Source organism: Netta rufina (genome assembly GCF_964035555.1).
Source record: "Netta rufina genome assembly, chromosome: 6".
NCBI classification, from domain to species: Eukaryota; Metazoa; Chordata; class Aves; order Anseriformes; family Anatidae; genus Netta; species Netta rufina.
In genome coordinates, this window is record NC_140129.1 from 5479815 (window position 1) to 5768172 (window position 288358).

Sequence of the window (288358 nt, forward strand, 5' to 3'; positions counted from 1 at the left end):
ATGCCTGTGAGGTTTGAGAGACTGTAGGAAAACCCTGGCTAATGTATATCCTTTCCTTCGAAGTTGTACTGAAATAGCATTTGGAGTCTGTATCAGTGATCAAGCTTTTAGACGCTATACAAAGAACAGAAAAAGAAAAAAAAAATGCAATTTTTGATCTATTACTCTGAATACCTCACTGAACTGTGAGGGTTTGTTTACAAAGTTGCTCAGCAGCTTCCCTTTCCATTGACTTCAGCTGCTGGCCCTTCAGGTCCTTGGTTTACAAAAGGAGGGGCTATTGAAAAGAGAATACATACACTATTTCAAGAGCTACACTGCGGTATTTTTGCATTATTTAGATCCATTCAGAATATGTGTTTCAGTTCATTTCTAAACATTTTGCTTAGACAAATAAATTTATGTAGTAGATACAAAGAAAATCATTAGCCTTTCAGGATTTTCAAAGCAGCTGAGCCATCACAGTGTCCAACATCTACTGAAATTTATTGGGATTTGACTAATTCCCTTAAATTTTACAGAAAATGCCAGCTTTGTAAGTAGCTATGGGAAAAACTGAAGCCATTACTATTAGCCATGCCATCATCTTAACACATAATAAAAAAAAAAAAAAAAAAAAAAAAACGAGAAAAAAAAACATACCAAATGCTCTGCATGCAGGGAGCTTCCTTGTCTGGGAGTAAGTAAGGCAAGGAAAAAGAAGTCACACCTTAAGGAAGATGAAGGTATTTCAGCATCATCTGAAATAGGCTTTACATCCAAATGAAATATAGAAAATTCTAAACAGTTTGATTTGAGGGAATGAGCCTGTCATAGGACCTATTTTGTAATGGTCATATACATAAATTTTTGAAACATTGCACTTAATTATCAATCACACTGATAGTTAATGGCTGAAATATTATGTAGGTAAATACTTCCACTGGTGTCAATATGAACATTATTCATGCATGTGTCTAAATATTTTGTCATTTATTTCTGCATTTCGCTCTTACAACTTTCATTTTTGATATAACATAATCAAAAGAACAAAATATTTAATTCCAGATGAAACAGAATAGAACTATATTAAATACATTGAAATATTTTTTCTCCCATTCTTCAAGTTTTTCTAAACTCTGAGGCTATCAGATACTTAGGACTCTCCTGGACACCCTTAGAGTTGGAAACCTCATATTAGAAGTGAACCTTAGGGAGTGATTATTTTTTCTGAAACAAAAAGCCAGAATTAGTCAATGTTCCAGGAACATTTTGAGGACATACAAAGGTGATCACAATCAGAAATACCACCTTGAAAATAGTAAGGAAACATGAAATATGTAAGCATTTATAGGAGCTGAAGGTTTTTGTTTGTTTGTTTTCTGGCAGACAGAACTTATTCAAAAACTTGAGGCAAACTGGTTTGGATTCCCTACTCTGTTTCATGAATTATCACTGCATAATGAATATAAGCTTTGGCCTTCTTGGATAAACATGATAGTTTACCCAGCCCCAGTGCTGGAAATACCTGGAAGATGTTTTGAACAAGTGAGAAAGAGGCCCCAAATTATGCTACTACTTACTCAAAGACATTCATGAATTCTTTTAAACTGAGTGTTTTAGTAGGTAATCTTTTGCTGCTATAGAAATTAAGAGTGCAGGAAGTCATATTTTACTGTCAGATATGTCGATTAAATAAATATCTACAGCAAGGGAACGGTGAGATGCTAGGCAATACTTATGAACCACAACCTATACAGCCCTGATCCCTCAGACCTCATTCAACAGATGCTGAACTTAAGACATCATGTGCTTCAATATAAATTGTAGGCTTTGTACATGAAATCATTTCAGATATTTAAATTTCATACCTACAAGAAAGCCTCCTTCTTCCCAGACCTACTTGGTATCAGCTAGAATCTTCTCTAGAGGAGTTTTTATTGACAAATATAGTTCATGTGGTGGTTACTAAATCATGAATTCACAGCAAGCGTAAGCTGGGTTTTCTATCAACTGGAAAAACAGATTTTAGGGGGCTAGCCTCATCCTACCCATTTCAGAAAAGACAGACAAAAAATATTCAAATACTAAGGCAGATTTTTGTGCCAGATAGCAAACTGCATCTATTTTCAGTAGTGGGTTTGAAAGACTTGATCCGTACCTCGTTTCAGTGCAGCCTACCGTCAATACTTCAAGAAAGAGCTGGCATTGAAGATATCATCTTCATGACTACTGTCTCCTGAGAGCTCCTGTACTGAAGAATGCACAGTATCTGGCTTCCTCTACTCCTGGATGCCTCAGAATCTGTTTTGATAAAGACAATTTGGGCAAAACATTTTTATTTATTTATTTATTTTATTTATTTATTTCCCAAAAGGAATTCTAGACTGCAGGACAAGTGCAGAGAGTGCAGCGATCACTGCTGCAGGTCTGTTGTTTGTGATAATGGGGCATTTTTCAGATCACTCTTAGGATAATTTTTAGACCGTGGAAGACTGCCCTGGGCATGTTCCTGTGGGAACAAATGATCTGTTTATTGGTGCAAATTTATCTCATTAAACAAGATATGTCTGTTTATTGTGAGAAGGCTTATGGTGAGAACTCTTCTGCTGCAGCTTTTTATTATGCTTTCCTCTCTATTCCAGTAATAGGAAGAGGTTATATATTCAAGCTTCTTTCTTAAAGTTGCTTCCTGAGCAAGCAATTCCTCTCATGTGGAAGCAAGACATTACTCCACTACCCATCCAGCCCAGTAACTTTAATACATCCACACAGAAATGCAGTGCCAACACTGAGGATCTAGCTTTTGTCCCAGGTTAACACTACATAGTATGAATCTGCTGCTAATGCATTATTTTAATAGATAGTGTCTACTCTTAATAACACAATTTAACTCTGAAAACTATAATACTAAAAATCAGAAGTAATTATTTTATTCTGCAGATTTTTTTTCCACAGAATTCTGAAACCAATCAGAGAAGACTGCTTATATTTAGATTAAAGACTAAAATTGTTGCTTTGTAAGGGAAAGAATCACATACCCAAACCCATCAATATTTCCAGGCAAAAAGCTAAGTGCTTTCTTCATAGAGTCACAGTTGTCTATATGCATAAAATGGTGAATTTTGCTAGCCCAGACTGACACAAATATCCTTGGCTCCCTTAGTACCAGTCCTAAATCTCCATCTTCAGTAGGAATTCTACCAGCATTGGCCCATTGGCTAATGCTAGCCTCTATCATCCCTTTTGCTGTGGCTGAACCCCTGTTACGGAGCCCCTAGATATCCAAGACCAGTGTGAATCACAGAAACTTCCTTCTGCATGAAGTCCCTGTGCATAACAGTGATTCATAAGCCCTTCCAGGCTACATGCCAGCATGAACTCTAGTCTTCATTTGAGCTTAAGATCTCTGGACAGCCAGAGGTGACCAAAGAGAAAATCCAAGGATCTATGACTAAGCCTCCAGTAGGAACATGTTTTCACTCAATGCCTAACCCCGCATCATTAGCCCTTACTGTGTGTCAATGCACATCCATTACTGCTTTAAAACTCGTTAGGTACAACACACTGCTGATAATTTGAAACTTAATTCCTGGTTCCCTCATCAAGCAAAATCCTGAACCCTGGTTGTTATCCTGTATTTATCCATAAATCAGCTACCATGTCTCTGAGACCCAGCTCCAGCACTGGCTCATACTCAGCTGCAGTGGCTCTCCAAGTCTTTTTTAATGCTAGTCAGGTCCTTGCTGTCTTGAGTTTTTAACTGCCACATTAAACATGAGCTGGAGAGACTGGACCTAGTCAAGAGGTCTTTGCCTGATTTATCCATGTGGAAAGCTTTTCTCCCCTGTGGAGTTACAGTTCTACAGCCCTCAACAAACCTGAACCCTAATTTCAACCCAGCAATAAACTGATTTTCCTCCAATCCAAAATTCTTGGCAACTAAAATAATGTAATTAGGGTGTTTCTGTTGGCAGTAGAACTTTTTCTGCGAGGGTGAAGCATATTAGAGTCGTATGTAGTTCAAGCTCCTTAAGCACCGCCAGCTAAAACACAAATTTGAACCTATCTGAGCATCCTCTCAGGCAATGGATCGAGTTTTACGTCCAACACTGTCAAAACCAGGCAAGTAGTTTTGTATGGAGCTGCTTATTGGCTCTTGTCTGCATTAAACTTAACCCTAACGCTAATATTAGCCTTAACTTTAATCACAGGCCAGCAAATGCTGCCTCTGCAGACAGAATAAATTTATTTTATAAAGCCTCGTCAGTTGAAGCACTTGCCGTGATACAATCACTAGTCTAAAATGGAGCTTTCTTCTCCTAGTTTTACTCAGAACCTGAGCTAGAACCAGATCTGTAATTGTCTACTTCTGAATTATTTTGACAATAACCTTGGTTTATCATCTCCTATCATCTGAATCCAAAACCTTGGAAAAATCTCACCTGCACTCATTGAATGAATGTTCATCATGCGTGTTCTTGCATTCATTCTTGGTATTCATTAATGCAGCTGAATATATTGACTCAAACCAAGAGACTTATTTGTTTTGAAGAATCTGCCTTTTAGACTCAAAATCATAAAAGAACTAAGCAGAAGGTCTGCATTTATCTTACCAGTTTCCCTTATCCCAGCAAGGTGCCACCTCTGACTGAATGACAGGGGTTGTCCACTTGTAGTAACGTTCTGTCTGTGCATCTCAGCTTGCTGAAGTTTCAGCATCAGTCAGCTGACAGTAGCCTCATTACTTCTGCTGGTTAAGCCAGCACTAGGAAATGTAAAGGGTTTGCCTTTGAGCCTTTGGCACTGCAGGCTTACAGAGAATGAAAAATACCAGCTGGTCAGAGTCGGACAGGTAACTACTTGGCAATTCCCCTTGCTTGGTAATTTGGTGGAAGCTTTCTGACTTCACATGATTTCTCAGTGGGATTTTTGGCTAGTGTCAGACATACCAGCTGAGAGACATATGGCAGTATTTTTATTTTTTTAATAAAAATATAGCTTACTCATTCTCTATAGAAAGTAAAAATCAAAGATGAAAATGGGTGAATCATTAAACAGAAGAACTGCAATATAATTATTACTGCTAAAAGTAAATATCCTACTGGCTACTGCCCACACAAAAAGACAGTGCTCATCCAAATTAATGATAAGTGTCACAACTGTTTGAACTCTCTCATGACTGTCCTGAATATTGCCAAGATCAGTACCCAAAGCCAAACCTTTAGATAAATATCAGATGCCAGGTGCTTGGTGTCTCTGGACTAATACATTCCAACAATATTCACTCAGACAGGGCTGCTTTCCTGTTTGTGGTTTCCACTCAAGAAGGTCACATTTTAACTTGCATTAGGCAATATACGTGTGAGCTGCTCTTAATAAACACATATCATCTGGAATACTGCCACCATAAAGCTCAGTTACCTCAGTTTATCCTTTCTACTGAAACCAAAACTTAATGGGATAGGACAATACCTACAGGTTTCCTATTAAGCCAAACTCCAAACAATGGCTTCTTTTATACAACAGTCTGTTCACAATAACTGTTGTGACATTTTCCTTAGAAAAAGGGAAGATCATTTCTCTATTGCATTGGAATCAGATATGTACCGTGAAATGGTACCAGGCAGAAATCAGTGATCCTGCTGTATTCTGAAAACAGGACATGGCAAGTTAGAAGGAAGATGGATGTCCAAAGTCAAAAAGCAAGGTTTGAACACAACTCTGCCAAGACAACCCAAAGAGACTTTTATGCTGTTAATTACTGCTCTTGTTCCCAGAGTTTCTGCCTCCTGCCAGCTACAAGTGAAGGAGAGGGAGGGAAAGGCATGGGGCTGCCCATTGGTCTCAAAGGCCCATCAGCAGCACTGGGGAACTTCCACTCTTTATTTAATGCTGGGAAAGAGCATGATGTCTGAGCTCACTAGAAGCACTATCTGAGCTTCCACTCTTCATAGTGGTGTGCACACTGGAGATTTGTTTTATTTCATTTTAATTTTACTTTATTACTACTGATTAAAAACATTTTTCTGTCTTTCCTAGAAGAAAGCCTGGCATGAGTAACCTACTCAAAAAAGTAATGTTTTGGCTTTGCACTATATCAAGAAAGCCTCTGCTAACTGCATCAAACTCTGATGTCTGAGGCACAAATCATTCCATGTTACTACTTCGGCTTTTAGTTAGGAGTGTTGTATGTGACAAACATTTCAAGTGATTAATATATAGCCCAATTCATCATCTTCTATCTCAATTTTTCCTTGTTATGTGAAATGATAGAATTATTGTAATTGCTATTTTTCATGAGAATAATTTATCCTAATTCAACATGTACTAAATTATCAGTCAACATTTTCCTTCTTCCTAACGCTTTCTAACATCATCTTCAACCTGCCAAATCCTGCTACAAACCTTAGCAGAACACAATTTTCGTTCTTTGCAGCACTCTGTAAACCACTCCTTTGAGATCCACTATGTAGAGCCAGAGGTATGAGTTTCTTTATCAAAACATATCTTGCCTTGAAACTTCAGGATAATCGTAGTTTTCCCCATTACTCATCTGCAACAACAACACTGAGCTCAGCAGGTCTGTGGGAAACTGAAATAAACTGGGAGGAAGGCTGAGATGGGAATATTTCAGTTGAAATTTTTCTCTCAAAAATGAAGAGTCAGTTATCACAAACTTAGAGATATGTCAGTTTGTTAGTTCAGTATGATACCTCATGCCTTTAAAATCACAAAGGAACAGATGTTCTTTATCTGTGAATTTTTTGTTGATTTGTGTTTTTTTCTTTCCTTCCTTCCTTCCTTCCTTCCTTCCTTCCTTCCTTCCTTCCTTCCTTCCTTCCTTCCTTCCTTCCTTCCTTCCTTCCTTCCTTCCTTCCTTCCTTCCTTCCTTCCTTCCTTCCTTCCTTCCTTCCTTCCTTCCTTCCTTCCTTCTTTCCTTCTTTTCTTCAAAATATCCTTCCATGACAGCACAGGCTCCCAGGATGTATCAGTTTCCATTAGTTCTTTTAGAAGTCCTCTGTCTATATTTGCTCTAGTCAAGTAATGAGGCATGAGAATGAGTTTAGGCCCTGAGGCCAAGTGGTCTGGCATGGCCTACTTCTACAGTAGGCTGTTGGCCTCCAAAACAAGAGTTTCTAGGGGTCTGCCAACAGGGAATGGTCACTACAACAATTTAGCAGCCAAAGCACCAAAACATGCCCAGCAATTGCTTGGGTACAGTATTATTTAGAGATGGTTGAATTTGTGCCAGGTAAACTTCTGTTTACTAGCACAGACACTCACACTCCACACAGAAATGTTCCCAGGAACACATGGATTTACTAATATAGACAACAGTATTTCAAGGTTTCAAGGGGCCAACGGATTACAGATTTACTGGGTGTGATTTATGATCCATATTTGATGTCTTTCTTCCCTTAATGGTGTCCTGGAATCTCTGTGGGAGTAATAAAACATCTAATAAAGCTGTTCTGTCTTTGTGTGATATGGAAAGGAGGGAATAACTATGGGTGCTTGGGTTGTTTAATAACTTGCTAATTTGCAAGAAGCATGTTGTAGGTAAAACACACAATGGGAGCACTAGAAAATTGCAAAATAAAAGCCAATCCATGATTGATAGTGGATTCTAGACAGAACAAAATCTAAATAAAGTATTTCAGAAGGTTCCCTTATACCACTAAATTCCAGTAAATTACGCATGCTTTCCTGTGTGTTTTGGCAGTGGCAAAAATATACAAAAGTGTCTCTTAATTCTGGAAACACAAGGAGTACATATGTCCTTACATGTTATTTCAGGTCTGGTATTCGACTCTTCAAGCAATTTATGTCATTATGACATCCTGCCACTTCGTGACAAGACTGTAACTTACCACAGGAAAACTGTTTTGTTGAATTGGACTTTGCAAAGTATAACACTAGCAAAGTGCTGCACAACATCTTTCAGGGCTTGCCTTGTTTTCTGTTCAAATGTAGAAAACCTTCAGAAGAATGCTTTGCCAAATATCTCCTTTGTGCAATCCTCAGTATCTTCTAAAAGTCAAGAAAATCTGCTAGTATGAATAAAGACATATCCTTATATAGGGTTTGTGCCCAAGTACAGGATGTTTGGGAAGCATCTTGAGGAAGAAAGAAGATTTGCATAGTGGGCTGTCATACTCTCTAACAACAACAACAAAATATTTTCTACCTGAAGCCTGGTCTGTTTGAATGCTCTGGTAAATGTAATCATCTGAACGACTGACTAATTTTTTGAAAAACACAGGCTGTAAACGATCTGGCTGCTGTTCAAATGTATATAATTTTTTCAGAATGAGCAAAAAGCACGATCAGGCCATGTGAGGCCAGCAAGAGGAGAGGAGGGAAAGTCTGGATTAGAGACTTCCTGTATGAAAAACATCTGCACTGGAGCAGGAGATGCTGCACTTTCACTGTAGTTTGGCTTAAATATTTACTGATATGACATGGCCTATCTAGCATGCATCGCTCACCAAGCCTGCCCAGGTATGCTGCTTTGGTGATTTAGGAATGTGAGAGCACGCTCAGAAACACATTTCCTTTCACAAGCCTATATTATTCACTTTATATTTCATTCAGAATGGCTGGATGCATGAAGCATGAACACCTGTGTTTTCAGAAAACTGTAAAAAACTGAAAAGGAATTATTTTGGCTACTTACTGCATCCTATCAGTTCTACTGATGTGCTGGGGAGAACTTTTAAGAAAATCTTGCATAAAAGTCTCACAACCAAAGTGAGTTAGCTCATCTAATTTAAAAGAAAGAACAACAAAGGCACAAGAACGGAAAAAAAAAGTGACATACAAACCCAACATTTTTTTCAAATTTCTCTTAAGAAACTTTTATAAATGATGAAGGCACTTATGTTTTTCACTTCATAGACAACAGGCTTCTTTAGTGGTATAAATGCTATTTACTGAGTTTGCTTGGGAGGATCATTTTGAAAACCCAAGTGATTATACATTATACCTCATCCTCCTGACATCCTCCAGGGACCTCTCCTCCTAAAGACGCCTTTAGAATTTAACTCCATCAAAATAATTCTCACAAACACACTCTCCCTCTTTCACACCAGCACCTCCTCCCCCTCCATTCCATACACAGGCTACCAGAGTAACAGAAACAGAAGGTAGCTTGTTCAAAGCTTTGCAGCACATAATTTCCAAAAGGCTATTCTCCACTTACATAATTAAGTATCAACACGACAGGCAAGACACTCCTAATGTTTAGGAATTACGTTAGGAAAAACATGACTCAGAAGGCCTATGGTAATAAAGTTAACAGGAACAGAGTCATGGTAGGAAATACAGAATATCAAGAGAAGCTCGTTTTCTCTGTTTTAACACAGTGAAATTACAAATCTGTATAGTTTTGGTGTTTATTGTCCCAAAAAGATTCATAAAAGAATCACAACAATCTTGCAATATGCAGAAAACCTACCTTACAAGATGCTAATGGAGATCAAGTGGGTTGGCTTGTCAAAAATATTCTGATCATGATCTGTAAGAAAGAAAGTAGAAAAGCATTCTTAATTTATCAGTTAAATGCAAAATGAGATGCACTAAGTTCCTGTTCAAGTATAAAAAAAAAAATAAAAAAAAATCAAAATGTAATAAGAATTAGCTAGGGCTATTTTTTTCAGGTTTGTTTTTGTTTTTCATGTAATGAGAGATGTTCAGGTCCTTGGAGACTTTCCAACAAGACTTGATATCTCTGAGATCTGCTGAAGCTTTAGCACAAAACATGGACCTGATACAAAGCTCACTCAGAACAAATTGCAAGCCAGAATTATCCCATTATTCACTTGTGATCTGACTCTGCATAGACAGTGAATCTCATGTCAACAGTGGGAGGCAATCTGTCCAACAGATGGACCAGCTGAGCCTGAAGTAACACAGTACGGGTATGAAAGGATAAGATCACACCATAAAGAAGTGGACAGGTATTGGTCATTTCTGCTCTGCTAACTTTCTGAGATAGTAAGAGATGTGGTAAAGAGCAGATGCTTATTGCCAGGAGTGATGATCCAGTGGCAAGAGGACGCTAAAGAAAGGATGTAAACAAGACACAATCCCAAAGCCACAAGGTAACAAAGGAAGGACAGCTGGTTTGTCATATGCATGCAAGGCATCGGAGAGTCTCTCCACTCAATTTCCCATTGCACTCAAGTGAGGCAGAAGCCTGTTCTCAGCCAGCTTCTTCTGGCCTCGCTTGACCCTACAGGAGAAGACAATGAGAAGGAGCCTAGCAAGACATAGCTTGCCAGTGGGTGCAGTCGCTGAGAAATTCTGTGTCAGACTCAATGCCTTGACTGTCTGCCAGAGATCCGGCGTGCCTGAACGTTCAGACACATATTGCTGAGTGACTTCAGTGTGTTAGGAAATAAGATTGATGCAGTGAGCAGTGCTATAGCTCTCTATATCCAATATAACTTGTATAGAAAAAATACGCATCTACAAACACTGCTGGATTCCTTCTAGCTGAGATAAACTATTTATGCAAGGTTTATTGTTCTGGGATAATGTAGGTACTAAAAGCTATATTATTCTCTTTGATTTTATTATATCTGATATTTAGATATTATGAAAATTAATTAGTAACATGAAAATTAAATATAAAATTAATTTCTACTGTAGATCTTTATTTCCATTTGCCATTTTGGGATCATCATTCCACAAAACTGATACGTATCCTCTCAAGCTGGAAGCAATTTTGTTTATATGGCGTGAATTGTTCTGAATCATAAAATCCTATGAGAAAACCTCAATTTCTGCTATAATTGTTTCCACTTTAAAAAACAGGTCATTTCCAACATATAAACATCCATGCTGACATTGGTATTGCCTTGTAGGATGAAATAATACCTTCTGTGTTTGGTAAGAAAAAACAGTTCAATTTAAAATAAAGGACAGATCATCATGTTCCCCAAACACCGGATTACTGGAGACCAAACTGAAATCCCCAGAAGAATTTTCTTTGCATTTGAATTCAAATTTATCTCCTTAGGAAGACACAGTAACAAAGAATGGAAACACAACATCACGTGCAATTTTACATTAGTAAGAATCAATGCATATTAGTTTTTATCAGGGATCTTAAAAGCTTTCCTTATCTGCTTTAGTATATTCCTTTTACAAATGTAGGAACTTTTGATTGCTCTCCCTGGGCAGAAATTATGAATCTTGTCCTGAAAAAAAGAACAGGAGCAGACATAACAGCACCAGAGAACTGCTTGCCAGCTCAGAGAATTTTCTTTGCTCTGCAGCTCTTCCACAGGCAGGGAGTGTAACTGTACGATTAGATTTCTCCTCCTGGCACAAGTTGCAACCAAAAAGGAGCAGAAAATTCTTTGCTACCTGTGCACTGTGACATGCGACATGCACCACACAGATGTTACTGATTTCTCTTGATCACCTCTTCCCCTGGGGTGAAAAGCACGATCCTGGAGAAACTCTGTAATTATTTAAACAAGCTGATAAAATTAGAATAGGCTATCACATAGGATGTATAGTTGTTTCTTACAGTGACTGAGTTTAATCATGGTGGGATGAGAGTTGAACCTTCTGGAGACTAAGAAATGACATTACTTCCTTATTTGGGAAGAGGAAAGCTAAAGAAATAAGGCTGGATACATTTTTATAAAAGCTTTTAATTTACCTTAACTAACTTGTAAAGAGATGCAAACATCCTTGGTTTATTTGATAAAAGAGGATAGACAGCTTCTTTTTTGAAGCTTCTTTATTTACTGGCATCTCTTTATTTCAACTACAGATGTTTTCCTGACTATTTTTCAAAGAAACTCTTCTTTCTGCAGCCCCTCTGTTTTGAATGGTAGGCTGAAGTGGAATTGTCAGTGGTCAGCAGACAGCAGCAGGAGGAAAACCTCTGCTTTCTCATAATCCATCTGTAAATCAGTCCTATTCATTACAGTTGCGGCTTGGGAGTGTGGAGAATGGGACTGAAAACCATACAGATGCAGAGTTAAAACACAACATTGTGCAATCTGGTTTCAGTTCTTAAAGAAGCAAAGTCCCAAAAACCTGAGATGATAAGATCATTATGATGATAAGATTCCTGAAGAGATTTTTATTTTTTTTTTTAGGATTTATCCTACTTAATCAGTCATTATAATGCACTGTTATCTTGGCCAGCCTTGCTACCTGAAAAAAAAAAATAAAAAAATGCAGGTCTTTAAAATGGGGCATAGAAAGCAATGAATGGCTGCATACCCAAAAAAATGTTCTGTAGCAGAAGTGTTCTGACCATGCTGGTAGAGTGCATAAATCATTAGCAAGAGGCTGTTGGGCTATCGATCAGTCTATATATGACTGGATCACTTGAAGTTGTCCTTAGAAAAAGGCAGAGAATGAATATTGAGAGATGAAGGATACAGCCAGTGCTTTCCATCTAATGGAACTTGGGAAAGTGATCTCAGACTTACAGTAAATATTTTAATGAAGCAAAGCAATGGGCTCTCCCTGTGCTAAGAAGAGCAGACATGATGAGTAAGAGAAAGCAAATGCAACAAATCAGCAAGATGTCGAAATAACCTTTGGGATGGAGAAAGAATGTGACAGAGAACAAGTTAATTTGATTGAAGATATCTGGTGCATTTTCATTCTTGGCAGTGGGCAGCTCAAGCTAAAAGCATCCTTGACTCAACAGTAACTGATCAGCAACAAGCCTCTGTCTGGGGCATACCAGTAGCACAGCCTGACCGAAGCACGTGTCCCACCTGAGGCAGAGCACGATGCTCACAGCTTCTGGGGATTTGAGCTAGCAAATCCAACACCACTGCATGGTGAGCGTCCCAGCTCAGCTCAGAAACTGCACAGCTGAATTCACACAGTGCTGTGCCCAAGCTCTGCTGTTTGGCTGCCTGAGGACTAAGCTGTACTTTGTCTTCCTGCACTTCATCTGCTGCATTCTCACTGAAGCTGTATTCTAAGCCTATAAGACCTCTGAAAACCCTCATGGCAAACACGCAAGGCTTTTAGGGACCTGGACAGGTCTCTATTGTTTTTGCTACAGAAGTGACAGATGTGAGCGTATCTGTTACAGTGAGCATCTCCACTACACAGTAGCCTGGCAGTGCCTGGGTAGCACTGCCCAGACTGAAAGCCCTCATAGTTGTGTAGCAGTTTCAGTAGTTCTGAAAGCAGAACTTGTACATTAATTGTGTTCTCTTTTTTATTTTTTTTTTCCTTCAGAAAACATTTCTTACCTATTTTCAAATATTCTCTAGAATTGCTAACACACCTGTGCAACTGGGGATGTCAGTGTCCACATCCCCTGTAGACCATTAAAAGAAAGATACCGTTAAGTTCAAAGCAAGGCCCTACTTGCAGCACAAGGAGTTACTCTGCGTGTACCGAGGGCTTCTCATGCTGGTATGGATGGTTGGATCGTCTTAGTTATTTAATGAGATAAAGATGAGTTGGAACTGAAAGTATCTGGAGGGATTTCTGGTTTCCAGGAAGTGTCAGCTCTATTCACTCTTTAAAATTAAAAAAAGAAAAATTGTACTCGTGATCCCTGTTAGGATCTGCCTTACTCAAGATGTGCCAGTATTTTTTTTTAATAGCACTCCACCTCTTTAGCTTGAATTAATTGAGTCTCCACAGTGGTGCTTCACACTCACTTTTCACTTTAGCTAGTCTACGCACTGTTTGAATGTTGGAAAGAAGACAGGTGTAGTGCCTGGGTCTGGGAGATATTCCAAAATGTAGGAGCTACGAGTGCATGCAGCTAGTGCAGCTGCTAAGCATCATCAGGAGACCTCTCTTCACTGGAAACGCAGAGGCACATGATGGCTGCCCATGCACCTGGGTGTAATCCATCCAGATCATAATCCATCCACACCTTATGGGTGTGGTGGGCACAAGTCACCTTCCCTGGGACTCGGGCATCTTATAGCTGCCACCTCTGTGGCAACACTGTGGAGAAGATGCTGCCTACACTCTGTGACCATCCCCAACTAGTTTGTTGTTGTTAACAAAGGATGCACTGCACATTCCTCTTAATAAATGAACAGCATATTACAGCCAAAAAGTACAGGTCCTAGTGTCTCTGTTTCACGTTAATTAAATACGATTAATTGTTAAATGCAAGTCCTCCATACAGTAAAGACTGAGCAATATGAAGGCATGCCTGTCATTTGTCTCTAACACTAGAACTGACTATATTTCTTGTTTGAGTTAAAGCAGTGATTCTTGAGAACCAGACTCCCACTTTAGTAGAGTAGAAATAGCATATTCTTAATTCTTTTCTTGGTACTGAGCTATACATAAAATGTTCCTTAAGGTAAATGGTGGTTGAACTAGCAAGGATGGACTAATCACATTTCTGTTTTTTACAGCTCTGTTGGTCTGCTAGCTATCTAGAAGTTACGTTGATCGGATTGTATGAGATGTGCAACAAGTGCTTGAAGAATTTATTTCTGTGATCAAATTTGTTGTTACTGGCTTGGGATAAAGTTGAAAACAATTATAGGAAACATTCACTAGTCTACCACTCAAACAATACCAGAAAGTTCTTCAGAATAAGATTTCTTTCTTAATTTATACATATCATACCTTCTTTTCTCATATGCTTCTTTCAATGAAGAAAGTGTCTATGAATTAATAATGCATTAATAACTTGTTTTTAAATACACAAAATAGATTTTTAGTTATACTTCACTGATTTATGTCAAGACATTTACAGTTTAATAAACAAATGCAAAACAAACAAACCACTGCCTTCACAAAGTTAAAAGTACACATAATCAGAACTCCATGTAATCAAAGATAATGCTGCAGTGTTTTAAATATGCTTGTGCAGACCTGACATAGCTGAATGATGTTGTCACCAGTTGCATGTTCACCACATTTCTTTTTGTATTTTTATTTTGTTAGCCTGATAGTTTTTCCCTTGGGAAACTTTGTTTTATTATACTAATCAGTGGCTAGTTGCCTTAGTCAAATAGAGATATGTGGAGCGAAGTTCTCGTGTTCCTCTTTTTGCAGGGAGGGAAACAACCAAGCAGACAAAAGTATGAAGTATGTTTTCATTTTTTTCTGCTCCACTTTCTGCTAGTTTAATTTTGTTTATATGTATGCATAAGGCAAGAGACAAGAGAATTACAGGCCCAGACCTTGCAGCTCTTGACTACAGCAGTTGTTGGAAAATACATTTCAAAAAAGAGCAAAGAGTTGCAAGATAACTTGATCCTTCAAAAGAAATTTTAGAATGAGGAAATAAATGAAGGACTGACTAGGGGAAAAAAGTTATAGTTTATTTCTATGATAATAGAAATGATTGTTATTAATATTATGTTAATTATGACATTTATTAATATTATGATCTTTCCGTGCATCATTCCAAAAGCTCTATACCAGGGATGACAAAAAAATATGTGCGACATCATTTGAGGTGTGTTCAGAGCTAGTAATCAATTCAACTAAAAAAGAAGTGCTCCTTGACTTTACTTTTAAAGAGTGCTGGGAAATGCACCATTCAGTCATGGACCACTTTCCTGAATTAAATTACTTTAAAATGTGTATCTTCAGATTATTTTTTTTTTCTAAATTCAAAAGGGGAAGTGATTTATGTAATATCCAGATGTTTTCATGTAATTAACCAAGGCAGTACTCACTAAAAGGTTCTTGCAAGGATTTCTTGTGGGTGTGAAAACCTATCTGATTGTCCTTTGATGGAGGCAGCCTGGTTAATATGCAGAAAGAGATATTTTCAGTGAAGCTCAGAAACAAGGAAGGCAGCAGATGTCCATACCTGAAATTTATTTTACAATTTTTATTACATTTAAAATTGTAACTGATTAATTTGGTAATTAATATTCTGTTTTTATTTTTAAGCATGTACTACTCTTAAAATAAGGTGCTGGCAGAACATAGGAAAAGCCTGCTTTACTCTTATTGCTTGCTTTTTACTCATTAATATTTTAATTATTTTTAAACAGTTTATTATCTCTTAAAAAGCTGGACTAAGGACCCCCTCTCAAACTTCTCTTTTATCACTCATTTACTTATATTAGATCTCACACTGCTCAAGATTGTACATACTCTGCAATCTCAATTACCAGCACCTCAGCATATATCTCCAATGGCCCTACAGCAACACCTTCACAAAACCTCCTGTAGGTTGTGTTGGATCTATTTCTGTCTAGTCTATAGGTCCATGAAACAGCCATCTTGCTTTTAATTGTAGGTTCACTTTTCTACCGGTCAAAGCAAACAACTCCCGGGCTGCTGAGGCTTAAGTAGTTGGGTCTCTCATGAGTAATCCACTCACTTGCTAAAAGGAATTCAGACTGAAAAGTACTTTTTTTCCTTGTTTGCTTAAGTGTCTTCGTTAATTGGAAGCTCCTGTGCTAATATACAGCCTGTGAAGGTACTAAACTACATGCATGGTCTTGTATAAAAAACAAAATTAGGAAAATAAAAAATCTCTTTCTTGTCTATTTATAGCCTCTTGAATGGTTTTGATTGATTATGCCTTGGCTGCATGACTACATTCATTCTCTTTTTACCAAGAACTGCATGATAACTGGGGAATTTATTCCCTGTGTACCTATATGACTTACCATGTAATCATATAGGTACACAGGGAAAGGATTCATGTATTGTAGTATTTATATTCAAATTATTTTTTTCTTATTCAAAATATAGATGCATCTCAACATATTAGGCAGAGCTAAGCATTTTTTTTCCAGCTCTCTGTTTTCTATTAAGCTTGCCAGAATGAAGACAATTAAATAAATGAAAACAGTCAAACCAAAACACAATAAATGTTTCTTTTCCTGTGTGGAGGACGATCACGCTGTCAGAAGCTCTGATCAGCACAAAGCAAGAGGTGCTTGTCGTAGCCAGAAAGGTCCTCGGGGCTTGGACACGCATGCAGGGATGTGAAGGCCAAAGGGGAGCTTATCTGATGAACTGTTCTTATTGTCCAAGAACTATTATTTATCTCGCAAAATGGTGAGATAAATAAAATTGTCCATAAAAGGTAAAACTGAAGACTATCATTAACAGATAACAGAACAGAAGGAGAAGAAATTAAGTAGGCCATGTGCCATGAGCTCTCTTTTGGTACCAGAAGTGTTCCAAACTGTTGAACAAAGTGGCTAAGAAAAATTCATAGGATACCTTTATTTTTTTCTGTAGATATAACTGATCTCTGAGATTAATCTCTGGTCTCTGAGATCTCTGCTCATTTGAGGAGGAAACTATAGATGGAGAGCCCAAAAGTCTACTGCTAGGGAGCTCAGTGAAATATTTTTTTTACTGTGTTAGCAGAATAAATGATGGAACAACTATTCCCTTATCTGTCAAAAGTTCACAGGGGAAAAATAGATCTCATAAGCCAGAGCAAACAGACTGAAATTGTTAATTCTTTAATGCGTACATAGTTCACAAAATTAACACCAGTGTAGAGCTGTAAACAAACAGTAGATCTGGCACTGTTAGCTATTGCATCTTATTGTCTCACTCATTAGCAAAGAATTATATTTTAATTAAATTCATATTCGTTAGCAACTGGATGATGTCTGCAGGTCCTAAAATTGCAATGAAAGTTTATTTAGAGAGGAAGCTGTGTGAATGATCTAACCAACTGCACAGAAAAATAACCTTTTAGCCCCTCAACTGCTCTGGAAACATGCAGTTATGTTCCACGCTGATTGCAGCATTACAGATTACAGTGTGATACAGATAACACCATCACAGACTTACAGCAGGGAGCAGAATGAAGCAATCCACTCTTTCTAGGCAAGCAAACAGCAAAAAATGCTCGGTGAAATGGCCAGCAGTGGCTGCGATGGGTGCTCCCACAGCGTGTGGCCGTATCCCTTGGAACCAGCCCCTGGAACTCACTGGCAGGAGCTGCCACGTGTTTCATCTCTAGCACTGCCGAGAGCATGCTGTGCGGGGCAGTAGGCAGCGCATTACATGACAAAAAATCCTAAACAGATCAGCAACTAGCACAACCCACAGTATCCATCATGTCTAATTAGCGCAGACTAACAGAAAAGACTCCCACCCCAAGCACCTGTCTGCCATCTGCCCATAGCTCCTGTCCTTGTGTCCAGTGAACCATTTAGGCATTGCTCCCAGCACAGAACTGTTTGCTAGGAGCTTTTACACCCACCTGCATGAGGCTTTGTTGACTGATTTAAACCAAGAAGCTCAGGATGATGAAACTGGCCTTCCAGGAGAATATCTCACCTTGGGTACACAGCAAGAGGCTCCCAGCTTCAGGACCAATTCAGTCGTACAACGAAGCAACAGATTACTGGTCTGCTGTCATCTTCTTGGCCACTGGATCCCTGGTATAAAACACAGCTGTTATGAAAGAATCAAGCATCATGCAGAATTTTGCTGTCCTATACGAGTTCCTGAGCAAAACATTGCCCACATGAATATTGGATTACCTTTCCAGTGAGCAGCCTTCTCTTGCAAGATGTAGAAGAGCTCAGATTAACCACCACTTTACTAAAGAGGCTCCGAAATGGGATTCACAACAGTTTAATGCTGTTAAATGTTGCTGGCAGCAAATCAGTACCCAATGGCCATAACTGAAAAGTAGCATACAGAACAAACTCGGGGTCAGTGCTAGGATCAGCCCACCCCATGGGACCTCAGAGACAGGAGAGATGACACAAAGCTAAATTTGCCTTTTAAAGAATTGATTCAAGCAGAAAAACATGCATGTTTCATAGATGAAATTGTGCTATCTAACCACTAAACAGGGGATTTCCAAACACAGAGAACTTAAATGTGCCATCAGACTGGAGGGCACTGCTGCAATCCTGAAAATTCAGGTGCCCAATTAAGTGACAAGGTGAATAAACCCAAGTCATCTCCATGGGGGCCAGGAGCAGACATCTACCATTAGCTGGTCCATGCTCCATTTCTTATGCTGGTCAAAGCCAACATCTTCTTGGAGCTTCCAATGTGCACCTTGACAGAAATGAGGTTTTATATATATTTTTTATTTATTTTTTTAATCCACAAAGCGGTATCTCTCTGTCACATGCAACAGAGTTAGAAGTAGCATAAACGAAATTTCCTATAAATATGCCAGCTATTGTTCTTTTCCTGTATTATTATTCATTTGGGTTGGTACAAATTATCAAGGGAAGTAGATGACTTTATTACACATTATTTATTACATATTCAGCATTCAGCACTATGCTTACTGATGCAGTTAGCTAAGCCCATGTTCACCAATTCCAGGAAAGAAAACTCCCTCGGGTCAGCTTGTAATTCTGGCTATAAAAACATTGCCTTTCCAGATTCCCTTCTTTCCTAAAAGCTTTGGACTAGAGATAAGCCATGGAAGATTTCCTGAAAGCTGGGTCATTGCAGGCCACAGATGGGTCCACACAGAGGTCCATCTTTCATGGCAAGTAGATATCTCTTTCTCTTTTAAAGTTGTTTAAATTTTGCTGCTCATCTATGACCAGTCAGTCACAGATTGGAACCCTCCCATTCAGAATGGTAGGAAAAGGTGACCTGTGCTCTCACTGTGGTGCTTGAGCAGGTCCCACAAGTGCCCTTGGCAAACCCATTAGCATTTGCTGTGTCTCATTCTCCTTAATCTCTTCTCTGAGTGGAAAAGCATGTGTGGGGTGGCCCGTAAATGCATTTGTATGCATCACTGTTTTGCGATGTGATTTAATCACAAGTAATGCACAGGATTAATGAAACATTAATTTTCATGACCAAAAGCAAACAAATCCTGATATCCTACTCTACCACATGACAGGAGCAATGACTGGGTTATCCATTTTATATCTTTACAGTTTGTCGTTCACATTTCTTTGTCTGCCCTTTTAACAAAACAACAAGCATGTCATGAACATGTGGATTTTTTCACCACCAGAAGATGCAGATTTTTTCATCACTGGTGAAATCCCAAATACATAAGTGAAGTTGGCTAAAGAAGATCCTGATTTAGAGGCTATAGCAAGGAGCCAAAACTCCTCTCAGCTCTAGGGCAGGATTTAAACAAAAGAAGGATCTAATTAGCTCATACTGCACCAAACAACTTAGAGTCTGTAAACAACAATAATTATGTCCCAGGTGGCAGGGTAAGTAAAAGAATAAAGCTGAATTATTCAGCTGAATTGTTGTAAAATACAGTTAAAATAGCACACTTTATATATATCAAATTTCATGCATTTCCTTAAAATATCAATTAAGTAAAGGATAAAAATGAGCACAGATGGAAAGGAAAAAAAAAGAAAAGATGTGATTCTCTGTGCTTCAGGATTTTCTCTTAAAAGGGACCTGTACATAACCTCAGCTTCCAACAGAATTGTTTTCTACAAGGCTGTCTGCAGCAAGTTGTGGCCCTTAACATCATGTTAGTGGTAGCTGCAATGTATGCAGGACTCTGGCAATGAAGAACAGTTTCTGCCTATCAGGAGATGTTACCTTTGGTGCCAGCAACCTCAGTTAGCATAAACTTGTCTTTCCCATCGCCAGGTCTGGCCTCCCACGCACAGAGGAGAAATAGGGGGTTTATTGCTTGAAATGCTTGCCCATTTTCCATAGGAGCTGACCCTCTTCCACAAGGCTGGAATGTTGAGGGAGGAACTCCATCAAGAGAAACTTCTTGGATGTTTATGCATATCTACTCATAACAATGCTCAGTTGCCAGAAAAGTGTTTTATATTTACTTCATTTGCCAGTTTTCTATAAAACCCCAAAAGAGCTGGAATTAAATGATCTGCACTCGGTACAAGCTGTTAATTTATTCAAGCACTGTTGGATATTGAAGCAGAAAATCATATCTTCGTTTGATAATGAAATCTTTCACAAAATAGACACCATATTTTTACTGAGCTGTGGTTGATAGAAATAATTACTATTTTCAATGTATTCAACCTCATTAAAATACTGCTTCCTTTTATCAACCTTTTTGCTTTTATCAGTCCTAGAGGTAGCCAGGAAAATCTTTTCCTCAAAGACCTCACGTAGTTTAATAAAGTTAATTGAAATGTAATTACAGCTACAGGCTGAGGGTGGTGAAACTGCTGTATTTGGCACAAGGATCTAATTTGCAGTTCCTTCTTGGTCACGTATTTCTGGCTTAGAAAAGAGAAATGGACATTTTAAAATCCTTTACTCACATGAGCAGCATGCATGCAAATGAATAGTCCTTTTGCTTATGCTGGTCTTCAATGGAAAATCCTCAGAACTCAGAGGATGTGTTTCCAAACTAACCCCTCAGCCAAAAATATTTGCCTCGATTCTCCAAAAGATGTTGACGTGATTTGTGCCAGTAATACAGATTTAGACTAAGCGGGAGACAAAACTATAAGTGGCAACAGTTCCCAACATGGAATACTATAAATGAAGGCAATAAATGCTAACATATTTTACAAATAGGAACATATATGTTTAAAAACATTTCTCTTCCATTAACAGAGAAAGGAAATAAACTAAGCTGAAGAAGTAGTTTGGCTTATAAAATGAGAAAAACAAAACATAGGAAAGGAAATCAGCTTTCAAACAAAACATAATTAAAGAATAAGACACCAAGCCAGGCTGTCAGCAAAGCCCTGAAGAGCTGAAAAAGCTTTCTGAATTACAGACTGCTAGTGATAGACGTGTCTTTCAAAACACGTACACCAGGTCTATAAACTTGCAAATCTGTGTATGCTCTAGAGATGACCACATCAGCTAAGGTTAAATAAAAGCATTCAAAACATATGTCCCATGAGTACTTTCCAGAAAGAAGTGTAGTTGAGGAGAAAATAGAAAAAATATATAACACAAACAGACTGACTGAGAAACAAAATGAAAGGTGCTTATCACAAATTCTTGATTTATTTTTTTTCCCTGAAAAATCTATAGAACTATAAATTATAAACACACAATTTCTAATACTCTTATCTGGCTATTTTTGGTAAACAATAGACTAAACATCTACTGAAATAATTGAATATATTTGTGGTTAGCTTTCTTTGTGCACATTAGAAATTGTCTGTGCACATTAGAAATTGTCTAGAGAATTTCTGGATCTGCAACTGTGTCCAGAAGAGTGCCAATATGCTGTTTAAACTTTCCACCAGCAAACAGCAGCATACAAGCAACCTGCAGTACAAATAATCACGTTACTCGAATAGTGTGAATTTGAAAATATTTTCTTTCCTTTGTTTTTGCCAAATGAGAGCTTCAAAGCTGCCTGATCCTCATTTGAACATAACTAATTAACAATTTAAAAAGACAGAACCAGGTAGCATTTAGCTTTGTGAGTTGAAAATGCATGCTTTGTTTATTGAACTGAAAAAAAACGAGATAGGTACTGACTTACCAACAACTATGGCACATTACTATTGCTTTACTCCTCAAGTCTCTTCTCTGAACCCAGGACAAAGGCAAACCACTGCCCACCTGCTGGGACCCACAGACCACAGCAACAAGGCTCACTGCCCACTCACATCAGGATCAGAATCGAGTAGGTTGGGAAGTCCCCCGGAGGCTGTACAGTCCCGTCAGGTGCTCAAGTCATGGCTGACTTCAGGGCTAGGTCAGATTCCTCAGGACCTTGTCTAACGCAGCACCAAACACCTTGAAGGGTGGACGGAGCAGGCTCCCTGGGCTACCTGGTACAGTACTGAACCACTTCATCTCTGACATTCTATCCAGCAACATTTCTCTAGCTGCTGTCACTAGAAGCGTGTCTCACCCTTTGGCTTTGCATGTCTGGGAAGAGTCTGGCTCTGCCCTCCCTGCAATGTGCGCCCCCCAGGGAGCCGAAAGCAGCAATTAGCTGCCCTCTGCTTTCTACTGTCCATGCTGAACGTGCCCAATGCCCCAAGCCGCTCCATACATGACTGGGTCCAATCCAAACCATCTTGGTGGACCTCTGCTGAACTCCCCAGTGACTGTCAGGAAACCTCTTGGCCTGGGATATCTGAAACAGGACACACTGCTCCAGATGTGGCTCCACAAGTGCCACACAGACAGGAATAATCACTTCCATCAACCTGCTGGCTATCCCTGTACTCCAAATTTTGCATGCTTATTTTAGGGTCTCTTGACTGTCTGGGAGTCCAGCTTCTTCTCTTTCAGGCTTTCTTTCAGAAAGACACTTCCAGTGCTTTGAAAAAGAAGATGCTCTCTCTCTGCATCCTGCCTTTGGACTTCTGTGGATTTTCTTCTTCCTCCAGCCTCACCTTTAGCCTGTCCTTTCTGGAGCCACTCCTCAGCTACACTGGTTTTTAGGTTTCATCTATCTGACAGGGTCCCAGTTCCATCACATACTGAGTATTGGTGCTGTGTCACCCAGAAAAGATAACTTGTGCTTATTTTATGGCCACAAGACACATCTTTGTGCTAAAGAATGGAAGATCTTAGTTCAAAATCCAGACATATTTTAGGGGTTTCCTGTATAAAAACAGAGTTTGTCAAAGTTACTGCACAAAATGTTGTGACATCACTAATATTGCCATGGAAAAGACTTCTCCAAGTTCTGTTTAATACTTTCAGACAGTCACTGAGTCATACTTATCCAGTCACTGAGTCATACTTATCCTGGTGGCAAACCAGAGAAGTCTCTTAGTGTGATACATCTGCTTTCCTGTCAGTAAGGAGGACCTCAGGAAAGATTAACATAAAATACATACTATACTTACAGATGGTGACGTTGCTTCAGAAAAGTCTTGCAACAGAAACAAATTAAATGTATTCGTATACTTCAGCCTTCAACAGGCTTATTGTACACAAAGTTTATCTCAGCTGTGCAGTAGCTGCTGAGAAATGCAAACTTTTCATTACGCATCCTTAGCATTGATACTGAGACCCCCACAAAGTTCTTCCCTTCTCCACCAGAAAAGCAGATTTTATTAGTTAACACATGCTGCTTCTAAATGTATAAGCAGAGCTACACAAGTTAATTATGGCTTTCTTGATACCATTAATGTAGCAGAAGCACTACCTATATATTTACCTCTGAGCTACAGACAGAAAGCCTAGCCCTGGTGAACCTTCATGTTGTCGTGCATGCAGAAGAAATGTTAATCAAGGCTTTGTACATCTTTCCTTCACCAGCTTTCATGGTTATTCTGACATAAAGCTGGCATGGTAATGTGCTGCTGATGGTATCTTGAGCCACTGGTGTTCTGGGTTACTTACAAACCAGGCATGCTTATTTATAACTGTGCTGTCGGGACAAACTTGTGCAGACAATTCAGCTGCCCTTCTCCATAAACTTTGATATATTAAAGCTATTTTTGGCTGTCAGCTATACCTGAAAGCCATGATCTAACTTGTAAACTGTGAATAATCTCTTCCATTCTACCTGCTTTGATACTGTGCCAAAACATAGATTACTCCCTCCCACTCCCCCTTCTATTTTACTAGTCTTCATTCACAGACATAAATGTGTTATCATGTGGGTCCATGCAAATTGCACACTTGAAGTAGAAGCTGCATTTCATACTGAGGTATTTCAGTACTGCTGCCTTTGTTTAGCTTTTTTTTTTTTTTTTTTAATTATTATTTTATTTTTCTAAAAGCAGCCCTCAAGCAAGAGGGACCCAGGCAATTTTCTTTTTTGGTATTTAAGCCCCAAGAGGTGACATGACTCACGCCCACTGCTCTCCAGCAGATGATTTCCATCAGAGGTCGGCAGGAACCGTGTTTAGGAAGGGTCCCAAACAGATGCTCTGCACAGACTGTTTCTGCTGGCCTGTCACGTCTTTGCCTGGAAGGGTGCTTGGGGCTACGCTAGTCTGAAATGAAAAAAGGGGCAGAGAGAAGCGAGTTGGGAGGATATATCAAAGCCCAAGAAAACTACTTCTTAAATTAAACAGTGTCAGATCTTGCACGTATCGTAGGTTGGCTTGGAAGAATCATCTGGCTGCTTGTTAGAATCAAAACTCCAGAGATATGAAGCCTGTCATGAAAAAAATGGAGAATAACGAAACATTTCTTCATTGCATTAGTCAGACTAAGAGTGCCTGTACTGCAAATTTTACTGTCTTTAATGCCAGGTTTGGTTTTGGCTCAGTTCGAAACAATCTCCACTGATTACATATTTGTGGGGTGGTTATATACATATCAAAATGTTTTTTAAATGTTTTTTTATTTGACCTTTGCTATAAAATGAAAATAAAAAAGTCAGAACTGTACCTCAAGCTGCACGTTTTGGAACAAGAACAGCAGTAAGGCAGAAGTCACTGCAAGCTGAGGTTGCTCCTAGAAAAGCGCCATTTCTATTATTATTAAAAAAAAAATATTATACTTTTGGCATTGTTTGAACTTGCAACATCAACAAAAGAAGCATTTTGTAACAGTTTTAAGATGAGAGTAGGATGCTTCAGTAATAGAATAAAGAAATGTAATAATGAAAATACATATAATGTGAATTTGCATTTCTCCAATGTACTTAACGTTACACTATAGTCTGAGCTCGCTAATTAAGTTTCAATAGCAATAACTCACTAAAAATGTGCTACAGAATATAAACTCCTATTGAAAATAATAGTCAATAAGAAATTAGCTTTTATACTTGCATCTGCTAATCTTCAATTTTTCCCCTACTTTAAATAGTTTGCAACTTGAAATGTGAATACTTCTTTCTACTTTTTTCTTGATTTCCTTTACTAGATTATGTTTTTATGTAATAATTGATTGTTTCTACTTTAACTATCAGAAAGCAAAAAAAATAATATATAATTGTGATATTTAAATACAAGGCCATGAAGTCAAAAGAAAAAAATGTAATTAGTGTTGAATGATAAGCTCCATTCTTGCAGACATTTGACAGCCTTATATTTCATTGATCGTGAGCAAGATGACCTATAAAATTTGTTATATGTAAGTTTGTTTGTTTGTTTCAGAAAGTCGAGAACTAATTTAAGCCTGACTGATTTTAAGGCAGTTACGTGCTGCATTTGATTTTGACTGCACTTCTCCCATCTGCCTCAAACAAATGAGAAACTTTCTCATGTCTAATGACCTTACATAAGGCCAGTCTGCAGTTAGTGGCTCTCTGCATGACACCACCATCATAATTCAGTTTATTTGACAAATCTGGTTTGGACAAGCCCTGCTGACCTCGCCCTTTTTATGTAAAGCAACCACTTTCTTCTCAGAGCTAAAGTGGGGAAGATAGGCCAGGACAGTCCAGACAACCTCTGTGCTATCGGGCATGCAATTAATTATGCTTCATCCTTTATCTCCTATGTGATACATTCATTAGGATGAAACACACATTGCTTAATGAGACGTTTGACTTTATTATGGTTTCCTAACTGTTCAGAGAAATTTATATTTGTAAGTTTAAAGCACAGCCAAACTGACAGTGATAGACAGCTTGGCTTTAGCCACTTTTTTCCAAGATTTAGTCCAACAGCATCTTATTGAATCCAGCTGCAAATTTCAGATCTTACAGATGGTCACCACAATTCTCCGAGACTAGAAAGCCAAGATGTTGGTGCCAGCTTATGTAATGACCCTTAAGCAAAGTACTGACAACAAAATCCATGTGTCTTCTCTGCATTTTTTTTTTTTTTTTAAAATTAAGCATGGTTGCAAAGGGGACCTTGACTGTGTGATGTTCACCAAGGGGTCAGCACTACCAGAGATGAACGTGAGGATATATGCTTTGGTCCTCTGAGTGGAAAGCAAAAAAAACCAGACTGTTAATGATGGCTTTCTCATGATAAGTGGGAAAGAAGGCAGGCTGACAATTTTTGCTGGCTTTGTTTCTCTCCAGGGCATATTGACTTTCTCATGGCAAATAATGATATTTTTTTGAATGTGAAAAGATAAACACTGTTTTTACTTTGTGTGGGCTGTTCTGCAGTGAAAGAAAAAAATCAAGCTGCAGTCAGTAAAACGGGATTTTATTTATTTATTTATTCTTATTTTTTAATCCTTGTGCCTGTCCAGCTCCCGTGTCTGTGAAACACACTCACATTTCAAGGAAGACATAAGCTAGCCTATAATCATTCGTAACAACAAGCACAACAGGATGTTGTTCCAAGGCTTCTAGTTTTCACACACTACATTTTAGAACCCATCTTCTTGGCTTTAAAGAATCGCATGCAGCTAATAACAAGCTCTAAAAATTACATAAAGATAGCTTTGTCCCTGTCACTTGAATGCTTGCCTAAGCCTAGTAGCCCCCTTCTTAGTCAGCAACTGACATCTTACCATGCAGTCGACTGCTTGTTTTGAAGTCATTAAGGGACAGCTATGGACTGAAATAGAACAGTGGGAAATGCATAAACCTCTGTTACAAGAAGCAGATCCTCTTCTTATAGAACGGTAAGCATTGCTGTGCATTTAAAAGGGATGAAAGGTAACACGCCTAAATTAAAGGGACAGAACTGCCTCCTGACAAAATACAACAACATAATTTTGTCAGATACTTCTCTGAGGCACCAGCACCTCCCTGAGAAGGAGGAGGAAACTGCATGACATTTTGAAGTTTGGATGACCCAGTAGACAGTTATATTAATGGCACAACCCTCTCCTTCAGCCCTGTGTAACATTTTATCTAGATTTTGGCTAAGCAAATTGCAAGAGTGTAGAGTTTATTTCAACATGAAAAATTATATTCCCCTTTTTTCTCTCAGTTGCAGAGACTGCTTGTTACAAAGTTCTGAGAACTAAATCTCTAAAATGCTTTGTATTCGTTAGGTATATGAGCTTGAATTATAATTACTAAATAAATTTTGAATTATTTTTAAAAGTTATATTCTATTTAAATAAGTAGCTATCAAAATGAAAATAATAAAAATGACACTGTCTCGCTTTCTTTTTAATACTACTGTGTCTGATAATTAGAAAATACATAATTAAATATTCATCTTTATACAAATTCATGTGTTGATAACAGGAAACAGCATGTAGCGGTGCTAAGTTCTAGATACATAGCTAGACCCTGTTCAAAATTCAGTTGAATAAAACTGCACTAAGGCAATTTAAATCACCTTCAAATCTGGCCAGTGACTGTGTTGTTCTCCATTTGGACAGAGGGATTTGCAATGCATCAAGTGGCCATATCCTAAATAAATAAATAAATAAAATGAGAAAAAAAAAATCTAGTCAGAGTTATTTAGGCAGAGAAATCACCAAGCTGTTTGATTTTGCACTCTGTCCATGAACTTTACACACCATTAGGGATGAACGCACAATTTTTCTTCCCAGAAAGAAAAGAAGAAAATTGGCCTAACCAGTATATCCCCTTCCTCCTTTGTCCTATTTTAAAGGGTTTGTAGAATTACAAAGTCACCATTGGAAAGACAAAGAATTCTGTGCCACTGCCATGGTTTAAAGTGAAAGCACTGGGGAAATAACCAGCCCCTGAAGCAGAGAGATTTTGGAAGAGGAGAGGGACGGGAGGTAGGAACAAGACCATGTGGGAAAAGGGTAACCCAGGGAAGGGGAAAAGGAACTGAGAGCACTAAAGTACATGAAGCAAGAGGAGGAGGTTGGGAGAAGAAGCAACACACTTTGTGGATAACAAAAATTAGATCTCAGAAGAAAAATATACAGTTTGAGATACAGCACAGTTACTCTTCACCACTGTTTCCCCTTGGACGGAAACTTTGATAAAGCAGAATAAACTTCTGGACCTCAGTTTCTTGTGTTTTATTCTGCCTGATCTGTTTCTCTCACTGCAATCCCTGGGAATCCTACAGAATTTTTTAATAGTGCTAGCACAGTGACTCAATGCTAAGCAAAATGTCCATGTTATTCTGACTCCGCATTTTTGGTAGGCATTTCATTATTTCAACACCCTTTCCTTACCAGCCTGCCACACTGAAGATTAAGAAAAAAATTAGAGGTTACTCAATAGAGCCCCAAATTCTTCAGGTATTCACTAAACTATTGCCAGCTGCCAGACACTCATTTAAAATATATCATACCTAGCAATAGTGGACTTGATTAAGTGATATCTCACAAATTTATTCTTACAGAGAGCAATTAAGACAAATTGCTCTCACTTTTTTTTTTTTTTTTTTTTTTTTTTTTTTTTTTCCCCCACTAGCCTAAATTTATCTGTACTTATTCCAGGGAGCTGATTTTTCTGTTACTCACATGGTCTCCTTTGAGATTTTTTTATTTTTATTTTATATAATCTTTGGCATGAGCAAAAGCCTTAATAATTTCCTTGATGTTTTCTGTTTATTTGAAGCCATTGTCAGCCATCGTCAGCCATCTATTATTTATCCAAATCCTTAAATGACCTTTAGATGTCAATTAAAACATTTTTCTTAGAATTATTATTATTAATAGCAAAAATTTCACCAAGGATTGCTGCAGACTAATATGGTCTTCTAATGACCATATTATGCTAGCAAAGTCAATCCGCTTCACTGGGTCTTATCCTTATCCAGTAATTGCTGCTCATTGTCTGTTGGAGCCTAGGCAGGTTTCTATTATTTGTGTACAGTTCCTCACCCTTTGCACGAGTGCCTTTTTTCCATACAACTTGATGAAACAAGTGTTTCATCAGGCATCAGAGATCCTATGTGTTCATATTCATCTTGAAATTTTCACAATTGTTGCTAAGGTTATTTTCAGGTACTTCTATTTTCAACTGCTTTATTTTGAGTTTGGTCTGTCTCATAAGTTACCTTGTTCTAGATATTATGTTAATAAAGCTGTGTTTCTCTCTCTCTTTTTTTTTTTTTTTTTCCCCATGTTTTCTTTAAACATGAGTGAGGAAAAATCTTGCCTGACTTGGGATTTTGTCATCCTTCCTACCCTAATTGTGCTCTTGTGACCCTATCTGCCAATCCATTGAATGTTGTTCTGGCACTTACAAAGCAGTGTGTGCTTTCTTACAGAGGCTGACCACTGTTCTAGTTTGCATGTGCTGTGACAAATGTGACAGCACAATATACTTTTTGTTATGCACTTGAATTTCATACACTGAAATGGTTTTGATTCTCTGTCATCTCATGGATGTGAGAAGATAATCTGCTTTCTACACCTTCCATCTGAACATGACCAACCAGCCAACCTCTAATTATTTTATCTGGGAGTTGTTCTAGTCCTGCAGTAGTCTCTGACAAAATTTTGTCCTGGATCCCAATCTCTGCCTTCTATTACATTTTCAGCACCTTCTTTCCATGTGGTGTTCAGAATTCCCTGACTGTATTTCATAATTTTCCTCTTCTTCCTGGAAACAGTTGAGCTGAGAATTACTTCAGGGGTCTTTGAATCAGAAATCAAAAATAAAGCCAATTTCTGATAGCATCCTTTCTCATTGGCCCACACAGCACTTGAAAGGGTGTCTCAAAAGTGTTCAGTCAGTCTGCCACATTTCCAGAAATTTCAGTCATCAGTGCAATTTTTCTCTATTTTCCTGCAGGATATTTTGTTTTATTCTTTGTGTCAACACTCATGTTGAGCCAAGTAGTCTGACCAAGTTCACATTTTAGAATCTGTTGATGTTCCAGTTGTAACTGATCATCATCACTTAATTCTTGCACAACACACAAAACCCTGATATCAACATACTCAGGACACAATCTCTGAAAGTACAGTTAATCAAAAAGAACAATGGCCTCTATTCATTCACTGAGTAAGGAAGTCCCACTTCTGGAAGCAGATCATTGGATTTCATAAGGCATTATCTTGATGATTTTCATGAACAAAATTGAAGAGGTAAGAGAACTCTGAAGAAAAAAATATATTTAAATGGAACCACAAGAACCTGCCACAAAGTCTAACAGGCTGGGAAGAAAAAGGATACTCATAATAGATTTAGAGGAGGCTCAAGGGAAAATTAGGATGAACATGCTTTGGGATGGACCCTTTGGGCAGTACATGCTGATTCAATCTATATGACAAACAAGACATCTAGGAAAGAAGAGAATATTTGCATCTTAGCACTTGAGCAAAATTATTATGTAATGGCTACATGAGCTACTGGTAGAAATATTTGTATGACTGATATATTGATATAAAATGGTATAACAAGTTCATTAAGGCTGTGAGATTTACAATACAGAGGGAATATAGATTTACTTGATGTTTTTGAATAAAGAGCAACTGAGAAAAGAAATTGGGAATTGTCATGTTGGCTTTTTCTTCTACAGACTTCCACAACAGGAAATCCCTGGTTAAATCTCCTCACAAAGAAATTAGAGGGTATATATCCCTGAGGGTTGGAATGACAGTCCAAGCAGAATGGTGTTGCTAGCTAAGAAGTGAATCAAATGGCAGTTGCAGTGATATAAGGGGAAAAGGACTCTACTGAACTTAGCTGTTTTTCAAACCTGAACACTGTTAAGTGGGACACCTCAGTAATTTGATTTGTGGCATAAATTTACATCTTTGCCTTGTGATGGAAGAAAAATCATTATTTTCCACAATAGATAAGGAGAAAACTCAGCACTTACTACCATGGTCCCCACTAAGACGGGCCTACAATGTCTCAGAAGACTCCTTATTGCAGGTACCTATAGTTTTCGGAGTTTTCATTTAAGTTCAAAATCAATCCAAGTCTCCAGCATTATCTAATCTCATCTGTATTCTTGACATAGAAACTAATACTTTTTTTTTTTTTCCTCCAATGAGGAAGCATGTGCTTTATATAGGAGAGCTTGCATCATCTCCAGCAGTTTTATTGGAGGCTACAGATCCCAAATGCTAAAAAGTGACCCTCAAAAGCTTTTGTACAAGTCCAAGGACAATTCCTTTTGTTCAGGTGCAGTGAAATAGCCAAGAAGCTTAATTGCAAGGATTTCATCAGAAGGCTTGGCAACGGATGTGCACTTGTAGCCAGTGTGGAGGATAAGGGTTTGGGGTTAAATGTGCTGCAAAGAGTGCTGGAAGAAAAGACTGAGCACAATGGAGTCTTTGAGTTAGCAAAGTTAAGTCCAGGGATAAGCTCAGGACTGACAGAGTTCAAATGGCTCAAAGTACCCAGAAGTTCTGTTCCTTCTCGGCAGACTTGTGAATTGCCCTTCTGTCTCCCCACTGCCACTATCTAAATTTAGAGCAAGCTGCCTCAGCTGGTATTTTCCTCTGAACTTCTGTGGAATTTGGGTTCTGAATTCCCCATAGGTCCTGAGGAGAAAAAAAAAAAAAAAAAGCCTTAACAATGTTCAGAAATCAGTTTGCATGTAAGCGGGAATATCTAAGAGAGGTTACAGCTACACTCAGCATCTTTCAATGCAGTTTTTGATTTTCAGACATCCCAGGACTAACATAAGGACTCTTGCAAATAGAAAATTTTCAAAATAAACCACATAATGTCAATCATCAAGAAGAAAAGCATGTGGTTGAACTTTCTATTAACAGATTGAAACATTAGATGAGCCCAAATAATTTAATAATCTCTAGCAATATTAATTTTAGATCTGAAACACCTTGAGGAAAGAAAAGTTGAATTTTACTGAGGGACATATATAAAATGAAAACCAACAAACATCCCAAATAAAACAGTCTAATAAACACATCAGTAAGGTTTTTGTTTGTTTGTTTGTTTCTAATTCATGCTGTAATTTGGTTCAGTGTCACCTTGACATAGATTGCTGTTACATCTAAGAAAGCCATACAAAGAGAGCCATCTGCATGCGATAGGAAGTACATCTACTGTGCTGTGGTCAGCATTTCACCAGGCAATCATTTTGAAAGGCTGTTACGAAACATTGCAGGCTCCTGCCATGTTATGTTCCTATAAATATGTGGCCCATGTAATTGTTTAAAATTATAGCTGTGTGATATGCTTTATTAAAGAGAAGGACAGCAATGGGATTAGATGAGTGATACAGCCAAAGTAATAAACAGAAACAGCTGAGATGAAGATCCTTGTGCTGTTTAGGGTTTAGATAACATTACTCCTGCCATTTCTTTCTGTGCTATCATTCATAACTGGACAGTTTGCTACTGAGCCTGACATGGGATTTTAGTGTGAGAATTTAGGGTGATTCATTTGCCCATATTCATATTAAACAGATGTTATACCTGCACTTTAAAGTGGTAAAAGAATGTGGCCTATAGCTTTAGTGTCTTGGCAGCTGAAAGAACCACAGAAATATACTGGGCTCTTACAAGAGATATTTCTTTTCAGTCTATGCTAAGATAATGCCAGAAAAATTCATTTTTAATGAACAATAATAATAAAAAACACCCACATTATAATATAATAAAATATTTTATAATTACATTTTTTTTCTCTAAAACTCCATGAGCTGGTGACTTTAAAAAGCTTAACATTTCTTGCTTTATAACAAGGTGGTTTATATTAACTTGTTTACAGCTCTAGCAAGAGGTATAGATGCGTGCCAACGCTGCTTTTTCCTAAGCTCTGTCCTAGCTGTTGTCTTTGACTCTCATCTTTAATCTCAATACTCCTGTCTTCCCTCTGTATAAAGCAATGAAGCTAGACCAGTGACAAAAGTTACTCTAAAATTTTGGTAACTAAAATGATGCAGATGGTTGTCAAGGTTTTCCTAGCAGAGCAGTCTAAGATTTGCAAGCTGCATATTTAGACTTGAATCAAAACCGCAGAGCATGTTGGAGCTTTGCTTGGATTTGAGATTTCCCAGAAACAACGGAAACGTGATATCACTTCAGATCAGGGACAAAACAAAAGTCAATTTTCATTGCACAGTTCAGCTTGTGGTTGCATCATATGAAAAAAGGTCAGGTTACTAGTGGCAGCAGTAAAAGCTCTGTTCACAGATAAGTTGAGATATAATGAGATGCAAAAAACGCTCACTGATATCTGACCTACAAACCTCACAGCATTAATTAAATTAACTTTAACTAAATTTTTCTAGGGCATGTGCTACCAGTGACAGCTAAAACATCAACTTGGAGAACAAAACAATTCAGCCCAACAGAGAAAGCACCAAGAACGCTTCCATTGCTTTAATAGTTTGGGCTCTTCCCTCACCCGAAAGTGCTGGTTGTATATTCATCTACATAAATTCATTATTTTCTTCTAAATTCAATATTTATGAAGAGTAATATAATTTATTAATCAATATTTTTGAATTATTTTTGCTTATGAACTAAACAGAACTTTGTATTTCCACTTTAATATGTTACCACAAAATTATTAAACACATAAGTACTTTATAATCTCTTCATTTTGATAACAAATTAAAGGCAGGAAAATAGGCTTAAGGCTGCATCAAAGATTATGGAATATCCCTCCTCAGAGGCATTGGACATTTCTTCAAAGGCCAGCAGCCAGCCCTGCGTCCCTGCTGCGTCATTGCAGCTTAACCTATGAACTAGCAAAAGTTTTATCAAGGACAGGGTGGACAACCATACAACAACTCAAAACTTTGTACACTAGAGATGCAGTAATAACAGAATATCTCTTACTATACCCTGCTTTATTTTCTCACTAGGAACAAAATGCTGAACTTTGCAATTTATTTATTTTATAAATATATTTATATTTTTTAATCTAAGGATATTAATGTATTTTACCCTTTTTACACTTAGCTGTACTTTTGATCTATCTGCACAGGGAAATGTGAAGGCTAAGAAGACTTCCGCAGCCGTCAGTTGTTTTAAGTGCTTAGTATAAACAAACCAACCAACCAACCAACCAGCTAATGAACACAGCTAAACTTTGACTCACAGTCCTGTGTTTTCTAAAAAAAAATGGTATAGGTCTCTACTCTACAAATGCAGAGGGAAAGGTTTCTCTGTTCATTCAACATTTCATTAAATATGCATTGATACTTGAACATACTTTAAAATGTTTGCACGATCTACCACAACTGGTGCAGCATCCCTGATTTTTTCTCCTTCCCTATTTCCTCCAGGTCTTTTAGAAAATGAGGAAGTTTTCTGTGTGACTGAGAGAAATCATATTTCTTTAAAAAATTAACCCCTTGTATGGTGGCTTTGAATGATGATGTTCTGTTTGTGTTTGAAGAATGAATAATGCATTAATCATATTATTCAAATTTTCATCCCACTTTTCCGAACCTTTTTGCACCGTAAGGCTTGCTGTATAGTCTTGTCCTTTGAGTGGTATCTCTGTGTGAATGAGAAAGAAGGACCTTGACTAAGGAGGTCTGTGAGGAGAAAATGCTCACAAAATGAGCTTCTTCAGAAGATGGTTCTGGCAAATTTCAAAGTCAGTCATTGAAAGCTAAGCTGGGTGAAAGTCTTCAACAAAGAAAATGATGTTGAATTAGGGAGAATCAACAGACAGTGGGAAGAATGGACACCTGAGGAATGCAGCCACTTGTCTACTGCATCCTATTGCATTATCACAACATAGGTAGCTATGCTAACAATTTGTTTAATAAAAAAACTAGTATTAGGATGTATACATCTGAAATAAAGGCATAAAGAGAGAACACATCCTGCATATCAGTAGAGCTGTCTTTGCTTAAATTGTGAAATGTATTGATTTCACTTTTAAGAAAATACTTCAAAATACGGTGCTTGTTTTGACAAAACCACCCTTAGCTTTCTAGCATGTTGCAATTTGTTTTGCTTTCCACCCAAGAGTGCCTTAGCCATTTTAGACTAACAGCATATGTCACATGTACCCAGCATCATAAAACATCAAACTGTGGCAAAACACCATTTCGATTTAGCAAGAACTTTACATTCTTTATCAATTACTTGCAAATTCACATTTATTATTCACAGGAAAAGCTGGAGAAAATAAAAAAAAAATACTCCTATTTTCTCCTACTTGTTTTAGATCCCCAAAGCAAAGCTAATATAAATTATATATCATAAAAATTGAGATCCATTAGGGTATGTAGGCTTGTAGATTCCAGTAAAAAAATGGGTGGACTATATTATTTCACAAGATTCTTAGCAGCATTAATCTGGAAGTGATGAAGACCACAGCTCTTAGTCTTAATTCATCTGCTTACTTGCAGTGCTATTCTGGGACCTTCCAGGAGTATTTTTTTGTTTGTTTCATTTCTTTGAAATTACAGGCATAAACATAAGTATTCGCACAATTAAAGACATGAAGAATTTAATGTGTTTGTTGATAACCTAAATCCTGTCATAATCTTAAAATGTAAAAGGTTTGTATTGGATTTTTCAAGTGAGTGTTGCCTTCATATCAAGATAGAAAATTGTATTACTCTTTATGAACTTGGGCATTTTTCCTCATTTCAAAGGGGGATAAACAAAAATAACCTAGATTCCCTACAGACAAAATTTAAAATATGTTATGCTAATTATTATAGGGAGGGGATAACGTCTGCCTATGCTAGGGGAGATAAATGCCTATGTTACCTAGCAAGTAATTAAGGATATCTATTGGACAACTATAGCGAGAATCACTGTCAGTTTGCGATATTCATTACACTTTGTCAAGAAAGGCTACAATAAAACAATATAATTTCACTTGAATAGTCTTTCAATAGGTCACAAAAATGTATTCCCGTGCACAGACATAAATATATCCCTCTGACCAAGGAACTCCTTGCTGTTAGCAAGTAGCAAGTTCCACGATTGTGAGATGTATAGACTGGAGAAGGATGGCTTTCTCCATATGTTATCACGAGCACATGCATCATTAGATATGAAGTCAGGCAGTGAATACTTGGGAAGCCAAAAGGGCATGCCCTGTGTCACAGAAGGTGTGCACATGCATGCAGACAAGAAATGCGGTTCATTTATTCTCTGTCAGTTGCTAAAAATACTGACACAAAGTAGTCAACACATTAGTTCAGTCAAATAATGTTTAGAATATTGTGTGGATTTTTTTTTCCCCTTTGTCATTCAACCTCTTAACCAGGAAGGTCTGTGACAGACTAAATCTGTGGTCCTGAGAAAATAATCCCTGTTTCCTAAATTTCAAGTAAATTAATTTTGGCTATACAAATCATGTGGCTTTAGTGGCCTTACTGGTTTATTTATTATAGTGCCGACAGGCAATTTATCTTGCTTACTTAGGTCTCTAGTCACACATTTCTGACTTTTTAATAACATTTAGTTCTTATAAAATACCTGTGTTTTCAAAAGCCTTTTAAATAATCAAACCTTCCACAACATTATATTATTTCAGTTTTATACCTCAGTCTATTTTATACCTCAGCCTATTGTGATGTTATGACAGCATTCAGTTTTGATGACATGAGATCACAGGCTTGTCTAATTTTTTACAGTGTGCATTAAATATTATGGCAATCCACAGGTAGTTAATAAGACACAGTGAATGCTAATAATCCTTAAACACCTTGAAGGACAGATTTAATGTCTTTAACGATGAGAAAACAGACATACAACTTGGAAAGGCAGAATAAAACTTTTGATCATTAGACACTGCTATTGATAATCTGAAAACAGCATGAGGCACTAATTATTTAGGCTTTTGCTTTTCAGAAGGAGTATGTCTAATCAGCATTTAAAACTACAAAATATTGCTTTACTTGGAAAGAGAGCATGGATAAACCCAAAGAGACAAAATCCCAAACACAATTTTCATTCTCATGTGAAATTTCTCTTTAACTCTCACCTCATGAAAACCCTCTTACCTTATTTTTTCTTTCCACAATGTGATTGCTAGTTTTGCATCCCAAGTTAATCTGCCACAAATTACAACGGTGATCATGCCTTATTATTATTATTAATAATAATAATTTTTCCAGGCTTGCAGTGTCTCAGAAATTCAGATCTATTCTGGCTACTTCATAGTATCCTAATTCATTATGGTTATACCAGGGAACTTGTCCACTGGTACATAATCCTGCATTATTAATGTTGAAGAAGATTTTATTTTGCCATAATGATAGCTCTATTCCAATACGGAAAACAAAACAAAAAAAAAAAGTACTATTTGAAAACAACGAAATAAAGATCCTTTATATATATATAAACTACATAATAAAATTTTCAAAAGCAAACCAGCAGAGATTCCTAAAGAACTCATTATTTTCAATGCAACAAGCTCAAAATATTCCAATTCTAACAGGCCACCTTTGTGCTTTCTTGTACCAAATTAATATTGTCACAGGACCTTTTTGTCTTCAGGCTCAAGGTTAGTCTACAGCCACATAACACAAACAACTTCCCCAACTGTAATTATAGGAAGCTTAGGAAGCTTTTTTTTTTTTTTTTCCCCATTCAGATCTAAAAGAAAAATATATTACAGGAGACACTTTAGGTTTTGTGTTCCTAATTCAGATCTAACAAAGTATCACAGGAGACATTTTAGGTTTTGTATAGAAGCTTCAAAAAGCATCTCTCTCTCTTTTTTTTTTTTTTTTTTAACTGAAAAAAATGCTCACAGAATACGTTTAAAAATAGAAGAAATAAAACTTGCAACTATTTAAATGCTATATGCGGTAGATCCCCAAGAAGACTCAGTTGAATGGATTTTCCAGATATCTTTTTTAATGCAAAAAGCTTTGCATTAGGATGAAACTGCAAAGGTAACTGCAGTCATGAAAAACCTGAAGGGTCTATTCCAAGACTCCTGTTTTGGGAAAGCTCTTTTATCATAAGGAGATTAATAAAGAGGTTAGCTCAGATAGCTCTACCTGTTCTCATTGATAGCAAATATGTCAAATCTGCTTCTTGGTGGCCCTTGTGCAATCCTGAGATAGCCATAAAAGCTAATAATGCAGAGAGAGATGTTATTAACTAAGTTAAGTTTCATAAACAAAATGATAAAGTTAGTAAAAATGCACAGTATGATATTTTTTTCTACCTCATCTTTCTGCTATACTTCCTTCCTATTCTGCTCCTTATTTTTCCTATTCTTTATTACAAAGGCATAAATCTTTACTGAACTAAATAGTGGACAATGTGGAAAAAAAAAAAAAAAAAGCAAAAACTCAGTCACTGATTCTGCCATTCATATGAGCCTTAAAATTTAATCCATTCCAGAATTCACTGTAGGAGAATAAACTTGCACTTTTGTAGCCCAAACTACATATAAATTAGACTCTCAAGATATTTCTTGAGCACAAAAGGGTTAAATGGCATATTGCCATGTTCAAAAACCTTTACCCCACCCCACACAAAAATTATGTGGTCTATGAAACCCACTGAAAGAATATTGTAAATTCCAGGCAGTGTTTTAATACATAAATGGGGAGTTTCTTTAATCTCTGCACTGACAATGAATATTGAAGTGTCTCAAGAATGCCACATATATTACAAATGTCAGGCTTTACTATGAAGAAAATGTTCCCTTCCAATCTGAAATAATTGGTCAAAAGGAGATCCTTTCCTCTGTCCTACTGAAGAGAAGTACTATGTATTTTCACTAGCTGACAATGCAACTTATGTCCCAGTCTCTCATAAGAACATTTGTCTTAAAATGGGGAAAAAAATGCAGGTTAATTATCACAGAATCACAGAATCGCAGAATTTTCTAGGTTGGAAGAGACCTCAAGATCATCGAGTCCAACCTCTGACCTAACGCTAACAGTCCCCACTAAACCATTTCCCTAAGCTCTACATCTAAACGTCTTTTGAAGACTTCCAGGGATGTTGACTCCACCACTTCCCTGGGCAGCCTGTTCCAATGCCTCGCAACCCTTTCAGTGAAGAAGTTCTTCCTAACATCTAACCTAAAACTCCCCTGGCTCAACTTAAGCCCATTCCCCCTCGTCCTGTCACCAGGCACGTGGGAGAACAGGCCAACCCCCACCTCGCTACAGCCTCCCTTGAGGTACCCATAGAGAGCGATAAGGTCGCCCCTGAGCCTCCTCTTCTCCAGGCTGAACAAGCCCAGCTCCCTCAGCCGCTCGTCGTAGGCCTTGTTCTCCAGGCCCCTCACCAGCTTCGTCGCCCTTCTCTGGACCCGCTCAAGCACCTCCATGTCCTTCTTGTAGCGAGGGGCCCAAAACTGAACACAGTACTCGAGGTGCGGCCTCACCAGAGCTGAGTACAGGGGGACGATCACCACCCTAGCCCTGCTGGTCACACTCTTCCTGATACAAGCCAGGATGCCGTTGGCCTTCTTGGCCACCTGAGCACACTGCTGGCTCATATTCAGCCGACTATCCACCATCACTCCCAGGTCCTTTTCTGTCTGGCAGCTCTCCAACCATTCCTCTCCCAGTCTGTAGCTCTGCTTGGGGTTATTGCGCCCCAGGTGCAGGACCCGGCACTTGGCCTTGTTGAACTTCATGCAGTTGACCTCAGCCCATCAGTGCAGCCTATCCAGATCCTCCTGCAGAGCTTTCCTACCCTCAAGCAGATCGACACATGCACCTAACTTGGTGTCATCTGCGTATTAAAGCTTACTTGCTTTGTTGTCTTTTAGCTGAAGCTTACAGAACACCAGCTTGCAGGCATTTTTGATTGCATTTTGGACTGTATGGCTAGTTAGTTTTTTTAACCTGTATTTTTTTAAGAGTGACTTTTGCATCCTCTGTTTTTAAAAGCAGCAGCAAAAGCCCAAAATGTCATCTTAAGAAAGCTGATTGCTCAGCTGCATTCACTAACATATTTCTTAAGAGTGTCCAAAGGCTGACAATCTGCAGCAACCAACAGGATATAAGGAAAATTGGGGCTCTCAATGTTTCACTGAAGACTTCTCAGGCAGTGACACACTGCCATTGCAGAAGGGACTCTTTATGTGAAGCAGAATTGCTCTGAGAGACTGAGACCCTGCTTAGTTCAACAAATTGAAAAATAATCTTCATAATGAAGTCTCCGAGCCAGCTCCATTTCTTGGCAAGTTCAATCACCTTTGGGATTACACAGTTACGCTTACCTCTAGAAGTGTGAAAAGACTCAGGGAACTTTCTTTTTCCTCTCCTCCTTTCCATAAGGAAAGCCAAAATAAAATGTAACGCCTTTTGCCACATGAAGGATATATCTTTGCCAATTTGAATGACCTGATCAATTATAAATCTAGCAGAAATCTGTCACACAGAGAGACAAAAGACAGCCACTTACAAGCCAATCTGCATAAAGAGGAATGGGTTAAGCTAAGAACATCCTGTGATGATGCTCAGTAAATTAAAGTCATTAAAGAAAACATATAAATTAACCTTGTATAAACTTAAGAAATATTCTAACCTAAGCACCTTATTTACTTATGTGGAAGTGTACTAAATAGGTGGGAAGGAAAAAAGAAAACAGCCCACATCATAAAAAATAAATAATCAAAAATAGAAAGGGAGGAATTTTTCTTCTAGCTGTTAATACAGCTTGGTGTGATATGGCAGTGCAGTAGCTGGGCAGCTGACAAGTGGAACTAAAATCCAATATGACACATCAGGAAGTAATGCACTCAGAGCATGGTCAGCAGTGTGAGAAGAGCTCAAAGAAATTTAAAAAAGAAAACAAAAGAGAAAAAAAAAGATATCCAAACAAATTAAGAAAGTGCAGTGGCACAAACCTGATATCTTAGGACAAATTCACAAATCCAAAAATTTCTCCTTCACAATTAATTTAGCACCATACGTCTAATCCTGTAGATGATGTTGTTCTTTTTCAGGCTCAAAGACAGGAGACTTTTGTTAAGTGTAATGCCCAAGGTCACACAATTAGCAGAAGCACTTGACATTCTCACGAACAAGCTCTCAAGCTTTATTTTATTTTATTTTATTTTTATTTTTATTTTATTATTTTATTTTATTTAAAGAGATTGTTTTTAAAATATAATTGAAGGACTGGGAATTAGCAACAAGAGAGCTTCCAAAGACAAAGTTATTTTCAGAGCAATGGGAGAACTCCCATCTACTCTAAGGAGAGCAAGAGCAATCACCTAGACCCTGGTCTCAAATACATAAAGTAACAGCCCGAAAATGTAGCTTGCAACACTACTGCATTACCTGTAGAATAACACCAATACTACTGGGAACACTGATACATGAGTTCAAGGAAAGAATAGCTTGTGTTTAACTCACAGGAGATTACACATACCCCTTTCTTGCTAGCCTGACAGCGTGCATTCCTATAAACTGTCCAAGCCCCAGCTCTGCAAATAGAAGAGGTTAGATAGGTTTTGAGTTATAGTGTGACAAGAATTTTTTTTCTCCTTCACTAACCAATAGGTTCATTTAGAATCTTATTATATATATTAGCTAATTATAAGGGAAAAAAAAAAAAAAAAGGCAATAAAAAGAGTCCATTAAATACATGAAGCACTGCAGAAAGACAGGAAAGGAATGAGGAATAAAAAAATTCTAATTACTAGCATTAGATAATTGCATATAAAACAGACTTTCTCTCCTGTTTACAGATCAGGCCAAACCCAAAATCAAAGGCCAGAAAACGTGTCTGTAATTTTACATAATCTGACATCAGATTCTTATCAGTAGATTTAACTCTTATGAGATCTTACCATTTCTTCATCAGTTCTTACCAAGGTGACCGAACTGTTTTTCATGGCAAGTCTTACCCAACATTTACACACCTCCCCTCTCTCCCTCCCTCCGTTAAGCATTTAACTGAATGAATATTGTGTTCTAGGATGCAATTTATTTAAAAACATTTATTTTAGGCAAAATTAAACAGACATTTGAGATTACATAGAAATACAGTTTCCAATTGGATCACGGAGCCTTTTCATTAAAAATGCACTGTTGTGTTGATTTAAGTGTTTTCATATGGATTGACCAGTTATGCAATATTTAACCATGCCATTTGCAGTCAACTATCATAAAAATTGGTAAAGAAAACATTTCTTAAAATGTGCAAATATTATCTTAATGTTACCATTGATAATAAATGACCACTAAATATATGCTTATTATGTAAAGCTTTTTAAAGTACAATAAAAATACAAATTCTATTTGTTAAAAAAAGGCCATTACTATGGCTACTAAACATCCTCATTATACAAATTCCAAAATACTATATGACAAACAAAATTATAAAGACTTTTCTTTATGAAACATATACTATTCTATTTGTTAGTGATTTTATATATATTTATATATTTATATATAATATTCTATATGAATGTTCAAAAGACACTAACAGAAAGGAAGACTATTGTAATGTAGAACATTAAGGCCCCTGTTCAGCAAGGTACCTGAGCACACATCAAACTCAGAAGAGGAATAATGCATTCAGGAATAATTCATTTCAGCAGACTTTCAAAGGCTATTGCAGAAGTACTTCATTGAACAGGGCATGAAGATATATATGTGATAGTGAATTTGCAAAATACATTTTTTGTGTAAACTGTAACTCTTAAGGACAAAACCATAACACTATCACAAAAAACTTCTCATGAAAAAAAGGAAAAAAATACACAGAAAACTATTTTTTTTCCACATCTTTATGTTTTATAAGGGGAAAATAAGAGAAGTTTTAGAAGGATTAAATTGAACTAAGGTGGTGTTCGGGCATCAAAACACTGATAATAATACTTTTCTGACATAAGTTTAGCATATTATTTTATTGCTTATGTTAAAGATTAGTGAAGAGTATGCATAGACAGGTCAGTGTTGAACTCACTAGCAGCTGAAAATTTTGGTTTGCAGTTGTTTGTGTAACATGAACAAGTAATGAGTATGAAGGACTCAATTCTTGCAACAAGCTTCAAAATTATATTAAGACATACAATATTGATGCAGTCCATGAAAATAATATCCAACAGACCTGACTGAATGCTCAGGTGTTGAAAACAACTTACAGAATTGATCCCAATAAACACAGTGCCCGCTTGTGCACAAAATTACAGAAATTTCTAAGTAAATGCAAGATCATAATCTTATTTTCAAATTATTGTTAGCATGTAATGAATTCCAAATTATACACTTTATGATTTAGCTATAAAATATCAAACAAAGGGTAGTGACTTTGTAATTTCTGTGATTTAGGAGCTTTTCTATGCTCATTAAACACTAATTAGCAGACTAACAATTTGTTAGCTTCTAAAACATGATATAAGGACTTAAAAATATTATGGATTTTACAAACTAGTAACAACAGATATACAGTGTAATAACTGTACAAGGTAATAGAAATTAATTACATAGCATTCAGATTTCTTTTAAGCATATATTAACGGTAGGTATTTTCTGCTTTTCTTAACTGCAATTGCAATTAATCATTTGACTGATTGAACTTTAAATAATGGCTTAAAAATTTCATTTCAAAATACTGCCAAGTAAAGCATTATGTAAAAATCATGCTTGCATGTTTACAGAGAGGTATGTATGAGCTTTCTGAAGAACTTCTCCAGGCTAATAGTCATAAAGCATAGTAAACTTGGGCAAAAGTTTGAGAGAAAGAAACACAACAGTGTAATTTAATTCATATTTCATAAACAAATACAACTTTTTACATTTGTACAGGGAAAGACTGGAACTAAGTTGGATTTTTACAGAAGCAAACCTCATAAGAGTTTACATGTTGAAAAAAGCAATTTTTGGCACATGGATAATACTTGTGAATGTGTGTTCAAAATAAACACTGCGTAGGAATTTCACATTTATTTTCTTGGCATCAGCATCTGCTGTCTAGTGGGTCAAGACAAAATACTGTGCCTTCAAGAGTTAATCCCATTTTGAACCCCTCCTGCAATGAAACAAGACATCGTTAATAAAAAGGAAAGCAATTTCTGGAGGAATATCACCTTTTCCTACAAACATGTAAATTCAAGCTTATTTTTAGGTCAAATTCTGAGCATTAGCACTTCAATGACTGTTTGAAAGGATGCTTCACAGGATAACTCACATTTACATTATTTGGTCAGACAGTTTTTCTAAGTTTCTCTTAGTCATTAATGTACAGAAGGATTTATCTGTGTTATAACAAAAGAAATAATGTTTGTATATTAAATGAAGAAAGTATTATTAAAATAAAAACATTGAATATTAGTTTACATAAATTGAACCATGTTGTTCTTGTGTAAAATTCAACATAGTTTATAAACAGGAAATATTAGATTGTTATATAAACAAAAGTTTATTATATTTATACTTGAAGGAGATCTAAGTCATGAACATTGTTATTAATTCCACATGTCTCTTACAATCAGTAATCCCTTATCTTAGAAGTACTCCAACGAAAAGCATAGTGGTACTCAACAAAATCTCAGAGGCTTGTTCTGAATCATTCACTGTGTGGTTACATTGACAGGTGTGTGCTTTACAGCCTACGGTCATCTGAGCCTTGCTAAAAGGCAAATAAAATCATACCTGCTTTATTGCAGAGAACAAAAGGTGAATTTCTAAGGCATGTAACACTCAATGAAATAAAATATGATGTTCTTTAGAAAGAGCAAAGGAATTCTTAAAAAGTTCAGATAAAAATGTCTCTTCTATTTTATTAGCAGAAGCACTAAGATAAAGTAGACATTCCCACCCACTCTACTGAAAATAACTTACTTCTCAAGTACCTGTATTAGGTTTACAAAATGTACCAATTCTAAAACAACATTGTTTTTAACGTGGGGAAAATACTCTTGTTTTCATTTCGCTTTTTTCTTTGAAATAAGCTGATTATTTATGTCTTGACCTCCAAAAGAAAAGTCATCTTTAAAACCAGAAAATTTTGGTATTTTAGGTGAAAATATTGTAAAGGTGCAAGCACCTGGAAACAAGGGCTCTGAATAGAAATGCCATGAGAACATCAACTCCAGTGGCACCTGTTCCAGTGTTCAATTCAGCCTACAGTTCACTTGGAGAACATTTATCATGTGCTATGAAATCAATACTATGTACTTTTATGAAGCAAGCATGTTGTAAACAAAATAAATTTTCTGGTAAGCCAGCCTGTACTGGGACTGGGCATAAACTCAAGTCTTTTCTCATAATGCATAGGAGTACCTCAAGAGGATACCTTTTGGCTTTAAAAGATAAATCACAAATCACATCAGCTTCATTTCAAACAAATGTAAACCACATGCTAGATTTTTTAAAGTGCATGAATATTTAATAACCCCATCAGCTACTACCATCAGAAGAGCAATGCTGAGAAACAGAATCGAATTCCTGGAGATGGTTACTAAATGATCTCAGATCTTCCAAACAAAATCCACATTTTCCTAATATTCATATTATAAGATGGTGAGACAAAGCACTACTGGATTGTAAACCTTTTCCAACTGTGCTTACTTGCCTTACCTGAGTGACATAGTGCTGCCAAAACTCACTGCTATATTTGACTTTTTTCCCCCCTGTGCTTTTTAACAAGCTATCAGGAAAAGTGTTCAATGCAGAAGATATTTCGAAAAAACTGTGTGAAGTTCCAAGTCAAACACAACCTGTTATAAATGGGCATTGCTCATTTGCCAAAAGGATGCAGTTTTGTTGATGTAACAGAGGAGGACTGCTTACACAAGGGCACAAGTCCTAGGATTAGCCCTACATTTTAGCCTGCTGAATCATAAAACCCTCAGTTTCTGTGCATCTTAAACTCTGTCTAAATATTATTTTAAACTGTCTAAAATTTAAAAATTATAAAATTATAAAAATATATAATTATCTTAATCTGTCTAAATATTATATTAATCTGTCTAAATATTTAAAGGATGCTTCCAGTTTTGAGATTGTAAAAGGGATAGTCAGTACTTCAACCTGGAGATACACTGGTTTAACAAGGACATGCAAGTTCTTACATAGCCCCCCAGAAAGCACTTTCAAAGCTGTGCCAGCCCTATGACTGAACACGCATACTTTCCAGGTCCTTCTGCATGCTCTTATCTTTCCTCTCTATATTTGAGTACTTTTTGTTGGTGTCTCATGCAGCTGCATGTCCAATGCTGTTTTTCTGGCCACCTAAAAGCAAATCAGATCTGTGCTTTGTAAGTGTGCTTATCTTAGTGCTGCTATGTTGATCATGGAAGATTTTTTCTGATGTTCACCTATTATATTACGCAAAATTCACTGTCATCACAGGGTCAGATCCTACAGTTACTTGTAGGATCTAAATTTCAGGGCAACCACAAGGACAAAAAAAAGACAAAAAACAGACAGGACATCAGGATAGCCACCAGGGCATTTTTCAGACCACAAAAGAATGTCAAATACAGATTTATTTTTAAGAGTATTTAAGGTAGAGGAAAAGAAGTGTGTAGGATTATAAACCAGGATGCTCAAAGGAAGCTAGACTGCCTCAACCAAAATTCCCATTAAATTAAACGTGGCCCTCAAAAAGGGAAAAAATCATAGTGTACTATCCCAACAGACTCTTTAACAAAGTGATTGTAATCAAATTCCTGAAGATCAGGAAAGCACAGACTTGATACCTCCCACATCCATCTCCATTCCCAGCCCCACAAGTTTTGTAAGCTAATTCCAAATTCTTCAATAATTCTGTATTTTTGCAGATTCCACTTTGGCAAATATATGATAATTTAAAAATTGTACCCCATCAGCTGTCATCAACCAAGCTGTAGAAAGACAAGGTTTTAAGAACAGATTCTCCTTTATATCAAGACACAGCTGAACTGTGATTTATGCAGGCAAGAATATCAGTATCCTATGCTGTAGTTTTCATGGTGATGCAGAACACTTACAGCTTTACATCCGCTTTCAGGAATGCGGTTCATATACACACACTTTTCTCAATTCTTACGGTTCCTACTTGTTGTTACCGTATGATTATTATAATACCCATCGTGCAGTATGTGCCTACCTTCTACTCTCCACTCCAAAACCCAGCATTCACAGCTGTAATAATAATGATGTCAGTTGGAATCACTGAGTAGTCATAAATTGAGTTATAAATTGTTTCATTTTTATCCTTTTATAATAAACTGGATTAATGTATTAGGCAGAATACTTTTTCTTTAAAATGACATATAGTCAGCACTTGGTACACATTACGTACTGTATATATAAAATAGATATAATTAATTTTAATACTCAGAATTTAAAAATATTCAATATAAACATTTCAGCTTCTACAAATATATGTTCTTAGCATAACACACTGCCTGCTCATTAAGAAACATGTGCACCATGCCTTCCTGTACTTTAAGGCCTCAGGAAACAGCAACTTCTCATTTAGTCAGAAAATGGTTCAAATCAGTTGACCATTCCCAGATACTGGAGAGGAATGGGAAGAAGAAGGACTATAAAGTGTACTGGGCCTTGTTTCTGTGCTCATATCTCCATAATAACAGTGTCAAGTAACTTTTTAACTTCCAAGATGACTTAACATAAGTACTGAATATCGTAGTTACCCAGAAAAATGACAATATTTTGCTAACAGATGTGATGGGTCTCAGAGAAGCAAAGCTTGTTTTCAGTGGAAAATATAACCTGAAAACAACCCCTCTTCCAGAACTCCCACCTATTTTTTGATTCTTCATGATATAAAGATGTCAACTATTCTGGCTAAAAACAACAAACAGTAAAAAAGGGCAAGTACATCCATTTTATCACAAGGTAAATATGCCGAAGTCAACCCTTATGGCTCTGCCTGAGGTTAGCTTGTTTATCCCTTCACCACCTGCCTTTACTCAATGAGTTTAATTCAGCCCAAACCCAATGAACCACTGATAAATCTACGTGTCTCTGAGATGATAATTTAGAGGGCTGAGCATAACTTACTTCAGATGGAAATAAGACAAGCCTCCTGACTGCTTTGGGCCATGCAGGGAGAATGGCCTGCAGCTCCTGGAAGCTTTAGGATATTAACTACCTTGAGATTTTAATAAATCATAGCAGCTGTTGTTGGTATGATTCAAGATCCAGGGAAACTTCCCTTCACTGCAAGATTTCTGGGAAAATAGATTTATTAATGCCTGGATGCAGTCAAAATAGGATGAAAATATGTTTCAGCACAAGGGTGGGGAAACAGGAGGTTGGAGAGTCATCAGAGAGAGGTCTGAGCTGTAAAACTCAGATCTCAGCACATGTTGGAGTTTAGAGCTCTCCAAGAAGATCAGCAGAAATTGGACTGAGAAATGGAATAGAAAGAGCTTAACTATGAAATTTGGATCCTCCCTAAAGCTTAAATGTAAGCTGTTCCCCCAGAAATCGAGAAATTTGATCTGATCTCATTAAATTCAGAATAATGAATACAAAGCAAAAGCACCCACTAGTGAGGAGTTTGTTCCCCAATGCCTCTTCCGCTTTGCTGTGCTTTCTTCTCCCATTTTTCTTACATGGCATCTTCCAGCACACATGTACTCTGAAACAGCTTTTCTGCAGACTGGGGCATGACGCCTGACATAGCTCAATATGAGGAATGGGACAACAGACTGGACTGAGCTGCTCCGGCCGCTGGCTGGCTTGCCACTATGACTTCAGGTTAAGCTATACTTAACAACACCGTCTCTGAATAAGCTTATATTTAGAACTATTTAGAATTATATTTAGATGTTTTATTATATAAATGGCATTTGCACGTTTATTGAAATATACATAATTACTGAAGCTGAGGCTGTACTTCAAAAATGTGAAGACATCTCCCTTAACTTGGCACTTCAGAGAAGGAAAGCAGCTTATATTTTTCCTTTATGTTCCCTAATTTTAGACTTCTCAGAGCACATTACATGTGTTGTGATTTTGCCTTTTGTAGCAGCCATTTTTCTCTTCTTCCTTATAGGCTGTGTCTAACAACCACTGACCTTTAGCACAGCTATCTTCTGCTCATTGCAAGTTTTAAAGTAAGTATTTCCAATTATAGGGACTTTTACATTAGTGACTGTACTAGGACAAAAAAAAAAAAAAAATAAATCTATATATCACAGGTTTGGGTAGACCATTTCATCAATGACAATCCAAAGAAAAGAACTGGACATTTCTCTAGAACACATGGAAAACAAACAGCAAAGAAAATGAAGGCTTAGTATTGTCAACTCAAGAAAACTAAAATCAGCTGTCTCTACCTTAAAAATTGTAGGCTCCTAAAATTGAAAATGTCCCTGACTTACAGGATTGGATACATAACAAACAAATCTAAAAAGTTTATATATATATATATATACACACACACATACACACAGTCATAAAAATGAAAACCCTATATATGAATGAGTGCACATTTCATTTGTAAATGATTTAAATACCATTATTAAAATATGATATACCAACCATCGCTGACGCTAGGCACCCAAGGAAAGCATAAGAAGATAAAAGAGATATTAGGGAAAAAAAAACAAAACAAATATTTCCATCAGTATTTTTCACCACTGATTCATATTAATATAATCTATAGAAAGAACTTCTGCATGGCAACTAAATTTAACAGTGACTTACAAAGTGATCGAAGGATGTCATAGGAAAGTAGCTGGACATAGCTTTTGATTTGACCAATCTCAGAATTGACTTCTACCCACAACCCCCCCCATCCTGTCAGCTTTGCCCTTGATCTCAACTGGATACACGTGAACAAGTTTTATGCCAACACAAAGACTTACTAATTCATTTTTAGTAAAGGTTTCAGGGTATGGTAGACTCTCTGTGAGACTAGTTTACAAATCACACAGAAAAGTGAGAAAAACGTTTATGTACAGGGCAAACCAACGCAATATTCTTTGCAATAGGACATAGCAATGCATTAAGATATCTTTTATTTTATTTCTTATTTTTCTTAGGTCAGAGTAAAAGCTGAAAGAAGTTTTCCATTTTATGGCTTCAAAAATCTTTGATAAAGATTTCTGCTGACCCATTTACTGATATTTTATAAAGTGATGACACTTACATGGCCTAACAGTTTGCAATTTTGTCAGAACATCACCTGTAATAAGAACTTCTAGCATGTGAACTTACCTATAACCACAGGATTTTTCCCAGTATCCACAGATACTGTAGTACATTTTTTCCTAAAACAGGCTATATTCAATGGAAGGTGATATATATCAATGTGAGGTGTGAAAAGATTTGGGCTTTTATCTCACAGTGAATGGATTTTGCCAGTGGTGCCACCCTAAAACTGACATGAACAATTAAATTTGCCTGTGAATAGGAATTCCGAAATTTTACTTCGGAAAATTAAACTGTACTTAAATTGTAGTAAAGACATTTAAAAATGAGGAACTACAAGAGCCTGAGAGCTAGCTCTTATACTTTGCAGGCTGTCAAGATACAAGAGGTCTGGGAACGCTTCCTGCTGAGGAGCCAGGAACCTAGAAATTCAAGTTCCCTGTATTTTCAGCCTTCTGTTTTGCTGGCAGGCTGCTGAAAAAACAGATAAGCAAGGTTGGCAAGGAACTAGCAGTTTAGAAAGCCTGACTGAGAAGAGCAACTTAGTCCACAACTTGAAAGTTTTCTCCTATCACTGCTTCAAAATTGGGTCAATATCTGAACAGATACCATAGAGTATTTCAGATCCAACAAACATTTTCTGATGAAAAAACACATCAGTTCAGAATTCTTGAATCAATTTTTAATAGTTAAGCCCCAGAATGCCTTAGCAAATATGGATACGTTTAAAAGCAGCAGAAAACTGCTGAAGAATAACATGGTCAGTGCATCTCTTGCCTCAGCTCTTTCTTAAACTTCACTCAGTCCCTTCCCAGGCAGGAATAGCAGTATCCATTTTGCTTACGCTGCTGAGAAGCCTTAAATATGTGCAGGTGTCTGTTTGAATACCACCGGCTAACATTTGAGAGGAATTTCAGGCAGACAAATTCAAATTCCAACTCAAAGCCCATAGTACAAAAAGAAACCATCAGTTTTTTTTCCCCAGGTACTTGTGTGTGTGCAGCTTAGAAAACATTTTTAAAATACTCTAAAGACGTATTTCAATAATATTCATATTGCCATAGAAAAATACATAATTAACAACTCAATAATTACCTGCATCTCATCTAGTTTGGACTGAATGTCTGGAGGGAAATCTCCTGCTCCGCAGCTAAAAGGGTCAAAAGGTTCTGCTCCAAAAAGGTCTCTCTCTGGAACAACAGAAAAACGAGTCACTGAGAGAAAAGGTGTGATCTATGACAATAGCTCCTTGAAAAAGTCAGCTTACATCTCCTTAAAAGGTGAATAATAACACGTCCAGATACGCAATTGATTAACTGCAATTTTTAACATTCATATTTGAAAGTCCTGTCTTGATTGGTTTTCCAAACCTTTATACTCAAATATTTTTCCAAGAACACCATCAACTTCTGTTTGAGCCTCTATGTAGTTTTCATTAAAGGCTTCTGCCTTCTATAAGAATTTCAGGGACCTGATGAGAAGAAATTCCAATTTGAATAAGGGAGCTCCTATTGAAGTGCCTTCTGTAATCAGGCTGTATAGGGGTTTCATAAATGAAGAAGGAACAACTGCATGTCAATTGCCAAATTTCATCTTAACATTATGTCAGAAGCACATTTTCCCAAATAAATTAGCCTTCCTATCTCCTGTCTGCCACTCCTCACCATCAGGTTAAGGCCTTTTGTAAAGACAGATGACTACCCTAACTTAAGGAAGGTCACTTGATAGAGGTCCTCAGTGCACAACCGGTAGCAACAACTAATTACCAGGGCCATAAAACCCAAGCAAGGAATAACAGGTTTAAAAAAAAAAAAAAAAAAAGAGAGAGAGAGAGAGAGAGAGAGAGAGAAAGTAGAAGACCATGAAAGCTCACTTACCCTAAAATTCCACTAAATCTGTATCCATAAATACAATGATTACAAATGTCTCTCTGTCACAACATACAGTTTCAAACTTTTTAGAAGCAGGATACTGTCTAGTGCCTTTTTTTTTTTTTTTTTTTTAAATCTGAATAAGAAACACTTCTAATATTTTTTTTTCCCTTACTCAAACACTGTAATGCTACTACTTCTTCGCATGCAACAGTCTATATAGATATATTTTTTCTTATCAATATTAAGATTTTTTTCTCTCCAGGTAACAGTGCCATCTATATACACTTGTTCTATCTCACATTGCCTTGACCAAAACTTGTATGAAGCTTATTTTTCTAACACAATTCAACCACGTTGGGGGCAACACTCAAAGTTAACGCAGTTTTATTACTGCTGGAGAAAATATTAAAACCATTATCCTGTATTCTGACTTTCATTTTTGACCAGCAAGAAACCTGGTAATCATACTACCTAACTTCAAACAGTGTTACCTTAAAAGCCTGAAAAGGGCTATTAGTACCTTGGAAATTAATAGCTGATTTTCTGGTTTAGCCTAAAATTTTACCCTTAACATAACTGTGGAAGCTACAATTGAGAACATGACACAAAATCCACGTCACAGTGTTACCAGTCATGTTGTCACAATGCTGAAAAGGCTGCATATATGCTCGTATAGGCTAAATGTAAGTAATTATTTTGGCATCCATGGAGTCCAAATTTTAGACCTCTACATGGCTAGGCTCTTCAACATTTTATTGTACACACAAGTGTCCATGGGCTTTGACCTAAATCATTTGGTGTTACCATGCTGCATATTTAAATATATGCATATATTTTAAATAATTAGCAGCTACCATTATTCCCATAATAAAGTTCAGAAGCAAGCAGGATCTTGATTAATAACATGCTTAAAAATCACCTCTAGCAGCTACACATTGTCACATGGCAACAGAAGACGGCCCAGATCTGAGAACCTTATTCCAAAAGCCCACTTGAGCCCCCTCCAAATCTAGACTTTCCGTCTTTCCTGGCAAAGGCAGACCACCTTTATGAAAAAGAGACTTCAACTGGGATAATATAATGTAAAAAATAGGATCTACCTCACCCTTGTCTCTCTCACATCCAAAATGGGTCTGCTCCAGTGTAACCAGTGTCCTTATATGTTTTTATGCTCCTACTTGGTGACCTTCAGATGTGGAGCAGCTTTAACTTTCAAAATAACCTCTACTGAGGAGAAAGCGATTATGCTCTATGTGTCTCATAAATCTATTTGTTCAGTATCTAAGTCCATTTTTTTCCCCTCCTCTCTTTTTTATAGGTTATTTTTTACCCTAAAAAGGAACTGTCAGTTCTGTGTGTGTTCAGACAGCTAAAAGCAGCCAGTTTCAACACTGAGCCTTCACAAATATTCGAAGAATGTATTTATGAAAGACCCAACTTTTATTTCTTAGGACTGAAAGGCCTTATCACTATTTTTGAAAGCACATATTTTGTACATTATTCTGCACATTTTCTCATTCATGCCTAATTATTGTGCTTTTATTAATGACAGTACTGAGCTAATTAGCAGGAGAATGGCAGAAGCTTTAGCTCCTTAAGTGGAACGTGCCTTCACGTGAAGGATTATTTTATTCATATTGTTATTCAAGGCCAACTTTAAAGTTATCCAGGAAGTAATTTATTAAAACAGATTTTTAAAAACAGATTAAAAAAAAAGATGAAAACAGTTTCTTAAAACATATTAAAACTGTACGTAATCAAATTAAAAATAGGTAAGTATTTCCTGGCTGAGTTTCTGTGAAATAGTTCAGGAACTCTCTCAATTTGACAACCATTTCAGTGAAATGGCTGTAAAAGTGCATAGTACAACTGCTTTTCTGCCTTTAAAGATTATGTGTTATATGAGAGAGCGCATTGCTAAGAGTCAGGGAGAAATAATGCACCATGAAATACTTTCAATATCATCATCAGGATTTCTCTTTTGAACAGAACCTGAAGAACAAGTAGAAACTGGATGAATACTAGAATTTAGTCACTACAGAGGCTCCGATGTTGTATGGGATCTCCATAAGCTTCTCTGCCAGTATTCACCCTGCTTTTCACTTTTGTGCTCCTTTTTAGTAGAGACTAGAGAAACCAGCAGTATTTTATTTCATGCTACAGTATTTGCATGAAAATATATTAAATATAACAAGAATATCTTGCCCGACACACTCTTCGAAATAATTGTAGTGTAGATAGGCATTTCTTTCTCCAATACAAAGCAACCAGTAAGCATTTGAAAACAATCTCCTCAAACAGCACACAATTTCCTTTCCCTCATTCTGTCCAATCCCATTCCTTCTTGGGAAGAAATAAATTCACTGCTTGGGAATCAACAAAAAAAAAATCAAAACCATGAAATGCTAACATTTTACATGCGTAATTCAAACCACAGAAAGACATGAACAGGTAATAAATTCTTGTTTCTGTAAGTAAGTAAGATCTGATATTCAGGACAAGAAACAAGTAATACTGGAGAGTAGCAGCCTGCAGTCCATGGTAAACACCAATCTAGCAATAACCAAGCAAACAAAACTCTACAAATATTTGGCTTTTCTGCTGCATTTTGAATCCCAATCTTCTTTACATTAGCTATCATCCAGATACAGAGTTATGCTGATACGTGGTTTCCCCAGATGTCCTGGAGCAGCTGTGATGACAAAAATTAATCACACTGAAGATAAGGACCCAAGAAAGTATTTGGAATAAGCTGAGGTAGTGAGGTCCAGGAAACCTTTCCCTTAGCTGTAGGCTACTTTTTTTTGTTTGTTTGTTTTCCTTTTTCTTTTTCTTTGTGTGTGTGTGTGAGAGAGAGAGAGAGAGAGATTGAAAGAGAGAGGGAGTTATTACACCATAAAAGAAAAGGCTCCACCATGACAGACTCTGGAAAGATAGCGTCTTGGAACAGATTTCTACATCTGCCAGTTATGACCTTGGATTACTGCAGATGCCTTTGAGTGAAATAAATGTTGGACAATTCAACAGAATGTTCCTCTTCACTCTTCTCTGAGATAAGACAATAATGCTGTGCCAACAAGAAATACACAAATTTATTATTTTTTCACAATAACTTACAAGAACACTTGCAGTCCCTTACCCCATGCTCTGAGGAAGCAGCAGTATGGTGTTTAACACTGTATTTTTGGTTGCACTAAGTATGTGTCAATCTTCAATTAAGTAATTATTGTATTGGGCTGCAATATTTCTGTTTAGCCTGCAAGCCAGTCACTGTAAAATCAGCATTAAAGGAAGTAATTCTCAGAAACATTTTGAGTAGAAACACAATTCTGGAAAGGTCTTTTGTTTTTCAAAGAGTCACTCTTTTGTAATTATTATCTAAAGAGATATCATATATATGACCAATCTGCAAATTCCTTCCCAAAGAGCATGAACTTTTCTCCTCTAAAATAGTCGAAAAACAAAACACAACAAAACCCATTTGCTATTACTTAGATATCCACTACTGTGTAGACATTTACTGAGAAGCCATGTTGCTCTACTGCTGAACAAGAATTAAAAACTGCAAGAATCTTTTCCCTTTTAAAAAAGCCAAAATGATTTGGAGATAACCTTTCCAAGAAAAGGTCAGTGCTGTACTCTTCTTCCAGTATTTGCAATCTGAGGCTTCATGAACTACTTGCTGAGCACTAATCAAAGCAAAAGACGTCATTTATAAAAATGATAAAAAACAATAAAACCATCCTATAATTTCATCAAAAATGATGGGAAAAAAATGCTCCAGTGCTGTGACAAAGAAAAAAGAGATAAGAACACAAAAAGACCACCTCAGAAAATTAGACTCAAAACTTTGGTTCATCTTGGTTGTCACCTATCTGTCTTGTACTGGAGAAAGAAACGCCAGCCTGCCTCTACTGGCAGCAATAACATATAAAACAATGCATTATTGTACACATTATTAATACTGCAACATAACACAGTTTGAATGAAGTTCTTAAGGGATCTGAACTTTCTCATCTAAGACACTAAGCCCTTGTTTGAATATAAAATCTCCTTCTGTTTCAAAGTGCATTTTTGACATATGCCAAAGGACGTTAAGTTGATGAACGCAACAGTTTGCAACATATAATATACCAGGACACAGACTGAAAGAGCAGGGATCAACAGTATACACAGAACAGTATATCATTCTGTAATCTCCCTCTGAAGCACGGCACACAGAGGAGCACGCAGTATTAACAGAGAGCTGACATGACGTGGCACTGCCTGCCACATCTCTGAACTCTGTAAGCTTAATTTAAATGCAAATGAATCAAGTGTAAAATAAACACAGCACTTTTAAACAGTGCACATTGTTATTTATCATATTTTCTCTATTAGAAAGTCCAGTGAATCAAGAAATACAAAATCACACAGGTGGAATACTCAGGAACACTCAGTTTTGGGTGCTGACTTCCATGTAAACCCACAATTTCTTGAAGTGGAACCAGGGCAGGATAACTGCTAAAATAATCTTGTCTTATAATTCAATTCAAGCTACTACTTTTGATTTTGGATATGCATATTGAGATAAATTTTATGACAATATCTGAAGTTTGCATTTTTGTGGAAAAAAAACAACAAAACACAAAAACAGTTAATGTTGGGGGGAGGGCGTCTTTTTTTCTGTTCTTTACAAAGACAAAAAAAACTTACTATAGCAGTTTTGTTTCTAGTAAACTTTGGTTTAGTATTCTACTAAACTATGAAAGAACTATTTTAACACTTTTTAATTCTGTTAATAGGCCTTTTAAAAAACCTCAAATTTGTTTCAAATAATAAAATATGATTAAATAGAAGAGATTTGTTTATTTATTATTAAATTCACACCCTCAAGATCTCTTCAGAGGGTGACATCTCTGTAAGAAAGGTGTGTACATAAGTTTTTGGGGAATATTCTCGCTGACTGAAGTTTCACACTGCATCTTTATAATTGTGCAGTTTGCACTCATACCTGAAAATTCTATGTACTAGCAACATCCCCCAAGATGGATAGAAACTCTTCAAATATGGTGTATGGTGGCAGACAGTAACATTAATGTTCCTTAGCCATACTAAAATAGGCATGAGAGGAAGTACCTCCTTCAGACTGATATTCCTACAAACTCCAACACTGTTTGTATGTTTGCTTCCCTCTCCCTCACCTCCCCCAAGTCCCCAAAGCTTTCAGAAACAATCTGTGGACTCCTAAATGACTTCCAGTGAAGCTGAGAATCTTAATCTAACGGCCTTCAAACATTTGGAAAATACATTTGCTATTATTAATCATCTTTTAGAGATTTTCAGGAATTTCCCACTCATGTTGGTTCATCAACTATAACTGAAAAACAAAGTTGTAGACGATATATGAAATGCAGTATTAAAAATATTATTCCAAGACTCTACAACTTGAGGGATTTCTTAAACTCTCTTCTGCATCATCATTCACCATACTTATTCCACTTGCTATCTTCCCAAGAAACATAGATTTTAGGTGCTACAAATGTGGCTTGACAAGGAAAGAACTAAAGGGAAGTCAAAATATTTTCTGAATTAACTATGAGAAACATACTTTGAAAGAAAAGGCAAATTACAGTCCCCATACAGTTTCAGCATGTAAATACATTTGTTTATAAGGTAACTTGGCAGCAACATCAATGACTGGGAAGATGGTATAAAAATTAAATGTCATTATCAAACGTGATTTACAAAAAAACATACCTGGCTTTTCAAGCAAAATGTATGCAAACCTCTTCAGAAGCTTTATTAAAAAAATAAATAATATGTAAGAAAAAATTAGGTCAGTTGTCATAAAACTTACTGATCTCTGCAGATCTACTGGGTACTGGAGGAGGCTGTGTACCATTGCGAGTAGGTGTTGATGATTGAGGGGATATGGGAGAAAAGGGAACCATATCAAAGATGTCAGTGGAGGGTGATTTAGGTGTCACACTGCCTGCCTACAATAAGGACAATAAATATTAGGGCAATATTTCACACGAAAAAAAATCACAACACTAAATTTTTCAGCATGCAGATAAGAGCTAGTTTCAAAAAAGTTGAAAGTAAACAACAGCATGCACAAAACAGCTCCTGACACCAAGCGAATGGCATTTGCAGTTCAGAGTCTCAGACATGCTAAAACTCCCCAATACATAAGCAGAATTGTAATTTTTCCATTTTCAGTAAATCCTGTACAACCAGGAATATATCATGGTCAAACCTGAAAAAGCTGGTGATAAGCAGTTCTATATTCCAGAAGTATGAATACAGTTATTTTCACAAGACCCACTTTAGGAAACATGGCAACAGCAATACGCTACATTTCTGAATGCACAGAACAAGTAGCTAAAATTAGAAGACAAAATCCCAGTGTTACTTCTTTACTATTTCTTCCTTTTGAGATAAAAAAAAAAACAACACTGTGATCAAAGCTTCACATGTATTTTTTGATAAGTAGCAACCTGGACACGAATTACAGTGAATATTGATTTCCAAAATAAAATTCTCATCCTTCATGTAGAATAGAAGGAATTAAATTCATAACGCACAGAAGGTTGGCAGGCTTCTAAAAAGTACTGGATAAGCAAAGAAACCCCAAACATGACAATTAACTACCACTCTACAGTCATATTTATTTTTTAATGACTCATTCCTCCTGCCATCTGTCCATTAATTCAGGACACAAATAAGGCACAGTCAAATCAAAGCATACTGAATGCTAAAACAGGTGACAAAATAGTTTAAAACTCACGTTGACAGGCTGAAGGCAAAATGCATATGGAAAACTAATGTCAATGTTATTAATTAGACATCTCAAAAACCTACATTCTGCAGATGAGAATGACACACTGCTGTGCACCAGGAAAATCTGCTACTTTTAAATAAGACTCAATTTGACTAAAATATTCACATGAAAATTTTTAAGTGCAGATTAAATTAAGTCAGATGGATTCTTCTTCTCAGAACACATGAATACCACAACCTGCCAAACGGGTTGTCTTTTGCAATGCTGGTCCATGAGAATTTTATGGCCTTAAGTCTTATTTTGCAATGTTTCTTTCTTTAGTGTCTCTGCTGCAGCAACTGCAGCTGCCCACTCATGACACATTACACGTATTTCTAAGCCAAGCCCATAGGTTGCCTTGAACTACATCTGGAAGCTGCAGTGGCTGCTGAGAAGGAAAGAATATTGATGCATGGTCTTCCTCAGTACAGTGCTAAAAGAAAACTAGACTCTGGGGTCCTACGTTACATATTTCCTAGGAGTTTTGAATCCATACTTTTAATTTGGACAATGAGAGATCTAAAACAGTTCAATATTTCCAAAAAACAGGAATATTTCTAACTGGGTATACTGAAATGCCAAGCATAAAAGCAAGCCACATTGTCATACGTTGCTTTATTTGTATTTCCTCCCTGTTTAAACAAAAACAAACAAAAGAACTCCCTCTGTTATTGTATACCCTGTTAGACCTGAGTTGAGCTTCTTAAAACAACTAGTTTTAAAGATTTTTACATACACAGATCCCTTACTGACCTCAATATGAGAAATAGCATAGCAATTTCAAATACTTATTATGACAAGATTTCAGTGAATATTCCTTAGACACAATCGTCCCTTATTACTGCATTCGTGGACCTTACATTAGCCTCCTAGTGCTTTCATGCATGGTAAGAGATTCAGTATAATTTGTGTTGAAGGAGATCATCGGAAGACATCTGATCTGACTCAAAGCAGGGCAATGTATATGCCTGACCCAAAGTAAATATACAGAGTCTCATATCTCATTCATCATACAAACAAAACCATATCCGATTGTAGGTAGGTTTTGTCTGCATTTGGAAGGTGGGATCGGTTTAATACATAAGTACATGCCATATATTAATCTACAATTAACACTGATAATCCTGGAAAGGCTCTGAAACAGTAAATACTAACGTAGATTCTTCTTATTTGCTAAGTGTTTATTTCTGCATAGAAGGTGGATAAATAAGCAGTATTTATGTTTAGTCATAAATGAGCCTCTTTGACACAACAGCAAAACTCAAACTTTATATCGACATTTCTGTCTATATGCCATTTTGTTAAAGTTGACGGACATTTTGATACTACTTGTTTAAGTAAAACTGTCAGCTATTTTAAGAAATGTGTGTTTTAAATACCTATAAGCACAAGAAGCATTTTTATTTCGTGAACACATGCAAAAAGCCATGGATTGCCAAATACAGCCAAATGTTACTTGCAAATGGAAGAGAAGTTGAGATTATTAGCATATTGCTATGAAAAAGCATTGCTTATAATTAAAAATAATTTTACCCTTCATTTTGCACAGAGTTTTTATAAAGTATACTAAAAGGCAGATAACTGCTAACTACTTTTCTATTAATTCACGAAGGAAAAAAGCCCTTCAGACTGGACCTTCAGAATTGCTCGATTTGAATAGCTATTCTTAGTATAATAATTTCAACAGAAGATTGATAGATAGCAGATTCATTAATGGACTAATTTAAAATGTTGGAAAAATAATAATTTTGTTTTGGGTGTGGGAGAGAAAAAGCTACATAGAAACAAGAGCAAGCCTTTGCAAATTCCATATTTTAAGAGTATTGCTAGAGAATCCAAGATACATCTGCTCTGTCCTTTAACCACTGTACAAAATGTGAAATTTTTAACACAAGTTAATACACAACAGAACACAGAAAAGCCAAAAAAAAAAAAAAAAAGAAAAAGCTTTTGCACAGCAGGATTACACGAGGTCTCGGGCAGCTGTATTCACTGGTTGGCTTTGGAAGACCACTTTTTGAAGGTGGTGGAATTAACAATCCAGCTGGTAGTCTAGAGTCAGGAGAACTCCTAGGAGTAAGCGTAATGGAAGAGATATCTAAACAAGGAGGTGAATCCTCATTGTTACACCAGAAAAAAGTAGAGGGTCTTTGAAACATATGTTCATCATTATCACACTTTATGTGCAGCAGCTGAAAAGAAATCACAGAAAGAGAAAACATTCTGAGGAACTGAACATGGTAATGTCAGGGAAAGATGAAAAAGACATTTCATACTTCAAACGAGTTTGTCTGCAACTTGCTGGTCAGTGCTATAGTGATGTTACAAAACTCAATAATACTTTAAAACAAAATCTAAAAATGTACCATAACAACAGGTAGCCCAGTGTTAACTGGAACAAAGACAACCTGTGCCTTGATAATCACATCAAAACAAAATGAAGACAGGGATATTTTCAAAAGTAGGCATGTCAGCTTTACTGACAAATGTCAAAATCCACCAACATAATAGCAACATCTCACACATGCATGTGTAAATTAGCAGTTAAGCACATCTCTGGTGTAGAGTAATAGAGTTACTCTGGTGGTTAACACAGGCCAGACTTTTCGTTCTACATACAAGGAAACACCTACCACTTAAATCCCACAAATATTAATAGAAAAAATAATAAATATTCAACTAAAATGTTCTTTCAATAGAAGTTAATGGCACACAAATTTTAAGGCTTATATCAATACTAGACTTTGTTTCATTTCCTTATCTGTAGAATTTATGTATGTAAACATTTATGGACAATAACAACTGCCATCTTTTCTGTGCATATGAATAACTCATTGAACCTGGAGAACAAGATTTTCAGTAGGTAAATCAAAACCTGAGATCCTTTGTTGCAAAACAAAGGGATCCTCATTCCCCTACAACAGCAGCAGAGGATCCAGGACTAAATAACACTTTGCTGCTGCAGAAATCAAAATGTTGACAGTTTCAAGATTCTCTGGATCTCTGAAGTCCCACAGAACAACTTCTAACAGAGGCAAATGAGTAACTGTCACACCACAATATCAGATGGCAAAAGAGCATCCACCTAAGACGAAAGTGATAATTTCAAGGTTCTGGTCAGAACAAGGTCCTGAAGCTGGCTGTCTCACATGAACATGGAGTATTTAAGTGCACATTCCAGCAATATTCATTGTGAATATAAGCCAACCTGAAGGTGTTGCCCATTTTGACTAAAAAAGAAGTCCCTTAAATTTTGCCTGACTTAGAAATATCTGCTATGCATAACAGATTTCAAATGAAATGGATCTTTTCTAGATGAAATTAGAAACACAGAGCCTTTATGATTGATCCTAGAAAGAAAAGCAGAAGGAAAATGTCTTCAAATATTTGATTTAAGAACCATATCCAACCAACTCTTCTGTTGGGGCCAAGTTCTAATTCATACCTCAAAAACAGGTTTGCATCATTAAAGCAAGGTTTTAGAGAAGGACAGATTCATCTTTGAAACCTAACAGAAGGAACTGAGCATATGAGCTTCTTCTTGGCTAGAGTAGGAGTTTACACACGTGGAAGGCAGGAACTGGGCCTGTGCTACAGGTACCTTGCATAAAACCACTCTGACTTGCCCTTGCCCAGAATGAAGCAGTGGTAGATACGTGCAGCAAAAATGTCTAAGTCTACTTTCACTCTCTTTATACAGTGTTAGATATCTGATACGATGTGTTTATTTCATTAGAAGTTTGCATAACTCCAGAAGATCAGGAATTAATCAATGATTTTAAGCTTTTTTTTTTTTTTTCTTTCTTCCCATTATTATGTATAAAATGGAACATTTAAAATCCTTTTGAACTGAAACTTAGTTGCTTGCTTCATTTTCCATATACAAAAGTCAGGTTTAGGGCCTGGATATCCAAATTTAATAACAATGCCATACTTAGGAAAACATTAACAAACACCACAAAATTCTCTATTTCAAAATCTGCAGTTTATAAGAAAAAAATATTTTTATTGCAATTATAAAGAATAATAATGTATTGGAAATTATAGAACTGAGGATTTGGAATGGTAATGAGTAAAAGAAAAAATATCCATATTATTATTATTATTATTATTTTTTCAAGAGTGTTACCAGGCTACAAGCAGATGACTTGGAAAGCATTTTTCTTCCACTGCCATGTAATACTTGCTGCTATACATATACACGGAAAAAATAGAACTCTTAAAAATAAATACTGGAAGATACTAAATATAAACAGTCAAATTAAAGAAGTAAAATATTTCCCTAGAATGCAAAACAGAGAATGAATAGTTTCCATTACAAAAGTAAGTATATCACATGAAAAATAACCAAAAAAAAAAAAAAAAAAAAACCACAACACAAAAACATATAGAAAGCAGTAAAATGCATATAGGATGGAAATCAGCAAAACAATATGAATGAACTGGATACACAATATTATAAAATTGAAGGAGTAGAAAATAGGGAAAGAAAAAACATGAGCATATTCCCATTTGATACTCTCAGCAGAAATATAAATCAAGTGATGTGCCTAGACACATTCCAAAAGTGTTTTCTGAAATAACTGAAATAAGCATACAGGGTTTTTTTTTCCTCTCTCTCTCTTTTTTTTTTTTTTTTTAAACAATTCACACACACATTAAATGAGGGCAACAAGTGCAGATGGCCCATGCTCCTCTAATTCACTACTAAACATTAAAAAAAGGTCTGATAAATCAACATCTTTAATGCTCTGGACTTGCAAAAAATAAATAAATGAGGTTTTGGCAACACTACCACAGTAAGAAGTATTCACCAGGCACCTACATATTACATAGTCTGTAGTCTTTTCATAGTTGCAGTCTATTAGTCCTTTTCAGAAGACTCAGAAGACTTTGATTTTTCTCTCTTTAAATTTCTTATCCTGGATAATCTTTTTTTTTTTTTTTTTTTTTTTTTCTCTCTCTCTCTCCTGCCTAAAGTTGGTGTTAGGACATTATCCCAACTTAACTTTCTTTTCTTAACCATATTGGTCAAGGAGAAAGCCTTCAAGGTACATTTGAGAAGTGTCAGACATGCCCAAAATAGATTAACAATTTCTTATCTTATTAGAGGTTCCTTAGTGGCCTACAGTGTTTTACTGTTCAGTCTACTAAATAAAACCTGCTGGTGCTGTATGTACGTAACCACAACCCACATCAAGGCCTTGTGTACAGCTATCCCAGGCTGTTCACTAAATAACACCAACAGTATAAATAGCACAAATAGAACAAACAAAACCAACAACATGTCACATCAATTAGTGCTCCCAGAGATGCACTGATCTTTGAAAGTTGGATTTATACATAGTAGCAGCATCCAAAGACTTATTTTGATATAAACTCAAGCAACCTCATCATAAGTAAATAACAAAATGAAAATCAGATTGTTCCCACATAATCAAGACCAAACGCTAGAAAGACCAGTGATTAATGTATTTCCAAACCACTAAAACAGATGAAAAGTAAACAGCACAGATACAAAAGTAATGGAAATTTTAGCTTTACATGCAAGGGAGTGAGAAAAAAGAGAAACATTTCCAACGTTTCCCATGGCGCATGTAAGTGCAGCTAACCATACTAAGGCAACTGAACAGTATGCCCTTCACTGATTCATTCAGGATACGACAAAAAGTGACAGTTTCTGTTGCATAATACAAATATGTTGATATTTTAGTGTCTGGCTTGTAAAAGTTTCAGCAAGACCAGCATACTTAAAAACATCAACCCCAAAGGAGGAGAAAAACTAAGCAGTTTATTATTTACTGAACTTGCTAAACAACCTTAGATCTAAGTAGCTACAATACCCAGGGAGAAAAAGTATGCAGAAGATTGATAGTTTGATGTTTGACTTTCACAATCAATTTTATTTTTAAGTTTTGGTTATATGATATAGGTTTTTTTGTTTGTTTGGTTGTATTTTTTAGTTTCTCACTGCTTTTAATGGCTTCTTTTATGGGTTCAGAAAGAAGTTTGATTTTCTCATACAGTTTATGAACTGTATGAAAAGGCAGCTAACTCAGGTTGAGGTTACTTTGGCCATTTGTCTAGATTTAGAACAGCCAAACATTTTGTTAGTGATGCTAACAATCAAGAAACTTGAGAATTTTGACAGCAGATATATCCCTCAAAAGCAGAAGCCTACTTGCTGTCAGCACTTCACACCTGCTTAGGTGTTCCAGAAATGTGAAGGGCACATGACTGCGTTTTTTATGCATGTAATTTGCACCCATTTCAGTCTGCCAGAATTATTTTAAAATAAGTCCTCTAATAAATCCTTACATGGCCTGCAAAGCAGGAAGCAAGAAGAATCAGGAAAGCAGTTTTAGATTAGGTTTCCTTTTGTATTTCACAAAAGAGCCTATAGTTTGACTACATATGAACTCTAGAAAGAAAAGTCACTTTTTTCTCTAAAACCTTGTCATCATAATTTACAATTTTCATTAGTGGATTTTTTTTTTAATGGAACAACTGAGAACTAACAACAAACACCAATTTCTTTTCATTATCATTGCCTAAAAAAGAATACAATTAAAACAATCAAACATGGATGCTTCAGCTGGTAAAACACTCTCATATGTAAGTTATCAATCTTCAAAAATATTTTTATTTCTGTGTTCACAGTGAATCTTTAGCTTATAATTCACTATTTGCATTTTCCTCTATTCTTTAGACCACTGACAATTTTTGGAAGAGTGACTATGCATAGCATTATTTAGACATGTTTTGTTATTAGAGAACTGCAAATTAAAAAGTTTTAGCATTATGTTTTGCAGATGAAGTGTTCTACATTATTACTCAAGAATTCAACACATGATCACATGACCAACTCCTTTTGGAGAGGTAAATCTGTCAGTAAAATCACATATTGCACTCTAGAATGGTACTACTAATTTGGTCTGAAGCATCACAGATATAAAAAAAACCATAAAGTACCATCTTTGATACTATAGAAAAATATCTAAGAAAATCTTTAAAATACTTTGGAAGTAAAAGACTATCTGAATTTTTAGTCTTCATAGTAATATATTTGATCTTGAATACAATTCCAGCAAACAGCTTTTATGTACATCTTCATACGTAGTTACCAAGCCTATTTTAAATTATGAGTTAGCAAAGTTTATTTCAAATGACGATCTAGAGTCATCTGCTCAGAACCAAAGCATACTGAGACCATTTTTTAATTTTTTTTTCTCAACTGTGCAGTCATTTATTTAATCCTATACACACATTAATTTATACATCCACAGTTTGAATAAACTCAGTTTCTGTCTTTTGGATACCAAAGTCCCATCAGAAGACAAAATCTGATCTTTTTTTATTGGAAAATGATCTAGGAATCAGAAGACCTGAGCTTTAGCCTCCCTGGCAGAAAAAGCAGAAAATGGCTTTTTGCTTGCTTGTTTGTTTTTTTTCTAGCAACAGTGTCCAGGGTCAGTAAAATAATACAAAGAGAGTAGGACTTCAAGTTTCTAAAGGTATTTTTCACCTACTTCATTTCATTAAAAATTAACAGGAAAACTAATGTGTCTGGAGTAATTAAAGAAACCAAAATGAATAAATTTCAAGAGGAACCAACAGGAGTAAAGAATGCTACACTGGTGCTGCAGGTAGACACAATGGAAAGAAACGGTTTTCAAGTGACAAGTGGGAAAGATATTCTATTCTAGATAGTTTAACAAAGAAAGCATGATAGTGGCATCGCTTGGTGTCTGTAACTGCGTTATTCCATGCTACAGGTGCAATAAGTACTTAGAAGTCCAAGCCTTCCCTCAAGTGGAAGAAGAAAACCACACACATTGTCAGCCTAAAATGAATCTGCTTAGATTGCATAGCTTACAGCTCCCTTCCATAGGGATGGGGATTGATGGAGAGGATGTAGCACACACATTTCGAATGTTTATATTTGTCATGTTCTGGGAACTGTCATCACAGCCCCTTGCAACATCGTGGGCTTCTGCAAGAATATGCTTGTTTAATCAAGTTGCTGATGTTGACTGCTAAAGAGCTAAAGCACTTTCTGATTGCCAAGTGCTTCCAAGACCATACATTAATCACTAAAAGAAGAGCACAGTCAACAACATATAAGATAGGAAATCTTTTTCAGCACATCTGGTAAACGTTAAGAAACAGTTCAAGCAGTGTGCAAACAACCAAAAACAACCTATAAAGCATAAGGTCAGAAAATCCAAGGTATTATTTAAGCATAAACAGAACCAGCTTTACAACAATCTGTAGCTGGCTAGGGAAACTAAACATTTTGTTAGAAATTACTGTGATGCCAGTTAATGGCACAAGTAATATTATCGGAGTAGGTATCAAGTATGAGAGCTTAAACTTGCCATCCCTCATTAAATGATCCGTAGAGCACAGCAGATCTAGACCACAGCACACAAAGTAACAGTAAACTGCACTGATACAGTCCATAGGGGGGAAAAAAAATCCTTAAGCTACTTCTGCTCTCTTCTAATAGGAGCTGGGGCTTTACAAAGTCATGTATGAAATGATAGTTGATGTGAATTAAGTGTGTAAGATTTATTGCAAAATATAACAGACAATGAAATGTGCTATGAAATGTTCATAACTTCCTTCTTTCATACATGCTTGTTGCTCACATAGTAAAAGACAAAATATTTATCACCAAATCATATCTCCTGCCCTTCCAAGCATCCCGACTTATGGTTCCTTCATCAAACTCAGTCTTGGTAATATTTATGCTGCTTCTTCCTTACAATGAAGATTTTCAACCTACATGTTGTATCTCTATGTACTTATATGCTAGCACAATTGATGGCTTTAATTTAATTGATACAATCTAGTTTAAAGCAGACCTATTTGAATGATGTCTCTTGGTAAAGAACAAAAGTTGATAGTGTTTGGTGGATAAGACTAGGTTTCTATATACGATCTGAGAAAGACATTTTCCTAAAGATGTTTACTTTTTATTGTTGGGTGCACATCTCATCAAAAAATCACATAGGTTGGAAAGTGATCTAATCCAAACTCCTGATCCAGCAGGATGCATTTCACCGGAGCTGCTGAGGAACATGCCCAGCAAGGTTTTGAATATCTCCAAGGGTATAGATACCTCAGCACGTCTGGGCAAATTATTCCAATATTTATCCAGACAATTTATCTAAGACTATTTAATTGTGGAAGAAAAGTAGATATTAAGTAGGCTGTTAGTTGGCTCTTACTGCAATTCTAGTAATGAGAAAATTCAAAAAATTTAAATTAATGGTTAATATTTCAATATTAGTAATCATCAATAATTAATATATAATTTTGTTGTAGCGTGATATTTAAGCAATATACATATTCATTGTGCCAACAGAAATCAATAAAACACTACCTAGAGTTTACAAATAGCTGTTCCATCTTAACTCCATCTTTAATAACAGATAAGATACTACAGAATTAAAAGAGAAAAGAAACATGAGTGCATGCTACACACACTACAGGATATTTTTCTTGGTCATTATTAATACGTTTCTTTAATTTTTTGCTACATGCATTTACCTAGTTTATTAATTTAAATGAAAGAGAACCATGCCCATCATAAAAGACTTCAGAGTCTGTTTAATTTAATTAAAAATTCATTTATATTCATAAATAAAACAAATTAGCTTTAATTATAATTAAGGAAAATAGAATATTTTACCAAATTGATTTTAAATGTAGAATATGGGAAAAAAGTTTATCTCCTTTTATTGAGTAATTCATAAGTGATAAGACATCCATAATTAACAGTTTTAACTGTGGGAGTTACACAAAATATTTATAATTTGTGCTCTCTCTACTAAATAGACTTTAGGAAAATGAAGTGACCTTGACTTTTCATCATGTAAACAAACATCTAATCAATATCAAGGAAGCCTATAGACACTACTGAAAAATTGTCATCACTATCAACATACTTTTACATTGCCCACATTTTTGAACATCCATTTAAAGATAAATGGTGCAAATTCAGGATGGGAAAAGGTTGGCCCAAGGTATACAACTTAAAAGCAGTATGTCTTTTTCTAAGATTTTAGTATAAGTACATAAAGAAGCTCAATTTATTTCTACAGTTACCTAACAGTGTGTAGGGAGAATAGGCTTTTAAGAATGGGAGAGTCATTAGGCTCAATCTGTAATGCAACTTGCATTTTTAGGGGTCCTGCCTAGACACAAGACACCGTCAATCAGTCATTTAAAAATAGTTCTGTCATCTATAGGAACTAGAACAAGCATTAGAAATTTTGACTGTTGAGGAACCCTTAGGTGATCCTTTTTACCTGGCATGGTAATTCCTGAGGCCCTAATGACTCCTTGAAAGACAGACAAAAGTTTTTAGAAGTCATTCAGAAAGTGAGAGGTGTAAGTAACGATATGCTTGTGACAGAAAGTTTGTAGAAAAAAAAAAAAACAAACACAAAGCAGTGTTCTCAAACCAGATGCTTTCCGTTCAAAACAGAGTTCTTCATCCTTAGCTAGCGTGCTTAGATATCTGCAAAGGAGTATTTACAGTCTTTATGCAGCAACAAATAGGTGTGACAAGACGCTTGAAGAACTGCAAAGTATTGAGACCGCCATTTGCGCTTTTGTTGTGTCACAATCTTACTGTTACTTCAGTACTACGTTTCTACAGATTTGTGACATGATCACTTGTGTTAATCATAATCACTGGAAACAGCATGGATACTAATAATTATCTAAACACAGATGATTATAAATTTAGAATAGCGTTACATATAGGAGTTATGTTCTTGTACTTACTGGAGATGCATGTACTTGTGTTATTCTCAACTGATTTTCCAAATCCTGAACTTTATTCTTCAGTTCTGTGTTTTCAGTTTCTAATTCTTGAATCTACAAAGCAAGTGGTTATTGCAACAGCTATTGGGATATTCATTCATTTCAACAATATCTATAAACTTGTCCATTTACAATAAGCTTTATCTGAGTTTTGGTAATTTAGAAGTAATGCTTAGCCACTTATCTGATTACAAAAAATAATTAACTCTGAACATGTGATTGTTATATATTTCAACATTTCATTTCTGTTAGTCACTTCAAAAAGATGGAAGAACAAAATATTGTTTCATGCTTATCAGGTCTTTATTTAGTTTTAAAGTATCTGTTGAAATTCTGAGAATGAAATGAAATTCTGAGAATGAAAATAATGCTGTCACAGAAAACATTACATAATTACAGCAGAATGTTCCTTTTATCTCTTTAGAAATTATAGTTCAAAACTTACTCTTTTCTGTAAACCTGCTATTTGTTTTCTTGTCTCAACATCTTTTCCTCCGGATTCCAGAAATTTTCTGTAAGCCAAGTCAAACGCTTGACCTATTGTTAAAGTTATCTCTTCTGCCTTCACATAAAACAAATTGAAAGTAGTGCATTAAAAATATTTTTATAATTACTTTCATTTCAGATGATCACAAAATACTTTACACAATGTATCTCATTCAAAGGTTTTGCTTCATCTATCATGAAATCCACACTGAAAGGAGCATGGCAAAAACCCCTTGGCAAAGTACAGAAAGCATGATGAAAGCAACATAAAAATATCCCAGCCTCTTCTCCATCTGCATGACATTCAGTAGAGGTGTGTGAAGATCTCAGGTCTAGAGGAAGGGGAAATTAATGCCTCTCTCTTAACTGGGAAACAAAAATAAAACCACCTTTACAGAGAAAATACAAGAAACTATTTTAAGCAAATTAGACTGAGGAAACAAAAAAAAACTTAAACAGGACTGCTTTAGAGAATACCTGTTTAAGTTAGTAAAAGAACAGTGTAATGGATACGGAGAGTATGCAGTCCTAGTTATCTTCTTGGAAAGGGGGCTGAGGTGGGATCCTTTGAAATCTGAGGGTGCTAGTGAACAAAGAGTGAAAGAGAAGAAGTACAGTGAGTGGAATATCAGGGCAGAAGGAGGAAAAGGAAGGTTAGCTTGGAAGACAAACATCATCAGTGTGCAGAAACTGTAAGGCCAATTTAAAATCACAGGAATGTGTGTAAAAGAGACAAGATAGAAATGGGAGGAGGAATGAACAGATGTGTACTGCAATTCTGAACAATGTCTACATAATAGAATGATATATAATTACATGTCAATTCTATGTAAGTGAATATGCAACTCTTTTCTAAAAAATAAAAATAAAAAATTATTTCCCTAGTGTTTTCTTTGTATATCTTAGCTACTGCAGAACAAATCAGAAAGAGAGGCTCTAGATAACAAAAAAAAAAAAAAAAAAAAAAAAAAAACAAACAAAAAAACCCACCCTACAACTAAGCATCTGTTTTTGGTGTTGATTCCAGTATTTTTTGTTAATTACTTTCTGCCAAGGAAAACACATGACACGTTTCAAATAGACATCATTTTGCTCATTTCCTATCCTGAAGTTTATATACATATATTTTCTGCTATTACACATTACTGAGCAGTTGCCCTGCTTTATCTCAGACATGAGAGAATGTCAGTGGTTGGTGAAACTAATTCTCTGGTAGCGGATCAAGGCCCTAAAAACTTGACAGATGTGGCAAGGGGAGGGAGGAAGGACAGAGAGGGGAGACTGCTGTAATAAAAAAATTACAAAAAACTGAGAAAGAGAGGCTGAGGCAGACACATCAGCAGAAGAACCTGTGACAATATCTCAACCACAGGGTTGCAGTAATCTCTGCAAAACAGCTGTGCAAACAGTTCAAGCTTGGTGGGATGCACTCTGTTCTCTGAGAGTTTTTCACATCATTGGCATAGGATATTGAGCTGGGGAGTAGGGATTGTCCCAGAAAACCATCTTAGACCAAAAAAGAAAAAGACTCTCCTTTAAATTAATGCATCTAATTTACAAGGCACTATATAAGAAAGGTTATATCAAAGAGAACCCAGTGAGCAAGCAGGCAATTTGCCTTTGTTAACCATTCTTGCTTTATCTTAAAAGCAAATGCCATAACTGGCACCCACATTCTTCCAAACAAGAATCTTGCATACTTACACACTTTTCACTGTCAAATACATAGCACAGATGCTTATTTGATTCTGAGTCTTTGCATATAAATGTAAATATCCTCTTGTCAGTTTTATCATCAGCACAAAATGATATCCTATGGAGTTGGCAATTGTGCTGAACCTCCTGCAAGTAAAAATAAAGATTATTTTCAAGGAAGTGCTTGCATACTTGCTTGGGATACAGAAAATCTCTGTATATGAGAGAGCCTAAGAAATAGACGTAAGAGTATAACAGAAGTTAAACTCATCTTGTCTAACCATTTTTATTGAATGTAAGCAGGAACTTTTTCTAGAAAACTTCTTTTTTATTTTATGTTGCTTTGTGTCCTTGTGCAACATGATCAGGGACTGATTACGTAAAACACTTTGTTCTTTACCCAGATGCAAACCATCTTCAGATTTCATCATCTCCCAGGTTTTGCTAAAATAGTTGTACTAAAATGAGTCATTACCTTTTTACCGTAAGTGCAGAAAACAAAAATAAAATGAATTATCTAGATACAGGACATTGAGAAATAAAGTAGAAATCTAAGTAATGTCTTATTTAAGGTGTAATATAAATAGCTTTTAACATTACTATTTGCATATTGTAGACTCTGTGTCTCATTTTCCACTAGAAAGCACGTACAAGCTACTTAAAAAGTTGCAGTTGCAATGTTCTTCAGCTAAGAGAGCTTGATGAGACTGAAATAAAAATCAAAAAAAAAATTGTTGTTTTTCTTCAAGTCTCTTCTTGGTATTTTATTTTATTTGGCTTATTACATGGGAAAGCAGTATTTACTTTAAAGGAAAATATGCAGTTTAGATGTGAACTATTATCTACGGAAAAAAAAGTTTCTGTGCAGCACTGGGTTCCCAGATTGCAATTAACTCATAAACAAAGACATGCCCTCTCTGCACTCAGCATTTTATCCAAAAATGTACCATATGGCCAATCTTTTCCCCTTCTCTTCCCCTTGCCCTAACTGGGTTCTCCTTTCTCAATCTTTACAGTTATTCTTCTGTGCATCCTATTTCTCTAGTGTCCCAAAATCTGTCACACAAATTCTTCCCATTATAGTTCTTTAACGGAGTTAATTATAATACCAAATGCTTGTTTTGGCTCTTTTAGGTTCATAGATCAGTGTAACTATTTCAAATCATTTAAGGACAGAACTATTAATTTTTTTTTAGTTCCCCTTTTTTGAATATTAAATATGGAATGATACATGAGCAGGCCTCCTGTTCCTACCACAATTAATAGTCATCACATGAGCAACAACCAATATTCCTCTGTAATGATACTGATGTTTCAAAAACACACTAAAAAAATATTGTAGTCAGTGATGATAATATAGAATTCAAGTCATTTCCTAAAGCATCATTAAAACTTGCAAAAAGAAAGAAACCTTGATTCACATTTGCTATTACACATAGCTTTAAGAAAAGAAAGAGGAGAGGTAAAAAGACTGCTCAGAGCTGATAACCACTGGAGTTTGTACTTACGAAGTTGTAATGAGATTAAAATGCTCCTATTCCCCTTTCTGTCTTTTTTATTTATTTATTTATTTATTTTCCTCATTTAAAACTGTTATTTTGAAATGGCTTTTGGCAGAACATGGGTTTTGGTACTCCCTTCTACCATACGACATAAGGAAGATGCAAAAACTGCAATGAAGTTGACATGGATATTTTTATCCTTTGTGCTTATGAATTACTGAATTGTGGTTGTATCACAAGTTTGAAGAGAAAATAGGTTGCAAGTAGATACAGTCCTGAACCAAAACCACTTTTTCTCCAAAGGCAGTACCACTCTCTGAATGGCCATAACTATTCCATGAGTAAAAAGTAGCAACAAACAGTTCATTGTATTCCAAAATTCAACATATGCACAAAAGACTTAAGAACACCCATATGTTACAAATTGCCGACTACGGAATAATTGCTCATTTAGCTAGATCGTATTTATGTCATTCTTCTTTGAAGTCTGTGAGAAGGATGTTTTGCTTAGTATGTAACCCTTTCCAAAATACCAGAGCAAACAAACAAACCAAAAGCCCATCAGTGGGATGACACAATGGACCACAACTGCTGAAAAGGCAGGAATTGTTAGATGAAAAGCATACAGTAGTCCTTATGGCCCAAAGCTTACAGACAAATGGGTAACACCTGAAAAACATATGCATTCTAGGGAAGGGGGGGCACAATAATAAAACCCAAAAATACCAGAAGGGAAGAAAAAAATGAACTAGTTAAAGAAAGTGAGGTGCAATTCCAAAGCAACATCATGAGGAATGAGTCACTGCAAACAAACCATCTCCTCAAATTCACGAAAAACACCTACGTGGAGGCACCTACACCATGGCAACCACTTGGAATGGAATTCACCACATGCATATTAACATACAATTAACACTGCATTTTCATCTTCCTCAGGGTTTAAAAGTCCTGGTGTGGAAGCATTATAAAAAATTAAATCCCACATTAGATCAAGTCTGTATTTCTGAGTATCATGTACCTTCTTGGGAAGATGTTACCTACATGTTGTAAGAGGAAATAGCATTTTAAGACAATGTTTTCAAAAACGGAACAGCTTTCATTGTAATTGTTTTTAATATATAACAATATAAACATTAAAAGCAGCAAAAGCCATATATAGTTACTGCTTTAGCATCACAGGTAAGTATGTCTCTTACCTTTGTTTTTGGATCTAAAATTTTCACTCCATAGATGGAAATTTGTAATTCAACTTTGGGAGTCTTCTGGCCTTCAGATTTCTTGATATGTCTTGCAAACTACAAAAGGAAAGCATTAAAGCAATCACATCACTAATAAATTTATTTATTTATTTATAATTACTTCTCATTTCCTCTTAACTCCTGCAAACTGGGGCTTTCCTCTCAAAAGAGGAAACAAGCTCTTACAAACACCACCAACCATTCCCAAAGTCATATTTGGTCACACTATAGCATTTCTGATTGCATGCTATAGAATATTCCTATGCTTAGGAAACTATAATTTTAAATTATTTAGCTGATTCTCTTGAAAATATTACCTTTAATTTATGCACTTTATTTACAGCGTTACATCGGATTACTAGAACAGTAGAAATATGAAAACCTTCAGACAGACAGTTTGTTAACTGCTTGGTTGTTAGTGAGCATTATTATTTTTTCACTAATTACATTACACTAATCCTATATGCATTTCCGTACAAAATCATGAAAGGTAAGTATCATTTATTTTAAGAAAATTAATTCTTTTAAACAGGTTCAGTGTGAAACCATTACAGCTGTCAACACAAATATTTGATTTATCATATTCTCAGGATCTATTTGCTAACAGTTCACTAGATGATAGCTAGACATTTCCTACAACTGGGTCATAAATCCTATTTAATATATTTTCCATCCTTTTATAAATCCTTTTTTAACAGCTGGATCTGACTTGCCTTTCCTTCATGAACACTGTGTACAAAATAAACAAAGAGCCTAAAATTTGCTACTCTTGTCAAAGGAAGTGTCATGAACTTAGGTAACTTTCTCAGCAAAGATATGGCACTGCTTTGCACTTTGCTCTGTTACCAGCCTTTTTCCTCTCCAGTCTTTGACAGTTGGGAATGTTCCTTTTGAATGCATAAATAAGGACAATAACTCACTGAGAGCCAGAGGAGCTGGAGTCTCTGCTTGGCACCTATTTGAACACACTCGAAGTTGTATCATGCTTACAAGTTAGTTGAAAACAAACCAAAAGAACTACAAAAAAAAAAAAAAAAAAAAAAAAAAAAAAAAAAAAAAGCCCACCACAGTGAAAACCCCACACCACTCCCAGAAGTGACCCTTAAATCTTACTAGCCATTTTGTATTTCAACAGCTGGAATTGCTACAGTCACTGACCAAATATTTCATGAAGGTTTGTACATGATGACTTCCTAGAGAAAACCAGCTGTTCAAAAGTTCAGCAAAGCTGAGCTAATTTTTTGTTCTGCCTGTCTTCAGTGTCATGCATACAGCTCTTGCAATTTATACGTCCTTTTACTCCTACTTGTCTTCAAGCACATTTCTCACATATTTAAAGTACACTTCTAATACAGTCTAATAACAATCCCATAATCTTTATTTTACTTAAGGTGGGTCATCAAATATGAAGTTTTTATTTTAAAAATATAGGTTTAATTGAAGAAATGAAACACAAGTTTAAAGGCATTTTGGCTATCAGTATTTTTTGACTTTTTAGGAAACTTCAAAGTTGCTGTAAGCAAAATATTTTTCTTTAATAAAAATTAATCCAACCCCTCCTTCCCCAGAGACTTAAACGTTATACTACCAGCTAAACCTGTTTGATTTTTATGCCTCTACTTTAAAAATATGTGATAGGCCAACAAAAGTTTTATTAGCATAGACTTTTTTTTTAAAGATGAACATAAAATTAAATCATCTTTCAGATCATTTTCAAACCATTGTATTTTATTTTATTTTAGCTTTCCTTTCTGATTCGTGGTTTGATTATAAACTTTTAGGGGGTAAAACTTCAAGGACACACATGCTACCTTTTAACAGTACAACTGGGCTCTGTGCTTGGCTCACTCTGATACACGTAAAACTGAATGACCACAAAACATATGCATCACCTGGAAAGCCTGGGCATTTCAATTCCCAATGCACATCATATTGCACAAAACCATACCCACCCCATAAATAATAATCCTGGAGCATGCAATGACTTGGAACAGCCTTGAACCTGAATGAACGCTAGCTTCCTGGTCCCGTTCATTTTAAGGTATGCATGCACAAGTATTTCTGTGCAGTAGTTAACAAGAAGGATAAATAATATTTAATTTTACTGAGTTAAAGCAATAGTGCATGTTAAGAATGTTGATGAAAGGCTTGGGTTTCCAACTTTAATAATCTCATCAAGGACCTGAACAGCTACAACATGAAAACATTTTTAAATAAGTGAATCTGCGTAACTTACACAAGTTTTAGAGCAGCTGGCCAAAGCTTGCTCCAAGTAGTCAAGAAGTCTTATAACACTGAGGAAGTTCCAGAAGATGATTCCTGCCAATACTAAATAAGGGTCAACAAACTGACCCTACCACGTCTCTGCTCCCAAAAGGTATACGTAAGGTTCAAGAACTGAAGAACTTAAGCAAAATGAAATTAATGATGACCAAAAAGCTTTTTTAAATTAAAAAAAAAAAAAAAAATGCATCTTGTCAAAATAGACAAGGTATTTTACTAAGCTTTGCATGCCATTATATTTAGGAAATGAAGCAATACAAAGAAAGTATTAGTGAAGTTAGTCTCCAGATGCAGTTATAAACAGGAAATTGTCATTGGGCAGATATGTTTCTAATGTATTCCAGCAGGGTTTATTTCTTAAGCATGTCAGTATTGAAAAATGACCAGGAAGAAAATTATTACTAATAAAATCTGCTGGCTGAAAAATTAAAAAAAAAAAAAGATGAAAAAAGATGAAAAAATGAGACAAAAAGATACTAATGATCTCTAGTGAAATCTCAAATCATTACAGAGCAAGTTTGCAGAATAGCAATACAGATCTAGTGGCAAATAATGTAAAGAATACATTGCCAGTATGCAAACAAGCCACCTCTGGTGCAATAACAACTTTGCAATCATACATGTGGGAACAAAATTTCTTTCTTTATAGATTAACCTACAAAGAAAGAGTTGAGTAAGTCTTGGTGTCACAGTGGGCTTTCAATAAGCTGTAGACTCTTTTCATGATGCAATGATCAGGAAGAATAATGCAATCCTTGGATATTTTGAATCAATCTTTAAGAAGGCCACAGAGGATGCAATGTATCAGCTGCTTGTGAAACCACAACTCAAATTCTACATTCTGAAGTTTTCAAATTCAGAGGAATGTTGACCAAATGGAGAAAACTTACTAAATATTTGCACAAGTTAGCAGAGGGCTGGAAAGGCACTTTATAAGCAGCTCTATCAACTACAGAAATGGTGCAAATCAAAAACAAGTTAATCATGGAAGACGTAAGGAAAAGAATCTCTTCACCATGGATATCCAAGAGAGATGAACAAGCTTTTAAATCAAAGGTTTACTGAGATCAAGTGACTGAAAAGTACATGTCAATCTGTACAATTGATAGTTACAATCTGTAGCTATTGTAGCTATTTTCTTAATGCTTTTCCTGCCCACTCCCTGATCTATGATAATAACAGATACCATACAGATACAGACAAGTAATTTTATTTGTATCTGACCTCTTCAGAATGTCTGGTTCAGCCACCTCCCAAACTTGCATAGGTTTTGACCAGCAGACCTGAACCCATACACAGGTAATTGCCACTTGACTATTTTCTCCTCTCCCTATTACTTCTACGTGTTCGTTCTTGCTAACATGGACTCTCAGGGGCCTCTGGACACAAGAGTTTTACACTCCTAATTTTGTCCTTTCAGCACACGTTGCAAACGAAGTAATATTTGTAGCTTACGCAGTAACAACATTATTTAAGAGTGTAAAAATCTGTAGCCTCCCATTGGCATAAAAGTGGACAATGATACAAAATTATAATGAATCATAGCATGGCTTGGGACGAGATACAACGGTCCAAATTCTTAAGCAGTTAGCTTATACATATACTGTTCTCAGGCAAGACACCCAAATTTGGCCCAATCATAGTATGAGCAGCTCAGTAGAATGGGATAGTTTTTATTTAACTGCTTTAGAATTAACATTGTATTTTAATGAAGTTTAAAATAATTTAATTCCCTTTAAAGGGAAGCAAGACATACAAATCAATCCATTTTCTATGGCATCATTTTGCTTTTAAATGAAAGAAAAAACTTCCATATGTCTTATCTTTTATTAAAATAGCAGGGAAAATAACATTTTCATATTATTATTAAAATATATTTGAAATGCTTATGGCATTAAGCTTTAGTAAACTGCAATCAGAAGGCCAATTAGAAACAACATGAGGAAAATAAACATTTCAAAATCAGAGACAGCAGCTTCAGTTAAAAAAAATAGCGGTTAAAAACTTTTCTTCCAAAATCAATTTTAACTTATGCATATCAAATCTATGTGCTTTTATTTAATATATACACCTCTTTTGGTGATTAAGAAGAACCATGAAACATCAAAGGTGGAAGTTTCTGTGATTTGGGTGCTAATCTTCAGCCGAGGCTACAAAGGTTCGATTCCTTCATTTTACACAGACTTCCAGTGTGTCAGACACCACACGTGCCACTTCATGTGAACATCTTTAAAGGTGTCTGTTGGGCGGTAACATAGTTATCTAAGCTGAAAGACAGCTTTCTACCACGCTTTGAGAAGATGATTTTCCTCTACTTTTTCATCACAACATTCACTATATAAAGAGATGTCTGATGAGAACAGTCACCATTTCTTCTAGGTCATATTATGGTCCAAGCTCTCATGCACATCTTTTGTGGATCTAATGAAATTATGAATTTTCAGGTGGCTTCAAAGTGATTAGTGCCACTTACATAATCTCTGTTCATTCATAATCACTGAGCAGGAAGGTGGGTAAAAGAGAATAGCCATAACTCAAACAAGAACAGCCCAAAACACAAGTGTTTACTTCCAGCTTTTCCCTAACCCTGCTCCATAGTACTTTCTTACTAGGGGTCTGGTTATGCTGCCCTTTCCATCTGTTGTGCTGATATTGCAATCTCTTCTCACCTCTGGCAACCCTTCAACTTTTTGACAAGGTCCAAATTCATTTCTGCAGACTAATTGAAACATTATGTCCCTCCTTAATTGAAATAACGTATCATTTTACTTTATTTTATCAAGTGTGATTTGATTTTTACACATTTGACTAACAGACTTATTCTGATCCAACATCTTGGTACCACTTTGCTGAGTATTTATTTCATTTTATAGATTTAAATAGAAAACTGAAAGGAAAAAATTGTTTGTAATAAATTATGAGAACAGTCCCCCTTATCTTAGAAATTAAAAAGCACACTTGAAAGTTATTAGTGTACAAATTTCTTCTTTGTCCTGCAGTACTGCCCCAAGTTTGAGAATACAAGTGAAAATCCTGACTAAATGAAAAATTTGGACAACCTTCCAGAAAAATTAAATAGAGATACTTGAAGCAACTGTAGATTCAAAATTGCAACTGAACCAGAAAAATTAGCAAGTATTTATATAGTAGTAGTTGCATTTGCGATTAAAAAAGTAGAAAGAAGCATCAAGAAAATGTAATTTTTTCCAAGTGGTTTTATTTTACTGCAGAACATGAGCTCCACCTGCTGGTGAAAGCAAGTTCAAGGAGTTGCACGCTAGTTTTGTGCAAAACTTTATTTTGGCAAGTGAAAAATTCTTTGTGTTGTATGAGTGGAAAGCTTTTGATTTAAAGTAGTAAAGAGTTTCATTACAAATGTATTTGCTCATATAGTTTGATGACATGATGAAAAAACAGCTTACAGTGACAGCATTCAAAAGGTTGTTAATGCAATGTGCTCCAGTTGTAAAAATAGCTCCATGTGTTGTCATTTTTTTTTTTTTACTGCTAGCTATTAATTTTCATTAAAAAAACTGTGATTAACAAAACTGTGATTAAAAACAATCTGTATGTAATCAAAAATACAACACCAGAAGCTACATACGTTAAAATATATATATAGCAACTCTCTCACTCCAAAAAACACTAAGAACTTTTCCTTTCAATATAAGGCATTAGCTTTCAAGCTGTTTTGCTTTTTAAAAAACAAAACAAACAAACAATAACATAAAAAAGCTAACATTCTCAAAAATAAGTAAAAAGATTTGTGTTAATAAAAAAAACTTAGTATCTCTACGCTTCTCTTCAAAGAATTCAACACAGAACATAAATCAACATTTTATGTTGTAAGTATTCAATAGCTTGAGGATTGCTTCAAACATGATCTGTTTTTATTTGCTCTCTGAAATTCTGTTCCAATATTTTTCATTTGTTTCCAGAAATTGTCTTTAATTACTTCGAGATTTCTAATCAGCTTGAAATTATATGAGATTCCATGTAATATTTGTCAATTAAGCTCCGAAATTCCAAGTCTGAAGAAAACATTGCCACTCTGTCAGCAGTGATGCTGACACACATCTCCGAGGTGGTTTATTTAGGTAACACACATAAAAAGTTAAGACAGCTATTTATATACTCCACCAGCAGAAGAAGAATATACTAAAAATTCTTCCTTGAAAATTTTCATGCTAGGCTGCCAAATGTTTTTGCCCAAGAAAGGAACAATAGTTCAGGACCTTCATGCATGTCAGAGAACAGGTGGTTGAAATCCTGGTTTCAGAGCAAAGTATTTTAAGGGACCAGATCTTATAATCCAACATACCAAAAACCTGTAGTGTTCAGTAAATGCCCAGGGTATTGTGGATCCACCAGTGAACTGTCTTGATAGACAGGGACACTCAGCAGATGCTTTACTTTACGAGGAGTCTAAGATAACATCTTAAAAATGAAATTGAAGCTTCCCCATGCCAGGCTATTATACTAACATTATTTTTGCACTGAATTATCTTTATTCTGCATAGTGTTATTGAATAAATGGAAAGCATCCAACACAACAGCTTTCACTTCACTATTACCTGTAAACTGTGTAAGGTACGTACAAAACCATACACTGTTTCTGCTTGCAGTATGCTGCTTCTGTTAAAAAAAAGGATACCTACATACACTTACACTTGAAAACATCTAGGCGTTAATGTCTGACAACTTGCAATACAGTACATCTTTTTGGCATAAAAGACTAAGAATTGACTAAGCTAGTCCTTAAAGGCAGCTGTACTCTTTTTAGAAGAGCAAAATGAGAGTGATGAACTGTTTCAATACAACTGAACATAATTACTATGCAGTTGTGTAAAGAAAGCTTATTCAAGGGAACCCTCAATCTTACAAGTTGAAATACACGAAGTGTGGTTCATGCCCTTACTCCCCTGCCTCCCCCTCTCCTTTCCCCCTCCCCCCCTTTTTTTTTTTGTAATTATGGTAATAACACAGAATCAAGATTTTCCATACAGACTCCCTAATTTTCCATACATTTCAGAAGGGCTCTTGTTTAAGTGAACACTGAAAATCCTAGAAGTAGTCATGGAAAGTACAACAACAGGCAGAACAGTTTTTACAGCTAAATAATAAACCAATGCTCCAGTAGCATATTTAGCAGCTCAGCACAAACCAGCACAATTCAACTGTGAGGTGACTTAACAAACAAATCAAATCAGCATTTCCCACCACAATTCATAGCATTTGGAGAGCTTTAAAGATATTGTCTGTCACTAACAGTAAAGTCAAAGTTGTATCTAATAATATGGATACAACAGGGAAATGTCTACATGGCAGTGAAAAGACAAGTAAAAGTAACTGCTTCCAGAACTCATTAATTTAGCTGGAAACACCTGCAAAGTGTCTTATCTGTGTGAATAGCTTAAGAATACATTCTATTTGTCTTTCATCACAAAGGTTCCTTACCTTTAACTTTCTAACTGCATCTCTGACAACTTCTGTGCCTTTGGGCTGCTCTACCTCCGTGCTGCCAAGAAACTGAAAACAGTGTAATTGTGAGAAATAAGATAGGCCCGACTCAAGTAAATATACTTCTCAACTATTCCCAAATAATATTTTGGAAAGACAATCATTTCAATAGTTATTAACATATCTGTACATAGCTATTCATAATCAAGAGAGCAACAAGAATGAAATTATAGTCAGACAAACAAGAGTTATTAAAAGCAACTTTTAAAACCATTTTATATATCTTGATCCTACAATAAGTCTTGAATTACAGGTTAAGTACCTTCTTCCATTGGGTAACTATCATTCTGGTAATCTCTCTTTTACAAAATAATGAAAACATACAAAAACAGGGATATAGGATAATTCCCATTGATCAAAATGGGACAATGATTTGGATTAGGTAACTAAAAATTACATACCATGGTACAAGACAAACTAAAAAGGACTGATTCTAGTCTTACAGCTGCTTGGTATGGTAATTTCACAGATTTAAAGGAAACAGGTCCTAACATATATTAAGGCTCGTAATCAAAGAATTTTTAATACAGGTTACATTTTTGTTTTTTAGGGGAAACCAAACATACACCTGTCAATACACAAATCATGATATTGCTACAGGATCTTACCATTCCTTATTTGTACTGAAATTCCTTTACGTCCTTCTGTGCAGTTTTGCTTGTTTCTACTAAACTTTATGGACACCGAGATAATCCAGCTCAAACTGCATTTGTTTGTGTAATAATTATGGATTGCCTACTTGATTTCAACACTGAGGTACACTTGATTTAGTCACACCAGGTACCTGTAATATGCCAACATAATGCTAGCAAGAAAAGATGAATACCCTCTTTTCCCTGAAGTATACAAGTTTCTGCGTGACATGATACAGAAAGGTTTTATAACTTTTAATTCTTAGCAGTTTCAAAAGCAACTTGAGTTTGTCAAGCTACAGATGCTTTCAACACTAACTCAGAAGTTGTTGGTTTTTTTTTGTTGTTGTTGTTTTTTTTTAAACTTTACTGACAGCCTATATGCTCAAGCTGTATAGTGGCAAAGAAACTTTGCAGCTCTACCAATAATTAAGTCTTATTATAAATTTGTTACTGACAGAAATGTGTTGTGTCACCTTGAATACAACAGGATGTAGATCAAAACACAGTGATCTAGGCTCATCTGCTGTCAATGCTCCCTGATATTGTAACTTTCTAGTTAGGAGACCAAAGTTTTCCAATAACAAAGCAGAAATCTCTATTATTTTGTCATCTTTCACGTAACAACTCCAAGCACTTTAGTTAAGGGATGTGTTCTTCCCTAGAAGAGTGAAAGCTTCAGAAGATGTATATAGAATAAAAAATGATACCTGAATTATGGATACTACACGTGACATACAGACATGCATATTTATACACCACACACTTGGCACAACATGAGGCAAAAGTGTAATTGCTGTAGGTTTTGTGACAAGGCAGGGCTGAGGCATTCCTGTGCTATATATGCAGTGCAGGAGTCCTGCATAAACAGAGGAAATAACAGCTGCAGATATGGACAATGCTCAGATGAACAGCAAGCAGAGGTCCCTGCTATGTGCAGTGAGGTGGAAGAGTGTTCTTCAGCTTCCTCCTCTTTGGACAGTTTTGAAACTGGCAGCTCCAGGGGCTCCATCAGTGTGAGCAGACTGATACTCCTCAATACGCACTGAGATCATGTCGAGTGCCCTTCTAGATGTCCTGGGGTAGCTGCCTTGCCTGCAGCCCCTTCCCTCATTTCTGATCATGAAGGGGAGGGGGCACTCGATGTCTAAGTACAGAGAGAAACTGCTGAAAGCACAGGTTGAAATGACTGATAAACCCCCCAAATGTACATACGAATTGCATTTGCTAAATATGTTATGAAAGAAATCACCAAGACTTGAAGTATATGGAAACATCATGAGCATTATATCAATATTTATGGAGCATAATGTCACTAGCCCAGATTCTCCCAATCATTCGCAATGCCCTACCTTCCAGATGAACATTCGTTTTGACATTAAACATTGCTACTGACATTTTTAATACACTCAGCAATTTGAATTTAGAATTACAGCTTGCATTTTACGAACTGTTCAGCATAGGGAAATACAGCAAGATGCATTTAATCTATAAATAGAAAGATTTGTAGCATTACTGTCAATATCACTCAGAGGTGATGAAACCATACATTCTATGGGTTATATGGTTTGCAAGTGATACATATTTGTATGTCTGTTAAATGCAGTTCTACTTTTTATTCTGAATTTTAGTCAAAACTGCTTACATTTCAATGTCTGACCTCCATAAGCTTTTTTTTTTTTTTTTTTTTTTTTTTTAAAGATATGGTAATCAAGAGAAAAACAAGAGCAAATATTCTGAACATCTGTATTAATTGGACTGATTTATTTTGGGGCAAAATATTAGCAGAATTTCAAATCAAAGCTACTTATTTTCTAATTACAATAAAGTATGACTATACAATATAAGCTTAACATATAGCTAACATTAACTAGAGGCTCTTTACTGTATGCTGTTTCATCTGCTTTGCACATTTTCTGTCATCTGCCACACCACTGCACTTTTTTCATATTCCTATTCCATTTTTCAATTCCTACAGCATTACTCACAGTACTTAAGCAAATGCACAAACTGAGACTTTAGATGACAAGCTCAACAGCATGAAGGCCACTGTGTTTGCATAATCCCAAACATAACTGATGCTCTGTCACCTCTGGGACTTCAAAAATAATAAATAACTAATTCATCATCCTCATAAATCTGGGAGATGGCTATTTCCTTACTGTCTTTTCAGCAGATTTTTATCACTGAATCTCACATGAACACACAGAGAGAACAAAAATATGTTATATCTGGAATCCAGTACAGTTGTGGCATTGCAAGTATAAATATTCATAGTGGAAGAGGTTCTAGAAGAGAAACTTTGAATCAAAGATGATTAATATTAGACTCTTGTTTTCGAGATGAGGGTCCTTTCACAAGCAGGTCTGTAGAAAGATGGGTACTTGTTAAGTCAGTGATTGCTTTGGTCCCTTCAGGTTCTGTCCCACAGCTGGCTCTGCAGAGCCATCTGACGAGGAACACCACCACCATGAAACATAACTATTCCTGAAAGTCAAGCTATTACTACTCCTACACTTAATATAATTGCTGAGTAGAGAAAATAAGGTAGCACTTCTCCTTCAAATCATTCAGTATTAACCCTAAATGCAATTTAATAAGTGCATTAATTTCTTAATCATTCGTTAACATTAAATACCTAATACAGGTTAAAATATTTACTTGTGATTGTGTTAGAAATGTTTACTCTTTGCAAGTAGCAAAAGACTTCTTCTTCAAGTTGGTGCACTCTGTGCGTAATAAGCCAATTCAAACAAAAAGGCTCAGTAAGTTAGTCAGATGTGCCACCAGACCCATCTCTGTAAATATTTATGTATTATTAAGTTTAACGTTAATGAGGTGTTTTACCAGAATCAAACCAAGTTCCATTTGAATTATTTAAGAAGTTTAAAGCTCATGACATCTAATGCTCTTCATAAACATATAGCAGACTGGGGCATATTAATTTCCAAATTACTCTTCATTTTTCATTGCAGTCTGCCATTCTTCCAAACACATTCCCTACAAAACTGAAAAAAGTCTAAGTTTGCAATACTTATTCTGCTCTCACTTGCAGCTGGTTATAGTCAGAAGTAACTTCTATGACATCAACAGATCTTATCAGTCAAACAGTTTAACAGATTTTTTTTTTAATTTAAAGTATATTAAGGCTTGTTTTTCCCTTATTGATGCTTGCTATTAAGAAAGTGAGCTTCTGAGCAGCCACACACAAGACAAACACCTCAGATCAAATTCATTATAATCCAATATTAGCAGAGGACCAGATGTGCTTGCTCCACATACAAAGATTTGCAAGATAGTGCAGCTGTGGAGAATTACTGGGATCTCTTTCATCTTATTAGAATCAACAGAAGTTTTATCATTGGCAGCAACTGGAAGAATAATTCTGCCCTGCAACGGCCAGGAGGGTTGTCTTATACAGCAAACTAGTAAACAGACCCCTTGTGGGTAATCAACTCCATGCAGAAGGAAGAGTTGAATGAAAATTTTACTCTGTACTTAACTTAAGAAAGACACATTTTGGTTCAATTCCACAGTGAAATTATTAAAAATGCTTTTTAAGTTGTACTTTGGTTGGAGAAATTATTAAAATAATAGCCATTAATAAGGTCAGATGAGTTAACACTTTTTTTTTTCCTTGCCATTCACAAGACACTCTCCAGTAATTCTTTCCCATCAGCTTAGATTTTGTCTCTCAAAATTACACTCATTTCAACATTTTCACACACAAAGTCTATCCAGGTGCTTTTCTTCAAAAATTACAGGGAATTAAAACAAAACAAAACCACATCCACCCTTAGGAAAAACAAGTTTTACTGGAGTCAAAAGCATCATTAAAGAAAATACTGATTAAGAAATAGTTTTAGGTACATTTTTGAATATGTATATAGACTTCCACTTTTCCAGTAGAGAGCAGTGTAGGATATATTAGTAATAAAACATTTGTTTTCTTTTGCCATCCCGTTTCACTTAAAAACGAACAAAGAAACCCTACAGTTTTTCATAGTGACACATTTCTTTATGACCATGAAAACCTTGAATGTGAAGAAATTTTCTCTTACACAAATTTATATGCCACTAAACAAAAAAAAAGTACTTACTGAATTAATACCGTAAAGAAAGGGAAAATAAGTAATGCAAACTACTGGATACCTGCTGCCAACATTTGACAAATTAACTTCACTGCAGAATTTGATGGAATGCTTATTTACTGATTAAAGGAAAGCAAATATATCCACATTCTAATAGCAGCGGAATGACAGTACACAATAAAGAACTAGGATGAAAGAGCTGGGAGACTAGTTCTTAATCTATACAGAAAATGTACAAACAATGTCTAAGCTGTTAATCATACCCTAAGATACAAACAATTTTTGTTCAGACTTGCATACATGTGTCTTCTCTATCAACCAGAAGTACATGGACTACAAAAATGCCCATCTCTTCCAATTTTGGGTTCCTTCTCTTCCCACTCCCTGCATTCAAGTTGTCCCCCTGTAACAGTTTCCTTAGTTCTCTGCTGGTTAGAGTCTTTGCCAGGGTACAGAAATGTTTGCATTTTCCCCTTTGGGGATCTGCACGTCTCTAGCACACCTTAAAAACAACTATCTGTCCCAGACGTGACTGCTGCTCAGATGAGATCAGAAATCAAATTGACCACATGAGAAGTATGGAGAGAAATGTGCCACAGACATGAGCACATTTATCGAATAACCCCTGCTCGCCTGACATGTAACATTAGGCATAAATAGTGACTCTGATAGAGGAAAAACATTTTAGGCATTTTTCTGAAAGAGTATTCAGGTACTATTTGCAAAAAAAAGACATGACTGCATGACTAGAAATATATAGAAAAAATAAGTGTCTTTTAATGAAAATTAAATATTACCAGGTATTTCATCTGTCAGTAGGATTAAACCAAAAGAGTGATACAAAATATAGGTGAAAATGTTTAACGCAAACAATTATAGCAAATAAATATAAATAAATAAAAACATTGATAAAATACTAAAATGTTGACAAAAAATACATCATCAGAGAAACAAGACTAAAATGATTAGATAACCTTTAACTACAGAATCTTTGGAACATAGTGATGTAAAACATGCCATGCTTCATTTTAAGCAACCAACAAGCCCTGATGGTTAATTTTCTCCTATTTTCTAGTAGTGTAATAACTAAAAACTCTTTACTGACTAATGTGTAAGTAATCATCTCAGTCTTTAAATTTGACACAATGTACAAATAATAAAGAATTTTATAACTACAGCTTAACATGCCGTTGAACAGCTGATGGACATATATAATACAGACATTTATTGGAGCTGTTCTTGCCAGGAACCAGAATGTTGGAAGCAGATCTAGAGATATTCTGTTAAGGATGTGTGAGGAACTGAGGATATTAGGCAGTCCTAATCTTGCCTACACCTGTCTTCTGACCCATGGATAGTTCTAATGAGAAATTACATCTCTTCTCACTGAGAAGAGACTTAAAGCCTGGTCCAAGTAAGCTAAATCCAAGTAAGCTTGGTGTAAATTTAAAGGCAAAAACTAACTGCACCAGGTTAGATTCCTCAAGTGTCACTGCATTTTAATCCACAGCCAGAAGAAGAGGCAAACGCAACAGGAGTGGAAATTCTATGTTAATATAACCAGTGTTTTTGCAAGCAGAACTTCAGAACAATGGAAACACTTTGTAAAAGATGAAAGCTTCTCCAAGGAGTCAGCGTGGTAATCTGCTAGGAAAGCTATCAACAGGGATATATTTGAAACCAAGTCAGATTGCAACACCGTACCAGAGATGTTCTCTGCATAAAAACATCTCATCCTAAAGGTAAAGGAATGTTAAGATACAGCTGGTACCTCCACACGGAAGATAAAAGCAGGCTGGAATACAGAAAGAAAGCAAAAAAAGGTAAAAAGCTTATCTTGTCAGGACTGTCACCGTAGAAAATAACAGCCATACAAGAAAAAACATTCCCTATTTTTTCAGTCCATCAATCTCCACAGAGTGCTTCAAAAGCGTGTATCAAACTGTATCATGCCTGAAGAGCTGTCAGACTGAATCTGAAGCTTATAACGGAGCCGAGGGGCTGGGGAGGGCTGCACACTGCACTCCCCTGGCACACCCCATTATCAGCTCCCCAGATTTTCGCCAGAGGCAAAGCGAGAATAAATACAGCTTCAGGCAGATTTACTTCCTCCTCAAACTGGAAGAGGAAAAAGCAGTTCTTTACCTCTGCTCTGCAGACCTGTTTGGTGCAGTGAAGGATTCACTGCTGGTCCAAGTGAGCTCTACATTAGTACCCAGCAGGAGCACACGGGCAGCAGCAGGGTCATATGAGTAGCCCTGATGGATACTCCAGGTTTGAGCAAAGAAGTGCAAGCTCAAGTAATTTTTAGAAAATGTATAAAAAGCTGTTGCTATGTGGGAAAAGAGCTTAAAAGGGAAGATTTTAAACATGCACAAATGATTGTATTGAAGGTCTGCTTTTCTTTTAAGCACATGGCCCATAGCTGGTATATTAACAAAACAATATAAAAATCAAAGAGAATATTTGCCATGAAAGGAAAAAGGGAAGGGACAAAATGGAAGGGGAAGATGGTAGAGAGAACAAATTTATCTCTGGAAGAAAATCATTTCTTATCATATATTTCCTGGTTGTGATTGGGACATGCCTTCTTCACGTGTGCCGCACTGTCATTACATTTCACATGTAAAAATCCTTTGCACAGAGACTGGATAAAATGAAAAAGGTAAAAACAAACAAACAAAAAACAGAACACTCCCAAACTTAGTTTGGGAATAGTTGGGATATACTCTGTGTCTCCAGTTTTGGTCTTTACACATCAGAACAAATCTGATTTGATTTTTATTTTTTTTTCCTAAAAGGATCCGTTCACTCATTTTATTGCAACAGGGGATGTCTGTGGATAATCCAAAGACTTCAAGCCATAATAGCTCCTGTGCTTCAGTACAGAAACTATGAGCACTTTACACAGAGATTCATCTAATATCCTTGAAAACAATGACATCACATTTGTATCTTCATATTCTCCATTATTATTCATCAGCTCTGCAGAGCCTCCTGTGGAGTGCCATTGTTACCTCCTGGATGTTTTTAGGATAACTAATAAGAAAAAAACCACCAGCTGAGCATATCATTGACTAGTAAGATCTGGCTTAACCCCTTTGTGGTCTTTGTGAGTCGCTCCTGACTTGCCTAGAAAATAACTGAGCCATCCCTGACTAGAGACAATAACTCCAGCTCCTGCAATCCTCCATTGTTACTGTCATATATGTATAAGTTCACATTTCATTTAATCTCTGACCTTCAAGAACTAAAAGAACTAGCAACTCTGAATTCACTGTCAAAAAATACAGCATCTTTTTCTTCATGTAAGAGTTATCATTACTGAACAAACATTCAGTGATGGTGATTATTCAAGCAGACTTTAATTCTGTTCATATGGTTGCACAGGAAAGGGTACTTGAACACTCACAGGAATTTTTCTTTGAAGGTACCACATATCCAGACAGGGAAAAAGAGAACTGACGAACTTGGCATGTCCTTCAGAAAGGTATATTCTGAACACGAAGCCTCTGATACTTGGTCACCAAAGACATAAAATACTGCTGAAATATCTCAATTCTGAAGTATTCTTGACTGGATTATTGCCAGTGCAAAAATATTTACATAAACCTTTTTATCATTACTAGAAAACTACCTTGACTGAAGAGTCTACCTAAAAATAATTCATATTCAGTATTTCCAACTTCAAACATTCAGCCTAATAAGAGAATAGGCAGATTTTCAGCTTTACAAGCCCGTGATTTACAAGCCCATGATTCAGCTTTTTCAGTATTTTAAACTTTCAAATATTCAGCCTAATGAGAGAAAAGGCAGATTTTCAGCTTTACAAGCCCCTGACTGGACAGTAGACTTAGTTCTGCACCACAGGAATTGGATTTGACTGAAGTGTCATTTCTTTATGGAAGTTGGACTAAGCCATCAAAATTTAATGAAAGGCTCTTTTTTTTTTTTTTCTTTTTTTCCCCCCCCCAACACAACAGAGATTTTCAAATATCTTAATATAAGGAAGTTGACGTCTTGTTTGCATTTTTTTCATACAGGAGACTCCAACATAGTGATTTAACTGAATTAACAATAAGACACAACTTCAGCAACTCTTATATTCCACTCATATGTACTGGCGTAGTACAAATATTTCTGTTTACAGAGCCCTTTGCAAAGATATCCAACATACCGCTAGAAAGCTAAGAATGCAGAAACCACCTTCCTCTAATCCCCACTTAATCACTGCAGATGCTAACCAGCAACACTGGAAAGCCTAATGGGAACTACACTGCACCACAGGGTGAAAAAATATTTTCATTGCTACTACTTGCAAAAAAAGACTAGTCTACCCACACTGAAGTTACAGTTCATTTTCTTTAGTATTCCCATAAAGCTAATAGAGGACCGCCCAAAACAAAGAAGAAGAAAAAAAAATACAACAAAACAGTGAAGAACAAACTAACAAAAAGAAAACCACAATCTAGTACAACACTATCATTAAAAGAACAGTAAGATGAAGACAGCAAGTGGTGGTGTTCTCACAATTTCTTGGCAGTTATCAGTATAACACCCTGTATACAACACGCAAAACTGCTGTCCTAGTTTTGATTCTGCTTTGCCCAAAGTATCAACCCCCTGGTTTTCAGAACACCACTGTTCCTGCAAATGTAGCACACACTGGTCTGCTCTGTGTTAGCATTCTGCAAGTAATTTAGGATTTATTTTTTTTCCCCCCACAAAATATAGCAAGTTACAGCTTGAAGCTGATTTATTTGAGCTCCATCTGTCTTGCTGACTTTGCTGTTGCTGCAAAATATTCAGGCTAATAAAGCCTCCCTAAAAATAACGAAAATTGAGCTGAGCTGACAAAACACCATTATGAAAAAACAAAACATGTTTTCAATATCTGATAACAAAACCTATCTTAGTTTGTAAAACTGGCAAAACCAATCTCCTTTACCAACAAGATGAAGCTCAGTAAAATTTGGAGTATTTTCATTAATTCAGAACATCATTAACAGAGCCAGTTGAACCAGGGGTGCATCTCCAAGCCACATGAGTAAACAGGCCATGACATCACTCAGAAAGCAGTTGTTCCTTCAAAGAGATATTTCCCAGATGATTTCATTGTTAGGCACGCATTTACAGGAACACAGGCTTCACATTCTTTCTTTCAAAACAAGATGTACGAGAACAAGCAGGAGTTTTCACGTGCCATTTCAAGGTGGGATTGTGCAATTCTAAGTGCTCAGCTGGCAATAACTGCTTCAGATTGAAGCTGGGACACAAAATCATCACAGCTGTTGTTCAATGTAAATCAGCTCTACAAGATGTGGAAGAAATTGTAATGGATTTTTTATAAATATATTAATAAAGACAAACAGAAAAATATTGAAGCTACTCTTTTGTAGTGAAAAATATTAACAACATCTTACAAAAGCAGACATAATGCCACACAATTTTTCAACTTTTGTGAATGAAGTTTATTTTTGTCTAAACCCATTTCTACCTCACTTGTCCATCACTAACATGATACAGTTGAACTTGCAGTATCACACACTTGCCATGGCAACATGCGATGATACCATAGACACAGAAACAGGAATTCCCTGTGGGATAAAACAAAAGTCACAGTTAGGAACAAAACTCTCATTCAAACACAAACGGCCTTAGTAATAGGAACAAGTAACTACTGACCATTACTCTTGCTTTATTAAAGTCCTTTTCCATTTTATTCATACGGAATATGAAGTTGCCTATTTTAAGGATGTTGTATCTCTTCTAAATTAGGACCTCTAACACTGTGAGCCTTACTGTTCCACAGATGAAAAGAAATAACTCTTACTTTAATTCTTGATTCATAGAAACACTTGGCTGTCAAACAGAGGACAAGCAGGACACCAGAAAACTGATATTTTGGGGAAAGAATCACGAATGCATCGAGCTAGTCATTTAACACTGGAAACTTAACAGTACTTTCAAGGATTATTTCATACTACAAAAATTTTAAACATAATCTGAACATTTATGAATCTGAACTCTCATTACCACAGATCATCTGCTCTTTAAAATCTAGTGTTATAGCTATAATTTCTCTAACAAATAGTTTTTTATACATACATTCCAAGCAGAAACATGACTCCAAGGAGAAAATGGACACCACAGGACAGATATTTGTAGATAAGTATATTAACAGAAATGTGAACCAAGAATTAGCTTTGGGTAGGTTTCATGTTGTTTATGTCACTGTTTTGTTTTTGTTTTCTATACGGTAGTTCCTATACTGAGAATCACCATTTGAAAAAAAATAAACAGCCAACTTATTCTTAATAAAGCAATTTCAGTGCTGAAAAACTGAGTTAGTAAAATGTAATTCCTAATCACATTAATAATCCACACAGATGTGATTAAATAAATGCACATAAATTAATAGCAGTATTTTGACATAAGTGGCCAAGAAAATGTGTTTTCTGACAGAAAAAATATTTTTTTTTCCTTTGCTCCTAAAAAACACTTCATAAGCCACATCTACTACCCTAAGACTATTGTTAATTTTATGCAAATGACATCTGTAGTGTCTTTGTGAGTCACCAGATTCACAGAACACCCTCAGAAGTTTGAGAGAATTGACTAGGGTAGCCAAGTAAAAATCAGGTGAGCTGAGTATCTGTGGGAGTTGAAGAGGGAGAAGCTCCATGAGCAGAGGAAAAAAAAAAAGGTAACAAAGCAGAGCAACAATTGTGACACCCCCCAACCCCCAAACTGCATTACACTTGAAACTCTGAGAAAATATCTTAAAATTAAGTGGGTATCTTGTGGGAAAAGGGACAGGGAAGCCAGCACAGATTTTCTTGTATTGGTTTAGTTACATTGTTATATTGGATTTTTAATTTTTTTTTCTTCCTTCATGTAACCAGAACAGTCTTCTCACAGCTGATTATTGCTTTATACACTTGTTTCATGTAAAGGATGGTCTTTGTTTTATTCACATGATCTCACATTAAAGCCAGCTATAAAATCTACATACAGGGATCACTATTATTGGACACATGGCCTTCAGTATATTCAAGAATATCAGTAACCAGCAGTTTTTCCAAACCTAGCTATGAAGTGAGCTGTTTAATCCAAGATGCGGGTAAGAGACTTCACTCCCTTTTTACTCTACCATTCCAGAGATGATTGAAACAAATTTGCAGAGCACTACCTAAATATAGAAAATATTTTCCTCTAAATAATATAATTTATAGGGAATGAGATTTTTAATTAGAAAGATTATTTTTACAACTGCAAAAGTGTTTAATAGTGACATATTCAACCTGTCAGCATGAAGTATGAAGCATGAAGTGAAACCACCGTCATCTGGACCTTAACATCTACTAACTTGAAGATTGATAAGTAGATGAGATGGACATCTCAAATGAACTATTCAAAAGAGCTGGAAATTACTTTGTATGTTATTTTACAACAGCAATTAATCCGACTCTGTAATGTTATCTGACACTTATTTCATATAAAATATTATGCTTGTCAATAAAAAAGAGCTATCTTCTGGTGCTAAAATAGTAAAATTAATCTTGTCTGGATCATTATAGCGATTCTCCCATTCTCAGCTGAATGAAAAATAAGATAACAGTGTATTTTAAAAACAATCATATAAGGATTTAGTTTTTAAAGTAGCCACATACTCCTTTTTACTAAGAGACAATATACTGAGAATACATTTAGTCTTGAGCTCAAGGCACTGAAGTAGAATTTAGAATTTGAGATCTGATTAAAGAACAGTCATTTGGGACAAATTTGCAGAAAACGTCCGGTATTATCTCAGTTCCATATCTTTAGGGTAATAATTCATCCATTTCTTGTCTCCATTATAGTTTAATTACTCTTTCTGAAGAGTAAGCTCATTAGAGGTAATTCCAAAGTGTTCTGTCACTTACTTCTGAACTTTGATCTATGATTATTTGCATCACGGTAGCACCTAGAGGCTCCATCTCATTATTCTAGAGGCTGCACAAACAACAAAAAGATAGCCCTTAGCTTCAAGGAACTGATGATCTAAGTGAACTGTGATAAATGACAATAAACTCTTGAAAATGCACAGCATAATTTCAGTTAGTACCTCTGAGTGCTACTAGTAAAAATCAATGTAAGACATTGAGCCACATTCTTCCTTGTACACAACATTCTAATAGCTAATAAAAATACAAGTAAAAAGCTAAAACTAGTATAAAATGAACAGAGCGCTCTCAAATTTTAAGGACAAAAAGGATGCAATTGAGACTTGATTTTCCCATCTTCCTCAACTCCAGGGGAAGATTGTAAGCCCCTGAAATATGGTACAAAAGAAGGAAGGAGAATTCACCTGACCACATATGAAATCAAGACAGCTTATACCATGTCATTTAGATGTCCATTAAGTTAAAAATAATATTAAATAAATATTTTAAAAAATCCCCAGAGCTGTATCTACATTTAAACCTCTTAAAACTGGTTGGAACATTAAGTATGCACACGCAATTTAGGTGAATACTTTTCCATTTTGAGAATGGTTTGCCTCTAACAGTTGCAGTTCCTCAAAGCCTCATGTAGTGCAAGTTGAATATGGCCTCTGAATGTTGACTTATGATGACACAAACATTCCTGATTTTAATGAATTTCCAGCAACAAGCCTATATTCTAGAGTAGACAACTTTCCTTCCACCTTATCTTATTAACTGAATACTCTAATTCACGCAATTTGCTGAGTAACTTCTCTCTCTGACTCTCTCTCTAGAATTTCCTATTTCAAAAGCACAGAAGTCTACAGCAATAATAAGAGAAATGCCGTAGGGACATTTTCAGTCAGTGCTTCAAGTGATCTGCTCATTCCAATGCACCTTTTGGCTCCACAATTATCATCAAGATTTGATGCATATCCTTGTTTCCCCATTTTTCCTCTTTTTAGAGGAACTACAGCAACAAATTGAAAGATTATTTACTTGAAAAACCTCCAGAAACTTTCTAGATTTGGTTTCCCTTAAGGATTCAGAAAGAAGAAAATGATACCCATGAAAAACCCAACACTCCCTCCCTCTAAGCGGGCAATAATTTCTAGTAAAAATACAAAATATTTGAACAAAGCTTTACAAATTAGTTCATGCAAATATGATTCTTGGCCATGTCCCAAACCAGTAATGAAAAGTTCTCTGGCATGCCACAGCTTAGGTTCTTAGGTTCAATGTGCTTTCTAAGACAGGTCAAGGCAGACCTTACAATTCCTAAATCCAAGTGATCTGAAGGAGGCATTTCTGAGAGAGATACTCATTACAGTCCAGGATTCACAACTGGCTACATACATAACTATTCTAATAGAGTTTAAAAAGTCACAAGCTGCAGCTAGTAACTTGTCCAATGGCTTCTTGATGATGAATCCTCATAAAGAAGATGAGCATGTATGAAGTCCTTTTGTTTTTAGAATGATGAATTTATTTTACTTGCTGTTCTGCCTGGCTGTTGGACAGATTCCTGTAGTCTTGTTTTAATTGGTAAAGCTATGCCCTTACAGATGTTCCTGTTCAAAAAGTTGAACATATTTTCTCTGATTCAGTTCTATTTTTATATTTTCCAGTTCGTTTTGGGAGAGTTGCCTAATTATTTTTAGTGCACACTAGATGTGAGAAGAAGGGAGTGTCTTCATAAATACAGCAAAGGCTGAACAGAAATATCCAGCTTTGTCAAAAATGGGAGATGAGAAGAGGAGGAGTTAATTCATCTGCAGGCCTGATTCTAATTTAAAGCAAGAACAATCCAGCTGGGGGCCACCTAACCCACACGTACAATAATCCGGATGTTTGAACTCTGTAGCCTATTAGTTCAAGCGTCAGACATGCAACTCACTTGACAGTCCAGAGGCTAAAAAGTCTGCTTAAGGAAACCTCACATTCTCACAGCCGACAGCTCACATGGAAATACAACTGTGCAGAAAGAATCCCTGGAGGGCATGCTAATGAGGCTAATTGGTAGTTTCCAGCAGCCTTAAGAAGAGGCAAGGGAATAAATATCAGCAATAGAGAAGGAACAGAAAGGGATGTTGTGCATATCTTTGCTGACCCTAAGGTTTTTGGAAATTCTGTCCTTTTTTCCTAGCATACTGATATTTACTTCATTTTCTCTGGACAAACCTCTGAGTTTTGTTTAGTTGTCTTGAACAGATATTTGTACCACTCTCTGCCTGTTATTCTTGTGGTGCCTGCTCTTTTCTGTGCTGCCAAGCTCAGGGAACTGAGGTTTCTGAGCATCTTTCCCAGCCATTAAAGATCTATAATCAAATATTTATTCTTTTTCTAAAGAATGACAAAATGACACTTAGAAGAGTTGTTACAAAGCTTCTAATGATTTCATGTCTTTGTCTCAACAGTCTCATTGCTCAGCACGTTTGAGGGAACTACTAGGTATGGGCAGTGATGCATTTATGTTCAAAGCTTATTTTTACACTTTTGTTTAATACACTGTCTTTAGAAATATACTTTAGAGGTTGTATTCAATACTAAATCCCATATTACAAAGAACTGCAATTGAAAGAGGATTGCTATTACTGCTACAAACCTTCTGCTTCCTTCTCGGTATGTCATACATACTAATATTTTCTCCTACTATCAGTGCTAGTTGGATTAACACCTTAATTTATGTCTGTTCTACGTTCCAGAAACCAACTCTTCCACAGCAAGAATAGAATTGCAATTATTATTTCTGCAACAAAAATAATCCAAAGAACGTACCTGGCACAGATAGGTCTCAGTGTACTATTTTAATCATGCCATCAACAAGTCTTTCTAACTGCAGACCATGCCAGATAAATCAATCCTATGTAGTCTCCTGCTGCAGATTTTCAGACAGCCAAGACAGTGAAGACTCAGGAGACCAAGCCCTTACACTGAAAGGCTAAGAAAAGCCTCGAGCAAAAAAACAAACAAACAAACAAAAAACAAACAAACAAACAAAATGTTTCCCACATATAAACTATGTCCCTTGTAACCTAGAAGTTGTATGAATTCACTCCAGAAGCTCTTCATCTCAACATGAAATAGAGCAACAATAACCCATTCTTAAAGAAAAATAAACTACAAACTGCATTCAGGCCTAACAAGGTGGTTAGGAAAATGGATAACAGTTCATTGTGAGAAGCAAAGGGGGCAGCACTTGTTCAAGCTGAAGATTACAAGGCTGGTGTGTGTGCGGATGTGTGTAAGACTAAGAATCGCAAGTTGCAGCAAAAGAAACTACAACTGGAAATGAGGGGAAAAAAAGTTTCACAGTGACAGTGATTAAGTACTGGAACAGGCTGCCCAGAGTCTGCACGTCTCTGTCCTTGCAGGAATTTAAAGCTTGATTGTATAAGGCTCTGCTGTGTCTTACCCGATTTTTAAGTTAGCTTTGCTTCAGGTAGGAATCAGCTGGATGATCTCCAGAGACCCCTTCCAACCTAATTTATTGCAGATTCTTACATGCCAAAGCAAATCTTAATGCAAATATAACTGTAGCCAAAGGACAACTCCATAACATTCAAGGAATAAGGCATTCGATCTTTCTAAAATCATGCATCAACATCCAAAAATGAGCTAAGTCTTCAGCAGCTTTACATTTTCAATCCAGATTATAGTTGTTAGATATATCTTCAGTGCCAAATAAGTGATCCTAGGACCTCTTACAAAAATTTGTCTAAAGCTGTTGGTTGCTACAAAAATATTTTTCCCTTAAGAAAGAATTAAACTTAGACTGCTCACGAAGTCAGAGAAAGAGGAAAAGACTGTAATTAAGCAGCTAGGGTTCTAAGCAGAATGGATGTAAGGCAATTTATGGCAGAGAAACAAACAGCTTGCATACCAAAGAAAGAAAACTGCTCCTAACTGTTCCGAATACAACTCCAAAGCTGTTGCAGGTAACTGGCTAGCTTCAATTCAGATTGCTTTATTATAGAGAAGTTTCAATATACTATTTAATACATTAATGAAAAAGGTACTTAAAATACCTTCCAGATCCTATGTGCATATGCAACCATTAATTGGTGTCATCTATTTTTAATTCTCCCCGTGAAATTATAGCTTCTGTTTCTTATTTGCATTGCAAATATGCTTCATAATTGTAATTGAAGCACGTCATATAGTACTTAGACATTTCAAGTGAAATGGAGCTTCAAGTGAAAAGGAAGAGACCAAGGAATCATAAGCAGAACCTGAGAGAGGATGGGAGCTCTGGAGAATAGATCAAAAGCTACTCTTTTGTCTTTTTTAGTTGTAGTTTATAATGTATTCAAAACCACAACCAATATTTTATCTCATAACTAAAACCACTGAGATTTTTTTTTTCCACTATCAAAAATATCAGACTACAACATCTGCTTTATTAATTGTTATACCTGAGACAGGAAAAGAAATTACACTTCATGTTAAACAGCTTTGTCTAATATCTCAACTGCTTTCTAGTTTTTCTTAGCCTTGAGCAATCAGATGGGGATGCCCTGCCAGGTATGGATGTCGGGCAAGTGAAGCAGATTTGTAGTCTTTCCATTTACCCTACAGAGCTCAAGGGACAAAGCTGAAAAAGTTATTAGCCCAACTTACATGGACTTCAGCTCATGTGTGCTTAAAATTAGCTGTAGTATTTGCAAATGAAAAGATAGGCATTAGGCAAACTATGTTGATCAGTCATGTCCCTGCTTTCAGTACAAATATGTATTCATCTTTATACTCCACTGTTACACTGCAGAATTAGCGGTATGTGTACTCAGAGCATCCAAAACACTTCACATACCCTCACTTCCACTCTTTAAGTGTTTACTACCTTGTCAAATTTTAATTACTTGGATCTAAGCATTTATTTGCTCTCATCTATACACCTCAAAACGATACACAGTTTGCATTTATGTGTGACACTGGGAGCTTCAGTCAAACCTAAAGCTCTCTGTTAAAGCTACACACAGAAACTGACCTTAAGAAAGAAAAAATGAAATTGTTCAAACTTCATTCCTTCCTTGAAGCAAGATTCATTCTGAGGAATAAGGATGACCTGTAAACCGTGAAGTTGTGTAGCTGCATATTTTACTTGTAACTAAGAGGGATTTTGACACCAGGGAAGAGGTCATACCCATGGCAAAACTACACAGCTGCCTTTCTGCTATTTTTCTAAACACCTCAGCCAGTGTTCAGTTATAAAAGGTATTGGCACTTCAATTATAAGCAAGTCACTTTTCCAAAGCTTTCAGACAAGCAGCAGTAAATGGATGTGAAAGACAAAACTCTAGGGGCAGATGCACACAGACACCATAACGTATATACCTTCCACCTCTTGCAAAAGGTCTTGACATGCATACATCTGGGGGGCATTGGGGACTACTCAAGTATATACAAGATGCATTCATACAGTCTTTGAACCTCTGTGCATTCATATGCAGGTAGAGATCTACAATGATCTGCAAATCCTACTCATCTTCCTACTGTACAGTGATACATTAGTGACTGAAGTAAGGGTTGGCTTTGTGCTCAGAAGGCTAGACAAGGCTCAGGAGATGCAGACTTAGTTCTTGTCCCTTTGGAAACTGCATGTGTAAGCTCAGACAAAGCATACTTAAAGAATTTCAAAAGCCTTCTACCCCACAGAGCCTTCTGGGGCACTTAACTGTGCAAGTTTCAAGAAAACCAAATATTCACCATTTTTCACATAGAAAAATGACAACAACTGGAACTGCTCGATACTGAACAATTATAATACAGCTCCCCTCATTCAGCTACTGATAGGAGACGTTTGTTGTTGTTGGAGGTTTACATATGATCCTCTTGCATCACAGTTGTCTATTTCATAGCATATTTTTGTGTATACCAGTCTCCTACCCTTTTCCTCTATGTTAACTTGTAAGCAAAATGGAAGAGGTAGATCCCTTTCTCTAAAGCACGGAAGTCTTCTAGTAGTACCCCTTGTAATCTCTAACTATGTTTTGTTTACATGTTTATGTGATCCCTGGCACAATGAACCCCAAGTTTAATAACTGCAATGTATCAGAAATAACTAAGAGGTTCAGATTTGCATTTACTCCTTTCATATTTCATTTGGATATTTTCCTGATACTCATTTTTCTTGTAGTTAAACACTTACATTCGTTATGTTTACATCCAAGGCATTTTGAGACTAATGAAAATTAATTGAAATGCAGTTATTAATTCTAATTATAATAAATGTAATGTAGGAAAATGAGTTATTTCCACTAATGTCCTCTTCTATTTCATTAGTTTCTTATTTGCAACATTTTCCAGCTCTGCTTGGAGTATCTTGCAGTATCTAACTTCACCATATAAATTTAAGTATACTTTTAATAATGTGTCTTGTACTTTTGTTTACCTAGAAAATCTATATACAATTTTCTCTTTCATATTCTTTCATTAGTTTCATTTACTGTTTTTACTGACACACTATTATTCTGTAATATGTTTACTTGGGAAAAAGGAAAATCTGCAAGAATAGCCATATTGCCTTGTAGTAGGAACACAGTTTACACCATGAAAATAGCTTTTGATAATACATCATGCTAATGATACAGATAGTCAAATGATACAATTGCACCAAAAGGCTTGCTACTGTAGTTACATCACTTAAGTAGCACACTTGTCACCTAAAATGCTTCATCCAGAAAAGCATTATCTGCTAGTCCCGAATGATAAGAAAGCTGAAGAAATAGGAAATTACATACTAAGTTTTGTTTATTGTACCACAGTAAGGAATAATACTATTAGGTACTGCAAAGCAGGCTATTTACTATTAATGCACTTTCTCATTTCTACAGTTGCAATGTAAGTCCAAGGCACATATTTAATAATTGAAAGATCATTCACGAAACTGCACAACAATTCACGATTAACTGTCATAAAAAAGCCACAATAATACAAAACGAGGTTAGCATTTGATTTTTTTTTTTGGAAAAATTTTGGTCTTTTATCTTCAAAATCTCAATTCTCAACTTCATCAAGAATCGTAAGTATATCAATAACAATGTATGAAGCTTTAAAACAATACAAACATGAAGCAAGAAGTAAGAAAACAGCTGTTTAGGAATTAGGAAGCCATCATATCTCTTGGTAAAATAAACTCTATAGGGTTTAATGTGCCATGTATTATGCAAAATGGCAGCTCTTCAGACCTCATGCAAGGTTGACACTACTGGCTTCATAGGATGCTGGTAGCCAACATAAACACCAGACTTGCAAAACCGAATCTCTAATGTGCAAAACGGAAAGACGTGCATGTAGAAATCTGATATAAACCAAAAAACATAAGGGGAATATTGGAAGAATATAAATATAATTTAATACAGAGAGACATAGTAAACTTATTGTTGTTTTGGGCAGCAACTTAGCAGAAACTCATCCCTCAGGGCAGTATAAATTACATGATGACAACAGTCAGTCCATTTTTAAGGTTGCAGTCAGATTCCATAAAGTCACACTTTGATCACACTTTTGTTGCGGAGAAAACACTGGCCTAAAATCAAGAAAATTAACTTGAGGGCAAAAGAGAGCCTTTTTTCCCTACAGTATGGAAAATAATACAAACATCTGTTCTTAGTTATGGAACATTACAGGGGAAGATGAATTAAATGAGAAATTTTAGTTTGCCTTCACATTTTATATCCTGGTAATATAAATAGCTTTTGTTAGGTGAAAATTTCCATGCTGTTACATCTAAATGAGTCTTGTATCCCCTGTATATCACGTTATAATGCGACTACCACTACCCAGATTATGATTTTTTTTTTTTTTTCTGGGGGGGGGGGGATGTTATGTGATTAATATGCTTTCAGCTGGAGTGACATATTCCAGAAAAACAGGAGTTCACAAAGGAACTGATTGCAAAATTCTCACCTCAGTAGGCCTAGATTTTACCTCCAGACCATACCGAAACAAACCACCTTTACCCTCCGCAAAGTAAACTCCACCTCCCTCCCCCAACTTATGCCATACACAAACCATGCTGAAAAACAGAACATTCACTTTTTTTTATTTAAGGATACTTCTTGTGGACTCCTAGACTGTACTTGCAGAAGAAACAGCCTTGCCTGTGTTTTGTTGCAAAGAGGATTATTGCCATAAATCATCCAGAGGATGCATGTCCTAACTGATACCAGACATTACTGATTTTTTATTAGAGTTCTCCCCAGTTTGTGCAAAAGAGGGCAATTCTGTATATCGCAGGTGGCTTTTAACATCCTATTACCTCCTAGAGTAGGAATGTTCTTTATAAGACAACAGTTGACTCGTGAGCTGCATTTTTTCAACATGCTTTTGCAAATTCCTAATAGATGTCTACGCAAAAAGAGTAAAGAAACAAAAACCCATCTTTTCCTTTTTTTCTTTTTTCTTAAATTCTTCTTTTTCTGATCATCTCAGAAGATCAGTGTCATAGAAATGCATAGAAATGCTTTTCTTTTTTTCCTTTTAATCTAAGACAGCAAAAAACACGATTTTTCATCCAGAGCAATTTACGTTCAAGAAACTATGTAGCAGAACAAAGCTCACTTGCCTTGGAAAAAAGAACACCTGTGAAAAGAACACTTTCCATCAACTAGATTTAATTTTCTGAACATGTCATCTTTTTTATTCTCTATTATTCTTCACTCACATAATTACCTTCTGAAAGAAATCAAATGGAAAAGTGTTGTCATTTCCTCCCAACAAATACAAAAGCTTCATGGATATAATGATATAGAATGAGAAGTGGAATGATGGCTATGAAGATTTGAAAAAAAAAAAAAAAAAAAAGTAATCCATGAGTCTTCTTCAATACTTGCTTCACAGATGCTTCCTGAGATTTTAGTCATTAGTTCACGACCCAGTTATAAGATTTGAAATCAGCTGGGTATATTAGTTAAAAGCCAAGATGTCACAAAACTCAAATGATGTGCTAATATATACAAGGTCTCCTTTTAAACAGAAAAAGGCTGAAGAACTGGACAAAAACGATACCTGAGAATTGAAGTGAAAACTTTATTTAAAGCTAACAGAAAAAAATGGGACCTTTTTTTTTTTTTTTTTTTTTTTTAAATATAAAAACAACATACATACACTATGAGGCCTGAATTCACAATGAACAGAAGCAGAACAACTTGAGCATATATTAACCTAAATAAAGCAGACTTCTTTTGGACAGGAATTTCCCACCTCTTCTCTTCTGTCCCAGCAGTTATTGATAGTGTTGTTTCTGCAGGTAGCATCACCCCATCACTGTCATCTTTATTTTAAAAAATGTTTCTGCATACCTGTAGTGACACCTATTTATGAGATATGCTTTTAAGAAAGACAATGAGACGGGAAAGATGAAGGAGGTTTCTTTTTTCTCTTTAAATAAAGATCACAAACGAACAGGTCTTGTTCAATACTTTAATAGAATTCATAGCTTCAACTTGCTCTTACAACAGATGGTACAGTAACCCCAGCAAGTATTCCTCCCTCTCAAAAATTGTAATATAAAAGCCAAGGTGTCTGGTAAGGCTATCCAGTTAAATGGTAATACATCCTTTGGTCGAAAATTCAGTTTGAGAGCAAACAGAATAAAAACATGTTCACCTGGCAACTAGCAGAAGGTGACTCAAATTTCCACTACAAACACTTGCTCACTGTATGGTAGCATTAAGCAAAAAAAAAATTGCAAATCCACCTGCATGAAGTACCAGCAGAGGAAACTGAGTCGGTCTGTGAAATAATTTTCAACTTTATGTTTAAAAAGCAAAACAAAACAGAACAATTATGAGGTAAAACACAGGGAACATTATCCAGAACATACCATGGTGGAATCTCATTGAAATATCCTCCCACTATAATGGCAAGCAATAAGTTGCCATTTTCTAAGTTGTTATTTGGAAAGATTCTCTTCCTGTGAACAGATGTCATTAGGCTAATTAAAACACTTCATCCTAACTGAGAGAAGATTACACCGGAGTAAGACTTCTGATTTTATTATTCAAAAATCCAGTTATTATTCTACCATATTTCTCAGTATTTGACATATCAATGTATCCAGCAGATAGGATCATTATTCTTTGTCTTTACTACTGTTCAAAAGGAGTGTTATTCATTTTAATTTTTATAGCACTGTACACATGCAACCTGATGTTAAATTCCTTTGCAGTCCAAATTTCCATCCATTTAGCAACTATTAAAGAAAAATAGAAAATCAAGCAGAAGAGAAACACCTGTTTGCTTTCTACAGAATCAAGTAATTCAGACAGAAGGAGAATCATCTGGCCCTTATTTAAGAAATAGAACATTTTCATCTGCAAAACAGACATTTACGTACTAAGTTTTTCCTCGCTGTTTCATTTGGCTACTTCATGTCCCTGCAGTTTTCAAACGAAAAGCAAGATAGAATGCACCGCGTTCTAAAGGTAAGAGGAGAAAATAACTTTGTATTTTCTTACCTTTGCATTATAGGGAATATAATGCTTTGATAAGGCTTCAGGAGTGTGCATCCATGTTTTGTCTACAGAAAAGCAAAATAAAAGAAGCACTGAATAGATTATTCACTTGTTAGTTGAACTATTATAACATCTTTGTGGAAAGCATCAACAATCCTAATTTTCCTCAGATAATTATCTGTCTGAAGTAGTTACTGGGGCTAGATGGAAACACATTATATTTCAGAACTACCCAAACATTTACAGGAAAGAACGTTGTTACTTCCATTTGCTGAATTTCTTGTTTCATGTGACCTGATTTACCATAACTACTCCAATTCATCCCCCTCCACTACATTTATTGTTCTAAGGATGCTTGCTGCTTCTGTCTCTCAACATCAATATTTTCTGCATCCTATTGCTGTTTAAAGCACTGACAATACGCTGCACTTGTAATGATGTTTGTGTGGGGCTTTTTTGATAGATTATCAAGGTATGATATGAAAAAAAAGAAGCCCTAATCTCTCTGTAGGAAAACAGAAACAGATCAGCTCGTGGTAGCTAATTCAGAAGTTTAGATGTTATTCAATTTTTATGACTTATTCTAAACAACTTTGCCTATTTTCTTTTACTGATTTTTGCAGCAGAAGACTGTACTTTTGCCTTAATTCTCCCACAGCATGCTTCATATGGTTACATCACAAGTTTATTACTTGTGCAATATATTTTTCTTCCTTCTCTTTTATAGCCATTTAGTATGTTCTACACAATTTAGATTGGAATTATAAACATTTGAAAAAATACTCTTATTAGAAGTTTAGATTTTTTTAAAAAAGTTTTATTATTGTATTTGAAATCATTTAAGAAAAAAAAAAAAGTGAGAATTTCCAATCTACTAAACTGTATTACCAACTGCAGGAGTCTATGCCATTGAGTAATTCATATTCCCCACATTCAATATTTAGTAGTGTTTTCTAACTTGATACCACTTCTCTTTTAATTACCATGAATTAAAGTCACAAATCTGGAACTTTATTCAATTAAGTAACAGAATAATAGCGTAAAGCAAAGCTCTCCCCTTGCATATTCACAGACAATTCCCCTTGCCTTTAATGGGACTTGCAGTTACAGCAATTACTTTTTTTATTAGCTATGCATAAGAACAATAAAATCCAGCCCACTTCAAACTGCTCAAGAGCAAAAGCTGTGACATTTATTGACATTAAACAAACTAAATATTTGTGAACATAGAGAAGCAAAAAGCCTGTTAAACAAGATATTCACCATAATCACCACAGGAACAGGATCAAAAATGCAAAGCCGGAGGAAATTTTTTCTTTAAAGCAATTTCCTTCTAGCTGAGAATGGGTTCAGCTGCATTACTGAAGAATGACATTAGCACTTCTTAATTAAGAAAGCAGGATTTGTCCACTTGGAGGCAGGCATGAGTACGGTTATGCACTGCAGTGGCTGCAATTCCAATTCCCCCCATTTCACGTGTGCCTTTTGATTGAAATTCAGCAACCTGAACCTGACTGACTTCCCAGAATATTTTAAGATTTGAAGCCCAATCTTCATTTTGAGTACAACGTCAACGGCTAATGTTATCCACAAGTAGAAAAGGAACAAAATTGGTGTAAATTAGGAACACTAGAATAAATCCTGACAGCCCAAAAGTTAACTGTGAGCAGTACATTTCAAGTCAGGGCACTGCTGAGGGGCTGGCGAGCAGGCTAGGGCCCGACCTTGACTGTAAGTCCCAGGTCAAAGAGAATCTGTCATGTAAGATGGGACCACACCATACACTATAACACTCACCACAGCAGAGTGATGACCTGCACAGTGCAAATCTAAGCTCTGAAATATGTTCACACTGCTAATGTCAATGTTTTATTTACCCATTCCTTACACATCAGCTCTTTACTCGCTTCAGCAAGATACTAGCATATTTATAAATTTGTAAAGGAAAACCCTGTAAAAAATGCTCCAAAATAAAACATTGAATCTCTTAAAAATAACAGCAACAAAACCAATCCCCCACTCATTTCAGTGCCTAGCACTAGCACAAGCAGGCAATAGGGCTGAAGTTTCTGAAGCCTACATTGACTACCTGGGTACCAGAAAAACTAAGTACTCTTTGAAAAATGTCACATACTTTCTTCCCATCCCATGAAGGACAAGTTCAAAGCTAAAAAATAACATTATTTAGTCCAGGAACCAAGCCAGAAATGCTGGTAATGTTTCCAGTATTATCGTTGGGCAAAAAGCTTTACCTGAAATATTTCTGTGAAGTCAGCCACATGTGTATTGACACATGATAACTAATGATACAACAGCTCTAGGAACTGGAACAAGGAATAACACTGCTAGGAAAGTGTTTCCATTGCTGCTGGCATCCTTAATTGGGGGAAGACAAGGAAAAATGACTGGGTTTTCTCAGGTCAAAAGGAAGAGGAAACCAGTAACTTTGCCATGTACCAAAAAAGATGCCTGGATTTTATGAATCTCATGCCACTGATTGAAACAGCGAGCTGGCAAGCAGCATTTCCAACACCCACACGCAGATCCGCACAGTGTGACACAGGCAGTAAGTTTTCCACAGATGTTGGAAGCCCATTTCCTAGAAGCATGCAATAGTTATGGGCTACTTGCATATTTGAAAGAACTCTTCACACTAAATGGAGTCAATGTGAGACAAAATTCACATTGATAGCAAAGATATAGAAAACGTCATGCAGATGTTACAGAAATGTTTGTTACCAGCATTTCCCTCTGAATTGTAAGCTTTGATTTCTATGGACTCATAGAATCATTAAGGTTGGAAAAGACCTCCAGGATCATCTAGTTCAACTGGCCCCTATTTTGGTCTTATGCCTATCTTTCATCAGCTGTTTGAAATACTGCTTATCCTTAATTTGATTTCATAGCAGATGAGAAATATCAAATTTCGAAACTGGGTATCCAATCAATCGGAATATTGGGAAAAAAAATAAAACCTGTAAAAAAGGTATTCCTTTAAACATTTGATGTAAGTGGAGCTTGCTATTAGCATGAACCCTCACTTCTACAATTATTATAAAATAGGTTATCATGATTTAGTAGCTATTCATTGTGAAGCAACAAACAAAATATGAAACCCTACAATGAAATGCAATGAAAAACATAGCTCATATTATTATTTTATTATTTATATAGAAGCAATAGTTCTAGACATTTAATAGATAAAAAAACAAAGTCCTAAAGAAAGGGCCTAGATAAAACAAAAACTGACATCTAACATAACACAGTAGTAGAAAGTGAAAACTACTATTATTTCACCTGGTGAAAACTACAACTACTCCAGACTATGTCTGAAGCTATTAACCTAGGCTGCCTTAACATTTACATTGAAGTTGACATAAGTGCCCAGTTTTGTTTTGTGTTTTCTTTTAAGAGTTATGACTTTCAGACACCTCAGCCCATGAAAGCATAAACAGAATTTAACAGGAATGAAGCATGAGAGATGCTAGGAGGCAAAACCCTGAGTTTGTGGTGGTTTTGACAAACACAGTACCACTACGTTGGCATAAAGAAGGGAAGGAGGTTGACTGTTCACAATTCAACTGCACAGAGTAAGCCGTAGTCTTGCTTAAAGAAAGCCAGTGATCCTGTAACCTATATGGAAGCCCTCCTCACACTCTGCATGCTTGCTGTGCAGCGCAGACGTTTAGAGATGCCCTGTAACAGTAGGACAGCATCCAATCATGTTTTGAAGAGGACTTGAATAGGGTGAGAGCCTCTCAGGTTTTCCTCTCTACCAGCACATGCCGGCCAGCTAAGACCACGGGGAAAAACACATAAAACTGGTATTTGCAAGTGGTTTGACAGACAGAACTGCAATAACAATTCACTCTTTTCTAGTCTTCCCTAACTCATACCAGCCTCTTTCTATAAAGGACAGATTCCTCCACAATCTGCATTTTATGTTGAGTACTTGCTCATCACACCATCTGGAACAAGGATGCACCAGTGTGAGTCGCTTAAGAGGCCTCCGTGGCATTAGAGAACAGAAGAGAAACGTGCAGACAAATCACCCACTGAAGTCAATAGAATCAGGGACTTCATAAAGTACCAAGATCAACTGTGCTGCACATAGTGGAGGATGACATTAGGTTAGATAACAGCACAGCTGACCATTTATCTAACAAAAAGGAAAGCAGTAACCGTGCCAAGAAATTGTTCTCCCTTTGAGATAAATTCCTTCTTGTGCTACTTAGTGCCCAGATAGTATAGAATCGATTTTGTAGAGGCATAGTTGAACTTTGAACTAGCTTTTCTAAATGGCAAAACAATGCTTAGTAGTGCAAGTTCAGTTAAGCCTCCCAAAAGCCCCCACTTTTCTTTTTTTTTTTTGATCCTACATGTGGCTCTGTCTAACTTTGCTTCCAAAGCATTTATCAAAGCACGAGCGCAAGTGGCCATTCCATTTAATACAATGAACAGAGAAAGAATCTGAACTTTTTTTTTAATGCTTTAGTGACAATACAGCCATACATAGAAGGTAAAAATTAAAGCTTATCTTCTTTACTGACTCCTTGACATCAGTGGATGCTTTCCTAACCAACAGAAGAGAAGAAATCTTGGAACTGCCTTCCTGCTTTATACATTTTGCTATGAAAGAAAGACCTCACAGGAGAATCAGTCTACCAGCAATCTGCTGAAGAAGAGACAATCCTACAAGATTAGTGTTGCATCTATGCATTACTAATTCAAGGAAGAAGCAGCTTACTTGTGTGTTTGTATGTATCTTTCATTTTTTCCTAGGTTATCTATGTTTATATCAATAAAGAAAACCTTCACAATGGGATATACAAGAACTGTCAGCCTGATGAGTCATTTCCTTTATCCTGCAGTGCAACAGACAGCCAAGTTTTCCCAAGTTGCCCTTTTGCTAGTCCATCAACATGTAAGGTAAAATCACTCTTCTTGACTGCTACAGACAACCGATACACTGAGCCATGAGACTTGATGGTTGTTACCAGAGTTTTGACCTCAACACAGTATTTAAACATTATTAACAGAAACCTACCCCTAACCTGTAATTCAGCTAGAGTATTCACCTCAGCCACCTTGGAGAGAAATGACTGGGTACCATCTATATATTCAATTACAGTAATTTATTGAAGCTATTTCAATTGCTTAATCATCGCCAAATTCTCCCTGAAATATGTATAAGCAAATGCCAGTCAACATACATAATGCTAAAATAATTACTTTTGTTGTATCTTTTTCTTTATGGCAAACAAAGCTTTCTTTGGAGACATTTATTCTTTGCCAAGACACCGAAGCCTATCTTCTTAGAACAGAATGAGTTTTGCAGAACGTTTAGCCTTTCTATGTCCTTCTACTGCAATATTCAGGACCTTTTGAATGGTTTTAAATAGCTGATTACTAAGATAGCAAAATGATACCATAGCTAAGCTGGGTTGGCACAGTTACAGAATACCCCTCCAAAAAAAATCTAGGATTTGCATTTCCTCAAATAGTAACACTCACTACACAACCTACACACTGTATACTATATATTTTAAAGACATGGATACTAGTAGCTAGGACACTTTTGACGTGAGAGAAAAGACAGGTCAATATATCAGTGAAACTAGTCAGTGATTAGCAAATCCTGAACTTTTAGCAAGTTCAGTTTCCTAAATTACTAGGAAAAAAAAATAAAGGAAAAAAACAGTTCTTTAGCCTGTACCTCTTCTGTCTTGCCACCAAATGAGCTACACTAAAATACTTTAGTCTTTGCTATGAGATTTGAATTGGAGTTCAAAGTGAGATTACTGGAATAGTATAATTATTTCAAGTGACAACAGTTTTCATAAGTTTTCACTAAGAAGTACACACAAATCAATACGAGAACTCCAACTTTTGCTTTTGGAGTCAGAGTTGAGTTAAACCTTTCATTTTAACACTACACAAATGTGGAAAAATATCAATTAAGTTTGATAAAAAATAAAAGGCAATTTTATAAACCATTTTTAACTTCAATAACTTTACTTGTGTCAGTTTGGAAGGGAAAGGAACACAACTGGGAAATTTTAGAATTACTATATTTTTTTATTCATAAAGATTAAAATACTGTAATAATGTGTTTTCATTTGAAATTATATTTATTTAAATGTCAGTAAACTGGAAAGAGCAGAAAGGAAAGTGACAATAAACATTCAAAACAACTACAACATGTAAATGTGTAGCTTCCTCTCATTTATCTATAAAAGCACTGTTGTTTTATGCATCTAAAGGACATTATTTCACAAAATAAAATCATCCTAAATGGCATATCTTGGATATTGCTTGTAATTTTTCAACAGTTTTATAAGATGAAGTCCTACAAATAGTAGTAGTCATCACGATTCCAAATTTATTTCACTGGAAGAATGACATTCCATTTTAATGAAACAAAAAAAAAATGCAGAAGATTAAATGCACTAAGCTGAGGAGTTTGAGTTATAAACTGGTTGGTCTCTGAGAAAAGCATTGGCTGATCTTTCACTGACAGATTTTCAAAGCTGTCACACTGGAGCTGTAAAACTTAAGTCTTGAACTTTATACACTCACACAGAATAATACATCTTGTCTTTAATTAGACATTCATCCAGTTAAATAGCAGGGTACCTGTGCAACTCATGAAGCATATTTAGAGTAACTTCCCTAAGGTAACAACCTAAATAGTACCTTGAGCGACAACTCTACATGATACACTAATAACTACACCAAGAATTTATTAGCTTGTAGACCTTGAAAGGTACTCTTCTCTTCTCTAACTGCTGTACAAAACAAATAACATTCTGTAAATGAGGCTGCAAACATTTTAATAGGATGGAAACCAAAAAGCTTAATACTCCTCCAGTGCTGTTCCTGTTTTAGAGTCAGTAGTTAGTGATTTATAGTTAAGGAGCGTGTATGTCTGAAAGGAGCCCCCTCGGTTTTGCAAGAGGAAAAAGAAAATACTTATAATGGTAAATATAATTGTAAACATTCACAGACCTATCCTGTGAACTGCCTAGATATTCTTTAAGCAGGTACAATGCTTATTATTTCTGCAATATTCTTCAGAAGATAGTGCAGGCAGAACAGGCACCAGGAAATTACAATCCTGTCCCCCTGTTCTCATGTTAACAGCTGGGGAAAAGAAATTCACTCATACCTAAGAATATCTTACGATTTAGGCCTTATGGAGGTGCTGCCAAACTCTTATCACCAAAAGGAACAAGACATTATACAGGGCCAAAGAGGGACAGAATAACTCCATGAAGTTTCAGGAGAAAAATTAGGTTTATCTGTGCAGACATAAAATGAATCCTACAGAGAGTTCCTAGCGAGTATTCCTCATTTGCAGCCGTGCATTCTCTAAAAACATACTATAACCATTTCTTTCCTAAATAATTCATGCCAGCTAGACCTGTTCCCTTTGCTTTCACAACCCAGAGATGCTATTATTTGCTTTAGTTTCATGGTGAGGAACATTTTTTTTAGATCCCTGGGGAAAGTGCATAAATAAATAAATAAATGCTTGCATACAAGCACATGCACACAGGCTGCAGGAAAAAAACACTTCCTTCTCCCACCAGTGGATGAGGATTTGGTCCTTTCCAAACTGAGGCAGTAAACCTGCAACTCTCCTTTTTTGACATACTTCAAAGGAAACCTTAGTAGCCTAATGAGAAGAGTATCATAACACAAAAATACTTAAAACACAAACAAATCCACGGGCAGTTAATGAGCTAAAAAGGAACTGTTGTCTGTATATTCAGAAAACAAAGATAAAGATAAACCAAAGCATCTGTCATCTCTGGAATGTAGCACAAGTCTACAATAGAAATAAAGATCACATTGTAGCCAGTCCTCTCCTGGAAGAGAGCATCCTTTAACCTTAGATCACATTTTTTTCATATATCGAACCCTGATGATTAAATGCATCTGTCTACATTTTCATAGATGAGGCTCATAAAAAGCCATTGCACTGAAACGCTATCACTGGAACTTATGATTTATGATAGGCTATTAACTCAATATATTCAATTTTATATTATGAATGCCATCTACATCTCACGAGCTGATAATCCAGCAGCAATTACCAACCTTATGAACTGCTATCATATGGAAGAAAAAAAAAAAAAAAAGGAAAAAAAACCCACACACATCAGAAATTTCAGATTCCCAGCAGTTTTAACAGCAGCTTTGGCATTGAACTTTGTGCCATATGTAAACTAAGGCTGACATTTACTCTAGGATGAAGCAGGACCATTGGGGTAAAATGAAGAATGAACTAAATTCAGCTGTAATTTACGCCCTCCACAACCTCAGTAAAGTTCGCTGCATTTCACACATTGTAATTCAGGGCTAAATTTAGCCCAAAGTGGATATAGCTAGCAACTTTTTAGGACTATTTTGAGACATTCAAAGTTTCACTCTCTTACTCCCAGAAGGTTTGGATTACAGCTATTTCATACTTAGAAACGTCTCTATCTAGAAGAAACAGTAGTTTCCTTTCTCATTTCTGATGGGACAAAAGCCAACAAAGACTAGCTCATTCTCGTTTCTTATAAGCATCAGGTCTTACACTAATGGCTTTGAATGGAAGACCACGAAACAAGAACAGAACAAGCAAACAAAAGAAAGACAACAAAGAACCAAAATCAAGCACGCACAACCCTCTACAGCAACAAAACAGTACAGCTAATACTTTCTCTTTGCATATACACATTATGCTCACACACTACCACATAATTTAAGAACAAACGGATAATCCAGTTTAGATAACAACACACTAATGAAAAAAAAGCATGACAACACTGCATTTACAAAGGCCTTTTACAAAAGAATTACATTCAAATCCCTAAACTACTTAAAAGAGAGACTGAAATCATCAAGATACAAAAGTATTTAAAGATTTAACAGACTCTGTTCTAACACTTCCCATGCTACAACATTTCAAAGCAATCATGCTACCACACCTGATTTTAAAGGAAAAATTAGTAGATCATCAGAAACAATGAATGAAAACTGGATCACATCCAAAAGCAAGCTCCTGACACTGTGGATAGATTCAAAAATATTTTCACAAGCTTGGTCATATTAACAAAGCCACATGAACATATTGAACATTGCTCTTGAACAGTTTGTTGTTGTTTGATTATTTGTTTTTAATATAAAAAAGAAAGATCCTTAAAAAAGATAATCCATAAACACTTCTTAGAGTATACTGCACTCATTGGATCAAGGAATGGAAAATAGAATATATATTTTTGTACAGTTCTTAAGTCAGATAACATTTCTAAAACAGAGAATTTTCTCCTTAATATATGTAGTCAGTAGTCCAACTAACTTAAACTAAGGTCAACAGAAAAGCTGTTTTACTTTAAACAGGTACCAAGGTGTTTTTTGTTGTTTTATTTATAACAGAAATTAACTTTTTTCAGTCAATGTTATTTCACAGTTTGTTACCCTTCTATCTGAGCTTAAGGTTAACTAATTAGAATAGATAATATAACGTGGACTGCAAAAATAAAATTCAATTTATTTTTGATTGCTTGTGTAAGTACTCCCTGAAAAAAGCTTATTTTTTTTGAACTTCCTATTTTCTTATATTTTTCATTATCGTTATTAGAGTGAAGGATGAAAAGCTTGATTTTATTCATATTCAAGACTTTGTCACATCAATTAAGTCTTCAACTAAAATGACCATCAGCCAATAAGAGATAACTACAACTAAAATATGAACAAAATACGCAGGTTAAAATTTCCTTTCTGTGCTAAGTCTCAGGGATTCAGATGGTCAGTGGCTGTAACGGCCATTTTTAAGGACACAGCCTTCAGCACACCTGTAGTCATTGGAAGTTGACGTTTCATTCCCTCATCATGGCATTCAAAAATAAATTTACACTGAGTACTTGCCCTAGACTTCAAATACATAGTATAAAATTCTGCTAGGAATTTTGCTCAGTTGCAACATGAAGTAGTGGGAATAATGAAAATGGGGGTCTGGGCTCTAAAAAGGACTGCTGTGGACAGGATACGCCTGTTGTTCAGTAAGATGGCCATGTAATGCACTGTTTCTGATCTTGAATGCAGATATTGGAACAGTCTCTCAAATTATTTGGAACAGGCCAGGCAGTGCTATTAGGCAGCTGGTAGACACAGATTCTTGATTGTGATGTTACAAATATCTACACAAGAAAATAAGTAAGTACTTAAGAGCATGGTTTATGGATTTTAATTTATTTCCTGTGCATCTGTCTTTCTTCTGGGGTATCAGATTATCCTTAATTGTTTTTTGCAGCCTTTGTGAATATGTTTATCTTCTCTGTGATCTAGCTACATTTTCTGGTATTCTGAACTACTTATCTCAGTTCATCACAATGTAGCAAATAAACGTACTAGACATGGAAGGATGCAGTGATACTATCATTTCATGCTGGTATAATGCGTGACAGACTCCTTTTCTTTCAAGCTTTGATACTGATACCAAAGCAGGAATTCTTACATAAACATAACGTTTACACTCGCTCCAGTGGAGTTTACTTTATTATTGAAGCAGAGGCTCTGGCTTAGTGTGTCAAACTTAAGGATCTTTAGAAGAAAACATGAAAAGCAAAAGGAAATTAGCCCTAATAAATGATATTTCCTACCTTATAAACAAATGGGAAAATAGCAACAAACCTGTCATTAAAACAAAGAAAGAAAACCAAAACAGCTGCACCTCCTATGCTTCATCTAAAAATTATGCTTAATTATAAGCAGGCAGAAATAAGCAAACCAGAAGAGCAACTTGGAATATTTAGTGGTTTGATACACTTTTGGACAGGGTACATTTCAGAAAGCTACAAATTCAGAATAGCTGCTTAAAGCTAAGCAACATCCTGCAGCATGAGATATTTCAAGCATATTAAAATATTTTTTTTTCTAAAATAGCTTCTCCGACAACATAAGGAACGTGTAAAATAAATGCAGAAGTTACTAACTCTTTAGAAGTTCTATAACCCTCTAGCACATCCCTTGCTGCATGCAGGTTAAAAAACCTATGAACATACACATGAACATATGTGCATACATCTCAGTGAAGAATATAGTCTGCAATTGAATATAAGCCTTACAATCTAAAAAGTGCTTTATCCATCAAGAACAATTTACTCTGTACATCATAGAAGGTTGCTTCTTTCTACTTAACTTACTAGATGTAATGATTCTTAAGTACGTCCTTGTATAATTCTTATTCTAAAGATTTTATACGGGATATTTATGCTTCCCATGGAACATTAACAAAATTACTTACCTTTCTTCCTGCTAAAAGCACGATTCATGTTGAAAATATGTCCAGTCAACTATGTTTTTGGGTTTGGTGGTGTTTTCCCCCCAACTTTAACCTGCAGAACGATACACACAAGAAAACAGAAATTACCACTATTATATTTGAAGTTAGCAAGTTATCTTTATATTAAAGACAATACAAATGATTTTAAAGATTCTGAAATAATGCAGAGAAATAAAATAAAAAACAAAACAAAACAAAAAAAAACATGCTTCGCTGAGGAATAAACTACAGAATGGGGAAGATTTATGTTTGAATGCTGTGTGGTACTTAATACAAGAAGACATTTCAAAGCTTTTTGTGTAGTTCTCACTGACATTCCAGAGATGGAGCAGGTGGTCTTATATGTGTACCCAAAGACAAATACTACACACAAATAGGTTGGAAAGAAAGCATTAAAATGGCTGTTGAGTCCAGAACTCCCTAAATTATTTGGTCCACATTTGCACTGCCCCATTGTGTGTCATTTCCGCTGTCAGATTATTTCAAGCTATGCTTTCATCTTCATGTGAGTTTGACGTTCAAAAAGATCACAACATAAAGTCTCCTCTTCACCTAGGGATTCAATGCTAAAAAGCTGCCTTCTATCAGTGTAACTACTTCCTTGCTCTGATTGCCTCAGGCTGTGTCCTTACAGGTATGTTGATCAGATCAAATTTGGAAAAGTCAAGTGTAAATATCAGCTACACGTGTTTGGGGCATAACAGAATTTGCAGTAAATTACATATTTCCTTCACATAAAAAGCACTGATAAACCCTTAGATTAGTCATAACACATTAGTAGAATTTTATTCTTGACCAATATTTTCCAGTCAAAAAAGAATAAATCAATATTCCAAACCATCCCATTTTGTAATATTGATTTTTCTTTTTCAACTACAAAGATATTCTCTCCACTTCTTTCCATTCTGCTCAGATCATCTAGTCAAAAGCTGCACCTCTGCCCTTACTCTGTCCTGCTATAAAGGAATCGGTCAAAGAAAGAGAAAAAAATAAATCAAAGCACTTGGTATCAGATTCTCTCTGAAGTAAGCTAGAACATTAGTACTGCTTTGAATGAAGACAAAGTTACACCGGCATTTCAAAGACTAGCAACAAGACAATGATGACAGATTTTTTTATTATTATTTATTTAAGATACCTGATGCAACTCAAACACTTTTTACGGTGTTTGCCTTATCTTTCAAATCATCACATCCAATACTAATTAAAGCAATTCTATCCTGATTTCCCAATATGTAGGTAGCTCATATTTTTCAGATTAGGACATGTGGGCAATTACTGCTACAAAAACTCTGCATTTTATTTTCTAATATCTGTGGTTTTGGTAGGACTTCTTTTCCATGCAGTACTGTAGGAATGAAGGAATGAACAAAGCAACATTTGCTTTTGGGAGAACATTTAGCAGTTAGTTTTTGTTTTACAAATTTTACTCAGCACTTAAGAAGGGAGAATAGGGTTAAATAAGAAAGTGTAGTTCCCATCTAGTTATTTGGAAGTAATGCCAAGAAGCTATCTGGATGTCAATCGACATTGTTGTTCTTGGGGAACAAAACTGGCAGCTCCAGTAACCCGTGAGAGTTTCACCCAAAGCTTCCCAGGCATGATGAGTTCTCCTTGCAGGGAAGGCCACCAAGTAGGAACTCAAGGGCTGCCATCAACATCATCCAACACGATCGAGTGAAAATGACAACAGATTTGGTTTTAAATGAATCAACAAGTGATGAAGTTAAGACCATACAAATTTCTGGTTTTCAAGCTGTAACTGTACACATCTGAATAGGCACGTATGTATGCACACAGCCAGGCTGTTGGCTGGCCCATGGTTCTAGAGAACACCTTTAAAGTACTTTGTTTAATACAAATTGGAACTATGAACACTATTAAGGGGCAAGAGGGTGACATCCGACTGTTGTAAACAGCATTGGCAAGTTTTTGATCAGAAGAGAACAGTTATGGTTAGGTGTATCTGTGACACCTTTACTCACAATATTCCAACAGACAAATGAAACTAGTAAGACCAAGCAAGCTGCTCTCTGATTAGACAGTTTTTCTGGTACAGCATCATTTTGCTTCTCACAATGTGCAATGCACAAAGCTGCTGGAAGAAACTGAGTTGCAAAGCACTCTGCTAAGAGCTTACAAGGAAGCCAAAAGGAACACAGGTCAGAAAATCCCATGATGGTGGGACCCTCTGCAGATGGGGGAGTCCTTCCTGTGAGACCTTTTGTTTAAGAAAGGGTAAAACAGCTGTAGCAATCAGAGGCACCAGGGAATGGGCACGTGGACCAAAATACTTCATTACTCATCACATAGGAAGACACACCTATGTAAAGAATGTTTCTCCACCTTACTACAAGGAGTTTTCTTCAGCTTTGTCCAGAAACCAAACCCTTCTTGGAAAAACAAACTTGCACGTGATTGCACAAAATGATTAATTAGCAAAATATGAAGAGCTACAAATTAGGGAAATTTCAGGTTACTTCAGGTTATCTATATGGGGGCAGAAAGAAATGAGAGAGAGACAGAAAGGAGAGAGAAAAGGCTGAGAAAATATTTTCATTAAGCTAACACTAATAAAAATATAAATAACAGCCAAACATTCTGGGCATCACGGACGTGTTGTCAGTCTGAACAGCAATCATGTGGCATGGCAAGTTGAGTATTGAAGCTGCCACAGCAAACCAAAACAGTGACAGAGGAAAATGAATGCCTTCATCTCCTTTTCCCTTTGTCTTCGCTGGCATTAAACCCTTACTTTTCATAGTGAGGAGCTTTTCACAGCGAGGAAGAAACTGCAAAATGGCAAGGGTTGCAAGGAAGTGGATTTGGTGACTGAGGTGTTTGCAGGTATGCAGTCTGGTGGGTGCAAAGGTGGTGAGGTTTGAAGCTGAAATCATCACCTCCGTAATTAGTTTTTATCACTAATGATAATGGCGGTTGCTGTCCTCTAAGCTTTGTGCAGCAAAGGAAGCAGAACAAAGGGAGGCAGTGGCAGACTTCCAGCACCGAACAGAAAACTGATCCGCCCTGGCTGCTGCAACCGCACCGAGGCTTCCACACAGACATCAGCGCATGCCTGTGGGCTCCTTCTGAAATGCTGTGTGCTTTGCTGTGTTTTCTAAACTTAGACCTGTCTCAGACAAGCCAAGAGAGAGGCTACTTAGGAAAGGGCTGAAAAAACTACCCATGTAACTTGTGTCATTCCCACACAATAACTGGGCTTTATTTGGGATTTATTTGGGTTCCCCCCACCTCTCAGCCTTCAAATGATACACATTATAACGACTATCTGGGCTGAACCAGTTTATTGTATAGTTATTTTTCATTACATTTTTTTTTCTTTATTTTTTTTTAGTAAGACCTTGCTGAATACCCCCAACTTGTACCCACCTGCCTCCTTTAAAAATAAAAATAAGTCAAACCTGCCCCTTCCCTCTCAAACACACACAGATTGCAAATTTAGCCAAATTTAGCTTAGGAAAAACTGAGGATTTGGATTCTTTTCTCAGACCCCAGCCCTTTCAAACATATTGGATAATATTTCTTAAAGAATGAAGCACAAAATGCTTTAAATCCTTTTTTTTTGAAAGGGCTGCAGCGCACAGGAATGTCTGATTCATTGACTCCCAATGAACCATAGGCTTATGAAGTTATTTCTGAAGGTAAGATGAGAAAGCTTGGAACGTAACAGCCAGAAAATTCTTGTGCTCAGTTAGACCACAACACTGTTCAAATATCCCAGTATGACATGTGGCATAATGATGGAAAATAGGCAGACATGGTGTGGCAAGTAGCAAAACAGCAGGGAACGAGAACATTCTTTTAGGGTCTCACCCTCCTTGTGTGACAGGCAAGAATAGTAACGCCTGAATCTGAAGGCTAAAAATGCTCCTCAAGCTTCCTGTTCACTCTGAGCTCCTGAAACCAGCAGGGCAGCGCAAGAACCACGCATGCACCATTTTTAAATCTCTCAGCCAATATAGGCCTGGTACCATTGTGACGATCCTTTTTTTCCTGCACAGCAAGAAATCTTTCAGAGCACAGGTAAAGCATTGCACATACAGCACTTCTGCTGGGGCTAGAGGAGTGTTCACAGAAAGTCCGAGGACAGTGTTTTGCTATGAATATCGACACCAAGAGGCTAGGAACCAGAAAACATATGTGAAACCCATGCATTTCACACCAATTTCTGAGAAGTTCAGGCTTTTTACCACCCTGACCCTTCCACCCCCATTTCCTAAAAATAACCTCCTCTTTTCAATAGGAAAGGCTTTTCAAAAAGAAAATACAGATGACTAACAGGTGACAGGTGGATACCACCAAGACAGCTGGTAGCAAAAACTACTCAGGCAAGATCAGCACTAAGTGTTGTTTCACAGCAACAAGAAATAAATCCTACTATTAAAGTACTTAGTGTAGCACTCTGAAGGAAACTTGTTCAAGTTTCAGTGCAAACACCAATAAATCCTCAGACCAGCTGCAAATTGCACAATATTATTAAGAAAAAACCACAGAAATACAAAATCTGTTTTTCCACAAAGTAGATCTAGATTTTAAAGCATTAAACAAGATAATTAATTTACAAAATATTGCATTTTTAGCAAATGCATTTGTAATCAAGTAATTTTTATCATTAGGCTGAAGTTTTACTAGTGGATTACATTACTCATGGAACAAACTGAAGTTGACACGCTACAAATGAAAGATGTAATTTTAAAACCAGGAATATTCCCTCCTTCCCAAACTTCCTACATTCTGCAAGAAAAATCAATACTCTTGTTTTGTTCCTTACGAGAGTACAATCCTAACGGGCTGCTAGGGAGCTTCCTTTTCCCTCAAATCCACCAGCTCCAGTGTCTAGAGAAACATGGTGAAATATTTCAGTCGTGTCAGCATATTTTTTTCTGCTGTATGAGAACTTACAGATGTCGGATGCTTAGAGCCAGCGAAGCAGCTTCCTCCATGTTCCCTCACAAAGAACACAGTCACTTCCTTCTACATCCGAAAGAAACAGATGGCAAACATCTTGCTCACTTGAATACAAAGGGGTCAGTGTTTGATATCCCACCAGGCAACTGATCATCTATAGAGGATCTGAACAAGATTTTGGTCTTTTCCACCACCTTCAGACACAAAATGGATGGAGAGCTTGCAGAGCTTTGCCAGTGTTTTGTTTTTAGAAGCCGTGGAGTGCATTCAGTGCTGCTGTCCACCATGCATGGAAGAACATACAACAGCTCTTCAAACAGTTCTGGTGGAAGGGATATGAGACCGTCAAGGTTTTTGACTTGAAGCATGAGTAAGCCTCCAAAACTTTAGACTCAGTCCTGGCGTGGATGGATATGTACAGTTTAGAGAAATTATAGTGTCCTGATACTGAACATGGTCACTCCTATGTAGGCATCATCCCTGAAAGAGCTGATTGCTGCACACGCAGTCTAGAGAAGCTGTTTGTTTCATTACTAGCAGATTTTTATATATATATTTTTTTTTTCAAACAACATCAAATTCACGTTAACCATCTACAATTTTTAAGGCTATATTTATTGCATTGATCACATGTTCACAATTATATTGTAATAAATGCCACTGAAAGGAAAGGCAGACACAGAAAGACTCATTAGGTATCTTAAGGTAATCTCCAAATGGATAAAACAGCTTTTTTTTTTTTTTTTTTTTTGCTGTTGCACAGACCTCACAGTGCATACTAGATGTTTTCTCTGCTACAGTCCTTTCACTAGAAGCTCACGAGGCTTGCCACAATTTATTATTTCTATCCTACCACGTTGCTAATCACCCTTTCCCCAATAGCTCTGAACTATTACGTGACAGATGGGTTTGTAAGTCTTTAAATTCACTTTTTTTTTTTTTTTTTAATTATATTTTGTTTGTTTTAAGCATGCAAGATCAATATGATCAATAACAGAAATTATTCACTTAGGGAAATGAGAAGTACATCCTAAAAACTGTTATAACCATGTCATAAAAAGGCAAAGACAACAACATTATTTAAACCTATTTACCCGTGGGATTTCAAATCCGTATTTTTACAAATTCTCTCATCTGCAGACCTTTGTTTAACCTCCCCTGCAAGGAGAGGAAGAAACGTGTGGAAATTTTAGGCCTACAGACCACTGTGTAATATACAGCATGTACATTTGCTTTCTTATCTTTTACAGTCTAGTTCCCATGATCACCTCCTCCTAGTGCTAAAAGTCACATTGAAAAAAGTCACTGCCTCGCAAGCTTCTAATAATTCATTTTCTCATACACAATTTATTAATAAATTATATACTTCTGAAATTACGACTTGCAAAAGCGTGTTTAAAAAGAAATCTGTCACTCACTTCACAAAGACTTTAAAAATTTGCAATACTGAACATGGATCCTTAATACGGAAGTCACTAGATTTCTCATTAATGGTAATGCACTCAGAATCATTAATTGCTTAGCCTCAAGGACAGCATTAAGTTGTGTTTATACAGATGGGTAAAGCTTTATTAAATGATTGTGACAGTTTTCAAAATTGAGAAGCAGTTGGCAATATCTATTTTGTCACTCTTACTAAATCAGTCTCAGAGCGAGTACCTCGAGAAGTAGATTATATTGTTTTTTAAGCAAAATAAATGTAACATGATAAAGCTTATCTATTTTACACCTTCCAATCACATTCTGCGGAGTCTCAGCATTCTGACAAGAACGTGATACAAAGTTAAACAGCACAGATATGAAACTGACAGAAAAGCACAGAAACCCAAATCATATTTATGACAAATTAATCTCCTTATCCCCGCCTCATACAGCAGGTATGTTTAGGTAGTTCATTACAATGTGCGTTAAGGAGAAACATCCAGATTTTGCACACTGTTATGGTTACTATGGATCTTATTTCAGGATTTTGGATAAGTGATCCATCCTAGAGCAATTTAGCAGAAGTGATGAGAATTACCAAGATATATATTCTTCCATAATGGAATTTCCAAGCTAGCAAGGCTTAAATTTCTTCCATTCTCCTTACTAAGAGTGTTCTGTATCTTTTAACGCAGTTGGGACTTCGAAATGTGTAATTTTTTAAAATCTTGACAGGTCAGCAAGTTTAGACTCAAACTCGCATTGCAACTAAAACACAGAATTGCGCTGGCTGCTTGGGACCCTGAAGACACAGCTCCACCCCTGCTCCAGTTAGCTTCCACGTAGCTAAGACATACTGCAAATGTAATTCACAGTTCCAATAATCACAGTTTGGTCAGCTCTGCACAGAAAAGCCCAGTGAGGAATATTTAATATGTGGGGAAGAAAAAATGCCTTCTCTTGTCCTTCATGAAGCATATGAGAGTTGGACCATGATCCAAAGACCACTTCATAACGCAGCTCCCTCTATAGGTAGGGCACCATTCTGTGCTGAGTCCTCAGAAACAGAGGAGAGAAACAAATACGGATCATTCTGTGATATACCCGGTGAAAATTTGGACAATTACTAAGAGCAGATTCAGTGACCGACCCCATAACTCAACTACTGGATACAAAGGGCAGAAAGGTGTGGGGGGGAAGTAGGTACCCATGCATGCCATATTTTCAAAGATAAAGTTTTATGTTTTTCTCTCGGTCTATGTCTTTGGGCCCAGTGACTAGAGTGCTAAACGCTGAAGCAGCAGAACCATGAGAGTTGCAGAGCACCTCAGCCCTTTCAGAAATTTAAGCTTTGATGCCAATGTTTCTAGAATTCAGCAATAGGGATTCACAGTGTACCAAACATGACTTTGAGTCCAATTTTTCAAGTATATTTGTGCAGGTGAAGAGGGAAAATGAATTGCACTTTAAATATATTAACAAATCTTTAAGGTCTTTAGGTAAGACATTACCACACATTTTTCCATCAAAACAAGAAACCACAGCAAAACCCCAGAAGATAACATGAACCTCTACGGCATCTAAGCACTTCACAAAGTGCTGCCACAGCAAACTAAATCTAGGATTCAGCTGTGGAAATAATAAAAACAGAACCCACAACATAAGACTGCACCCTGTGTCCAGCTGTTGCACCAAACTTCATGCTACTCTCACCTCCCCCCAACAGCAAATGTATTCACTGCACATTTCATGGAGCTTGCATAGCTGTTCAGATTACTTAAATCACTCACAGGACAAGTCCGTACAAATAATACTAGTATTTGCCAATGACAGTTAAACTATTTGATGTTTTGGATGCTTACGTAAACAACTTCATGAACATTTCTTGCATACCGCTTTTCCAAAACACTTGAATTTCACTATATTGTCAAAGAATCAGCTATACAAGAGAGCAAACTGAGCATCCCTGTTTGTATTTATTTATTTCACAGAACTTTGTTTCAAAAGAAATAGCTAGGAGTACTGAAAAAGAACAAGCCGTGAAATCACAAAAGATAATGACTGAGAACTGGAGCAAGGCATGAGAACTTCTATATTCTGGAATAGCCATTACAGCACAGTGCTAAAAAATCCTGCTCAGAAACACATTTTCAGCTACAGTTTTCTGTGCTTTTCCAAAATCTGGTATGTTTTAATGGAAAAGTTATGTAAGAAGACTCAAGCAAAGCTGATCCCTTGGAAAGTGCATGAATATAAATGCATTTGCATATATGTGCACTTTAAACTGGATCACTGATGGCATGCGGACAAAAAGGACTTACTGAATTCTTATAAGCATGTTTAAAGATGAACAGCTTTTAAAACTAAAAACCTCTAAAAAGCTGTTGCAAAACAGCATTTAGGTCACTCCTGAGAAAAACTCTACTTTTCGAAGAAGGAGTAAACACCATTCAACAATATTGATGTAAAACATGGAAACACAAATTTCATTATCTGAACTGAAAAATAGTCCTGTTATGGTTGGGGGGACAGAGATGAAAAATCAAATGACTAATTAGCAATTACCTTGAAAACTGAAAGCCTAAAGCATTATTTTAACTAGGAGAGAAAATTGCATGTGGAATTACTTACATGCCTTGATAAACTGGAAAGGAACTGAAGAGGAAATATCTTTGTCAGCTGGGAGTAATGGGAGACTAAGCACTGCAGCTCATTTACGGACAGAAGTCCCAGTTCGGTCTTCCAAACCTCTGTCCTCGTTCCTCACTTCAATTATGGCACTGAGAGTGCAGCTAGTAATTTGGTTCTTGAGCTGCTTATATATATTTTCATAATTCCACTGAACAAATTGCTGTGCAAACTTAATCTCCCTTTTCTATTTCATCCAGAAATCTACCTCTCTGCTAGCTGCATTTCCAAATGTTTACCTTGCGGGCCACAATTCAATGCTTTTTTTTTCCCCCAGATTTTTTTTTTTTTTTTTTTTTTTTTTAATCTTTAACCACATATGCTTAGCCTTCCAGAAATTATTCCTAGTTTATCACTGGACTGTCTTAACTGAAGAAAGCACGAGAACTACCAATACCAGCAATACCTCAAAAACTCTGTTATAAACAGAAACAGCAAGATTGTGCCTATTCAGAAAAGCACAATTACCTTAGAAGCCAAATGAAAGTATTTCTCTTACTTTATTGTTCTTCTGAAGGAAAATATCACTGAAGCTACCAGTATAAGATTTCTTTTTTTTTTTTCAAGCAGCAAAACCTCGCCATGCTGCCACTGAAACCTGAATGATTTCAGCATCCTACTAACGCTGTTTAGTAGGTATTAACCTTTCAAATATTACTGGCATCAAACCAGTGGGAAACAACGTATTTTGTAGTCTTTTCATTTGTAATACATATACACAACCAAACAATTGTACATAGTAAGTAGCCAGAAGGAAAAATAAGATTACAAAGCAACTTTAAAGTAAAACACATTATTCAACCTCTGGATTTCCTTCTGTAGAATTTCACAAGGTACCCCAATGCCCTCTGCACTGGGGAAAAAAAATAAGAAAGGAGTGCAAAGTAATAAGCTGAATGCTTTATTATTATTATTTTTTTTTTTAAGCCAAAGCAATGCTGGAGTTAAAATTGGTGTAACAAAAGAAGGTAGTTGCTGGCAAACAATGGTGAAGCTGATTCTTCTCCTATAACGTTACTTAGCATTTATTATATCTTTTAACAAATAACGCAGAAGTATCCACTGGCATTAAGTAAAGTCTGTAAGTACCCCTATGGGATTATCATCATTTCATCTTGCAGATGGATAAAGACAGAGATAATACATGGCCTCCCAATGTCACTGAAAGAACTGGCAGCTGTAGTAAAAATGAGGAGGTTTTGAATTCCACCTTCACATTTAATGATTTCTCTAAATTGAAAATACTCTCTAGCGCTCAGTCAGCCCTTTAAAATGAAGATATTTTCTCAACATAGTTTTATGGCAAGCTTAGGTGGTTCCTCTTAAAAGTACATTACTACAGAACCAGAACACTTCTCAAAGAGATCTCACGATTATTTTGTTAGCCAATAGCTAAGCAGAAGTTTCAAAGCAGTTACAAGAGAAGAAAGATGGAATTACAGACAGAACAGAATGCCGGCCTCCACTAATTCTATATCCCTGTTCCTCATGTTGTGACCGAGAGCATAGCTAGCATCAACAAAGGAGGATGGATGGCACCCCTACCCTCACAGAACTGCTTTACCTATAGTAAAGCTGTGAATCACTGAATTGTGCATATTCGTGAAGTCACCATGGATTCCAGTGAACCTTTACTCTCCCCACTATTGGTTTCTTTTTCTGCTCACTGGTACTTTGTCTTTCAAATGGTCCTAGCTGGCCATCTGAGCTTTATGAAATCTTTTGACATTGAGGGCACATCATACTATTTCTTGCTGTTGCTCTGATGAACTGGAGCAAGTTCTTTGCCAAATGGTACTCTTACTTTTCATTTAAGAAATTTATACCCAAGGAGCTTCTCCTTCAACTGCCTGGAATAAAAGGAGAAGTGATTCACTGCCACACCTCGAACTCTGCTCAGCTATCTCATTACAGCTCTCTCACTGGGAAGCAGTCCTACATTTACCATACAATCTTCATGAGCTGTTTGTTACTGTCTGCATTCAATACAGTGAAACTTTGGGTTAGTTGTCATTTGATTGCTGTTGCATGACACTAAGGTGAGATCTTGTCTTCAAATAATTTGCCACTGTCTTATTTAAAATGTCCACAGCCTTAAAACCTTTCAAGACTGGTCTAACTGCCTAGTACAAACTCAGGTCTGCAGTGTTACATAGCTTCCTCTCAAAAGGACGGTATTTGCTTTTCACGGATTTCTTTTTTTTTTTTTTTTCCTCTCCTGATAAAGAAAATAAAATTTGAACAAATTTACAAACAACAAAATACACAAAGCTTTCCTATGCTTCTTCCCTAGTTTCCTTTGCATCAGATAAGCATTTTTACCCTGAACTTTAATACAAATATCACCCTAAACTATACCCCCAAACTCTCATTTACTAGTTGTTTTGTCTGTCTGGTTTTGCGTTTTGGCACTGTGTTCCTGTCTCTAGCACACAATAGATTCATTCACATGAAACCAAATCTTTCCTTTGCTTAGGGTGATGAACAACCTTGTTTATGACATTTACATCTATTGATTTGCCTGCTTTGTGACTATTCCACTACAATATGTTGATCAAATTTATTTAAACTGACAGTTAACTGCATTAGAAAAATCTGCACTTTACACCCAAAGTCAAAATGGTATTTTGTTTTCATTTATTTATTTTACCCACAGAGAGGACCATTCTTTAATATCTCTTTTTGCCTTCAAATCACAGAATGGTTTGGGTTGGAAGGGATCTTAAAGCCCACCCCGTTCCAACCCCCTGCCATGGGCAGGGACATCTCCCACCAGCTGCTCAAAGCCCCATCCAGCCTGGCCTCGGGCACTGCCAGGGATGGGGCAGCCACAGCTGCTCTGGGCACCCTGGGCCAGTGCTTCACCACCCCCTGAGTAAAGAATTTCTTCCTTATATCTGATCTAAAGCTAGCCTCTTTTAGTTTGAAACTACTGCCACTTGTCCTGTCAACTACACTCCCTGACAGAGTCCCTCCCCAGCTTTCCTGTAGGCTGCATTTAGGCCACTGTAAGGTGTGCTTGGAGCCTTCTCTTCTCCAGGCTGAACAACCCCAACTCCCTCAGCCTATCTTCACAGGAGAGGTGCTCCAGTCCCCTGATCATCCTCGTGGCCCTCCTCTGGACCTTCTCTAACAGGGCCATGCCCTTGTTTTGTTCAGTGCCCCAGGCCCCCAGTACTCCAGGTGGGCTCTAACAAGACCAAAGAGCCTTGCCTTTACAGTACCAGTTGCACATCAGTACTCCCAGACTCAAAAATTCAGTAACCAGATGGTATAGAAATTCATCACTGATAAATGGAAAGCTGCTATCAGACACTGGTAATTATGAGGAGGGGAAATCGCAAGTTAATTTTGAGAACTTTTGTTAATCGGTAGACTTGTAGCTATCACACATCTGTGCATCTTCCTCTTCAGGATGAGTTAACAGGCTGCACTCCTGCTGTTGAAAAGATACCTATAAGTAGCATCAAAATTTGAGCACAAATTATCACCGCAAAGGCCAAGAACATGCTTCAAATGCTGTGATATCCACCACTAAACTCTATGCTGGATTTTAGTGCAGTCCAAGCAGTATAACAACTCAGTTTTGTGATATTTTCAAGTGCAAAGTCAGTTTCATCAGTTTAAAATCTAGGGTGTAATTCCTCAAATCAAAGAAATAATATATATATTTTTTTATAGATAAACTTCATATATGGATATACATACATGTATATTAACTTGCTGTTAAATTTGTCTTTTAAGTTATGTGACCGAGTTGAAACATTAACAAATTACTACTTTCTCTCAAGGGTAAAATGCAGTGTTTTATCTTGTTTTTGTCATGAAAACAAATATATGCACAATTAACACTGCTTATCTCATGAACAGAGATTCACTAAACTGCAATAACACCTCAATCATTTGTCTAAGCTCAATGACTTCTACAAGCACAATGGATATGCCTTGGCTACCAGCTTATCTTAAATATCCATACAGCCGCCATTGTCATAGTATTTGACACCTCTTTTAATCACGTATTAACAATCCACTAAATTTATACTTCAAAGCTACATTTTTAAATGCACAAGTAAAGACTGATGCTCTGGAGAACTCATTTCTCCTGCCATTTAGCTGTAAAAGTTAAAACACAGTGGGGAGAAGGCATTTAAACAGATATGTAAAAAATATACAGAATTAAGTGGTAGGAACAATATTCCTGGAAATATGCTCTGTGTTTCAAGAGGGCACCTTGATAACAGCGACATGAAACATGCCCATGTGCAGAGCACCCACATCAAACCATCACAGAGGTTTAGAAGCATATGCAAGCAAACACTAGTTTTAATTTTCAAAAACATGGTGAGGGAGAGGAATAAAACAAAGTCATAAAACTGGCAGTTTTAGATTAACACCATTTATCAGGAGTCTGTTGAAATACAGCGTGAATGACAAGTCACAAAATATACAGCATCTTCCTAATAAAATATTGCAAAGCACTGAGCCGTGTCATTTATTCACAGGTAGAAGAGGACTCTTCCTAGATGTTCATAATACAGCACCCAGTGCCCCAGCGCTGCCCACTAAAGGCAGAGGGGCAGTCAACCAGATACACTTTCTATAACTCTTACATATTAATAGCCCTCTATGGCAAAGTAAACACATTATAACAAAACACCGAGAGTCAAGTTTACAGCAATAAGTCTGCAAGAAGGATTCAATTCACCCAGGAAAATGAAACTTTCTTGAAAAGGAAGGAGATGAAAGCAGCATGTAGAAGAGGGACTGAGAAAAGCCCTGCTTGCTGCTACTGGAGATGAAAGTTAATAATGAATTATAAAATAGGTATGTTAATCTCCATTTTCTGATTGTAAATATTTCTTTAAGAATAATTATATTTGAATTGCTAAAAACTTTGTAAAGCGACCTTAACCATTTCTCAAAAAAAAAAAAAAAAGTTAAAACCAGTAATATTTCATAACTGAGCTTTGATTTTATCTTATTTTACATCACCGAAACATCACCTATACGGTTATCAAGGACTGATTTTATTTAATTTCTTTTTTCTTCTTTTAAATAGACCAAAATGTAAGTGTTCCTGTCAAAGTGGATTATGCTTAAAATCTAGAAAGACTCAATTACATTCATTCAGATTTTTCCTCTCCATCTGGAATTCCAGTCACTTAAAAATCCAAAACAGAGCGGTTAAGTACTATACATGTCTAGCAAGCTAATTAAGTTTTTAATTTATAATGGCTAATCATGTACCAAGTTTTTGAGCTGTACAGATTTACATAAACCCCCTCAAATATGATGACCTAGGCTATCATTTACAGCCTAGATGATATCTAGGTGAAGCAAGACCCTAATCTTGCTTCATATTATTTTTCAGATATTCATAAATCTAGGTGGTGTTTGTACTTCCAATCCAGGAGCAAGTGAAAATATGCCATTTACAAAAAAAAAAAAAAAAAAAAAAAAAAAAAAAAAAAAGTTAATAAAATGAGGAAAGTAGGATACAGAACCACAGAAAGGCCACTTATAATGCACAAAAGACCTTGATTACACTTCGGGCAGCTCCAGCCTTTCTACTTCTGTGGTACAGCACACTTAAAGGTGAGGATGAAAAGGAAGCCACTTATTACAAATAATCCAAATGGGAAGAATAAAAGAGCATTTCTATAGTTCAAGTGACTGTAAAAGTCCTGCATCAAGCAGCCTGCTAACTTCTATTACATGATAAGCAAGTCTGCAAATCTTCCAACTCTGAAACTGAATTCCAGGCAGTGATTTATAAACATAAAACCTTATATAAACAAAGAACAAATAATGGAAAATGAATTACAATAAAGTACCTTGATTCTTAACAGGAATACTGCGTGTTTGTATGCTATATACATATGCACAGAGATATGGAATTTAATTCCTCCCCTATCTGAAGAGTGGACCAAATACAAACACAATTGCTCTTTTCGCTCTGGGAGGATATAAGCAATACAAAAGCTTTCATATTTGTTAAGAATTATATATTTAGGGAGAGAGATCTTAAAGTGATTTATAGAAGAAAATAGGAAGCAGCAACAGATGGCATATGGAAGCTTAGAGGAAAGTCTTTTTCAATTTCACGTATCATGTAACAGGTTTCAGATAAAAAATGAAATTACCTAACAAGTAAATGCAAAGCCACTGAACTGTTTACCACAGATGGACTGACTGGTTTGTAATTTAAGACTTTACCATGATTCAAAAGTACTGAAATTCGGTGATCAGGATTGTTTTGTTTTTCAAAAAATGACTGGGGGGGTGTATGGAGGAGGGCTGGACAACTTCTCTGTCTGCATCTCTGCTACAGAGAATAAAATATGTTATTGAGTTGTCTCAGAAAACCATCCAAGCTGACCTCTGATACTTCGATTCATCTGTTTACTCCCAAAGAAAAGTCAACCTCCGTAATTTATTTAGTTATTTACTTTTGGTATATACAAAGGGGAACAAACAACTCTGATGAGGACTTTCAATGGCAGAATATGGTTAGCCCAAGTCAGCACTTAGACATCTAATGGGCAAGCTACAGACATGGTCATTTCTTACAAACACACTTCAAGCAACAGTTGTTGCTTGCTTGCTGAAAGGGCGAGAATCACAAATGCAGTAACAAAACCCATTAATTTTGTTTCTTTGTTTGCTTTGTGGGGTCTTGTTTGTTTTTTGCTTGTTTGTTTTCAACACAGATTACATGTATTCAGGTTGCTGACAGCATTTTTGGAAACCACTTCAAAAGACCTTCTATTATCTAACCTATTCATTTTCTTTACACAGGAATCATACAGAGGACTTTGTACAGATCATATTTTTCATCTAATGAAAACCCTTGCCATTGCAATCAACATTTATAACATTAATGGAATACATAGTTATATATATGCTAGTTTCATTTTCTTTTTTTTTTTTTAATTTTTAATTAAGTATTTTTTGCAGATTACAAAGGAAGACAAAATAACTGTGTGTATAGCCATGACTATTAATCATTTTCTTTTTTTTTTTTTTTCTTCTCTCAAGTATGGCCTTCATGAGCACAGTCAACTAAACATAGATTAAGCAACTTGGAAACAGAGCATGCAGAAACAGCTAGATTTTCCTGACGAGAGGCCAAGCAAAGCAATTTAGACGCAGGCTGTGTACCATCACTACATATAGCTACAGACTGACAAAACCAATTATTATTTCTAAATTCATGCTATGGAAGTCCTATTAACACTCCACATTCCCAGGACTGCCACACGCAAACATGGCAAAAATTACCCGGCACTAAAGTATAGCTTTGGTGGCCTTCTGGTTATGGTTATCAGTATTATAGCAAGTTAAGAAACCTAACTGTATTGCAGTATATTATCTAAAACTGATGATGGAAGTTGGTTTGAGCTACTGCATCAAACAAAGCTAGTGCAGCTGAACCCCAGGTACATCCTGCTCTGCAGTCTGGGCCATACAGCACAAGGAGGGCAGCTAGGGATGTTCTCTGAAGTCATGCTTCTGAATCCATCAGACCTTACCTCTAAGCACTTTAAGATCTCCTGCATTTATACAGTGACTTACTCAACAAAATCCTAAAATGGTTTCTCAACACCATGATCAGGTTAGTTGGCTCTGTACTGTCAAAACTATAAGGTTGAATGTTCAAATGCAGGAATGTTGCTCAATTGCTTCAAATACAAACTACAAGATTAAATAACAGGTATGAATCAAAGTCCAAGTTGCTCCTAACAGTATTATTGCAGCTTCTCATTCTTCTACGGCTCAGGTAGTATTTAGGGAGAAAAAAATCACATACAGGCAAGAGACTTCTACAATTTTCAATCTCTATCTCAGACTTACTTCAAAGTGCAGAAATAGGCAGTTACAACACCAGTGCAGTACTACAGACAGCATGACTAACCAGCTCCGATCTCATAAGCTCATGCTTTTGAACACAACAGTAGCAGAACTAGATTTGAACAAGAGGCAAGCAGTGCAAACACACAATCTTCCTGGATTCATGTGACAAATTTATGTGCAAGTATATGCTGACTTGGAAAAAAAGGGATTATTTGTGATTACATCCCCTCTCCAATACTGGCTGAAATTTTCATACACCTAACACCTGTGTATTTACACTTCTAAGCGCTGAATGGTTATCTGGCACCTTGCACTCACCCTAAAAAGAGCAGGCAGTAAAACAGCCATTAATTCTTTGCAATGACCTAACAGATATAAAGTTTTTGGCTATAGCAGTTATATCCCTGGCACCAGAAATGAAAGCTAGCTCTCTAACTTAAACTAGCCTCATGATCCTCTTTCTGGTAATATGAAATACCTCAGTTCATTTTTAATGTCTGGCACTTTGATCAGACTGCTAATTAAAGACACATTTCACTTCGGGTCATTTGCTTTCCCAACCAACCAACCTTTGATTGGGATGGACACACACTCCTCATTGTAAGGATTCATCAGCTAAAGATCAGAGGAACTATAGTTGTGCTCCCCCAACTTATTATTGCTCCTCAAAGGAAGACATAATAGAATAAATTACACCCAGGGCACCCCGGTGAGGAGAAAAGTTATGATTTGCCAGTAAATAGAAGGTTTCCCAAACGCAAAGTTTTCTTATATAGAGTTCCCTGTCAAGTAGGCAGAGATTTCTCTAGTTCAGCTTTCTCTCTCTCTCTCCTTCCCATGTGTGCAAAGCTCTTAAGTGCTGAGAATACTCAGAAATCTAAAACCACAAAGCAGACTAATGAGATAATAAAGCCAGGACTGATAAAAGCTATAGGTACTTCTGTAATTATGAATGGCATTGTTGTGAAACCTATACAGTGGCTGTTGTTAACTACAGAAAATTTACAGTGGAATGGGTCATCTTGCTATACTTTTAGGAACTATCCAGATGTAAACATTGCAGGAGTTCAACCCAGCTAAAACGTAGAAGCCCGGCTGCTGACATTGCTGCATATCGGACAGGTTGTAAGGACCTATCACACCCTTTTTCATTTCTGACTGTTTTATTTTATTTTATTTCAAATAGAAAGTGTGTTTCTTTGCACTGATGCATGTTTTAAGTAACAACTAACTTTATCAACTGCCCTCAGGAAAAGTCTGCACTAAGGCATAAAGCATCCCTAGCATTTCCTTAGTACTTGATATGAGATCGTAAAATAATTATAGATAAGATTTTTGCTGAATTTAGTTATCAGGCAAAGATAAAACACAAACTAGAGCAAGAGATCTCATGGAGTTCTGAGCTGTTGGTTTCAATTTTTAAATTTTTTTTTTTTTTAATTTTAAATTTTATATCTTTTTAAAGCAGTTGAAAGAAACATAAAGGAAAGATGGAAGGCAGATAACATAACCTTCCTTTTCCAAAATTATCTGGAGTTCAGGATGCAGAGGAGATTTTTCTCTTTTCCTCCTGCCCCTACCATCTCAGAATATCCCATCTTTGATGATTTCCAAGCATTTTGATGCTACAGACCTCTTCTACCACCTCCATTTCTGTCTTGCTTCTTTATCTGACAGCAGAGCAAGATGAGCATGAAGAACAAAAAAAACATTCAAAGTACAACTTAATACACATAGCAGAATATTACGCCACTCATTATAATACTACTTTAATCGTTACTAACACAACATTTCCAAAGGCCACCAGAAAGGTTTTCTATTGCACTAGTCCATACATAAGCAAAAAGTAGCAAGCAGGGAGTATATTCTTGAACCACAGGAAACCAAAACCACTGAACAAGGTGTATTAATTACAAGCAATGCCAAATTTCAGCAATAGCATAAATCATTTCATAGAGCATGAAGACACAGGTTTAATTAGAAGGATGTAAGTTAATAGTGTAAGTTAATAACAGTGACAAGGAAGAAAACAGAGAGAGGTGAAAGGGACACATGGAAAGTTAAATTGACCTGACAAATATGTATCATGTCACTGTAAGGAAGTTCAAAATGAAGCTCAGGAAATGGCCGAAGATTCTAGCCCTGAATATCACATCTGAACTTGCAGTTTAAGGCATTTCATGAATGAGAAAGGATTAGACACTGAGCCGTCATGCTGGAAAGAACGTGTGAGTGATCAGGTGGGACACCACTTCATTCCTTGTATCATGCACAAAGTCAACCAGATTATTCTGTTAGTTAAGTAAATTGCAGAGAATGGAGTAACCAATGCAGTAGGGCACCCAAAATCTTGATCAACTACATCAACTAGCTTCTGCAGTGTTAACACTTCTTAAACACAGGGCAGATCTTGGTATCGATGGAAACTTTCCTTTTATATGCAAGTCCTCAGCTACTATGGATTATTTAAATTAACAGGGATAAAGCAGTTACAATTATATCTCAACTGTACCTTAAACTAAAGGGCAATTGCAGTCTGGCTTTACATATTATGTCAACAGGCACCGAAATGCACCCATTTCTTTTAAAAATTGCAAAAAGTTTGAGATAAAAAAGCTTTAAAATGATGTAACCGCTATGCTTTCAGAGATGCTAAAGCCTAATGCTGAACTAAAAATAAAAATCATATAACCTAGAAGCAAGATTAAAAAAGTATAATGGTCTATAAAGAAAAAAATAATTAGAAATATGGCAGAATATTCACCACCTGTACAATTTCAGAAAAGTTTAATGATCCTCTAAAAAGGAGTCACTCTCTCCCAAACGGCAGGAGGACGCCTGTAATATAGGTGCTAAGAAGTAGCTCAAGGGAATAGGAATACCATGAAGCACACCTGGAAGCAATTTTGCAACTTGAACCATACCACAAGGGTACCACAGGCAATAGAGCCAACCAAGAACAAGCAGTGATGATACCAGCCCAGCTGTTTGGAAGAGACCCAGTGGGTGGTACGGTGACAGCCTGGCAGAAATAGCGGAGAGAAAACAGAGCTTTAAATAAACAGATCACAGCCAACACCGTGAAGCAGTCAGATTTTTACCGGTACACAGGAACTTGCTGTGTTCCCTAAACACTCCCCAGAAAACTCCCAGCGAGGCAAACACCTTGCAATTCACACTAGATTTCCCTGCTTTTCCTGTAGGCTTAAAGATCTACAGGGAAAATTTTCAAAATCCAGATTGTATAGATAACAACCCCACCCAACTATTTGAAAGCCAGCTTAATGTATTTTGCTCATTCTGTAACCACTATAGAAATGCAAAAATGGTTTTAATTGTTTTAAGGAAAAAAGCTTTTTAATGCATTTTAGCCATTCAAACACGTTTAGATCTGACATTACTATCAGCAATCGTGTAAATAGTTCCACATTTGATGTAATGCACTCTTGGAGCAGTTGTGCTCCTTGCTGTCTTTTGTCCTGAAACACATATTCCCAGTTGTGCTGCCTTTCTCTTGCACTGGCACAAGCTCTTCTGCAAAGCAAACTGTCAGGGCAAAATCTGCATTGAAGTTTTATCCTGCCACATGTCAACAAGAAGCAAGGGCTCACAATAAGTGCTATAAATTGGAAGAAGAGCAGGACTGTCTCAGCCAGCTTCTACACTGGCTTGCTACTGCAAGAACTGGAAACCACAGCACAAATGTACATAGAACTGTTTCAGTGCATAACCACCTTTCCTCAGGAGAAGTGGCAGTCACACTGCAGGGGTTGGGCCAAACCCACCAGGAAAGACATGAATCCACTTCATTTACCGCAGTCTACTTCCCCTGTGCAGCACTCTGAGATATCAGCTCAGCTTGGCAAAACCATTTTGATGCCAATATGAAAACAAATTCTCAGTATCTTATAGAAATTGTTTTAAGTAGCTAAAAGTCTCAGCACTAAGCTTACACAAAAAAATGCAAAACATCAGGAAATGGAAAAGTCAGAGTTCATTAGTTTGCTCTAAACACAAGATGACATTTCTACTATGCTAATTTATCTGAATGGGCCATTAAAGTATATGGGCGAATACAAGGTCTGGAAAAACAAATATTATGGCAACTTGGACGAAACAAAGCCTTTCCAATGAAAAACAAAATGGCAATTCTGTATTAAATTCAACTGTCATCTTAATCCTTCTTGAGATTTGAACTCCACCTGACTATTGAAAAAAGAACACGAGAGGCATTATTTGTCCCACTGGCTCCTCATGCAGGTCTCTAAAGAGCACTTAACCTAAACACTAATTATGGTATTACGCTCTTGGACTTCAAGCATCTCAAATTCCACTTCAGGGTATTAGGCCAACTGCTGTTTAAATTATGTGTAAATTAGCTAAATCATGACCCTCCACTGGAAAGATCTGCCTTATAGATCATATCCTTAGGGAGTCGAATGCTGTAATGACAACTTACCACTGAGCTAATCAAGAATCAGAAAATGGAGTTACAATTAACTAAACCAGAGGCACTGGAAAAAAAATAAAAATCAATGGTGTTATCCAGCTGAACCAGGTCGTGCATACTAGAATCTCCCACCATTTGCTACTGTGGTACATTAGAGCTGTAACAAAAAGAAAAGTTAAACTCATGCTAAATAGCATAGGAATGTTGAAACATTTCTTTCAACTTCACTACAGTGAAGTTACAACTCCTTCACAATTTTGGAGTTTTTAAATCCTGTTATCAGTCAACATCAGATTTTGGTAATGTCAATGATTAAGGCTGGTAGTAAAGATTTCTCTGTACAAGTGTATGGATATTCTGTGTAATATCTGCTGTAACTGCAGTGCTACATTCTTCCTTTACTTACAATAAACGATGGATACTAAGTCTACACATACCTTTAGCAGTTCAAGGAGTCAATGTTCCTAAATTAAAGGACTTTTCACATAAAAAGTGTCTTTTGTCTTTAAAATCCAAAAGTCCACATACTGTATAAGCCTGCTGCAAATCAGCAAAAGCTACACAAGAATTTGTATCTAAGCATCGTCAATAAATCAGTTTGAAGTAAATCTACATCTACAACGTGACTCTGTTTTGGACAGGAAATCAGTCCTATGAAGGACATTTGTCTGCAATGGGTCTGGCTTTGCCCCGTTTTGGAAGGGGAGAGCCAGTAGTCTTTCTCAAGGGCAGAGATAAAAGTAGAATCCAGCGCATGCATGGGGTAGATTTTGAGGTGCTGTTGTCAGAAAAAATAATATAAAGTAAAGTAAAAATATCTGATCTCCTTCCATTTGTTCCCAGACTACAAGATTTTTGCAACTGACAAGCTTAGATTTTTTATTATGATTATTATATTTTATTTTATTTTTTTGTCTCAGCTCCCATGTGCCCTGGGAGAAAGATATTTCAACAACAAATTCTTGCCAAGTAGTGAAACAGTCTAAGGAAGAAAACTAAGGATTTATATCTCTTCTGTTTTATTTTGGAAAAAAAGACAGAACAAGAGCCTTTCAGCCTTTCATCCCAACCAACCAGGAAATCAGAATCAGATGACCTGTCTGAGGCTCGGTGGGGAAATACCAAAATGAAGTCATAAACACACACACATTGACTTCTGGAAAAACAGTAATAACTGAAGTCATCCTTCATCATCCCACAACATAATGCTGTGGCAGTAATTCCAAATCCATGGAGCTTTTCACTGAAACATAGTTAATATTTGCATATGCCTAATATTGAGGACATCAAGATCCACAAAGGAGGTCAGATAGAAAATGTAAATTAGCAATTTCTTTTTGAGAAGTAATGAAATGAAGGGAGCATTTTTAGGAGGCTGCAGTATTATAGCAATAGCCATCTTTGTGCTTAAAGGTGGCCTCTGGGAAAGCCAGCAGCAGCAGACTGACTCAGCCTAATCTGACTTGAGCTCTCCACTTTCTCAGAGGAACTTCAGTGGATTTTTGGATTTATAATCGAATGAAGCAACACACACTTGTTCTATAGCACATTGCTGCAACCAAAATAAGCAAGCCAAAAGAAATTTTTTGTCAATGTTTAGATTGCTAAACAAGTGTTTGTTTACCAACAAATATCTGAAAATCTAAAATTGGGTACAAACTTGATAAATAAAACATTCAGTTCTCCAAAGGCTCCTAGTTCCTAACCCACACTTACGAAACATTCAGCTTTATTTAACATTTTAGACAAGTATAAAACAACCACCTCCCTCATCCATAACGCTAAGTTATAGAGTTTTGCCTTTTTTTCCCCCAATAAATCAATGGAAATCTCACATCTGCTGCCCTTCCTTTATCCAAGCAAGCCTCTCCCTCTACAGTAAAGGGAAGAGAAGCAGGGATACTGAAGCAGTGCTTCCAATGTAAGTGCTGAGTTATCAGGCATGGAGAAGTGAGGGACATTTAAAAAAAAAAGGAAAAGACAGTTTGCTTGTTGGCATGACTATTAAAAATTCTCTCTTAGCAGCATGATTACTGAAATGCAGTAGCTTAGTCTGCCAGATCTTTAAATCAACATCTTGCACCTGCTATACACTCAGTGGCTGACCATAATAAGGGTACTGTCTGATAATAAAAGTGGACTTGAGCACCTCCATAACTTGCAAAGCCTATAAACTTAGCCATCTGGCTTTGTTAACAGTTCTTTAAAAGGAAAAAGGAAAAAAAAAAAATCTGACCTAAATTCCACAGTCATATAAAAAACTCCAACCACTTAACCAAAAGAGTTCAAATATTAGCATATTACTTTACATAAAGTAGTTAACAGCAACCATTAAAACAGCTTACCCTTCCACATTCAAATTTCTTGCCAAAGAATAGAGCACATGAGAGCAGTTACTCTCATGTGGAAGAAATCACTTATTTGTCAACATTTTTGAACCTTTGTCACTGGTGCTTTATAGTTTCTCATGTACTAGAATTAAAAAAAAAAAAATAAATATGTATACATATATATTAGTAGTGAACTGGTGTTTTATAAAAGCATATAAATTATTTTCTTGAAATATAGTGCTATCAGATTAATGGAAATTATTTCACATTATCTTTTTAGTGGAATTTTGCTGGAAAGATCTAAATCAGCAATAGAAGCATCTCTTCAGATAGGAATTCTGATTCCAATTATGTTCCCATAATTTCTTTATCCACAACCATCCTGTACTAACAAAAGCACCGTTTAACACATAGAATAATAGCATGACCATTTATTAACTGAATTCCACCAAACGTAAGACATGCAAGGCATGCAGCGGTAGACCAAAGTCCTTTCCCTTTAAGGAAAAGTTGATGGGTAATCTTATAAGAAAGAGAGAGGGAGAACACTGCACTCCTACAGAAGCTAGGAAGATCATCTTTAGTACCGTATCTTGTTTCCACACATGGAAATTCAATCTACTCTCCTACAAAAACGGGGGCCAAGGATGTCTGCTCTTGCTCCCTATCTCTGGCATTACTAGAGAAGCACATAGCACATGGCCCTCCTAAGTACCCTGCCTGGCCTTCACTCCATGCTGTTCTCCATTTTAAGATACTTACAGAGGCTTTTAAAATACTCTCACCATCTTTACTAAACGTTTGAATCTGCCATACAAATTTTAATCTTGATATTTTTGATGATTCACTCTGAGCTGTTTAGTTACACTATTCCCTTCAACCCTCTTGGATCTGTTAACAACTTTCAGGTATTGAGATATCAATACCAAGAATTGTTACCCAACCAGCTAAGGATGCATGAAATGCACTCCTCTGAAGCATGAAATGATCATGATCATCTATGCAGGCATGACTTTCATTAGTCTCTCTTATGCTGCCTTAATTTAAAAACTCGTCTTCTTTAGAAATGCAAACTCATGTCATTTCTTACTTCTCTGCTTCATTCCTTTTTCCCTGATATGGTTGCTTTCTTACCCAAGAAGAAAATACTCCTCATCATATGGTGCTGTCCTTCCCCACCCTGTACCTTGTCTTCTGCTAATTGTCACTGTTTTCTCATTAGTTCTCAACTTATTTGCACCTAAATCAGTCAAATTAATTGCTTTCCTTTTTTCTTGTCATTAGTGAAGGCAGCAAACCAGAGCAGACGCCAGTGCCTCCAGCACCTTATTTGACAACACCCTCTGATTTATCAGTACATTTTATTTATTTATTTGCTGTTCAGTCACTTTTCAAGAACATCAAAGCTCTTGCATTCAAAGCTTTGAGGATCACTTTTCAATTGCAAATTCAAGAAACACAAATGTCAAAGGCCTTTCAACTATGGCACAGAGCCCAACAAAAATAATCACAGCCTAATACTCACTCCACTGCAACGAATAAATAGGTGATACAATATACAAATAAATAAAAATAATGATAAAAAAACACCTTTTGTAATATAACTCAACAGGATAGCAGAAGCCATTTCCACCAGTGACCAGTTCTCAGCTCAGCCTTTCTTGAAGGCCCATGTTGCCAGTTGCTATGGCAGAAAACGCCTTGCCATGTTCTGCCACTTGATACCACCAGGCCCAGCCCCAGCCTATTTTGGCTCAGAGTAAGAACTAGAAATCTACTTGGAGGTAGTCAAGAACAGGTTTACATTGGTTACTACCCTGCTTCTGGCTCTTTGCAGCCTGCTGGAGATAACAAGCCTTGAGGACACCTACATGTAGCGTGAGGCCAACTAATTGCGCCTCCAGTAAAGCACCACGCCTCGTGCTTGGTGACATACCAGAGCTATCTTTGGATAGAAACAATATACAGCAAATAAGATTCACATGCTTCAAAGTGAAATTGTCAACTGAGGTATAAAAGAGAAAATAAGCCAAAGAACACTTTTGGAGATCCCGAACTCCTATATTTTTTTAGTCCTTTCAGTGATTCTGCTATTTTATGTGGATGACAGCCTTCACCCAAGGCTCTTTAAGAAGCTTTCTCTGGGTTCACTTACTTTCAACCATTTCTCAAGGATGAAGCAGCTTTCTTCCTAGTCCTCCCTCTCATACTCTTATTCAAAATAAATTATTTGGGTTTTGGTTTGGTTTATCTTTTCTATCAAACTATTTGTTTTCATATATTCTCTTTTCCCTTGTCTGTCTCTCCTCATTTCATTCAAGTAGAAATTTAGACTGCATTGCAATGGAAGTAGATTTGACAGGGTTTACTCAGCAGATTGCTTGTTATATTCAAGACTACTGCAATATTCTGTTATGATAACAATAATGATTTATAATTCCCTTTCTTATCTAACACAATTCTTACCAATTCTTATAGTTCTTACCACTAGCTCATCCTTACATACTTACAGAAACACAAAATTGAAACTTCAATGAAACACAGTTGATACTGAATGACTGTCTGAAATTTATACATGTGTGTATATATATATAGTGTCATCACAAAGATTTTCTACCATCACACAAACTTCATATTTATCAAAGTAAAGTTTTGAAAATTTTCACTGTGTTCTCAATTTATTAAGAAGGTTAAACTCCTAGTAAACCTATTAAACTTCAACTTCTGAGGGTCTCTACTGAAAGCTAGTCACATCGTTGCTCATATCCAGATCTAGATTCTTACCTAATTTTTATTTTAAGTAAAGACTGTTTTTGTTGTTTTTCTTTTCCTAGTCAAGAAGGGGAACAGCAACAGAAGCAAAAAAGGCTTCAAGACTTTGTATCATGCGTTTACTTATTCTATTTGTGCTGCTGGGTACTAAAGCCAGATCTACCGAAGAAAGCTTTGAATACTAATATTCCAATTCATTTAATCTAGCAGGTTACTGTAGCCTCACTTACCTATCTACTTCAAAATCATTACCAATGGTTCAGTAAGTTCATTAACTATATCCTCTAATAATAACTGGTTATGTCCTTCAGACCTGCTGATTTATACTTTGAATATACCACATTCATTGTTTTATTTTTTGTTGTTTGTTTGTTTTTAAGTCAACAAGTTGGCAGAATAATTTCACAATTGCCTCCCTCGTTTTTCCTATAAATCCCTAGGTAAGGAACAATCAAAAAGTCTTTTAAAAAGCAATACATGACAAAAAAAAAAAAAAAAAAAAAAAAAAAAAAAAAAAACCCAACAATCTGAAAATGCTTCTCACTTGCTCCAGGTTGCTTCTTTGTATAATTAACAAGAATCCCTTCTATCATCTTGCTTTTCATGTAACTTAGTATGCTAAATTCAACAAAAGACCCCATTAGTGCCAGACTAACAATGGAGTATGCCAGTAGAATAGAAGTTGAGTGCTAACGTATCAGAAATATTTTCTAACAGACTGTATGCTGCACCACAATGTTGTAATTTTACTGCCTTGTTATTCTGCCAAACAATATACATGTCTATTTTATTAATTATGCAATATGTCATGTTCGCCTATTTCATTTGCTTCTATCAACCCTCTGTAGGAAAACCAAAATAATAAATACCGAAGGTTATTTGTGTCAAAGTGTATGTTCAAGAGTTACAATGTACAAAGGTTTTTTCTTTGATCTAATGTGAAATATATCCTGTACCATTTCATCATCATGACAGTACAAAACTCAATAAGCAAATGCCATACCCTCACACTCATGCTCTATTTCTTGTATTTTACCTTTTTTTTAAAAAAAAAAAAGGGAGCAAGAGAGACAGAGAGAACTAGTCATTTCATCTTTTGCACCAACATATTTTTCTTTCTGCTGCAAATCTGCACTATTTAAGAGTCAGATTCCAGACTGAGTGGATAAAACCATTAACCACACACAAAAACTTCATGGTTGTATTTGAGCCTGTACACCTCCCATCTCCCTAAAAACAACAAAAGCTTTGGGTACTCAGCCCCTCTCTGCAAACTTAGGTTTTAAAAGACAGTACCCATCCTGAAATTTTTCCGTCTGATGCAGAAACCAATCCAGAAAAGCATCTGAAATACGTATATAAGTGTCTTTCACACCTAGTTTGACATCTCACCTTTGAGAGGCAAACACCGCTTAATCCCTCCCCCCCCCAAAAAAAAAAAAAAAAAAAAAAAAAAGAGCTGCTTAATCACAAGAGAAAACAGGGAGAGGAAGATAACTAACACCATTCTAACTTTTCCTTCTACAGTAAAAGCAGGAAAGCAGGATTAAAGAAAAGGCCATGGGACTTTGGAGGACAACAGTCACCCACAAATGCAGCATTCAAAACTTGTTCGGAAGGGAGCAATGAAAGTGGAAATCATTGACCCAGTGGCTATATTCTTTATTTCTTTATTTACAGCTCATCCTAAAGTGCCTGAAGCCATTGACATAGTCACCTGCCAGGAAATTGTTATTCACAAACTCATTCCTACTGCACTGTTTGCAGTCAGGGTAACCGATATTCAAGAATTACATTTATAGAACACCTCTCAGTAAAAGGACTCAGATGTGTAGTAGAAGCTTAAAGCAGTACACCAGTTATATTCAAGGTGCAGACATTTCAGAAATCATGCAGCGAAGTTCATATACTGGAATTATCAGAGGAAGGCACAAAAGTCCCTTTGCTATGCTCTGTTCTTGTACTGAAGCCAGCAATTTGTCTCAAAGTACTGCAGCAGCTCTTCAGCTTTAGGTGGGTGGTAAAACAGCATCTGTAACACTGAGTAACAATATCCCTCCTCATTTACATCTCTTAATTATCATAACGCCACTAAAAATATGTGCACCATCATGTATAAAGCGCATCATATATAAAAGTGGTAAAGAATTTTTTCATTTATATATGCCAAGAGTCAGCAGCCTCTTGTACAGTTACACAGGTCAGTACTGGCCACATCCTACATCAACACATGGGAGGGAAAGCACAAAAAAATCTACTATTAGAACACTGTCCAAATGATAAAAGTCCTAGTACGCAATATAAGTTCATCTTAAGTATTCCATTTTAATTCTACCTTCAAAGGAGGGAAGACGCCTCTTCATAATTATAGCTTGATGGATGTGATGCCAATTCTAGAAAGCAGCATAAAGCATTGCAGTCTAGGCGATAAAATGTATGCAAGGTACAGAATATTTGAGATCATCTCAAAAGGGTTTGCTCCAAAGAGCAAAGTGTTCCCAGTCATTTAAATTTTATTTTCCAGAAACTCTTGGATGAAGCACTTGTTCTAGTGGACACAAAGTCCTGAACTGAAGTCTACAGTGTGTGATGCTATGCAATGTATGCATGTGCCATACAATAATGAGATACAGCAGACTCAAAGAGGAAGCAACTAGAACATGAATCAGGCAACAGCAACTGTTTTCACATAGGTAGGAAACCTCTCCAAAGTCTGATGGTCGTCTAGACAGACTCTTGCCTATAAAGTCTTAAAAACAAAGGGGGGGGGAGCTTTCATAACTTCAGTGTGGCGATTAGAGATGTCAAGGAAAGAAAGGTGAGCAAACCAATTAGTACAAAATCCAAATCCATTAAGCCAAGTTCTTTTAAGGTTAATTCAGGGAACAGAACATTAGGGTGCTTCTCAGGAGGAAAGTTCTGACTTCTTACAGCTCAAAAATCACACTGTCCTCTATACAACAGAAAGATGAGAAAAAAAGTTATAAAGGATTAAGTATGTCTAAGTCCCAGCTTAGACATATTCATGTCTCACACTTTATATTAGGTGACACAGGTAGAATAAGAATGTCTTTGCAAAGATGAAACTAAAGATGCAGGCATTCTGAGGCTGGGAAGAAACATCAAAGTAGAACACCTCAATTCCTCTGTAGGAGAGAAATTTATTATGGGGATATTCTGAAGATCTCTAAGACCAGAGAAATGAGCAATGTATAGACAGCCCTATCACAGGATGCAACAACTATTTTATTCCTGCTGCTTAATTTGTGCCCAATAGAATATATCTGACAAGATCAAGGAAATATCTTCTTATGATTGCAAAGAGGTCCCAAAAGCCTGAATCTGATTGCACCCTAAAGAACTGAAGGCAAACTGAAGAAATGCCGTGTGCCTGAAATCCTACTGATGCTATGGCTTCCTGATAGGCAGCAGGTCCAGCTAAGGGTCTGTGCAAATCGTTTCAACACATTAATATAAGATGCTTAAAACAGATTCAGGGCACAGTATCTTCAGGACATACATTTTTGTTTGTCTCACCAGCTATTCAGGATGTGCACCAAACCCTGACAAGTTAGCAGTCGCTGGAGTCATCAGAGATCATTCTTTTACATGCTGCTACAGATGCTAGGATGGAGCATGCGGGCACTGCAGCTGGCTAACTCAAACCCTTGCATAGCCTAACTTGCAGTGCCTAGCACAGACAAGCCATGTGGGACTCGTTCTCCAGCCTTCACTGCTGTGACTGGGGGTGATCTACCTGTCAGAACAGACAACTCAGGAAGTGAATACACTTTACTCTTAAACAATATATTTCATATTTTGCCTTTTCTTGATAGTGCCATGAAATTGTTTTCTGCTTGCTTTACTACTACTCTCACAAAAAAAAAAAAAAAAAAAAAATCAATAATGTAGAAAACATCCATTTCCATGCTGTAGGAGTGCTGAACAACAGAAATTTTCATAAAAACACAAAAGAACAGTGATGTGTGGAGATCAAATGGGCCAGTGAATTGAGAGTTAAGATGCAGCGCTATACTTACTTCTTTGCTGGCCATTAAATGTCCCCTAATGGTGCCTCAGTTACTAACCTGTAGCACGTGGACAGCATGAGCACACCACGTGGAATGAGTTAGCAAAAACTGGAAAAATCTGAAAGACTCACAGACATTTCTGGACATTGGTAACCAGCATTTGTTTTGGAGGACAATGTAAGCAGGGGAAGCTGACAGAAATGAACATGTTTTGCTACATGAAGGGACAATGCCACGTGTAAATACAAATCTTTTACTACTATATCTCATTTATTAATTGTAACCACCTCCAAAATATTTGTCTGACTTTATTTAACAGAATCAAAACAGTTATCAGACAAGAACTCCAGACAGTTCTACTGTGACAACTAATATGTGGCTCCCTGCCTTATGAAGGCTAAGGCTAGCCCAAGTGCAGTACCTAAGAAGTGATTGCAAAAGTTTTTGATCACTTGTCCATCTTTACACACATACACACCCATTATTTTTACATAACCTCTCAGATATGTATGAGATAGCTGTCTACAACCAAACAGAAAAAGCTTGGCATGATACACTTGAATTTGATTCTAATCCATATTTTAAGAGATGCCACAGAAACAAGAAAGTCACTGACCACCCAATACTTCAATTCTGCCAGAAATAAAGGATGAAAACTTCTTAAATATCTCATGTCTCGATGAAAATGTCCAGAGCAAAATATTTCACCACCAGAATATTCTAATTCATAAGGAGACTTTAAAGGCTTTTCTGATCTATACCCACATGCTAGCTTCAAAACACCTATGAGATTAAATAGTTCCAAGCAGATCACAGTCCGAGATGAAAAGAACACTGATAAATCAGCACACTAACTCACTAAAACCAAGCAAACAATCAAAAAAACAAACAAACAAAAACACATAAGGTGGAGAATTACCTGTCTTTAACTACTTGAGGAATGAATGGAAGGAGCACGTATACATGCTAGCATGAAGACATGTCTGTATACATTTATAGAGCCCCACTGTACAATTTCTCTGCATTGTATACTTCAGTTATTCATCTTGGTGGTACTATTCCCTAAAGAGCTTCCTAAGCAGACAACCATCCTTCCCTTCAGCCATTCACTCTCTTCCCCTTTAAGTTTGCCTGGGGATGAGACAGAGAGAACAAAGAAAGGCTCAGTAGCAAGTGTTTTGCAACCAAGGAGTACAATCTGGATTTTAGGAGCTGTAATTCAGGACTCTTTCCTCTGTACACTTCATAATGTAATTATAGAATTGCTTCTTGCTCAACAGCACTTGCAACACAACTTTGTTTTCTGTGGGCTCGAGTGCAGGAAGATGCCAACAGTCTGAGTTTCTCCCTAGACAGTAAAAATACCATTGCCTTCAAGAGCAGCTTTGCTCTGAAGCTGTTCTGCACTGCTCTGAATTTATCCCCATGGAATCCCTTCATTGTAAGAAAGGTTTATACTGTAACCCTGCGTGGTGTGGGGTTTAGTGTTCAGTAAGGCTGCTTCCCTCACTGGGCTGCTATAGGTCTGGGAAGTTCAAAGCATCTCTGAAGCCTCTTGAAGCATCACTAACACAAGATGAAGAAAAAAAACAAAACACCTTAGTTGTACTGTGCTAGATTTCAGTGTATGCTCCAGACCTGATTTGTAAGAAGAGAAGACCATAGTGATTATAAACATTGTCCAAAGACAGATGCAGAACTGAAAATGGAGCTAGAGACAGGGAAGGTGGAGAGTAGACAAAGTTCAATTTCATCGCTGCAGAAGGGAAAAAGTCCCCTGTAACAGGTGCCTATAGTAAGCTGAAACACACACATAGCTTTGGGAAATATTCCCTTTATATTTGAAAAAGGACCATCTTGTGCTTAATGTGTGAAGTAAATGAAGCTGATATTTGGGTGATGAACGCCAGAAAAGAGTTTTCCAGTTTGCTAAGTTGATGCACAAACAGACACATAAGGCTGTGCTTCGGTTTAGCTATCACACTAATTATTTGCTCCTGAAAAGGCTGTGCTTTTTAGGCTTTATTGGAGTCCAAATCATAATACATAAATCAAGATGATTCAGAAACAGCAACCACACAAGTTCCATCACATGCCCTAACATCTCTTTTACAAGGGATTTCGGCATTTTCTGAATATCTGCACATCAGAGGCAAACCAACATCCATCCCCACAGCCCTCCTTGGATGTAAAATTATATTCTTAAGGGCTGCAAATTCCAAGCCACAGACTCGGAGGCAAGTCACCCAGCTGCAGCTGGTACTTTTCCATGAGCACCAAATTAGGTTCTCAGACTCACAATAGTTTTGTCATTTCCCATTGCAAAAAGCCAGAGGAGCCACTGAAACCTGAGCTGGAGACCTGCCCCTTGTCCCCAGAGCAAGGCTGGCAACAGCCGCCGGTTACAGCGACTTCTCTGGGCAGATTTTGTGCATCCCCTAGTCCTATAGGGGCATGAGCAAAATGAGCCTTCAACCCCTTTTCCATAAACCTGGCATCTGCTCGTCTCAAATTGATTTAAGGAAGGAAGCAAAGGAAGCAACTGCTCTGCCAGTTTTTCTGTTTGTTTGTTTTCATTTATATATTCCTGTTTGGATAGCAACTGGGATTTAAACAGTGACAAGTTACTCATTTGGAGCCTGTATTAAAGGAAAGAATTGTTTTACCCAGTGCTAGAAGTTCAATTAGATTTGCTATTTGAGAATGATTATTTAAATAAAGCCACGTTACAAATGACAGCTTGCCTAAATCCATACAGGCCAAAACTGCATAAAACAGAGTAACTTGAGCATCACAGCCCCTAAAAACGTGATTTGTGATGATTTTATCTCTGCGTAAATGAGTATAAAAAGGCAACAGAACTGTTATGCCCAGAAAATAAAACTGCCAACACAAGTATTGTAGCCTGAGTGATTGTCTAAATGGCCATATTATTATCCAATAATAAAATACATCTCTGTGTCCAGACAGAAAGTACTGGGTAAATGCACTGGACATGAAAATATAATTTAGTTGAATTCTTCAATCCTAGGTTTATTGGGGAAGAAAACCCAAACTATTTGAAGGTTGTTTTGTTTTGTTTTGTTTTTAAGAGTAAATAAAATCAGATTAGGAGCTCCAAATCACACAACACACAATCCCAACCAACTGATGGCTCCTCCAACATCACATCGGTAGTGGCCACATGGAGGTGCCAGGAAGGAGTATGTGGGCACACACTGCCTGGGTACGGGCACAGCTGGAGCAACCAACAGCAATACCGCTTCCTATCAGAAAATGCCCACCTAATACAAATTGTCAAACAGATCAAATCTGGATCTGACTGGACGTCAGACATAGTTGCCTTCATTGCTGCTTTAACAAATGAAAGTGATGTCAACATCTACCAATTCAATACTGCTCAGGATTGGTCATGAAAAATGCCTTCATTATTAAAGCTGGAGAGTTTTATAGCTGACACTGAAGCAACTGCTAAGGGTTAGCACCCCCTGACATCTGCATCTGGATACCTACCAAGCATTCATTCAATTGGTGAAAAAGGAAGTTGCAGTGATTATAACTGAAATATATAGAGTACCATTTAGAGAAAAATGGATAAAGTGTTTTTGTCCTGAAGGATTCATTTACCTATCAATGATACCTTCAAAACATTCGTGGCCCTCCAGATATTCTGCAGCTCGTCACTTGTAAGCAAGGCTTTAAAAAATAAAAATAAAATACCAAAGCTGAGCCTTCAGACTCTCTTGTACATTAGGGTCCAATGAGTTAAGTCACTTCTGGGCTGTAGACCTGTGTCCCCTTGGGTTTTTCTGAGAAGTTTCCTGTTTATTACTATTGCACACACCTACACTTGAAAGCACTGCTGACTGCCCCACCTGTGCTACCCTGTAATGGCCTAAGCACATGATATGCTACCTCCAGCATTGTTTCCAGGTGCAGAATTCAATGGTTTACAAAATATTATCTCTCATTCTCTAAAGTTTCTTATTGTGACCATGCCATTACACAAAAATGATATGCAAGCGGGAAAAAAAAATTGCCAGGTTTCAAGTAAATAAGACATGACTTTGGAAATTATAATCATGCTTCTCTCCTGTGATCACACCTTTTAAAGATCCTTCTTATTGCTCTGCTCTTGATTACAGTCCATGAGTTAGTCACAATATTATAATCTACTGTTGGCTCAATCTGTCTTGTCCTTAATTACAGGCTTGGAGCGTTCGACTATAGGCATGACGTATGACTGCCCTTGCGGATGGAAGCAATACAAGGAATGAAGATCACAAGCTTCACTGCAACTCCTAGGGTGATGCCAACATTGCAGCTGCATCACGTGCAGAAGTTTGCCCTGACCTTTAAGAAAATTGGCTTGGTTGATGCAAGACACAGTAAGACTTCAGAAGCACCACCCAGCTTCATCCTGTATGTTTCATCCCACTTCTCAGGAGTGACCCAGGAAAAAAAAAAAAGAAGGGCGAAACAAGAAGTTGCACAGCGCAGTTGCAACACTTTCAGCATCCCTGGCAACTTCCTTGGCATTATTTCAGATTGCCCTGGCCATAGAGACATTGCCTTTACTCTAAGATAAAGTCTAATTGCTACCAGACACAGGTGGTGGAAAACACTTGACATGACAAACCATGTAGGCTATGTACTGTTTAAATTAAGAAACATAATATAAATAAATGCTGAAAGGTAAGACAGAATCTTAATTTTCAGATATGTTTTAAATGTAATTAAGAATACTGTATCCAGGAGAAGGAAAGGAAGGCAATTAAAAAAACAAAACAAAAAAAATACAAACTACAACACTGCCTTTAATTATCAGTTACTAAACTAGACTACATATTGTGATAATCAGCAATTTGCTGCATATTTTAATCCAGAATAAAAATATTGCATAGGTAACTTTCACAGAGCAAAAACTCCTCTAGCAAGAAGCAAGTAAGACAATTATACTTTTAAAGTATTTAAGATAGATTTCTCAACCATATCATCAGATAAAAGTATTAAGTCTTTTTTATTAAACCACAAGATGGTTAAGTTCAATTTTGATCTGAATTCTTAAAAGCTTTCAGAGATCTTAATTTGCTGAACACATTGCACTAGAAAAGCCTGTTTAGCTGTAATCAGTGACCTAAAGCCAGATACACTCCAACTTCTTGTTTTGCAAATCACATTACATAAAGCAAGGATAAGCCTAAATCATAGTGAAAAAAATTTATTATTTAGATTGATAAAACACTTTTAGATAAGAAGCTCAAAAACTATCCCTGGATCAAACCCGTTAATGGGATTAAACATCTCTGCCAAAAGTTTCAAGCAAAGTAAAATCTAGAGGATAAATACAAGAAACACAACCCTCCGTATAACATTCTTTTAATATGCTATATATCCAGTCAATAATCCCGTGGCAAACATGATGGCAGATGTTCAGAGAAGCACAGATTAAAAGACAGTTTTACAGGCTGCCATACATCTTCCGTCTTTCCCTCCCTTGCTTTCTTGGTTAAAACCTCTCTCTGTTGGGATGACAGAAAGCACAACTTACACTGACTGATGATGGAACACAGCTGGCTGCAGTAATCCACAACTTCTGGATGTCACTGCCACAGGTACCTTGCGTTTTGTGCTCTGCTGTTGCTGGAGCTGGGCAGCAACAGCTATTTAACAAATTCAATTAAATGCAATTATAATATCATGTTGTATGATGGAGTCCTGGTGATGCCATGCTTGGCAAACACTCGACTAAATAGGGTTTCTAGATCATCTCTAAACACAGCTACATTGTAGAAAGGTCCAAATCTAATACTGGCTGTATGAAGCCAAACGTTATATTCTCTAAGCCTTCACTGCTACTCCATAGCCTTTGAAGCATTAATTTTAAATCACATCATCACTTTAGGTCATCATTACCTTCTTGCCAGGTTAGTGCTTGGATCAATCCTTTTCCAAACCAGACAAAAAATGTATAAGGTACGCTTTCATTTTTAATTAGCAATGCAGATAGATAGATAGATAAAAAGAAAAAGCAAAGGACATCCCTTCTTCATTGCATTTTACAGGTGTATTTGCTTCAAACACAGTTAGGTTCAAGCCTCTAACCATTCACTTTCCTACTGAGCATTTTAGAGGCTACAAGCCTGATGGACTCATTTGCACACTCCATTTCTGCTTTTCTCTAGGCTGCGCTAGATATTCTTTACGATGCTCATAGCCTTTTCATCCCAGAGGCACACTGTAATATGCCATAATAAAATAATAAAAAAAGGTATGAGTACAATTCAGGTTGTGCTACAATTACAGTCTTGCTATTGTTTCATGAATTCTGTTAAGACACGATATGGCATTCACTTTCACAAAGACTAATAATTCATTACAACAAGTTATGTCTGGACAATTTTCATATGTGTATGTAATGACCAAAACCACAATTGCCAAGTAGATAAAAAAGCATTCTGAGGCTTCTACAAAGCATATAAATGCACAGTAAACTCTACAAACCAGTAATAGAGCTCCTCTATTCAAACAGTAACATTGGTCCCCAAAATCCAGCTGTACAAACCATCCCAAGCAAAATCACTGCTGAGGGTTGCCACAGAACAGGGTGGGGTGGGTGGTGATGTGGCTGCGATATAGCCACTAGGCCTGGGCACAGTGCAAGCCCATGCAGCCAAGCCCAGCTCCAATGGGATAACAGCAGAACCCATTCAAAGGGGATTTTCCCCTGACCCAACATGAGCTCCCTCCAACAGCTCTGCAGGAATTTATCTGAGCTTAGCCTTCTTTGGCTGTGTTCACTTTTCCAGAAAATAGTTACTTAAACAGAAATAAAAAAATAAAATCTCATCTCCGTATTTTTCTGATTTCAGATTAGGACCAACCTAACTCTACAGTGGGGAGCAAATACTTCTTATACAGATACAAACCCACAACTCATTCTTGTCACATAGAGGAAAAACGTGGGTAGCATTTTTAATACATTACGAAGAGGCTGTATATATGCACACAGCCCTACAGCAAACAGGCAGTCCTTTATTAAGGCTGGGACCACTGGTATACTAAGCCCAGAATTTAACTGCAAAAATGTAGTTGGCCTTTTGTTAATGCAGAGTAATGACCACACAGCCAAAAACAAGAAAAATGCAACCCAATTGGAAAAACACTCATACGTACACATTCAGGAAAACCCAGGATATGTGATATACAGTACAGATCAGCAAAAGATGAAATCAGCAGTTTAAAGCTGGTCAGGTAAACTTCAGAGAATCCTAGCAGAATTATCACTTATTTTACTGACGTCACTGCCTATTGAATTAAGTCAAACTTCCCCCAGTTAGTTAGAAGCTAGTACAGCAGAAAATGAACTGTAAAAACTACAAGAGCTGATATCAAGACATTAATTATATCAATATGGGAAGCTAAAAGGAGGAAAGATAGCCTACCCCCGTTTCATCTGATTATTTTCTATTCTGTTACAGAACACTTACCGTAGCTCTTAAAACTCAAGGTCACACACAGATCCATGCCCCAACCCCCTATTACCAGAACAACGGCAAAGGTTTTTTAGAACCTCTTCCAGAACTCTGAACAGGGCACCAGCCCTGAGCAAGGCTGTTGGGTGAACAGATAGAAGACGCTGATTTATCTCAGCAAGGCGGAAGGAGACATGAAGCCCTCTCATCAGCTTGTAGCAAAGGGAAACTGATGACCTGCAGAGCCTCAGTGGGAAATGCCTTGCATGTCATCTGAAGTCATTAAAGCCCCTGGATAACTGCTAAGCTCCCCTGACAGGTAGCTGGAACATAGGGAGAATTGGATGGGAGTCTTTTCCTCTCGCTAAGTATAATCTAAATCAGGCTTCTAAGTCCAAGAAGTGATTTATATATTTTTCTATTGACAAATTACATGATCATGAACAAAACTTTAGGCGACTGACACAAACATATTAATCATCACTATAAAGATACCTTTATCTGAAAAGCACTTCTCAGCCACTCTATCTGTAGAAGTAAAATAACACATTACTGAACATGTGTCAGAATGGATTTTCTTAAGACAGACTTGTAAAGAAACCAGAATCCCAAGGACACCCTTGTGTGTCAAATTTATACTGCTACCATAAATAATTGTACTGAACCAGGATAATCTTTAATGATGCAAACATAAACCAAATGGTGAGGAGATTTGAACAAAAGATTTATTGCAAGAAACGGCAACTTTGTGATCATATCCAGGATAGACATGTCAGAGCTGCTACTGGGAAAGCTCAATTCAAGTGATAAAAGTTAAAACAGGCAGCATACTGAATTGTACTGGAAAAGAGCAAAATACAGAAAAAAATCTACAAGGTATGCTTTTGAGGCTTTCTTACTACATAATACATAAACTTGTCTCGTTCAGCATAACAATTCTCATTCTTATAGCCATAAGTTTCCTAAGATAAGGGATTTTCAGTTAGCTCATTTTACATATTGCCTATGCTATCCACCCCCCACACTCCCCTTTCCCACAGTTACGACATCTTGTGAATGATGGATCAATAACAGTAATATACAGAAAATGCCAAGGTTAGACACTAACTTACATTAAATCCCTCCTTTTTGGTAAAGTATTTGTTATCTAAAGCTTTAAGGTATCTCTGCTCATATATCAAATACCATCTAAAACACAAACCTATTTCTCTGCTCCCTCCTTTTTGGAATAAAATCTCTCTGTACAAACCAGGGATGTGGTTGTTCCACTTACTCCTGAAAATTATTACACTTCACCTCTTTAGAGTGTTAGAATTTTGGGGGCCTCATTTGTGGGATAACTGAATTTTGTGAAAAGAGCAAGCCTAATAGTAAATCTGACATAGATTTCTAATACCCCAAAAGCCAAGTAAGGCATGACCTTCCCAAGTTTATATAAGCAAATCCTCTGAAAGGCCCAGTTGAAACTTGCACTTACATATACGAGACTGACAGATATGAAAATGAATTCTTGCAAAGTTATATATATATATATATATATATATATATATATATATATATATATATATATATATATAAAATCAAAGTTCATGAGCTAATTCTATGGGATTTTCCATGCCTGTGGCAATGTTCTACAAAAACCTGGTATATATTTTAAAATACGGTCCAACTTCACTTTTCATGGTTCACAGAACCAGAGAACATCACAACTGCTTTGATTTTTGATGAAATGAAACAACTGCTGCAATACCTCTATCCCCTCACAGTATAGTTATCCTGTAGATTTCCTGTCCCATGGAATGACACTCAAGTGAATGGCACTCAAGTTTACACTGCTGTGCTCAATTTCCTTTTGAGATGTCCCTTCAGAGGTATTCCTGAAGCAACCTGCTGATTCTCTGGAAGCAACATAGCATGTAGCAATGCGTGTAACTACTGAGATTGCTGAGCCTCTTTTCCCCCTACATCCATCATTTATAATAGGAATACAGTTTAGCAAATTTTTTTTTTTTTTAAAGGACATGATTTTTCAAACAAGGCTCTAAAGAATAGACACCTAGGATCATACAGTAATTAATAATTTCAACTGCCGTGCTAAAATATTGAACAGATGTCCACTAATCAGGTAGCTGACCCCTGAGAAATCAGGGAAATATATTCAAAACTCCTTCAGCGGTCAATTTAAACCTACATGCTGCAAGAAACAGCTCACTAGTGATGTTTGGCAACTGTATTTATGCCATTATAACAAGAAGTTCCCTTTGTGCATTCAATACACAGACACACAGAGTTTCCAGCTTTAACACTGATAAAAGCTTATGCTTTTTGCATGCTCAAAACTTTCAAGTACTGAAAAAAATGTCTGGGCAGCCCTATTGGGGTAAGTTCACTTAAGCACTAAAGAATTCATCTCTGGTCCATGAAGTCGTTGACTTACAGATCAGGAGGAGAGGTTTTGTGTGCTGCTTTATACTTACACTCTTCCCTGACAAACAACAAGGAAAAAAAATTATTACACAAACAGGACAGCACAAAGCCAGCACCTATCTGAATCCATGCAGCCATTCCTAAAATGTCGTCTAGCTGAGTCAAGGTGGTAGGTCTGGGAGCCTGCAAACCAGCTGAGTTTTTTCTTGTCCCCTCCAAACTCCATAGCTGCTGGGGTCTTGCCAGCTCTCTGCTTCTCACTGCAGTTTCTGAGGCTCTAGGTGAGCTGTGACTTCATGCAGCACTTAGCAGGTGTCACAATGGCTCTGCAAATGCCCCTCCCATCAGCAGGCTTGCTTGTCCTAGAGGGGATGAAGGCGCCTCCCTTCTGCCACTTGGTGGCCCTGATCTACACGCTCTTGACAAGAACAGGAATGCAAACACACAGCAAAGCACAATGGAAAGAAAATTGGAACAATCTCATCACAGTGGTCATTCCGCCACAAGGCAGGGCACCTGCCCACAGTTATGACACCTACCTTGATAGTTTGCCTATTAAAGTCAGGTCATGCTAATTTAAACGACGACAAAGCTCCAGAACTTCTTAGATCAACATTTTTCTACAATATACAGTGGGAATGAAACAGATCCACTGAACAAAAAACCTACAAGTAACATAAGATGTGCCATGCCCTAGATTTGCCAAGTCCTGAGTGAAAAAACATAGTTGTGTTTTCAACCCTGCAAGCATGAGGAGTGCCCACAGTGCTAAGAATAAACAAGACAGAGCGCTCTACTAGAGCTTTATCCCAATGCATCGGTGAAGACACCAAAATAGATCTGGGTGCAGCCTGAAGCCATAAATAACACCAACTTACAATATCAGCAAGTTAAAGGCCAAACCTTTCTTGTGGGATGGCTTATCAGGACAGGAAGAACAAAAAGAATCCATACCTGCCATGATCCTAAAAAATGCTGTTTTCTCAAATAACAACACAGGAGACTGAGTTTTGAACAATATGACAAAAGCGAGAAGCACAAATCTAAGAGAAACTACCTATTGAAGGTGTTTACTAAGATGGGAGAAGCTTCTACAACGTTCAACAGATGAGCATTTGAAGTGATTTGGGGAACTTGTATCTGGACCTCGAGATCACATCATATTTTGGCAAAAAACACTTAAGCAAAGGAGACTGTTCCATACACATCTGCCAACAACCGATCCCAAAAACAAAGCTAGGAATGGACAGCATTCCTGGATTTAAGGATTTAAGACTGCCTGCTGTACCTGTCAAAGGCCATTAAATTTCACTTAGTTAAAATTTCCACATCTGAAAAGCTAAAGCAAGAACTTCCAGGTTCAATTTAAACATTCAAAGGATGGCTACAGTGCCGGTCCCAGATGGTAGTTTGTTAAACAGATTAATCATCCTCCCAGTTGAAAACATATGCCTTGTCTCTGAAGTGAGTTATCTAGCACCTGCGTTGGGGATTGACTCTTGTTACGTGCCTCCCTCCAAATGAACACCTGCATTAGTACCCACTGTTTTCCAATACAGCAAGGGCACTTCTCATTTTTGTTTCTGATAAGCATAAAGTCCCTAATTGCCAATCTTTTCCATAATTTTATGGATCTTTTCTACAGTTACCCAGTTTCTAAACAGCTTGGTCTGCAGGCAGTCATCATGGTTCAGGCTGTACCTTAGAATCAAATTGCATTGAGACATTGGCAAAGCAGAGATCTCCTATTCCATCACTTATATTTCACCTCATTCTCCCTACTACTGTTACCACCTCCTCCAAACAGTCAAGACTGACAACACGCATATGATCCAGACTTACAGGTGTCACAGAACACAGAAAGCTCCTTGGAGGACAGCTATTTCAGATGTAGGTGACTGAGCAGGTACCAAAACTTTCCTGGTGGAGATAAATGCTGATACAACCAGAAGCATCAGAACAGCTCACAGTCACCTGAAAGGGTCTGAAAAAAAAAGTTACTGATAGCTTCTGGAGGACACTAAACAAAGGAAAATACTCAAATAGATGTAGTTTACAAAGCAGCCGGCCCAGCTGAGACTTGTGAGGCAGGAGCACATAAATTTTGAATGTCAGCACAGTCAGCAGTACCATCTGCTGTAGATCACCTGTTGCATTTAACACCTCTTACATAAGGCTGACAAAGACCCAAACTGGATTTTGAGAGAGCAACAAGTGCATTAAATTTAATTCCAGCTCCATTGTTTCCTACATCGTCAAACTTGTCATAACATACCTGTTAGAAATGAAGTGGCCACAGTACTTGCATGCCATTTATGAAACCTATCTGCTATGCCATTATGAAACAAAAATACCAACAGTTTCCTCTTAGAAATAAAGCAGTTTGGAATATAAACTTCACATTTGTTGGCAGAACATGAAGATCTAGCAACTAAACAGCATGAAACATGCCATCAGGGAAACTTCAGATAACAATTCCTGCTCAGATGCAGCTGCCAAGATTCCTTTCACCTTGATGATACTGGACCCTAATAAGCTTCTTTTAAGGAAATCAGAAGATGCATACACTTTCTACAAAAATGGAAACAAACACACCATGACTGCGAACTTCAGGCTGCTGCTTACTTTTAAGAACAGAGGGGGATGATGATGCAAGGGGGATGAGGGCTCATGAAGCCTTCCATATTGTAGCAGCGCTCTATTGTTTCACCTCGCCTCCCTCTATTCCTGATCTTTTTCAGAACAGCATGGTCAGAGAAAAAGCGACTGGGTTTGGAAGATGTTTCTCTTCTCAGACTGTACAAATGACAGAAGAGGTGTTCCATGGCTGTTATCCAAGTCTTACTGCATAGCAAGAAGAATCGATGGGCCAAAACAATTGCCTGTTTAAGTAACTTTGCTGCACATAGAGCTATTTCGCTTTCAATTAACAATTGATACATTTTTACTCCTCATTTACCCCCAAGCAATTCCAAATACACAAGCATAATTTTTTTATTACCTAAACATGTAACTTCTCAAAAAATTCCAAAGGAGATGCCAAACTAGAATGGAAGCCTTTTTTTTTTTTTTTTGTTAGCAACCCTGGGATTTCACGTTTTGTAATGCATGGAGTTCTTGTTACATTGCATATGCAGCCTTGAGAGAGAGGGAATATTTCACTTGTGTCCTCTTAACTGCAGCTAATAGCTGTTTTTTTGATAAAGCAGCCCAGGGTTTCTAAAAGCATTGCACACTGTGCAAGCCCTGGGATTCTTTGTATGGACACTTGAGTTCACAAAAATCCATGGCTCCAAAATTTGGTATTAAAGTACCCTTGAAATTACAATTATAAACCTTCTCTTTATAAAAAGAGAAAGCAAATCCCAGCCTTAATTTCCATAAGGATAGAGAATGTCTAGCACCGAAAAAAGACAATTTTAACTGTGGCAGGTAAGACAAGAAATTTGGGAGCGTCAAGTGCTAAATTTAAACCACGTTACCTAGTGAGGTTACAATAAGAGTAATTACTCTGATAAGAAAACAAATTTTGTTTCATTTCTTGCTGTTATTCCTACTACTACAAGGGGAGAGATCTATGCTAATCAGCAGGGATGCAGCACTAAATGATTTCTCTGCTAGGTATTGCCAGAAACCAGACAAAATATCAGTACATACAAAAGTATAGTGTAGATCTTAAGTTTGCATAGTTATTTGGAAGACAATTATTTTGTGGCTTCTTCAAATGTCTTTATATATGTCTTTATATACACAGAAAGAAGAAAATGTGTTTTTTGTTTGTTTGTTTGTTTTTGTTTTGTTTTGTTTTGTTTTCCCCCCTCTGTCCTTACCAGAACAGTTTCAGACATGGGTTAGGCTTGGTGAGCAGCAGTGATGTTGTACAGCAGTTATCTTCCGTAACCCTGTCTTGTAGAAGCCTGTACCTTTGCTCCCTGGGACCTATTTATCCCATGCAGTATTTCAAGCAATCCGCCACTCCTTTGCTGTAGGCCAGTCCAGTGAAGTTGGTCACATCATTACCAAGTCTTCCTGCTTGCTGGTTTTCTCAGAGCTCTCTGCCAGGTTGAACACTGTGTACAGTCCCTCCAGCGAGGAGTCCAGCCAACGTACAGCTAGCATCCCTTACTCCACATGGCTGAAAGCACCGGTCAAAGGAAATCCTGCCACACTTAGCAACTTAGGGAGATACTCTATGGGAATCGCCTCTAATTTCAAGTTCCCTTTGCCAAAGTGATGCCTACCTCCTCAGCCATTTAATACATTTTGAGCCACTGCTGCCACCACAGAGCACTTAACCCTATTAGCCACCCTGAAACAAGAACCTAGCCAGCAGTCTAACTGACCGAGTGATTTGGAGCTTTATACCTACCTACAAAATAATCAGGTAACTGAAGAAACTGTAGCACAGATGACAAAAAAAAATTCAACAACAAAACCTAAAAAAACAGAAATAATCTTCTTCCAGAATTAAGGAATAATGACCTACTTCACCTGCATTACCGAAAATACTCATTAAGATAGTCAGCTGACTAGAGTTTCCTAGGCTAAGCCTCTGGATTTAGGTGGAAAGTAGGGTCTTCAACTCAAAACCACTTATCCCTGTGAAAGGTTCTGTGCAACAAAATATTTTGGCTAGTGCCAACTATTTTGAAGAAATCCAAAATCTCTTTATGGTTTAAACATAAAACACTTTGCTCAACGCCAACTTTCTTTTTCCTCCTCCCAGGACAGCTATCAGATTATATGGGTCTAACACAAAGTAATTGTGACAGTCTAGGCAAGGGTTCTGTTGTTTTGTCATTGTCCCTACCGAGATCTCACAGTAAATTATTTTAACTACACTGGTTTACAGCTTTCTCCTGTTGTAATTCTGTTATGGATGAACTCTTCTTTCACAGAAGCAGAAAGAAATGGGCACTTCTTGTCAAGACAGTCTGGATACGGCACCCACTCGCTCTTCGCTGCAACAGGTCAGTATGTTTTCCCATAGGCACTTCTGCACAGTAGGACAAGCATCCATTATCTGCCACAAGGGGACACGGGGTGACCGACCGCCCATGCCACCGCCTGCGAGTACAGCTTTTCGAAGTCTCTGAGAACAAAGTTGCTAAAAGCCAACACATTCCTTCCTCATAACTTTCCAGGAAGACTCGCAATAAGGCTGGTGAACAATGGGGGTTTTACCTTGGAAAAAAACCTTGAACTGACAGGAAAAATGGCTTGGGACTGTCAAATTCAGAGTGTGGGCACACAGCCACGTCCCAGCACACACAGCTGCAGCTAGGAAAAATGCCAACCATACTAAGACACCACAGAAGACAAATGAGGACTATTTCCAGGCAACAAATGCACTCACACAGCTTCTTACCCAATTCATATCTAGTATCTGAAACAACACTTGCAGAAAGCATTGGGTGCAAATGCAAAACAAAACAGTGATTTTCATAATCTTTAGGTAACATTTGGCTAAGTTAGGACTTGGCACAAGTAGGTAGCCAACATCCTTTTCGTTTATAAAATTAGGGCAGAACTAGTACACCCAATCACGCTGAGTAATGGTACGGCAATGCCAAGTGAGTTCTTGGTAGGCAACTGCATGCCTTATGCCGCTTGATTGCTTGATCAGATAACACAGCTTGGCCTAACTGCCTGAGAAGAAAACATCACAACATGAGCAAAAAGTCTAAGTCTGGAGCATCAATTTAACAAAAGGTGGAATTATGAAAACCAATTGGTATGAACTTGTCATGTTCCCTTCTCCTTGTATGGGATTTGCTCTCTGAAAATCAGAGGGAAATTCTAAAGATTTTAGTAAACTTGAATTGAATGGAAATTATATATAGCATCATCCATCTGTTGCTGTCTTGCTTAAAACCTGGCAGTGTCACTCTGTCTTTCAAGTGCAGAGCAAAAGTAAAAAAAACACAACAAGGGTCATTCTGAATTTGGCGAATACAATCTAGATTTTTACTTGACTTCTAAAGGGAACATAATTTTGCACATAAAACATGAACATGTTCATGATTTCTACATTCTGTGGAGGTTGACATCCGTATTGTAAGCAACCTACTGGCTGTTAATCTGGCATTATTCACCATTTATTTCCCATAAACCAATTAAGTTTCCAGAGCTGACAACTTCCCACCATGGGCATAACGGTTCTACACAAAAGGTATTCAGATCTATAATTTTTGCCTGATCTCTCCTACATGATCAATTGTTGCATTATTTCTGAATGCCTCGTGCTCATCTGATCAATACATTTCTGGAGATAAGAACGAGCAAGGTTCTAATAAACAAGATTGGCAGTCCCCTGATTTGGGGGACATATATTTTTTACATTACTTGATTAAATCACACCAGCGTGTTCAATTACTAACCGGATATCTTGAATAACTGTAGAGTGAACACTGAACTGTGTCTGGCATTCAGCTCAATTGTCTTTTTCAGGCTAAGTGATGTAAGCCACTATTATCCAACTTGTGCTGAACAAATACATGAGGACAAAACAGAATCACACAGAATCACAGAATTTTCTAGGTTGGAAGAGACCTCAAGTCCTGCTTCTCTGTGCAGACACCTGGACCTGCATACAGAAAACACCCTAGCCTGGACTGTCACAAGATTTTATAGGATCACAGTTACAACAGGATACAAATACCTTGCAACATTTACTTAGCTGTCCTTGTAACATCCAGATATGGGTAAACAGACTGACAGGAACATGTTTTCTACATTCAGAATTAAGATCCATAAAAATAATGCTTCCCAGGAGTGCAGAAGTACTCAACTCCTATCATGACATCGGGCAATTACTGAAGTCACAAGAAGAGCAGAATACGGAACCTGATACAGATTGTTACCCTGCACAGACCTGATATGCTAAGTAGTAACCACCATATGCTGTTGTTTTATCGAATTAAAGCTGGAATTTGAATGCATGCTACAAGAATACTATGTATCTTCATGGATGGTAAGGAAATCAAAAGACTCGATGTTCCTAAATGCTTTATTGCATCTATATGCATTGCTGATCTTACATATTCCTAAGAAAACTGCATATAGTGAACATGTATGAAGATACAAACATGTCTATGTCTTGAAAAATACATATATTGGCTATTTATACTTTTATAAAGATGAAAAGGTTGCATTCATGATTACTCTGTCAATATGTTCTTGTAAAACCAAACTCCAGCTTTGTGATTATCAAATAAAAACCAAGTGGATAACCGTGAGCTTCAGACACTAAAATAAATGTATTTATTGTCAAGCTTCTATTGCTTAAAGAATGCAGTCTCACAAAGCCTACTTGTGCAGTCAACAGGTTTTAGCTAGTAACTTTACATTGTCACAGCGAGAACAGTTACCAAAGCCTAATCCTTTAAGTAGAAGACAGTACAGCACTTAACATCACCAAAAACAGTTTAAAGACAAGAATTTTCTGTATTCACAGAGCAGTAAATAACATGCAGTCTCACAGCTTTATCTCCTAGGAGAAAAATCCAAATTTTACAATGCGACATGAATGTTTTTGGACATTCTTGTTTATATAGATAGCATATCAATTGGCTATTCAATACAAAACTCTCTTCTTGTATCTTAATACTCTAACTCCAAATAAAAGCAGCTTTTCAAAGATTAGATTTCTTCAAGATCCAGCTTTGAAACTCCGAGGTGAAGTTCAGTATTTGGATATTTATCAGGAAGCCTTTCCACCAGCAGTCTTCCATACAGAACTCTGTTAAAACCAGAGCCAATATGACACTACCAGCTCTCCAGCAGTGAAGACTGTTGCCTGTCAAATTAGGCTGGAAGCTTCTCTTACAACTGGTACCCTGTACGGATGTGACTTTTCTCCACTACAGACTTTCCCGTCAGATCTCACTGTCAGTGTTGCACAGCCAGTGCTTTGAAGACAGTGCACAGAGATGCTCTGTCCCAGCGAGCTGTCAGTTTGCTACTATCAAGGGCCCCTAGCAAAAAGAGGGGCCAGGATTGTAACACCTGCTCAGCTGTGGTAATAAGCTGAAATATGTTTTTTAACCTACACTTTAACAGCAGTTAAATAAAACGACTCTCAAGACTTTAAAGCAATTTAATATATTATGAAACAAAAATAGATTTCCTTATTAGCTGAGTCTTCTTTAAGGTACTTCTGAACTTCAAAACAAGTCATCGTGCAATTCAGAAAATATTAAAAATACTGGATGTTACAATCCACCAAAAAAAAAAAAAAAAAAAAAAAAAGAGAAAAGCAGAAAAACCCCACAGATGCTCAGGAATTAAACTGGAATTGCTCACTGCATGTCAGGCACAACCTGCCAAGCTATTAGCTTGCACTTAAAGGCTTGCATTTGTTCAAATGCTGACCTGCACATCACAGAGTCTTAGCACGAGAAATGGCTTTCAGGCTCAGCTGCCTTCCAAGTGCCATCCATCATCAGAAGAAACAGATTATTCTCTTTACAGTCTGATACGTTGCCAAATTCTTCTGGCTCTGTTCCATCAGTCCCACCCACACGATGCGGGGAAAGAGCAAACCCTAACTCTGTATCTTGCTCTTCCTGCGGTGCAAAACGAAAGCAATTGCTGTTTGATGCCATTTAGAAGGAAACTGAGGCGGAAAGCCAGCTCTGTCATCGCCCAGCCTCCCATTCGCCGCACCAGTCAGGGGTTCATGAGGAGCCGATAAAGGCAGGCTGTCAACTTGAAACACGAGGAGGGCAGAGCTGGGAACACACCGATAACACGGGACCAGAAACACACTGACACACAGCAGGGTGCCCTTTGGAAGCCCTTCTAAAAATACCTGCACATTTGTCACCAGTACAAAACCCCGCCAGTGTACTGCTGTGCCCCAGAACTGCCTCCTGCAAGACGGGCTGGCGGGGCCGCTCCTTAACAAGGAGGCGTTCCTCCCGCAGCTTGTTTGTACTTTGCCTCGTAAATAAGATTCCCTTTTCAAATCAAAACATCCGCTCTTTCATTCACAGTGAAATAAACAAATTGCAGAGTAGGGTTATTTGCAGCTAGTAAATAAAAAAGCCTACAGATGCAGCTTTTGTCTACCTATGATTGCACTGAATAAAGCCCAACAGGTCAACGCTTCAGCACCTGGTGCTGGAAGCAGTGCCCATACTGCTGGAAGGAGGCTGCTAAAAAACTCCACAGTGACATGGCCAGGTTCCCCAACCAGGCAGAAAAAAGTAGGTGAATACCAAGGATCCTAGTCCCCTTCTCACCAAGGAAAAGGGAGAATAACATCGATGGCTGGAAGATTACCAGATCCTTGTACAAACCCAGCCCAGAAGATGGAAGATGTCAGGAAAAGCCTTTTTTGTCCTTCCCACCCTGACACGTAAGAGGCTAAGGAGGAAGGCTGGGGTCACCACTCCCCTACAAGTTGGCCTTCTGGGTTGAAAACAGCTCAGTAAGTTTCCGAGCAGCAACAGGGCCAGCTGGGCTCTGCTCTTTCACATGCAGTTTACATTCCAGCTTCATTCTTGCGGCCACCAGAACGCAGAGGGTTTCGTAATACGTTACGGATGGCTTGATCACTTTGGGCCCCTTTGCTGACTGTTTTGCCACAGTCTGGCTGGCTGACTAGCACACACCGGTAATTTGCTTAGTGAAAAGATGGCAAGAGGAATTTGAAAAGATGAGCCGTGAATTTTAAAATGGCCTAGCACTGGAAACGCACCAATCCGAACCTACTTTCCTCCTTTTAAAGTATATGCCAAAACCACATTGCAAATTCACATAAGATTTTCAGACAGAGTCAGATTACTCTTTACTAGAGCTGCAAAATGCAAACCTACTGTCCCTACAGAAAAACAGTTTAAGTCCCACACATCCAAGGGATTCTTCAGAGCTCAGGACAGCAATGTGGTTTGAAACCTCAGGCACCCACCCACTGGAGATAGGACACGCTGCACTTCACATGCCAAAACCCAAAAGCAACAGCTGCAGCATCAGTTTGGGCGGAAGAAAGGGTATATGGATGCTTCACCTGGAAGTCTGGCAGCGAACCCAAAGCCAGCTGTGCATACCCTAACCCAGGCAGGGAGCAGTCCCCCTGGCCCCATAGCTTGCTGTCTTCGCACGGTGCCAAACTGCGAGATAAAAGCCCTGTGCTTCTCTCACTGACATCCGAAGCGGGGAGCTTGTTCACTGATGGATTTCGGCACAAAACCCAGCTCTCAACCCTCCCCCACCCAAGCTCAGCAGACTCCGTTTCTGTTAATTTAATTGCTTTCAAATAATTAAATTCCACTCTAAGTGGGGCTAATCTGTGCCGCTTCAAACTAATTACTACCTTGGTTCCAAACGTTCTTTTTTTTCCTTGAAAAAGATTAAAACTGAGAATTTATTCTTTAACCATTTGAGTCTCGGTTGTCTGGCAGACCTGCCAAATGAACCCATCACCATAAAATACAGCAACAGCAGCAAATCCAAGGCTAAGGCAGCCCATCTTTTCCTGTACTTGATCTGGATTTTGTGTGTTATGCTAATTGAGGCTGTTAGGTAACATCATTGTACACTGGTTAGTAGAGTTATTTGTGGTTTTCCTTTGCAAAATAACAGGGTTTTTTTCCTTGTTGAACATAATAAGCACCCAGTACTACTGTGTAAATTAACACTGAAGGCAAAAGGGAGGTGGGGAAGCAAATAAAATCTTGCATTAATCCTACAGGTGGGGTTAACGATGCCAAGACAGAGCTTGAAATGAACACCATTTGTAGGGCATTAGCCTAGCACTATGGAACCATAAGATCACACCAGCGTTGTTCAATAAATAAATAAATAACTGACAATGCAGTTTTTCATTCGATATTTGGCATGCCAGTGAGGGTAAACAGGGAATATAGATATAAACAACGGTTTTCTATTCATCCCCTCTCTTCTTTCCCAATAAAGAAGAAACTGGAAGAGTATTCACTCAAACTGGACGAATCTAACACTTTTCACAATGCTAGTACTGAAATTTTGGGTTTTATACTTAGGCAGAAGGCAGAAGAAAAAAATTGACAAATAAGCGAAGCTCATACAGACTCTTTTATAAGAAGGCCGACTGACTGTCTCATGTGAGAACAGCAAGCAGAAAGGGCCCATTTGTATGTCTCTGTCACTGACAATTACAGCTGAAATGTATCTTTAGGAGCCTCATCTGAAGCTCAGGAGACTTTCAATACACTGCTCATTCTGCAGAACTCATATTTCTGGGTAGTTTGGGGTGTTGTTTTTTTTTTTTGTTGTTGTTGTTGTTTTTTTTGTTGTTGTTGTTTGGTTGGTTGGTTTGGTTTGTTTTTGTTTCCCAATTTATGCAACAGATCAACTTACTCCGATGATCAAGAATCCCTGATTCCATGCTGGAGATGCACTGAATGCTGCCTTGAAACACCATCACCCTATGGATATGAATTAACTTGATAAAGATGTATGAAATAAAATATTAAAAAGAGCTTGCACAGTCCCAGCAACTCAACTTAGGTTTACGCAAGCTTTCTATTAATCTAAGAGACCAAAGCTCCCAATCTGAGGCATCTCATCAGAGCATCTAGCCATTTTTGCCTTCACAGAAATATTTTAATCTAGAGACGTCAGCATCAGCTATGATACTTTACATGTCAAAACATCATTTGTCAGCCACTCAAACTCTGACAGTGTAACCCATGCAGCTTAATGCTGCTCATGACACAGCGCACGAACATGTGCCTTTCCACCCCACACTTCTTCACCTTGTATCAGAAATGCAGCTGCGTTCTTACAACAGGAAACATGCACATGAAAATCCATTTTATCTTGAATGATAAGAGGTGTTTGTGAGCCAGTCAACTCATCAAACAAAAGCGCCCTGGTATTTGTTTCATGGCTACCTCTTGCTATGTGTTCATCAAGAGCAAGTCCTTGCTTGCCTACCTACGTACCTTCAGCATGCAAAGGGCTTCCCAAGTAGAAGTTCAGAAGTGTAATTTCATTTTTATGCATTACACTTTCTTAAGAAGCTGCCCTAGCAAAAACAGCTAGACTTCTGTTCTCTCTCAAAGCACTAATGACAATGTCACTCTGACTAAACAGACCTAACATTATCTACCTAATGCCCTGTCAACTGCATCTGCACATTCTGTGATCTAACCTGGTAAAGAGAAGCAATGAAATAGAAGTAAAGCAACAGATAAAATAAGCAGCATGCAAAAGAGAGATAAAGAAAATCCAAGAAGAAAAGGGACACAGAGGAAATGTAAATTAGTACCAAAAGCTGACACGAGTCTGTGGAGGCATTTTGGTTAGAAAGATCTTACACACAGTGGTCTAGGACAAAGATTAGCTTCTTTTATTCCGTAATTAGTGCCGTTTCATCTGCCCTGAAGTGGCAAGGGAAAGCGTTCAGATGGCAAAAGAGATGGGTTATATAAGCTGCAACAATCTTCACTACAATATCGCTACACCTGTCAATCACACCGTGATATAAAAGGAATCATATTCCTACTCAGTGGCTACAGCTGATACCACAAATCAGCACCCTGTGAACTCAATATGCACTCTATTGATCACGAACAAGTCAGCCTTACACATCTGATCCTGAGCACGTAATTGAGTCAGCAAAACAAAGGCTTCCCCACCCACCAGCAATCATACGACTTCTTGGGCACAGCACACTGCTGATGAACACAGAAGACTTTTTCTGCCTACAGAGACCCTAAGATAAAGTTGTTGTAGATGAACATCCACACTGCCAGGACTGCTGAAACAACTGCATCACCAGGCACTAAAATTTAAAATTTATGTTTCCTACTTCAGTGGCTACCATCACCACAAAATCAAAGGGAGCACACTGCACTGGAGACAGAATCTGGAGAAGAAAAAGCTCTAAGAACTACCAAGTGTTTCTAGGCTTTCTCCTGTGTAACCAGCATAATCAAATGTCATCTTGTTCCTCATCCAGGAACAGGCAAGCAGATACATAATACAAATTAGCTCTATCAACATAAGGTACCCAATGCAACTGATTACCTGTTAGTGCTATCAGCACATTTCTATGATCAGGTGTAGATATTCAGTATACTCTAGAATACTCAGAAAAAGAGTTATTACTGAACTTGGTTTCTCCCCCACCTACCTTGCATCTCACCTGAAAGGTATCTGTCAGAAAACCCAGAAGCCACAATCACGAGCTATGAGGAGTTGATCCAATAAGATCACTTCAATTCCTTAAATTCATGCTTGCATATTTTAATGACTCTTGAATATCGGATTTATCTAACCTACTACTTGGTCAAACACAAACCAGGAGGTGATTTGTAACACAGTTAATCCTTTGTTTTTAAACCTGCAAATGAAAACTGCACTGGTGCCAAGAACAAATTAATTAATTTCCTAGGGTGGAATGCATGTAAAAATATGGGAAAGGTATGCACTCGTTTGGACACAATCCACTACAACTCTTCAAAGAAGTGAACAGGCTCTTATGAGCTGTTACTACAAATCACTGAAATGTCTTCTTTAGCCAGTCAGGAAGGAATGAAATAAAAGTGAAGCAACAGATAAAATAAACAGTATGTGAAAGTGAGATAAAGAATATCCACGAAGAAAAATGTCTAGTTTAGGGGCTGTGCATATGTCTGCCATCTGAACAACATGTTGAGTCATCTTAGCAAGCTCATCAACAATCTATTTCCCCAAATACTGCAGATTGAAAAATGGGTTTTAATAAACAAAAGCAGTTCCTCTGAAGATGGGGAGAAATAAAGCTGGCAATTAACTTTCCAGATTGTTTTCAGTGCTCTGAAGAGGTTCATATTGAAAATATATATAGATAGCAGCATCTATAGATGTGTGAAACACAATGTTCTCCAAGGAAAAAAAAAAATGGTTTGTTTACCATGGTACATGTATCCTGCTCTCACAAACATCACCAAGGTTAAGTTTAGGATATTGGAAAATTGCTGTTTCCATATATTGATCCAAACAAAAGGGAAAGAACTAAAAATTTACTGACATTCATATGAGCTTAGTCATTTGGACCTCAAGTTTTAGGCCACACCTCATTTCACTGAGAACTCTGTAGACACAGAAGAGCCCAGCAGTGCTTGGCCTACCAGCTTACACACCCAGGAGAAGGTCCCAAGTCACCCTCTGGACTTGTCACAGGAACCCATGCTCTCTGCCACTTGAGCTTGACAATGGCAAGAAGCTCTTCATCTTTTTCCGCCACTGTGAAAAAACAACACAATACTTCTGGGATGCAGCCAGTGGAAAGCATGCAAAGACGTAACACTGGCAATTAATTACTTACTAATCATGTCTTAGTTTCAGGAAGAACACAACCAGAAATACTTCAATTATTGTTTTGTTTTTATTCACCGTAGACATTCATGGTTACAATTACAAAAGCTTAATGCATTCGTTTCCAGAAAACTGTGTCTAACTCACAATGACTTTAAAACAAGCTCCATTTTGTATCCCTAATTTAAACAAATCATTCTCCAATCTCCATACTATTCAGAGGCGACTTTCCAATGAGAAAGGTTCTGCAATGGGAGAAGCAGTAGAGCAAAAATTGGGTATTTAAGCACCAGAATACCTATCAAAGCTTAATACAAAGTTATCACATTCTTCCCACTTGGGAGAAGTTAGATCCAGAGGCCATTTGGAAGTATAGCATTTTTTCCACTGATTTTTATGGACAATGATCAGTGGATGAAGTTTCATGGAAACAGCATGACTTTTCAAGCTGCCTTCCAGCACAGAACTGCCTGCATTTTCGGAACACACAAAGAGATTGTGTATTTTGTTTATTCATGTACTCGGTCAATGAGAAAACATTCCAAAACATTTCAAAATCTATATGCCAGGTTCTATTTAAGCATCAGTATCATTTTATTTCCAGGCTTGTTTAAACTTGAAGAATTCTAAAACTTGAATATGTTGAATGTAAAAAGTTAAAAATTTACATCCCAGCTGGCAATGATCTCACGTTAAATTATGAAGGAACAAAGCACTAGCTGATCTCTCTTTTCAAAGGACACAGGATTCCAAGGACCAAACAGCTGACAGTGCAACGCAGTTATTTGTTTGCAATAGCTCAACTTTTGACATTTGTCAGAATCTTTGACCATCAGACGCAGCAGCATCCTACAAGACCAACTTTCTACTTCCTCAGCTGACAGCAAGGTAACACATAAGCACTGCAGGCTGTTTGCAAACAGACACAGAAGGGTAAAAATACTGAGCGACAATGGCCTCAGTCACTTCATTTTTTTCTTTGAAGGAAGAAATGTTCCTGTCAGCATGGGTTAGGACTGGCTATGCAAGCAAACATATCTCTGGTTTGTTTTATAGAGCCATAGCTCGAGATCACTGCCACACACTGCACTTTGTGTCTCCACAACACTGGCTGGCATCAACATCAATGTAAACATTTGTGAAGCAGATACAATATACCAGCTTAACCACTAATCCCTGTGATTGCTAACACAGAGCCATATGCTGATATTTCAGTTCTCTGTATATTTAATTTTTACAACCTAGGCGCAGTTCTTACACATGCAGCATTTCCCAATATTCACTCCGGCAGAAGCAATGGGGTTAATCAAACACCAGATAACTCTGCAGGGATTGAACACCAGGAAGGCTACAAGACAGCCAAGTAGCCTCTTCCTAAAAGAGCAGGACAACAGAGCACTTAGCAGCGGAGGCCTGGGCTGCTATTTCCCTCAGCAAGCTGGGCGGGCCTCACTGTCTGCACAGCCCATTGAGCAAAAAGCATGGTCAGTGGTTCTGATGGTAGCTTCAAAGCTCTGTCCCACCTGTCCGAATTCAGGCTCTGTCCTTTGTGAAAGCAGAATGACGTGATGCTAGTGTCTCTTACCAGTAAAACCGCTGTATTGGACTTTTGGAGGGCTGACTTTGAGCTGCTCAGGACACCGGTTGGTAGAGTCCCTTGGGAGGCGGTTCTGAAGGGCAGAGGGGTCCAGGAAGGCTGGGCGCTCTTCAAGAGGGAAATCTTAATGGCGCAAGAACGGTCCGTCCCCACGTGCCCAAAGACGAGCTGGTGGGGAAGAAGACCAGCCTGGCTCAACAGAGAATTGTGGCTTGATCTTAGGAGGAAAAAGAGGGTTTATAATCTTTGGAAAAGTGGGCAGGCCACTAGGGAAGACTATAAGGATGTTGCGAGGCTGTGCAGGGACAAAATTAGAAAGGCCAAAGCTCATCTGGAGCTCAATCTGGCTACTGCCGTTAAAGATAAAAAACGTTTTTATAAATACATCAACACAAAAAGGAGGACTAAGGAGAATCTCCATCCTTTACTGGATGTGGAGGAAAACAGTTACAAGAGATGAGGATAAGACAGAGGTGCTTAATGCCTTCTTTGCCTCAGTCTTTAGCGGCAATACCGGTTGTTCTCTGGATACCCAGTACCCTGAGCTGGTGGAAGGGGATGGGGAGCAGGATGTGGCCCTCACTATCCATGAAGAACTGGTTGGTGACCTGCTACGGCATTTGGATGTGCACAAGTCGATGGGGCCGGATGGGATCCACCCAAGGGTACTGAGAGAACTGGCAGAGGAGCTGGCCAAGCCACTGTCCATCATTTATCAGCAGTCCTGGCTATCGGGGGAGGTCCCAGTTGACTGGCGGCTAGCAAACGTGACGCCCATCTACAAGAAGGGCCGGAGGGCAGACCCGGGAAACTACAGGCCTGTCAGTTTGACCTCAGTGCCAGGGAAGCTCATGGAGCAGATCCTCCTGAGAGTCATCACGCAGCACTTGCAGGGAAAGCAGGCGATCAGGCCCAGTCAGCATGGGTTTATGAAAGGCAGATCCTGCTTGACAAACCTGACCTCCTTCTATGACAAAGTGACGTGCTGGGTGGATGAGGGAAAGGCTGTGGATGTGGTCTACCTTGACTTCAGCAAGGCTTTTGACACTGTCTCCCACAGCATTCTCCTCAAGAAACTGGCTGCTCTTGGCTTGGAGTGGCGCACGCTTCGTTGGGTTAGAAACTGGCTGGATAGCCGGGCCCAAAGAGTCGTGGTGAATGGAGCCAAGTCCAGTTGGAGGCCAGTCACTAGTGGCGTCCCCCAGGGCTCGGTGCTGGGGCCGGTCCTCTTTAATATCTTCATCCATGATCTGGATGAGGGCATTGACTGCACCCTCAGTAAGTTTGCAGATGACACCAAGCTATGCGCGTATGTCAATCTGCTTGAGGGTAGGAAAGCTCTGCAAGAGGATCTGGATAGGCTGCACCGATGGGCTGAGGTCGACTGCATGAAGTTCAACAAGGCCAAGTGCCGGGTCCTGCACCTGGGGCGCAATAACCCCAAGCAGAGCTACAGGCTGGGAGAGGAATGGTTGGAGAGCTGCCAGGCAGAGAAGGACCTGGGAGTGATGGTGGATAGTCAGCTGAATATGAGCCAGCATTGTGCTCAGGTGGCCAAGAAGGCCAACGGCATCCTGGCTTGTATCAGGAACAGTGTGGCCAGCAGGGCTAGGGAGGTGATCGTCCCCCTGTACTCGGCTCTGGTGAGGCCGCACCTCGAGTACTGTGTTCAGTTTTGGGCCCCTCGCTACAAGAAGGACATTGAGGTGCTCGAGCGGGTGCAGAGAAGGGCGACGAAGCTGGTGAGGGGCCTGGAGAACAAGGCCTACGAGGAGCGGCTGAGGGAGCTGGGCTTGTTCAGCCTGGAGAAAAGGAGGCTCAGGGGTGACCTTATTGCTCTTTAAAGATACCTTAAAGGAGGCTGTAGTGAGGTGGGGGTTGGTCTATTCTCTCACATGCCTGGTGACAGGATGAGGGGAAATGGGCTTAAGTTGCGCCAGGGGAGTTTTAGGTTGGATATTAGGAAGAACTTCTTTACCGAAAAGGTTGTTAGACATTGGAACAGGCTGCCCAGGGAAGTGGTGGAGTCACCATCCCTGGAAGTCTTTAAAAGACGTTTAGATGTAGAGCTTAGGGATATGGTTTAGTGGGGACTGTTAGCGTTAGGTCAGAGGTTGGACTCGATGATCTTGAGGTCTCTTCCAACCTAGAATTTCTGTGATTCTGTGATTCATCTTGCAGGTGAATTACTACATGCAATGCTTGAACAATGTTAGTAATCATTCAGAAACTGTAAAATGTCACAACAGTACTATGTGATCCTAATTGGGATCCCTTTACAGACATATGTCATGACAGCATGCATTTATGTAATGAAAGACTGTTTCTATAGGGCTGCTACTCATTCATCACACAAAATGGGTGCTCCTTCCCAAATGTGTAACTTGTTCAATAGTTAATTGCAAAGCCCGGTGCATTGCTCACCACAAACTCCTAAAAGCAGAGTTGGAAAACAGCTGATGCTCATGAAAGAAAGCTCTACAGCAGCTCTCACTGGAGCACTTCGATGGCCCACAAACTGCACTTCACTTCAAAACCCAAAACCCCTCACAAGAAGTGTTGTCCTCATTTTACAGTGGCTGTTCAACATTTAACAGACTGAAGAGTTGGAGGTCCCAATTGAAGACACTTGCTATCCAATATCCTGCAGCCTACTCCAGCAAGAGGTAGATTACACTCAGCTCCTGACTGGTGCTGCACTGACAAGAGTGCACTCAAAGACTACACTTGCTTGCTGCAGGTGCACTAAAACCTGGCAGAAACTACTAAAGCCATCTGCCAAGAAACATGTGTCTAAACCCTCAGGTGTTATTCACGAAAGAGCTAAAAGATGTGGAGTAGTTCACATACAAAGCAAGCTGCCCTTGATTTCAGACACATCCATGTCAACACTTCTAGAAGTCAGAGCCAGGAGTTCAAGTCAAGTATTTCTAACAGAAGTGAAGAGCTTACTAGAGCATCTTGACCAGGATTGAATGGCAGAAACAGGGAGAAAATCACATTCTCCAGAACAACTGATTGATGAAGTTGAATTCCAGACTCTGGAGAGGCAAGTAAGTTCTCAAGCACAAAGTTTTTTCTTTCCATTGTATGGGAGACCAGCCCTTTCTGTCCAAATATCCCTTCCAATATCTTTGTGCTTGTTCTCCAGACTGGCTGCACAAATCCCTCCCCCTTGCTGCCCCACTATCACCCTGATTCCCAGTCCCTCCTCACTTAGAAAACATCCACAGTGCTCCTTGACCATTTTTAATACCATCTCAGTTTGTCGTCTCTATCTTTTTATCCAAGTCCAAATTTTACCTTAATTACTAGCTCTTTGTGTGACATCTGCCTCCTCCGATCAAGGTACATCTTCCCAATGGATCTCAGTCTTCTGTTCCCCTCGGATTTACAATTTGACCCAGTACTGGCTCCTAGTCCAAACTCCTTTCCTCTCATCGCCAGACTCCCTGCCCTAAAATATTGACCCAAGTTTTCTTCTCTCTGTTTTCTGACTACAGGCTCACTTTGGCATGGAAGGGATGGGCAGACCTCCCAAGTTCCCTTCCAAATTGTATTCTATGATTATTCAAGATATGAACCTGAAGGAAATCTTAGCTTATACAAATGAATGCTGCAAATTTCCTAACTACAAAAGTAGTAGAAAGCACATCCCTCATATAAGAATGGTATGAGAAAAATGATACTACATGTTACTAATACAAGTTTTCTGACACTTTACAACTTGGACCAAACCACATTAAATATATATATTTTTTCAGAGGTTTATTTCTGTGTTGTTTGTTTGTTTTTGAATAGATTTTTTTTTCTCCCTGTTAGTAATATAACTCAAGTTATATTGACAAATTTAAGATAAGAGTTTAATAAAAATTTTCAGTTAAAAGTCGGGTTATATAGTGGAAAGTGTTTGGGAAACTCAGGAAGTTAAATTCCATCATCTCCATTTATGATGTGCATGCTAACACCACTGCTAGTAGAGAGAGTTCAGAAGTAAGATTATTATCTAGCCTCAATTTCGTGGACTAGCTATGATTCACTCGAAGTTGTTTACAGAATGACAAGTATATAATCAGTCATGAAAACCAGTTCAATCAAAAACTGGTATTATAAAGCAGCAAACAAAGTGAGAAAGAAAGAAAGAAAACTCCTTTGGAGAGGCCACAGCATAATGCTGTGATAACACATCACTGCTCCATCAGCAACGGATTTAGCAACTCCTGCTAAACCCCTCCAGTTGCTCCCAACTCATTCTCCTTCCCTTGCCATAGGTTAGTAGTTGACCTTTTAGGTACGCCAGTTCCCATGGTTTTATAGCCATACTCTTGACCAACTGTTTAAAGATATTGAAAAATGCTGGTGCAACGCGCCGATGTCTCAAGGTAACCAAGAAGACTTCATACACAGTTTGCAATCTAAGTCATATTTTTAGTATCTTTTTCCAGGTTGATAATTTTTCACCCCCAACGCTTACATTTGTAATGGAAATCAAATAATAACATAAGCAAATACTTCAGCATTTTCACACATTAGTGCTTTGTAGTAGCTCCTATAGTTATTATCTGTTCTTACCAAGAACAGAGCTGTATTTGTCTGCAAATCACAACCTGACTGCCTGAGACACACCAATATTCATGCCAGACCTCTCTCACGCTTCTGCTCTCCTGTTCCCTCCAAATTCCTTCTGCTGCCAGCATTTCCCTTCTATTAGGCACACACAGCAAGTTGAAAGTATTCACTTGAATTGGACTGAATTATTCAAGCCGAGTATGTTTACTTCCATATGTACACAGACCCTTAATAAATCAGTAAGAATACAGCCTCACACAGAAGCCACCTCAAATCCCCAGGCTACTACTTATGCAGAGGGAGTCCAAAGCAAGCATCTGCATGACAGATAGAAGTTTTTACACGAACCCACAGTTTTCTCAATCTAACATACAAACTATTCCTTTTCAAAATTACAGCCTACTGGCAAATATGAAAATGAACCCGAAGGCCACTCTCAACATATGCTACCCCAAATAACGTATAGCACAATTGCCTGAAAATCTAACACAATAATCTAACAGTTGTACCTGTCAAGAATTTGCAAGAGGATTCTGAATACGCTCATGAACTAACAGCAAGTGTAGAGACAGCCAGACAAAAAAAATAAGAAAAAAAAAAGAAAAAAAAGAAAAAAAAAAGAAAAAGAAAACTGAACAGAAGAAACGGAGCGGCACTAATATTTAGGTGCAGCACTGAAACTGGAGAGATCTCACAGGCTGCCTCTTAACATCCCACTTGTGGTGGATGTCATGACTCCGAATTCTAGCCGACCTGTGCAACCTCTGAAACTTCACAGTGTTTGTGACCGCATTACGTCAAACACTCTGCCTTCTCCTGAATTCTCTTCACAGAGTATTAAAGCACAAAACATTACTCTGGAGGTATAAACCCATTGCTTCTGAAATGGAGCTACCTTCCAGCTAGTTTGCACAAATCAGAAGCTGATGTGCTCAGGTCTGTCTGACCTGACGTGTCTCATCAACACATATGATCAATAATTATGGTCTTATTCTCAAGCACAGAATTGCACACTTTCTTAATTTATAAGACTCTTAATAGAATTGCAGAAATTCTATTGTAAATACAATACAATTGTAAATAGAATTGTAAATAGAACTGCAGGAATATGTATTTCTTCTTTCTCCCTCTTTAAGCCCCTGCTATCAGTGTTGTACTGTTGCAATGAGAGCCAGGGTTCAGCAAATAGAACTGAAAAAATACACCTAGAAAAGCACCACATGCACTACTAAAAACTGTCACAGATTTAAAGATATTAATTTCAGCATAAATCTTAGGTCTATGGCCATGAACAACCAATTGAAGAAATGATAAAAAAAAGACAACTAAAAAAAACGACGTTGGCTTTGCTACTTTGCAAATCCAAATGTTCAGAAGGAGCACACCCACTCACAGCCAGCCACCTTTGTGAAACTGCAAACTATTCAGATTTATCTTAACAAAAGCAGCTCCTTAAACAAATCACAAACCACTTAAGCAGTATGTTAGCCTCTTCTTTATCGTGGACTGTACATGATAATGTACTTGCTAGCTAGCATAAAAAGACACTTCAGTTATTCCTGGACAATATAGAATAGGATCCTGGATTTACAAACACAAACCTTTTCCTTTTGGGGGAAAGAATGCTTCTTACTGACACAAATAGGACAAGACATTTTTTGTCTGTACCAAAGCGAACACGTATAATGTTCTGAGAGAGTTCTCAGTGTTCTTTGCAGACAGGCTCCTTTCGGCTGGTGCAAGTGATATGACTAAGACAGGCTATTTGTCACAACTAAAAAATATATTTTAAAAGTAGCCAGGATCAAGGTGATCAAGTGTCATGTCAACAGCAGGTTGAAATATTGAAATCTTTGAATAACTCTAAAAGCAATTCTAAGCAATAAATATAAATTCAAGTTTTATCAATAGCTTAGCCTATGGACCAAACGGACGCAGGTATAGGCAATCTCACAGGAGAAACCTTTATCTCTCTGCCACCAAATTCCCACTTTGTCACAGCGAAACATCTAATCTGCTCACTAGTGCCCTCCCTTCAGGCGAAGGATTCTTTCAAAACCCTTCTTAGACCACAAGGAGGTCTTTCATCGCGCTCTACAATTGCAGTCCAGAGCACAGCACAATTACACGTATTCTCCTTTCACAGCTATCACTGCACTCGGAATGTGCATTTCAGAACTGGAAAAGCTGCGGGACGCTGAACTGGCAGTTGTTACACTAATGGCATGATACTATTATTTTAAAGCCCTGGACATTAAGGATTAATGAACTGTATTCACTTTAGAAGAATAAAAAAAAAAATAGAATTACTGTTTAGACTGAAACCTACACCACAGATTCATTTTTACTTTAACAGTTGTTTTCTCTTTTAACTTGAAAACATGGAAAAAAACATACATACAGCATATTGGCCTTAACAGTTACCTTAAATCTCCAGAAAACCTTGCTGAAACTTGTGGTATTATCACACTTGTATCTTAAGAGTCCTACTCATTATCCAGCTCAGCACTATATTCCAGCTAAAATTACACAGGGTGTTTTGTGCAGGACATTTGCATTTCTCATCACAGAGGACAAGGGAACAATAATAGGAAAAGCCTCCTTTGTACAACACATTAAGTATTAAAAACCACAGGAGGTTAAAAATGTCCTGTTACATGACATCATTGCAATGCAGCAGATGAAGGGAAAACAATTTAGAACAGGATTTGTCTTCTCTTTTGATCTAGATGATAGCACCAGATCATGTCTAATCCAAGAGGTCTGGGTACATTTTATTTTATCATCCAAAGTCTGCACCAAATCTTGAAAATCAGCTTAGAAATCTAGGAATGCAGAGCCCCAGAGTGGTCGTGGAAAACGAATATTTATGAAACATGGTAGAGACCAAAATTGTATTCCTGGTTAAAAAGGCAGAGTCTGACCTGCCATGGCAATGCAGTAGCATTTCTGTAAGGACAGCTAAAGAGGAGACAGACATGAAAGAAATCCACAGTCCTTGTTTACTCCTGAGGAATCACAGACAGAGATCAGGCACAACAACCAAACGTGCCTGATATTCCTCCAAATGTTGAATTCTTGCTTGCATCAATTAAGTTCTCACTAACCCCGGTAAACAAACTGGGAGTGCAGAGAGATATGCATACGGTTTCAGTGCAAGAAGAAATGAACACTCAAGTGATATTGAGCTGCAGCAGTCAGAGCAAATGGGATTGTAAAAATTAGTGGCCAAGACCTGCGTTTGCAAGGTTAACAAGAACGTGGTGGGCAAACAGAGGTATAAAGGGAATGAAGGGGAACAAACAAATAAATAATCTTCAGCAGATGGAACAGATAACTAAAAATGTATGGAACTAATTTTATGGATCATTCAAATATAAAGAATAACAAGAAAGAAAAAAAAATCCCTCCAAGCCTAGATAAAAAACATGAACAAGCAGCAAACAACAAGCAACAGAAGGAATATATAGAAGAGCTACCGATCCAACAAGCACATTTGATGAAAAAGCCCTGGGAAGCTCCCCTGTAAAAGACAGAAGATCCCAAAATTCTTTCATGTAATAATAACCTTCAAAGCCTCAGGACAGGCGTTGCTGTGTAGCTGCTCGTACAGGGAGAACAGACACAGCAGAGACAACACGTGGGATTTCCAACTCCATTAGTTTTTATTTATGGAAAGCACTACAGCATACCATGCTCTGGAAACACAAAAGTAATTAAAAGAAAAAAAAACACTGACAAGTTCAGATATTGCACATAGAGAAAAGGGTCATTCAAGGACACTGCTGAACAAAGAAGTATATAGAAACAATACCTGAAAAATAACAAGCCCAACTGGCATCATAAGCTTTTCCTTAATAAGAAACACAGAAGACAACCGAACATACTGCCCAGTCCTAAACCACCCAGGTTTCTGAAGGAATCTGTATGAAAAAAAATAACTGCAAATTCTGGGAGCACATGGGGTTCATACAAGTTCCTCAGGCAAATAGAAGATTCCCACAGAAAATTGGGCAAACTATTTGATTTACACATACACACCCCAAATCTAGAATGAGGATTATTTATATAAGGAGACTTGGGCCAGAAAGATTTATATATACTGTATGTGTATATATATATATATATATATATACACACACACACACTGAATGTCTCATACCACTTCTGCTGAAGCGCAGTTACGTACATGTATAAGTGAAGGATTGTGTCTGCTGAAAAAAGACTGAAGAGGGCTAAAATTAAAGTTTAGCCCCCTAAACTTCAGGGCAAGAGAATGTGATAAAATACGATAAAAATAGAAAAAATAATAGGTAATGGAGGAGACTGAGTGCATTGCGTGAGCATGACAAAGAACAATATTAAATTTCACAATCTTGTGCACCTGTAAGCTCAGTCCAAAATAAGGTACTAGCTAGGTTTCATCAGCAATGACAGGGCTTAATGGGTAATTTTTTTCAGAGCAAAGGAAAAGTGTTTTCAGCAGGTAAAAATTACAGGTACCTCTGTCACTAAAAATCAGCAGGCTTCAAGCAAAAAGCGAGAATCCAGTGTTTCTCCCACATCATTCTCCAGTCAGCCACACATCTTTCACAGGGATGCTAATACCAATCTCTCTCTTCTACCCATTCATCAGGTTTTGTGAAACGTATTAAAAAAACGGAGCAGGCCAACACTTCAAAATTATTGGCAGGTAGAAAGGCAAAAGGAAAAAATGTGATGACTCCACTGCAGCCTAATTCCACTAGAGCTTGGTCTGAAAATAAAGCATTTAAATGGTCTGCCTTCATTTTCAAGAGCAATCAGTCCCCAAAGCACCAGAATCCTTCTCTATCCAAGCAGCAGCACCACCACTAACCGTAAAAAGATCCCTTGAAAAGTAGTTAAGGAGTGGCACACTCTGCTCTACGCTATGATAGGACTTAAAACAGTGGAGCTTCCAAGTGCAAATTGAATCTTCAGCTACAGCATGTTTTATCGAGCGGGGATGCTGCCACAACCGCAAGTCCCTGGACAAGCCAGAACTATCACATTGTTTGTTCTGGCCCAAAAAGCTCTCAGCCCATGAATCTATTCTACACGATGATGATATTCTCCCTCAACTGATCTATTAAACAGGAACAGGAGGAATATCAGCTTCCATTCTCAGCAGAGATCAGTATTCAGCTAAATTTAATTTCATAACATGAAGTAGATATCTTAAATACAAGCTTCTCTTAATCTCTTATCAACACATGAAATCTGGCAATCAAATTTGGCAAATGAAATTCAGGCAATTCCAAGTAGCTCTGATGAAGAAGGACAGGCACAAGCACACACAGAATGAACTTAAGACTACTCATCTGTTTGGACTGCTAGAGAAATAGACATTTTTTGCCATTAAAATCAATCTCCACAACAGACAATCAGTCTGATGATTGACATAAGGCAACATACAACACCATAAATTAGACCAAGGCATTCTTGGTTATTTAGCCATGGAAGGAGCACTGAATCCACAATATTTATTGTCATAATATATATCACAGAGAATAACCAAAAAAAAAAAAAAAAAAAGGAAAGAAAGCTATCAGTCTCCCTTCTTTAAGCAGTCAGCAGGGCCACTCAGGGAAGTCTACATTAAAAAAAAATAAATCATAAGAAATCAAACCCAAAGAAAACAAGTTATTATTTAATGAATAAAATAAGTATGCTATTATATTTAGAAGTCAATGCATTTTTCATTTTGAAAGAAAGGCAGGAGCCAGAAAAACAAACTTCTGTGTTATTCCGATGAAGCTTTGCAGGAAAATAAACAAACCTCCCCAATATACATCTCTAGTAACCTGAATTTATGACAAAGCTTAATAAACTGGGTATAGTAAGAAGCAGCTGTGTTTTCCACAATGCAGCACTGTTTATCCTCACTTGTTAAAGCGGACGTGCCTTGCAGAATATAAAACTACATCAGTGAAGGATAGAAAGAGACTGTTTACGTGCATGAACCTGTTCTGGTCAGGTTGCTGACAAACTCTACTGCAAGCAGCAAAAAAATCCTGCACACACTGGATGAAGGCCTGCAGGTTCGCACATTGTACATGTGCTAATTTGAAAAGGAATCTTGTGTCACCTCATGCTATTGCTCCACCATCAGACTGAACACGTGTGAATTGTCCTGTCCCTCCCTTCAAGTGGCTGGTCCTACATGACCCGATTCCCAGTGCAATATTGCACACACCTGAGCCAGTGCCCAGAGGAAGGTGCTCCAGGCAGAAAAAGGTGGTAATGGATAGGAAAAGGCTTCGAGCACCCTGTCGGCAGCATCCTGCTGTGTCAAGCTACCTGCAGAGTTGCATAGCCTGAGAAGAAACATCCTCTGAGAAATCAAAGCACAGACGAACAGAATTAATGCATCCATGACACAACACAACTAGTAACAGGATAATTGTGGAAAAGCCGTGTTTTGGATGACCATGCATCAGCTGCTGCTCTAGCCAGTATTTGCCATATACAAACATGGGTTTTCCTAATACACATGTACCAGGACAGACTATAAAGGAATAACTGATGTGTTTTCATGTGACTGATGAGATCTTTTAGTACAGAGCATAGATCTCTCTGCCATTCACCCTTCCATGTTGTTTGAGGCTGAGAGTACACTTGATAAGTTGTCTCCTCCAGGCATGTCTTAAAAAAGTCTTTCAGGTGCAATATCTCCTTAAGGATCGTACCATGTCAGGCATTCCTAGGTACATAGCAAAATGCAAGTTTCAGATCTCTATCAAGACATCGTAAGATTCAAAGCGAATTTGCCAGCTGAGAAGAAATATAGTTTATTCATTTTACCATACACAAACGCCGGATGGGACTTAATGTTTGGATCACATCTTCTAAAAAGCAGCTGAACATAGCACACAATTGGATACTGCTGTTTTGTGTGTGTGTTGGGGAAGGGGGGGGGGGGGGGGGGGGGAGTATTTAGACCATAAACAAGATCAAATGACCTAGAAATACACATGCCTTGCAGCAAGTATGAGAAACACCACAGTAAATACAACGTACACAAACACTCTTTAAGAACATCTGGCAAAACTCACCATAACGAATTCAAAGCATTTATCTCTAGCCAACCACTTATTTCTTTCAGAACTGAGATCTTTAGCATTTTATTTTGTTCTTTAATATCCAGGCATATTCTTCAGTAGTTGGACATTTTTTCCCCTGCCATTTGGCTAAGCAATCTAAGAACTTCATTCAGCAAAAGTAAATTCCAGATGACTTAGCAAATGAAAGTGATTTGGATTAAATAGAAAACAGATTATTTCAGGTTTTAAGAAGGCATGGGTATGCCGGTAACATAACACATCTCAAATACATTCCACTAATCTTAAATATGCTTTTCTTTACCTTTCACTAAATATCTAATCTGTGGTCAGTTTCTTCACACCTTTTAACCACTGTTCAGTTACAAGGCCAAAAAATGTGACAATCCCAAACTGAAACCATATATAGGCACAACACAAGCGAGTGAGAAATACTTATGAGCAAGGGCAACAGAAGAAAAGTGAAAAAATTAAGAGGAAGCACAAGGTGTGCATGGACAGGGAGGTAACTGTACCTCTATCTTAGAGCTAGAAGGTTTTAAACCACATTTAAAATCTCTCCCATTCCTCCACTATGCCTTGCCCAGCTTTTGTTTATATTTTTTCTTGACTCACTACTAAGAAAGTTCCTAGATTCCAATCAAGCCTAACAATGCTGCAAAGGAAACAGCTCCAGAGTGGGAAGAGAGAAAAATCTCATGTAGGCTTTACTCATAAACCACAAAACAATAAACTGTAAGGGTATTTCCCAAGAATAGGAAGAAAACCTCTATATAATAAAGTGCAATATCCTTAAATTATCTGAATATGACCTGGTTCTGTATTTTCTTCAAACCTGAGAAGAAGAATGCAGAAGCAAATTACCTCCTTGCCTGCCTCCATTTAAAGCCAACGGAAGAACTCCTTACTAACATGACAAATTCTATTTTGATGAGCAGAGCAGAACCGAAGCCTCAGAAGATGAAAGCACCATTTTCCCTGATCCCTACACAAACTGATGGATGAAGCAGTACAGAGTGATGCAACGAAGCCGGTGTTCATCTGGTCACTACCACCTGTGTTAGACAGCCTGGGAGTTAAGACCCGGCTTACCACTTCTACACAGAAACATCCCACCCAAGACGAAGATAAACAGGGAAATTCTTCAAACCCACTCGAAAATAAAATGCATTAGGTAAAATGTCAGCAATCTTGTAACACACATTGGCAACAGGTCTGTAGGAAAAGGGAAAGCAGAAGAGGTATTGATGGTAAGCACCACAGGTAAAGCACACTGTGCTCTGACATCCATAGTTACGTTAGCAAAGAGGAGTGGAATTAAGCATATCACATTCAAACCTGGGACTTGCACCGTGAAGTATGTCCTTGCTCTCCAATTGCTTAGAAACTGAGCATGCCAGTCGCATCCCTATAAAAGCTCTTCTAACATTGTAGGAATTAGCCATTACAGTACCTAGATAACAATGTTTTTCTGATGATGTGGGAACCACCAGAAGAATTAACTTGGATTTTATCTTACTTTTTATAATTTAAGATTTTACCTCCCATTATGTTGATGTTTTCTAAGTGGGATATCAAGAGAGATCACAGAGGAATCACTGCCATGTTTTTACCAAGAATGAAGTGAGAGCACGGCTTGGCACCTCAGCATACTGGATGCAGAGATCGGATGCTGGCTGTTCCTGCTGATACTACACTTGCCTGAGGCATCCCAGATTCCCCCAGTATGAGTGGCATCTCAAAAGAGGTTAAAGTTGTAAATAAAATATTCATATATAAGTAATGTAAATTGCCATATTTTGTACTTACCTATTTTAAACACCTAGATACATGAAATATGGTACCTCAGCACTGTATTATCACTAAGTAATATGTAATAATTCGCTTTCTTCTTACCACGACACCCTGAAGTCATCCCTGAACTTTCTGCCTGCTGCCACCGATACCTGCTGCCTCGTGGCAGCGCTGTCCCCTCTGCAGTCACATCGCTCCTGCTTTGCCAGTCAGTGTAAAAGCAAAGCAAATACCAGCACTTTTTGGAGAGAAACAATCAAGAGTGCTGTCAGCTGTGCCGTGATCTCCTGACAGATGATCACTACAGCTCATACAATGCAGCTGAGCTGAATTGTCCACGCCTGCAGATTTGCTGTCTGTAGCCGTGTGTTGGCTCAGGCTGCTCCAGTAAAAACCAATACAAAAGTATGCAGAGTCCCATTGAAACTAAACAAAAAGGGGGTTCTGAGGACACAATGTCATTTTCCATGTGAAGGGGGATGAGAGGCCCATCAGCCCATGCATTTCTGAAACCTCATGTACCCAGGTAAAACTTAAATAGAAGGTTTTTCCCCCCCTTTTTGCAGGGGTAAGACAAGCAGACAATTTGTCAAATGTTACAGTTCCGCTTGCTTTCCTCTGTATTTCTTCTAATTTGCTTTCTTTATATACTCATTCAAGTGTAAACTGTAACACTGAACTAACCACAGGCAAAGTATATTTTCAATCTTAACACAAAATCACACCATTCTTCTTCCCTCATGATTTCCAGCTGGTATTTTCCTCCTACCTCTGGAAGGATCCAAGCAGCTTACAGAAAACAAACAGCTTTAGTTCCCCGTTCTTTATGGGAGTTTTGGCTACCTTGCAGCATAGAAAGTGGTTGACTGGGAGGGAAGGGAAGCTGGGATGTAGGAAGATGCCCAGAGCCTCCCATCGCCACCTGCTGAGGGAAGGTTGTAGAATCCTTTTTACAAGTTGCAACCTCTTTAGGTAAGTTCTCCGAGTCTGCAAAACACTAAAATGCCTTAAAAAAGATAAAGGAGACTCAAGTTAGGAGAGCTGCACTAAATTGTAAGGCTATTAAGCCATTTCATAACAATTCCAGCATTTCTGAGGGACTGTAAGGGAATGTTACTTTTTTTACACTCCGTCTTCCTAGCTATGGACATGCCTTTCCATGCCTTTCAGCTTAACAGTCTGACACAGGACACAAAAAATCATGAAGACTTGATACAACAACAACAATACAGAGGAAAAAAAAAAAAAAAAAGCTTTCACTACCAGAATACATACAAAGGGCTGCCTTGGCAGCTGCACCAGAGCTGTTTCATCCAGTTAGGTGGGAGATCTGCAAATTCTCTTCTTCAATACCATCAGCATTATACACACTGCTGTTGCAGTTTAGCAGTGTTGACATACTGCATTTCACACCACACAACATAGCAGAAGCAGACAATTAAGTGCAATTACGGTATGGCACAGAAAGATAAGAGAATTAGTATCAGCTCCAGTTGCAGAATTTGTTGGAAAAGTGTTTCTTCAATCCTAAGCCTATTTGCACAACAGAAGAAATTGAATATTAACACAACATACAGCTTACAAAATTAGTACTGCAATTTTTAGGCTGCCTAAATCAAGAACAAGATCATACTAAACTCAGATGTTAAAGACCTTTGTGCTTACAAATCCCCTGTACACGCTCCTTGAAAGCTCACACATGTGAAACAGCTTAAGGGGCGCGATAGTGGGGGTTAGGCTCTCAAACTACTTTCTGCTGGCTACATGGCCCCCTGCTACCATTTTCTGTCCTGAGTAAAGATTCAGCACCATGTTATATGTAAACGATAAGCAATTCATCTCTCACTATTATGCATTACTTTAATGGGATATTTTTCCATGTTATCTTAACTGCAGTTCCTCTAAAATAGGTATGAGCTGCGTACACCATCAGACACACACTCGTGCATACCACACCGTGCCATACCCTGCGAGATGAAACCACCACCTAGCTGGACACCAAGTGCCCGCTGCTTTGGAAGTGAAGACTATGCCCATGCTGTCACTCGATGAGGTGGGAAGCAGAAGAATAAGACACACTAACAGCTGCTATCTTCAGGCCTGGGATTCAATCTGCTTTGATTTTAGCACATGAACAAGCAGCCAGAACCATCAGCAGAGACCTGTGTAGCATCTTATTATAAGCAAGAGTGACAATGAAATATTTTGACGTACTTTCCCATTTAAAACTGCGGCTTGTATCAGCAGAAGCTCAGACATGGTGGTGCCATCATTCATGATTTTAGTGCAAGCTTTGCAACATGTTTTTCTAGAAGACTTAAGACCTGAAATTGAGCTTCTGTTAAAAGTAAAAAAGAAAACAAGAAAAAAAAAAAGATCCACAACACCATTTAACATAATCAAGTTTCAGACCTAAGGAACTGAAAAAAAAAAAAAAAGGAAGAAAAAAAAAACCTTTAAAGAAGAAAACGCTAAACATTTGAAAAGGACAAAGTGAAAGCCTGTTCTGTTTTTAAGCCCATTTCATAATTTTGTTATGGGACCTGACTCATGATCTTTGAATGCACACGGCTGCCAACACAGCGTGTAGGAAGGAGGCATTAGAGACAGCACATATCTGCACAGCAAGGCATTTGGAAAGATGCTCCGGACAAACATTAAGAAAATAGGTTTGAGGACACACCAAACTTTCTTTAAACAACTCCTAATGTAATTGGCATGCAAAGATGACTGCTGTTCCAAACTACATTTTGAGATGTGATTGCAGGAAAAATCATTTTTTATTGGGAACACAGTCACTTATCTAGGCTCATTACCTCACTTCTGCTCTGCTTTCCAGAAGATTTCACAACAGATGAAGAAAAAAAGCATTGTACATTTTTTTTAATGTAGTTCTTTTAAAGAAGGTCTTTTGAAACAATCTCTTCAATCTGGCAGAAGAGAAAATCCACAGATTGTGTTCCGTGTGCCTGTAGGTGTAGAAAAATCCTGAGTTCCAGTGGGCAGCCAAGGAGCAGCTCAGAGGATGCTGTGCACCACAGGGTAGGGGTGAGAGGGGCAGCCTCTTGCTGCCAGCCAGGGCAGCCTCTGCCTCATGCAGCCCTGCTTTCTGCTTGGGCTCCTGCAAGGGTTTTGAGCGTCCCTGAGCACCTGGGAAGTGTAAACACAAGATTTAAGTTCCTGAGAATACATCCTGGCTGGGAAGAAGTGGAGATCTAGGATCTGCATTTAAAAGGACAAAACTGAAAAAGAGAATGCACTGTGAAACAGCACAGCGGCTAGCACTCTGGGGTCTGCTTTGCATGTTGCTACTGCATTTTGTCTTCCTCCAAGATTGCCCCATTAAAACTGCGGGGAACCAGGAGAGCAGAGAAAGAGAGAAGAAAAAAAAAAAACACACACACAGACACACAGATGAAAGATCTTGAAGAGTTCCAGAGAATCCAGCAGTCCTCAAAAAAAAAATCATTTTATCTAAAAATAACATGCAGGAATTTGAATGCTAAAGTTTTCATGTTATTCTAGGGATTCCAAGAAGATGGCAACCCTTAGAGATGATTCTCCTCTATTCACAGCTATTGCCAGACACAGGAATACCTGCTCGCCCTGCCCCACTAAAGCAATACAGCATGCTAGAAACAACCATCGGACACTTCTGAATGTCAAACTATTTGCCTTAAAAGTCACACATTTCTAAAAATAGAAGTAATCTTTGCTTTACAGAAGTTCATGAAATGCCGTATCTTACTCTCGGGGCTTTTCTGGTACTTCTTTGCCACATTATCAAGTAGTCTGCATAAAACTTCAGGTGTTGGGAAGCCTGAACTCCGTTTCTTGCTCTGGTGAAAGCTCACTATATATACGGTTGTTACAAACTCACATCATGTCTCTCTTTTACAGGAGTGTCTGTATCATTAAGCTACAAAATTGTACAGTCTTTCTTTGCCTAATACACAATTATACCCCCAAAAAAACAGCAAGCCATTTCAACCTGAGGAAATGATGGTTATCAGAGCACCCTCATTGCTTGGTGATTAGAACATCTGCTTAAACCAGCAGAGGGGAGGTGGAATTAAAGTGTAAACTCTTCCCTGGGAATTCAAGATGAGTTTCCAGCTGGATAAACTCTCTATTGAAATCTGGATAACATCTACCTAGTAACATCACCTCCTTCTCTTGATGTTCAGTTCAGCATAACAAACAAGTTTTGAAACTACCTGGCAAGATGCAGCATTTCAGATGACCTTGTGCGTATTAGATTGGGTGGAGCTGTAGCCTAGGTAGAAAGTGTTTTTAAGGCTGAGGATCTGTGTCTGGCCACTGCCAGAGTTCTTTCAGTGCCCGTGGAAAGGTAAAAACCTACGTGGGCCCTCAGCAATGCAAATGAAGTGGCACAGGCAGGGTCTATGCTTGAATATCTAAGACAAGGAAATTTGATGTGGCATTTAAGTCATGGAGCATCTTCAACAAAGCACTGACAGGGACACAAGCTGGTCCTCTAAAGGCGCTTACTGCTTCCAAAATCAGATTGCAGTAATGCTAAAAAGAGGATGGGGGAAAACGTTTATTTGTGCTCAATTAGTGTATTCTTATGCAACAGCTCTACTAATCCAGGACTTTTTGTCTCACGAGCTGATTAACTTGCCATAAAGCCTCAGCTACTCATTTCACCCCCAATGACGACCAATGGTTCCCAGCCACCTGATGCTGCAAAGGAAACCTGCTGCACTTGGGCTCTTGGCATGCTACAGACCCTCCAAACCCGAGGGAATTAGCATCCTGTGCAATTCATGTCAAATACATCAGCAACTCAAGGATAAGGGAGTTCCTTTTTTGTTCTTTTTCAAGACACAGTAGTCCCCTGTTGAAGTTAAAGTTGCCCTTTAATTATTTCTCGCAGTAGCTTTAATTACTTTCTTATGACAAGTTCAAGCAATATGCTCTTGAGGGATTATCTCACGAGAAAAACTAATTCGATAACCATAACATAAATGCCAGTTTATTGTATTTGACCTCTCCAGTTCTTTGAGTAAATCTTTTGATTTGGAGTTGCAGAGCATCCAGCAATATTTACAAATGTTGGGTAAACACCCACTCGCGCTGCTGTTGCGGAACTGAGATGTAACATTGTCTAAAGGCAAAGGATAAGCGCATTACTTTAATGAGGTCCTAAAGGACTTTCTGAAGGGTCCCACCAGGTGAGTGTTTTGCAGAGCAGTAGATGCAGTCTTTGAATTCTGAAAAGACATTCAAGCCTCAAAAAGATTACAGGTTGCTACCAAAGCCCAACAGGGCGGTGCCAACCATTAGTTTACCTAACAGCCAGTCTCATCCGCTGCTTTAACTACACCTTCCTCAGCTTTGCTCACCCAGTACCAGTTTGGCATTTCCCCATGAGATTTAAAATGCATTACACGGGATCCTGCAGTAGTGGTTCACTGTTGCAGTCGAGAATTTTTCTCTCTCTTTCTATTTTTTTTTTTTTGGCATCAGAATCATTTTCGGTCCTGTACCCATCACTTCCAGGACATGCCCAACGCTACCCAGGTCATGCCTAAGACTGACATCCTTACTGCTAAAGCAACCCTTGCTCCTGCTGATTTCCAGACTCTTTTCACTAATGTCCCTATCTCAGGAGCTCCGTTAAAGGCACAGACCTGACTGTTCCCTTGCATCCTTCAGTACTGTGCCGTAATTCCTGGGTTTTTAATCTGTGAATCACCAGCTTTATTCTACCTCTTCACATAGAGATAAATATTTAAGGGGGCCTATAACCACTTACACAGCTGCGCATCTAAAAATAAAATACGTACCCCAAACCATCCAGCTAATAACCACATATTTACCCTCCCCATTTTCCCCACTATTTTGTTGTTCCTTTCCCTGAGTGCACGTGGAAAACCTCCAAACATCAGGGGCTGTCCCTGACATAACAATTGACTAAGCCGTTCAATAATTAAAGGCAAACTTTTCCGTTCGTGCTCCACCAAACAGAAGCTTGACCTTCAGGAAGGTTTCTTCCCCCTCTCGTAGGAATTGCCTTATTTTGATGACTATCACCAGAGGCAGAGGGTTGAAGCTCTGAGGAGTGGTGCCTCGGCACAACAGCAGAGCGGCACTGCCGAAGTTGGGATTCGGTCTAATACGTAGGGGAAGAAAACTATTGAAAAGACACAAGTATTTCTAAGTCGCGGGGGCACAGCTACGCACGTAAGAAACAAAAAAAGGGTGCCTGTTTATATTTACACCGAGTAGACCAAACATGCTTTGTTCAAATATTTTGCCTCTCCACGCAACCCAAAACCTTCCAAATCACCTCCGTACGTGCCTCGCCTCCCAGCCGGGGAGCTCTGGGCATGCTTTTGGTCCCTTCTCCGTGCAGACACCCCCGGTAACTTGCAAGCCAACAGCACCCCCAAACTTCCAGACCCGCTGGGGCTGGGACTCAGCACCCCCCGGGCAGCTCCCTCGGAGCTCGTCGCGGGGTGGGAGTTGAGGAGCGAAGCTCGGCGACCTGCGGGAAGTTTCCCGGGGCACCGCGACCCCCGGCTCCCCCCGCAGCCCCCCGGGGCACCGCGACCCCCGGCTCCCCCCACAGCGCCCTGGGGCAGCGAGCCCGGCTCCTCACCGCCCCCGGGGCGCCGCCTGCTCGGCCGGACTGGGAGCGGCGCTCAACGGGAGACCCCCGGGCGCTGCCCCTGCCCGCACCGCGCACCCCCACCGCCCCCCGGGACCCTACCTGCGGGTGATGGCGGCCGCCTCCCCGCTCCGCTCCGGCCTCGGAGCCGCCGAGAAAAGTTTCCTGACGTCAGCGCGGGCGGACGGCCGGGGGACCCCGCCTGCCTGCCGGGCCAGCTGCTCCCGGGCTCCCCCTGCCTCTGGCCGGGAGGATGAGGAGGAGGAGAAGGAGGAGGAAGGCGAGGAAGAGGAGGAGGAGGAGGCGCTCGGCAGGGGGCGCCGCTAGCGGTGCGCGCGGAGCAGCCCCTGGTGGGAGCCGTCGGTGCGGCTGGCTCCGACGGGAGGTGGCCGCAGCCCGCTGTGCCCACGGGCTGCTGTGGCGAAAGGCGCGGCGCTGAGGTCGCCCAGCAGCCTCCGTGACGCCGGCCCCGGCTGGAAAGCGTCACAGCAGGGCCTCCGAGGGCAGCGGGGAGCCGCCGCCACCGCCCGGGGCTGAGGGGGAGCGCCCAGGGACGGGCAGCGCCCCGCCGACCCCCAGGCAGGGGGCCCGGCTCTTGAGGAGAGGGTCAGCCCCCGCCGCTTGCTTTACTCACGCTCTGCTTTCTTTCCGCGAAAAAAAGTGGTGAGGACGCAGGGGGAAAACAGTCGGAAGGAGCGTGTGCTAGTTGAGGAAGAAGACTGCAAGTTAGCGGCTCAAAACGCCGCAAGGAAAGGCAGAGTTTGGGGAAGGGAGTTAAGGGAGACACTTCTACACGTCTTGGGTAAATCCGTGATGGAGAGTAAGTCTCTCAGTAGGGTATAGATCCATCGCCTTTGAATGATGCAGTCCCTGCACGTAATCCCTGTCAAAATGTGCTTTTGGAAACACCGGAACATTGCACCAATATATTTTACAAGTTACGGGAGACGCTACTTAGGGACACGCCATATTTCTAATAAGAAGAAAAGGAATTCAAGTCTGTCCTCTCTCCTCTATTCCCCATGGCCTTCTGCCATGATACCCCCAGTGACAGGATAGGAAGTGTCTTTGGAAAGGCAGGGGATTCATCCATCATTCCCCCAGCTGTTTTTTTTCACAGCACAACTCCACTGTGCAAGTTGCCTTTCATTTTCCATTGATCAACAGACAAACATCAAGAATAGCTATTTAGCAGAACAAAACACGCCACTGAAATCAAAGGAAAGGTGTTTCGTGTGCAGTAGGTGTTTTGTTTTCTTTATAGCTGGAAAACAGTTCAGGGTGGCAATTTACAGTTAAGAGCGGAATGATCGCGATGGAATAAACATGAAGGGTAAAAATCAACACCAGGCAGCTTTTTAGATCAGTAACTCCTAGATAATTACAAGCATAGATGTGAATTATATAAAAAGTTAATTAGTCTACCTGCCTTTTCCATTCGCTCTTAACCTCAATAAAGAACCTCCAAAATGTATACATGGAAATAAGGCAAATTATGTCTGCTTTAGGGATTATTAGAAGGCTTCTGAAATTTTCAGTCAGTTCAATTCTCTCAGAGAAAAGACACAAACCCTAACATCTTATATGCTTTCAGAGTTGTTTGTAAACTTCCCCAGTAAACTAAAGCTAGGAAGCTGTTGTAAAGGATCGTGGTGTTAAAAAAAAAAAAAAAAAAAAAAAAAATTGACCTGTGAGAGAATCATACCTGCTAAATTCCAAAAGATAAATAGACAAATTTATCCTTCCTGAAGGATGGAAAGTGGAAAACCTTTTGAGGAAATTTGTCTGTGAATTATATCCTGAATAACAACATAGCCAGGAATTGTTCTCAGCATCCAGAAAATATTAAACCTTATTCTGAAAAATAATAATAAACCTGTCTGTAGTGAAATATTAAGACAGTTGAATACCTAATGAATTTGAGAAAAATGCTTTTATTTCATTCACAGCTGATCCTTGAGTGGTCGGTACACACTTCCAAAATACTTTGTTATTGTTTTTGACAGCTATGCTTGCACACCCTTCATCAGTATCTTATGGAAACTGACAGCAGCATTGCATGCATCTCCTTATCCACTTGCCTGTAGAAAACAGAGAAAGGGTGAGGAGAGAATCTATGAAATCTATGCAAGTAAGGAAGAAAAAAAGAAAAGTAAATTTCTACCCAGGACCATGCTTATGAGTAATAAAAGCAGAGTAATCTAGCTCATTTCAAGGTTGATTTGTTAATTGTGTGAAGCATGTAGACTCATCACCTGTGTTTCTTATGGGTGTGACCGTTTTTGAGGAAAGAGGCAGTTTGTGTATTGATTTCTTAGACAAAACTACAGTTTGTTTCAGTGTCAGGAAGCATCTTTTTATATTTGGCTTTTCAAAACATACATCCAAGCCTCGATTTTTTATTTTTTTATTTTTTATTTTTTTTTGATGTAGCAAACAAGCACTCAAACCTCTTCGGTATATGTTCTGTTTTTATTTTGATCAGAGAAGCTCAGCTGCAGGTAGGTTACTAGATGAAATCTCAAAATTTTGATCTACCTACTGAAAATATATATATTTGTGAAGTCATAGCCTCCCTTACAGGTTTTACGCTTTGCAAAACTAAGCTTCAGGAGAATTTTAGTAAAATTGTAGTTAAGGTCAGTAGCTCACTCACAATAGCAAAGCAGAACCCAATAGAAAAACAGAAAACATTTTGGCTACAGAAGTACAATTATCTTCAGTTCTCTGAAAGTGATCCAGAAACCAAGGAAAATGTGCAGTTAAGGGTACTTTCTGAAGGACAGATTCTTCATCAGAGAAAACTGAAAATATAATATGATAGACTGTGTGTGTGGGGGGGGTTGTTTTTGGTTTTGGTTTCCAGATTTTTCTGGTATGAAGTCAGGGTAGATTTTGTCCAGCTTCAAGTTATACCGTTTAGAATGCAGTAAAAATATTTCTAAGTGTAGAATATGTTTCCTCAGGAAAGGGTGTATTTAAAAATTCCTTCTGCATGCAAATTAGTTTCTTAAAAACTGAGACATTTTATAAACACAAAAAAATAGTAACTGAGAAGCTTTGTATTTCTTAATGTGTTATTTTTGATGTAGTCTGTCTTGCAATGTCTAAACAAAAGAAGTGTAGAGCAAACCTATCTTCAACTTAAATTCGGTGAATATTCCCTGAAGAGAATAGAGAAAAAAAATATATATATTTTTTCTTCTGTCATTTTTCCCCATCAACAATGGCAATCTATGTGAATAAATAAGAACAGTGAGAGGAAAAGTAGAGCAAAAACATAGGAATTGTAGAAATAGTACCTCTTTACCTATTTTTTAAAATGGCATAATCCATGTTGCAAGTCTAGGAGGAAAAAGAATAAAACAGTGACTTCCTCTGTATTCTAAGTCCCCAAAACCTGAAGTCAGGACACTCCTGGGGCTATCATTCTAGAGTGTTGTAGAGAATTTGAGCAAAGAACCAGGCACAGAAGAAATGAAAAAATATCCTCAAGAGAGAACAAAATCACATTCATAAACACATAAAAATTGTCTCCTTATATGAAAGGATGTATTATTGTTCTCATGAGGTTGTAAGCATCAGTCATGTAAAGAGATAGTGATGACTGAGTGGAGAAAACACATGATGAGCAAAAGCAATGGAATCCACATTCATCTACATCTGTACCTGCACCAAGATCAAAGAGTAAATATTAATCCCTTGGATTGATTTAAGAGAAAATTGTTACTAGAAGGAACAAAGATTAAAGGATTGCACCAATTATACAACCTGAAAAGTTTCACCTCCCTGCTGAGCACTGTCTCACCCCTCTCAAAGACCAAAACCTAAATAAGCATTACCCTGCAGGAATGTTCAATAAATAAGACAGCAAAGCACCTCCATTCAATCTTTCTTATGAAGAAAAATTGCCAGAGAAATTTCCGTCCTTGATTTCTTATTTAACCTGTGGGCCTTTTTAATGTTGTCATAGAAGTATAACATACCCTCAATTTAAGTTTTCCTTGCTTTACCAGAAAACTGTTTACACTGTAAACAAAAATCACATCCCAATATTGATCTGAATGGCATTAGGAGGAGTAAAAAAGCTGTGCACATCAAAAAAGGAAAGACATCATAAGCAGTGTCAGCTTGTGTATCGCATCAGAGACAGCAAAGCCCAAGAGGGCTGAGTACCCAGACAACTAGTTGCCTTATCTTTTGTAAACTTAATCAACTGGGTAACCAGGTAGCTGTTCCTCAGTTCATCCAAGCAGATGCCTCTTGACAGCAGTTATGTAGCAGCACGTTACCTTAATTTCACTTTTGTTTGACAATTGACCAAAAACTCTTGAGATAGGATTTACTGAGAGCCTATGACAGAGGCTCATATATATTAGAAGATCTGATACGGAGTTATTTGGGAGAGATTGAAGAACATGAAACACAGTTATTTTATCTAGCTTGATTAACTGGGAATGCAGTCATACTTCAAAGATGTGAAGGGTTATTGACTCAGAATTACAAGACTTCTTGCATTCCTCTCAATCCATTTATAAAAGGATTCCTGCTGAATATATATAACATAATAAAAAACACTCTTGTGTATATGATTTTTTTTTTTTTGTGTATGTGAATTTTTCCTCATCATTGGGAAAAAAATATATTCAGAAAGAACTATTAAATTTTCCGGGTGTCATAACCTACTCAGTTTTTTCCAGGTGTCTTAAAGAGTTGAGTTGTTTAAAGCCTTCATCTGACTGGAGTCTTTGTAGTCCATCAATAGTGACTGATTTACTGTTAATCACTGTAAATCTGAGCATGAGATCAATATCAACTAACAATCTATCTAAAGAGGAAGGTTTTCTATGCCACCCCACCCTTATCCAGCCAGTTGGGTTAGAAACTGGCTGGATAGCCGGGCCCAAAGAGCCGTGGTAAATGGAATAAAATCCAGTTGGAGGCCAGTCATTAGTGGCATTCCCCAGGGCTCGGTGCTGGGGCCGGTCCTCTTTAATATCTTCATCGATGATCTGGATGAGGGCATTGACTGCACCCTCAGTAAGATCACAGATGACACCAAGTTAGGTGCGTGTGTCAATCTGCTCGAGGGTAGGAAGGCTCTGCAGGAGGATCTGGATAGGCTGCACCGATGGGCTGAGGTCAACTGCATGAAGTTCAACAAGGCCAAGTGCCGGGTCCTGCACCTGGGCCGCAATAACCCCAAGCAGAGCTACAGGCTGGGAGATGAGCGGTTGGAGAGCTGCCAGGCAGACAAGGACCTGGGAGTATTGGTTGATAGCTGAATATGAGCCAGCAGTGTGCTCAGGTGGCCAAGAAGGCCAACAGCATCCTGGCTTGCATAAGAAACAGTGTGGCCAGCAGGGCTAGGGAGGTGATCGTCCCCCTGTACTCGGCTCTGGTGAGGCCGCACCTCGAGTACTGTGTTCAGTTTTGGGCCCCTCACTACAAGAAGGACATCGAGGTGCTTGAGCGAGTCCAGAGAAGGGCGACGAAGCTGGTGAGGGGCCTGGAGAACAAGGCCTACGAGGAGCGGCTGAGGGAGCTGGGCTTGTTCAGCCTGGAGAAAAGGAGGCTCAGGGGCGACCTTATTGCTCTTTACAGGTACCTTAAAGGAGTCTGTAGTGAGGTGGGGGTTGGCCTGTTCTCCCACGTGCCTGGTGACAGGACGAGGGGGAATGGGCTTATGTTGGGCCAGGGGAGTTTTAGGTTGGACATTAGGAAGAACTTCTTTACTGAAAGGGTTGTTAGACATTGGAACAGGCTGCCCAGGGAAGTGGTGGAGTCACCATCCCTGGAAGTCTTTAAAAGACGTTTAGACGTGGAGCTTAGGGATATGGTTTAGTGGGGACTGTTAGCGTTAGGTCAGAGGTTGGACTCGATGATCTTGAGGTCTCTTCCAACCTAGAAATTCTGTGATTCTGTGATTCATAGAATTTCCACCCCAAAGGGATACAGTTTCTGTATCCCTGAAGCTTTGTGGAAGTGTGTAACATTTTTAAGGTTGTGTAGCCACCACTACAAAATACTTGCAAAATAGAAAAGCAGTTTCTCATGCAGAACTTCTCACAGACTATTTATTGCAACTGCAAAGCCAAGAGAGAAGAAGAACAGACTAGAGGCGTTTCTCAAAACTTTGGAATGAAGATACAATGGAGACTTCATTAAAAACAAAAGGCCAATATGAAAATAAGGTATTCTTGGTGAAGAACAGGAGTGTAAAATACTTAATATCACTTTTTTTTTTTTTTCCTTAGCTAGTTATCCTTTGAAGTGTAGTAGAACATTTATTTAAGAAAGTATTTGAAATAGTCTAAATTACTTACTCTATGAGAATATTCTAGAACCATAAGACAGCCTAAAACCTAATTATGCTTCTTTAAGACAGGGAGAATAAAAGAAATCATTACTCTATGATCTATACTACACGCGGACATCAGTTTTCAAAACTGTTTATTATCCGAAAAGATGCAATAAAAATGTCCTCAAGGATGCCTAAATCCAAGTGAAATTTCACATCAGCTCTTATTTAAACTCACAAAGAATTTTCCCAGGGATTTTAGAGAGCAGTATCATAATATATTAATAAAATATTTATACAAAAATAAAATAAATATAAAAATAAATATACATTTATTATAATTTATATAAATAAACATAAAATATAAATTTATTATAATTTATATAAATAAACAAACTAAAAATAAAAATAAATATATCTGTTAAACCCTTTGCTCTTAGGGCTTCTCTTAAATAAAATGTTACAAAGGAGATGGAATTCTGGAAGTATCTCTAATCCTTGACTTAAGCAATATAGTATCTATCAACAGTTAAACTAGAAACTAAAATCTTCAAAGCTATTAAGTAAAATAGTTCAGGTAAGGCATAACAAAAGCCAAAAATGTACTTGAGACTTTCAAATCAAGGCCAATTCAATATTTTAAATGCATGTTTCATAACTCTTACTTTTCTCTATTTTCATTTGCTTCTTTTCCACATGTAATATTTCATTCCACTTAATGCAACACGCAGAGGATTAGATGTAGATGCATTCACAGTTAAGGACGAATTTTACTTATTCACATTAGATACATTGTCCTAGAGATGTAAACCACAGTCTTGATGACAGAGGATGCATTTAATATTCACGTTTTAACATTTTTTAAAATTATTTTGTATGTATAATGTAAAGCTCAAAAATAAGACATTTGATAATTCTGGTAGAAGGATGTGAACGCTGAGCACAGCACAGGGTTAATATCAAAGCAAAGAACCAAATACAGGAAGAAAAAGAAATAATGTTACATTTAACAATGTTGTTTTGTAGTCTGTAGCAGGGAAAATATACATCCAATTACAACTGCTCTATAGTTTGGAAGTCTGGAGTGTAATTAATTATCGACATTATTTGTGTTCTGCAGAAATGAGCTGTCATCCATTTTAGTCAGCTGTGCAATCATTTTTAAAAGTACTTGCCTCCATCATGAGCCTTTAATCCTACCAAAATCATGAAACATATCTTGCTTATTCAATTTTCAGAGATAGAACCATGTGTTTCTTTCTAGAAGTTCAACATTAAATATTTTTATATGTACCCTCTGTCCTGGAATACACATGTGGAAAGCAATAAATTCCATTAATCTCTTCCAGTGGATGTTCCATCTGAAACTACAAGAATCCTTAGTAAATGCCAGACAAACTACCTTCTTAGATAAAACAATAGGAGTAAGCATCACTTTAAAGCATGATATTGATGTTTGCTAGGTTCTGGTGCAGACTTCTCAAGAGCTGGCATAAACTAGCACCTTCAAGCAAGGAGAGCAGAACATCACCTTGTAATTGAAAATGCACCATTGAGCCAGCATCTGCAAATAGAGAGTTTGAACAGACTTATCTAAATATTTGAATTAACTTTCAAGTTTTCCTCTAAACTTCTTAGGTACTATTCTTGAATTATGGGAGTGAGAAGTAAATATAAAATTACTTCTTAGTTGACAATTGATACTTGTGATTTATGAACTTATTCATAAGTCTAGGTGTTTTCATTGGGCACAGGGTCACACATTTCCATGGCTACCAGAATGAGACTCGTCTGTTATTCCCCACCAAGCATCTCAAACTTTTTTTCTTCCTTTTTCCATTTTGTTGGTAGATATCTCACATAATTATTACTGGGTTCGTGCTTTTAGATGAGAAACTACTCAGCCTGTAGACAGCTTGTAAATGTACTTGGATATTGCAGGGAAAATTCAACTCATCTGAAAAGTAGCAGTACATTATTAAAAATAAAGCAGTGAGTGCAAGGAATCTATGCAATCTGAAGAACATTAAAACATGCCTGATGATGGTTACCCCCTAAGACCTATGACTGATACCATTATATACTATGATACCATTTTGAACTTTCTTAACTAAATATATTGTCTGTCTCATACTTGACAGTCTCAAAAATTAATTCATGGTCTTCTGATGTTAGTGACTTTTGTTACAGTCCCTTGGTCACTGTCCATCTTCCACAGGTGGTGAGGTAAAAACCGGCTTTCCCTAATGGATATTGCAGTTAGAATTCTGTTCATAATGATGTTCTACAGATCCCTTTTATGAAAACAAAGGATGAAAAATTAAAGGAATAAACATTTCCCCAAATTTGTATCTTACATGCAACCATCTCTCAAACATCTGTTCCTTAGAACTGACATGAAACCGACTGGGGAAAAGGCCTAATTGAACTTTGAAAAGATGCAACAGAGAATGCATTTTAAATTTACATGTGCACATGGAGTGCAATACTTTCCCTGAAAGTTCAAAAATTGCTATTGATGAAGCAGCATTTTAATAGTGTGATAAAATCTAGTTCAAGATGAACCCTGACTTTATCCACAACTCCTACACCCCCCTTGAGACTATTTAACATTAAGCACACTTCAAAATGAAGTCTAAGCATTCCTTTGAAAGTAGCAATTGTTTTAATTCATGCTGGCTGATGTTGTTATTATATTACTCAAAAAAGTAATGGGTGATTATCCTTTGAATAAGGAGCATACAATTCACAAAACTATGCTAATGCAGCACTTTGCTAGTCAAAACAGCAGGATAGTATAGCTGTACCAAAGAAGACATAACTATACTGAAGTTGACAGGTAACTTGTTCTGGGTGTCTTGTAGCCTCACTTTGTGTGAGAAAAGGGGAAAAATTTGCTTTTGATTAACTTTGATTTTAGTAATGACATCAGTAATAACTTATCGGTCAATAGTTTTCTGTAATAAGTTATTTCGCCAACCACCTTTTCCTTGCTAGTTAATACCTAACAAGTAAATTGCCTTTTTGCCTCCTAACACCTTCTAGTATCAACTCACAATATGATTCTTACAGCTGAGTAACATACACATGCTCTTTACTAAGACTGCCACACGTAGGTAGAGTGAATTTCTGGTGTATGTTGCTTAGTGGGCTACCCAGAAGTGGGTATCCCAATCCATCCTTGCCAATCTATAAGAAACAGGAAATTCAATTTGTTCTGCCAAAACAAAAATCTCAGAAGTCTCAATTAAAAGAATCCAAAAAAAAAAAAAAAAAAAGTTACTAAAGAAAACATAAGAACAATAAAATACACATCTGCTACCAATCTCATTTCCTAGCTGTCACTTGAAATTTCGAAGTCATGCTTTAGCTGCAGAAACAAAACAAACAATTCAGCACCATTTCCCTTCTTTTATTCCCCATCTAGTAATCAGGGTCATGTTCAAAATTAGAAAAGGACAAAACTATGATTAACCCAGAGTTAGGATAGTGACAATACTCTATAAATATATTTTAGATTAATATACATTGTGCATATTCCTTTGGAACTCAAAATGAGTGTGAAGTTTTTATAGAGATGGTACATGAAATACATACATATATGTCTGTAATGTGGCATTTTAAATATTTTTTTCTAAGTTTCTTTTTTTTTCTGTTATAGCATTCTTTTCCCATTTCACAAAATAAATAAATAAATAAATAAAATGTTTTCTTTACTTCTTATTCTTGTCTTTGCCTTGGTTCTATTTTCTTCTATTGATTTTTCATTCTTTTCAGAGTAGAGCTGTCTCAGTCTTTACTTTGCACTCACTGCTGTGTATTTCTTCTCCTAATTTTTTATGCAATGTAGCAGTTATGTGGCTTTAGCCAAGTCTCTTCCTTCCTCCCCATACTGATCGTTCGGATTTTGTTAACAGGATGGACAGCCTTTGGCATCCCTACCAATTGAATTGGGTGTAACATGGTAGCACAGTAATAAAGAATATTTTCCATTTATTGCTGAGTCTTTTGTAGTTTTCATCTTTACTCTGTGCATTTGCATCAGCTCTGAAGCCAGTCTTGCTACCATACAAAGTTGTGAGCAAATATGTTCTCTCATATTTCCAGCAGTCTACAAATTAACTTACAAGTTAATTGCTGCATCTTGCATGAACCATAAACCTCTCATGTCATGATAACCCAGCCACAAATTCCCTATTGAAAAACCATTCTTCCAAAAGTAATTTTTTCTTTTCGTGACTACAAGAACATGAAGAACCTTAGCTAATCTTCCTAAACATATAATTTTTTCCTGTTATGTTGTAAGTTCCTTAGCTCACCTTGAAGAACGATGTCCTTTCAGAGCCTTTCAACATTTGACATTTAGAATGGCAAAGCTTTTCATATTCAGGAAAAAGTAACTTTCCAATATGGCACATGATTTTACATGTGTCAAAGCAAATAATGCTTTGAGGAAAAACCTCCTAATCATCCCACTGCAATCTCTCTTCTATAGCTTAATGAAGCAAGGGCAATACATTCATTCACCAACGTCAGTAGATTAAGAGTAACTACCCTACAAGTGTATTTTCTTAATATTTCTTCCTAGAATATTTTTTCTAATCATTTTCTGCTGTCTTTGACTTCATATAATTCTGCATCATTCTGTCATTTATTTTTCTATAAGTTCTTTCATTGTGTTCCTATAAAAATTAATTTTATTGTTATATTGTATCAGAAATATCAATTCTGTATTATTCCTTCAGTTTGTTACTGCCCCCTTATTTGTATTATCACAAATTTTTTCTTTATTTTATTCCCTGTTCTTCTAGTAGATGTCATTTAATATTAACCCTCCTTTTGTTAGCCCTTTGTTCCACCTTTTGTTTTGGCCCCCCTTCTAATCCCATTTTGTGTTTACACAACCCAACATGGAACCAACTAAGCATAAGTGACCTTCAAATAAATATTCCCTCGAATTTGAATATCACCGATTCAGAAAACACAAGAAAAACAGCGCTGGAAGCATCCAGCATCGCACAGAAATGATCCCTGGGAGAAGATCATAGCACCAAACTGTCTCACACATGGTTAGATAAATAATAAAGCTAGCTGCACTAAGTACCTACTTGTTCCAAATAGAGATTCATGCATCCACTTGTCAATTTATGACAAGAAAACAAACAAACAAACAAAAAACCATCCAGCACATACCTGAAGTCATACCTGAGATAAAAAGGTAGAGAGAGAGGTTGGAACTTTTACTCTACAACCATGCAATAGAAGAGCTCAGATGTCTTAAAGTTGAACTTGTCATCCCATTTCCTCAGTTTGGAAAGTATTCTGGTTTTGTTCAAAAATCTGTATCCTGTTGATTCACACCCTCAAGTACCCTCTGGATAATCAGGCATCCTTTTGTTCTCTGCTTGGCATGAGGCACTGATAAGCACTACCAGTTCCCATTTTCTACAAGTCTGATGGGTACAAGATGGAGGCTTTAAAAAATAATAAAAAGCAAAAACACACACAAAAGCAACATGGAAGTACTACAACTACATGACAACCAACACACCAAGAAGTAAACATACAGCACAGATTAAGCATGCTGTTATGAGATGAATGCCAATCTGATGGTTACAACAAACATCTGCCCTTAATCTATACTGCTCATTAGCTAGAAGTATTGCACACTTGGGTTTAGATGTAGTAAACAATGCCAAAAATGGATACCACATGGATACATTTTTAATATATTGTTAGAACTGAAAGAAAACTAAACAAAGTGAAACTCCCCCAGTAAAAGTTCCATGGCTACAGTTTAAATAATGCACAAAAGTTCAAAGAAAATGATGCAATTCCTTGGATAATTTCTGATTGAAAAAATGTTTTAAAGGATAACTTTCCTTCTTCACCCTTAGATACTTCTTTCCTCACTTTTAATTATGCCAGCTGAGCTGTTTGTGAGGCCTTTTTTGCAAGTTTATTTACAAATACCCGTGTTGAAGAGAAACCTAGAAATATAGGGTTCATTTTGGCTTTCTCAGCTGTTTGAAGGCAGGATTTTAAAAATAATTGATTGGGACAACTAGGACAGCAAACAGCAAGAAGAGGCAAGAAAGATGAATGGAGTCCAATTACTCCATGTACCCGTAAGTTAAGGATATACAGAAAACAATTCTTATGAAAATACATAAGACAAATTGGAGAAAATAGTAAAGAGGACTCTGGGGGAGAAACAACCAACCAATAAAAAAAGGGAGGAAAAGAAAGAGGAAATGAAAACTGCCATAGCAAGTGACCCAAAGAAGAGAGACAATGAAACTTACTGAAATTTCAAGCTGTGGGTTATAATTTACTGATGGGTTATGCATCGACTGTTTACAGACAGAGCTTATTAGAGCAAAGATTTTATGTTCAGCAGCAAAATGAATTGGTCCTTCCCTCTCTGAGGACCATTAATCCATATTATTAAAAAACTATGAGATAAGAGTATCACTTAGCCTGTACCCTGATATTGCACGACTGTTTCCTGAAGCTCTCCACCATCCCCATTTTCATCTAGTCTAATTTTTTTAAATTGTGACCTTACAAAATAAGAGAGCTACAGAAAACAAACTTCATAGGTTAACATGGTTTCCACAAGAAAAAAGTCATGTTAATGTATGCAAAGCTAAGGCTTATTTAGATCACTATGTACTTCTATATCAGAGCTGTTATCAGCATGCGTTACATCACTGCATGTCCCTTCCTCTTGAATCTTGCTATGCTACATTGTGCCAAGGAACATTCAATTGGTAAAAGTTTATACATTTAAAAAATGCATTCATAAAGACAGAGTTATTTTTTGCCATCTTATTACAGTTTCATTGTTTTGGAGACATCTTCAGTGTCAATGCAGTTGGGAGCAGTCTTTTGCAATTTTATTAAAAATGAAGGAAGTTTGATTAATGTCTCCTTATTGGAATCAACACCAGCTGGATTTTATGTCCCAGTCATAATGCATAAAGACTGTATGTGTTCAGCATATGAGCAGTAGAACAGAGAGGTTCTGTTGCCTGTTTATTTTTCTCATATGGCAAACAAAAAAAAGCATTATAAAAATAATAATAGGGAAAAAGGAAACATGAGAAACAGCGTGGCTTTAAAGACTCAAGTCTGTAGAAAGCTAACATCAATAGCAGTCAGAAATATTGCTTAGGTCCATGTGTTCATTTCCAAAAGAAACTTTAAACATTTAACAGAAGTATAGTAAAACAGACATGAAATACACAGAATCACAAGTTAAAACAGCTGTTTTCAGGAAGAGTAGATTTACTTTGCTGCAAAAATATTTTTGTTAGAAAAAAGGAAAAATTCCAAAGGAAAGGCAACCACAGTTGCAAGTCAGCAGTTCGAAGTAGAGGTACTTTAATGTCCTTGGTTAGGAACATTTCATAATAAATAAGTAAAATCTAGAAACAACCAAATTGCCCATTTTAATTCCCAAGAATAGATAAGAGCTTTTCAAGCTAGCTTGTTATATGAAACTTATCCAGTCTTCCAGCCAGCAGTGTTGAAGGAAGATCTGATATAAGCAGAAGCAGGAATGTTCTGCTGAAAACAAAAATATTTAGGCTTCTGTTAGAAACAAGAGTCTGAAAAAAAAAAAAAAAAGGTTAATTCCACCTTGAAACAGAGTGTACATGGAAAAAAGAATAAGAATTCTCTAAATTTATCAAAATAGGTTATTCCCCCCCACACACACACATAACTTGGCTTGAATTCAAATAACAAAAGTGTTTGATAATCTGTGCAAGGCTACTCCTGCTCAAAAAAAGAAAAGGCAAGGTGGCAGAGTTTTCCTCCTTTTTAATTCATCGTATACAGGAACTCATAACAAAGGAAGAAGCAGCAAAGACGTGTGGTAGAAAATAATGAAGCTTTCGTATATTTAAAATCTGAACAGTTTGAAAGTTGACAGGTCATTTACAGTGTTTTTTTGATTGAGCCTGCTGGGTAAAATATTAATTAATTAATTCTAAGAATCAGGAAAGTTAACTGATGATTGAAATCTATACATAAGAAGCTGACCTTTAAGACCAAATCTGACAGGAGCACATCTAACACAGTGAATTGACTAGTGGTATTTTATCACATAGTCTTAGCATTTGTTGCCAACTGGGACACTAAAATCTTGCTGTAAATGTATTCCTGTTATGACTGAGTTTGTGTGCCATAACAAACTTTAAATAATGAGGTTGTCATTCAGAGCTGTGTTCAGCTGTGGGGTAATAGCAAGCATGAAAAGTGTCCTAAAGACAAGAGGACATTGAGGAGTAAAGATCTACGAATTTTCAGCTGAATATGTTGAAAGCACTACATAATACGTAAGTGTATGCTACAAACATCTGCCAGCTCTCTAAGCATGCATATAACTACCAAGATGCAAGTTGTTCACATACTTTGTTCTGGAATTAGAACTAATAAAAAGTCCAATGGAGTTCCTAATCATTAAAAAAAAAGAATAAAACTGAGTTTTACCTTTTACAAAGGTAGAAATTAATACATACTATTATGCAATTATGTTGTAAATGACAACAAGAAACCTTTCTATTATCAATCACAACTGTGTGCATTATTCAGTTCAAATACTACAAGATTAACACAAAAGAACTAAGGCCCTTAATTTGTTTGGCAGCAGGACTGAAACCTTAAAAGTTACATATAAATCATATGATTTTTTTTTTTTTTTGGCTATATACCATACACTATAAGAAGTGAAGATGAACCTTAAAACATTGCTTCCTTTTTACATGATTATATTTGTGTGCCCTATCAAAATAGATACAGTATGTTATGTTTTCCCTACATTACAAGAAGGAAACTAGGTAAGAACTAGCCTTTAAAAAAATAAAAAAAATAAATAAATAAAACAAACACTGAAGAAAAATTGCCTACAGAAACAAGTCCCTTCTGTCCAACTTGACACAGAAGAAAGTGCATTTAACAATATTAGAACTACTACTTCATAACCTCAGAGCGTCAAACAACCTAAAATACACCAGAAAGGTCCAAAGCATAGGTGAAGTCATGGCCCTTGCTTTTCATTATATGACTGCAAGATAGACTGGCTATGCCTGGAAAGCCACCTGCACCATGTTAAAACTAATTTGAATAATACTTCCACCACTGCAGAACTGATTAAAGCAACATTTACCTTAAACAGAAACATGTGCTGTAAATTTGCATACAAATTGCATTCACTATTATATATTTCTTGAAGTATGTCTTGCTACTTTTCCTAAATTGCATGCAAATAGAAAACTACGAGATAAGCACTGTGTTAATTTTAGATCATTGTTGTACAGGTTGGAAATTTTGTGTCTTAATATTATATCATTTAAATGATTTACCTCCTTGTGTCCTAGGCTTACATAGATTTTTTTTTTTTTCTACTACCAGTTGCAGTATTAGCAAAACTCCAGAGATCAAGAAATAGGGAAAATGATTACATATTTAGATATCTACAGTTAAATTGTTGAATATACCTCTGAAATGCAGAATTACAGGCTATTTCTACAATACAAAGAAGTCCCACATTAGTCTTACTGTGCGGACAATCAGCTGGTGTGATCATTTCTAACTCTTTCTTATACCAATAACTGTCTATTATGCTGGTGAACACTAGAAAGTCCAAGTCCTACTGCAAGTCACTTTCAACATGTGCACAGAAAATTTTATCCATAGTTAAAATAGTGACCCCCCACTTATCTGAGCACCCATTCAAGCCCTTTTAACTTATTTTCATGTCAATTACAGTTGTTAATGGTGTTTGCTCCTTCTGGTGTGAAAAAGTCCTCAGAGAAACTAAGCACAGTCAAGTGCAGATGATTTCTCAGGAAGCAGTTCAGCAGGATGATGGGGGTGGTAAAAGAAAGCAGAAAAAAAAAAGAAAAAAAATTGGATTATCTGCTCAGTGAACTGGACTGCAGATATACTTCAAAGGCTTTTCTGCTTTGTTTGGTGAGACTTTACAAGGGAAGGTTTATATTCCGTATCATGTTGGTCTACTGAAGGCCTGAAAAATGATGGTTCCTCTAGATTGTCACTTGCTTTCTGTCTGGGCAAGAGAAGGACTGAAGATAGCAGTTTACACAAAGTGTCAAAGGGGTGTCAAAGTGAAAATCCTGCATACAAATGGCTGTCATGAACCTGATTAATACACAGAAATAAAACTCATTCATCAGTTCATCGTAGTAGGTGTCATCTCACAGATGATGATCAATTTATATACAGGTTGTTTACCTGCCTCTGGAAGCTGGCAGGATATTTTCATTGCAAATTCGTAGCAAAGAGGCAGCAAGCCTTTAAGATAATTACTAATCTACTGTTGCACCTTGCTGCGAATTAACCTCACTAGCCTGTGAAGGATAGCCTTAGTAGGCACACGACACCAAAACAAGATAGTTCCCATGCCTATTACTTTTGTCTCACCTGATATCTAATTTGATGATAGTAAAAAAAAAACATGAATTGATCAGGCATGATACAACAATAAATAACTGAAGTCTGAATAATGTGATATTTCTACATCACTGAAAGCTCCTAATGGGGAGGAGAAAAAAATATTGTTCTGTCTACTCGCACACTAGAAAAAAGAGTGGATATGTTAGTTCAGCATGTGGACTGTTTTGACTAATTCAGCAAATAAATTAAGAGTTACCCATTGACGCATATTGTGCTGTCATAGGTTAATCTAAATTATATTTGTTATTCATATCTGGAACTGTTGCTTATAATACTTGGATACTGTTGTTGCAAAGAAGATCTGGAACCAATAAAATTCTCTTTCCCTAGATATTATGGACCCATCCCTTTTGGAGCAAGCATCTTCAAACTTCCAAATCCTGGTGGGAAAAGGGAAAGTCCAACACTGGAGAAAAAGGTATTTGCTCTATTCCTGTGCTCTGGATGGTGTTCTAAGAGGAAAAGAAAACAAACAAGAAACAACAAGCTCTGATTTGAAGGATGATTCTATGTTGCTGGAAAAGGTGCACAGCAATATATTGAATTTTCTTAATAAATTCTAAGGCTAATGTTCATGCCTTTGTAACCTATTTAACTTTCTCTGGTATATCAATTTTTTTTTTTTTTTTTTTTTTTTTAAACTCTCCCCTTGTTTCTCCATCATTTGGCATAGGTTTTTATACTGAATACTGAAATACAAAGGTGACTGCAGAGCAGAGATGGAATAGCTCCACTCACTTCAATGCAAAACAAAAGTGAACACAGACAGTTGCTTCTGGGCACAGGCATGATCCATCCTCGCTCAGATTTCTGAAATGGGTTCCGTGTAAGTTGAACGAAGTAGAGATGGGATTATTTCTTCAGTTTTTGAAATGATAGGGATGTGAACTAACTGGGAGAGGTGCCAAGATAGTTTTTCTTTAAACCTAAGAAAAAATTTTACTCCTCCCTGCTCTCCAGGTTAGTTTTTTCACAGCTGTAAAACTGAGCAAGAGCCCTGGAGAAAAACACTAGGGAAATTTGAAAAGATTGATAAAACTGTCATTGTGTTGTAGCTCCAGAAAACAATTCTGACATTTTTCCAGAGTAGATCAAGATATCATGTAAACACACAGATCATGAGTATCAAGTAGACAAGAGGGAAAAGAAAAAAAAAAAAAAAGTAAAATATAGAGAAATATGCACCTTTCCAGGACATGTTTTTCTTACAGAAGTAATCACCTCCCCGTCTCTCTTTAAAAAAAAGCATACATTTGATATGAAAAAAGAACACCTGTCTTTGATTATTCCTCTGTGGAAGGAATGACAGAATTTCAGTAAGAAAATAGAACTGCCAGTTACATCATAAATGGAGTCAGAAATGTCTAAATTCACTTTACACAAACTTTTCAGTCAATGAAATATGCCAGCTAATACAGTCAAAACACACACATCTTAGTTATACAAGGTCCTCCCAAGGCACATTAGATGTTGTGACTTGGTTTTAAATTGAAGAGAACGGGTTGGTTTGATGTTTTATTTTTTTGTTTGTTTGTTTTTCCCCCACCAATTTGTGTTGTGCTTTCTGAAGAAAAGCTTCTCCTTGAAAAGGAACCTATTTAAGGAAGATAGGAGGAATATATTGCACATTTAGCTTGCTTTGTGGACTATTGGAGAGCTTGATAACCATTATAGTTAGTCCAGGGAAAAAAATAGGAAGACAGACTAGAACACAGTCACTTGCAGGAAAATGCAACTATTATTGGGACACAGTTGTGTCCCCTGTGCAAGCCAACTCTTTTTCCAACCATAATATTTTGCTGAAGGAATAATATTGGTCATTGCCCACGTGCCTCATTTAGTGTTTATGCTAGGGGAGCCTGATCTATGCTGCCCGTTCCTTCATATATTATCAGACACTCACATTTTTTCTTTAGTCTAAATAACAAGCAGTTTAAATACTGTGTAAGCCTTGAAACCTGATATACCATATGGATATCATATGCCATTTCATCCCCCCCCAGTGTGGCTGAACTCAGTTTTTCTTGTATCTGAGGTTTCTCCCATCTGTCTCCTCATATATGTTTTAGTGAAGCTTACAGTGGCTAAAAATATTTTCACTTTTTACATTTGGTTAGAATGGGCCCAAGGTTCAAGCAATAGAAAAGGCAAGAGAATTGGGAAGAGGTCAAAACATGCAGATTCTTTGGATAAGTAACCTAAAATGTGTGATCTGACTGAAACTGCAAACATGTTAATTCATACTGCAAGCCATTTGTCTGTGAGAATTTCTATTTCAAAATAGTATAAAGCTTAAGTTAGTAGTGGTAGACATTCTTAAGGAACAGTTAGGTCTTGTCCTGGGTCAAATCCTGACCCCATCAGGATAAAATAAACGAAGTACTGAGAAGCTTAACAGGGAATAAGTAGTGAAGATCCTTATTTACTCCACAGCAGCCATTAATTGTAACTTCTTATTGGGCATCATGCTCTCAGCTTATTGGACTTTATGGCTAGCTACTTGCTAGTCTTCAGCTGCAGGTTATCCCCTTCTATTTTAAAAGTCCACCTGATAAACATCACTTCTGGGTTTTTATTCTGAACCTTACCCCATTACCCCAGCACTGGTAAACTCAAACACTGTTGAAGTTCACCTTATTTCTGTAGAGATTTTGGACATGTCTGCATACAGAAACTTGAAATACGGAGCACAGTTCACTGGTAACTTATTTCTAGCCTAATCATATAAGCAGTGTACAGTAGATAGAATTCTGCAGTTATTTTGCAGTGATACACCTATCAGTTCAAGATGCAGGTAAGGCCTAATTGGGACTGGCATTTTTATTTACAGGGGAGAAAAAGGGAAGGAATTCTTCCTTCCAAAGAAATACTTCAAAAGGTACAATATTAGAGTGCATTAGACCCACAATGAATTCTGGAAACTAATCTTTTTAGCTTCATTTATCAAGCTGTGACCGCAATTTGTGACTGTAGAAGTTAGTATGTCATAGGTCAGGTTTCTATTGTTTTAGTAAAATGAAGACAGCCACAAAGTCGCATTTTGCTACATATATTCTTTAATCAGAAAAAGCAAGATTACTTGCAGAGCAACCAAATACTAACTTGGGATCACTGAAGTTGTTTTATGGCATGTTTTACACATTTCAGAAATCAAATTATTACATGAATTTATATAATATGGTACCCTTCCAAAATTTTTCAGAGATTAAAAGAATTTTCTAGGGAAAATTAAAATACCGAGGCAGATTCACAATAAATACTTATTCTCCTACCTAGTACAGATGCCAATCCACTGAAACTACAGAGATTATCACTGAATGCCAGAGCAAAGTGAACTTTCTCCTTCACATTAAAAGCTCCTCATAATGGGCAATATGTGTCACAGGAGATAATTGCATTAAGCTCATTTCTTGATAGCTCAAAATGCACTAAAAGAATGATGCATCAGTAACATTGAGAATGAAGCAGGCAATACGAATTCAAGGAAGTTGCACCAGCAGACTTTAGTCCTAAAGGTCCATAGATCTTGCTGTCAGACAGCAAGGTGATCTACAAAAACTCAATATAAATGTCTAGGGACTAGAAAAACTTGTCAACAGGTTAATTTTTGCTTTTTTAAACCTTTCTTTCTAGAGGTGTTCTTCAAACCTGCCACACACACTCCCTTCAGCTGCACTTCACTTAATAGATACAAATAAATAGATACAAATATAAGCTTCAGTAGAAGTGAACGCTGTTGGGAAGAAGGTAAACAGAAGAAATACGGAGAGCAATGTTCTTCTACAATGCAATCTGAAATTAAATGCTTTTCACACACTGAAAGTACATCCAATTCACAAAGCTCTAACTATGCCCTCTGCTCCACTATTTTTCACATAAATACATAGCTGTTACATGAAATTAAATAGATCAAGTCTTCCCTACATCTGTTTTTGTCCCTATGAAAATGAAAAATTCCTCCTCCTTAAAAATGCTACCATCTGTTTTTCAGGGTTAAAGTAGAGATTTTCAACATTATCTCAGTGGGAGACCATAAAATTCTTTCAAAACAGGAAAACAACCGAAATTTGGCATTTGAACATTTTTCATGCTTCCATACAGCTTTTAAATCTATACACTAGTAAATGCAAAGTATTAACTATCTGAATAAATAGCAGATTTTTTTTTTTTGAACTGTCTACTGCAAGGCTGCATTACAAATATTATACAAGTGCAATACTTTTCCACTGTAATTGGCTTTTTTGACAAGCACAGGTCATTGTAAGGTAGCCAGGTAATAAAAAGGAGTTAAGTTTAATATTTTCTGTTTAAAATAGCTTAAGAAAATAGAGTTCTTGACATAATTTGTTCTGCTGCCTTAATTCTCTCTGACATTCAGAGCTGCAGCTCACTAGTCCAATTCCCCTTCATCCTCATATCTGCATCACGGCATCTCCCCACCATGCCTTACCCCTGTCCCATATAGCAGGGCACACAAAACTACTGCCATCCATCATAACAGCCTGAAAACTACTGCTGGAGATGTCATGTTCTTGGGGGTGGTTAGCAGGGAGAGCGTTGTTGCTACTGTCAGCACTGCAGATGTTATCAAGCACATTGTAATATCTTCTTGCTGATAGAAGCTTTGAAAAGCAAATATGTGAAGTGTCATTTGACAATGAAATAGCTATGAAATCTTAATCTACATTCATATTGTGAGACCTGACCAAACTGAAAACGGGGTAATAGAATCAAGACGAGTATATGCCTGATAGCAACTACTCAGTTCCTAAGCTTCTGATGCCATCAGTCTACAGGGGAACTAACAAGGTGCTGGAGGCTAGGCAGAGATAGCATGCTTTCAGGGTTAGTTACCACACAATACATCACATCAGCAAAACATACATTTTAATTAGTTTCTGAAACAAGATACGTAATGTATCATGTTGTTGTAGTACCTTTATGCTGTATTTAACCAGGCCTTTCAATGTGCTTTTAATTATTGCATTTCTGTAAAAAGCAATATTAAGGCCATAAAGTCAGAAGCAAAACAAACAAAACAGTTCCCTGGATCCAGTTTGCCAAGCCAAACCCAGGATTCAAACAAAAAAATGCATGAGAAGGAACATTGTTTTACTTTGAGAAACATTTATAAAACATTTCCCATAACATGTCAACTTCCCTGTAAAATCAATATTTGAAGGTAGAGTTGTGACATTAATGCATGAGTTATTTAATATAGAATTTGAGCAAAATGATTTACTTTTCACTTATTTCCAATCTAAAATCTTCCTTTGCACAGTTAAATGCATCTTTAAATGAATGCTTAGACTTTGCAGACAATAGCCAACAGCTTGTTGCAGCCCATCTGAAGTCTGTCTACACACAAAAATAGTTTCAATGCATCACCCAAGTACAAAAAAGCAAGACATTCTTTAAGCTTCAGTAAATCGAGAAGTTGAATAAAAGAAATACTTTGATTTTTCACCTGGTACACACAGACATCTCTAACTAAAAAGTTCCTGGGCAAAATGTTCCATAGATATCCTTTCATTATCACTTAAGACTTAAGAATACTGAAAGTTTCTAGAATAGCATACCTTTCTCAAAGAAATTGGTTTGATCAAGTAGCCATGGAAGTCAAGATCACCTATTTAAGATCAGAGATGTGGCACTGAAATAGCTTTTCAATTTTTTCTTCTTTTCCCTGAGAGGCCATTAGATAAGAATTATACTTAGAAAATTTATCTTGGTTTATTGTAACCTATCCTTCAATGAGTAAAGTGTCAAAAAATTTAACATTTATCAGATAAGACTATTTTATTTTAACACTATATATAGCTGAAAAGAAATGTTTAGCACCTTCTAAAGGAAATATAAATTGTTCTGAGTCACCAACTGTCTCCCATCATCCCAGGAAAGGTGAGTTTAGTTCTCAGAAGCAGGACAAAAAATGCTTTTACAATCTGCTTATTTACTTAACAGCCCACAATAAGGAACTATAAAATTTATCCTTCATAAATTACATGAAATATTGCAGCAATTATTACTATTTTTTTGGTCTATACTCAATTATTTTTTCCCTTCCTTCAAGAATATGCAATGTCTCTCCTTTTATGGGCATGACTTCATGATAGAAGGCTACCATTACCTCTGTTACTTTTTTATTTCATACAGGAAAAGCAGTCTACTTAAAAATGTATCTTTTTCTTTTACGGTATGGTTTCTGGAGTCTTTGGACACCAGATCAGCTAATGCATCCTTCCACCCTCCCCCTCCCTCCATACTACATCTAATATTTCAAATTTTTAAGGAAAGGCTAAATGCTATATAGGCAAACCTCACCACAACAGCACAATCCCACAGTACCAGTAGCAAACAATAACAGCAGATATAGTAATCACCAGGCACAACAATGCCATAAACCAGGCCCAAACCAGGCCCATAATCCTCCTAATAATACTATGCAGTCCTTCAGAAACCTGGCTAGAGCAGATCCTTGAGCTTAAATGAGCTGCTCAGAGGAGGCCCCAGATGTGGCTGGTTAGGGCATTTAGGACCTATTAGTGCACTGAGGCCTCTGACATTACCTACCAAAAACCTGTTGAAATCTTAAAGGGTCAGTGTTTTTATTATATTGCACCATGCCACTCTGCATACTAGTATTTTGGTGTAAATTGTTTTACTGGTCTTGTACCCATTGGCCTTTTGTAGAGCCATTTGTGATTCCTCCAGAAAATATCTCTCTTGAATGCCTTCTTCCTATTACATACTTACTAATCAATACTTGAGATTTCACCTTTTAAAACTTAAAGCCACGTATATTAATTGTTCCCTGTAGTTACTCGCGGTCTCTTGGGATTAAGTTACAAGAGGTTTCTTTCTTCTCTTCTCCACTTGCTTAATTAAATATCCACATTTCTTTGAGCTGAGCACTACACTGAAACAAGGCTTAACTAAAAGTTATGCTGCTTTCTGCTTCTCTGAAAAGCTTTTATTGATTGACTCAGCTTTTCCTTCATGCTTAAGACTACTTAGTTTAATGAGGCTTTGTTATAATAAGGGAAAAGTGGTAAAGGACAAACAATCAAACTCCCCAAAATTATCCTTTAACAGACTGTTTCAATTATCTTTCACTCTAATTGTAACTGTACAAAGATGGTTTATTTGGGCATGCCATTTCTTTCTCATGCTATTTGAATAAGATCATTAAAAGTGCAATTTGTAGGTTCAGGGTAATAGAAATGGATAACTCCTGTGGTTACACAAAGTCTATTTTGCCAGCAAGAGTACTGCTACTTGATATGAAGTCTGTTTAAAAAGTTTTTCTTCTCAAACCAGACCTGCACAGGTTGACCAGTTTCTCTGTAGGATTTAAATGAAAACAAAAAACAAAACAAATTAAAAAAAGAATATCACTGCAATACTGCAATATAAGGAAAAACACTGAAGGTTGTTTTATAAAGTATTTCTGACAAACACTATAATAATGCTGAACAAAGAAAGGATTCTTCAAACAATTTCACTTAATTTTGACTGGGTAGTGGAACAGCTATTGTCTGTTCTCTAGAGAAGGTCATGTTTTCATTTAGCAAAGTTATATAGATTGTAATGGCTGAAACAGAACAAGGAGCTGCTGTTTTGAAAAATTGTCACAGTCATCATTCCTGATGTGTAAGATAGAAACTGGTAGAAACAGGTACTCAGGTAGACAATGTAAATTATGATAAAAGAAGATTAAATAATTCCAGGATGATTTCTGTACACAGATTTCTACATTCATACTTTATAAATAGTTCCAAACTTATTGTCCATTTTTTCTTTAGTTCTTTTAATGGTTTTATAATTTTAAGTTGGTTTTGTCCTACATAAGTTATCATGCTACTATACACACATACACTTAAATATATTAAAAGTAATAATGCCTAAGATCCAAACACTCTCATCCATCAGAAGAAACCATGTCTTAAATGCTAAGTTACTGGTGATAAATGGTCATCAGATTGTTTTTAATGAATAAATTCTTCAGGATTTATTTTTTTTTGCAAAATAAACTGATTGTTACTGCCATGCTGTTTCTGTGGAGGTACTCTCAATATACAGAAACAGACCTTTCTTAGAGACAGTGCAGTGTGTGGAGAATGTGCCCTACAGGAAGATTTTGAGAGATGCTGGAAGAAATAAATATTGTCGCTTTACCTCATACTGCAGACGCTGTTTCCTATTTGATTAGACCCTCACAGATCAATGAGGAGTATAGGTCTGATGTGGTACTATATAATGTGGTGACATTGTTACATCATGGTTAGCCTTGCTCTGTCACAATAGTCATAGCATTTCCACATTGGATTGAAAATGAATGTTAACTTAGATTTGAAAGTGTGAACATTTTTTCTCTGAGATTTTTTTTTCTTCTTTTTAGCAATAGAATGATCAGATCCATCATAAATTGAAGGGTGACATTTATTTATTTATTTATTTATTTTTTAAGCAGATTACATAAATAAAGGTTGTTGCATATCACCATTCAGAAGAAATTTCTTAAATATCCTTCTAGATGTACAGTTTGGTGGATTAACATATATGAAAATTCCTGAGAGCAGGTGTTGCTGCTGCAGTTTTCAACATTTATTGTGATCTCCTCACTTGACTGTAAACAAATGTAAATTTTGTCATTATCAAGCAGGAGAATGTGCAGTTCTAGTCTTAACTTTTTTTTTTCTTCTTCTTTTTTTTTTTTTTCCAATTTTAGTTAAATATTTTGAACCAGTCATACACATGCCATATCATTAAGAATCTGTCTGTGTCATGTGCCTCCTTTCAGGACTCCTACCTTGCTGTGTATTTTCACTTCTTTTACTCTGCTTTATCTGGAAACTTAAAGAAATGACTATGCCATTTATGAATAAGTTCCTATAAGCCAGAGAAAATCTAGTAATAACTGTGACAACACAAGTATAGTAAGAGTAATCAATGATTTCCTCAGGGAAGACATTATCTAGCTGTGTTGAAACATGCAGGTTAGCCAATTATTCTCTACCTCAAGGAATCATATGAGCTTCAACTAACTCATTTGCAAGGCCCAGTGTGTACCAATAGGCCTTAATTGCTCAGATTAGATATCCTGGGCTCTCCACCTACACACACCCTCAGCACAAATCTGTTTAAGATCCATCTCCAAGCTATTGGAAGCTCTATTTTTGAGTTGTAGATAAGTGTGTTTGTTTGTTTGTTTTAGCTTGGGCTTTGTGATGCTCTTTTGGTCTGACCTGGTGCTATGTATTTGTCTCATAGATTTACTGGTGTTATTGCAATAAGTTATATGGATTTCTTTTAGTCTTTATGGATTTTATGTATATATATTGTGTATGTATAATTTCTTCTGCTTGATTTCTTTAAAGTATTTTTTTGTTGTTCTTTTTTCTTCTCTGCTCTCACTTTCTCTTGTAAATTTATTTTCTTTCAGTGTTCAGGTCTGTGGGCCTGTATCCTTGGTGGTGAAAACACTGCTGCTGGATGTGTTGTGGTTAGCCTTGTCCCCTTGCTTGTTTTCTTAGTGAAGAAAGTTTTTCCTTGTTTTTTCCTGACATTGTTCTTCTTGCATGTCTTCTGAATTTAGTGCACGACAATAAGTCACTCCATATGGAACTTAATAATTCTCTTCAAAAAAAAAAAAAAATTTTTTTTGTCCCAAGGTGGGAGGAGGAGCTTTTCTTATTTGTTTATTAGTTCTGTCTCTTGATTACCATCAGTGTTGAAGATTAGAGCATCCCAGCAATTGGTAAGGGAAGATGGTTGTTTCATAAACTTATTTCATTTCAGCTCTTCTACTAGGCCACTTTCACTTCTTTTGCTCAATGTTACTGGAAGCTTGGAAAAGTGAATGTACTGTATACGTGTTTGTTAAAAAGAGCTCTGTATAGTAACATTAATATTTGCTTTCATTGAGCTTAACAGAAAGCATTTAGTAAGTTAAGGAAACCAGAAGATGAAGGTAGTTAACAACCTAAGGAAATCTGAAATACTTTCTTTTAAAACATGGGAGAGAGAGGTGGAGTTGTTATTTCACAAGTGTGGTGACTATGCTCTCCTGTCTGTCATGTTGGTAATTTATTATATTTGACTTTTAAAACATAGCAAATGAGAAACGCGGACATCCAGATTATAAATACTACTATAATTTATTCTATCCTTGACAAGGAAGGAAGCTAAATGCTTCTTTAATTTTAAGACTTAACAGTAAGGAATGTATTTTTCTATGGTTATGCGACCTAATAACCTCCCTGAGGGTGAAGCTGTAATTGAGAGCAGCTCCCTTCCAAAGAGATAAGGGGGAAAATGAGACTGTAAAAGCATTCATTTCATTACTGTAGTTATTTCAATCTTTTAGACTTCTCAAGTGTTCAGACTGTGCTACCTAAATAATTGCACTGTTGTCTGCATGCTCTGACAGTATCTGTTATAGGATGGGATCTAGCTAGTGTAGTAGCTCTTTTTCTTTCATTTAATCCTATTTAAACTTAAGCAATTAGCATAATATCAACCATTCTGTTATCTTTACCTATAAACTGAAATGTTTTTAAATGTATTCCTCCAAGAGTTCAAGTGCTACTCAGTTCAAAATTATTTGTTATTACAATAGCATTAAAAATTTGGCCTGCAACACCATAAATATTTCATAACTAAGACAGTTTGCTGTTAAATATTTATTCAGTGCTTTGTAAGCCATGTGCACAAACTACTGAAATTGCTTACCTCTCTAAGATGAAAGTGGATGAGGATCTAGTGAGCAGACCAGTCATGCCTGACTATAGTTGGTTGATTTGTTTCATTAATATTTTAAACTTACTGGGGATTTCCTAACTTTAATGTGTTTAAACTAATTGGCATGTTTTGGTTATTGATTTCTGAAGTAAGGCTTCTTAAACTTTGCTGTGCTAATATTACAAACTAGAAGACTTGAAATAATAAAAGGTCATGTAGAGTTGTATCAAATAACTTTATTTCTTTTTACCTTGTACTTCTAGCTTGCAGAATTACTGCTAGAAGCACAAGCTAAAATGAAGTCAAAAAATGCAAGTCTAAAAGATCTGAAGTCTAAAAAACTGTCAACAAAGACCTAATTTTTCCCCTGAGTTCAGAGTAATGTTCTCTTGCACTCTTAAAAATAATTGTAGTGTGTCTTGTCAGTCTTTTTTTTTCTCATTCTAAATGGAAAGTCTTGCTTTATGCATTTCTTACTATTAAATTGTTGTCTTTTGCCATTATTAATGTAATCTGAGTTGCTAGTAATGCTGTTGACTGAAGGCATTTTATCAACTATTACGTTTTCTATAAAACAACTTTCCTTCAAAATATGTGAGTAATACCTTGTGCTTCGACCGTCAGCTTTACCTGTTTGTAGATTTAACCCTTCTGATTCTTAGGTACCGTGCTTATTCATGACTTACCTATGCATAAAATTTTCAGAAAACATCTCTGAAAAGCTGAAGCATTAGCCTTGGTGGGGGTAGAGCAGGTGCTCTGAGTATGTATGTGTTTGAAAAAGTGTCTGAGTGATTAGCTATCCTGTAAGTATTCCTGTGGAACAGATGTGAATGGCTAGGTTTCAGTGGACTTTGATGTAATAGATACTGATTTTTGCATTAAGGACATATGTTCTAGTTGCTTTTCCCTTGGTTGTTTATTCTGCAGGTTCTATTTTGTGAAGATCGTGGAAATTCCTGAGGAAATAATTAAAAGAAGCATATGTTTCTTTAAAAAAAAAAAAAATCCTTTGTTTTAGCTAGTAAAGCACTTGAAGGCCTGCATTCCAAGTACTTTGCAAGCACAGAACAAAATATGTTCAAATCATAAATATTTCTAAACTAAGACTTTGCTCAGATGAATGCAAATGACTCTCATGGCTTTTCTCAGATTCTGTGGATAGCGTTGTGCACTGCTACAAGCTAAAGAAGGTCTAGGATATAAATATTCATCACATCTTCCTTTATAATCAAGGAATGGGTTTTCTTCTGTGGTTGTGTGTTCAGAGCTGGATTTGAATTCCTAGAGCACAGGATGAGGTTTCATATGACTGGTAGCATTTGAGGAAGAAGCTCTTGGACAACTGTTTTGTACTGAGCGTAGGCAACACAAAGAAAACATTCATTATTGATTGGTAAATTACAAGCAATAGGGACTGGAAAGTAAACATTTCTTGATATGCTCTGATATCAGATCGAAGTTTTAATGTGAAAAGTTTTATCTTTACTAAACCTCAGCTTAATTGACATATATTTGTTAAATAACCTCTTGTTTCAAAAAGATTAAAGCAGTCTTTCAGCCTTATAAAATTAAAAAAAAAAATAAAAAAAGGAAACTAGGAACTCCAGAGTGAGTATTTAAACTAATAAGATTTTGAAGTGAAAAAATCTCTGAAGAATGTCAGGTCTTACAGAGGGTGTCTCCATCTTCCCACCCTCCACTGCCCGAGGAAGTGCTGGGGAGAATCTGGGGTAGATCAAATCTCTTCTGAGAAGAGATCACTGAAGCTCTTTCTGCTCCAGACTGAGAATAGCAGGTCTTGTACAAATATGCCTAGCTTCTGGGTACCTCTATTGCCAGAGAAATGGCAGGTTTTGTAGCGCTATTGCTCTTTGAACAGAAAGGCTGTTTTCTACTAGGAAATGCTGGGGTGGAAAAGAGTGAAACTAATGACTTAAGTGTGGATTAGTTGAGAATATTTTTATTAACTTCATCACTTTACAAGAGCTTTCCCTGTAATGGACTTGAGATTTAGTCATGAGGTTTACATAGTAACTGAAAGAAGGGACAGTGTGGGGCTTGAGTGAATCTTGGTGATTTATTTATTCACTCTGTTTTAAAACACTGTAAATGAAACATGGAGACATAAGTGTTGTGTGAGTACTAAGGTGTACTTCCAGACTTGGTAAGCACGCTGGAGTGAGCTGTGTTCAAACAGAAATTAACTTCAAAGAAACGTAAATCTGATTCTCTCCCATTTCAGTAATGTAACAGAGGAATGGAAATATTCTGTACATTTGTACTATTGAGTGTAATTTTTGAATGCAGAACTAGCTGAAGAAGGTCAAAAACATGAAGGATGATAGGTTAAAAATACACTTTGATGCAAACATCCTTTGCATTACCCTTTATTGCCCATGATGTATGTGTGTACTGTATCATTCTCTCAGATGTTTTGCATTAGACCATTATCATTTTCAGAATTGTCTCTGTTTTTAAAAATATCTGGTACCAGTCATTAACCTGATGTAGGGAGGATGAAGAAAGATAAGGGCAAAAGAGGAAAACTGCTGCATAAACAGTCATGTATGTGCATAATATTTCTGACCTTTGACTTGAAGATCTCATTCAGACTACTAAAAGAAAAAGGTTCATCACCTAAAAGGTGCAAAATGAAAGACTGCAGAAAAGTTTAAAATAGAAACTATATAAATATATATAGAACCCTGTGATGGGGGTCCTGGATCTTGAATGATCCATTTTGCCTATCTTCACGAATTTTATCTAGTGATTACATTACTAAATCAGTTCTTCCCTCTTAACTGATAAAACAATTGAAACTGGAGAGCTCCCACACACCAAGGTTCTGTAGTGAAGGGTCAGAATAAAAAGGAATTGTCATGAATTTGAAACAAAGGGGGAATGATAGAACACTCTCTAGATATAATTCTCCTTCACTACAATAAGATTTTATACAAGATCATAAAGACTAATCTACAAGGTCAATCAGTACTGTACAGGGAGCAATGAATAAAGCATTACTTTGAACACCAGATACAAGTGATACTTATGTGAAATAGAAACACTTTGAGAGAAGTGTTAACCTTGTTCTTCATCTGCAACACCAATCATTGAAGCACAATATATTAACACACAGATTGCTTGCTATTTTATCATTAAAATTATACTCTTAGAAAAACATTGTTCTGCAAGGTAATTTAGAGCTCTTAAAATCATTTGTGTCTTAAAAATGAAGATGTATTTTACGAGGGGGGAAAAATGGGATAGCCATTCTTGATTTGGTTTTGATTTTAAATAGGACAGGATTATAGCTCTGTGCTAATACTACTCAAAATGAACAAGCTTTTTACTGTTGTGAAATAAGTTTCAAAATAATGCAATTCTGTAGGAGAACCATGTCTTTTAGAGATTTTACAATTGCTTTCTGTACTAATTCTATGTAATATAAAAACCTATTCTCTATACTTTTCTACTTCCAACACATAAACTTCACTGGAGATTAAAGAGGGAAAAAGATAGTAAGAAATCCCACCTATTGGGGTGCAGAAAGTAGTCACTACTGCTAATCAGTATTGAAATTGAGTAAAGGTATATCAGACAAACCGAGTCTCAAGGAGTGCAAACTTTGAGATTGCTGGTTGTCTGTTTTATAATGGTTAAGTAGTATGATGCTCATACTGTAGACAGTGAGGTATTGTTGGGTAGAAATTGAGCCCTCCTCTGAGGCTGTATGTAGGTTTTTTTGGAATGAAAAATAACTTAAGTCACAATGGACATAAATGTTTTGGTAACTACAGTCCATGCATGCAGCTAGTGAACACTCAGTATCACCAACCATGTAGGATCATTCAGTGTTTTATTTTTCTAAATGGAAATTAAAAATGGATTATAGGGAGCCTCTGCTCTAACATCCAAGCTTTACAGGTCTAGGAGTGTATGGATAATGTTTTGCTCTGAGGAAACTGTGAAAAGTATGACTGGAGTAGTTGGTAGACTTGGAAAGACTCCAAGCTACATATCTAGACCTAATTCATTAAAACAGTGATAACTGTAATAGAAGAGAACTAATCAGTTACCAGGAATAGAAGGTGACAGAATAAGAAAGACAATGCAGGCAGGATGGAGCTGTTGTCAGCCTGTTGTCAGGAGATGCAAATATTAAAGCATACAAGAAATAGAGGAATTAAAATAATAGCAGGCATGGTGGTCTGAGTAGTCTATTTAAAAAAAAAAAAAAGAAAAAAAAAAAGGAAAGAACATACTAGTACATAGATTTACAAGTCTAATCAGATCTGGGTCCTAGTTTATTCATTTCAAGTGCTACAGAAAACCATGTTAGCATCCTCAAGCAGAAAAAGCCCTGCCCTTGATCTGGACTTAAAAAAAAAAAAAAAAAAAAAAAAAAAAAAAATCCATCTCCACATAGAGGGGTGTGCCTGTAAACTACTGCCTGCAGAAAGGCTATCAACGTGGGGGAGTGCTAGACATAGCTGTGCCCTTGAACATTTGATAACAATCTGGAAGTAAAGTAGAGCTAAATGTTGGAATGAAGTTCATGTGTGAAAATGAATTGTCAGCTCTGTGACTAGAAAGGAATTTAAGACATTTTTATCAATTAGTATTGACAGTAAACTTGAATACAGCTGGATATTAGCTTGAGTAATCTGGTCTGCTTCAAAAGTGTGTGAGTGGTAGCAGAGGTAGCTAGTTATAACGTGTGGTGGTATGACTGAAGGGTAGAGCCATGTGCCTTTATTTGCAATACTTAGATTAAAAGTAATAATCAGTAACAGCTCTCACACAGCTACCCCAAAACATTCCTTGTTTGTGGTTTGCTGTTTCCTTGCCTCCCTGAAACTGCTTTAGTAGAAGGTGCTATAATTAAAGGAGGTGAAGGCCCTTGGGCACTAAACATTAAATCTCCTTTTTTACTGCCTGACTGGAAAAACTCAGTTTATGGGCATGAAGTTGTGGAGTTGGGGATATATATGTTACTCTTCATACTCTCACTAATTCAGGGCATGTGGGGAGATGTACAAAATAAGTGCCTATTAAAAAGGCATATTTACAGGTTCATGGTTAAAATGTAGCATGGCTTGGCAACAGAATAGCATTGGGAGAATGAAGTCGGCTGTTGAGAGACAAACAATACTGAAGACCTTAGTGGTGGCATGCTTAGAAAGGGGAGCTGTTTCAGTGTCACTGGAGAGAGAAAATACTGAAACTGCTGAAGAATTTGATATTAGGCATTGCCTAGGTGACAGCATGTAAAATGTATCTATTAAAGGAAAAAATATTTCCTAGCAGTAGAGTTTGCTCCTTATTTGAGCAGAATTATTTCTGCTGGTCTGCAGTTGTTAGTACTGTCATGTCAGTGGTGATTTGCTAAATGGTCTTCCTGCTTGTTGATTATTTGGATGTTTTGCTGAAGCAAGATATACCTTTAAGAAGCAGCAACTGGAGGCAACTGCAGTTTGTTCTGCAAAGGCTGGGTAGTACACCTGCGTGGCAAATGCAGAGCCTCTACGTACAGCAAAGCTGTAGCTGTCCTCAGACTGCTTGGGTCTGGGAAGTTTCTTTTTTCTTCTGGATGTGTTGGTCTTGTAAGTTGCATGCCTGACTTCTGAAGATCCCAAAGCTTTGAAGAGAAAGTGACTGCTACCAGCCCTAGTGGGAGGCGTTTCTATTTTTGTACGCTGTTCATGCTTAGCAGTGCTCAGGAGACAGTGGATGCTCACAGACTGTTCTTCCAGACTGAGTCTTTGGTAGTTCAGAAGCAATCAGTGCAACCTCTTGCTCTTGTTATATGCAGTGAAGCCTGTGAAAGGGCTAGTATGATGTCTGTAAAGGTAGTCCAGGCATGCAATGTGCTGAGCTCATGCTTAGCAGCTGAGCCTGCAGCGAGGGACCCTTGTTATCTCATCGGGGCTGGAGGGCTTAGTGGAGAAGTATAGAACAGGTAGATAGATTAGTGGTTTGATATCTGTGATGGAAGAAGAGGGAAAATGCTGATAAATGAAGGTAAGATGCTATGAAGATGAATGGTGTTAAGCAAAAACCCATATTCTGAAATGTGTTGAACAGAAAAGCCTTGTTACCTCCAGGTGGGGCCAAAAAAGAATCAAATCAAGAGAGAATGGAGCTTGAAGGGCTGTAACAGCAGTCCCTGTATGCAGAGCCAGAGGACTGGCCAGGAAACTGTATGCAAGCTGTTACAGATTAGTTCTATGTTGTGTGGAGCTTATAAAACAAAGCTACTAATTCTTACTTTGCTTCAGCTGAAATCAGAGGAAAGATTTGTGGAGCAGGCTCTGCATGACTCAAAACATTTATAGAGCTTTCTGTTTAAGTTGACTAGAAATAAAATGTGAAGTGCCATGTTAACTACTGAAACCTGTGCTAACTGGCCACAAAGATATAATGCCTTCAAGAAAGCTTAGAGGTTATTCCAAGTGAAATATCAAGTTAGTAATGAAGTATCTGAAAACTTAATCACTGGACTTAAATTATGACCAAGTGCTTCAAACTTACTTTAGTGATTAGTTTTGAAGAAATATATGCTTGCGGAAGAGCAGATTGGAGAATACCTTAATCATCCAGTCAGATGAGTAAAGCAGATGAGCAAAAGTGTTCCTTTGAACTTTGCAATTAATTACTATGCAAAGAAGATATAAAAGATTGCCCAGAAGATATAGACTCCTGTCAGTTTTAGGTCCAATAAATGGGAACTTAGTGGAGAAGTGGTTTTTAAGTGATGTGTTGAATTATCTAATGTCTGTTTTATATTGGATTATATTGGTTTTGTCTGCATAACTTTGGTTTTAAATTCAAGAAAGTGTTCTAAATTCTATAAAGCACTTGGTGTGTACTCTTCATGGAATGTAGCAATAACATTGCTCCCTGTTATTGCAGCCATGAGATGAAGCAGCTACCTGGACAAATGGCCCAATTTTGCTTGAGTTAAGACCTGTATGGGACCACAGCACTGCAAAGCTGTGTGGAGATGTGGGGGACTGGTACCCAAAATGTACACCCATCCTTTAATCCTACAGGCTAGGTTAAATATGTCAATTGTCTGGGTGAATTTGGGCCTAGGTAAGGTTTCTCCAAGTGCTTTGTAAATGGTATCATTCTGCTGAAGAGACTGTGCGTAAGTTGTCATCTATCTTGAAGAAAGAACTACTAAGTCTTCTAGGTGGCCACAGAAGACTGAGAACCAAAAAGAGTAAGATGAAACCCATGTGAAATGTGTCTTTGAACTCCTTCATTCTGGATCTGGTTTATTTTAGCGTAGCCTGTTAACAGAGTAAAGCCTGTCAAAAGGATGTTATTTTGAAAGAGTAATCAAATATTGCAGAAACTAACAGCAAGGTGTAATCCTGTGTATGTAAGTTTTAAGCCTGAGTAGAACTGTCTTGCACAGGTATTCTTCAAGCCTATGTAGACGCTTAAGTTGATTTCCAACACTTCTTCCTAAATCTTCCTGCACACTGACTTCATCTACATATGTTATACAACAGAGGAATGGAGTACAATACAGTTCTTGCTATCTCAGTCACATTAAGATTTTCACATTAATTCTTTTGTCCTTTGAAGTTAGGAGTAGGTTCAGCAGGTGATACCTCTATATTGACTGCTATGGTGTTTGCAACTTCAGCACTAAAACAGACACACAATACTTAGTTTTACATGTTTGATTATTTCATCTTAGTGTTTAATTATTTTTCTGCAACTGTTTTAAACATCAAAATCTTTAATTTGTGTCAGGCTTGAGTTAGGAGAACACAGCAAGCCTTTTTGCTTGTTTCTTGCCTCTGAGCTTGCTGGCTAGGGCAGTCCAGATCATGTGTTTGGTCCTGGCAACATCATAGGGCTTAACCGGGGGTGGTTGTAGATGCACGGAACTTTCTTAATCTATTGGTCATCTTGTGGAATAACTATCAAGACAATTCCCCATGCTTGATCAATTTTCTTGCCTGCTTACTGATGAATTCCACTCAGTTGCACACCAGGAGTTCAGATCTCTGTGAGAACTTTAGTATAGGACTCAGCATAAACAATTTGTCTTTCTTCCCAACTTCTGAGAAAGGGGGAGCGAAACTTTCTGGCATTCAGATTATTCTCTGTAGCAAACTTGGCACATGGTTTATTTGCACTTGGTTGATCTCTGAAAAGTTTTCTTTGCAGAGTGTCTGGAAGCCTTTCTTCACTTCAAGGCTTAGACTTTGTAAATGCTAATGATTCTCAAGTGAGAGAAGGGGCTGCTATGTCCTGTTCCTTCTACTTCCTAATCTGCTGGTGAGAAAGTAAGCTGCTTAGTGTTCTTTGAGTTTCCTTCCTGAAATTTTGCCTGATAGGGATCTTACTATTCTAACTCATTTGGTTAGCTGTAATAAGCTCAGCTACTTATTTTCTTCCCTGGAGCAGCCACAAAAGAATACATGTTGTATATGGTGCAAAAACATTTTACCATAAAACAAAGCTATCTTCTGATAATGTAACTTGTGAATCCCCATTCTTAGTTCATTTACTGTACTGATTGACATGAATACTTCACCAAAGCTTTGTGTCATCAAGGCTAATGCAATGAATTCAACATTTCTTCAGTGCGTGAAAGAAAAAAGCCTGAAAATAATGACAATTTAGTTTTAACACAATTCCAGCTTTTTGGAAAATGCATTTGAATAATATGCAATTTGAATGATAAAACCTTTGGGGAGGTTTGTAATACAGCTGTGGTTGGTAATTCACTTGTGCAGTGCTAAGCTTCATTTTGTTCCTCTTCTAATTTTGTAAACTAGGTGAAAAATGATGTTTTAGCTTATGCATGATATTAATGCTCTACAGAGATAAGAATATGAGGAGAAGCATGAAGAAACTTAATGCCTTCCCTTCTGTTACCACTAAAGATTTCAAAAATAGTATATACTTGTGCTGTAACTCTTCATGGGACAAGTAACAAGGTGTATGCAAAACAAACTTTCTGAAACTCAGTAAGCACTTGTCAGTGGCTTCCTTACCAAAAATTCTGGAAGTAAAAGTCTCAAACAGTAGAAAGCTGAGAAATACTCAACAGTTAAAGAATATCTGGAAGAAGTTTTTAAACAAGTAGCAATTGCTGAGCAGTGGAAGTAAGAATAATTGTTAGACCTGGCATAGGATTTGTTGCTTCAGAGTCCTGGAAATGTTCTGTTCTATTCTGCATATGTCTTGAGTAGGCTTCTATTAGAAAATGCAGAGTTTAATGCTGTGTGGAAGATGCACTGATTTAGGGTTTTGAGGTTTCTAATTTCCTGGTGATGAAAGGAAGAGCAGTGATAGTTTTTTGATATTGTAAATATGATCTGACTGAACACCGGATGTTACTTATTCAATTTTACTTTTGATATTCAATCTTTCCTTGGGACAGCTGTCACTTTTATTTTGGATGGATGGGTTTACACTTCTTTTCACAGTGCATGTTGAAGAATAATGACTTCTAAGGTAGTAATAATCTCAGTAGCATGAGAGACTTTCTAATGCTAGTTGTTACTACAAAGCTTATTTCCAGATGCTAGCTGCAATACTTATCAATTATATTTTTCTGTAATATTTGTGAGGAGTGTTACCAATAAACTACATCTTGTCAAATCTAAAAGAAGACTTGGAAATGTCCCTTTAAGCTGTATCAAGTGCAACATGTTTATCCCTTAAGGAACTATTTGACAGGCATAACTGTTCTGCCTATGGCGATGTTTTAGAATGAGGTGGCTCATCCTCTTTTGTGAAAAATAATTCTTGGCTTCAGGGAAAAATGCTGTCTACGTTACTGCTTCAGAGCGACAAATGTATTTGAACAATTGAACTGTAGAGCTGATTCGAGTGGTTTATCTCTCCTGTAGAGGAGGATCACCAAGTAGAAATGTAAGAGAATCTCAAGTGTATGTCAGTCAGATGACATGAATACTTGTGTTACAGCATCTGTTTGCCAGTTAGATGAATGTGTTTTTGTGTGTCAAAAATAGTTCATTCTTTAATGGTGAACCTAAATGCTTTAAGCAATTATCATGAATTGTTAGTTACTTTCATAAGGCTTGTCAAACAGATCTGGGGAAACTTTGGTATCTCCTACCCTCTTGATGTTGCACTTAAAATGAGCGGTTTGAATAAATTCCTTTCTGTGGCTCTCAGTCACACAGACTTATTTCTAAACTTAGTATGCAGGGTTATGAAACTGATAAAATTAGGAAAATATGGGAAACAGAGCCTGATGAGCAAAATGTCTATGTACTCAAATTACCTTCTTTTTTTTACCCATGTATTATTCTTTCTTGTAATTCAATAAGTAATAGAACAATCTTGTGATATCAATGAAAACAGGAATCTTCTATTGTGATACCTTGAATTTCTTAAAGGCACTCCTTCTAGAAGTCTTCTAATGAATTTGCTTTTTTCAAAATCGAGACAACGCTTTCTTAAACATAAAACTTGGCTATATAAAGCCCTTCAGCAATAGCTATTTCATTTAACAGATAGATCAAATATTGTAATGAAGTCTTGCCATCAGGTGATTATGAATTCATCCTAGACTTAACTGTTTAGCTACTGCAAAAATACTTGGTACAGGCTGAGTTGCTTACACTGACTTGTTCTCTCAAGGCATATCCTCCTAGGCTACTTGAGATGGAATATACTGATCCCATTGCCAGTATTTGCTGTCCTCTCATGTCATGTTCTCTCAAGGCACGTCCTCCTAGGCTACTTGAGATGGAATATACTGATCCCATTGCCAGTATTTGCTGTCCTCTCATGTCATGTTCTCTCAAGGCACGTCCTCCTAGGCTACTTGAGATGGAATATACTGATCCCATTGCCAGTATTTGCTGTCCTCTCATGTCATTGTTCAACAGATAGAATAACTGCATCTACTCCAAAAATAAGGAGGAAAGACGGGACATGATCCTGCCCAGATTAACCCCCCCCCGCCTTTGTCATCACTGAAAAATCATCTTGTAGAACAAAGTCCGTCCTTTCTACTTTGGCAATGTGAAGTAGCATACACATGAACCTGCTTCTGCTACTTGTTCTTGTAGAACACTTGGACACTGCTGTCTTTGTCCAAGTCCCTTAATGGCTTCTTGATCCACACCAGTCTTCAGATGCTTAATGATTTGGTGTCATATTATAACTGAAGAAGCTAAAGACTGAACATGTGTTTTGGCAACAGTCCACAGTGAAGGCTATCAAAGCACTTGTCTTGATTTTTGTTAGACAGGAATAACAAAGCTCTGGCAGAGGAAGCAAAATGGAATCTGGTGTTTTTACAACTAGAAAATTTGTTGTCCCTTAAACTCTAGCTATTTTCCTAAGTTAAATTACAAATGTATTTTTTTTTTTAGATTGGTTTGGATTATAAGTTATTAAGCACTGCTTATTTTGAGCTTGTTCCTTCCTAAGTTGTCATAACTGACCTTGAATACATCATGGTGTTTATAGTCTTTGTGAAGTTACTTCCATTTGATTGTAGATTCTTTATGATTAATTTTGTTTGTTTAAATTTCATTACTTAATGAGAATGGCAAAGTAGATCACTGTTTCCTGTTATGGTCAGCGTTGTGCTATTTTCTGTGATGAATATGCTTATCTCTCAATAATATTTGTTTCACAAACTTGCCAGTTTAGGGATACTGAAGAAGCAATTTTACACCATGTGTGCAAATGCCTCCTAGGAAAGGTTCTTTCTATATTTAGTCATTTAAATTTAGCTAATGTACCTTTGTTGGACAGAAGCATGCAACACTTCTAGTAACAGCTTGTTTAGTGTATGTGGAATCCCATTTTAACAAAACATATCATCTCCACCTGGCTGTAGATCAAAAGTAACTTTCTAACGAAGAATTCTCGGAAGAGGTAATTCAAACAGTTATTAAATCTGTGCTCTATGGCAGGTCTCCAGGCTGGATAGGCTTTCCCAAGTTTTATGAAATATTTAATTACTGGTTCAACTCTTGACCTATCCTTGCTATTCAGTAAACTAAAATCTCCCAACAATTCAGTCAGACAAACCTATTGAAATCTTCTGATGAAAGGACAATTCTGTCTCTATTCAGGATCTAATTTTTTCATAGTGAAGGTCCTGCAAGTTCAATTTCTGTTTCTTTGAAATGTCAAATAGTGATAGAGGCCAGACTTTCTGGAATGACAGTGGAGTGACTCTACAAGCCTCTCTTAGTCAAACTCCAAAAATGCCAGTTATTGGGGTTAACAGCCCTCCTTGGCACAATGTTGTTTTCCTTATTGACAAGTCTAAGCTAAATGTAAAAGAGGGAATTTCAGGATCTATGTTTTTTTCCCATAGGCTTCAGGAAATCAAGAGTTTAAATTGTATAGCTACACTAACAAAGAAATTGTAGGATATAACTTGTACACAGCCTCAGGCTTGTAACCTTTAATATAATCTTTACAGATGACTCATTCATCATGTTGTATTCTTGCTTCAATGCATCTTGATATTGACTTCACAAATTTATAGAATAGAATGTTTTCAAATGGAGAACTGAATAGCCAGGTCATGTCAGAAAACTGGTGTGGAATATCTGTATTGAAGATGGTAGGAAGTTAGTCAACAGTTTGAACAAAATTGAATGTTCATATGTAATGTGCTTTTGCTAGCAGTAATCACTCAGTGGGCGACAGTGATGTAACGAACAGCCAATCGATCTGTTGCTTCCTGTTGTGAAATATGAACTGGAAAGCTTCTCTAGAACAACAAGATTTGAAGCTTTTCTATGCACACAGACTGTACTCAACACTGTTTCAGCAATATTGCCATGGCTTGTCTTTAGACACTTCAAAATTGGTTTAAGCCTTTGGAAATAACTTCACTGTCTTATCTCTACATTTAGGTATATGATGTATCATACTGTAGTGCTGACAGGCAGTATCAAACACCTTGATTGATCTCTTTTTCACAGTTGTAAATATGGATCATCAGAATATAACTACTATGTGCTTAACTTGTGATTTATGGTGGTGATCATGTAGATTTTGGTTGCTTATGATATGTATTCAAGAGGAATGTAAACAGATATAGAAGTTGTGGTGGTTGCAGGAAGTAATGCATGATCTGCTATGCAATGGCTTTATGCTAATCAAACACCTGACTTGATGGAGTAATTATAAATTGAGGACAAAATGTCAAAACAGTTTTTTTGGTGGTTGACTTGTTCACTTAGTGTTAACGGGACTTTTCTGTTTTACAGCTCATCTCAGTGCTTTATAGGCCTTTGGTACTCCAAGAAAATTTAGGAAAAACACTCTCACTAAACCTCTGACTTAATGTTATCAAGACTTGTAAGAGTAAGCATTTTAAGCTTTGTTCTGTTTTCAGTTGAGGCATGCTTTGAAGATACTAGTTTGTATTCACAAAGGAAGCTTGTTATTATTGAGCATCAAAGAACAAGTTTATTTATTTTAATGTGCCCTTGACAAATCAATGTGTTTTTCTTAAAGAAAGATTCCTACAATAAGGTACTGGCTCTACAAATAATGATTCTGGAGACAAAAAAAATCAAGATTTGAGAATCATTTTTGGATTATACAGATTAAAAAGGGAGAAAAGTCTGGTAAACCTTTTCTTGGCTTTGGAATAGGCTAAATAATCATCTAGCATTATCTGTGTGACTTAAAACATGATTCAGTAATTGCTATATTAATTTAAAACAGTCTAATGTTGGGTGTCACAAACTATATTAATAGTCAGCCTTGCTTCATTTTTTTTAAATAAAGTTAGAAATCTTACTTCATCATTTAATACATACTTAATGATCTAAGAAGAGTTCTGTCTTGATGCCTTAGCCCTCTTGTGATCAGAAGAGAATCCTTGAATATGCCTAGTTAACATTTCATTTGATGCATGCTAAGTTTTAAATTAAAATACAAGAATAGTGTTCCTTTCAAGAACATTATGGCTTTAGCTGTTCTTAGAAATGTACTTCCCCTGTAGCTCTGAGATAAATATATGTGCATATATATATATATGCAACTTCGTGTGTACTTGTCTGTATAATTTAAGATGCATAAAATAATATTTATTTTTATTGCTTTATGTACCTTATATTTTTTCTAGTGTTCTATGTTGAATCAGGATTTCCTTATGGTTTCCCAAGTAACTACATTGTTCTAACACAATGATGTAACTTGTTAATATAATTCTGAGTTACACGTAGGTCAAAATATTAAATGAGCAAATGGATGTTGAATAGGAACTTCTCTGAAAGAAATGCAAGAATTTTTCTTTCTATATCTGTGTTTTGAGAATCCTTCTTGGCAACAGTGGCTTCTTCAAGATTTGCTCAAATTCCTGAGTGCAAGTCTCTGCCTCTGGGGTGATGAACAAGGCATGAGTAATTCCTAGCAATTTGGATGATGGACTAGATTCTGGAGGGCTGATATGCTCAGATGAAAATGTTGATTTTAATCAGCCTGTCCATTGCTTGATGTTGCAATTACTCCAAAAGACTTGGGATTAGCAGTCTTAGTCATGTCAGACTTCATCTGTATAATTTTTGTAAGCTAGCCAACCTTTTCCAGTCCTGTGCACTAAAAAAAAAAAAAAAAAAAGGCTCTTAAAGGTCTTGCTACAGAGACCAAAGAAACTAATTAACAGCAATGAACGAAGTCAGCTATAAATTTGATTGGGGCAGAAAAAGTAGCATCCCTGAAGGCTGTATGTGTTGGCATGCTTGAACTGGCTGACTTTGTCATTTGTGCATGTGTCAGGTATTGTACTGGCTCCTCAGATCAAATGATTTATGCAATATAAGTGCTTGTGGAGCAGATATACATACTAAAACTAGAAACAACTTTGTATATACATTAAATTGCAATTTGCATTTAGCTGTAGAGGACATTATTCCGCTGTGGACAACTTCCTCAGATTTTCTGGGTTGACAGCCCTGGAGTGTTGACAGACTTGTACTTGAATATGTCCTGCCATGGGGAAGGATTACACTGGTATTAATTGGGAAGTGACTTCCAGATCACTTCCTCAGAAACTATGGCCTATTGTTTAGCCACTGAAGTCCCTGCAGTGGGTCATTGATCAAATACTAAAGGACAAATTAGTCGTTTCTTAGTTTTACACAGCTGTTCTGAAGCTGTTCAGAACTTGATGTCAAATGCATACATATCTATCCCTAAATGTGTGCTCTGAAATTGGAACAGCCTGATGGCTGGGTTCATTCTGTATCATTTTTTCAGGAAATGTGTATTTTGAAGCACTGCACTTCACTGACATATGAAAGCTTTAGCATATATATGATCAACAGATTTTTTTTTAAAAAAAAAACTTGAAATATCAGTAATAAGATGAACATAAATCATGCTATTGTTACATAACTAAAAGTGACCTCTGGATAGTGTTCATTTTTGCTATTCTCAGCAATTTGTCTGAAAGTGAGAATAAAAGGCACAAAAAAGCTGTCCCTTTATATGGGGAGGGGTCCTTTCTATACTGTGGAAATTGTATTACTTAAATGAGAGCTGTGGCAGTGTTTTATTTTTAGGAGAGAACTTAAGGTGATTGGGTTGCTCAATCCATTTCATATCTGATATGTGATGCTAAGCTAAAGCCTATTTCCTTGTTCTTTTGGGTTTACCTTCAAATATTCTGAGTTCCCCTCACTGCCCTAGTATAATTCTCAACTTTGTTAAATCTAATTTTTTTGCAATGTTAGTGTTTTCTTACTCTTTAATGGAATACATTTTTCACTTCATCTCTATGTATTGATAAATACATACAGGATAAATCTACATTTTTCTATATATTAAACATTGTTAGTCTAATTTATTTGGCTTAGTTCCCTTCCTTGAAGATAAATTTCAAGGTGTTATGTCTTTCCAATCATGTTTGAGTTCATTTCTTCAGAAATGAATTATCACATGCTGCACTGAAGTATTTTTAGCCAGTTAATGAGTAAATGTAGTTTTTTTTTTTTTTTTTTTTGAATGATATAGTCAACATTATCTTGGTTGGTATGCACTGTTCCGTTTTTGTTGTGTAGTTGGTATGAAGGACAACTGTAAAGAAGCATGATCAGAATTGAGTTCTGATTCTGTATTGATATCCCTGCTGTACTGATACAGAAATGAAGCCTTGTTGTTGTTTCTGCCATTTTTGCAGACTGATTATATTAGGAATCCTGCAGTGATGTCTTTAATTCATATAACTTTTCAGTGTTATTCATGTTGTAACTTTATTTGCTTAAACTGGTTTCTGAGCTCTGCTGACTTGTACTTATACAAGGTGGATTTCACTTTTCTCAGATGTTTTAGCCCGAGATTCTGCAGTCACTTAATTTCTGATGCTTTGTCAGTCATGTTACTGCAGTCATGATACCGGTTTGTGAGCAGTCTCTATTAATCGGTCCCTAAACATACAAACTTAAATTGTAAAAATGCCAGTGCATTCTGAATTACATATTTACATTTTAAATTGGCCTTTGTTACAACTCCAGATCATGAAGAAAAATTGAAGCTTATAAGGGACAGTAGATTAATGTTCCTTGGCACTGAGCCTTCCTGCAGACCCAGAAGCATTTCATACACCTGCATGCAGCGATTTACTCAAGTGGCTCAGACTTTGCCTTAGTTACAGCTGACTGAAGGACTCCAACCTGTTTATGACCTCCAAATGAATTCTGTTACTGCAGTGATGGAGAGAACACCAGGCTTCTGGGTGAAAATAAAAAATCAGGAGGGGGACAAAGGCTTGTGGTGCACCCCCCTCTTCAAATCAGACTTGGTCATGTTCTTTGCTGTCCCGCTTTTACCCAATTCTCTCTATGAATGCTTTAATGCTCTGTGAAATCAAATCTTTAAATGATTGCAAAATAATTCAGTGAGAGTAACAATTATCCAGGGAATAGTAAATTGAAGGGTGGAGGGAACTGTAGGCATGGATTAAGTGTACTGGGCCTTAGTGTTACGGCTGTAATGATGTCCGTAACTTGTTATAAGGGGGGTACAGGTGGAGGTAACAGTTAAAGAGGGTAAAAAAGAAATATGAAAGCTTTATTGTTCTCAGAGGAGAAAGTGAGCTAATCAGTCATGAAAGAAAAACTAGTTTTTGCCAGACTTCAGGTAGAGATATATCCCACACATGGCTCTCTAAGTAAATGTTTAATACTGGTGTACAGATGGCTTTTGGAATCAATGAAAAGAAATCTAATAGCTGGGATCACTTTGCATTCTTCCTGTCATTAGTGTCTCTCATTCTTTTCCAGTGAAAACATTTGTGCTAATGTCACACAAACTTCATTCAAGCCTATTCTTTCAAGTCAGTATCCAGGAAGGAAGAGGAAGAGTCCAAGAAGTGGACTTTCACTTTGCGGAGCTTCCCTTCCCATTGCTGTTTTGTACATCACATGGGGTATAGCTGATATACTATAGTAAAATAAGATTGGTCAGTTTGATAATTGACCTATTCTTCCAAGGAGCACACACTTAAAATCCACTGTCTAACTGCTGTATTGACTGCAGAAGAAATAGTTCTATTGGCTTTGGACAACATAGTGAACTTAGTCATAGGGCGTGGTAAAGGCCTCTTGCAGGTTACTCCTTTTTAGAATATTTTGAAGATAAGCTTTTTACCCTAAACCCTGTTGCTGTTCTTAAGTACACTTATGCACTTCTGGTAGTGGGATTTTTATGTTGTCTTAGTTCCCAAAAACATGAACTTCTGTATAAAGTGCTTTGAAGGACATTCGTGCCTTGATGGAGATCATCCTTGACGCAGTTTTACCCCAAGCTGAAACCTTTCGACACACAAGTTAGTGGAAAATGAGCTTGAAATAGGAATCTTCTGATGAAGAACGTGTGAGGTAGTGGGATAATGATGTTTTGAGTTCTATTTTAATGTTTACTGCTGCATTAGAATAGAATTAACACTTCTCTAATTCTCAGGATGTTGAATAGAATTGTAGGTTGCAGGCTTAAATGTTTATTGGTAATCAAACTAGTATAATGAAACTTCAAAGAAATATACTAAAATGCAGGCCATATACTTCATAATAAGTTAAACCTATGTTGGAATTAAGTTATGACAGTATTCTCATCTTTTTTTGTTCCTGTACTTTTCACCTGTAATTGTCTTCAGTCTTGCTTCAGCAGCTGGAATTTTCTGCCCACTTCTAGCAAATACAGAATACAATATGCTAGAGCAGTCCTTTGTGTAAAGCGTGCTGTTAATTACTAGCTTACATTAATTAAAGTAAATGCAATCATGAGGACATGCTGGCAGTGTTAAAGTTAATGATCCAAGAGATTATTTAATGTACCTTTCAAGTTTGTTTGGGGAGATTTTAGGCTGTAGGAATTAAATTAAGGTATATGGTCATAAAATTCCTGAAGCAGTGACTTTTCTTGGCAGTTTTATCCACTGGGGGATGGCCCTGATGGATTTTGTTACATTTAATATATTTACTATAATTGCCCAATACTGGTGAAAATGCAAGTTTCTGTAAAGAAGTGTGCATACTCAGATTTGCAGACTACTTATGTAGATGCTGATGAAGTCAAAAGCCCAAATTACATCAAAGGACCTTTTGTGCTGCATCAAGTCCAGGAAGACAGTGTCCTTACCTATACTGTCACTAGTAGTCTAAGATGTGAAAAAGGATGTGAGCTAAGACAGGAAAGGTAATAAAGTCAGTTGTATATTGTAATAAGACTTGAATCAAAGCTAATTGAAATAATACCTCTTCTAAGGCATTGGTAAAACCAATTGGAGTTCCAAACTCAGAATTCCAGTTTATTATACAGAAAGTTATAATTTATGTTGTTACACTATTTCAACACAACAAATTTGAAAGATCAGTTTTGTATGATGGAAACTGTAAAATCTGAAGTTTGTTTCTATTTCATTTTTGATAATGTTTTTGTAATTCATGTTCATAGTTTTCAGTGGTGTTCTGCCTGACAGCTTTTGTGGGCTTCTTCTAAGACTTCATCATTTTTATAATGCTTTGTGCTAATGATAAAGCTGAACTTAGAAGAGAAGATATATTTTCCTTATTTGTCATAAGTTTTAATACCTTTTCTGCATTTGTCAGTTTTGGCAGTCCTCGAGAAAGCTAAACAACTTTGCTGCTTAGAAAAAAAAAAAAATCCTAACTTGTGCTGTGTGCCATCATAGTCATAAAATGAACTCAATGCTGTTTTCATAACGTGTCTTGTCAATGCAGTAGTGTCAGCTGTAAAATAGTGAATTATCACAGGTTGGGCCCAAAGCAGATAGCAAGTCTTATTTTATTGAATGAGCACTCAAAAGGCAGAAAGTGTTTGTGGACCACTGCCAAAGACAAAACAAGTCTTGCCAGCATCAGGGCCATATCTGATTAGTATGTTATCCAGCAAAGCCATCCTTGTCTCATAAACTTAGGTCTGCAAAAAGTAGGATTAAGCAAGTTGCTAAAACAACAATTCAAGGAACTACTGCACTTATATATGTCCATTTTATGAATCTATGTAATGCAGAGGTTGCTAATCTGCATTTTGGAAATGAAGAGCAAATGTACGCAAGCACTTTGTGTAGGCTAGTAGTGTAGAATATACAGGTTAAATTAGAGTGCAATTCTGCTTCACTTTCTTAAATACCCAGAATAAACTTCCTGCTAATGTTAAGGTACAAAAAGATAGAGCAGAGTTTAAAAGTCTCTTCTGTAATTTTTGTTTATACTCTAGGCACTGTAGTTCTTAAATTTGAGGTTAATATATAATATAATACTACCTTAAGCCATAACAACAATAAAGTGTGACCATAAAAAAGTACACGAAACATTTCTACATATTATACAGACCAAATCCCAGTTGCATGAAAGATCGAGCTGTTCAAATCAATACTATTTTCTGTTTTGCTGCTTGTATTGGACACCTCCTGTTCTGAATTGGTGAATGTGAGGTACTGCTCACCTCAGTGTTTCAGCTTGTTTCCCTTTCTCAGTGAATTGCACTAAATCTGATCTTTTTTTAATAATAAAAAAAAATCTTGAAAAAGTTCTGTGCATCATTTTTTACTTAATGTTTAAATGAGATCATAGAGGAAAATTAAGAGGTTATACTGAGGAAGGTGGATAAGCAGGTATTTTCATTAATTCATTATTTTCATTGTGAGTGCTTGTGTAAGAATAAACAGAAAATTAAACCAAAGGATGACTTTCTCTGCGCTATGCTAAGCTGCAATATCACAGAAGTTCCTGTGGACTGAATCTTGGCTCAACCCTGCTGGTGTCAGATTGCCTTTCTCATTATTAAATGATCAAGGATAAAAGCATATCTACACAAAGACTTTCTCAGGAAAGTAGTGAGAAGAACCCTTAATCCCTTGCTTCTGAGAAATCCCACGGCTCTATCTGCCCTACAAAAGACATGATTTAATTCTTTTCCCTTCTAGAGCAGCACACTTAAAATCCTGTTCTACCCTGTGTTCTAAGGACATGTGCAGCACAACAGCATGTGAAGTGAGTCTCCTCTTGTAGCTTGTACTGGAATACAACTTTAGAGACTGGTAAAATTGCCCTTTTCCCATAGATTATTGACAGATCCTTCTTGTTTGCCATGAGATTTGCCTGGACTTGTAATTTGCTTACTGTAGGTTGTAATTTTTTTCCAAGGCTACTATTCTCTTAAATTCCTCCAAGGATCTATGACTTTCAAACTGTCTGATTTGGCTTCTACATTTTTCTTCAGGTTCAAATATTTATCAGAGAGCAGAATAACTCAATGTGACACATTTGCCCAAAGCACTCTGCAGATATCTGTGAGTGATTACATGTGTCTTGTAACTTCTTCAGGAAGCAATGAGGAAAATAAGTGAGTCCTCACTGAGGACATATTTCTGAGGCTTCCTGCCAACAAATGATGAATCTCAAAAGTATATACCACATAAAACAGTAATGAAATGGCAGCGACCTTATTAGCTGCACTGTGGTAAATAGCTACCCCATTAGAGCTGCTGGAGGGAGAAGGCAGGAGGAATGCCAGAAGACAGTGATTTGCAGGAAGAGTGGCGAAAGGAGGGGTAGTGCTGAAAAGAAGTGATGGAATGTTGTTCTCACATAAAAATAGGGTGAAACCTTGATAGTCCTCAGGATCTTGCATTTCTACATAACTGCAACTCTGCACCCAAACACTTGACTCTATGTGGGGCTCTGAACTGCATCATGCTCATGGTGAGATTGACTTAAGAGCACAGTGCAGGTACCTAAAAGTGCCTGTGAAGGTGGAGCAATTCAAAATAACTTTTTTGTTATCTACATGAGGAAAAAATACTAACAGACTTTGTAGTGGTAAAGGGTTTTTCAGGGCTGGTGTCTAGAATCAAAAGGCTTTTCCTTTGAGTTCAGAGCATGTTTCTTGAAGGGATGATTTTAGGGAGCTTTCTCACTTCCCTGGGTCTCATCCCATCTCCTCGTGGAAAACAGCAGTGATGTGACCATTTCAGTCATAATTGCTTTGATTCCGTTTTTAAAAGGTTGTTTTTAAAATACTCAGCTAATATCAAGAAATACCTCAACTATTAGTTGAAGTCTTATTTGTTGGCAGGATACTTTTTTACTTCATGTCTGTAAGACTAGCATGGATTCCCTAACATATGACCTTGGGCCTCTGATTTTGGGGCTGGCTTCAATGTTTCTTCAAAGAAGTAGTGATAATCTTTCAGAAAAGGTAGTGAAATCCTTGTGTATGGGGCATGTAGTTCTGTGCTGAAGCCTCACTGATGATTACTAAGTGTACTTCACCAGAAAGTAAATTGACTTTTCAGAAATGTCTGTTCGCTGCAGATGTCTGGTTATTCTAATGTTGTTGTTCTGATGGAAACAGCTTCAGTGAGAAACAGAAGTCTGTCTATCTCTGCTTCATATGTTCTTGCTATCTCCATCATAGCTGGTAATTTTGTACAGCTGAAGGACTTTACTGCGGTGCACTGAATACAACCTGCCAGGTGCATGCAGCTCTGTTTTTCTTCTTTTCTTTTCAGCTGTTTCTATTACTTTCCAGCGTTTGTGTGTATATACTATGAAGGTGTCTTACCTAAGAAAGAAAGTACTAAGTTGGTGTCATGTTTAAGCTAATCAAAGCACAGCTCCTTGTTTCTTTCTACAGCTGTCCACTTTGAGGGATTCTAGAGGTATTGGGTATTATGAAAGCTCCATGTACTTTGCTTGAAGCACTGATTGATTAAACTGTCCAGAGGCACTAAGCCATTATGTTGAAGAATTGATACAGACTGTTAGAAATGTGTGGAATTTAGTAAATTCAGTTTGACTGTTCTCAATAGCTTTCTATTTCCCTCCTTTCTACACTATTTTTCTTGTTCATAATCTGTATACAAGATTTTTAATGTTAAAGGTCAATTTCTCAAATTTCCATCTAATCATGTTGTACCAGTTCAATGAAAAAGGAAAAGTAACATGAACCGGCAAGAAAGCTGCAAAACCAAGAGTAGACAATTCTGTTATTTAAGTGTTTGTTTTTAAAGTGTCAGCATCTAGGAACACCTGATTTGTGTTGAAAGATTACACATTGTAGCATTGTAACTAATCTAAATCTGAATAACCTTTTTGTCGCATTTCAAACTTTTAAAGGAAGCTAAAATCTGAACCATTGATTCATAAATTGGGGATATGAATGGCTAGCTTGGGGAAGTAGTGTTCCTGGTCTCTGGAATTTAACCAGATGGTTGGGAGAGTGTTGTTGGATAGGATTTAGTAGGAGTCTGTGCCTGAGAGTCTTAAAAGGCAGTGCTGCTAACTCAAGACAGGTAATCTGTATCAACTTCCAGGACTGTCTTGTGGGCTCTACTCTGCATGTGTTCAGATGAATCCCCTATAAACTGAAATGATAGGATAGCAAGGCAGTAAATTAGTTTGTGCATAAGTCTTTTATCTTTTATATTGCTATCAGCTTAATCTTTGTTCTTATCATGACTATATTGTTTAATGCTTTCAACTCTCAATTCGAAGAACATTTCGAAGACTTATAGTAGAAGTTAGGGTTATATATGTAATTTGAAATTTATCATGGTGTTTATGTGATTCTTTGTTAATAGGAAATAAAGAAAAAAAGGTGTTGCACTTTTCTTCCCACATAATGTGAGTTAAAAGGAATTTGAATCTAGGATTTACTGGGACTTCTTAAGTGCCAAGAGAATACCTTAGAGTGCATGCCAAAAAAAAAAAAAAAAAGTCACTTTCCTGAATACTGGAACTTGTAATAGTAGCAACAAAACCTTAACTAGCAATGCCTTGGTGAATTATTTTTAAAGACCTTTCAGGTCTTCACGTAGCAAGGCGTACATGATCATTCATTATGCAATCATAGAAGCAGGAAATACTACTGACTGATTTTTGGATAGGATGTCTCTCCTAAATTGCTGTAGGAGGCATTCCTCAGCCAAGGAAAAATAAATTATGCTAGCTGTTAGCTTAATCAGCTAATAGGTTATATGCCTACTTGCTGAAATGAGGAATGTGAACTGCATGGAGTGTCATTTTGTTCCAATTAATGCAAACCTTTTTTAACATTCTGGCTAGAATGTCCATCTTCACAACTTAGCAGACCTGTATGTAATGGATAGCAACACTTGTCCTTGTTCCTAGTTCTCAATCACTTCTTTAAACTTGTGATTACCTGCTGTGTTTTCCTATCATTCAAACTGTAGAATCTCTGCTTTGGGCTGATTGTGTGTGTTGTCTCTGAAATGAACATGAGGAGAAAACGTGAAGTCTAGAGGAGTCTAGAGCTTCTTCTGCAAAGGGAGGTACAGACTGGGGCAACTGAGCTTCTTTACTAATGATTAGATGAAGATGGGAGCATGAAAATAAACTATAGATTAGTAGATAGAGCTCTGCACATATTAGCACTCATCTGAAACCTTGCGTGGAATACTAAAGACCTATTGATTCTGCTACTTTAAAAATGCAAGCAACTGCAAGCTGAATTGTAAGACTCGACTTTTTAAGTCCTTGATATAAGTTATTTGTATGATTTATGCATGCAGTCATTCTCCTATGGAAGATGGTATCATAAGTAAAATAAAAGCCAAAGGATTTTTGAGTTAGACTGCATCATGATGATGGCTGCTGGTTGTGAACACAAAAATATAAACTTTGGAATTAGCATGTACAAGAAATCTGCTAATTTGGGATTAAGAAAAATGAAGATTAGGAAGAAGATGGGACTATTCCTTTTAAGGGAGTGAAGAAATTATTCCTCTTTAACAAAGATGCTCGTAGAACATGAAATTGTTATTGGGATGTATAACTTTCAAACAGTGTTTGAACTAATTCGTAAGCTATTTTTCTTGAGATTTAACTTGCATAGCTTTGCACCTGAAGGTCTCCAAGTTTTTATCTTTTGTTCCTATTCATGGAGGGAAAGATACCCAAGACTAGGTTCTTCAAGTAAACCAGCATAGCCCTATTTATTCAGTGTTTTCAAGATTGGTTGTGTTATGAGTCAACCACATTCCTGTCCTCTAGTTTTCATCAAGAATTTCCTCTCTGGGGAATTAATTCTAAATTCAGCAGTAGGTTACACCCTGTTCTTAAAAGACTGTAGGTGCTTTTAAAGGGACAGATCTTAGCTTTGTTTCTTTAGGTTCTAGTATATGTTTGAATATGGAAGAGTTGATTTGTGAAATCCCTGTTATGAATGTAGAAATATGTAGAATTAAATGGATTATGGTTTTCTATTCATATTTGTTAGCAGCTTTAGAAATTAACTTCAAATAAGTATGTAGACCTTCTGAACATGTGGTATTGGTATATTTACACAGGCTTTTTTGTAACAAGGTACCTGTTCCATTTTAGATCCTTGTTGCTTTTTAAGCTTCTGTACCTAATTAACACATCAGAATGGGAGTAGTAACTTTATGGGCTTATATACCAACTTAATTACCAGCTTTTAACATCCAATCTGGTACTTTTATTAGCTTGGCATATAGAAAAGTGTAATGAGCTCTGAGCATTACTCTGCTACTGAAAATAGGTGGTAGTGGTTACGGCAGGTGAAGAAAGTTTTCTGCTACTTGTATAAAAAATGGTGGCACAAGAAATGTGGTTGGCTGTTGCTGGAAGATGATATTTAGGTACTGTTGCAAGGTATTTTCATTCCAAAACTATGTAGATATACCAGTAAAAGTTTGCTATCCTTTCTCTCTCTGGTCCTATTTTATGGTTTCCAAGAGATTATGGCTACTTGACTGACTTCTGAACAGAGCTGAATTATTACTTCTGTAGTTATGCTGAATATTTTAATGCATTCTTTTTGTTGTGTCTTCACAGAATAAATCCCCCTGTTTAAGCTCTTTGTCAAGTTCATCTGTTTACTGTTCCTTGGAGATCCGATGTTCTCTAATTCTGAAAACAAACAAAAACCACCTTGCCTTCTATGTTGAAAGAGACTTATGCTACCTGTAATTGGCTTGCTTATCTAGGTGTTCATATTTCTTGGGGGGAGGGGGGGGGCGGGCGAAGAGCTAAACCACTGTTCATGGAACTATGAAAATCAAAACTTGAATTTAATTCACCTGGAAACAAACTCCTAAAAGGCTAGTTTCTATCTCTTCAGACCCAATATGTAATGTAAACCACAGGTCACTTCATTTTGTGCTTTGTTACTCTATCTATAAACTGTAGATAGCCCTACAGTTGCAGAAAAACCTCTCTGAAAGGAGTCTACATAGGTTTAGTAACTCTGACAAATACTGTTACATTATTTCTGAAGTACTGCTTGAAGGTCCTTGTGAAGTGGTCAATAATTAATAATGTTGTCTGACAGGGAACTAGACCTGATTATCTTTAATGTGCCTTCCAGCCCAATGTTCCTAATTCCCCAGATATGCTTCCCATGCAGGGGGATATGCTGTTCTGTGACTGCATCTTTTTACTTGGTTTATTTTTGATATGATATCTGGAATCTATGAGCTTTACTAGTGTTTAATTTACTTGTGTTTAATTTAAGCTGCTTGAGAGACCATAGAGGAAAATATGAAAGCCACCAGCTCGGCAGCTTGTAAACTGCTTCTTTCTCTTGATCTCTTCCCCCAATTTTTCATCAATTCTATACAGCATTCTGGAGATCAACTTGAGTGCAGCTACAAATCAAACTCTAAGCCCCTGAATTTTCTATATTGGTACAGGTGTCAACTCAACAAGCACCAAGATTCAGAAGGAGATCCAGGTGAAAAAGTGGGGGAAATAGCAAGATGCCATGAAATTGTGATACTGTAGCATAGCTTCTGTGTCTATTCATATGCTGCTGCTTTGCTGTACTGCTTTCATTACTGGGGTTGTGCATCGTCTTTAGTAACAAACCTTTCCCATTGAATTCAGAGGTGAAGGCCACATTTTTTGTTTGACTTGGGCCTCTGGTTAAACATTTCCTTCCAAGGAAGTTCTAAGGTGAGTTCCCTGGAAGTGACAAGAGGAAGTATTCTGAGGTGGGTTTCCATCAGTTTTTTCTGTTAGTGATTTAACTCCCCGTAACCACACACAAATGGTAACTGATAGATGGATAGTAGGACTACAGAGGTCAGTTGTTCTTCATGGAATTTTCATAAATATTTTTAAATATATGGGTATATTTCAATACTTTGGTGTCTGTAAACAAGAATTCCTTGATTTCAATATCCCACTGCTGTACTAAGACACAGAATAAATATATATACACAAATGCAGGGGAAAAAATGAGTGGTGAGAGGTAATGAAGACAGGCTACATGTAGTTAAGTAATTAAATTCTTAAAGACAATATTAATATCCTATGCTACTTCACAACTGTACATTCTCACATTGTTTCACAACCCTTGTGTTGCATTCCTGGCTTCAGATGTTTATTTGGAAATGTAAAAAAAAAAAAAAAAGTAGTAAAAAACTCTTCAGAGTATTTGAAATGAAACAATTGCCTTCCCCTGTATTTGAAGACTGTCTCCATAATGCTGCTGATTTCACTTGAGAATTTTCAAATTGCCACACAAAAAGTAGCAATAGAGACAGAATAGCAGGGAGTTCATAAACATTTATGCTGTTCCCCATCTAATACTTGCATCTGTGCATGTTTTTGTACAACGTCCTCATCAAAAATGTAATTAAAATGTTAATATTTAGGAAGTCCTTGAAAGTGTTCACATGAGCTCTCTAAATGACTTTGGGCCTTAATCTTTCTCTGCTTATGCAGGTGAATGATGTAAAGTTTATTCTATTAAAATATTGGCATTTTCTGAATTCTTGCTGCTCTTTGTTAAAGCTAATCAATCTTAAATCTTTACTACAAATAGATCTGAACATTCTGCACTGTAATTCCTGTGAAATTACCACTAATTTCCTTTGAAAGAGATTAGAGAATGGGCAATGAATTATTACTCCCCCTACCCACAAGTGGGTTCTGTGCATTGAAGAACACTTTGAATAAGTACACCAAAAAAGATTGGTGATTTTTTAAAATATTTTTTTTCTGGCCATACTGTATCCCCATCCTTTTAACATTATTTTAATTCAACTGGGGGGGGGGGGGAGGGAGGGAGGGGGGGAAGGCCTGCAGGTTGTCCTCTATAGGATATCAGGGTTGCAGGAGAAAAGGTTGTTGATAAATGTTGACTTGGAGTACAAAAAGCATTAATTTGCATTGCAGAAAGAAGGATCTATAGATGTTAATGCACAATACAATGACTCAATTTTCTTGCTTTCTGTTTTGAAAAGAAAGATGAAATAAAATACCCTGAGAGATGTTTTGATTTTTTGCCAACCCTGTTCTTCCCTTTTTTCATAGTTGACTAGTATAGATAAAGCCCCTTTTCTTTCCTTTAAGAATGCATGTATTTAATTTTAGAACATGTTCTGACTGGTAGTTACTGTCTTATAAATAGTCCCTCAAAACCGTGGTGTGTAGAGTCCAGAACTTGCAATTTTTTAAAAATATATATATATAAAAAAAACATTCTTGAATTTATTCTGCTATTAGTGGTGTCTTTAATCTCTGCTAGCAAAACTGCAATTTATTTGGCATAAAAGATGGGAAGTAAAATAGAGCTGTGCAGAGACTGCGTCGGGAGAACAGTTATTTGAATACGCATGTGGTTTGGTGTTAGAAGCCTACAGAACTATGGTAGATATCAGGAATATTCAATTAGTATGTTATCTGGAAGATTTAGTGTGCTCTCTGGGACTTGAACTATCTGTACTTGACTTGCATGAGACCCTCCACATTTTTATTACTAATGAATAAAGCTTAAAGATGCTTCTGCACACAGAACAAAATGTTCATCACTTCTGCATTCTTAAAATCCCTGGAGGATACTGGTGTTTCAACACAAGGTCTTTAAAAGCTAATGATATCTTGGGGGATCTTCAGTTGCATATGTACTGACAGCACACAGTGCTGGTGCTTTCGTGTGTCAAACCAGCTCCAAAGGCTCTCTTGTTACGTAGCTCAGGTGACCATATATGACCACATCAGGAAGCTGAAGGCACTGAATGCTGCTCTTTGTTCTCTTCAGTGATATAGTAGCTAAAGAAGAAAATCCTGGTTTCTCATGGAGAATCATGCAGAAATTACCCAGTGGTTATGTAAGTGATCTTTGGAAAGAATGTTGTTTCAGCTGGCTGCCAAATAGTTCTCTTCTATCATTTATCATCCACTTGCTCACCTACAATTATTAGCAGGGCAGGTTTTCTTCCTTAACATCAATTTGTCACAAGATGATCTTTTTGTGTTCTGAGATATCCTGGACTGAGCACTGTGGAGTTTATTCTCAAAACATCTCAACGCTTAGGTAGGGTATGAAAACTACTGAAGTCAACACAGCTATCAGAAAGAACACCTGGAAGAGATTCTGGGTTGATTCTGTTCTTCACATGAGCACTAGGTTTGTGGATACATGCTTCAATGTGTGTTATAACAGAATTGAACGTTTTGAGTTTACATGGAGTAATTATTTGTAGTAGATAAGATACACTGATGAGATACTGCCATAAAATTTGGACCTGATCTAAATATAAGTAAGGCTACAAGAATGGCAAGTTATATAAATAGCCATAGCCATTTTTCAGAGCTTTGCTTTTCCTAACCCCTTGGAATTTGCTCTAAACCAATAAAATCATGAAGATATTATTTTCAGTTTCTGAATTGTGCAGTGGTCACACATTAAAGAAAACAAGCTGAAGAAAACAAGCTGTTTAACTTCCTCATGAAAAAATTTCTGGTGTGACAGGCTTACATGACTGTTGTATGTCCTTTTCATGCTTGCAGTGTGCCACTTGTGTGCATACATTCAGCCTTTAGAAGGAACTAATTACAGGAACTAATAAAGAGCTAATATTGCTTTCATTCCTGTGTCACACAGTTACTGTGCAGTAGCATGCTTTAGCTTACCACGGGCTTATATGTTAAAAGAGAAACTTGTCAACATAATCTATGCCCCACTCATATCTGGTCATCTTAAAGACTAGAGATGGCTAGCATGTAAGAAGCCCTGTGGCCTGTAATTCAGCAAGTCAAGAACTGCCAAAATATCTTTTGGATTAAATAAGTGGTGTCTATTCTGTAATTTTTTTTTTTTTTTCAGATCTTTAGTGACCAAAGTAGAAAAGCAGTAACAAGTTGACAAATATATTTATGCAAAACATAATTCAAGCAATGAGCTTATCTTCCCAAAGTTAAAGTTCCCTGTCTGTACTTGGCAGGCTGTGATAAAATGAAGATATTTTGCATGTGTAGTGATCTTAGGAGCAGTACTATATTGTCACTTGTTTAAGCAATGCATATTTTTCCCCCCTCTTCCAGTGGTAGCCCATGAGCACTTTTGACTAGATAGCAGCTGAGTGAAAGAAAGAGCGTGGCATGGTTTGTGTTCACTCAGTCCCAATCCTCTGTTGACATTAGCAGAGAAGAAAATTAGTTCATGTTTTTCCTGTTATTTGCTTGGCCAGCTGTTCTTGGTGGAAAATGCCACAGCGGAAGGAGAGAATCATATTGTTCTCCAAGCTCTTCTTGCTTTCCTCTACTTGACTTCTTCCCTTGCTCCCCTCCCTACCACAACAGCAACCACTGCTCTTGCCGTAGTGTTCTGCCCTGAGCATGGGGGAAAGACCAGGCAGTCTGGCTTCGGTGAGGCTATTCGTAAAGAAGGGATTTTCAGACTGAGGAATACAGAGGGTGAGGTGATCAGAGGATTTCCTGTGTAATAAGGTTCAGCCACAAAGTAAATGCCATACAAGATGGCACTTTAAGTGAAACATGGCCTAGATTTACTGAGGGTGAAAATCAATAAGATGTATCACAGCAGCTGGATGCCAAAGGAGACTGCTGTTCATGTTCAAGGTATTTCTCAGATGACACCGTGCTATTTTTCTTCCTGCAAAGAAGGACTTATGTGAGTTTACTTGTGCCTTGTCAGGCAAAGCAAATCAAAATGTTTAGGCTGCTATAAGAATGTTCTGGCAAGGAAAATGTTAGCACAAACGCATAAGAGGTGTTCAACTTTAATGAAAATTTGCCAAGGAGTATGAGGTGTAGCTTGTAGAGACAGCTTGGATGTGAATGGATAACGTACTTGTCATTTTTAACTCTTCTTTAGATACAGTTTAGCACAGCTTAAACATTACTTATATGTGAGTCCATTCTGTCCAAAGGGAGTGGAAGATATATAAAATTACTCTATATTGCATTGATATCCCAACATCTTTTACCTGTTCAAGTGCCCATATAATAACAATTAAAGCCAAATTTCAGCTTTGTGTTCTCTTCAGGGGCTGAGTATTATGACAATTACTTGAAATAATTTATTCTTCATTAAATATGCTATATTGCTTAAATGCTGCATGGCCACAGATTCCTGTGATCAATTATAATTTTACCAGCCCAGATTTTGCTCTGTGTGACATATTATAAATGGCTTAACTTTTTGGCACTGCGTTAGATCTCAGATTACGGTCACTCCCTGTACTGGCATTGCAGCAACATTGCAGCAGGTTTTCAGTTACTGATTTGCTCAGTTTAACAATAAAGAGACATCTGTGTAGATTAATGATAGAATGATTCAATAATTAAAATAAAAATTGTAATAATTGTTTCAAGCTTTTTTCCAGACAGGGGAGTTAGCTCTAAGAATTAAAAAGGTTTGAGTTTACTGAGGAAGCTTACAGTTGTCTGAAATAACCAATGTTTATTTTGTGGGAAAATATGTATCTTTTGCTCTTGGAAATAATCATTCTTGCAATTGGCTTGCAGATCAACTCATCTGTACCCAGAGGGTTGCTAAATATAAGATCATAGTTCTTAAGCAGTATGCTTTTATGGATTTATTTATTTATTTATTTTCAGGAACTCAATTGAGGATGGCTGAAACTTCATGGCTCTGATAAGGTCCCATGGTTTAAGATTATTTTTTTCAGAAGCTATTGTTTTGCTAAGCTGAGCTAAGGCTCTAGTTTCCCTTGGCCCTGTGTGAACGTGCAAATGTACATAAATGCCCTTTTTAAGGCTGTTTATGTATGACCATAATTAATGATACCCTTTTAAGTACTTGTTATTATTAGCCTGAAATAGAGGTTACAAAAGTATTACATGTGTTTGATATTTCTGTTTTTAAACATTCCTCTTAACAGAACATGTACATTACTGCATACTTGTGCTGCAATGTTTGTTGCTTTAAAATTATAGTAAGGACAATCCAACAGCCATGTTGCTCTTTATGATTAGACCTTGTTTTTCATTGCTCTCCATAAATCGAGCATTTCTTATCCTGGAAATTCTATTATTTAATCACTTTATTGTGCACTGTGGTACAAACCTTCTAAAGGTTAAGGCTAGTCTCTTGTGTGATGTAACTTCATATGGAGTTTATAAATGTTAATGGTATCTGGGAATATTAATCCTGATATATTTCATGTTTTAACTAGATATTTAGATATTTATTTACTTGTATTTGAGGAATGAATGTTAGTGTTTGAGGCTGTGAACAGCTGAAGAATGTAAAGAAAAGTAGTAAAGATGCAGGGTTTATTTTTTTTAAAGTGCATCTTAATGATTTTCCAGTGGAAGTATAATAGTCCTGTGAGAATGTTCCAAAGATTTGGTTAGCTTCCTGGAAATACGGAGTCTAAAGTGAAAGAGGGATTAAGAGTAGGGAGTTTCTTTAGTTGATTTTTCTCATTATAATTATTTTTCTCAGGTGTTGATTCACTTCCTTACCCTTTGCAGAAGAATGTACATCCATTTTTCACAGATAAAACTCTGTTCAACTTGCCTGTTGCTGCTTCTTGTGAGAAACAGATGAAATAAGTTTTTGCAACAAGCCTACTAGCCATTTTCATGCTCACCTTTTTCACTTTTGTGGTTAAACACACACTGTATTTGAGGAATACTCACAAATCCTTCTCAATATCTGTTCCTCAAAATCCTCCTTAAGGCTTCCTTTTGTGATACCTTGAGACATTGTAATTACGCATTACCAATTTTGTTCTTAAGTTTGTATACTCATTGAGAATGACTTTCAGTGCTATATTTATTATTATTTTTACATGTGATACCACTAGAATTAGTTGTTAGCTGCTAGATCTGTTATGGCTAAGGGGTTTGGAACAACTGTTTTTGTAACCGGAGTCTGACTAGCAAACATATAGCTCAAAGTCAACAATCCAAATATGTGAAAAAAGAAGTCAGCACTGCTTTCATTATTACTACTAATAGCTCAACTCTTGGCCTTTTGTCTTTTTCCCTGTTAGAAACTGATCATGCAAATTGGCAGCAAAGTGCTTCTGTTCTGCTAAAAAGATGACAGTACAGAATTTACATCAATTTCACGTTTAACATTGACGTGATGCTTGTTCAAAGATCCTTAAGTGAATAGAAGAGCTGTCCATCTGTTAGGGGCTTTCTGGGTTATGGGACATCAGATAATTCCATTGTACCAGTTCATAATGAAAAATGGGTCTGAAAGTTACAGCTTGGAGGTAAGTCACAAATGATCATGATTAAAGGGGATTAAGAAGCTGGTTAAAGAGGAAACTTTGATTTTCTCCACATGCGTGAATGGCCTTCATCCTCTGCTCTCTACTGGAATGTCAATACTGAGAGCCAATCCACTTTGTTCCACTGAGGGCTCCTAACATGGAGAAGATCAGAGGACCTGGACTTCACTGGAAAACACTTGCTTCTAACAATGCTGTGAATGTTACCAGGAGCTTCCTGGCAGGAGTTGTTCTGTGCAGTACCTGAAGAGAGTTACCTATCACTGGACAGGTTATACTGGCAGATAACAAAGTGCGTTTTCAGTGCGATCAGTGCGACTCAGACACGTAATGTCTAATCTTTAGTCCCACTGATGATTTCAGATCATTTGCTGCTTTGCTTAACTGACAGTGCATTTACAGGGATAGATGTTCACAAATGAGCAATATTAATGTTATGGGGGGATCTTTTTTTTGATTTTTTTTTTTATATTCTATTTTGATATTTCAGTTGCTTGAACACTGAATGTATTCACTGCAGTACTTACCCACATAAACATAATGTCGCTTCTTAGTACTGTCACTTGCAACAATGATTGTTCAGAAGAATGAGACCAAGACAGAGCTTCTTGCCCTCTGCTAACCTTCAGGCTAGTTTCATTGCAAATAAGAACTTTCTTTCAGATTACAATTTTATTCAGTTAGGAAAAGGGGAAGAATATTAACTAAAATGTATTTCAGCTAGTTGTCTCGCTTAGAGTCATCTCTGTGTTTACAAGGTGCAAACCCGCACCTAGATAGCACTGACGGCAGAAAGTGTTCTGCTGGAGGATGCAAAGAGCTGTAAGATTTATCCAACCCCCTGAGCTCTGACTGGGGTTAGTCATGCAATTGAGCACCAGTGCAGGGAATCAGTCTGGCTAGGAAATGAAGCCTTTTGTTGTATCTAAATGGCCACTGATTCAATGGTCCTCTGTAGTTCATATCTGACAAGAAAAAGCAGACAGCTTTTACTAATGCCATTTCTATCTGAAAAGACCAGGGTCTGGAAATATGCAGATATAATTAGTTCAATCTTCAGGAATCTCTGCTGTACTAATAAACAATGCAATTCTGTATGTTCTGAGACATGTTTTCTGTACCAGCTATCTGTTTGTCTGAATATAGTCACATCTTTTCCTTTGCTTTCAATCTACGTATTGGATGATCAGCAAAGAAAACCAAACTGTTTGAAAACTTGCCTGCAGTGGGTTCAGTGTATGATCTTATCATACGTGTCTGGCAGTTCCATTTTATCAGAGGTTTCTGGGCAACCAGATAAGTGAGACTTATTGATATGACTTTGTGGTATCCCACTACAGAATTCACAACGCTGGTGAGCATTTTAACACTGGTGAACTCCATTTCAGATAGGATTTCATAAGGCTATTAGACCTCAGTGTTCTTGAGGTTTAATGCTGCTTATTATTTGCTGCTTGTTGCTTATGTGAAGTTGTTCACCTGAGTTTATCTACCTAAATTATGGGCACTGTAGTAACATTAAATAACTAAGATAACCATATTGAATACAATGCACATACTTGTCGAGCATCATGAAGAATAAAAGTCCCATATTACCTTCAAGATTACAATCAAAATAGATTAACAGCTCAAGTTTCTTTACAGCTGAGCATGTTTTATTAATGTAAGTCTATTTAAAATGTGAATCTAATAAGATTGCTACTGTTATGACTTTAAATTCTAGTTCCTTTCCTGCTTACTTGGAAGAATGTTGTACTTTCAGTTCATCTTTATTCATTTTAGGATAACTAGATGTTCTATCTAGTATTTATGAAACATTTAACTGCAAGTAAATGAAAATATCAAGTGTCTCTTGAATAATGTTGGAAAAGACTTTTTGAAGTCTGAACCCATTTTAAAGAGGTACCTTGAAAGCTGCTGCTAATAGAAGAAATAAAGCAGCAAGCTCCCAGATGGATTTTGTGCTGTAAGGCCAGCTTGCACTCTGTGTATGGAGTAAATGTGGCCCAAGTCTGATCATTCAAAGTATGAAAAAATTAAGATTATATTTATCTTCCTGTGAAACTCATGTCACAAAGTTTTAAACTGCTTTTACTGGTTCATTCTATTGTGTTGCCCTGCAATTAAAATATGCCTAGTTAGAAAAAGCAGAACCTTTTTTACTCTCCAGAATTTTTTCCGTGGATGGGTTTTTCCCTGAGACTGGGTCACAACTTAGAAATGGAAGCTGTAGCTGCAACAACTTTTGAAACAGACAATTCAGCCAGTCAGATCTCTGAAAGCCTGAAAATTTTGTTTGTATCCTGGATTTTACACTATGCTGATTAAAATAAAAACACGCAGATTTCATTAAAAGTTGTGAATTCTGTGACGTGGTTTCATATGAGTCATCAATGCTGTCATGCTGAGTGCTTGGATCTTTTATACATTAACAGTGTGAGAAACCTTTGAAATCTCTGGAAATGGCAGCTCTTTAAAGCAGATTTGAACAGCATGAAGTCTCACTCTGTCCATGTAACTGCCTGCAAGCTCAGGTGGGGATTTTCAAGTTGTCTTCTGATTTGGAGATTAAAGATATGCATCTGATTTCAGGAGGAAACAGAATTCTAGAGGTTTAAATATGTTGTTAGAAGAAACATACACTGCAACTGAAAATTTTTAGCTATCTGTTCAAACTTCATCAGGTTTTTGCAAGAAATATTGAAACATGTGCTTTGAATGAACTTGAGAAAGCAATACAGGATGTCGAAATTGCAGTTCACATCCTTCCCATACTTTGTCTTGTTTTAAGCTCTGCTCTGGAATTTCAGCAAAACTGAGTTTTAGCTAAATATGGCCCTAGAAACCTTTATTAGCAATACGATATTGTAAAAATAAAAATTAAAAAAAAGTTCAGAAGGTGCAGCAGAGAGATTAACTGGGGAGTTATTTTTGCTGCAGGTCTGATATTTTCTTTTTCACATATTCAGTTGAGAGGAGATGCAGTTTTAAAGCACAGCCTTAGTTTTGGAGGAAGCAGATTTAAATGAAAATAGGCAACCTAGGTTAAAGCTAAGACTGCACACATACTTAGCACAACAGAATTAGGCTGTGACAGAATTGCAAAACACTAATATTTTATTAGTTATGGGACAGCATTCAATCCTGAAGTAGCTTTGTAATACCAGTAATACTAATTAGGGAACAGCAAAGCTCACTGTGAGCATCCTGAGAATCCACTGGAGAAAATGAGTGTGAGGGAGTGGGCGATGCAAGCTCTATGCACGCTGGAGTTGTATCTGAAGCTTGTGGACAGAAGAATTGACTTTCATATGGTGCTAGTTAAAGGCAGAAATACTACAAGCAGTTACATTTCCATGCATGTCTAACAGTGACAGCCATGGTTACTTTCAGCGAACAAAATAAAATCCCTTCTATTGTTGACTACCTCAGTTTACGGGTTCTTTTTTCTTTAATTGACAGGCACTCCTAAAACTCTTAAAGCTTGGAATGCCCTTTTAGGAAAATTAGTTGGAAAGTGGAAAGAGTCATTGTGCCAATTTCTGCAGTTTATGGAAATGTAATAGATGTGCAAGAATTACTGGAACTTCTGCTCCATGGAAGGCCTGCACAGATTAGGCTTCTTGGACAAGATGTTGAACCAGGAAAAAAAAAAAAAAAAGTATTTGTGATCAAGTCGGAGCTCTTGGTGATTCTAGACCCATGGATGGATGCAGCCCGGCATATCTGTTGCTAGTCAGTCCACTCCCAATCAGTCTTCCTAAATTTTATTTTGTGAAATGCTATGTCCACCAAAGTTCTGTGCTCTCCTCACTCTAAGACAATTAGCTAGTGTAAGGTGTTCTCTCTCTCTCTCTCTCTTTTTTTTTTTTTTTTTTAAGTATGGTAGCAATAACAACGAGCTTTTATTTTGGTATAAAATTTTGGTATAAAATTTTAATATATATTTTAATATATCATTTTAAATGTCAATTTAAGTGTTGTGCTGCTGTCTGACAGAACAAACAATTGTTTTCAACATTGTCTCTCACGAGACCTGGAAGAACGTAGAAGTCTCTTGCTAGTACTCAGTCTCCTGTGATTGCCACAATGTTAACATTTAAAGCACACTTTTTCATTTATATCTTCCAGTTGCTCTGTTTTGTTTGTCCCGGATTTATTAAATATAAGCATATTTATTTATTTATTTATTTTCCTTTTATGAATAGATGGATATAGTGTAGTCAAAAGCCATTTAAAGTAAAAGAGTTCCTGGTGTATTTTTTGTTCGTTTTAAAAAAGGTGAATAACAATCCAACCTGAAGTGGTTGAAGCAGGAAGGTTTGGGATGCTCAGCTGGTTAGTCAGAGCCTGTTTTAATCCCATGGCCCAGAGAACTGCCAGAGTACAAGGTACTTTTGAATGGCAGCATGCTATGAAATGAATGCCTCGATTTGGGCATATCATGGCTTATGTTATGTCTAATTTCCCTATAACTTAAACTAACAGGGAAAAGTATAACACCTGCTTCTCTTCAAACTTAGTGACATTTTGTACTCTGAAATCTTTCAGGGAATTGGAATCATAAGAGGGTTCTCTTTATACTCAATTAGTAGTGCAGGAAAAGAGAAATTGTGTGGGAGGGAAACTCTACTAATATTTGAAAAAATACTTTCCTAAAGAATGAGCTCTCATTTAGCAAGCCCCTTTCCATTTCGGGTTTTAAATGCATTTTTTTTTCCAAGTATGCTTTTTCCCCCCAAAGCAAAACAGACTAATTCCATTAATCTCCATGCCTATTCGTTGTTACAAGGAGTTTCTCTCAAGAGTTTTCACAGGTAGTTATCAGAGGAATTATAGTGCTACTCATGTTTCAGCACTAAGAAGCAAATAAAGTCCTGTTGAGTATATTGTTCTGTGCATGTATCTATTCTCAGGGAGAGGACCTCTTTTCCAGATCAAATGCTTGATTCTATTATAAATAATCATAGTAGTCTTATGGGAATGTTTTCATTGATTTGTAGGTATTTTACCAAAAGTTTCAAACAGTACAACAGTGTTCTAATGTGTTGGCTTTGCATTTAAGTTTTGGAGCAAGAACATGGTTTTAAGTTTTCTGTGTATTAAGTTATTTGACATGAATATGTATCTATTTAGTATATATTAATAAGGAACTTTAAGATTCTTGTGGAAGTAAATCTGGCAACAAAAGAAAGCAGAGAAAATAAAGGCAGATATGCCATGTTCTTTAAATCACAAGTACCAGCTTTAACAAGTTATGCAAAATAAATTGATCTTGATTGGCAGCAAATTATACAAGATGTATTTTAATGAATAGAAATAAGCATGGGATGGCCTCATGTAGTATCTATGGCCTTAAGTGATCATGTTATTATTAATAAACATCACATGTGAATATTACTTGTGACTGCATGGTGAAAACATTTCATATGAATCCCTTCTCAGGAAAAAAAAAAAAAAATTATTTTTAGAGCATGAAAGTCTTGTAGGTTTTGATATCATCTGTTTGAATCAAAGCAAAGCTGTCAGTATGAAAACACTAATCCAGCACAAGAACAATTGAGAATGAAAGACATAATGTCCTTGATTGTTTTGATGTTAATGATACACTCTGCACCTGGCACATTGTCTGCACAGTTTGTAATTCTCTTTAATTGAAGAGTACTTTGTATATCTTTCTCTGATTTTTCTCTGTTGTTGTACAGTGTTCTAGTTCAGTCTTGAGTTCATTCTTTACATAACTGTCCTCATCCTGTAATATGTCAGCCACGTGAAGAGACAGGTCCTGTGTGATAAAAGGAATGGGAAGCAGGGTGGTGTAAAGACACTTATGTAACTCTGGCTAAGTTTTTTGGTAATTTTCAAGAACATCCAGAAGAATCTCTGTGCTAAAGGAGTTTACTGGATTAATGCCATTTGTGACTTTTGAAGTAGCCTGTACTCAGTTACAGAAAAGTGCATGAACAGGAGACTTTGTAGCGTACAGTACTGGATGTACCAAGCAGAACAACAGTTATCAATGTGTCATGTTTATGTGTATTTTCTTATAACTACATATATCTCGGTGATCAAATATTTACAGAGAAAAAGCAGGTTCTTGCTATTATTCATTTTTCTTTCTTGCTTATTCCTCTCCTCAGTCTGAGATCAGTCTTGGTGACAGCTGACCTCTAAAACCTCTGCTGATAATGTGGAAGCTGAGAGAACCCAACTTGGCATTCAGGTCTCTAGCTTAATTTTGAAGACATTAAAAAAAATAAATAAATAAATAAATGAAAGCTAAATACTACATATATCCTAACAAGCAGCCCCTTTAGGCATTTAGTTTTCCTTACATTCCTTACATTAAGTAAATTGCTTTGGGACAATTATTGAGAGTTTCTCTCTTTTTGTTGTTGTTGTTGTTTTCTGATGTGCTTTCCACAGCCTTGACCCAGCTGTGTTGGAGTATATGAGATTCTTTGATTTATGACTCAAAATCACTACAGTAGTGATGCTAATTTTTGTGTAGTTTAGAGCTAGTAAAGAGAGGAAGAAATTAGATTTCACTGAAGAAAAACATTGTGTTTCAGTCTCCTAAGTGGCTCTGGATATGTATGTAACATAAACTGGCAACATGCAGTTTAAAGATGATGCTTATGAAATGAAAATCATTTGGAATGATATAAATGCCATTTCCAAACTGATATATTAAAGAAGAGTTTTGTTTGTTTTTGCTTGGGCATATTTCCCTGCAGTGAGACATCTGAGATGCTATAGCAGTAAAAAGCAAGCTTGTTTTTCAGGTTGTGTATAGCAAAGTGATCTTCAAATTGATCTGACGTTGTCACGCTTCATAACCTTGCCTTTCTTTTTGCCTTAAAGCAGCACTAATCATAACGGCTATGATGAATGGAAATATTTTTAATACTTTTCATCTCTGCAAGTAGGAAATAATGTTTCACCAGAGCAGAACTTTGTTGTCAGTCAGTGTCAGTTAATGCAGGCTGGAGACTTCTTGAGCCAAATAATCTAATATGTCCAGACTGTACGTGTGAATTGGAAAATGTCCGTCTAATCACATCTAATGTCCCTGGACCGTGTGCTTTTATTTTGAAGTATAAAACAAGCTCATTTTGTCTTAGTCAGTAGGTTTAATTGAACTTTTAGGCCTATCCCATGACTTTTCTTAATTGAATGGGAATTACATTCAATTCTACATTCCTTGATCTTCACCCCAAATAATAGTCAGGAAATCTAAGAATATTAAATGATTTTCTTCACCTCTGCAATGATTTCAGGACTTCTTAATTTAGTGGTTTTGTTGCTCTTACCCCTTTCAGTTAAAGTGTGTGCTAGATTCATTGGTCCATGACCATATAATTAATACCTAAATTCTGCGATTTTGTGGAATATTTGCCTGCCTTCATATCACAAGCTCTGCTGAAATGCTTTTTGTGCTGACAAATAAAGGAATAGAAGTTTTGTTGAAATACTGGACAGGCTGACTTAGAAATTCAGGGAAATGTGTATTTGAAATACAGATTTATTTTTTTTTGAGAACATGTTACCAATTGCAACTGAAGTACATTATACTGTGTACGGGATACGTAGGTATTGGAACACAGTCTGCACTATGCAAAATACTGGCAGATGCTGTTTTCATAATATTTGGTGCTATTACTTAAATACAGAACGCAAAGTCTGCCAATTTCCTTGGAGCTGACTTTATATTTTTCCAGAACGCCTACATTAGCTCATTCAGTAACTTGAATATGTTTTTCTTTGAATTAACAGCAGGGGAATCCAATTTCAAGAAGAGGAAGTGTCAAATGATTTTGCTTTTAGGGCAAGAGTGCAACCTAGTTGGAAATAGCCTGTGTAATGCTCAGTTTCATGGAATCTCCCCCATCTGTAGGGAGTAAAGGGATGTTTAATTTCATGGAATAAAATCCTCACCTTTTTATGTCTATAAAGCTGTAAGCAGGCACCTATATTATTCTAAAAAACTGTGAGACTGACTGGTATCTTTGCAATAGGCAACAAAAAGCTGTTAATGATTTCTTCAGGATGTACCTTTAAATATGTGAGAGTGCATAACCCCATTCCTACCCTTGGAAGGTTTTTTGGCCTCATATGTGTCATACTTTATTACCAGCTGTTTTGCTTTGTGATAGAATTGCTCCTGAGGCTGTTAAGCACCATCATTTGTATGAGTTGTTAGGGTCTTTTTCTTTCCCTTCCTAAAGAGGGTTGGAGTTAAGGGACTTGGCAGCTGCAGAAAAATTACACCTCAGCTCCTTTTATTTCTAAATGTAAAAACAAAATTGTGCCCTCTGAGAGGGGAATCCTTCTGTCTTTTCTTCATGGTGGCAGCAAGTCAAGCTTACTTTTCCAGCAACCCCATAGCCTTCTGTTGTGCCAGCTGTAACAAAGACCACAATCCCCACGTTTGTCACGGATGACTTGCTGGGGCGATCAGCAGTCTACTGGTCAGCTTGAAGTCCTGCCTTAGCTTGAACAATGTTGAGCAGCACAAGGAGGAGATGTAGAGGGAGCAATCCTGCCTAAGATAGTGATTGTATGTATTGCAGATCACATGCTTTTTATTGAAAGCAAGATAAAATTGTTTGGCAAGAACCTGAAATGAATTTCAGTTCCAGAAATGCAACTCATTCTCTGCTTGACATGGATACTGGGAAGGAACAGCACGGGCAGATTTCTTCATTACCAGTCCTGCTCTCCATTTCTATTTCCTCTTATTTGTATGCTTCTTTGTTCTCTCCCTATAAATGAGCAACTTCTTGTTCCCCCTTTGAAGAATGCCGCTGTGTTCCTAGATGGGACGCAACCCCCTTGTTTCTGAGAGCACTTCAAATAAGTAAATTAAGTAATTAAAAGTTACTCTGTATGATCAGATCATTAATTCAGGCAAGGAAAAGGTCAAAGGAAAAGCCTCCCAGAGGCGAGCAAGACTGTGAATAGTGCTTTTAACCAGAGAAAGCAGCATGTTGCCTGTTAATTTTGCCAGCATTTTGGGGCTGGTATCTAAAATTACCAGGTAATCTTAGCAAAAATCTCCCACTTCATTGGCAAAATTTTTAGAGCTCTTCTGTTTTCTGTAAGGCATCTTCAGGCTGTGGCTTCTGATAGGAGCTGTTCTCTATTGTCAGCCAGAGATAAAAATAAGGGGGAGACAGGAGAGGTGGAGGACAGGGGATGGAGAATGGGAACAAAGCAAAGTCATTCCAGCTTTGCATGCTGTGTTCAGTACTGATGCCCTACACTGTGGGACATTAACATTACATCTTTGATTTGCTTTCTGAGATCTGTAAAATGCATAATGTGGGAACCAGGGAAAAAGTACTGACTGCTGCTCTAGCTTTGTGAAACTGCAAATTATTCACTTTTATTGAAAAGTTACTTAGAAATTATAAAAGGATACTCAAAATGGCAGGGAAGGCAGGAGGTATTTCTCATTATTTTGACTTGTCCTTTTGTTAGATCGGTTAGCACTTCTACTCAAAGGTAGCTCCACAAGGCTATTTGACATTGTTAAGGTGCCCTAAATATTGGGAAGAACACTTCAAAATAAATGCTTTTTGTTTGTTTGCTTGCTTTCTTCTGTGTGACACTTTAAATTTCCTCTTCTTTCCTTGTCCTTGCTTTCCCAAAGATGAAACATGGTTCAGAGAAACCCGGTTATGGTCATCTTGACCTTCTTGCATGCTAGTTGTCTCTGCTAGCCTCATGTAAGGGTTACATTGCTGATTAATAATAATAATAGTATTACAAAGTATTAATAAAAATTATTGTTTCACATCTTTTATGTAAAAATATGAAAATCTTATCTGATTTTAAGACATTTTACACTGAATATAGATATCTGACATTTTTTTTCGTTTGTTTTTTCAAAAAGCATGCATAATGACTATTGAAGTCTAAATTCATACTTCATCTCTTTTGGTAATTTTCTTTTACAAGGTAAATTACTGCATTTTAGTATGACATTAGATTGTCTCTTAGAAGATTTTCTTTAATACCACTTCTTGGTCAAGCTATCTTTTTTTTTTTTTTTCATTGTTTCATTGGCCAAAATATATCTGATGGAAGGAAGGAAGGAAATCTCATTGTAATGGAGGAAGATAAGGTAAAAATGAATATAAATGTAAGACTGTCACTTAGGGCAATATTGTCACATGAATACAAGTGTGCAAACGCAGAATACATGGACATTTCCAAGTCATAACATGGGTTCATAGAAGATCATGGGCAGCCCTATCTTCTGATCACCTTGGCAAGAATGTGATAGGTAAAGGGATATATTTCAGAATTTCCAGTCACTGAGAAAACAGGAGTACAGCAAGCTCATTGTGCCTTCTGCTACACCAGGTGAAGAAGACTAGGAACATTTTCTCAGCAAGGGCTTTTGAGGTCTCTGATAAAACTTCATTAGTGTTTTGGAGTTCTGTTATGTAGTCCCACTTCTACTGCTAAATGTGCAAGTGAAGTGTATTTTAGGCATTATGAAGGACATCTGACAGGCTTCCATGGCCTGTTTTAAACTGTTACAGCATTTTCATATAAGTTTTCCTGAACTTATATTGTCTAACCCCGTTTATGAATCTTGAACTGGCTATAAATTCTAGATGGTTAGGAAGAATTTGTAAGTGATTTAATTACCTTTTAGCAGCCAAAGCATTGCTGAGTATTGACTGCATCGTCTTGTGCAGACAACCACAGCTTCAGGGCAAGAGAGGGCAAACAAACCCTGATATCCTTCTATTGCCAATGCAGTAAATGTCACCAGAACCTCCCAAATCCTATAAATTAAATTGATAAGACACTTCTGTAGGGAAATCTGTCTATCTGAAATTCTGATGAACTCAAAACCTTCTGAGAAGTATGTGTGATTTGAATTGAATGGATGCAGCTTCATCAGTGAAACTTTGAAATCAAGACAAAGCCATAATATAACCAATAGTTTTCAGAAAGCATTCCCCATTGTATATTTTAAATGCTAATTTTAATCACTATAAGAGACATCGAAACTAGTCATGAAGCTTCAGTCCTCTTGAGAGCAATAGGATTTATAGTGTAGCCGGTTGTCTGATGAGTCTCCTCAGCAGTTGTATGAAGAAATGCTTAAATGAGGAAAACATATTTTGGCAGCTTGTGACTTAGAAAAGGTTTCCAGCTGTTCCTTTGAATTTAAAATACTAAAGAGTAAGTTTTAAAGTCTTCAGGTGTTTGTTGCTACAGAAGTCATTTTTTTTCCTTGTCCTAGTGTATGTTGAGGACACTATAGTAATCTCTGCTCAGATAAAGGAAAACCTGGGAGTGGGGATAGAAAAGCAGTGTAAGAAAACTAAAAAGTACTTGTTACTCATTACACCATATGGGAGAAGTCAGTGTGAATGTTCCAGGAAAAGGGGAGGTGGTGCTCTTGACTGTTGCATGCACGTGCATGAAGAAAGCATTCCCTTTCTGTGCTACAATTTTTACCTTTCTGTAACTGATGTCAGCTGTCTTTATGGGTTTCAAAGGTTATACTCGGTCCTGGTTGAATTGCTCAAGATGTTATGTACTCAACACCGTGCTTTGTGCATTCAAAAACGCTTATAGGGAGCATAACAGTTCAAACACCGGTGGAACCATCAGAGATGTAAGGACGAATAATGCAAACATTACCACTAGTTACATCTCTCAGAAATGACACTTCTGAGCCAATGTCATCCTGATAAGTAAGATGTCCAGTGATATCTAACAGTCAGATATGCACTTTCTATAGCTCTCTTGAAGACAATTTTCCTTTTGTTTATTTTCTTTAGACTTACCCTGACCTGTAGATGACAGATTTCAGTTTTTCCTTTTGGATCCAAATCAAAAATCTGGTAGGGAAGAAAACAAAACAAAACAAAACAAAAAACAGGATTTGTTTAATCTCTTACAAATAGCAGTCTAATTATTTCTGATTGATTTTTCTTCTTTTCTCAATAAAACAAACCATTACGGTGCCCAGAAAAATCAGATATGCAGAGTAGTACTATTTGTTCTTGCTTTCAGTCTGTAACATATTTCTTAATACTAATACATAAAGCTGCTTTAGCATGTGTAGTCAGGGTCAAATGAGTTCTTAAAAAAATCCCATTAAACTTTGGTAGCAGAATAACAGCTAATCTTATGCCGTAGATGAATTGATATAGTTGAAAGGTAGATTAAAAGACTAACAAAGCACTGTGTCAGAGGTTTTTAAATGGACGGACTTGACTATGTAAAATGTGGTAAAACAATGCAGATTATGGACTGTAAACCAAACCTGATCTGTTGAATTTATTAACTATGAGATGAAAAAAGCTGGAGTGATGTGTTTGATTACAGTGTGCAATTCATCCAGTTCAGTATTGTCTCTTTTGCTTAGGCATGATTGTGTGGTGAGCCACTAAGCTATAATGACATTCATGCTGTAGGAAATGAGAAAATGGAGATGTATAGTTTCTTTTAAAGCCCAAATTTACTGCTGCATGCATACAGCCCTTCTGAGGATGCCTCAAATCAGAAAGCAATCTCTGTATTTTTCAGCAGAGGGCTATTGGTATTTTAATACACAGCAGTACTCTGGAGATTCACCCAGGAAAAGCTGCTTTGCAAATGTTGGAAAAAAAAAAGGAAAGAAAAAGGAAAAAGAAGGGAAATGAACTCCAGGAGGAAAAAACTATCCAAACTGATGGCATGAATAACAATATATATATATATATATATATATATAATATATATATATATTTTTTTTTTTTAAAGAAAGTATGCTGATTGAAGAAACTATGGAGACGATGTTATTCAAATGAACTCAAGTGTCATGAAATTGTGCCAGGATTGCTCGACAGGGACAAGTTAAGTTCCTCTTGAGAGTGAAGTCAGATAAAATTTGCACACTGTTAGTATTTTTAATTAAAAAAAAAAAAAGTTTGGTACTTGTGGTTGTGCTCAAAAAAGGCATCAAAAATTCCAATCCAATTGTAAAAATGAAATCTCATTCACAACTCTAGTCATTAATGACACTTGAAAATGAAAAGTTTAGATTAATATTTAAAGGCCAAGAGAAATCTATCTGAGTGATTAGTAACATGACAAGGGTCATACTGGGTCTACTTTGCCCAACATTCAGTCTCTGACTGGTGCCAGCAACAGATGTCTGAAGAAAAGGCAGAGTATAGTCATTACCAGTCTTCCCAGGAGAAAAAAGCTTCAAAAGATTTACAGTTCTGGAACTTCTCACTCTGTAACTAGTCATTGTTTTGTGAGGGGGTAATAACAAGATCCTCTGGAATTTGAGCATGTAAATTATAGTAAATTGGCTCAGATTGGTTTTGTTAGATGAACCACCTGCCTAGAAGAGGAGAGGAAATGCCTTCATATTCACTCAGTGCACAAGCATGCGTCAAGTAAGCTTTCAATTTGTAAGCTTTCAATTTCAAAAAAAGAACAAAAACAAAAACAAACAAACAAAAAAATCATTTCAGTTCCATTTTTGTCTCCAAAACCAGCCCTATTTTGGAAAACTGAGGCAAAACTATTCCTTACAGAAGGTGTACTAGCATAATAGATTCCTAAGTTTTATATTCATTGTTGGGAAAGGTGTCTACTCAACTTGAGTAGGATAGAGACCATTTGAAATGTTAAATTTTCATTTATTCAGTCTGGTTTCAGATTAGCTATCAGCAATTGAGCAATTGTTAGATATAAAAATTGGGAATGGTTTCAGCTAACTGCAGAGTTTTCCAGAGATAAAAACACTATAGAGGAAGCATAAAAACTGCAGACTTTGTTGTTCTTGTTGTTGTTGTTGTTTAAAATAAAAATAAAAGAATTGCATTACATGTATATCAACTCTGATGATGATAGCAGTGAAAGTAGCTGGTTTTAAATGTGTATTATACAAGTCCCAGCAGGCTCTTGGAGCTCTCAAGGTCCCTTGATTATTAACACATTTGCAGATTATATGTAAGATTAAATTAAAGTGATCATACCCTGTCCATCTGTCTGAAAATCCTCTAAGAATTTAATTTCACAGTCAATACAACCAATATGCATTTTCTTGTATCTTTTTTTTTTCTTTTTTTGTGTGTGTGTGTTTTCTGTGGCTGTTAGAGGTGTTATAATTTATTTGTAAACACAGCTGCTTTTACGTGGTTCTGTCTGGGGCAGGAAACAGTATGCCTTGGATTTTAATGAGCCTTCAGATCAGTTTTAAATGCCCCAACTTCCGTTCTGCCTTTATCAGTTACCTTGTTACACTTTTTCCTTCATCCTTCCATCCTCTGCCCACTCAAAATATTGAAACTGTACAGTCACGCATGGTTTTTCCTATTTAAGACACATTTATTTTGACAACCTATGAACCCCACTCTGGGATACTCTAAGATTGAACTGAATGTTTTCTAAAGCTTTTATTATGTCATTTCATTGCAAACATGCCTATAAATCATGATTCGCAGTGCTTTGAAACTAAATCCAAAACCTGCCACTCTCTGTGATAATTTTGCAATTCATTTGATGTTGCAGAGAGCTTATCTTGCACAATCTTTTCTCCCAGTAAAGCAAACAAAAAATCTAAAATTTGTGGGTTTTTCAAAAACTGCACATATTATAGTTACTTTACTACTATGAAATGCATATGTATTAGAAATGCATATCAGGAGTCGTAATACAGAAAACAGCTAACAACATTTCAGAGATACCCAATGTCAGCAGTGATTCAAAACAAAAAATAATTTCAAGTCCAAACCAACTCTTGCAATTATTTTTATAAAATGATGGTTTAACTCCAGACCTATTTATCTTGGAGTTGTTTGAAAATATTATTTAAACGTAGAAACTGCTTTCCTCAAAACTCTAATAGTTTAAACACTGGGAATTCTTGATGAAAATATATCAAGGCATTGTGTTTTGCAAAATTCTGGGATTTTGTTTTGCCTTTGTGAAGTTTGTTGGTGATAGCAACGTACTGTGTTAGAATATAATGATCAAGTAAGTTTTTCATTGTTGAAAAAAATCTTAGTGCTGATAAAAACACTTCAACTTTTCAGCATCTTATTTTCATGCGCATATTATGCTGAGACAGGTATGTTCTGGTACTTGTCAGATGGTGCTGAGTTCTCTGTTGTAGTAACTCCGCAACTGAACTACGTTGTTTTTAGGTCGTGCTTACAAATACTGTAGGAATATAGTAATAATTCCAAATGTGCACTTTGTAGTTCCAAAAGTGAAAAATGTATTCCTTGCATATATATCCCCATCTTTGATGGAAAAGTTGAAAATATTTTACTTAAAAATTAGTGCAGTTATTGGTCCTATAAATTCCAATGATTTTTTTTCCATCTCTGTGGCTGTTTCTTAGAGAAAAATCAGTGTAATCAGTCCAACAGATAAAGCTAGTAGCATTATTGTTTATTTCCAATTTTATGTATGTTATAATTGCCCTCTTCGTTTATATTCTGTTTTGCAGACTGTTGTTATACAGTCTGATTAGATGTGAAAAGGGAGTACATGCTGAGCACTATATTCATAATTTTGAATAATTAGCACTCATTAGCCAGGCAATGCTGCAGTTGAAGCCCAGGGGATGAGGAATGAACTTTATGGGTGATGGGTGGGTGAATGTTTACTGCTCTGAAATGAAAATGTTCAGTTCATGTCTATTACTTCTAAATTTGCTTTCGTAAGAACTAGAACAAAATAGAACTGAAAATTTACTCAGGTTCACCTCAGATCAGACCTGATTTTGTAGTTAATCAGATTGTTTGCCTGCAGTTTTCCCTTACCTATTTTATTGAACCTGACTGAGGAACACTGACGCTCAGTTTCAATTATACATACCAGTTAATCAACACAAGTGCTGTTAAGATCAGGCACTTTGTCTAGATGTAAAATGTATAATTGCTCACTTTGATGTGATGATAATCTTCTAATCTTTGCCCCTTCTAAAAACAGTGTAAAGGAGGAAGTACTTCAAAATTTGTGCGGAAGAACACTTCTCGCACCTTTTTCTCTCCTTTTCCTTTTCTAATTTCATCCCTCAACCTCAGCTTCCAGACTATTTCCCAAATACTTTGTTTCTAAAAATGTCAAACTTAGCAAGTCCTGCGTTACCCAGTAAGTCCGATAATTTAAGTTGTTTGGACTCTGTGTTCCATTATATAGCTTCCTGTTTGGCTTCAGAGGACAATTTATAGTTTTACTGTAGTTTACAGCTTCATTTTCTGTTACCAAATGATTTTTCAAAACACAGGATGATTTGGCTGGTATATACGTGTTCTGCTGCTTTTAACTCTGATACTGATCATTCCATACACTATAATGACATAAAGAAGTAATTCACTACATGCTCCAAAATACTGGAATACTATCAGAAACACAAAGTAAATCTGATATCTGTCAATTGCTCAGCATTCCCATCCCAAATAAATGTGGAACCAGTCATTTCTATGAACTCATAAACAGGATAAGACAAATGGAGGGTTTTCCTTAAGTATCAAGCAAAGGATGCATCCTACATGGTACATATTTCTTGTTTCTGTTTGTGAATTGAAAGTGATCCATTGCTAGAGATCAATGGTAACCGTGAGGGCACTAAAAGCAACAGAAGTTGCTCTTCAAATGGGTGCTTGGGCAGTAAAACAGAGCAATCATAAGTAATCACAGAAGATATAGTGTGATTCAGAAGCTCTCTGTATGTCTCTGATTTTGATGTCACACTGAGCATGTCTGCTCAGGACTTAGGATTTTATCTATCCAAAAATGAATAGGAGACTATTGCAATGACTCCTCTGTTCATGCAGGAATAGGAGTCATTTGCCCATGTATTCTTTTCTAGTGTAATTTGGCATCCAAAAGACCCAAAGCTAGCTCCCTATTTCCAAGGAACAGTATTTACAACAGTCCTTTGGGTGTGAGATGTCTTTGGGCACTGTTGCACATGGAATGGAGAAATATAGCTTTATAGAAATGATCTGGGTAATGTTAAATTTCTGCTTGTTGGCTTCAGTTAGCATTCAGTTTTAAAAACTGAGTAAAATATTAGAAAAATGGTTTTAAAATGAAGTAGGTCAGCACTGTTTCAAAGCAGCTTGCAACGTGTTATTCGAACTTGCTGAGAGACATGAATAATTATTAATTGTTGGATGGCTAGAATGTTTGCTGATTGATACTCATTGGGCTGCTGATTAACAGATGATCAATAATCACTTGACAACTTAACCACTAGTACAGTGGCTAGGTTAATGTTACCTGACATCCTCCTAGTTAGTTACATGAAACAGCTCTTCCATGTCTCCTTGCTAGCATTCTGACTCTCAAAGGGGCCTAAATATGTCAGGAAGAAATTGTTTGGGGGTAACTAATGTTTCTATAGAATTAATGTACTGATAATCTTGTCCTCGATACTGTTAGCAACACTGCAAAAAGTCTGACCAAGTTGTCTGTCATCCTCAACATGACTGAAAGTTTGCTCTTTCAATGCCAGCAAGGTAGCTGTGAGAGTGCTGTTTATAATGCAGTGCCTGCAGACAGCATCATAAACAAGACAGTGAAAAGAAAATTCACAGCACATTTATGTAACTTGAGATAGAGCATCTTTGGTATCTGATGATCTTGAAATTTTTCATGAATACAAAATAATTTCTCAGGCAAGTTGTGCAATTGGCTATTTCTAGGTGCTTCTTGGCATTGAAAAGTAGTGTTTTATGGTAGCTACTGGATTTCCAGGTTTTGTAGGATAGTATGAAATACTGTTGTTGTTTTGTTTTGTTTTCAATTTGGATATTGGAAGGATAGCCCTGGGTTGGGGAAGCTGTGTAGGAACGTAGTAACAGAATCAGAACTCAGCACCATTCAGTGGTCAGTGTCTGCTGGAGGGCTTGGGGAAAGGAGTGATTAAAAAAGGTGGTGCAGGAGTAAACAGTCTGTTGTGCTGTGATACAAAAGCACTATCTAGGAAGGGCATATAGGCATTTGTAGGTGTGAAGGATGTTTTGTTACTTATGTAAATTAATAAGGAGGAGTTAAAGTGCAACATGAACAAATACCTGGTGAAAGTAATTTTCTATCTTTTCTTAGACTGTGTACAAGTCTATAAAGAACATACCATTAAAAGACAATGTATATGCTGAAATTTTTAGTAGTGAAAATACTTCTGAAATTGCTTATAAAAAACTAGAATTGATAGTATTAGAATCAAAATCTTTGTATCACTTGTAAACCTTACAGTATCAGCATTGCAGCAATACTGTGCAACAGATCTTAACACAATCTCAAAACAAACACAGAGACTCAGGAAAATATCTGTGTCTGTCTGTCAAGTTTATTTTATATTGTAACATCTCTCGTCAAAATGTTAACAATATTCTTCAGATATATTCAGATGCATTTAATTTGTTCCTTAATTTAGTGTGTTTTTTTTTTTTGTTTTGTTTTGTCTTGTTTTGGTTTTTACTAAAATGTTTTCTTTAAATATACCAGCTCTATTATTGCTTTACAAATGAGCTCATTCCACCATGACTTAATTTTATTCCTAGTTCAGTATTATTTCATGTGGAAAAATTGGATTTATACTCTGAAAATGATGCTGCCTGTTACTTGCTCACTTCCCAATCATGTTCAGTTTGATGCTTTCAGGCCATGATGTGATTGGAATGTGCCTGTTTGAAGTTGCTTGTTTCATGCCACAATAAATACATGTCAGCCTTCATCTGTGTGATTTCCCTCCCCAGTCTTGAAAACTGCTTATACCATTTGATAATGCTTCTTTCTTTCATCTCTTAATAATGAGATCTTTGTGAAATTTAGAATACTCCAAGGTGAAGTTCTTTTTCCACTAGCATAACTTGTTGTTTAGAACTGAAATAAACCAATATTGGCTACGGCATTTCTACTGAGGACAGAATAGAGGGGCTGTGCACAACACCTGTTCAGAAGATGGTTAGCTTTAGACAGACCCTGCAGCTTTCACAGCAGGTATAGGAGCAGTCTGAGCATGAGCTGAGATCAGAGCTCAAACTCCCATGGTTTTGATGAACCTTTATCTGTTGCTGCTTCTGCCTGCTCTGTCCTGTTTCTTTTCACATCTGCATTGCCCCAGTTGTCTTCTGTCCTCTCAGAAGAACAGGGAACGCTTTTTTGGCCATTCCTTTCTATCCTTTGTTTTGCTCTCCTTTAATTCCTTATTCTGCTTCACTCTCTCAGATTTCCACCTGTTGCTTTTCCACTACCTCCTTACAAACAAAAAAGAGGAATGAAAGGTCCCACAGTGTACGCCTTGCCAGCTCAGATTGCAAGTCCTTCAGGCCAGGGTGGTCTTAGCTATAGTACTTATCAGAACCAGCTTAGATTAACTAGAAGCATCACTATTACAAAAAGAATTTATCAAGTTGAGAGGCCTCTCCTCCTTCTCCTTGACCTGAGCCAGCCTGTGGACTGGGATAGACTTGGACTATCTTGTAATGTCAGCTGGGAACATTTCTCTTCATCTGGAAAGAGTGGTTCTCCAGTCTTTAATTACAGCAAATACTTGGCCTCTCAAATCTGCCTGAGAAGTGCAAAAGAAGAGTTATATAGTGGATTTTCCTTGGTCAGCAGATGCAGTAGCAAAAGCACTTAGGCTCTGTGGAAGAGCAGAGTTGGTACAGCAGCCTTTCAGGGAACTCATTTTTGTTCTCCACCTGCAGGGAAACCAGAAAGGGAGACAGCCCTGGGACCTCAGCGAGCGGTTTGGGAGCCATCTGGGATTTTCACTGTTAGTTGGGCGAGGTTTAACTGCCACTTGTACACACTTGTTACTGCTGCTGTTTGTAAATCTCAATGTGAAAATATTTTCTGTAGAAGCTCTAGTAGTATTTTGTAAGAACGTAGAAAAATCTGTAGAGAACCTCTAGTCAGATGGATGTTTGATAAAGAGAAAATGAGATTACTATCTTGAACCTTAACTCTCATAAGAAATACAGGCAATACATCATTAAGCCAAAGAGAGATGAGCTGTGCAAACATGAAAGCCATAAAAATATTGTATAGTAAGGGAAAAAAAAAGAAAATTAATAGGCATAGTCTGGCTCTCAAAGGTGCTCAGCATTTCCATCAATCAATGTCAGAAAATCCTGCACTGTTTGGCATCTCTAAAACTGAAGCCAATAAAGGCAGCAGAAAATTGACATCTTTGTGGTAAAAAGGCTTAGACCTAATTTTCAAAAGTCAAAGAACGTGAAATAAAACAGCCAATCAGGTGCCCTGCTAGCTTCTGCATGTGAAATGGCTGCCATATTGCTGCATGCAGATTGTAAAAGTGGGGTTTCTATGCTTACCAATGCAAGTAGACAATGTTCCTTCAGTAAGATTATCATGTGACAATCATTTATCAATTCATGATTTGGAAACAAGATGATCTCGTTTCCCTGAAGTAGGGAAAGAGAAATAAAGACCTTCAGAGGAAAGAAGGAAAAACAAAACAAAACAAAACAAAACAAAACAGAAGAAAAGCCAATAAAAACAATAACGTCACAACCAATATAGTCAAAGAAGAAAAAATGAAAAGCAGCAGACAGCATAGAAGTGTTGAGTGGTGTTTTGTTGTTTTTTTTTTTTTTTTTTTTTTTTTTTTGTTTTTTTAATTGTTTTTTCCACACTCAAAATGACATTTTGGGGCATTAGTAAGTTAAATAATAAAACTGAGAAGTGCTATAAAAATTAAGTTATTCATATAACTCCAGGATAAAAAATTATTAAGTAATAAAGGAATTGTATTCATTTTTTCATTCTTTTATTCTTTTTCTTTTCTATTTTTAAGGGGAAAAAAGCTATTAAGGAACACGGTATAATTTTGTGTGTAAGGAAGGTATTAATTTCCCAGTCTTGCCTTAAGACTAATTATTCACTTCTCCCAGTTCTGGGAACAGCGTTTAAAAAAAAAAAAAAAAAAAAAAAAAAAAAAAAAAAAAAGACTAATTCTATAATGTAAATGATAAATGAGTTAATGAGAAGATGAATGAATACAAGTTCCAATTCACATAATTGCTGTAGATTATTCTGTAGAAAACGCATAGGTATCAGAGGTACAAAGAGAGTTGTACTTGTCCATGTGATCTTTTTGAAATACTTTTCACCTGTTTAAGGATAAACCAAAAGATTATTTAAACCTTATTCCTGTGAGGGACTTCATCTCTTTTTGTAATACGTAGAATGTCTTTGGACTCTTTGAAGACATATATTTTACAACTTCTTGAATTGAGATCAGAATGAATAAGAAGTTAGAGTTAAGTACTCTTTTTAAAATGAATTTACTTATATTCCCTGAGTCCCACATCTATCTGATCTGCCCAACCTCTAGCATTGCAAAACTGCTAGTTTCAAAGAAAAAATTCCTTGTGACATGAATTTATATTTATGGGCACATAAAATAGTCTAGTGGTCTCATTTTATTTTCAGTTACACAATAATGCAGATAAGCATTAAATCTTTTGACTGAACGGAAAAAAAGTAATTAAAAAATACATATAGTCAAATCCTAATAATGACCATAACTCATGGATAAACTATGAAGAAGGTGCTCAAAATTTGAGAGCACTGGTTTGGAAAAGGAGAAATTGAAGATGTTTGCCAACAGGTTGAGACTCGGTATAAATTGCACAGTAAATTGCACAGTTCTGGCATGAATCACTGCAGCTGTCTGAAGAGCAAGCAATTCATTACAGTTAGTGTTTAAAGACAGGTATGTACTTAATGCATTATGTATTGTTGGTTTTATTTATTTGTGTTTGAATAACAGATATAAAGTCAGTTGTCTTAATTTATTGCTTTCACGATGTCGTAGTTTTTTGTTCCCTTCAAGTTACAAATGGTTAATGATTGGGAGAGAAAATACTTCACTTTTTTCTTTGGTGTTTATAATCTTTTACACATGATTACTGAGACATATTTCATTATTTTTATGGATAATAAGAAAAACAGTTTTAATAGTATGATGCCCAGGAATTAAATCATTGGGCGTGAAGTGTTGGCATTACTTGGTACATAAGGTGAAGAGCAATGGTATCAACACAAACCAGCCCAGCTACTTTGATGAAACCCAGATGATGTTAAATAGATTATTTTCTAAAAAAAAAAAAAAGAAGAAAATCTGTAAACTCAGCACTTATTAACATTCTCTTCTCCCCCACACATCCCAAAGAGGAAAGTTTTGGAAGGAACTCTGTATTATTGATTTTAAAGTGGAACATGAGAACATCTTTAAACTTTCTCTGGTCTATCCAGATAGACTAAACATAGAAAAAATAAAAACTTTTTTTTTTTTGTATATGTGAAATGCTTTTAATTGAAAAATGCATTATATGTCTGTAAAACCATTTAAACCTAATCTGATAAAGAGAAATTAGTGTTGAAGGTTAATGGAGAAATAATTTCAGACTCAGAGTTGACATCCCAGGTGTAGGCATGTGTTCCGAACATGAATATATGAAACAATACCAATTTCCTGAAATTGTCAAAGGTGAAAAGTTGTGGTGTGAATGATGTATATCGACCCCAACTTAAAGAAAACAATTGTTAATGAGCACCTCTGTGGGTTTTGTTGTTGTTTTGTTTTTGTTTTACATAAAACAATAATTGGAAGAGATGAAATGGCAGCTTCTGAATTATTTTAAGATGGCCAGATTAGATAACTCAGTTCTATTAGGAGAGTGAGTTATCTAGTTATGACTGATGTTGACTCTGGAAGTATTTTCTGCTGCTGAAGTCTTTTAAAATCTTTTAAACCAGGTAAATCTTCAACCTCACTTAGTAACCTTCACTGTCAGAATGGGCTATCAGGTTAACCAGTACCTGTTAATCTCAAATGGTTATGTAAGCCTCAGCAAAATGCAGCTGCTTTAAGTGACCATAGTAATAGAAGATGGACTGGAAACTTGGGAAATGAAGTGTTTTGCGTTCAAGTGGACTTTAGAAAATGTCAGTGATACAAATTTATGTGATACTGATTCAAAATTAAGAAAACATAAATCTCAGTAAAAAAGTAAAATGCTATGAGGCCTCTTGCTCAGGAGAGAGACCTGTGACTTCAGGGTCAATAATGGCTTGTACTAAAAGCCTTTTGCTAACTATAAATGAAAGTATTGTTGTAGGGGATGGGGATTCAACCGGATGTGACACAGCCATGAGAGTTATGAATGCCTTAGACTGTGAAAACTGGCATATGTGACGGTCACCTCAAGATTTTTGATCTTAGTACAGTGGTTATGGTTATCATTGCTTTGAAGCAGAACAGAGTTGTTGCCTGAAAATAAAGGACACTTTGCTGGTAACAGCCTGTCTTCAGGAAGATCTTGTATAAAAGATGCACTGAAAGATTTGAGTGGTAGTTTTCTGGGAATTTTAATGGTCACTATATCCATAAATGATGAATTTATGAACTGGAAATTACCCAAAAGATAAGAAGTATTAATATGCATAGGGAGATGACTTGTAACAGACATGCTTACAGAAGTATGTCTGTTAAAGTATATTTTGACTATAAGAGAAAGAAGGAGAAGCCAAATGCTTTTTAACTCTGCAGGTGACTATCAGAATGTTGCTGTTGCTCCGATCATTGTAATGTTCAGGGAAATAAGAGGACTAAACAAAATAGATGAGCTGTCGGAATAATTCATGCTCTCTGAAGCACTAAAGTAGAAGCAGTTATCATGAATGAGACAGGTTAGATTGACATTTGAAGTATTACAAAAAAATGTTTTGTGACAGTTACAGAATACATGCTGTAGATGATCCTGAGAGTGTAAAGAAAAACACTGACACTTGGCAGTAACATCGAGAGTAAAACGTGAGGATAAAAATTACAGGAAATAAATCTGAATACAGAAATGATATATACTTATTGTCTGAAGAATGGGAAAAACTATGGATGTTGATAAAAAGATGAATTTTGGAGGAATAGGAAGGTGTCAGTACTCTGTGAGTATTAATGAGAGAAGTAAAGTAGGCCGCAGAGTTGTTGTAGCACTCAATCCTATTACCTCTCAGAAGGGATACCAGGTTTCTTCTGTGCAAAGCAGCCAAGCCTAAGCAAACATTTCAACATCTTTGTGCAGGTGCATGTAGAGCAGCTATGAAAATTGGAGAGGTAGGCATTTGTCCTGAAAGGTCCCAACTACTACTTGTATGCAGTTGTTTAGAGGTATTGAAATTGGCAATCTTTTTCTTTGCATATCTATATGCATCAGTTTGCTCCCATTTGGATTCTGGATTGCAATTCAGCGTATTTTACTGAAAACTGTAAAAGGCAGACACAGATATCTTATGATTACAGGAAAACTGTTCATAGGAAGACAAAGAAAGCACTCTGAGCTTGAAAACAGATGCAGGCGTTACGTCAGTCAGCTTGAGCTCATAAAGTAAATGTTCATGCAATATTAATCAGGATACTAGCTTCTTCTAAATACCAGAAATGAACCTCTGCGAGGAATATCAGTTTTTCTTTAATGTAACTGTAACTGCTGTAACACTAAAATCTTTATAAAATAGAAGAAAATAAGAATTGAATGATTGAACACTTCCAGTATATATTCTTCATCACCTTTACTTGATAGCTTTTATATTTTTACAGTAACTTCTTAAAAACTTGGCTTTTATAAATATAACAGATTAGAATGACATTTGGTGCTGTTACATTGCTGGTCTTTTGTTCAGGTGCAGTAATTTCACCAAATATTCACTTTAATCAGTGTGAGCATATATGGAGAAAAAAGACTACAGGAAATGAGCAGTGTGTCACCCATATTTTAGCTCTCATGCAGATCCAAATTTGCACATAAAATATTGCTTGAAGTTCTAATGGAATTACTTTCAATTGCCCTGATGTATTAAGCTATTTTTCTGTGGTCAGAACTTTACTGATGTCATGTTTTATGGTATGTTGTACATGTCTAGCAAAATCAGTATTAGAATGGCTGTACAACTTATTTCCATTAAAAAAAAAAAGTCACAGCTTGGTTTGACAGGTCTGTCATTACTGTCTGTTTGCAAACAGTTGTAATTTCACGTTAATGAAGTTAAAGTTTTTAAGGTTTGACATCTGTAACAGGCAATGTATGTGGAACTTTTGGACAGCTGTATTAGCCAAAATGCATTTGGCTGACTGGATTTATTTTTCAAATCTGACTTTTTTAGTTGAAATATTCTATTTAGGTAATGCTATAGTACTATGTCAGGGAGAAAAAAGCTAGTATGTAGAAAAAAAAAATTAAAAAAAAATCAATTTTATGGCACAGCTTATGCATAACATAGTCAACATTCACAAAGTTTATATTACATAAGAATGCATTCTCCATGTTCTGTTTTACATGAAGGCTGTTTTCAGCAAAAATCACCTGTATGTGTACATTTTGAATGCAAAATCAATTGGCAGAAATTGTGGTTGCCCATGGAAAAGAAATGCAGCCAATTCTTGCAAAATGCATTTGAATTTTAATAATTTAGACTTAACCATCTGTAATTTTAAAACCAGACTTCCTCCTTCTGAAAGGATTGAAATGCTCTATCGGTAGGCTTGACAATTCCATCCTATGTGCTTAGAAGTCAACTTTGATTTCCTGGACATGTTCAAGAAATGTTATATATCTCATCTTATAAATGTTTTGGTGTCTTGAATACACTGACTGCTGCTGTCCCTCTGGAGTTGCATGCTGCTGCATGTACTTGTCAGAGTAGTTTATTTCTCTATGTAGATTTTTTGTAGGCTGAATCTACTTGCCCTGTGTACACATGTACTGTACCAATAACTGTTAGTGGAAGAATGGGATCCACTCCTCTTTTAACAACTACTCCCCTATAGAAAGACTGCTAACAACTCAGATATGCCATCTGAAACTGTGGCATGTAACTGTTCACTTCAGGCAAAAGCTAGTTTGAGGTCTGTAAACAGTACATCTTTACTGTTGGTTCAATTGGACTGAAATAAATGAAAGAAAATTTCCAGGATGCTATCATTGATGTCTAGCCTGGAAAGGGTGATGCTTGCACATCCGTAGTATGGATGGAGAGGTTTTGCTTTCAGCTTTAGGAAACAATTTGTTGAGAAGAAGCGTGAGCAAGAAGCAACTATTTTGAGACTTTCAATGAATGACTTGCACAAAAAGTAAACTTAGGCAAAGCTATGACTGAATTCACATTACCTCACTCGTGCTTAAGCACTCCCCACTGACATCAGTGTGGAGTTCTTCACAAATACTGTCGTAATCTCATATTAAAACAAATATGCATGTCATGAGTCCAAACACACATTAAGTGTTAATATTCGGATAAAAAGGAACCTGTGGTTACCTTGCTAAAATGATTAATAGACAAATAAGATGTGCTGTGAAAGCATAACACTTTTAATGCACTCAGATGACTGGAACAGCTTATAATACTGTTCCCACAGAGAAAAAAAAATACAAAATAAAATTATTATAAGTAATGTGCCCATAAATTTATATGATATACTGTCCCCAACAGTACATATAATGAAAAAAACAAAACAAAACAAAACAAAAAAAAAAAACAACACTCCAAAACAATGCAAAGCCTTTCTTTTACTTCAGTGGATTGGGTATAGATTTTGATGTAGCTTTATTTTCATTTGTTTTATATCAGTGATGACAGTCTAAGGGGACTCAGGAAAATAATATAAATAATGTGTGATGCCTTTTTTTGGCCTGGAAAGATAAAGCATACAAAAAATACTATACAATGTAGTCTTGTTCATAAGATGGCTTGGGCAGATACTGTTGATTTTATAATCATATTAAATGGCTATTGAAACTGGATAAGATTGGTTAAGAGAGAGGTTAGAAGTTTGAGTTGCTGGTAGATATTTTGCATCTTTGACTTACGACTCATAAATATATTTTTTCATTTGTCTAGGTCTGTATTTCTAATTTCTTGGTTCCAGAGGATAGGATCCAATTTCATAAAATTGCAGTATTTTATCATTCACAGCCATAAAATTTAAAGCATGGAACAAAAAAATAATTATGGGCTTTATAACTTTAATGCAGTGCTATCGACTGAGTTGGTCTGCCTGTAACCTGGTATGGTATGATGACAAAGTGGACAGTCTTTTTTTTGTGTAGCGCTATGATTTATGTATCATATAGTGTTGTTGTAGTTAACAATAAATGTGTGCCTCTCTTCCTGAAATACTGTACCAGAAAATATTTAGTTGGCTTTATCGGTAGAGTCAGAGTGTGTCATGGCAGAGCTGATCTGTGACAATATACTGACTTCTCCATTTAATCACACTGTCAAATGCATTCAGTGTTATGACTTTGTTAGAAGCCATATCAGAAGCAGTTAAGGAACTGTCTGCAGAAATTCCTTCCCAGAAATGTGCTGCGTTATCATTGCTAATGCAATGCAGATGTACTTAAATGCAAAATAATGAATATTTAAAAATTGTCCGGTATATTTGCTTGTATATATGCCTTCAGTTCTAATTACTAGTGTCCATCTCAAATACATTTGCAATATCTAGAGATGTTGTGATAATTAGCATTCCATTTACTTTTGGAATGGAACACTACTTGTAACAGAAGACAAAATTAAAATATAAATTCAGGAATGGCTGTTAGCAAAAGGAGATGCCTAAATTTTGTTACCTTTTTGGTAAATGCAATGAGCCTTGTTTTTCTTTTTCTTGTTGTATGGGAGGGAGGAGCAACAGTGTGCTGCTGCTAATATGTATTGGCTTTGTCCGGTTGTTGGTAACACAGTGCTCCATCACAGCTATGTTTTTCATAAGACGACCATTTCCAAGTTCCTTTCTTTTGCTAGCCAGCCTGTCTGCCACCTGCTAAAGTGAATTTAAGCAGGTGAAGTGTAAACTGCATTTGCTGCTTTGCAGCCACCTTCTGTTCTGCCAATGACTGGAAGTGATCATCAAGGTCATGTAGTCCCTGCTGGATTTTCAGAATCAGTTTGCTAATAGGAAAGTCAGAGACAAGTGTTCAACTGCTCTTTGTGCACTTAGGAAAAAACTTCAGTGATTTTTAGGCTTGTTTTCAAAATTTCGTTTGAAAGGTAGAAAACCCTGTCAATGCTGATGTACAGGTTGATCCTTCATTCCAAGTTTTAAAAGGTATTGTTTTGGAGGAGTGATTCAAGTCTGTTTGCTAATGAACATAATAATGAATGCTTTGTCTTTAAAATTTGGTTTCTGCATTTCTTAAAGGACATGGTTTTGAATCTCATGACTAGAACTTAATGTGTGCGCAAATCAGATAAAATATCCTGGATCTGTTGAAAAAACTCACAGTTAATTGAAGCCAACATTTTCTGTCTTCAGCACTGAATTCTCTCTTAGAGTTGCTTTAAGTTTTCATTTACTATTACATATTTCAATAGGAGACAAAAAAAACACGGTGGGGGAATGTTGAATATTATCGGAGTTGTCTTTACATTGTGGAGGCAATAGGACCGTGAGCTTGATTTATTGGGTGGAGAGCAGATTCCATCTTTCAACTTCTGTTTAGCTCTATGAATTTTACAATACCTTGTTTCAGGGATGATTTAAAAATACTAATCTTTTTTCCTTCATTCTTGAGGTATCCAATATTTCTCAAGGGCTGACAAAAACCTCTACCTAGCATCTGGTATTTTAGAGTGCAGCTTTTAATTGCAAGATATGGGATAGATTATTTCCTTTTTTTTTTTTTTTTTTTTTTTTCCCCAAGAAAATTTTAGGACACCCTGCAAAATATCTAACCTATAGAAGAAACTCTTACCTAATTATCTGGAGGCAAATCAACATATATATTAGCAAATTTCTCTTCACAAACAGAGAAGGACTGGTGGAGGATGTGATTGTTGGGAGCTGTCTTGGGCAGAGTGACCACGAAATGGTGGAGTTCACTATTCTTGGTGAGGCCAGGAAGGGGACCAGTAAAACCGCTGTATTGGACTTTCGGAGGGCTGACTTTGAGCTGCTCAGGACACTAGTTGGTGGAGTCCCTTGGGAGGCGGTTCTGAAGGGCAGAGGGGTCCAGGAAGGCTGGGCACTCTTCAAGAGGGAAATCTTAATGGCGCAGGAACGGTCTGTCCCCCCGTGCCCAAAGACGAGCTGGTGGGGAAGAAGACCAGCCTGGCTCAACAGAGAATTGTGGCTTGATCTTAGGAGAAAAAAGAGGGTTTATAATCTTTGGAAAAGTGGACAGGCCACTAGGGAGGACTTTAAAGACGTAGCGAGGCTGTGCAGGGACAAAATTAGGAAGGCCAAAGCTCATCTGGAGCTCAATCTGGCTACTGCCGTTAAAGATAACAAAAAACGTTTCTATAAATACATCAACACAAAAAGGAGGACTAAGGAGAATCTCCATCCTTTACTGGATGCCGGGGGAAACATAGTTACAAGAGATGAGGAAAAGGCGGAGGTGCTCAGTGCCTTCTTTGCCTCAGTCTTTAGCAGCAATACCGGTTGTTCTCTGGATACTCAGTACCCTGAGCTGGTGGAAGGGGATGGGGAGCAGGATGTGGCCCTCACTATCCATGAAGAACTGGTTGGTGACCTGGTATGGCACTTGGATGTGCACAAGTCGATGGGGCCGGATGGGATGCACCCAGGGGTACTGAGAGAAGTGGCAGAGGAGCTGGCCAAGCCACTGTCCATCATTTATCAGCAGTCCTGGTGATCAGGGGAGGTCCCAGTTGACTGGCGGCTAGCAAATGTGATGCCCATCTACAAGAAGGGCCGGAGGACTGACCCGGGAAACTACAGGCCTGTCAGTTTGACCTCAGTGCCAGGGAAGCTCATGGAGCAGATCCTCTTGAGAGTCATCACGCAGCACTTGCAGGGCAAGCAGGCGATCAGGCCCAGTCAGCATGGGTTTATGAAAGGCAGATCCTGCTTGACGAACCTGATCTCCTTCTATGACAAAGTGACGTGCTGGGTGGACGAGGGAAAGGCTGTGGATGTGGTCTACCTTGACTTCAGCAAGGCTTTTGACACCGTCTCCCACAGCATTCTCCTCAAGAAACTGGCTGCTCTTGGCTTGGAGTGGCGCACGCTTCGTTGGGTTAGAAACTGGCTGGATAGCCGGGCCCAAAGAGTCGTGGTGAATGGAGCCAAGTCCAGTTGGAGGCCAGTCACTAGTGGCGTCCCCCAGGGCTCGGTGCTAGGGCCGGTGCTCTTTAATATCTTCATCAATGATCTGGACGAGGGCATCAAATGCACCCTCAGTAAATTCGCAGATGACACGAAGTTAGGTGCGTGTGTCGATCTGCTTGAGGGTAGGAAAGCTCTGCAAGAGGATCTGGATAGGCTGCACCGATGGGCTGAGGTCAACTGCATGAAGTTCAACAAGGCCAAGTGCCGGGTCCTGCACCTGGGGCGCAATAACCCCAAGCAGAGCTACAGGCTGGGAGATGAGTGGCTGGAGAGCTGCCAGGCAGAGAAGGACCTGGGAGTGATGGTGGATAGTCAGCTGAATATGAGCCAGCAGTGTGCTCAGGTGGCCAAGAAGGCCAACAGCATCCTGGCTTGTATCAGAAACAGTGTGGCCAGCAGGGCTAGGGAGGTGATCGTCCCCCTGTACTCGGCTCTGGTGAGGCCGCACCTCGAGTACTGTGTTCAGTTTTGGGCCCCTCGCTACAAGAAGGACATGGAGGTGCTTGAGCGGGTCCAGAGAAGGGCAACGAAGCTGGTGAGGGGCCTGGAGAACAAGTCCTACGAGGAGCGGCTGAGGGAGCTGGGCTTGTTCAGCCTGGAGAAGAGGAGGCTCAGGGGCGACCTTATCGCTCTCTACAGATACCTTAAAGGAGGCTGTAGCGAGGTGGGGGTTGGCCTGTTCTCCCACGTGCCTGTTGACAAGACGAGGGGGAATGGGCTAAAGTTGCGCCAGGGGAGTTTTAGGTTGGATGTTAGGAAGAACTTCTTTACCGAAAGGGTTGTTAGGCATTGGAACAGACTGCCCAGGGAAGTGGTGGAGTCACCATCCCTGGAAGTCTTTAAAAGACGTTTAGATGTAGAGCTTAGGGATATGGTTTAGTGGGGACTGTTAGCATTAGGTCAGAGGTTGGACTCAATGATCTTGAGGTCTCTTCCAACCTAGAAATTCTGTGATTCTGTGAAATTTAGATATATTCTAGACTTCAGTGATCATACTACAGTTATTACCAATTACTGTACTCTCTGAATTAATGAAAGTGCACTATGTCTGTCCCTGGATTTCTGTTTTTCTTGCTGCAACTGTGGGTGACAGTACAAATCAAAGAGCTCATTGAAGTGTACCACGAAGAGCAGTCAACATACGCAGGTTCTTAAGGGTGACATGAGTTTGCTCTTTCTTTTTTTTTTTTTTTTGTTTGTTTGTTTGTTTGTTTGTTTTTTTTTAATAAATATAAAAAATGCTATTCATGTTCATCTCAGGCTTTTTTTTTTGCAGTAATTGAAGATTAGTTGTGACCTTTACATAGTTTCTAAAGCTTTCTGAAGCTTGTGAAGCCATTTCACTTAAGTAAAATATGCTGTCAGCTTCCAGTCACGTTCAATGCTTGGACTTATTTACTATAGCTGCACATTTTATCCACTGATGGTGATGAGTCAGGGTGCAATTAAGCTTGCCTTCTTAGCAGTTACTGTGGAACCTGAACTCTATACTGCCTATCATCCTATTTTAAGGTCCCTTCAGGTGAACTGGTCATAATCATTGGTGCTGAGGACTGTTAGAAGTAGATCTGCTTTTATTATTTTTATATATTCTTGATTTGTCAGTCTGCTAGGAGAGAAATTAGGCCATAAGGAAGGTATGTTATTAATATGGAGCAATTGTAAGTGATGTCATAGCAAGCCCAGAGGAATGAGATGCCTGTAGGCAGCCTGTGTCTATTTAACTGAAAGCTTGTCAAGCCTCTTTTGCTGTTATTATAGTGTGCTCCAGTCAGTGTGAATTAACCATTTTTTAATGCTATGCACTCGTCACCATTTTAACCATTACTAAGACTAAGAGGAAAATGAATAAGTGGAGAAAGTTTACAGTAAAGTAGTATGGAAATCATTGTAAGTCTGCATGTGCAATCTAGACAATTTATAACACCTGAAATGGGAAACATTTGGTCTGGGGAGTATTTTCCTCAGGTTCATAACTATACACACATACAAATCATTGAAAGATGGCTCTCCACCAAAGCAGCCAGATGAAAAGTAATTGGGGTTGGCCACTGAATCAGTGAAGTTGGAAGGGGTCTCTGGATATCATCTAGTTCAACCCCCCTACTCAAAGCAGGGTCAGCTAGAGCAAGTTGCTCAGGGCTGTGTTCAGTCAGGTTTGGAAGACCTGCAAGAGGATGGAGACAGCCCCTCTGGATGACCTGTTCTAGTGTTTGACTACCTTTGCAATGAAAAGAGAATAAGAATTCTTTTTTTGTTGTTGTTTGTTTGTTTGTTTGTTTTAGGATTAAATGGAATTTCCCTTATTTCAGTCTTATTTCAGTTGGGCCCATTGATTTGCCCTTTCACTTGGAGACCAGATTGGTTCCATGTTCTTTATTGCCTCCCCTCTGGTGTTAGGTTCATTGGTAAGATCTCTGCCCAAACCTTCTTCTCCAGCCTAAAAAATCACATCCTCCCTTCATATATCAGATGATCCAGCCTCTTAATCGTTTTCTTGACCTTTCACTGGACTCCAGTCTATCTATGTACTGGGGCACAGCAATTCAGTTGTCTCACCAAGGCTGAGCAGAGAAGGGCCACGGTCACCAACCTGCCTACAATGCTCCTCCTAATGCAGCCCAAGATGCTGTCAGCCTTCTTTGCCACAAGGGTGCATCGCTGGCTAATTTTCAACTCGTGGAGGACCCCCACTTGGTAGCCTTGTATGCAAAATTGATCATCCTCGATACACTGGTGCATGGAGTTATTCTTCCCAAAGTACTCGACTTCACATTTTTACCGGTCTGTAGTTCCCATGTTGCCCTTCTAGAAGACGGTATCATTTGAATCCTTCCAGTTCTCAGGAACATCCCCCTTGCCATGACTTTTCAAACACAAAAAACTTTAAAAGTTATCTTCCCAGAAATCTAATCAGTCTTTGAAATTAAACCAAAGAGGCTTTTGCAGAGTATAATACTAGATTCTCTCCTCTCCCATCAATTGCTTCTGAAGGGAATCAACAAATTATTGTATTAAAGTGAAGCCTTGGAATGCTAATACAGAACTTTACTAAATTCAGAAATTACTCTGTGGTAGCAGAGTAGGTTCCTGTTAAATTTTCCACAGTGTGTTATTTTATTTTTATTATTATTATTATTATATAAGATAAAATCTCTATCATTAATAGAAGTTAGCCTTTGAGTAATATCCTTTGAGCTAATCTGGGTATGACACTCAAAGACAAATTTGAAGCTTACTGTACTTGTTATAATTACTTGTCAAATCCATTGGCCACAATTGTCTTGTTATAAAACTCTATATCTTTTTTTTTTTTTTTTTTTTTTCTCCAAATGTCAGTTTTATGTAATAGAAAAGTATATGAAATATATTCATATTATGTAGTATCAATAACTGTTGTATGGTCTTAGCAATTTTTTGCAAGGTCTACTATTAGGTTAAATCAATGGAACTGTGGCAAAATGCTTAACTATTGGTCTACTTTGCTATTTAAAATGAAAGTACAAAGGAATGTCAAGACAAATCTCAATGCAGGTTTTTTTTTTTTGTTTGTTTGTTTGTTTTTTTTCCTGATCAGCAGTTTAGGATGCAACTCTTGTATTAATAACTCTGAATACATTATTGATGAGGAAAGGAGACTTCTAGTGCAGTTCTCTCTAAATGTTCAGTATAATTCCATGTGAATTGTATTGCACTAGGGTTGTCCAAATCTTGAAACATCTGTTAGTATTTCATGGTAAATAAATAAATCCCGATAGCGGTGTAAGCTGCATATGGGGCAAAGACTTCACAAATTTTTCAATCTTTTTTATGCCTATTTAGTTTCACTGGTGTAATACCCTTGGCACTGCTCATGTCCTCAGTCTTAGAGAATCATGTGATTACAAGAAACTCCAGGATTTTTAGTCTCTGAAGTCTCTAGCTTTTCTGGTAGTCTGAAAAGAGATCAGAAGCATTGAATGCCTTTTAAGGTAGGGAAAGGGAAGATTGTTGCAGTAGAAAACTTGCCATCAGTAACAAGAAAGCTGGCTAAATGAAGCAATGTGCAGCTTAACCTACAAATATATAGCTTTGAGATACAAGAACTGTTGCAGTTC

General features: G+C 37.1%; 1 protein-coding gene across 9 annotated transcripts; it reads right to left on the reverse strand.

Annotated features, from left to right (window-relative positions):
* Positions 1-42346: 42346 nt before the first annotated feature.
* On the reverse strand, positions 42347-193807 carry GULP1 (GULP PTB domain containing engulfment adaptor 1). Of its 9 annotated transcripts, XM_084288900.1 has the most exons (13): positions 193668-193805; positions 159440-159581; positions 117181-117271; positions 105888-105949; positions 82675-82746; positions 74893-74991; positions 72204-72341; positions 70459-70575; positions 69975-70067; positions 61145-61369; positions 58212-58350; positions 51594-51688; positions 42347-44415 (listed from the first exon to the last, which is right to left on the reverse strand). In XM_084288900.1, the coding sequence occupies exons 3-13, from the start codon at positions 117206-117208 to the stop codon at positions 44344-44346; spliced, it is 1140 nt and encodes a 379-aa protein (XP_084145026.1). In that variant the 5' UTR covers positions 117209-117271; positions 159440-159581; positions 193668-193805; the 3' UTR covers positions 42347-44343. The 9 variants fall into 9 exon arrangements, with proteins under 9 accessions (XP_084145026.1, XP_084145025.1, XP_084145031.1 ...); XM_084288899.1 differs by lacking the exon at positions 159440-159581 and having other exon boundaries at positions 193668-193807; XM_084288905.1 differs by lacking the exons at positions 159440-159581; positions 193668-193805 and adding an exon at positions 189745-189819.
* Positions 193808-288358: the final 94551 nt, after the last annotated feature.

Excerpts from the sequence above, each read along its gene's own strand:
- GULP1 (XM_084288899.1), bottom strand. The coding sequence starts at position 117,208 with ATGAATCGTGCTTTTAGCAGGAAGAAAG. Across the intron at positions 82,747-105,887 it reads ATATTCCCTATAATGCAAAG|TTTCTTGGCAGCACGGAGGT; the intron begins GTAAGAAAATAC and ends CACTGTTTTCAG. Across the intron at positions 70,576-72,203 it reads TATTTGACAGTGAAAAGTGT|GCAGAAGAGATAACTTTAAC; the intron begins GTAAGTATGCAA and ends TTTTATGTGAAG.